Source organism: Pagrus pagrus (assembly GCF_965226575.1).
Source record: "Pagrus pagrus genome assembly, chromosome: 7".
NCBI lineage: Eukaryota > Metazoa > Chordata > Actinopteri > Spariformes > Sparidae > Pagrus > Pagrus pagrus.
In genome coordinates this window covers 12828788-13067576 of record NC_140191.1, presented here as the reverse complement: position 1 = coordinate 13067576, position 238789 = coordinate 12828788, and the positions used below count along the sequence as shown (strand labels likewise).

The 238789-nt window shown below is 41.9% G+C and overlaps 23 protein-coding genes across 41 annotated transcripts; 9 read left to right on the top strand and 14 right to left on the bottom strand.

Annotated features, from left to right (window-relative positions):
* Positions 1–2401: 2401 nt before the first annotated feature.
* On the bottom strand, positions 2402–13643 carry cacng6b (calcium channel, voltage-dependent, gamma subunit 6b). The gene is made up of 5 exons (XM_084358037.1): positions 13553–13643; positions 9876–10627; positions 7231–7305; positions 4873–5010; positions 2402–4787 (listed from the first exon to the last, which is right to left on the bottom strand). Exons 2-5 carry the CDS (start codon positions 10237–10239, stop codon positions 4567–4569), a joined length of 798 nt encoding a protein of 265 aa, XP_084214163.1. The 5' UTR covers positions 10240–10627; positions 13553–13643; the 3' UTR covers positions 2402–4566.
* A 3824-nt stretch (positions 13644–17467) lies between these two features.
* On the bottom strand, positions 17468–26499 carry u2af2a (U2 small nuclear RNA auxiliary factor 2a). Of its 3 annotated transcripts, none has more exons than XM_084358020.1 (12): positions 25871–26499; positions 24911–25052; positions 22975–23010; positions 22544–22647; positions 22172–22323; positions 21941–22057; positions 21643–21799; positions 21450–21529; positions 21045–21167; positions 20808–20894; positions 20057–20305; positions 17468–19593 (listed from the first exon to the last, which is right to left on the bottom strand). In XM_084358020.1, exons 1-12 carry the CDS (start codon positions 25917–25919, stop codon positions 19459–19461), a joined length of 1431 nt encoding a protein of 476 aa, XP_084214146.1. In that variant the 5' UTR covers positions 25920–26499; the 3' UTR covers positions 17468–19458. The 3 variants fall into 3 exon arrangements, with proteins under 3 accessions (XP_084214146.1, XP_084214145.1, XP_084214147.1); XM_084358019.1 differs by having other exon boundaries at positions 21450–21550; positions 21661–21799; XM_084358021.1 differs by having other exon boundaries at positions 21661–21799.
* Positions 26500–27432: 933 nt separating this feature from the next.
* On the bottom strand, positions 27433–31366 carry ccdc106a (coiled-coil domain containing 106a). 2 transcript variants are annotated; one of them, XM_084357407.1, is made up of 8 exons: positions 31264–31366; positions 30735–30817; positions 30545–30643; positions 30243–30464; positions 30018–30110; positions 29636–29917; positions 29360–29527; positions 27433–29251 (listed from the first exon to the last, which is right to left on the bottom strand). In XM_084357407.1, exons 2-8 carry the CDS (start codon positions 30802–30804, stop codon positions 28935–28937), a joined length of 1251 nt encoding a protein of 416 aa, XP_084213533.1. In that variant the 5' UTR covers positions 30805–30817; positions 31264–31366; the 3' UTR covers positions 27433–28934. The 2 variants fall into 2 exon arrangements, with proteins under 2 accessions (XP_084213533.1, XP_084213534.1); XM_084357408.1 differs by having other exon boundaries at positions 30054–30110.
* Positions 31367–31778: 412 nt separating this feature from the next.
* LOC311259455 (transmembrane protein 238-like) lies at positions 31779–32768 on the top strand. Of its 3 annotated transcripts, none has more exons than XM_084356603.1 (2): positions 31779–31881; positions 32162–32768. In XM_084356603.1, the coding sequence occupies exon 2, from the start codon at positions 32164–32166 to the stop codon at positions 32491–32493; it is 330 nt and encodes a 109-aa protein (XP_084212729.1). In that variant the 5' UTR covers positions 31779–31881; positions 32162–32163; the 3' UTR covers positions 32494–32768. The 3 variants fall into 3 exon arrangements, with proteins under 3 accessions (XP_084212729.1, XP_084212728.1, XP_084212730.1); XM_084356602.1 differs by having other exon boundaries at positions 32157–32768; XM_084356604.1 differs by lacking the exon at positions 31779–31881 and adding an exon at positions 31962–32029 and having other exon boundaries at positions 32157–32768.
* Positions 32769–32874: 106 nt separating this feature from the next.
* Positions 32875–45461, bottom strand: LOC311259257 (C-Jun-amino-terminal kinase-interacting protein 4). 3 transcript variants are annotated; one of them, XM_084356284.1, is made up of 28 exons: positions 45372–45461; positions 42889–43226; positions 42579–42773; positions 42345–42465; positions 42144–42214; positions 41953–42017; positions 41146–41218; positions 40887–41056; positions 40461–40750; positions 39939–39996; positions 39587–39739; positions 39411–39453; positions 39180–39307; positions 39012–39059; positions 38274–38414; positions 38053–38200; positions 37791–37877; positions 36597–36644; positions 36304–36445; positions 36090–36132; positions 35899–35979; positions 35694–35761; positions 35437–35585; positions 35035–35206; positions 34486–34599; positions 34308–34406; positions 34098–34187; positions 32875–33963 (listed from the first exon to the last, which is right to left on the bottom strand). In XM_084356284.1, exons 2-28 carry the CDS (start codon positions 42988–42990, stop codon positions 33845–33847), a joined length of 3018 nt encoding a protein of 1005 aa, XP_084212410.1. In that variant the 5' UTR covers positions 42991–43226; positions 45372–45461; the 3' UTR covers positions 32875–33844. The 3 variants fall into 3 exon arrangements, with proteins under 3 accessions (XP_084212410.1, XP_084212411.1, XP_084212412.1); XM_084356285.1 differs by having other exon boundaries at positions 38053–38185; XM_084356286.1 differs by having other exon boundaries at positions 38053–38149.
* Positions 45462–47589: 2128 nt separating this feature from the next.
* On the bottom strand, positions 47590–49987 carry LOC311259357 (uncharacterized protein). The gene is made up of 2 exons (XM_084356470.1): positions 49977–49987; positions 47590–48334 (listed from the first exon to the last, which is right to left on the bottom strand). The coding sequence occupies exon 2, from the start codon at positions 48259–48261 to the stop codon at positions 47827–47829; it is 435 nt and encodes a 144-aa protein (XP_084212596.1). The 5' UTR covers positions 48262–48334; positions 49977–49987; the 3' UTR covers positions 47590–47826.
* Positions 49988–52036: 2049 nt separating this feature from the next.
* On the top strand, positions 52037–56109 carry LOC311259609 (visinin-like). The gene is made up of 4 exons (XM_084356844.1): positions 52037–52386; positions 52505–53032; positions 55050–55161; positions 55611–56109. The coding sequence occupies exons 1-4, from the start codon at positions 52198–52200 to the stop codon at positions 55697–55699; spliced, it is 918 nt and encodes a 305-aa protein (XP_084212970.1). The 5' UTR covers positions 52037–52197; the 3' UTR covers positions 55700–56109.
* Positions 56110–56197: 88 nt separating this feature from the next.
* On the bottom strand, positions 56198–62971 carry LOC311259803 (germ cell-specific gene 1-like protein). Its single transcript, XM_084357136.1, has 7 exons — positions 62914–62971; positions 61672–62750; positions 59091–59273; positions 58876–58923; positions 58623–58775; positions 57713–57824; positions 56198–57606 (listed from the first exon to the last, which is right to left on the bottom strand). The coding sequence occupies exons 2-7, from the start codon at positions 61865–61867 to the stop codon at positions 57234–57236; spliced, it is 1065 nt and encodes a 354-aa protein (XP_084213262.1). The 5' UTR covers positions 61868–62750; positions 62914–62971; the 3' UTR covers positions 56198–57233.
* Positions 62972–65152: 2181 nt separating this feature from the next.
* atg12 (ATG12 autophagy related 12 homolog) lies at positions 65153–67887 on the bottom strand. The gene is made up of 4 exons (XM_084356717.1): positions 67756–67887; positions 66430–66566; positions 66273–66335; positions 65153–65351 (listed from the first exon to the last, which is right to left on the bottom strand). Exons 1-4 carry the CDS (start codon positions 67859–67861, stop codon positions 65292–65294), a joined length of 366 nt encoding a protein of 121 aa, XP_084212843.1. The 5' UTR covers positions 67862–67887; the 3' UTR covers positions 65153–65291.
* On the top strand, positions 67781–71520 carry isoc2 (isochorismatase domain containing 2). 2 transcript variants are annotated; one of them, XM_084356716.1, is made up of 7 exons: positions 67781–67867; positions 68227–68342; positions 68632–68756; positions 69167–69379; positions 69742–69812; positions 69926–70043; positions 71352–71520. In XM_084356716.1, coding segments are annotated over exons 2-7 (594 nt in total). In that variant the 5' UTR covers positions 67781–67867; positions 68227–68341; the 3' UTR covers positions 71418–71520. The 2 variants fall into 2 exon arrangements, with proteins under 2 accessions (XP_084212842.1, XP_084212841.1); XM_084356715.1 differs by lacking the exon at positions 67781–67867 and adding an exon at positions 67948–68040.
* A 225-nt stretch (positions 71521–71745) lies between these two features.
* On the top strand, positions 71746–77428 carry foxj2 (forkhead box J2). Of its 2 annotated transcripts, none has more exons than XM_084358522.1 (10): positions 71746–71987; positions 72310–72674; positions 72790–72864; positions 72991–73083; positions 74030–74146; positions 74225–74699; positions 74797–74949; positions 75065–75166; positions 75818–76159; positions 76740–77428. In XM_084358522.1, the coding sequence occupies exons 2-10, from the start codon at positions 72336–72338 to the stop codon at positions 76835–76837; spliced, it is 1794 nt and encodes a 597-aa protein (XP_084214648.1). In that variant the 5' UTR covers positions 71746–71987; positions 72310–72335; the 3' UTR covers positions 76838–77428. The 2 variants fall into 2 exon arrangements, with proteins under 2 accessions (XP_084214648.1, XP_084214649.1); XM_084358523.1 differs by having other exon boundaries at positions 72255–72674.
* epn1a (epsin 1a) lies at positions 77232–91882 on the bottom strand. Of its 5 annotated transcripts, none has more exons than XM_084358517.1 (13): positions 91732–91882; positions 88066–88228; positions 87673–87774; positions 87227–87385; positions 84758–84886; positions 84262–84382; positions 83957–84114; positions 83713–83784; positions 82105–82206; positions 81376–81664; positions 80618–80782; positions 80125–80367; positions 77232–79221 (listed from the first exon to the last, which is right to left on the bottom strand). In XM_084358517.1, exons 3-13 carry the CDS (start codon positions 87739–87741, stop codon positions 78755–78757), a joined length of 1974 nt encoding a protein of 657 aa, XP_084214643.1. In that variant the 5' UTR covers positions 87742–87774; positions 88066–88228; positions 91732–91882; the 3' UTR covers positions 77232–78754. The 5 variants fall into 5 exon arrangements, with proteins under 5 accessions (XP_084214643.1, XP_084214644.1, XP_084214646.1 ...); XM_084358518.1 differs by lacking the exon at positions 91732–91882 and adding an exon at positions 91421–91484; XM_084358520.1 differs by lacking the exon at positions 91732–91882 and adding an exon at positions 91250–91269.
* A 4653-nt stretch (positions 91883–96535) lies between these two features.
* On the top strand, positions 96536–102763 carry sbk3 (SH3 domain binding kinase family, member 3). Its single transcript, XM_084356848.1, has 4 exons — positions 96536–96813; positions 99282–99429; positions 99956–100158; positions 101659–102763. Exons 1-4 carry the CDS (start codon positions 96808–96810, stop codon positions 102424–102426), a joined length of 1125 nt encoding a protein of 374 aa, XP_084212974.1. The 5' UTR covers positions 96536–96807; the 3' UTR covers positions 102427–102763.
* Positions 102764–110457: 7694 nt separating this feature from the next.
* mfap5 (microfibril associated protein 5) lies at positions 110458–114782 on the top strand. The gene is made up of 7 exons (XM_084357317.1): positions 110458–110519; positions 111492–111568; positions 111680–111712; positions 111835–111870; positions 111995–112082; positions 114097–114170; positions 114260–114782. The coding sequence occupies exons 2-7, from the start codon at positions 111526–111528 to the stop codon at positions 114370–114372; spliced, it is 387 nt and encodes a 128-aa protein (XP_084213443.1). The 5' UTR covers positions 110458–110519; positions 111492–111525; the 3' UTR covers positions 114373–114782.
* Positions 114783–115496: 714 nt separating this feature from the next.
* LOC311259913 (adaptin ear-binding coat-associated protein 1-like) lies at positions 115497–121007 on the bottom strand. Of its 2 annotated transcripts, none has more exons than XM_084357314.1 (7): positions 120870–121007; positions 119824–119924; positions 119479–119583; positions 119201–119282; positions 118987–119095; positions 118609–118756; positions 115497–117176 (listed from the first exon to the last, which is right to left on the bottom strand). In XM_084357314.1, exons 1-7 carry the CDS (start codon positions 120968–120970, stop codon positions 117067–117069), a joined length of 756 nt encoding a protein of 251 aa, XP_084213440.1. In that variant the 5' UTR covers positions 120971–121007; the 3' UTR covers positions 115497–117066. The 2 variants fall into 2 exon arrangements, with proteins under 2 accessions (XP_084213440.1, XP_084213441.1); XM_084357315.1 differs by lacking the exon at positions 120870–121007 and adding an exon at positions 120660–120757.
* A 1019-nt stretch (positions 121008–122026) lies between these two features.
* aicda (activation-induced cytidine deaminase) lies at positions 122027–123786 on the bottom strand (the record flags this gene model as incomplete). The annotated part of the gene is given in 6 exon segments (XM_084357625.1): positions 122027–122077; positions 122188–122303; positions 122482–122764; positions 122890–123055; positions 123728–123765; positions 123769–123786. Coding segments are annotated over 6 exon segments (672 nt in total), but the record flags the coding sequence as incomplete, so codon positions are not given.
* A 2884-nt stretch (positions 123787–126670) lies between these two features.
* nat14 (N-acetyltransferase 14 (GCN5-related, putative)) lies at positions 126671–128755 on the bottom strand. 2 transcript variants are annotated; one of them, XM_084356316.1, is made up of 4 exons: positions 128583–128755; positions 127949–128113; positions 127557–127862; positions 126671–127470 (listed from the first exon to the last, which is right to left on the bottom strand). In XM_084356316.1, exons 2-4 carry the CDS (start codon positions 128027–128029, stop codon positions 127027–127029), a joined length of 831 nt encoding a protein of 276 aa, XP_084212442.1. In that variant the 5' UTR covers positions 128030–128113; positions 128583–128755; the 3' UTR covers positions 126671–127026. The 2 variants fall into 2 exon arrangements, with proteins under 2 accessions (XP_084212442.1, XP_084212443.1); XM_084356317.1 differs by lacking the exon at positions 128583–128755 and adding an exon at positions 128283–128537.
* Positions 128756–129445: 690 nt separating this feature from the next.
* Positions 129446–138363, bottom strand: znf628 (zinc finger protein 628). Of its 2 annotated transcripts, XM_084357312.1 has the most exons (10): positions 138201–138363; positions 137602–137773; positions 137213–137504; positions 136043–136115; positions 135022–135951; positions 133610–133780; positions 133135–133468; positions 132657–132811; positions 131933–132175; positions 129446–131820 (listed from the first exon to the last, which is right to left on the bottom strand). In XM_084357312.1, exons 3-10 carry the CDS (start codon positions 137413–137415, stop codon positions 129844–129846), a joined length of 4086 nt encoding a protein of 1361 aa, XP_084213438.1. In that variant the 5' UTR covers positions 137416–137504; positions 137602–137773; positions 138201–138363; the 3' UTR covers positions 129446–129843. The 2 variants fall into 2 exon arrangements, with proteins under 2 accessions (XP_084213438.1, XP_084213437.1); XM_084357311.1 differs by having other exon boundaries at positions 137213–137773.
* A 362-nt stretch (positions 138364–138725) lies between these two features.
* il11a (interleukin 11a) lies at positions 138726–144662 on the bottom strand. The gene is made up of 5 exons (XM_084356342.1): positions 144591–144662; positions 143683–143840; positions 140805–140900; positions 140468–140629; positions 138726–140311 (listed from the first exon to the last, which is right to left on the bottom strand). Exons 1-5 carry the CDS (start codon positions 144595–144597, stop codon positions 140132–140134), a joined length of 603 nt encoding a protein of 200 aa, XP_084212468.1. The 5' UTR covers positions 144598–144662; the 3' UTR covers positions 138726–140131.
* A 15902-nt stretch (positions 144663–160564) lies between these two features.
* On the bottom strand, positions 160565–171204 carry rasip1 (Ras interacting protein 1). Its single transcript, XM_084357313.1, has 15 exons — positions 169239–171204; positions 168460–168911; positions 168021–168281; positions 167701–167942; positions 167455–167619; positions 166699–166903; positions 166306–166604; positions 166049–166210; positions 164824–164864; positions 164370–164524; positions 164110–164222; positions 162323–162611; positions 161386–161549; positions 161151–161292; positions 160565–161061 (listed from the first exon to the last, which is right to left on the bottom strand). Exons 1-15 carry the CDS (start codon positions 169358–169360, stop codon positions 160883–160885), a joined length of 2991 nt encoding a protein of 996 aa, XP_084213439.1. The 5' UTR covers positions 169361–171204; the 3' UTR covers positions 160565–160882.
* Positions 171205–172241: 1037 nt separating this feature from the next.
* cox6b2 (cytochrome c oxidase subunit 6B2) lies at positions 172242–174584 on the top strand. The gene is made up of 4 exons (XM_084356735.1): positions 172242–172351; positions 172852–172980; positions 173639–173739; positions 174273–174584. The coding sequence occupies exons 2-4, from the start codon at positions 172875–172877 to the stop codon at positions 174324–174326; spliced, it is 261 nt and encodes an 86-aa protein (XP_084212861.1). The 5' UTR covers positions 172242–172351; positions 172852–172874; the 3' UTR covers positions 174327–174584.
* A 6321-nt stretch (positions 174585–180905) lies between these two features.
* Positions 180906–194057, top strand: slc2a3b (solute carrier family 2 member 3b). Its single transcript, XM_084357358.1, has 11 exons — positions 180906–181263; positions 181883–182005; positions 185637–185741; positions 186180–186340; positions 186748–186988; positions 187654–187816; positions 188071–188258; positions 189726–189830; positions 189925–190026; positions 190132–190335; positions 190428–194057. Exons 2-11 carry the CDS (start codon positions 181982–181984, stop codon positions 190683–190685), a joined length of 1551 nt encoding a protein of 516 aa, XP_084213484.1. The 5' UTR covers positions 180906–181263; positions 181883–181981; the 3' UTR covers positions 190686–194057.
* A 943-nt stretch (positions 194058–195000) lies between these two features.
* On the top strand, positions 195001–238458 carry ephb6 (eph receptor B6). 3 transcript variants are annotated; one of them, XM_084356289.1, is made up of 19 exons: positions 195001–195095; positions 206651–206715; positions 214798–215070; positions 216822–216991; positions 217071–217366; positions 229985–230140; positions 230525–230796; positions 231212–231293; positions 232856–232980; positions 233077–233239; positions 233735–233849; positions 233946–234001; positions 234392–234508; positions 234597–234844; positions 234950–235168; positions 235256–235405; positions 236915–237099; positions 237199–237357; positions 238017–238458. In XM_084356289.1, the coding sequence occupies exons 2-19, from the start codon at positions 206653–206655 to the stop codon at positions 238120–238122; spliced, it is 2955 nt and encodes a 984-aa protein (XP_084212415.1). In that variant the 5' UTR covers positions 195001–195095; positions 206651–206652; the 3' UTR covers positions 238123–238458. The 3 variants fall into 3 exon arrangements, with proteins under 3 accessions (XP_084212415.1, XP_084212414.1, XP_084212413.1); XM_084356288.1 differs by lacking the exon at positions 195001–195095 and adding an exon at positions 196897–196999 and having other exon boundaries at positions 236924–237099; XM_084356287.1 differs by lacking the exon at positions 195001–195095 and adding an exon at positions 196897–196999.
* The last annotated feature ends 331 nt before the right edge of the window (positions 238459–238789 follow it).

Genomic DNA, 238789 nt, shown 5'->3' with positions numbered 1-238789 from the left:
GAGACACAGTTAGCGATTAGCTGGTGAAGACGGTGGCATTTAGCAGTGAAAGACCCAGCAGAGACCAAAATAGAGCTAAAACAAGAGTGAATACGGGACTCATCAGGTGGCCAGAAAGATATGACTTCACATGAATGATGATGTTGTTCTGTAACTGCTGGATGATAAGATAACTCTTGACAGTAGAGTTGTTTCACCTTCACTGTGCTGATGATGGACAGTATGTGCTGTTTTCACATCCATCTGCTGACGGAGGGAGTTTATATGTTCTTACCTTGAATATGATTTAATGCGTGTATCTACCCATTTTTGATCTCTCTGATTGGCTATCCTGGTCTCATATGCCTCTTAAAGGTGCAATATGTAACCACTAACTGCTACTAACTGTAGCTTTCCTTAGTTAGTTAGCTCAGTTAGCCGCGCAGCTAGTGGTTCAGACTGTGAGCTGTGGGACCAGGGGAATGCTTTACACCACTAATACTGGTGCTTTGGATTGGGACGTTCAGGGCTAGCTGCTTAGCATACTAATTTCAGTAGATGTCTCTGCAATACAATATGATAAAATGTCAAAACTGCTAATTATATTAACCACAAGTTGGTTATTTTAGTTCATTTTTGAATGTTTTCAACTAAAATTCTCACATATTGCCCCCTTAAACAAATTTTATACAGAAACTTAAAACCTCCAAAATGGTAAAAACTGTTTCAGGCATGAATCATCGTTCATATTCAAAGCTGAATATTTGTATTTGTTTTAAAAGATGTCCGGAGGAGAGCTTAAAGTAAAAGTACAAAAGGATTAGCAACAAAATATACTTAAATTTACTGATAAAGTATCAAAAGTAAGTATTCAGTATGAAGAATGGCCCCTGTCAGTGTTACATTATAAATGATACTTTATTATTGATGCATTAACTTACATCTAGGCAGAATTTTAATGTTGTAGCTGGACCAGGTGGAGACAGTTTTACCTGCTCTATATAAAAATACAATTTATATTATAAACTGATCGTATCTTTTGTGTGTAAAGTATCGTTCATCATTAGTGAGCAAACATCGCTTTTAGTAGTAACTCAAGCTCAGGGTCACTCAGCTAATCTTTGCTTGTGCTGTGATCCTAAAAAGACTTCGACCTTCCTTGTCAGACCTGAGGCTCGTTATATTTGCAAATATATGGATAGCGGCAGATGGGCGGTATTTGCCAAATAGGATAATGAGAAACGCAACTGAAAGTTTATTCAGGAGACTTTTTTGTGACCACTGCCCTACCTGAGCTCATCATTTTTTTTGCCATCTGGTACCTCATGCATGATTTTTCATGAATAATTAAAAATTACTCTGAAGGTCTGTTCTGGTCCCTTCAGGCCCACTGGGCAGGTCTTTCTTGACCTCAGAGGGATGAATGCGGGAAAACTTCCAGGGAGGGATCAAGCTCTTCAGCGACGAGAGATGATACTTATGGCAGAGTGAGGCAGTGTCACATCCTTGACAAGAAGCATGAGATTCTTTGCGATGCTCCTGAACCCTGAGGATTAGTTATCTGGGAGCCTTCTCCTGCTATTATCATACCTACTGCAGTCTTGTTACAGTCACAGTGATGCTGCGATGAGAGATTCAAGGAGGAGAGGAAGCCAAAGCAAACTCATTTAGTCTACTACACAGGCACCGTCCTTATTACAGCTTAGGGTGAAACAGCTGAAAATATATGGCCATTTATATTTTGGTCAATATATCGATTATAAAGTTGAGACCACCTTCAATCTACAGAATTCTTGGAGGCCCATTTCCAAACATGCAGCTCGTGGCCGGTGTGTCACACTGTCTCAGTAGGACTATTAACAGCTATATATACAACCAGGATAGTGTGTCATGTGGATTCAGTTTCTGTCCACCCAGAGTTAAAAGCCTGTGCCTGTGTGTAAGAGTGTGTGTGTGCAGGTGAGTATATGTGTGACTGCCTGGATGCCACTCACTTCCCAGTGGGCCCGGTGTTAGAGTAGTTATTGGGACATCTCTGATCTGAACAGTTAGTTCCCTCTGCGGACAGAGGGAGGAGGAGGCGGAGGGGTGGAGGAGTGGTGACCTCCAGGCTCCCCTGGAGACAGCAGGGAAAGTGACGCACTCAGGTCAGGGGTGGAGAAGCAGAGCAGAGGGCACAGAGGTACGAGGATAGGCCGCGGGGTACATAGTTGAAATTCAAGGATAAGGTTTCCCAACCTCTGCAGTGAAATGCATTACGATGAGCTCTGGCCTAATTATAGAGGAGCCGGTTCAGGGGGGAGGGGGATGTTTGGCAGAGGGGTTAGGAGTCACACTGTGACAGGGTGAAAATGGGTGAATGTCAACTTTGAGAGGAGACAGGGTGTCATGTCAGCAAACAAAAGGGAGGCCGTTATTTTATGTCAAATCCCTTTAATGGTAAGCAAAACTGGTGCCACAAACTTTACACGTGAGTAGAAATGAGCACTTCCTGGTAAAGAGATAAAGTGAGTATCCTGTGACAAACATATTTTTACTGCATACATATTGCAAATAAAGTGTTTGGAGACTAAACTACAAACAATGACCATTCATACAATATAAACACATTCATTCAGTTTATGTACAAATGAGCTTATAAAGTGAGTCCATACAATTCTCTGATATACAAAATGGTATTTTAAAGGCTTCACGCAGTTTATTTCATTCAACATACATTCATCTGGTAAACTGAAGCAGCCCTCACTCAATAGTTGTAAAACATGTAAGTAATAAATAATAACAACTAAAGCCTCATAGGCTACAATATTAATGATACTTATTGACTCTATTCATAAGGCAACATGTAGCAGATAGGACCATATTCACACGGCGGCCATTTTCCTCCGACATCTTGCTCAGCGTGGGAAGCTTATATGTCGTACATGAAACAACATATGATCTTTTAAACATATTGAATCCGACGATTTTTTTATCACTCCACAGCCACGTTTAATGATCAGCAAATCAAAACACATCGGACAGTGAAAATCCAGAGGAACATATTTCAAGGTAAAACAACATATTTTGATGACCCATTAGCTAATGTTAGCATTCAGCCACTTCCGAGCTAACTGTACGTTTCTTTCACGTTACACGATATGATAGAAAAGGTGTAAACTAATTCTAAAACATCGACACACATCTTGAACCCAAATATTTAAACTTCGAAGTGAAACGTAATCAGCTGATAAAGTTGGTTGAATGCTAATGTTAGCTAACGACTTATCAAATATGTTGTTTTATCTTGACATATGGCCGACGTCCCTCCATATTTTCATGATTAATCATCTTTTCAGTTGCTGATCTGTCAGAAGCAGTGATGTTATAACAATATATATAAGATTTCCTACATTTATATGACTTCGAACACAGCAGCGTAATGTTATCTGAGCATTTGAGCTTACTATCATGAGAGTGATGTCAGAGGAAAATGGCCGCCGTGTGAAAATGGTCTATACTGATCGTTAGCATTATCAAAAACATAGTATTTGTTGCTACTCTGGTGGTGATACTGCTTTTGGAATTTTAATCAATGGTAGCTCATTTCTGCTTGTTGATAATTAATAAGTCGAACGTTTGACTCACATTTTCAGAATTTTGTTTTATGTCTAACGTTGAGCTTCAAGTCTCCCAAACGGACGTATGTTCACAGTTTCATTTGAACAACTTGTTGCTTACATTTCATGTTTTGTTGTTTTTTCTTGGCAGAAATGAGCTTCCATATTAAACAGACGACAAAAAGTTTTAAATTACAAAAGTGTCTGAGCATTTAAAAGTTTGTATTTACCTTCCTGATGCTATCAGAAAGACTAGATGTATGTAGTCTAACTATATGCAGGCTAACAAGCCTATTTGTGACACTTTGTTAAACCTGCAGTCGGGGACTTTTAGATCTCTGTCTTTTAAAATGTGGAGTTGTGGTTGCTTTCCTTTGCTGGCACACTGGGTGCAATGCATTTTATGTCAACCAGCAGCACTTCTGTTTACATGGACAGTATTTCGGGTCAACTGTTTACATGGTATGAGGTTAATGGATCTGGTGTTTAATTGGAACAGCTGTGTGTCATAAGTGATGTCGCCTCATGCATTCCTCTTCCTCGTCGGATATTTGATCTCTTCTGGCCCATGTTTAAACAGCACCCTGTCCTGACGATAAGGTCAACTGAGAGATTAGACCAGTTCACCTTAGAAGTCACCACCTTTGGTAAGTAGAAAAACATATGCATTTACGTCGAGACGGAAAATAATCAGGTTGTATCGTTTACAGCTTAGTTCCACGCCGCAGGTTTAAGTAAACATAACACAGAGCTAAAAAATTGAACAGTCAGCGGTAGCCCGGTTGCTCCTTCATCTATTTTCTACTAAAAACGCTAAAACAAAAGCTCTGGAGGCCTAACTAATGTATTACTGCCTTCTCTTCGGACATTTATTAAGACCTATGACTTCCAAGAGCAAGCAATGTCACAACTCTCAGGAAAACGACTTTTCCACTTGCTCTCAAACAAGACATCAAGAACACTGTGTGCATCATTAAGCATTTAAGTGCTAGGTGGCGCTATTCTTGTGAGGCAAGCATTTCTGCCAGGGGCTGAAAGGAAGGGAGAGGATGATGAAGAGGGAACCTCCGAGAATAAGAAGGGCCCCCGCTGAGCCCACGCAGGCCACGGACCAGGACAGCTCATGGTGTAAAGGTATGGAGTGGTCACTGGACAGCAAGGCCAGCACCGACTGGTGGAATATTAGCACAGAGAGAAGGACCAGTACACCTGCAGAGAGGTGAGAATAAAATCACGTTATCACGTCGTCTTGCCATCTTGAATGTAAACAGGTGACGCGGCAGTGAGGTCCCACCTGATAGGATGAAACAGAAGGAGGCTGGTTTGAGAAAGAACTGCACTCCTTTGCTGAGGGCCATGGCGATACAGATGGAGCCCATCACCATCATGGTCAGACTCAGAAGGGCCAAGACAGCTGATGCAATATTCAGATCTGTGAAGGAGAGAGGAATAAGTTAAAAGAGAAAAGGGAGTGAAGAATTAGTAACTTTATACAGCGAGAAATCTACAGGAAATATGGCAAAAACACTGTGAAATGCTCTGTGGAAACTGGTCGCGTAGTAGAATCAGACATTGTTTAATTCCACCGGGCTTTGAGTCGATTATACTTGAGTTCAGAAACGTGAAAATACAACCATGGTGTGAATTGTACCACTTCCCAAACTGGCTCTATTGAAAAAAAACCTTTATTTTGGCATTGAATAACTGAACAGGTGCAACCTAAAAAGAGCCCGTGCCAGTTTTGTGTTTTTTGACAACCCATCACACAGATATTATTATTTTATCAATTAAAACACAGCAGATACAGGCTTTAGGAACGTGAGAGGGAGACAAAGCCAAAAATGAGGCGAGATCAATCCCGTCGAAAAAGCAACATAAAAAGACTTTCAGCACTTTGGTTCTTGCCCAGCAGCACAGTTTCAGAGAGATGCATTTTTCCTATCATCCATGGTAGCCATTCATGTAAGTGTGCCGGTAAGACTGTAGGATGAATCTGCAGAGAATACAAACCTGCTTTACATGAATAAATCATCACGTTGAACACTTTATGGTTTGGCAAAGTTATGTTTTGTGTTAGTACAGAGCCGCTCTGTGTGGCAAACAAGCTAACATGCTCACAATGATAAAGATAACATGTTGATGTTTAACAGGTATAAAGATTAGATTGTGCATTATCTTAGTTTAGCGTGTTAGCATGATAACATGAGTTATTGAGCACTAAATGCATAAATGGTAACATCATACATTTTGCAGGTTTCTGGTCATAAACTGATTGAATAAAAGAAAATGTTGACCTGATGGTGACGCTGTATGAAATATCAAAGTGATAACTTTTCATTCTGACGGAAATTTAATGGCAATCTATCAAATTGTTAAGAGACATTTCAGTGCCAACTTCATGGAGGCACAACAGGAAAGGCAGGGGATTACAAAAGTCATTGTACATCATAAAGCACATGATTACATATTTAACATTTCTTTGAAATTACCTCCAAATAATTACCTCAAAATGTATTGAAAATTACCATAAAATAATTTAATAATAATATTCTGTTGATTTCCAACAAGCAGTTAATAAATAAATATATAAAAAATATATTTATTTGATACATTTCCTGGAAACTTCCAACTTTTGCTGATCATGTCATCAAGTTTTTGTCTAACTTCCCTTTACATCAGTTTACTGACCTGCAGAAGTTAGACAGAAACTACTTGGAGGTAAAGTTGGCACAATCAGCAGATGTTAGCGGTAAACTAGTTGGAAATTAAGCTGCAACAGCTCACCTCAATTTATTGGCCTGCTGAGGGGAAGTTAGGTGGAAACTAGTTGGAAATTAAGCTACAAGACTCTCTTCAATTCAGTGGCCTGGTGAGGGGGGTGTTAAACAGAAACTAAACTAAACTGGCATGATCAGCAGAAGTTAAGCAGAAAACAGTTGGAAGGTTCTTGGAAATATATTAAAGAAATTAACAACTATTTATTAACTGCTTGTTGGAAAATAGCAGAATATTATCATCAAATCCTGTGGGGGAATTTTTATAGATTTTGAGGTAATTATTCTGGTAATAACCTCCTACTAACCAGGAAATCTGCTGACCTGTAAAATGAAGCAAAACTTCTCGACAATCTATCCGATCGTCTTTGAGATATTTCATGTAGGACCAAAGCGGAGGCCTGACCAACAAACCAACATCGCTAAACAGGCAGGTGCGCTAATAGCACGCCTACAAACAGTATTCCCACTGCGTATGTGCTCACAACCATGGGTGCTTCACCTTGTGATCACACTTCCCTCTCACAGCTCTTAAATATTGTATGTCCTTCAAGGAAGTTTTCAGCATGAAATCAACTTCAGAAAGTTGATTTCACGCTTACTGCGATGTAAGCATCAAGTCTCAGCCAGCTGAGCTTCAATATGCACTGAAACCAGCCGCTGCCTGGACAGTAAGGTAAACACATTAATCAGTCTGATAGCTTATGATTCGCTTTGGAAAATGGGTGGCAGCAAAAGTTAATGGGCTGAAACATGCAAAAAAAAAAAACACCAGCATGGTCCTCTGAACACCCCAGTGAACATCTTTATTGATAGTGGCTGTAGTGTGTGACTGTATGTATAGTGAAAATTGCAGGGGGAAATGTTTAACGTCTCACTTTTGTTGGTTGTCTTCTTGAATATGACTGCATTCTCCCCAGAGGTGAAGAATTTGAAGTAGGTGCAGTTGGATTCTGTGGTTAGAGGAAAAAGATCATACGACAAGATGAGACATGTGCCCACACACACACACACACACACACACACACACACACACACACACACTGGCTGCTGGTCTTCTGTTATGTGCCTCCTATGCATCCATGCACCCTGTCCTTCCAGGCATTATTCCTATTTATATCCAAGAGTCGAGCATTAGCTGGAAAACCCAGAGACGCACACCGCTCCACACACACACACACACTGCCCAGCATCGCACATATGGTGCCGCCAGAAAGGGTGAGAGACAGCAAAACACTGAGGGTGGATGGCAGAGGGGAGAAGGAAGAGAGGTAGATGGGGAGAAAGGGGCAGATGGAGGAGAGAAACGAAGAGGCGTGGCTGCAGAAGAAGAAGGAGTGAGGGGAAGTGAGCAAATGATCAAGGGGGGGATGCAGGAAATATGCAGCTCAGAGGATGAGATAGCTGGGGAAGAGGAGGAGGAGGGAGTTGGAGGGGGGCAGATGGAGGGGTGGTGAGTGAAAGGGAAGAGAGAGGGGAGCCACAGATGGAGAAGGAGGTGAGGGGAGCAGGAGATGTCAAGAGGGGGAGGAAACACAGAGGGGTTGGTTAATACTGCATTAGACATACACTCTCCCTCAGTCCCTGTCTGTCCCTCATCCTCGTTTCCCCCTCTCTATATTTAGACAAAAACTGTGAAGTAGTCAGATTCCACTTGGCTTCACAAGCGCATAGTGATGGCTTTCACCCACTGAATATTTTGTGGTCCAAGATGACCACATGCTCGCACACACACTCACACATTTCCTTCACACACAAATATGTTTGTGTCTGAGCGCATTTGCAAACATTTCTTATTGAAGCCGACACACCATTTATCAGCCTACTGATTCTTTTAACACATTATGCTATCACAGTCAACTGGTTTTTGCTCTCGCTTGCCCCTGCTGAGGCTATAATTATTGAGCTGTCATGTTCCTCTCCAGCAGGCAGCGAAAAGATGGATGGCTGGTCTTGAGATGACGGGCATGGAAATCGGCGGGGCCGCACTTTTGCTCGGGACAGGAGCCAGAGGCATGCAAACAGGGATGTGAAACGGAGAAGCAGAGATGGCAAAAACAGTTGTTTTCGTCCAAACATGACAAGCCTACGGCCATCTGCGACAGGCGGCGTGGGCCAACAGTGTTAGGACGAGTGAGAAAGATTGTCAGAAGCATACTGGCTGCTCTCACACACAAACAGACCATCTCGGAGGCATAGATATATAATATATCTGCTCGCTGGGAGCAGCCAGAGATGGAGGACATTTTGACGGGTAAGATGAATTAGCCCTTGATGGCTGGATGGTAAAACAATGTTGTGACCCATCACTCAATTTGATGTATGCGAGTAGTATTTATGTATATGTGTGATCCGCGTGTATCTCTGCTGGGAGAGGAGATTTTCTCCTCAGAGCTCGGCTCTGTCTCAGCAGATTCCCTGAGATAGGCAGCGACTCCCTTCTAAAGCCTTGCCTATCTCTATCTCACGTCTTCCAATACCTGCCTCTCTCTCGCTTTTCAGACAGAAATAGGTCATTGTGCAGATAATGGACGCACTCTGGAGAACCTAACCATGGTCAAGTTGAATAAAGTGCTTTTGCGAGAGGCGCTGTCACAACTCTAAACATGGACGTTCGTCTGCACGATAAACCTGTGGTCTGCCCCTCATCATCACCTGCCTGCACTGTGTGTACAACAGGAGATGATTAGGCAGCCAGCGAAGGGAGAAACTTGAAATTAATGCTTCATTTCACTGACAATGTTGCACACAGAGATTTTATTGTATAGTTCTACATGTGCCTGCACGCTGCTTTGTGTCGTTACAATAACAGCGTTACTGTGGTCGGGCTCTGTTTCTGAGCATCGTATTTCTTTAATGATTCAATTTGCACATTATCTGTAGGATGACCTAGATACATATGCATGCAGGCAGCTTCACATACACAAATATCCTCTCTCAATCCTTTCGCAAGGTTACAGTGGATATACTCATTTATAGGAAAAAAATTTAAAATCCCAAATATGTTGCTCAGAAATCTGAGGATTGTCAGTGGGAGGAACATTATTTTTATTAAAATGAAGTGTTGGCACAGCGTTCCTCAGTCCCTTATGGGCTCACATGAAAGACCTACAGATGTAAGCATATTCCCAGAGGGCATACATCATATTAGTTATGCCTGCTCCCTCTGTTTTCACATCAGTGGTGATGGCAAAGAAAAATCGTTGCGATTAAGTGTACACGTTTTTTTCCTCAATGATATCAGCAACGTGCAACCTCTCAGACGCATCTTTTGACCCTTTTCTATTAAATCACTTTAATACTGAGGCACGTTCTGCAGCGCGGAGGCCGCCTCGAGGTACACTTGCATGGCCGGGCAATTCAGTTTACAGAGAGGCAGACACGAGCAGACAGTCAGAGAAACAAAACAGACACATGCCCTGCGGAAACCTCACCTGCTCACCTCCTAGACAGCACAGAGAACAGACAGACAGACAGACAAACTCACACAGCCACACAGACACATGCCAACCAGAGGTCTCACCTCCAGGTAGTTCAGCAGGGCCGCAGCTTGTCCTCTCTGGGTCTATGTCAGCCACCCATAGGGTGCGGATGCAGCCCTTCCACAGACCATAATGGGCCATCTGGCAGGTCTGGTTGCCACTGAAACTCTTTGGTTGGGCCAGCTCCACCCAAAACTCTGTCCCCATGCCCAACACCGTCAGGGTCACGCCAATGATAGAAACAAAGAAGGCCAGCTTGATCTTCCCTTCCTGGCTGTCACTCATCTTGTGAGTCCTCCTCTGTCCCCTTACACCTTTGATCCCCCCCAAACCTCCAGGTTGTCCAGCTCCTGCCACCCCAATGCGACCATCCTCATCCTGCTGTACAAAGAAGTTGGACCACATGCTGATCACAACTGGCCAGGCCCGAGGAAGACCAGGAGGAAGTGTAGGGCGATTTGGTTAAAGATCAGAGGAGCAAATAATAGAGGAAGAGATTGAAGGAAGGTTTGGTGAGAGGAAAATGTGGCGGGGGTAAGGAGGGCTTGGAAGTTTTAAAACAGTATGTTAAAGAAAAGGAGACACAGCTATCAGCTATCCTGTGATGGATGAGTCAACTGAGCAAAAGCAGTCAGAGTGAACAAAGGATCAAGTAAAAATAAGTGGGTTGAAGAATGAAATTAGACAGAAAGCGAAATGAATGAAGTAGGGGGCGGATGAAGTAAGGAAATGATAAAATGGGAGGAGACGGAGGCAAGGACCAGGAGAGCCGGTGTCTGTTTTCTGTCCAGTCCTGTGAAATAGAGAGATGAAACAGAAAGATGAAAGAGCAGCCAGCATATGCTTCACAAGAGCAAAATCCTTTCATCACCAGCGTAATATTTAATTTCCAACAGCTTTATCAGCATCTACAGTTATCCCTCCCTAAAAGCCATATGACATGCTCTCAGCCAACAATAGATAAGCCATATGGCGCTTCCCTGAAAGGCAGACTCTGCTTCAGATGAAGAAACAATTGGGCTGGATGAGCTGGTGGAGTCGGTTGGTGCGGGGTCAAGGTGAGAGATAACACCACAGCGCCAGACCGGACCACCCATCTTATATTTTCCCAGAGGAGTTGACAACAGAGCTCTTTTCCGAGCAGGTACACTCTCTGGGGCTTAGACTCAGATCCCTTTTGATCTGAGGGGATAATGGGTTGCCACAAATACCTCCCATCCTGCATTACGTGTACCGGCAAACACTTGGAATCTGCAGCTATGAGCACCTTTTTGCATACATGTATATGTTTGGGTTTGTTGTATATACAGTGTAGGTGGATCCAGGCTTATAGAGTCGTTTCTGTTACAAACTGTGAGCCAGCAGTATAAACAACGTGAGTGACGGGGTACAACGGTGTCGCTGCTCTGCTCAGGGTGCATGAGAGGTGATAATTCATGCCTGAACCCTCTGACAGAGAGAGGGCTGCAGTAATTAACTCTGCAGTGCAGTCCAACAGGTCACATAGTGGAGGCAAGAGGCCTGGCAAGTTAGGGAAGGCAGCACCAGCAGTTGTGGATCACTTAATTTAGAGCTTTGTGCTTACAGCATCAGAGGTTTTATATAGGCACCGCACCACATGAACCCAGTGCAAGTCCTTGTGCAAGTCCTTTGTGTACAATATTTGGCTGTATATAAATCTAAAGAGTAAATTAAGAGTTTTGCAGTATATAAATATCATTACTTGCATGCATCACAACTTTGGGGTAACACCTTCTAATAACAGTCGTTTACAAATGGTTCATGGTATAGTAAATTAAACTTATTTTATACAATATTGTAAGACAAGTAAATTACATTTTAATTATGCCTTGCTTGGAGTTATCAATTTGGACAATACAAATGTGTACAAAAATGACAGAATAGAGCAGAACAGAACAAAACTTAACATAAAATAACATAACAACATAAAATAATGTAACATAAAATAACAACGTAAAATAACTAAAATAACAACAACAAAAAGCAACGTAAAAATAACACAACATAACATAGAATAACAACAACATAAAACAAGATAACATAACATAAAATAACAACACAACATAACATAACATAACATAACATAACATAACATGACATGACATAACATAACACAACACAACATAACATAACATAACATGAAACTACATAACATAACATAACATAAAATAAAGTAACATAAAAACATAACATAACATTAAATAACACAACAACACAATACAACATAACATATCATGACATAATATAACATTGAGTAACAACAAAATAAAACAACACAACATAACATAAAATAACATTACACATCATAAAATAACAAAATAACATTACAACAAAAAGCAACATAACAACAACAGTTAGGTTATTTCATCTTATGTTTGGGTTATGTTATGTTATTTTGTGTTGTTATGTTATTTTATGTTATGTTGCTTTATGTTGTTGTTATTCCATCTTATGTTATGTTGTGCTAGGTTGTTTTATGTTGTTGTTATGTTGCAACCTAACACAACATAACATCAGATGGAATAACAACAACATAAAGCAACATAACATAAAATAACATAACAACACAAAATAACATAACATAAGATGAAATAACCTAACCTAACTTAACACAACATAACATAACATAACATAGAATAACAACAACATAAAGCAACATAACAACATAAAATAACATAACAACACAAAATAACATAAAATAACATAACATAACATAACATAACCCTAACATAAGATGAAATAACCGTAACCTAACCTAACACAACTCAACACAACATAACATAACATTACATAATAAAGTAAGCTAGCATAACACAACAGCACAACACAACATAAAATAACAAAACACAACATAACATAACATGAAATAAAATAATATAAAATAACATAACAACATAAGCTAACATAACGTAACATTACACAACACAACACAAAACAATACAACATAACATAACATAACATAACAATATGGATGTGTATTGCTGCCATGCCAGAAAAAGAAAAGAGATCAGTTTGACGTCATAATGTAAAATGTTTATTCTTTTTGTTATAACGAGATTTTTTCGGACAAACGTATCACATTAAAACAAGAAACTTTTTGATATAACAATATACTATTTATTTTGTTAGAAGATGAAATGTTTTAAGTTACAGCAAACCTTGTAAAGGGCTATAATATATAATTAAGAGCTAATAAAAAGCAAATGTATGCATGTCTCTAATGAACCAAAGGTTTGGAATAACACCCGTGCATTAGAATAGTCTTGCAACATTAACTGTAATAAAGAATATGATGACTGCAGCTGCTGACAGCCATGTTAGTGGTCATAGAATTACAAACCTCGATCACATTACATCCATATTAACCACAGGATGATCAGAGGGGTCAGAGCAAGCCACGCTACTCTACTGGAGGGATAACACAGACAAATGCTCACTTTGTACCACAAGATTATCCTAAGCAGTGTTTACATGCATGTGTTTCAGGTTGATAATGCAACAAAAACTATGATGCACTGACTTCAGCTCTGTAGCAGTTGAGCCGATGATAAGCTTGTACACACTGGTGCATTTTGTGTTGTGAGGAATGAGGAACTTTCTCTACCATTTCACCAAAAAGTCCAGCCACGACCACCTGTGTGACAAGAAAGCAACAACCAGCTAAAGCACTTTGAGTGAAAAGAAGTATAAGTCTGACCTGTTTGGTGTGTGTCGTTCAGTTCAGGACTGAGAGACGCCTGAAACTCAATAGAGGGGGGGAGAGTAGTGATGGCAGAGTAAGAGAGAGAGGGAAAGGGGGGTGGGAGGGAGGTACATAAGGGTTATGGAAAGTGAGTGTAACAAGGGAGGGGGCCGCAGCCTGGTTGGTTCACACAGTTGTTGATTAAATGTATGCGTGTTTGCACTGCTGTTGGATTGCACCTGCAACTCAAGCTCTACAGCACCCTGTTCATACTCCACACATGTTTGAAATCCTAAGTCAATGAGCAGGGTGGTCCGCTCACATGAGCAGCCCTTATTAAAAAACATGTTTATATCTGTGACAGTGTGAGGGTCTATTTTTGACAGCCACCTGTTAATGACATTAAGTAAGGGTGAAGGAGGAGCCTGTGTTTACATGAGAAGGGCCAGGATAGTGTTTTACAGCAACACATTATACTGTGAGGAAAGAGGAAAACTGACAGACAGAGAGCAAAACAGAGATGGAGAGAAAAGTGTGAGAGAAAGATGGGAAGAGAAGATGATAGAGGGGTAAAAGAAAAAGTGTACGAGCTCTAACGTCTGAGCCAGATGCAGATATGGAGTACGCTGAGTGAAGAAAATGAGAATGTGCAGCCCCATTTCATTCCTCACTGAACAAGGTCCAGAGAGACTTCAGAGCCTCAGCCTGGTCTTATGGAAAGCTTTTTCTCGTGGCCCAGCCCTGCTTGGCTCCTGCACAGTTTAGGTTACATACGTGGCACAGCGAGAGAGAGGCCAGCGGCCAGGGACGCTCAGGGAGGGCAGGGAGAGGGGGGAGGGGAGAGAGAGAGAGAGAGTTGCAAAAGTGAAAGTGAGAAACAGAAAGAGAGGAGAATCGGACAAAAAGGGGACGAAAGAGGCTGTAGGCTGTGACAGGAAAATCAACACCTACAATGTCCAAAACAGTCAAGGCCTGTTCATTTTTTAGGAGAGATTGTTGTGACGCCACAGTGCAGTTTGCAGATGGACTTTCTCTGAGAAGAGGGCACATGATAAATGGAGTCATCTGGAGGACAGCAATCTGTTTTACTGCACATATGTGTGTCTACTCTTTATGAAATGACTTGGCTTCTAATTACGCAGCCCGACTCTGCTCCTCCATCATAAGAGATGGATAGAAAGTGTCCGCAGTCAGTCTGAGGCCATCAATAATCTACAGTATGCTGATGTGAACAATCTTGTCTCCACATCACTCGAGTGGCCCTGTCAGCAGGACTGATTTATGCTTGAACACACTGAAGTACACACATGTACGCTCATATACGCAGTCATGCGCACACTGACCACACTTGTGCACATAACAGCTGCATCCATTTCTTACTATGGCGTTGGAAAGTAGTGTTGACTGAGAATATTTGCTGTACTGCAGCTTAAAGGACGAGTTCACCCAAAAAGGAAAATTCTGTTATTAATTAGTCATCCCTATGCAGATGGAGAGTCAGGTGAAGTTTTGTAGTCCACAAAGCTTCACAACTTATCCTTTAAGTCTGGTGATATCTTATGCATCTGGTGACATCTGTTCTATACAAGTGTTTCAGTGTGTGACAGTCAGTCAGCATGGATGACACCAGAACCCTGAAACTGCAGCAGCTAAATGGACCTCAGCCATAATTAATTTCATTGTCTACACGTTTCTTTTCCTTCTGTGACATGTTTTCACGCTCAAAATGACGTCTCCATACCCGTATTCACGTCAAAGTCCTTCCCCATGGGATGTTTACCTTCCTTTAACCTCCATGAGCTGAACTGGCATAATGTACACAGAGTACTGCATCCATCCCACTCCAGTGTTGCACTCTCCCACTGCTGCAGTGTTCTATCTTTCTGAATGAGGATCAATGGGGAGGCTCTGCCCAGAATGACAATGACCATCACCAGGGTTTTACATTCACCACTAGAGGGAGATCATGTATTTACAATCTCCACTGCAGCATCAGGCCTGGGGAGGGCTGCTAATAACACTAATGGGTCTCATGTTAGGCGGCCTGAATGTCCTGATGTATGAGAGGTCAGTTTTTACATGTTTCCTCTGGTGGATGTGGCGCTTCGGCAGCCCGGGAGAGCTGCTGTGTTATCTGGGCCCTCGGGGAGCGACAGGGGAGAGCGTGCTGCAACAGTGGCCCTGCTGCTGGGTTTTGTGCAGTGGGGTGCAGCGATGCAGATGGAGATGGGCAGTATAGAGCTGACACAGGACATTATTTCATGTCAGAGATGTGTTGCTTTGCTGTAACTGTTTCACAGGAAGTCCCTGTTGAATAAGTCTCAGGTGGACTCAGCTTATGGCATTTATTGCTGCTGACCAAGACTGTGCACTCGTGTCCACTGACTGACTGAAGACCTGTTTATATAAAAGCCTTTTTCTACTGTGTATTCAATTACTTGTTTTTATCACTAATGCACCTTTATACATTTTTGTTATTATCATTAATTAGTTTTCTGTATAAATATACTGTGTTGTGCTGCTTTCTCTCATCATTTTAGCTGAATATTTTGTTCGTTGTTGTTTTTGTTTTGTAGCAATGTTTTGAAAGATGCAATATCAATGAAGTTATTATTATCATATATAAAGGGAACGACTGGGTGAAACAACTTCACTTGATTTCTGGCTGGATTTTGACACAGCAAGCATAAAAAGCTGGTCCACATCAGTGTGGTGGTGTTAGTTGCAATGTCATAATTAGATTAATACAGATTTGCTGGCTAAGGGATGTAAACATGAGTTTTTACTTCATGTATTTTCACAGATTAAAATTAGGCAAATGACCTTGGAAATGAATGAGCAGGCAGAGGAGAGAAGCCCAAAGACCCAAATAATATTTTAAAACTTGCATTGTTAAAAATATGCAAGACATAAGAAAGAATATAAGAGAGATGAATGTCCCATTTCAATATGTTTTGTACATATTGAAGGAAATATATAATGTGAACCAAATGAGAAAGGTTGTTCCCTACGTAAGGATTCTGCTTGTCACAGCAAGCATGGATGCTGCTCCAACTCAAGGAAGATGCTTTTACTGAGAATTTGAAGAAGATTTGCTGGCTGACGGGAGTTAGAATATACTTTCTCTCTAAAATACATATTGCACAACTTGGAGGAAAATAACATTTTAACCAAATGAGAAAAGGAGCTCGTCACTTTTGGACTCTGGCTGTAAGATGATTAATTGACTGTCTGATCTAGAAGTGAATGTGTGAATTAGTCTAAAAATGAGTTCATTAATAAGATTGAAAAATCAGTTAATTGGTTAATTAATCATAAGTCAATTAAAAATGAGTTTAAAAATAAGACTTGAAATGATATGGAATCTGTAGGGGTACATACTTGTAAAACTAAAACTGGAACATATCTTTAAATTAGTTGAGTGGGTTGTAATGCCATGATATTGTATCGTGTTGCAGCATGAATACTAATATAAAATATACACTGATGTCGAATTAAATGTAAAACCTGCACGAATGAGTAAAGAAACATGACAAATGCAGATGCATCCATACAGGCCACGAGGGGTTAACGACTACATTGATGGGAATCAATTCAGCAGCTGTGGGAGAATATGGAGGCTTCCACAGACGACAAGGTTTGTGTCGATTTCCCTTTAAATTCTCATCCATTTGTTGATTTCATAGTACATTTTAAAAAATCAAATGGAGATCTTGTGGTGACTGTGAAATGGCTCCATCGTTCGGACATTACCACTAACTGCAGGGTTTGATAAATTATGCCATCGACCGAATGAAACTGAGTGGACATGGCTCCGGTCTACTCCATCTCTGTAATGAACTGTGAATGTCATCGCTCACTGGAGGAATAAGAAACTGTGCTGCAGCGGGGTGGGTGTGCATAAGAGAGGACGCACAAAGAAGAAAGACATCATGTAAATTCAGTTTTTAATCAACATTTGAAAACAAATTGGACAAGTGAAAGACTTTTTGCTTTTTATAAACTAGATGTGGTTTTTAGCTTTAAATCATTTAAGAAATCACATTTTTTTCCAGAGAAAGAAAAAAAAAAAAAAGAAAAAAAATGACACAGTGACACTGAGAAAGCAGATTTCAGAAAGTAAGGAGTAACATCTCCTAAGTGTTATCACTGACACAATCGCTCTGCAGCGCCGTCTTAAGCAACCCAACAAATCAAATGAAAGCAGTCTCAAGCGTGTACAGTGTGAATATGTGGTCCTCAGAGAAACAAGGGCAGAAGATGAGGGAGATGAGAGAAGAGCAGATTTTGTCTAAGCACTGTTCCTAACACCCCAGCAACTACCAGAACATAAATTCATGAGAGCTGAACGCTAAAAAGTGAAATGATTTTATTTGTGGAAATTTTAGACAGCAAGTCTTTGCCTGCAGGCTTCAATTCAATTTAACAATTTGCAGTTTTCAAACTTTTTTGTCGAGCACTTCTCACTCAAGCTAGCGCAGTTTTCATTAGTAAGATGGAACAAGTGATTTTTCTTTTGTGTGAACAAGCCATCAAATGTTAATTTCTGTTGGTTTTTTTTGACAAATGAGGCTGAAAGTTGACAGAACAGAAAGATTGTGTGGTTTTGGTTTCACTCTGCAGTACAACATGAGTCGTGGGTATTAATCATGTGTTTATTTGGTCTTGTCAAAGAGGTGAGACGTTGCACAAAAAAAACAACCGGGTCCAACACATCTTACATCCCAAATCTGCTGGGAAACAAGGACAAAATGAAAACTGCTAATGCAAAGGCTGAAGTACAAGATGGTGACATCTATGAACATACAGAGGGGCAAGCCGAATTTCTTTCCTTAGCGAATTGACATATATTAACATTAAGGCTTTTTGGTAAGGAAGAGATAAATCCACTATTGAATACCAATCTGTTCTCCCCATCTTCCTCTTGAATTAAACCAGATCTGAACTGCTGAGACAGAAACAATCTCACCTGTTAAAAGCTGAGCACAAAAGATGGACGTGAATAAAGTTACAGAAAATAAAAAAAAAGGACGAAAAGAAACGTTCTTTTCTGCAGTTCATGTTATTCTGCGGCCTGAATACACGGTGATATTACAGCTCAAATCAGTGAAGCTACACACAGTATTGGAACAATTACAGTTAACATTCAGATAGAGTCCAATTAGACAACAGATTCTCTGACACTCGTCCTGAGGGGGGCAGTAGTCTGATGAAAATGAAGGAACATGAAGAAATGAGTCCAAACAGAAAACAAAAAACAAAAAACAAAAAAAATGAGGACTCTCCTCTCGTCTCGTCTCTCAACTGAAGTGGATGTTACAGCTACTGTGTATCTACATTAGATGGTCAAACAAAAATGCCCTCATCTTCCTCTCCATCTCCCCCACGTCTCCCTTTCACTAATAAACACTCCTGTTTTCCTCGACTTCTCTTCTCAATCACAATAGTCCAGTTAGTTCCCCCCTGCAACTCCTTCCTAATGTACTTAAAACAGGCTACCTCCATTTAAATACAAACCTTAAAGTGTGGCACCCCCCTCCCACCCACAATGACACCCCTGTCTCACAAAGTATAAAAATTGTTGACCCCACCCCTGGACCTATTATTACACACATTTCTCAAAAATCTTTGACTCCCCCACCCACCCAGCTACACCCACCCAAACCTAGCCCCCCTTTGCTATGGACTGATTATAAACCCTCCCCTTTCTTCTCCTCTTCCAATTATCTTTTTTAACTGCTGGACATTTCACGTAGATCTCAGGTGGGAGACTGAATATCACTACAGCCATTTGTCAACGAGTAATACTCTCAGATCTACCTGAAATGTTTGCAAATTACTTGGGGGGGCTGATTTGGAAACGGGCAGCACATGTTCCCTCCCCTCCCTCCCCCCCACCCCCTCTTCTCTTCATGCCTCCTCTACCAGAAGTCTCGGCGGTGATAAGCGTCTGGATCGCAGTATTTGGTCACCACCACCCGGTTGGCAAACTTCCTTCCTGTCAGCCCCTGCATGGCCTTCTGGGAGTCAAAAACTGACATGAACTCCACAAAGATCTGCAGAAAAGTTAAGAAAAAAACATTAGAATGATGAAGATCACTTGCAGCTTTTTGAGAGTACAATTCAAGCACTTTCAAGGTACCTAAAAGAAAGATTTCCAGACTCTCAAAGCCTTTATCATTACATCTTAATTGTTACTGTAATTGTTACAATTGTGAAAAATCAAGTTTATTGAATTCCATTAAGCTCCAAGCAATCAGTGTTTATCGTTGCATTGTTTATTTTAGCAGCTGTTTTATTAACTTTAAATTGTTTGATTTGTCAATCTAGCTCTGCTCTCCATCTGGTGTGAGACACCAGGAGACAACAAACATGATGATGGGATTGTTTCATTTCAAATATTAAAGGATTTTTGGTTTGCATGTGTGATTGTGTGGAGTTTATTTCAATATAAGTATATTCCTAACCTTGAAAAACAGAACTCAAGTCAAATGTATATTGTGATGTAACAGTTCCTACCTTGCCGGTCCCAGGCACCTCCAGGCCATCCACAGGTCGAGGTATCTCAATGCTCTTAACTTGGCCGTACTTGCTGCACTCGTCCCTGACGTCCTCCACAATCTCCTCATATTCTTCATCATCCAGCAGCTCCTCTGGGGCCACCATGTTCATCAGACACAGCACCTCAGTGGGCAGGCCACCCATCTGAGTCACTGAGCTGTTCAGACCTGGCACCTGCAGCGTCACGGGGGTCTGGTTTATACTTGTCTGCAAGGACAAACAGAAAGGTTAGAAGAGATATTATGCTTCTTTGTTAAGGGGATATAAAGCAGAATATATGAACACAGTGCACCACATTCCTCAAAAACACTGAATCAAGCATCACATTTTACTGTTGCTGTCTGTGATACCATAATGTACATAATTTATCATGAATGATGAGCATTAAAGACACTGGGTGAACTTAAATTGCCTACTATAAAGCATGTGTAAAAGTTTAAAAGCCAGTGACTTTCATTGCAGTGCTCTGCATGCTGTTGACGCCATTAAACCACAAACAACACTGCAGCTGACTGACTTTCATAGTGCTCATCTCATCATCAGGAAATGTTTTACATGTAAACTTGTTAGCAGTGTGCTTGGGAGTGTGGCAGATAAGTTGCGCCACTGGATTTAATCAGCAATGTGCCTTTATCCATTTCAGTGAGTGTGAAAGAGCATCCAGCCTCCCACCACCCTGCTGTCATCTGTCCAGCGTTTGGACACTTACCAGAGTGGCGTTCTTGGATCCCACACTGGCCCTCTGCACCAGGAGCTTCTTGTCTCCCAGCTGCATGCCGTTCAGCCCAGCAATAGCCTGTAACAATATCACGGTGTTTAATTATACTTTCAAAACATCACATAATTGTGTTGTGTTAAGTTTAAAAGGGCAAAGTAGAATTTTGTTGTCTGTTTAAATTGACCAAATCATCAAAACTTTTACAATGTCTTTTTTCTGTTTGCTCACCTGGTCATTAAGGTTGACATCAACATATTCACAGAAGGCATATCCTTTAGATAAGCCTGTAGCACTGTCCTTCACCAGGTTGAAGGCCTTCAGGGGGCCAAATGACGTCAGCAGCTCCTTCACCTGTGAATCAGAAGACAAAAGAGTCACTGACAGTTCTACTGGTGAAAATTTAAAAAAAATCTCATATCTGAAGTGTAAGAATTTGCAGTTTTATGAAGCAGGGTATTAATTCAACAATTAATAGATATTTTTTGGAAAGAAAGTCTACTATTGCTAATGTGATGTGTTTGGTTAGGTCAGTTAATACTAGTTTAGAGTGGGCTATAACTGTGAAGTGCAATACAAGTGTGGTACACTGTAGCTCAATTTGGAGGCTAAGCTGTTTCATGCAGAAACACTGACCTGGTCATCATTCAGGTAGTTGGGCAAGCCGCCAATGAAGAGCTTGTGAGCCGAGTCAGGCACCACTGTGGACACCACACCTACAGGGGACACAGTAACACCTGTAAACAGTAGCGCACAGGGAGCAAGATCCTGTAGAGAATGGGTTACTGATAACTTATGAATTATGCCACAAGTACTTAGAGTTAAAAACCATTAATTGGCTGTGTACCAGGCACATAGACACTGGGGTTCTCGCTCATGCCGGGCAGGGGCTGGTAATCGTGTGGACGACGGATCTTGAGGCTTTGGCCTTGAAAGATGATGCCATCAAAGGCCATTGCCTGTGTCGTTTCGTCCACTGAACGGAACTGAATAAAAAGAAAGAATAACAGATGATTAAACTGATCTCATCATTATTAGTATCTTATCAAAACTGCTCTTCAAGCAGAGCTTAATGGACAGATACTCAAGAGAGAACAAAAGACATGTTATTGAGGATATTATCTCACCTCAAGGAAGGCAAAATTCTTATCCTGGTTGATCTGTACTGCAAGGACAGGGTTTCCAGGGGCCTGAGTAAGACCACCCAAACGCATCTGGGCATTGAAGAAGTCCATCATGGACTCCTACACAGAAGAGAGGAAAATAATTACTTGTATCATTTGTGAATTTCGTAAAAAAAAAAGGATGAAAGTCAGGTTTTTAAACTTAAAAGCCAAATGCTGTCCGGTTCTCCTCACCTCTGTGATACCAAATGGGATGTTGCCCACATAGAGCCGGCGGGCCTGCCGGGTCATCTGGCTGCCCACTACAGGTACGGGGGTGGGAGTAACTGCCAGGCCATCTGGAGTCATGGTTGGCAGGAGGGCTGTGGCTGGGATCTGGCCCGCAGCTGGAGAGCAAAGCGAGAGGTAAGATTGAACAATCTAATTATATATATTTATATATATATTTTAAACATTATCCATACAGCTTGATGCGCATATCATTGATGTTTTGCAGTTATGTAAAAGTACATGTAAGGTTACAACAAAACAAATTGTCAACTGTGAAACTAGGTAGCCTATTAAAAAATGAATGATTAATAAAACAAATTAAAACCAAGATATTACCTTGCATGGCTTTGTACTGCATGGGAGTGATGTGTTCAAAACCAGGTGGAGGGACATCCCAGTACTTCTTCACCTTCTTCTTCTTCTCACGGTGTGGAGAACGGCTGTTAGAGGAAGAGATGACAGGTGAGAAAAAAGTAGAGAAATCAACACGTAATAGATATATCTGTTATTAGCAGAGCAGTGAACTACAAGATCCGATGATGGCCCAAGTTGTCAAAAATATGCTACAAAATCTAGCAACATTTTGGGGGAAATTGAATCAATCAAACGTGGTAACATGATGATAAAGGGGATAGAAGGGACAGAAAACCCCATTCAGGCAGACATCTATACAATGAGTCAGTAGTACACAGTATCAGAGGCGGGTCATTAAATTGCAGTTGATGCAATAATGCACGAACTGGCTTTGTGTTAGTTTGCTGTATTACCTTCCAGCATTGTCCTGGGGATAGCTGGCTGGTGAGCTGAAATGACATTGGAAGGGTTTCACATTTCTCTCAAAATCAACCATTACATACCAACATTTCCACTTCCTAAAATTAGAAGTTATAGTTTATGACCACCACCAAATGCAAAGAGCTATCATGAACCTTGAAAATTTGTGTATTACTAAAAGCGTAAAATTCATTCAAGTTCAGATGACAAACAAGTGCATTCAGTGAGCCTCACAGCTGGCGTTCAACACCATTTGTGAACAACTAATGATACAATGAAAGCAGGAAAGATTTTCACAAAACATAGCAGCTGCAACGGGAGGGGTTGAATTTTACACCTTCTAAGTGCACACGCTGAGCGACCACCAGTAACAAGTTTTAAATTAGCACTGAGAGACAAAAAGCAACAGTCAGGCCAGAGGTCATTCAGTCAACGACAAGAAAGTTGACCAGCGTTACAAAGGTACACGTTCAAAGTAACGCACTAACTAAAGAGGTGGGTGAATTAAAAACTGTTAAAAATCTGCTTTATACAAATATAATCCATAGATTTGACTCTCGATACAAATGACTGAAATCCTATTTTTCTAAAGATACCACCCTCAACACTTCTAATCATGTCCAACGAGACATGCAGGTATTTGTGTGCCAGAAGCCAACGTGTTTCCCTGACAACAGACCAGCCTGTCACCTTTGTAGATAGTTATCACGTTTCACTGTGTTGGTAGTGTTCTGGGAAGAACTTGCACCAGTATGAAAATGTTTCCACAGCCGCAGACCGATTCTATCACAGTGCAGCGTTGACTTGTCATGAGACAAACACACACATGCTGCATGTGTCAAAGACATCTGATGTTATATGACACCAAAGTGAATGTACAATGCATCTAAAATGACAAAGCAATTCTTCTCGCAGCAGGTCTATTAATAACAGCCTGTGTGATCTTTGGTTCTAGGAAGGATGTGAATTTCTTCAAACGCAATTTTAATTTAGTCTTAATATTCTGCGTTAAATCATGAAGAATATCTAATATTTAATATAAGAGGCTTTAGCAGCTGTTGCTTTGTGTTTTCAAAAGTCCGTCCCATAATTTTTCAGGCAAAATTACTACAATGTCATTAGCACCTGTGACAGAGGGCTTAGGGACAGAGAGCATAAAAATAACATCATCCAAAATAGATCATATGAAAGTCAGTTTGTGCAATGATATTGTCATTCACGAGGATATTTCTTAAGATAAAATGTAGTACATTTTCAGCTGCTTAATTCACAGAGTCCAACTAGCTCATTCAAAGTCGGCCTAAATAAAACCCTGTGATCAACGGCTACACTTTACAGTCATTACTTCCTACGGACACCTGTCAAAACCTGTCAATCGACAGTGATGCCTAGAATGGCACCTGCCAATGTTACTGAGACGAAGTGAACCCTTGTTTTGAAGGGACAACAGGAGTGGGCTTGGAAGGCTGGGCTACGTTTTTTTTTTTTTTAAATCATTGCTAATGGATCGGTGTCAGTTTGTGTGCATTTGCTTGAGTTTGGAAATTGCAGCCACCTACAACACAGTAGGCGACTGGTTAAAATCCAAAAGCAAGCTGAGGGTGTAGAGAAGACATGCTGATGTGGCGTAATTGAGTGAATGAGTGCACTCAGAGTGATTCCCGACTTCAAAAAAAGTGTGTGCATGCTTGTGTACATGTGTGGCACATGCTGAACTGAGGAAAACAGCATGAGAACTTAAAAATAGGTTCTTATCAAGATTTACACTTTGAAACCTCTTAGTGGTGGCCTATACTAGACTGAAACACTTCCTTTTTATCAAGTGGTAATTACATGAAATGCAAGACCAGAAAGGAGGGATATGTGATAATGTGGCATGTTACCCTCACAGCTTGATGGTCCAGGTGTAGCTGTATAAAAGGTACTAACCTGCGTCTGTGTCTGCGCTCCTTACTGTCTCCACGGCGATCCCTGCTGCGTCTATCCCTGTCTCTGCTCCTCCTTTTCCTCTCTCTGCTACGGCTGCGGGAGGAGGACCGGCGGTGGTGGCGGTTCTCTTTGTCTCTTTCAGCTGTAGGAATAGAGTATTTATCAACTTTCAGAGCAGCAGTTAATGTACACAGCAACTCATGGTAACAATCAAGAGAAATACAAGCATGGCTTACATATCAAAGACTCATATACCCTAGTTCACATGGTAAAAGCCAGCAATGCTACAATAAACCCACAACTTTTATGATACTGGTATGCTTAATAGTTACCAATCAACACAATGCACCCATTCTATAATAAATAAATAAACAAAAAAAATGCATCTGTAGTCTAAACTTTTGGTTCATGGTGTAATTTGGCTAATTCATAAACTAGCACCGTCTACTACCTGGGTGCAGTAAATCTAGGTTAAGGCGAGCTTATTAGGGGATAAGGGTAGTGGCTATGGTTGGTGGCGGTGTCGGCTGGGTGCCAGAAAGCTGGAGGCAATAATGGGTGTAAAGTACTGGAGATGTTCACTGAACGCAGCAGCTGCAAAGAAAGCTAGCTGCCCCAGTCATCCAGTCAGCTGGCACGGACAGGAGGACTACCATGATATAGACTGCCCCTGCCTCAGAGAAATAATGCATGTTACCTAACCGTTAAGCCAGCTACTATTATCCCGATACTGCAAATGTATAACAATATTAAACATAATCAAACCGACAGAAGTGTCTGATGAGTCACAGAGACTTACAACAGCATAGCGTCCTAAATGATACACGACTGCGGCTAATGGTGTAGCTTACACGGCTCCAGTAAATAGACATATCCATGGTCGGCTAAAATGATATTAGCATTTCCAAACAAAAGTACCACTAAAAAATTAAATTGTCGACGTGCTTCTGGTTCACTTACCTTGTTTGTTTTCAGATAGCTGCCTTTCAAATTCGTCGAAGTCCGACATCTCTGTGAGTTGAGGGCTACTACGCTTTCAGCGACTGCGTTGTTCAGTTGGCGGTGGCTAGCTTAAGCTAGCAACAAAGTGAACAACACTTTTTTTAAAAAACAAGTGCCTCACCGACGTAGCTTAAGTAAGTTTGCTTCAACTAGCAGCTTACGTATTGACAGAACTACCAAAAAAGGTTAACCAGCACACACATTTGCGGTGTGGTATTTATTTACAACGTAACAGACAAAATCATTGAGAAAGAAAACGTGTTCGCATGGGTTAGCCTGCTAATGTTAGCTAACTAGCTTGTAGCAAAGTCCAGAAGAATGGGCCTGCTGCTTCAAACACTGGTGTGGAAGCTCGTTAGCTAGTCAGCTAGCTAGAACGAAAGCCGAATGAATGAGACTCTTTTCAAAGCCAAATGCAAATCCCAGACGGTCACTGGCCCATAAGGCGCAGTTGTTCGACTTTATAAGTCGAATGTATGCGCTTTCAGATGTTTAAAGCCAAGCGAAAACAATAAAGATTTCGGTATGCCCGCTTTTTTGCTCCGTCTCCCAGGTACCCCGTGACACCGGAAGTTGATGAATGACAGCTTCCGGTGAGTGAAAAAGACGCTTCAGAGCTTCAGGGACAGAGAAAACAGCCAGATTCCCACTTTTGTACGTTAAAATGTGCAAGTGTGATTATAGTCAGCTCAAGATGTGATGCAGATGAAGATGTTTTGCGATTTTGCCAGTCGTAAAGTTTCAAACCTCTCTGCATTTTGAGTCTTGAACAAATCGCCTTTGTTAAAAAAAGAAAAAGTGGGGAAGCAATATTGAATGCTAATCTTCAGATTTATTGAAATTCTAAAATATATACACTGAGTTTATGAAATTAACAAAAATATTCACAAGATCTCAGATAAGATATACAGTGTCTAGCTCCTCACGACATCGATTTAACGAGAGAAACTAGAAAATACAAAATAAAGTGCTCAGAGCCACGTTTTTCCTTTAGCTGATAGACATTTACTGCACAATGTGGTCGCCCAGTTTCTGGTGCTTCAAAGGGAAAACAAAATCCTGTTTGCACTTAATTGAACATGTATGCACACTTTACAGACTGGCTACTTTACGTCCCCAGTCATAAGATTTTCTCTCCAATTAAGAGGAGTGGTGATTTTTGGATTAAATAGATCAATTAATCTACATTCTTGTAAGAAATCAAATGCTTTGATGACACTCGAGTGCTACCGTACATTTGGTGAACGCTAGGCATCGTTTCAGTTACACGTTTCACTCAATATACATAATATGACACATGAAAACGAGACAAACAGGCCATGGTATGTGCTCCTGGTATGATTTTGCAATGTCTGCGTAACAGTAACACTCTACCTTAGGTTGTTTGCCTTTCAGCCTTAGAAATAACCACACAGAGAAAATGGCACAACTTCCATAGTTTCACAGAGCACCTGTCTGTTTACGTTCAGGAAAAAAAGGTTATTGAGATGTGAAAATTGTAGCCAAGAGTCACTGTACTCCACTGTAACCTAATCTGTTTTTAATATAAGAGATCTTATTTCACTGTACCGGTATAAACACCACACATCGGCATACAATATGAACATTTCTGCTGCTTTGAAATTACAAATTTTGACAAGACCTCTATAAACTACAGACCAACAAAGAGCACTTTTTACATGCATTTGAAGTGGAGCATTGGGAAGCAATAATAGATCTTCTGTGTGCACAAGCTAGTTGCTTTTGCTGATGCCGGAACAACCGAACCGAAAACAGTGTTACAAATAGTATAGTGAATGCTCTGTACCGTATTTTACAAAATGTATTGTCAACAAAGCATTACAAGAGCCTCAATATCAGACGCATAAGAAGTGACATTTACTGGATTTTAGTGCACATACTTTACAAAAAATGTTGGTACAACGTTTAGTGGAACAACGGAGTAATGCAGCTGGGCCCAAAACCAACATGAGTCAAACACAGACAATATAACCAACACGTTTGTGTCTGTCTTTGATTTGTCACTAAAAACCTGTGGCTCTTGCCAAAAAATGCATTTGCACCACATTTTGTTGGACTAGTCTGTACTACTGTCAGTTTCCAGTTCCCCCATCCTTTAAACCAGGAAACATGGAAAGCAAAAGAGAAAACAAAAAGACTCCAAGACTCGAGTTGAGTTTGTGCTCAGGGAGCGAAAGTGACCCAAAACTATTGCATGTCTCACACAAGGAAATCACACAAATTGCATTAAGGCAAGTGAAAATGGTCTGAAAATGTCAGAAATGATACAACAAATGAGCAATATAAATAAATATAAATAAGGTAAGTAAAAGATTATTCCTTAAAAGTTAGGTGTAATTCTACAAAATCTATGGATTGCAGCATAATTTTAACATATTCTGGCATTTTGATTGAAAACTACCATCATTTTAGGGTTGTGTCAAAATTGCACACAAATAAAGTGATAAAAAAAATCGCCATGTATTTAAGATAATTTAGAAACCAACATGATCCAGACAATCAATTACTTAAGTACTGGCCTCAAGCTGATCTAGACGTCTGGGAAAGAAAGGGTCTGTGTGTCTCTGCAAACCTCCCGGCTGAAACAGCATGAACTCGGTTAGCCTCATTCATTGACTGAAGAAAATCAATCCCCTCTATCTTCCTAATGGTAAAAACAAATTCTGGATCACACACACATCATTTTGCTCTTTTTTTCCCCCTTTCTAGCTGCAGCAGGCATCCAACATCCTCAATACTACTGGAACGATGGTGAGGATTTGTCAAACTGACATTCCTGTACAACATATTGATACTAAAAGTGAAATAAAAACTTTAGTTTTCTGAGGATCTCAGCCACAGTTTACATGGCCATATCCAGGATGCTGAGATAGCGAAATAATTCCTCCTCCCTCTGGACTTCTCTGTGAGGTGAGCTGCCCACCTGCCACTTTTCTTTCCCCCTTCACTATCAACTCCACTGTTGTCCACAGACACTTCCCATTCCTCTGTCTTTCTCCCCTCAATGTCTGAACCTGTAGGAAATGGGCAGGAGGAGGTTATTCTTCTTCAGGGCCTGCACCCTGCTGAGTGTCTCCTCGTCCAGGGCAGTGTAGCAGCGCCGGGCGTAGTCCAGCAGCTTCTCTTTGGATGGGTCGAACTCGCCCACCTCTGCCACCTTCTCCGGGGCCACTAGTAGCAGCTCAGCAATGGGTGTGGTGGAAGCTACTGTGTTACGGTCCACACCGTGGATTTGAAAGGCTTTAGACATGTTTTTCAGACGCTGGTATGTAAGCAGGATCTTCTTGTAGCGAAACAGCACTCCAGCAGCGTCTTTGACTGACGAACGAGAATGTACAAAAGAGTTAGGTACGGCAGTCTTATGACAGCCTGTGTTAAATAATGAAACTGAAATGTTTTGTAGCTGGATCGTTCTTCTTCCCTTACCTCTCTGCCGCTCTCGTGGGGCTCGGAAGACCCGCCTTCTCTGTAACTGCTGTCTGTTGCTGTTAATGGTGTCTGTCATTACATCTTCCCCTGATATCATTTCCTCCTCCTCAAGGTAGCTGTCCTGATCCAAGTACTCATCAGATTCTCCCAATAGTGACAGTGAATCTGAAAGAACATGAAATAAAATAAGATAAAAGCCACAGGAAACATTTTTTTTGCTCTTAAGTTTTAGATCAGTTAGGGTGACGGAGATCTTTGTGCCATCCGTATTACCTGGACCCACGTTGCTGTGTCCACTCATTTCATTCATGGATGACCTTGCAGCACTGTTGCTGCTGCCGCCACTGCCGCTGGCTGTGGTATTTGAAGTACTGTGGCTATGGCTTTGCAACATGGCCTGGGATTGCGTAGAGCTGAACAAAGCATTTATAGAGGCAAGCTGATTGGTAAGTGGACTAGAGACGTGGTTTTTGGAAGGCACCATGGTTGGAGGACCAGGCCGTCGATGGATATACGAACGTGACGGGAAATGCTGCGAGTCCGTCTTCTGTTGCTCTATGAGGAGAAGAAAGCCGTTACATCTGAGGATCTGCAATCTAAGATGAAATCCAGTACATGTACGAACCGGTTACACTTAAGCACAACTATATCTAACCATGACTGTAGTTAAGTGCATGACTCTTAGTTTTACCAGTGGGACGATCGTCCTCTCTTCTTGCCCTCCAGTTGAACCGCCTAGATTCATAACCTGACAAGGGACAAATACCAACAGGTAATAATTAGCTTTCCACCCACAGAGACTTCCCTTGCTAAAGTCTGTCTCTAATTAACTTATATTTCTCTGACAGGTTGTCATCTCACACCTGTGCCCTGTCCTCACCGTTACTGTACTGGCTCTGACTCTGCTCCTGTCCCTGGCTTTTTGTGGAGAAGATGAAACGGTCCAACTGGCAGCGCAGGAAGTCCCTCTCCTCTTCCAAGTCCTCAATTCTCTTCTGCAGCCAAGAGTTTTTCTCCAGAGAGATCTGTAGCTGGGTCCGCAGGTTGGTGATCACCATGTATGAGTTGTTGACTGGAGATGGGCCAGCAGGTGGGGGTGACTCTGAGGGATAGTTTGGGAAAGTTACTGTGAGGAAAAACATTTTAGTACAGATGTAAGTGAGATTTAAAATATCTATTCACCATCAAAAGTCTGATCACTCTGGTTGAAAAACCCCTGCTGCTCAAAGTTGTTCTCTTCGTAGGGGATGGCAATTTCATAGGCGTCCTCATTTTTTGGAGCTGAACAGGAGAAAATATTCACAGTATTAATCACGATGCCTGAGCTCTGGGCAGGAAATCATATTTCTTTGCAACCTGTAGAAAAGCTTACTCTGCAGGTGGAGAGAGCCTGCGTGGCTCTTTGATGTGGAAGCAGCCTCAGTCCTGTTTCCGTCCTCCATGTCAGATACCAGCCTGCATGAAGATTATTGATGAGGATGTTTGATTAGTTTAAGCTTTTAAAGTAATGTAACTATACACTCGTTGGGGCATTTTTCCACTAACGCTCACACTCATGTTGCAAGAAAGTACACTTCATTGTCTGTTGTGTTTTAGCCAGCAAAGCAAAGCTAGTTATACTATTTTTCTTCTCTCTGGTTACGCACATATAAACTGAAACAGTCAAACTTGGTGTGCGACTCTAACATAAGTTTGTAGCTGCCAGGTAACGTGCTCACAATGTGGATGCGACTTAACATTAGCTCCGCACCACGTTAGCCTGGCATAATGTTAGCATGGATTTATCTACGAATATAAAATAACAATTCATCCTTTCTGTACACGTCAGTGTTTATTTCCATCATTCAGACACTACGAGAATCTCCACTCTACCGATATATAGTGCAGAAATTGGTACATACCACTTTACGTTTGTAATAACTTAATCGTGCACATGTAATAAGACGTTATTACTCTGTCATATCTCCATTCACGAGTTCGTCTGCTAGCTAACAAGCTAACAATAACAATTATCGCTCTTTTATTTTTTCAGTGCGCTCCTGCGTCACTTCCGGGTGTAATGAAATTAACGTTCCTGCTCAGTAAACATTACTAAAAGACAAATATACACAATAAATGCTTTATTTGTGGGTACTTTTTTAAAGTATTCAAAGCAGTGACTATTTAAAAAAAAAAAATATATATATATATATATATACATTAAAAAAACAATATATGTGTGAAATATCATCTGTACAGTAAAGTTTTATACATTATTCTTAAACATTATATTCTCTATAAGAGTCTTTATGGGCTAAATTATGTGACGAAACGATAAAAAAAAAAAAAAAAACTTCTGTGTCTGTCATGTGTGACATGTGGCTTTATTGTTAGTGCCGCAGCAGTGCAGGACAGGTAGAACAGGTGTGTAGGTGTCAGGTTTCACTGCGGTCTGGTGGCTCTGAGCAGTTGATCCCGATAGACGATTCTTCCTTTATCATCTGAATTTTTAAAATAATCTGCAAACTGGGAACGTGACGGTAAGTGAGTTGGATTTTGTTTTCATAAACACAAATATTCGTTGTAATGCAGCTGTTGTGTTTATGGTCTGCTTGAAGAACAAGTCGTTAATGCGCGTGACAGGCGTGGCACTCGTTTTGACTGAGTACAGGGGCCAGTTTAAAACATGTAAGGACACAGAGGCCAGTGTTGTAAACTGAATGATAGTGTACTACAATAATTACTTTATTTTTTTAGGTACTGATGAATGTCCTGAATTAGTTTCTAATAATTATAATATCCTCCTCTCTTTCAGTGCAGCCATGGCAGCCAAATATGACGGCCTGTCCCACTGTAGGCTGGCCCTGGTGTTTGCTGTGCTCATGGACCTGTTGGGTGTGATATCCCTGCTGCTGGGGGTCTTCGCTCCACTGGAGATCCAAGGCAGAGACTTTGGGGATCTGCTGGTGTACTCAGGAGCCCTGCTGGTGCTCTTCTCCCTGGCAGGCTGGGTCATGTGGTACAGTGGCAACATTGAGGGCCTGACCTCCAAAAAGGAGTTGGGGGGAGCAGTCGGTGGAGCCGTGGACCGCCTCGCCCGCTCCCTCAGCCGCAGGATACGGATCCCAAGGACTCACAGCAGCCCAACATAGGAGGTGGATGGCACAGATATCAGCAAGTACATGAAGGACTATCCTTAACCAGGCGGCGGGCCAGACTGCCTGAGGCACGGGCGGGTCATGTTCTCTAACAGTACTTCTCATGTGGAGTTAACAAACACCTCATTCACATGAAGAAAAACTTTCAGGGTTATTTGTTTTGTTTTCATCAGGAAAAACAGGATAATTTGTTTCCTCCCTGCTCAACAAGCTGTATGTGGACTACACTCAGGATTGAAATGTAACAGAACTACTGTAGATTTCAATATATGAAGATTAAAAAGATTTATCTGCTATATTATTTGTCGATTTCCTCTTAAGTTTTTCATTCGTTTGTTGACTTAACTGTCACCACCTAGAATCAAACTTTCCACATTAACCATTCAAGACATTTTTTATTGACAATAATCATGATTGCACAAGGTCGAGTCAGAACGAATACTCAAGTCTTAATTGTCTTTCCAAGAAGATTAGGAGGCGGCTATGACATCAACCTGTGTTTACAAACTTGTAAGTGCACATAAATACTGCAAAGGACACTTGAAAGATTTTCTCTCCCTTATGTTTACAAAAGATACTGAAATCAAAATAAAACAAAACAAATTAAGACATCCAAAGACATTAAGCAAACAAACTGATTGAGAAAATAAATAATATCTAAGGACAAGCATTTAAATTGCTCATTTAAAAGAAAGGATATCACATATTTTTTATACAGTCACACATTTAAAATGTGCAGTTATTTGTGATTACGCCACATTTGATGTGGAGCAGTAGAATCTGAAACACACAAATCCTGATCAAAAGAAGTTATGCCCCAATCCTAATGCAGCAACAGGAGATAAGATCTGTCTGATTGTCTTTACACTGAGAGAAAACCAATACCTGTTTCCAGTTCACAGTTAACACAAAGAACATACACAGCAGCTTCAAGAACAGCCACATAATTAAGTTACATTTTGTGATCAGAAGATGTTTGACAGAAGGAACAGGTGGCCCCTAGATGGAATAAAGATGTCAAGGACAAGTTTGCATGTTCAACAAAACTGAAGGTATTGTTAGTGCAAAGGTAAAGGCAGCTGAATGACTGACCAGTTCTACAGAAGGCACACAGTAAGGCATCGACATCCACAAGGATGATCCAGTCGAAGTGAATGAGGTAAACAAGGATGAACAGTTTGTGTCATATATATAATCTATGAAGAGGATAATTTTATTGCTGCCACATTGAGATGTGGTTCATTCAGCTCTATGGGGACGCCATTTACAATGTTGTCCCGAGCTCTGCTGGTGAAGTAAATGCTCTGTCTTTTTCCAAATGGGTAGATCTGTGAGATGAGTAATGTCAGAGGGCGGGGCTCGGCACAGAGGGGGCGGGATTCTGCCAGATGATCATGTGACTTCGTTCAGACCGCTGAGGTGTAGCTTGGGACAACTCAGCCGATCCTTCACTCGCATCGTCCCCTGAAAGAGTGGACGGATCGGTTATGTATTTAATAAACTAAACGGTAAATAACTGCAACATTGATACAATACATCAGAGATTTTTTGATGATTTGATTTGATTTGATTTTTAATGCCGTTTTCCTTCAGCTCACCGATTCGGAAGTTGATGTAGCCCTCTCCTCCGCTGAGGATAAGCTGAGAGGTAGTGACGGTGCTGCTGCCAGGAGAGGTGATCAAACAACCTGTGGGGCAAAGACAAGTGCGCTCTGAAGGATGTCCCTGAATTAACAAGTTACTGAAAATAATGTCCCTGAATTAACAAGTTACTGAAAATGATTAGCATGTCGGGTTTGGATTCTTACCAGGTGCAGCGATGATGAACCTGACAGCTTGTCTGTGTCCATGGTAACACAGCTGGGCTGATGCAATGGAGCAATATGGGATGGAAACGGCCTCTGATGCTGTGGACGATCATTAATATGGTTAATATTAGATAGAGCACATAATGCACCTGTAACTCTGAGTCTAAACAAAACTCACTTATGGATAATGGGATGGAGAAGAGGGCACCGCCTCCTGTGCCCACCCACAGACGGCCTGAGATGACTGCGAGAGACGAGATCTGGAGAGGTGAGAGTGTCAGGAAGGCTTGGCCTGCAGAGGGAGATGGAAATGTGTTAGCTGATAAATAATGTTGTAGTCTATTGATTAACATTTATTCCCCTGGTTAGTTGACCTTTTGTCAGTTTCTGAACTGACGCCACCCACAGAGGAACACAAACTGTTTAAAACACAAAGGCTGCTAAAATACACAACTGTTTTAACATATGAAAAGAAAACATCACAAATACCACTTGTTGAATTTTGATTCCTCAGTAAGACAAAGTGTCCAGCTTATCACAAACACTGGTGTGAGTATTACCATTATGAGTGTAAACTGTACTTGCTAACATTATAGGAATTTACTACACTATGCTGAAACAAGCTGTGATACTGATACAGATACACACCGCACACGTCTCACTGTGAATGTATTATTTTCACACTTCAAATCGATTTGTAATGAAAGAAAAAATACACTTGTAGCACCTAATGTTTTAGTGACTAAAGCGCTAAGATCGACTTCCTGTAGCGGCCGTCCTGTTGACCAATCAAACAGTCGGAGGATCGGGTCGAGTCGGCACGCCGTCCAAACTCCGCTCCCACCGGCACACAGGAAACGAACCTGCTGCTCGCTGCGCTCGGAGACTGAGAATATTTGCTGTGAGGTCAGATAAGGAAAAATGATGGTGAGTACAAAGACGAGTGTGAACACGACACAATGTAAGTACCTCCTCTGTAGCGCTGCAATGATTATTGACTAATGTGCAACTATTTTGACAATCAAAAAGGTTTTTTTCACAATTTCCTGACATTTTACTGACCAAGCAGCTAATCGATTAATAGAGAAAATGACCAATTCTGAAAATAATTGATACTCCTTTTTCTCACCTCAATCTTCTTGCTCTCAGTGTCAACCACATATACTTTGTTCCAATATCCCACCCACAGACGGCTCCCTTTAGCAAGGCAGCAGCGAATGGGCTGCAAAGGGTTTAATCCAAGAGGCATCACAAAGTGTGACTGTAGGTTCCAGCCACCTGTCAATCACAGCACTCGTGAGTTCATTATCAACATCGCCAAACATCAAAGTATGTGATAACTGGAGATAGATTAGACTGAGATGTCACTATAAGAGAAACCGTTACCTGAACCATGTGAGAAAAATGCTAACGTCCCATCAGCTAAACCAGCTATGACTTGATCCTGGGAATACCTGTCGTAATGAGTCGAGAAAATGAAACTTATTTTCAAAGATTTCTGGATAAAGACATGAGGATAACTCACATAAAGACAGACAATATTAAATGCCAATACTATAATATGAATATTAATATGCTTCATGCTTCTTACGTGAGTGAATGAATGCCTTCTGAGAGGGAAACGGACTGCAGACCGCGCCTCCTGCCAGCAGAGGCTGAGTGTAGCAGTATGCTGTGAGAGAGAACATATAGAGAGAGGCAGTCAGGGTGCTTTGCCAACAAGTATTTTGCTCCGACACAGTGCTATTTTTTAAAGCGAGCTGCTTGCTCAGCGGACACTACCTTCCTTCCTGAGTTCCAATCCACACAGTTCCCGCAGTGTCACCTGACATAAGACAGGACAGATTGTGTCAAGAGGAAGAGCTAAGTAAACAGTGCTGCTCTCCAAATGTTTCCAGTAAATGATCAGTACGGTCTGAGGGGATTTTAAGAGCACAAAACATATCAGAGAATTTATCTTTAGGCAGCTGCTGCAGCCTATTGTGCCGGCACTGACCTACGGGAGGCACAGCACAGATGCAGAGGGCAGGAGCTGTGGGAGGGAGGCTGAACTGATCCAGAACTGTGTTGGACCGTGCCGGATCAATCACTGTAATATCGCTGCTGAAGGCAGGGCCAGAAACTACCCACACAGAACACTGGCAGAGAGGGACGGATATGGAGTTTGGAAAGATGAGTGGCATGAAACAACACGTCCCTAGTAAGTGTTAGTTATGGTCGGATGGCATTGTGCTGTACATGGTGATTAGAGTGGGAGTTGCTATTAAACCAGAATAATGACAGACTTACTGTGGCCTCTCCTGAGATCTCAGGTGCGACCGCAACTGCACAATTCAGCTGAAGAGAGAAATAAATTAGGAAACACGCTTAAATGCACCAGAGGTTTGATGGAAAGGCTCCTAGTTTATTTTATTTACATTTGTTATTTTCAATTTAAAAAAGAGGACATGCATCACAAATTTGTCTCAAGATTTGTGCATATCTATGACAAATATAAATGAAGTAGAAACAACTATACGTCTTTTTTTATGAATGTCAGTACACATTAGGATTCTGGGGGGAAAAAATAGATGACTACTTTGACACCCAAAACAAATTAATTAACTTTGAAGCCAATGATGTATTACTAGATACTTAGATCCTTTTAAAAACAAAAACCAGGAAAGTTCAGCTGACTGTCAACTTATCAATTTCACATCCATAAAGCGAAGAAGGACTCTGAGTGTATCCAATTTATAAACAATGAAATGTGCTCATAAAGTCAGTAAGGCTACAGTTTCTGTCTTGATTTATTTGTATTATTACATTACATTCATCTTATGTCCCGGTCCTTGAATTGTCTTATTGAGAGGGGAGTCATGCCTGTTAATGTTGCCCTTAATTTACCGTGATGCCTATATATTTTCTGTTTTGTCTCAATTTCCATTGTGGATTTCAACATTGAGTGTATCTACATCAGTATGTGTATGAGACCTTGGACGATATTGTGAGGTGTGTTTATAATGCTGCTGCTGGTAATTGGCTTCATGTGTGTTAATGACTGACCTTTACAGTTACCCAGTACGCATGCCTCATTCTGCACTGAGGAAAGTCCAACATGGACTGAAATTTTTGCACTTTAGCACATTTTTTCACCGTCTGTACATCCATGTTAACTATGAAATAGACAAGTGTTTGTCAACCCTGATCCTGGAGGCGCCCTTTCCTGCATGTTTTAGACGTCTTCCTGCTCTTACACACCTGATTTAAATGAATGGGTCGTTATCAGGCTTCAGCAGAGCTTGATGACAAGCTGATCATTGAAAACAGGTGTGTTGGAGCAGGGAAACGTCTAAAACATGCAGGACAGAGGGCCCCCAGGACCAGGATTGAAAAACATTGAAATAGACATTTTTGTTTTGTCTTAATTCCACACGTTTTAAGTGGTGAGTTATATAATAAAGAGATGAAGAGAGAGAAAAAAAAAGATGTGAAATGATCTACCTTAGCTGTGGAGTCTCTTTGATCCAACAGTCTGAGCTGCATTAGAACAGGCACATCTTTAGGCTCTGGGACAGGTTCTTGGGATTCCTACATCAATGACAGTTAATCACCAGCATATTGTTAGGATTGTGGAAATGCACACATCTGAATCAAACTTGTGTAACATCCAGGGGAACTTTAGCCCCATAATTCATTATGCTGTCTTCTATTTTCCCTCTCAGATTGCTGTATTTCTGTGCACCTATGTGTGCAATTCTACTACCTGCGTGTTTGCCAGTGGCGTGCTCCACCCGTGTATCTGCCGTTTTCCAAGCGATGCCCAAATGTGTGAGCGAATGTCTTTGTAGAGTTCTCTCCTCCTGACACGAGGGGAGAGAGCAGCAGGAGAGGCAGATCTAGAGAGAGCGCTTCTGGTGTTAAATCAGCTTGACTGAGCCTTTAATGATTATTCCATTTTGATGCAAATAACGGCTACTAGCTTACTCAGTGTGAGTTTGACTGACAGCCGGTAATTGTGGAGACCCCAGAGGAGAGCGAGTGACTGATGGAGAAGTCGGCAGGGCGAATGCAGACGCAGGTGGTCGGATTAAGGGTTCCTTCGACAGGCCAAATAAACGGTTGAACCTTAATAAAAACAATAAATATCAATATTTTATATAGGCTAAACACACCTGATAAAAGGATATTATTAAACATGCAGTCACTTTGCAAACTTGTTTATTTCAATCATTCTGAATTGTGTCCTTGTGGCGCAAAGTGGCTTCACTGACAAGAACAGGAAAGATTATACCCTCTGTGGCATCTTTTACTCTTTTTGCCTTCATGTAACTCTCCTAAGCTCCAACTTCTGCACATTTAAGTACTTCTAAACACATGGACCCTGAAATGGTAGTTTTTTTTATTGCGGTGACTATTTTAGAAACCAAGTGCTGCAGTGCTGAATCCCCACTGGTTTTGTAAATGAGATTTAAATATGCTCACTGCTTTAATATGCTTACAGCTGATTTTCCCATTGTTTTTTAAATTAATTGCATTCATACTGTTTAACACTTTATTGCTTAAAGGTAATCAGCAGTTACTAGATTTCAGTATCCTCAAGCACACAGTGGCAGTCCGCCGTTTTGGGAAATGAAGCTGCACCAGACACGTTTTTTTGTGTTGTGAGGACGACCCACCAAAACATGTTCTTAGATGAGACATGATTAGATGACAATCACTTACTTTCTCCAAACACTTGACCTTCTGTCCTCTGTGAACTCTTTTGTTGCTCTATAAAAGTGAACAAAAAAAAAAAACATTCTTGTTTTAGCCAAATTGTTAGCTCTCTATTGGAAGAGACACTCTTTATAAAGCAAATATACACCTATGTTGATTCAGTAGCAAAGTTACCTGAGGGTCTGACTACGTCTCATTGCCTCCTGCAGCTCGAACAGGCGTTGCTTGTATTGGTTCTTCTCCATGACCACACGAGCCATTTCAGAGCGAGAGAAGTGCCGCATGGATGTGGGAAAAGAGGCCTGAATGGAAAGATTTATGCTATTTAATGGGTTACGTGCATCAGTTTCATACATCATAATAAACATTGAGCTGTTAGTGTCGCTGTGTATGATGTCTCCTTACATCAGCATCGTCAGATTGGAACTGTTCCAGTTCTTTCCGAAGTCTGCGATTGACAGTGATTATAAACCACAAAAATATTATAACAGCAGTATTATGAAATAAAAAAAGCAATTATTAGTTCCAAAAAGTCAAAGAATCAAAAAACATAATTAAAATAGGAAAACAATCTTCTACACCTCTTGGTTTCCTCCTCTTTCTCCTTCACCCGCCCATCTAATCGTGACACTGTTTCCTGAAGAGACGACACTTCCAGTTTAAGAGCTGAACGGTCGTCGGTCAACTCTACCACGCGAGATATCACAGCTTTACGGGCAGCATCTATTAATTCACTGAAAAAAGAAACAGAGGGAAAGATGAGTAATTCAGGATTATGAGGAAATCGGCAATCACTCAGTAAACAGTTCCAACAAAGAAAACAAGAGACTGTGTGAGTGTTTGGAAATGTTTGAAAAATCCCATGGACACTCAAATAATCACACTGACTGGACTAGTCATAAAAAGATCAGAGAAATTCAATAAAGGACTCACTGGGTGACTTTCAGTTCCTCATACTGAGAAAGAATCTCCTCAAACTGGTCTGTGCTGCCTAAACAGGGAAAAACATTAAACAAAGAGCTCTTAAAACACAAAGAAGTATAGGTCTAACTAGTATTACTCTTTTTTACTCTGAATTCACATCCAAGAAGAAATGTCTACACAGACTGGTGGAAAATGGTAAAATAAAATGAGAAAAAAAAGGGAAGTAAGGCTTCATGAAACCTACAGCAGGGGACTTTTTTCACTGATGTACTTGCACTTCATGTTAGAAGGACATAAATAGTTTCTCACCATTACCCTTCTGTCACCTCCGATGACTGTGATCACTTACTTTGTGTCTCAGTGCGACACACAACATAACATAACACACTGTCATTGTTTGTTTCAGCTGCCAGGTGCTTGCACAATTATCTGACTGAGGGTTACAAAATGATTGTTTCGTAACTGTTAATTAAACCTCTGGTAAAGATGGAAGTACATAAACAAACAAGGTGTTCGTGACAAAGATTTTACCTCTGACACTGGCCCCTTGGTCCACACTCTCCACATAATCCCGACTCAGCTCTGACAGTTCAGAGAACACAGAGTCGGTGTTGCGCAGCTCCCACTCCATACTATCATCTTCCTCCACCTCCTCCTCCTCCTCGTTTTTATCCTGCCTCTCTCCTCTTTGCTCCTCCTCTACTTTACACTCCTTCTCTCTCTCCTTCTCAGTCTCCTCCAACTCTCCCATCTCGTCCTCCAAGCTGGTCTCCAACTCATTACTCGATGGCTCTTTGGTGTTAGTTCTGGCAACTGGGGTGCTGACAACAATAAGAAAAACAGGTGAATATTTAATGTGCTTTGCGTGAACATTTCGATGAGCTAAAGCGAACACGTCTTTAGTTCATGATTAACTTTCCAACTGACGAAAATTACTTTATGGTTTCAGATCATTACCTTGCATCCACACAGCCATGAAACTGCTTCAGCTCAGGAGTGGAGCTGATGATGTCATTAATAAACTGATCTGCATTGGGCTTTACTGCAATGTCAACTGCCTTCTCCTCTTTGGCTCCTAGATCCTCAAAACGGGCCGGAACAGAATTTGAATGTGGTCTTTGAATCATCTGCAAAAAAGAGCAGAAAACAAACAGCTATCTCTCTGCCAAACTACTGTATTTAACACTTTAAGTGTGTTAAATGAGAATGTGTTTACCTTTTCATTAACACTGGACTCTGAAAAGACTTGGTTGGATGGAAATTCAGGATTCTTGGGACGAATGTGGTTCCTAAACACATTATCCAGTGTTACATAGGCAGAGATAAGTCAGCTGAATTATCTGCACACATTTCTGTTTGTTTCTTACTTTCAACCGCATCATTACCATTACTAAAATCATAACCTGTGACTTGTGATCCACACCCTAAAACAATTTTGGTGCGAGGCATCTGTGCAACGCTCTCGTTGTGCATGTCCTGGTGTTTATAGATCCGTGCGTGATACTGCATGTTAACTGTAGACTGATTGTACATGTGCTGCAATGTCAGCTCTGTTCACTGGAAAGCCCAAGACACATTCCTTCTGCAGCAGACAATAAAGGCTAATCTAATCTAAAACTGTTCTTTTATTTTGAAACTTAGCTCTCAATACCATTTTTCAGACATAGGGTCAAAGGTGAAACTATCTAAGAAATAAGCTTTCTGGCATGTGAGCTGACCCTTCACACAAAAATTTGCTTAACCTAAATTTTCATTTTTTAAACTAACTGCTATTTTTCAGTTGCATGTTGTATATACTGTTCTTCGTATCCTTGTGAAAGGTAAACACAGATGCTGTACCACTATAGCCTCGATGCAATTGTTATGGTGCAGAAATGTAGGTTGCAGGTTAGAACGGGGTTCAATATCAAGAAAGACTCACAATGAAGCTGCTGTCATGGCATATCTATAACCCTCCTGTGTGAGACACTATCTACAGAATAAGACTTGTTTTTTAGATTAAAGATTGCTGAGTAAGAACAACCTCAGAGGAGAGTCTCTTTCAGAATCCTTCTTCTTTTCCAAAAGTTCCCGATACGTGTGAGCCAACTGAAGGAGAGGACATCAGAGAAGAATGATGACAAAAATCAGCTAAATATATAATAGTGTGTTTACGAAGCCACGCGTGGTGATACAATTGCACACAAGTTTTTAAACTTCACGGCTGTATCTGACCTTGTTGTGAGTATGCTTCAGTGTGCCGAGTTCTCTACCCAGATTGACCTTCTGCTCCTCCAGGGCCACCACTGCAAGACAACAAAAACATTTAGCTTCAAAGGTATCTGGTCATGACATGCACAGAAAGATGAATGAAACTTAAAGGAGGTAATCATGAGTTTTAAATACAGGGCTATTATGCAATATTCAAATACTCACACTGATCTGCTTGCTCTCTTGCTTTCTTCTCCAGCTCTCTCTCCCGCCGTTCTCTCTCCTTCTCCCTCCCCCTCATGGCTCTCCTCTCTTGTTCAATTTGATCATCCAGTTCCAGATACCGCTACAGGAAACAAAATGATTTAACAGCTCTGAGCACAGACAACCCGCCTATTTTCACAGCTTTTAAAATCACACAACTGAAATCACGGTACACAGCCCTCCATCAATTCCCACCTCCTGACTTTCCTTCCTGAGTGTTCTCTCTGCTTGGTATCTCTCCAGCAGCTCTTCTCGCTCTGCTTTCTCCCTCTCCGCCTCCTCTTCCCTGTCTCTCAGCTGGGCTTTGCAGCTGGCCAACCCCTCTAGGATCCACACGAATATGGGCACCAGCGACTCAACCACACCTTCACCATGGGTCTCAATAACTGTCTGTGATCGGACAAGGCAGCAGAGTGATAAAGTATATTATGTGCGACTACATCTACAAAATAGTCCCATTCAGAAAAACAATAATGACATAGAAAGGCAATGTTATTGTATTTACCTGTAGCTCTGAGTATAGTTTTCCTGCTTCTTCACTCACAATGTTGGGGTCCAGCTCCACCTCCCCTGTCCCACACAGCACCCTCTCACCGTACTCCATCATTAATTTAATCCGCTGTATTAACTGTCAATGCGGTTTCCCAACTCAACACCAAAGGTAAATGATTGTTTTAACTCTGTAAACCAATCCTGGCTACACTTCCTCAACAACTAATACAACTAGTTTTTCTAGATTTCTAACATTTCTGCTGACACCAGCACCACCCATCCTCCACAACTTCATCTTCCATTTCTTCTTGTGAAGTTTATCGTATGTCAGGGGGTGTTTTAGAGTCCATCCTGGGAAAGAAAAGAAGGAAATATAATCATATATAATGATCTTAAATCTCCCCTACAATGCATTTAATTCTGACTGCAAAATGACAGTCAACTGTTCAAGCTCAGACATGCTTCTTTTTTCTTTATTTTAATAACCATGAGCTTATAATTGGTTGGACATGATCATGTGATTTTCTAGTATTTTAATCCATGACTAACCAGAGAGGATGAAATTCAAATTCCAACGGTTGGTATTATTTCAGGGTAAACACTAAGAGGACATTCATTGCAGATCAGTTAGTACACGTGTTAGTGTTCAGGCTTTCAGACAAGTGTAAACATACTTGATTACTCTCAGTCACACATTCATTCTTTGACGGATTTCTCTTTAAAGTCGCCATTTTTAAAAGGCAGAAACAAGCGTGTTGCATGTGGTTCAGTGGATTTAATACATTCATCCACATAACTCCACCACAACTTAAGCAATGGTACCAAAAGAGCTGAAACAATTGGTTGACACAACAGAAAATTCTTTGGCAACTAAATTTTCAACCAAAAGTGCCCAATATTTCTTTGCTTCAGCATCTCTATTTGGGGGGACTCCCCTGCTTTGTTTTGTTTTACGTCAGGGTTTTCCCAACCATAAGAAGGCTTTGGCACAGCACCCAGGAGGTTTTAGGGCACGACCTAAGCCAAATGAAAGTAAAACTAATGTGGAGAGCATTATAATCCGTTCTAGCTTTTCTAACTTCCCATCAAATTCATGCACCTAAGCCGTCCATAAACCTAGTGAAAAGACTGTCAACAGTAAACTGAATATCTTTGGGATTTGAACTGATGACTGGACAAAATGAATGGTTATTTTTTGGCATTATTTTTCCTTGAAAGGTGGTTCAAATGATTAATTATTATGGACGGATCTGGATCGTCATACCCTGGGCTTCGATGGATCATTGCTCCTTTCTGTTGTACTACCTCCTTATATCTGTACTTCCATAAAAAAAATGTTATGCCTCTTAATTTTGATGTTTTCTTTTTTTTTTATTGCCAATTATCTTTATTGTGGCCTGTCCTCTTCCAGGTCACCACGGTGGAGTGGTGGTCATGTGACTCAGACACCACTTGGCGATGCCTCAGCCTGCTCAGTCGTCCTCCTGGATCCACACACTTCACATATATTATATAATTACTTGTATCAGATATTCTGTCAACACATTTTGTAGACTGTGATTGTGTTATTCTATTCTGTACATGACATCTATTACATGTCTGTCCATCCTGGGAGAGGGATTCCTCCTCTGTGGCTCAACCTGAGGTTTCTGTTAAAAGGGTGTTTTTGTTCTCAACACAGCAAGTTTTTCCTCACTCGAATCGAGGGTCTAAGGACAGAGGATGTCGTTCTCTGTGCAGATTATAAAGCCCTCTGAGGCAATGTGATTGCGATCTTGGGCTGTATAAATCAAACTGATTTGATTTTGAAAATTGAAAAAACAGCAACCTCAAGAAGAAACATCAGCAAATAGTGATGGGAACTTTATTTGTTTTACTATTTCCTGATACCCTTTGGACAAAGTGATTAATTAAGACAATAAAAAGCAGGTCATTGATAAGGAAAATAATCCTTAGCTGCAGTCTTAATCACATATATTGTGAGGTGTCTAATGAAAGGGTGTAGCTCCAAAATTACATGCAGCTACTTGGACTTTAAAGTGTCTCTGATGTGACATTTAACCTACATATCAAAAAGACAGTAGATCTTAGTATGTATGTATGTCTAATAAGGATTATGTAATGTGTGGCATGGACATACCGTTCAAACCAAATGCACGTCTGTACATATATGTGTGTGTGTGTGTGTGTGTGTGTGTGTGTGTGTGTACAGCCCCACTCGCAGCACACAAAAATGCAAACGGTTGATTGTCAACACTCACATGACAGCGACAGGTTATATGCAGACATAACGAGGCTAATTAACCGTGTAGGTTAGCTTAAAACAACACAAACCCCTACAATGGCACGCTTGAATTGAGATACTGTAATAAATAAGTAACGTGACTGACAGTGGACACCTTCAGGGATCTTTGGCAGCAAGTTTAAAAGTTGTAACTTGACCGAAAAATAGCAACCGAGTCGTCGCGGTGCTCGGCTGTGGTTTCACAAACTCACCTTAATGGCTGCCTCCTCCGTTAGTTTCACTTCTCTGCCACCTAAACACTGAAAGTCCAGCCGTTTGTTTCTTCGGGGACGATATCAATTACACATAAACGACTTAAAAGAAGGGGGTGTGGTTTGATTCTGACGAGCGCAGACATGTTCTCGGTCTGGCCAATCAGAGCGCTGCGGTTGTCGTGTGGAACCAATAGGAGGGAGGAGGAGGCGGGACGTGGACAGGTTTGTTTTCAGAAGGAGAAAAAAAAAAGTTTCCTGAAACTTGAACGATGACACGTGACCGAGGAGGCTGCAGCGGGCTGTCAGGTGACCCGAGCAGGGCACGTCCAAGACGGATACCTGTGGAAATACCTCACATACGTGACAAACCGAGCTAGTCTTTCTTTCACATGCCACTCTGCATCAGAGTAGTATCAGAAAGTCAACAGTGGCTGCAGTGTGCACGGTGGCTAAAGTTACTCAGGTGTCAGGTTAGTTCACAGAGCAGACTGACTGGGTCAAGTGTGTTTTCTAACATCAGGGTCATCATTGCTTATCCCTCTTGCTTTATTCTAACATGCTTTAAAAATGTATATATACATATAAAAACAGCTTAAAAGAGAGGTGGAGGCAGTTAATGTATTTCACACAGTGAGGTAAGTAACAGTAGGAAACAGCCTTTACTGTAAATCACAGTGAGTAAAGTCATTGGATGAAGTCTGAGGTTACACTGCGTTTAAACTCCAGCAGATGGAGGTACTGACACATTTCACCCCTCTCCTCTCTGCTCTTTCTGTACGTTGATAGTGTACAGACCTACTTATACTGGTTGTTGGTGCTACAGTCCTACTTATCCCTTTGAAGTGATGGATGTAACTAAGTACATTTACTCAAGTATGGTACTTAAGTACAATTTTGAGGTACTTGTTCTACTTTTGGAGATGGATGTATTTGATAACCTTAGTTACTAGTTACTTTAAAGATTGCATGCTGCATCAGAGCCAAAGTAGCATATTATTGTTAGTTTTATTATTATATATCAGCAATCAGATTAAAAACACATTGATTCTGATGATAAGAAAAAGGCTGAATATGGAGTCTGACAGGTCAATAATCAGTCTACACATAGTATAAAGTGTATGAATACGTGTAAATATATGTATTATTTACTTTTACTTGTACTTTTAGTATATTTATTGCCAGAAATACACTTTTACATTTAATATCAGATATTGACTTTAAGTCAAGTACTCAAGTACTATTCTTATGGGTGACTTTAACTTTTACCAAAGTCATATTTCATCACGATATCGTTACTTTAACTCAAGTATGATCTGTGTGTACTTTTTACAACACTGTTTATTATGTTGAACTTTCCATGTAGACTTGTTCTGTCACTGGTAATACTTAATACTTCAACCGTCGACCCTTCAACTTTTAAATGTTTGGCTCACTTACCTGTGCACTTACACACATATTGAGGGCAGAGAAGAGGTTTGAAGATATCCGTGAATATAAATGTAATCCGCAATTAAATGTCATATTTTTCAATGCAAATATAAATGGGTTCCCCTCCAGTGTGTTGTACTGCAGTTGCAACAGGATACAACAGCTATCTCAAAACCTCTGCCACAAATGAAAAACATCTGCATGGCTTGATATCACCGGGAGGAAATGGGAGAGTCTGTATGTCTGACAGACTTCTGTGTTCTGTAGTAATGTCTCTCTTTATTATCTGTGCACTTTGCATTCTTCCAGGTTTTTATATTTTCTTCTTTCTCTCTCTCACACACACGCGAACATAGAAATTTTACATGTAGTCCATTTATTACATACAACATTGTCAGTTGAGAGAATGAAAGAAAAAACAGGCATCATAAGTTAAATACAGTGGTAGGCAATGTTGGAAGAAGTGCTATTGAATGAACGTATACAATACCTCAGTATGCAAACACTACAAGTTAGTGCCCTGTACTCATAATTTTATGTGAGTATAAGTACATAAGTACTATCAGCACAATGTACTTTAAGTATCAAAAATATAGTATTCATCAGGCAGCAGATTGGCCACCTACAGAGTATTATATTATACAATGCAACAAATCATACACAAACCTCACAATGTTTTTTATGTAAAATCTGGATAATCATAGAAACTAGTTACTATGGCTGTTGATGAGATATAGTTTAGTACAAAGTACATACGTTTCTTTAAAATGTAGTTGAGTAGGATTATATAAAAGTTGCATGAAATGGAGGGAAATGTTCTTATTTTCCTGGAAAACAAGAGTTGTGATTCGACATGATTTAGATGGAAAGTTACAGTGAAGAACAGCTGTTGTTGTAGGTGGGACTGATGTGGAGGAGTTTTGTGGAAGAGGCACGGGGGAGTGTTTTTTCCAGCTCAGTGTGAGTATGTGTCTTGTTAACAGTTGATTCAGAATTTAATTTCTCTTCTGATACTCGTTTCTTTCTACACAGTGACTTTTTTAATCACCCTCTCGCTCTCTACCAGAACCTCTTTCCCATCCTCTCTTGCCTCACACGTCATCGCTCTCTTCTTCTTCGTCAGGAGGTAAAATGCCACCACGCCTCCCACCACCGATAAACTGAGGGCCAGAATCACAAATCCCAGTACCAGTAAGTGAGAGGTTCCTTCTTTAAGGTGGTTTAACTGGTCCCACAGGCCCACAGCTACGCAACTAATGCCGATGAGAGTTCCCCAAAACCCAAAGGCCAGCATACAGGATCCACAGGACAGCTCGACGCCGCCGGTCATCACGGTGATGCCCGCCACTGAGACGACCCCTCCCGGTAAGGTCACCGTCTCAGATTTTGGGTCGTAGGTGACTGTAGACGTGACGTCTGATAGAGCTGAAGGATCGAGCGTTTCCATCTTGGTTGTCATGGTTGGTTTTAATTCCTCTGTCAGATAACCAAAAGTGTTTTTGTGAGCAGCTTCTTCTTCTTCTCTCTCACTCCTACAATATCACACACAAACACGTTAACATCTTATTTCCTCTTTTTTTTTAACATCCCCTTATGTAGCTTTCAGATTGAAACAAATCACCTGATCGCGAGTCCCAACTCTTTATTAAAGCTATACAGTATGATGAACAGTACACCATTGCATGAAAGGTCTGCGTGATTTACACATTAACTTTGAGAGCCATATTGAGATTTACAGTTCGTATTGATAATATTTTTATAAAGACAAATCAATAAAAAAAACCAAAAACATCTACAGATCTTATGGAAAAGGTGGAGAATAAAAGTATCTCTTTTCCTTAAAAACATTATTATGATCGTGATTTAATATATTTACAATCTTTGTCGGGGCCAAAATGATTGTTTTGTTTAATTCTGTGTAAAAGTTCTTGGTTTCAGTTTCTAACAAGGTTTGTGAGCCAATAGTATAACACACGTTGTATCATGTGGTATCAATAGCACCTCCAAAGGTAAAACATGTATAATATGACCAGAATTCAAAGGTGGTGAGGGTTAGGCGCCGAAAATATCAGGGACAGCAGTGTCAGCCGCATGAGCTGCCCACTATATTCTTTGCTGTAGATATCTCTGGCTGAAGCTAGCTGCCATTAGCTTATTAGCTCAGATAGCCTACCCCGTGTTGTGACCTTGTGCCTTTTTATTGGGCATCAACCTCGCGTTTGAATGTTGCATTGTTGAAAAAATACACTCGGGTAAATGAACACTTGAAACTACAGGGGCCATCAGATCGCCTCTTACAAAGTGGCGTTACAAGACAGGATGGGCTGGAGCTAGCTGGTTAGCACGCTAACTTCAGTACACATCTCTGCAACGTAGTACGTAGACGTTTTTGACATAATGTCAACACTGCTGTTAATTCACATTCTGTTAATAATCTCAGTTCATTTTTTTTTTTACTTAGATTCTGGCCACATTTCACACGCTGCCCCTTTAAAATACAAGTCTGTGGGATGAACAATGTTTGGGCGACGGAAAAGCAGAAGCTGAATGCTCATGAGATTTTAAAATCGGTCATTTAAATGGCAAAATAGCATTTCAAGTATTTCTACTAAACTGAATGAAGATAAAGAGGAAGGGAATTACATGTGAGATACAAATACAAGGGAGATCTTATTTCTGTGGCCTCTCCCGTTGGAACCAACAAATACTGGAGGCTAAGTTAAACTATTATTGCCTTCACTTCAGTAATTTGCAATACGCCTTAACATAAACCTTAGTTTCTTCAACCCATTGGTTCCATGTCAGGCACCTTAAATTTATAAATTCAAAGCTGAAATCAAGATGAGTCTCCAATTCAATGATTACTCTGCATTTTAATCCACTGGATAGACTAGAAGATGAAAGAGTAGGACACGGGTTGGATTGGTACGTAATTGCTATGTAAATATAGATAACTTAAGAAAAAACAGAATGTTGTATTTTATAAAATGTCTGCCGTTGCTTACCTCAGCGTTGAATCAGGAGCTTAGATGTCAGTGAAAACTGTGTCAAATGAAGATCCTTTAAATTCACAGATGTGTGCCAGTGATTTTAAGTGAAAGCCTAAAAGTGCTGCAGACTCTCTCTCTGGACAATGGGTGCAGAAATGGGAGCAAGGGGCCCCAGTGCTCTTACCTTTATCATACACGTCACAACCTCAGGCCTCACAAGATGGTGGGCACAGTTGTCAAGATTGTTGTCATCGTTTGTTTGTTCCTCTCTTTCCTTGTGTTCAGTAGGAAGCTCTCGTCTGTCATTAAGCCTCATTATGACCCATTACCAGATATTCATCTAGGAACAACTCCCTTCCTTTTTTCCTCTCTCTTTCAGTCTTAAGATTTGAGCTGTGTCCGACCAAGGCATTGTTTGGGCTGAGAATGGATTTTTTCCTTCTTTAAAACAATTTCCTGTTCAGCATTCCCCTTTCTCTGGTGTCTCTGGTGGTGAGTTTTAGGAGTAAGAAAAAAAACATCTTACTTCTAAAACTTTGTGGTGTGACATGTACTATTGAACCTTGTGACTAACTTGAAATATGAACAGGAATGAACATGACTCAGTGTTCTCTGTTACAAAGGAAATGTCTCATAATTCACAGTGTTTTTGGGCCGTTCATTTCTGAAATATGTGGAAAAACCAATTGCAAACACGCTCTGTGTTTACTTGGTCCTGTTACGAAGTGCCTGACCTGCCCTGCCGACAATGAGTGGGGCAGATTTGCAGCCTGTATGTCAACGCTGACGTTGAGCTGGCTCCCAGGATGGTGCTGTAACACAGGTGAAGTTTGATACTGCCAGTTAATCGGCTGAAATGCTGACAAGCCAGCTGGGACGTTGCCACTGGAGAGTCACAGTTTTAAATGCAGATATTTTTAGAAGTGTTGATTTCTACTATTTACAAACATTCACCTGTTACTGCAGCATTTTCTATACATAACTGCCTGCAAAAGAAATAACTATCACATTTAATGTTGCGAAGAAATGTGAGAACAGCCTTCTACAGTATAAAAACATAATTTCATTATTGTGTCATCAGTGGGCTTTTAGATTATGCGAACACATCCACGTTACATGTTTCCTCACCTTGTCCACAAGGAGAAAAACATTTCAAAAGTGACCGCAAATCCTCGCTCGCTCCAGCTCGAGCAATTAGTCGAGCCGAGGGTACAGGTCAGATGTCAGGGATTGATTTGTGAAGAGGAGGGGGTAATTCTATTGGCCACGGCACTCACAGGATGATGATGATGGTAATTGGCTAAGGATTGGTTGGATTGGGTGGGACGGGGCGGGGCGTTAGTAATCCAATAGATGGACTCACTGAGCATATTTATGGAGCAAAGAAAATCCGGCTGCAAAAAGCAAAGACATGAGTGATAAACAAAGTGTGTTTGAGAAGCGCTACTAATGCTGCTTCCATCGATATACACGCACTTATGCAAACCTGTAACGCGTAAAGTGTTATACACGCCCCCATCTCCATGCTCGGCCAGTCAGAGACAACAGTTAAGACAATAAAGATAATACATGCTGACGAAAACAAAACAGGCTTGATGTAAATGTGTCAAGAAGTAATATACAAAGGCCCAGAGGACTACAACTGAGTTCACTGGGTGGAAATGAAGTGTGTGTGTGTGTGTGTTTGCGTCCCTCAGGGTGTAAAACATGACGCTTTCAGTGCATGAGACAATCATTTGTGGAGGGAAAAGTCAAAGGCTAAATCGAAGAAGAATTCGGCAGTCCTCCAACAAAATCATAATTTGGGAACGTAAGAAAAGAGGGAGGACACTTCTAAACAGTTAGTCCCGCAAAACAAGCTAAAAAGACGGCAACATCACAGCTCAGGGAGGACAGGAAGGAGGTCAGGAGAAAGATGGCAGTGACGATGACGTGAGGGGCGTAGGTGGGATTGAAGGTAAAGGTGGGCGGCAGAGGGAGTTAAACTGCCTGGACAGATGGTAGTCTCGAATTAGGCGTCAGTGGTCACCTAAACCCATTGAAAGTTCACTACTGAAATAGCAGATATGCTCCTGGAGAAGCTAAAGTTAGCTTTAAAAAAAAACAAAACACCTGGACCATGTTAACAAAGTTTCCTGGAAAATGTTTATCTGATGGCCAGTTTACAAAAGTAATGTTGAAGTTTTTGTCATTTTGTTACTTTCAAATTGATCTTATTGCTATTATTCAGTGAAACGCATGAATCTCTGTTGATTGATTCAAGTTGAGTTATTAAGTAAGTAAGACCATGAACTTATTTGATGCACCTACCACAAGGTGTAACTCTCATGACTTTAATGCTCACTGTTTATAAGTCATGTAACAGAGAAGTGAACCCAACACTGTAGATCCTTCTAGAAGACCTGATGGAGAAAATTAGGATTCAGGGGCTCCTTTTAGTCACGAGCTCAGCCACCCTAAATCCCGTATTAACAGAATTATCCCAGTCGTCCACGGTAGGAGTGTGTTTCCCCCAGCCCTTCTTATCTCTTACAGTCTTACTGCTCAGACAGACGCTCAATACTCCGGCTAGCATCTGCCCGCGCTACACACAGGTAAGCTTTTCTTACATCGCTGATCATCCTCACAATGTGATTTACTGAGTAACATGAGGACATTTAGGATTTCATAAGTGGACTGGACCATAATGTGTCATTTTTTTGTCACTTGCAGGGTTTTTCTTTGGCCTCTAACATCAACAGAAGACGTCAAGCCAGCAGTAAACAAGAGAGAAGTTCAGGTGGCACAGGGGAAGAAGAAACTCACTTGCCGGTGAGTTTGTCAGAGAGACACGTTACTAAGACACTGAAAGCAACGACAATGGGAAATTCCACCAGCAGCGCGTTATCAAAGGAGATCCTGGAGGACCTGAAGCTCAGCACCAAATTCACTGAAAATGAAATCAGCCAGTGGTACGAGAACTTCCAGAAGCAGTGCCCGACGGGACGCATTACACCAGAAGAGTTCGAGCAGATCTACAGCCGCTTCTTCCCTGAGAGCGACGCCAAGAGCTACGCTAGACACGTGTTTCGCTCCTTCGACACCAACGACGACGGCACTTTGGACTTCAAGGAGTACATCATTGCACTGCACATGACCTCCACTGGGAAGACCACCCGAAAACTGGAGTGGGCCTTCTCGCTGTTTGATGTGGACAAGAACGGATACATCAACAAGACAGAAGTGACGGAGATCTGCCAGGTGAGTGGAGGAAGTAGTGATATTGATGAAAGGATGAGACACTTGGTAGTGAATGGTGTCCACTGATGGTACAGAGTGATTATGTATCTTGTTTTAAACATTTTCCTCTTCAGATAGATTAATATCCGAGCATTTATCTTCTTTTATAGGGGCAGTATAATACTATGTTGACTTTGAGTGCCAAAGAGAGAAAGGCTGTTTCATTTTACCATAACATTCATCTTTATTGCTGCTATAAACACACAATATCAGAAACTCAAGCTGTCCTGTTGCTTATATTCCTCGGGAAAGGCTTTATTCTAAGCCACAACAGAAAGATAAAATAAGAGGATTACTTGCCATCATGCAATACAATAGCCCTGTAGTGAATACTACTTTTTAAGAGTATACGCAGGTTTTTTTAAAAAAAAGTTTGAGGTGTTGATTTAACTGCCCCTTTTAGTTTTGGAAAATTGTTGTTTGACTGCATTATATTGTCATTTTTTCTTCCTATTTTTTGCCCACTTCCTTTTAAGATCCATGTAAAATGAGTTATTAAAAAGTGACCATCCCTCTCATGGTGCAGTATGTAGGTCTCAGTACTAATTACCAGCCCAATTAGCCAGCCTTTTTGAGCTCCAAACTCCCGATAATCTCTGTGATTACAGGTTTAACTCTCAGACAATGTAGGCTGTCCTATTCTTAAGTAAGGCTACTCCATTAGAGGGGCTGCCCGTCATCCTTGATTCTAATCCACGTTTCTTTTTTAGCGCACTTTGGACTATTAGATTAATTGATGCTAATTACTGTACATTAATTGTCATCCATTGTTTTCATACAATCAGAACTCAGTGTGATGGATGTTGTAAAGTTTTAAGACAAATGAAACAGAATTGTAAGAGGTTTAGACAGATCAGCTGAGGATCCAGCTGGCATTGTAATGGGATTTCATTCCTGGCCAACTGGCCCCAGTCCACTTGCATCATGTTTGCAACCGCTGCACAAAATAGCTACATTTCAAAGCCACTCTGCCAAAAGTTCAGCAACCTATGACAGAATCAGACTCTGTGGGGAGAAGTAGACAAAACCAGATCTGCTATATGCACAGAGGCTAACATCATTATCACATGAAGATAATCCAGTGATATCTGCTTTCATATGTGGGTCTGAAGCGGGAAATAAGTGAGTGAGGAAGGCCAGAGGAACCATTATTAGTTTAGTCTAGTACAGTATACTACTCTGATACAGATGTGGTTTCATTATTTTTATAACTGAGCAGAAACAACTTGTACTCACAGTGTGAATCTATACAGAGCAGAGGGGCAAGATGGAGGGACAGTCCAGGGAGAACACAGATGACATCTTGGTGTTTGGCCTGTGGCCTGAGTCTTGGCACTAATCCATGTTAATCTAGGTGTCTTAAATGTGGGAGATGAGTGCTTCCTCCCTAAGTGGGACACACACTTAAAGACCTGAACCTAAAGTGTACAGTCATGTACAATCTGCTGGATTCCAAGTGGCCCACTGCAGATTAACTGTCTCTGAAGATGACACACAGGCCTGAACGTGCTGCCGGCGGCTGTTTGATTATTAATTTTGGACACAACTAGTGGATTCTTAACTTGTATGCATTGTTTACATGTAATTTGTGATGGCCATGCGCTTTAGGATTGCTTTTGGTAGGCAGAGGGGATTGCAGGCTATATTTTGTGTAAGATTTTAATTGTAGGCTACGTGATTTGGCTGTTTTCAGCTAAATTGCACAAAGTATCCAATGGTTAATAGTAGTAATCAGATCATGAGGAGAAAGTCTCTTTGTTACTGTGAAGTTGTTTTCCATCAGAAGCTTGATGAACCACGTGCACATACAAAGCACTAATTAACTAAAGAGGGCTGTGAGCTTCACTTGCCCTGCAGGCTACATCCTTCTTGGCTTGTACATATTCGTTTTATGTGCTCTGTTGACGTTCCATACATTATTTGTGAGAGAAATAATAGAGCATTCATCACTGATCTTTATACCCAACCCCCCTCTCAGGCCATATTTAAGCTGATCCCCAAGGAGGAGCAGATCAAGCTACCACAGGATGAGAACACACCCGAGAAGAGAGCCAACAAGCTGTGGTCTTACTTCGAAAAGAAAGACAACGGTGAGGAAAAAAAACAACACACATGCAACACATGCAAATACATTCTGCCCCAGTGGTGAATGAAAGGTCACTGTGTTCATAACAGTATGTACTTATGTTAGAGAGAGAGAAAATCAGCATAAGCCCTTTCTACCTTTCCTCAGCAGCTGTTCTTACATCCTGTACCGTAGATTACATCTCACGAGCAATAAATCCACCTGGGGCTCACATCCCCAGTTACAGCATCACTTGTGTCATGCAAGCTTTATTAAGCATGCAGCATCCACAGATCATGAAACCTCAAGTGACTCCACTGCATCGCATGCTACCGACACACAACCAGACAGGAGATAAGACCAGATGTCTTAGATAAGTCATTATTCAAGCTCATGTTGACCCCACGCTGTACGTCACGTTCACCCTATTTGCCGCACTGTAACATCTCTCGCTTTGTCTTTGTCCCCTCACAGAGCGACTGGCTGAAGGCGAGTTCATCAAAGGAGTGATTGAAAATGAGAATGCGATGCGTCTTATCCACTACGAACCAATCAAGCAATAACTCACTCCTGTTTAAGCCCCCCCTCACCTTCTTTCTCTCATTAGACTCTTTCTTCCACTCATCCTCTCTGTGTAAATACTCTTCTCCTCAGTGTCTTGCTCGCACCAACTTTTCAGTTTATGTCATGTAATTGTTTTACCGATGTTTGTCAATGAATTCATATCAAATAGAGGATAAAAGAGGCCAATTGCAGCATAGTGTGTCAAAAAGACAGAAGATTCACGGTGACTATGTTGACGCAATACATAATATACAGCTAATATATATATGAAGAAAGTGTTTGATAAATATTGTCCTATTGTTAACTGTTGAAATGGTTCAAATGGAGTTTTGGCTCTGGAAAATTCATGTTATTAATTAAAATTATAATATAGTATCATACTTGACTGTTAGCTCTTTTTTTTTACAGAACTGGAAATGTCTTAAAGAGGTCCTAGCTCTCAAGTGTTGTACTTTATTTACTGTACAATAAAAAATAAAGGTTTTCTCATACATCTGTGCTGTGAAAATCAATTTATTAATCTTTCCCAAAAAACATCAAATTCTCCTTTGACCTAGAAACATACTGTTTAATAAAATGCTGCCGGTCGACAGAAGTTTTCAATTGTATCCAACCAGGACAGTAAATCCAGGATTATCCCAAATGTATAACCGACAGATATTTAAAGGAAATGTAAATACCAGAATGTATAGTGTGTATTATCCGTTGAGAAACATGTATTTCCCTGAAAGTTTCACGTTTTAAGTGCAGATTGTTGAAGTGTGCGCACGCTTGCGTTTCTTTCCAACTCTCATTCCAACCCCCCACAACCCGCCTCCTCCTCTCTCCATCTCCATCCCCTCACATGCCTACCATCTCTCCTCGCTCTATTCCTCCTTCGTTCCATCCAACTCGGGATTACTGGTTTACACATAATCTTCTGTTCAACATCAGAGAGCAGACTTTTCAAAATCTCTGTAATCTTTCTATCTCTATGTGTCTATCTTATGGGTTTGTCTGTGCATCTGCAGAGAGCGGCTGTGTTTGTTGTCGTAGCTTCTGTGTGCATCCAGATGCCGCATCTGTCAAAAGTTTGTGGCGAGAGAGCGGCGAGCTTGAAAAAGGAGACGCGTTGAATGTCCCTCTCAGATAAATGAGAATATGTCGTCCGATTACTCCAAAGGACGGGCTGGAAACATCCATCCTGTCTATGCAATGAAATGCTCATTGACATGTCCTGATACATTGCATGTTAACATATAAACAATAAAACAATATAAACATGTATTTACACACAGAGACATCTACTTTCCTACCATGAGGCACTGAGAAATACCCAGAAAACATACATGTCTTACATTGCAGTCCTCACAGTCTGATATGTATTGATTTCACTCTCCTTTAAGTGCAGTTAGAGAGTCCCAGCTTCATTATAAAGTGTAAGAAAAGAAACTCAGGATCCGTTTGCTCACATTGATCCTCCTCCAACATGGCAGCAGTGTCTTTCCTTTTTTCAGTTTTCAGCCCTTTTAGTTGATGGATATCAACGGTCCTCTAACAAGGTGAATCGACTCGATCCATTGCCTCTTCCATCTCATCCATCTCCCTCTCGCAGTCTTCACACCCCTCTGGCCCACAGCCTCCGACCAAAACCAGCGTTGGTACGTCCCCGTTTCCCACTCCGACCACACTGCCATTCGGGGCCCACGCCACGTCGATCATGCCATCCGGACACTGCAGCAGGCCGCTGACAGAGTAGAGCCCGCCGCCTGGAACGACCTCGTCATAGGCAGGAGCATGAGTGGCGGCTCTCGCTTCCTCCAGACGGAGCCTCTGTCTGCGGCGGAGCTCGATGATGGTCTTCGTGTAGGAGTTGAGTGTGACCACAGCGGCCCCCATACAGCAACTGAAGGACACCCAGGCGAGGCTGAAAACAGAGATTAAGAAGGAGTGCAACATATCAGCAAAGCCCGTATATGACAAGTATTTTGTGTACATCCTTGAATGATACAGGTTTATATGCTGACACCTACGCAAATGACCATCCGTAGTCCCAGGACTGAGGCCTCCAGTCTTTGGGGCCCACAATGACCGTCATCTGAAATACTGTGGTGTACATCATATGGGCCACCATCCCAAGAAGACCTACGTAGGGGAGGAAACCAACACAAACCGGGCAGAACAGATCTCATAACTCAGTCTAGAAAACAAAGATGACCATGCAAATAGAGAGCGACATATGGAGAAGGTGGTAGATATAAGACAGGGCTGCCTAAAGTGGGGCCTGGGGGCCAAAGCTTGCTTGCCATATGGTTCAAATTAGCCTTTCTAGTAGTAAAAAAGTACAATCTTAGTAAAATGCTCTTTAATTATGTAGGATCATTGTAAGTAGAAAGTCGAAATTATCCTTGCACCATTTTGCATCTCAACACAAAGGGGTGCTTGCTTTTTCCCCAATTAAAGGATAACCCACCAATTTTACACATCAAGGTGTGTTTACAGGTGACAGGAAGCTGCATGTAATCTGATAAATTGCCTTCAGTGATGTCTAAGATGGCCGAGTTGCATTGTGGGTAATGTAGGTGCCAGGATTTCAAGAGGAAGAAGATTGCATGGATTAAAAAAGGCGATATCTCTGATCTCGATTTTGTTTTTAAACGGTCTTCAATGAGTCCAACAGTGTTATAGGAGTACAATGATAGAGCCATGGACTGCTTTTCAAAACCTGTCACCTACATTACCCACAATTCAACATAGCCACTGAGTGACATCATCGAAGGCAATTTACAGTATCAGATTACATGCAGCTTCCTCTGGAGCCATGAAAGGCTTTATACTCCTAACACGTGTCAAATTGGTAAAGTCACCTTGAAGTTTCAGGGGAAAGTTTTGAGAACCTCTCATATAAAGTATTGTAAAACTGAAGGACGCACTGAGTCTCACCTGATAATACAGTGCAGATGGCTGCGTAGGCATTGATTTTTAGCGAGTGCATCTCTTTATGGGAACACAAGACTTCCAGCCACATCAGTAAGAAGCCCATCCCCAGCAGCCCGATGTATGTAAACTCTGAAACAACTGACAGCCAGAGCACACCTGCAACATTTGGAAATACATACACAATTTACACACATGCATCCATGTAGAAAACAAAATCATTTTTTATATTTCGGCACAGGACTGATGAACAACTCACCCTGAGTGTCTCCAGGCGTTAACTCTATAAAGCTTCGACATTTCTCCCCTACAGACCGAAAATGAGGATATAAAAAAACGTCTTAAAGTTTGAATAAAAAGAATTTATGGAAACCTGAATTAAATAACAATCCATGAAAAGAGCAACATCATATCTAATAATGTGACAAGCTGCAAGTGTGTTTGTGTTACTGGACGTGTGCTTGTTGTTCTCACCATCACTGTGTTTCTCGCAGCTTTCCCAGAAACCGGTGTGGAAGTATCTGAAAGCAAACTTGTCTTCTCCCGTCTCCCAGATGTAGTGAACGGCGTTGGCCAGCTGCCTCTGTCTGATCTTGGCCAGCTCGTCTCTCCTGGCTGGAGACAGTGTGCGGTTGTAGGGATTCTGAGTGGGGCTCTCTGTGTGACGGCACAACAGGACGATAGTGAGAAGAGCGAGTCAGGTACATTTTTGTAGCTTATTCCCGATATGGATAATGGAGCAGAATCAAAAACGCACTGGGTGGATCATCTTTTTAGACATAGAGACACCAATACATTCGTTCTCACATGCATCTATGGGAAATCTACATATGCACAGCAAACGTACAGCAGCCTACAAACATATTCATGACTCACAATCAAATGACAAACACACACTTTTGCATGCAGGTGTGTGTTGATTGAGAATCAGGCTACAGGGGGTGTACAAGGAAGAGTTATGGATGCAGAATATTGAGCGCAAAACACCTGAAAGTCCGCTCATCACACCACTGCCTCAAAAGTAACACGCCTCTGTGCTTTGCAGTCACATGCAGGTTTTGTCAGCCCACGTGTGTGTGTTTGTAAATCTGGGAGACTTAAATCCACCACTGTAAAGGTATATCTTGATCAAAGTTGATTCCTTTATACAGTAAGAGCTGTTAATCTCAGTGTGGATTAAGCATATCTGTTGAGAAATTAAAAACCAGGCAGCACGCAGTGTAAACCTCTCCTCCGTGCAGGAATAAACATTTGGAGCTCCCCTCACACCCCACAGATTAATACTAAGCCATAATTACGTTTACCGTGGGGCCAAGGTATGGGCAAAAAGAGATTAAAAAACCTCAAACCAAGGACAATCACTTTCTAACGGGGGGAGAAGTTAGTTTATCCAGTCAGATTAATTCAAGGTATTGTTTGTTATGCAGTTGCACGAAGCAAAGAACAAGAAATTCAATACTTGTGTAATCAGGTTCAACAGTCAAGGCCAAAATTTTGGAAGAGTCAACGTCAGAAAGATGTTTTTTATATCATCTGCACATTTTGGGAGACTTATGACGTGACGCACGATAACAAACTGACCGTATGCACTCAAACAGCGATGTGACATAATTCAGTATCTGCTTTATTTTGGAGGTGCTTAAAAAGCTTCTTCCATATCTGCAACTGATATCTTGCTGGTAAATGCTGCGAGATGCAGTTCAAAGCGCCAGAAAAAGCTTATAAAGAAGTAAATAAATCATGCAAATATCTGATTATATGTCATGAAACCCTGAGACTTGACAATTAAAATGAAGTCCCAGAGCATGTTTAAACAATCATTCTGTCTGAAAAATGGTAACCTGAAGCTGTGACGGGACGTATCTGCTCAGTTACAGTGTTTGGGACTGTTGCAAAGGTCTAATGCCAAGAAAACATTGCATGACTGTTGACGTCAGGTCGGATGAATCCATGAAGTCATGCCGTTTACGATAAATTGTGACACGCCCGTGAACGTGTTGGAACACCTATCGGGATGATTCACCCGGCAACTTTTTGTAGAGACTGTTCATGTGCTCACGGTGGTTTTATCTACTTGCTCTTAGGCAGCAGGAGCGAAACTCGATGTTGTCTTATTTTGCTTTGGTTGATATTTTAAAATACTCCTATTTAACAGTTTGGAACATAACAAAAATACATTTACTCAAGTAGTGAGCTTGTACTTTATTGGAGTAAGTCTATTTTATGCAACTTTACACTCCTATTTCACTGCATTTCAGAGGGAAGTATTGTATTTTTTATTCCAGGGCCTTTTAAAGGGCCTTTAAACAAAGACAGAGCTCTCGATGCATGGAATAGCATTGTGCAAGAGCAGACATGGGTTTCAGGTTTACTTTGGAGCCGTACGTTTACATCCTTATTTGTGAATATTAGAGCAAAGCAGGCTTATATTTGGAGTTGAACACCTTGTCCGTCTAGAAGTACAACAGTTCGAGAGTATTTGTCCAAAACAAAAAGTCAGTCAGATCTTTCTCTTCTAATTAAAATATCTTCCCAAACACTACATAGTGCACCTTTAATGCATCAATATTATTTTGAATGCCAGATTTTTACATATAACGGTGTACTTTTACTCTATAGTATCACTTCTTTTACTTAAATAAAGGATCTGTATAGCTGCTATTAACACATCTGTTGTTCTTTGCATCCTTGTTAGCTAGAAAAAGTGTTTTTACCTAAAAAATCCATGCAATGTGGCTGTTTATGAGATGCTAAACTCTGTGCATGACACCAATAATCTTCAAAACGTTCTGTCAAAGCATCTAGCTCATTTAGCTGAACAGTAATTGAACGTCTCCACCCTGCCTGCATATTTAAACGCGCTGTTCACAAATCCGGAAGAAGCTGTTTGCATAACAAGGGAGGGTGCATCTCAAGAAGTGAATATCAAGATATATTCATGCACACAAATGTGTGTTCAAGGGCCAGTAACAGCTGCAAACACAATAAAGAGCATCAATAATGCAACAGGAAGTACAGCAAACAAAGGTGAAAAGACAACGTCACATGTCAGTACCTGTGGTGTAAGGCTCGCTGTTGTTCTGACCGCAGTTCTTCATTTTGACAGGCGACAGGCAGAGGGGCTTGACCACCTTGTGAGTGCCCTCACACCAGTAGGAGGTGCAGAGAGCCAGGATGGACAGGGCCAGAGCCAGAGTGGTCAAGGTCAGGGAGAGCAGGGAGCGAGAGCGACGGGACATACGCTCCAGCATGGCCACACAGGAGAAGAGGGAGGCAAGGGGGGAGGCCGGAGAGAGAGACAGAGAGATGGGGCGACAAACGGGACACTGCGCGTGGGAATAAGACGAACAGGAAAGAAGGTGTGACTGCAGTCACAGATGGAGCCCAGAGGAAGGGACAGATGCTCTGAGGTGGTTTTAAACAGTGATGAGCTGCCAGGTTTAAACGGAAATCAGAGATAAATGTGATGTAACAGTACAGATAGAAGATGACAAAACACAGCTGACAAAACGATACTGTAAAGTCAGCGTGATTAAAAGAGGGGAAGATAAAGAGCGCGAGAGGGGAGGGAGCGGGATAAGATGCTCTTAAGTTGATACACGTGGGAAAGGACAGATGGAACCAAAAAAAATGAACAAGAGGGGATTTACGATGGGTCACAGTAGGAGAAAAGAGTGGGATGCAAGGACATAACAGTATGCTGGCCAGACAGCTTTAATGTGATATCCTGCTATTGATCCCTGTGGTGAATGATGTGGCCATACATCCCCTAACCTCAGCTATATAGACCCTCTGGTGTGCACTTAGTCAGTGTGACTATATCTAAAAAGCACAAGGTAATTTAAAAAAACTAGAATTTTGAATGGAAAGTTGTTCATCTAAAAGGGAAAAAGAGGACATTCTTACGTGAAATTCATCACCTGACAAGAAAGTGAAATTAAATGGTTGATTGGGACACAAAAAGGCTAAAAGCAGGGCGTCCATGTGGCGACATCTAACTTTGTTGAATGTCAGCAAGAGAGGGGTTATGGAGCTGTGTGCTCTCCTGTGGCCCCAGCTAATATCTCCCTGCTTCCCGATGAACACACTCAGGCCTGACCCTGCCGTTCATTATGAGCTCCACTGCTGGACCCTCTGAAGAAGACAAAGAAGGAGGGGTGCAAAAAGAAGAGATTACGTTTTTTGATGAAATTATGGTTAAGCCACAGATCTAAATGAAATTTTTGCTAGTAATCCCTGATAATCTGCTTTAATCTGTTTGTGTTAGGTGTGTTTTCAGTGTGAAGTGAATTCTGACCATATCTGCTGTCTCTGTGTGTCTCTCATGCAATGTCTCGTCCTCAGCCCACCGTCCCTGAAACGCGACAGAACATCAGATGAGACGGAAATGTCGAATAAACCCTTCACACGGGGACACCAGAGCGGCTTCTGATATCTGTATGATGTTCACAAAAAATATACACAAGACTAAAGCAGAAAACTAAAGAAGGCAAACATGTTCATTGACAAAAAACTATAAATCTGTTCATGAGTTTATTTCTGTAAAATGATTTGTACAATATAACACAAAGAATAAGGCCAAACTAAATGTCTGATTTATGTAAAGAAACTATATATGTGTCCGTGGTTTTCAAAAGACCTGACCTGAAAGTCAAGACATTTTTTCTGCTCAGCAAAAGGACAAGTTCACGCACAAATGACAATCCATTCATTATATGCTCACCCTCATGTTGGTGAAAAGCAAAACAGCGTTGCAGCATTCTCCTAAACAACTGAAGTAGATGGGGACTTGTTTTAAAACAACCTTAAAAAAACATAAAATGGCTCCATACAGCTCATCCAAGCCACCGCACACCCCAAGATCCCAGAGACTTGAATACACCCTATTTAAGATGAAATCTTCACTGTAGCTGCTGAGCTAAAAGCACACACCCGATCTTACAATACAAGCTGTACTGAGTCATTTTATGTTTTTTCAAGTTTTTTTTTTTTTTGACATTATAAAACAAGTCCCCATCTACTTCAGTTGTTTAGGAGAATGCTGCAACACTGTTTTGCTGTGAAGCTCCGGAAATGTTTTGTGGACTACAAACCATAACCCGACTTTCCATCGGCATGAGGGTGACAAGATCATGGCTTGAATTTTAAATTTTGGGTGAGCTTATCCTTTAACAATACACGTCTACCTCAGATTCTTCCTACCATGAACAGTGAACTGAACATACAGTACAGTGTGATCGCTATAAGTTTGCAAAAGTTCACAGCAGGAACAAGTTGAATGCAGAGTAGTACATAGCTTTGCAACATTTATAAACATTCTAGCATGAAGAACACCAATATAACTTTTTGGTTGATTGAACGAGAAACCTGGAAATTGTTTGTTCAACAGAAAATGTGATAAACATGGTTGTTTTCCAGATGCATTGACAGGTTTGTCTGTCTTGACAAATATTAATAAACTGATTAGAAACTGGACACACATCATTTGCCTCATTTAATCTGCATTAGCAAAATATCTGAGAGCTCCGTCTAAGTGCAATGCATATCTCAATTACTTATAAGGCTGAATCGACTGTTTTGTAGAGCTCTAAGGTCAAATCTTCGTATAACTTGTTTTATCTGAACATCAGTCCAAAATTCAAAGATGTTCATTTTACTACCATACATGACAGAAAAGGCATCAAACTTTTGTTTATCCAATAAAAAAATACTGAAACCATGACTGTTATCAAACTAGCTGCTGATAAATTTAATGTCAATTGACCAATTATTCATCTACAGTCATTTTAAATAATCTGTGACATGTACCTACCAGTGTTGTTTCTTGTCCCGTGCAATACTTGAAGTCAAACAGGAAGTCCTACCACAGGAAAACCTTTTCTTGCAGTCCTCTAAACCTAAAATCCTCAGTTATCTCTGCCTTGTTTTGTTGTTTTTTTTATCAAAAAGCTCCTTAAGAACTTGAATTTAGTTGCTCCATCTTGGTTTTCTGCATCACTACCCTCTTCATCGTTTCCTCTCTGTATCTGTCACCAGTATTCCTCCTCCAGGATGAGCATCAGTGACCTTACCTCTCCAGTTGCTCTCCCCCCTTTAATCCTCCCAGCCAATAGTCGAACGGAGATGCAAGACTGGTGGAGCGACTGAGAGTCTGTCTCCACGCCACTCTACTCTTTTCTGTCTTTCTTGGGAATTTATGTCACAAACCCATCCTGAATCGTGTAATCCCTCTAAGTCCATCTGTTGCTGTAGTGCCCCCTCTCTTCCTGTGTCTGTCCCTTTTCAGAGGTGGTTCCTCCCTAAACCTTTAGCACCAGTTTAAGCTCCCCACCAAACTGACTTTCACTAGGTTTTCACTTATTACACTAAAAGTATAAAACTGTGGTCCAACACATCCATATGAATGGCCGCTGCTTTTTTTCTTGGTCTCCAATAAGCACTGGTGCTGTGCAGAGCCAAATCCTGTGCCCACTAAGTTAAGTGTTTATTACTGGGTGCCAAATGTGATGCCCTCAAAAAAACCCAGTGGAAACAGCTTTATACAGTCAGAATAATTTATTTACAAAATGTATGTACAGAAAAAACTGAGCAAAGCAAGCAAAAACATCAATGTGTGCATGTTTGGAGGATAAAATTAAGAGAGGTCGAGGTTTAGATGGAGTTATAGGAAGCAGTTTAACCCCAGGCTTGAGATTTACAGTAATGTAAAACCAGCTTGCCATCGCTGCCAAAACACTGAAAAAGAGAAAAACACATACACTAAGTAAAATGTTAACTAAAACAGTAGACAGAGGATTGATGTGACAGTACAGCTCCAAAATCACGGTGTTGATATTGACCTGTCTGTCCACTGTGAGTTCTGGACTTTGAGTTCTTTACTGTTACTTATCCAGACATTAATCACTGGCCAAGGATTTTGGCATGAAGCGTCCCTCTTATTGCTCCCTCTGCTGGACAACCCTCCACATCGCACAATCACTTCTATAGGCAAGTTTGATAATGACAAAGGTTTCTTTCTAATATTACATTTAAGGCTAAGAGACTAGATCAATATGGTAAAGATATTTTGTAATACTGTGTTTAGTCTTCCAAATTACACCTCAGCTGAAGCCTGACTGGACAGAAGTTATCTGTTAGTGCATGTGTATATTGTTAATACTGTTAATATTACTAAAAGGACTCACATCTGTAATCACTGATAAGGCTTTAAATTGACATTTTACTTACTGAATAAAATTTGTCTTGGCAATTAGTCTAGCAAACGTGAATAAACTTGTCTTTTGTGTGCACATGTATTACAATTTTATTTGGAGATGTGGTTTATGTTTGTGTGTAGGGTCCAGTTATTAACTTTTTCTGAGCTTTCAACAATATCCTGTGGTCTTTATCAGTGAATAGAACTGGAAACCATCATCTGTTTGTTGATGATGCGATTAAAAACAAAGCAAAGCCAGTAAGTGAACTTGTGGAGCTAATACATACCGTTTCCATGGTCAAGAATTAGCTTTTACACACATTTTACGTCGATAACAAAATGGAAGACAGATGTGACTACTGTTCATCTCTTTGAGATCATATTTGCTAAGTAGAAAGCTAGCTAAGTACACAACACACTACAGTAACAGTTCATTAAAACAGGTGTTTATATTCACTCACATCAAAGAGGACTCCTACATCTTGATCCGGTGAGGGGGCAAAAGACTGGTTAACATAAATGAACTGGAGAGAAAAAACAAATGCAGATGCAGTTACACATAGAGAATTGAAATGATTTTGGGAAATAAAAAAGGGAGTGGACAAACTTCATCCTTACCAGTTGTTCAGTGCCATCAAGCTTGAGGAAGCGAGAGATGAACTGAGACAGGGACTGTACTGTCCTCCCCCGGTCCACCGCCCACTTCTTTGTTTTCATGATAGGAGTGTCTCCCACAGCTTTCAGCAACACGTCAACTATCAAAATGGAGAACACAGAAAGTGAAAGTGCTGTTATGGGGAATTTCTGGAAGAGCGTTCATTCACTGACTCATAACTGACATACACAATTTTGATCCTTGGGGTTTTGCACAATTTGATAGTATAGCCTGCTATTCCTTTTGTTCAATATTTCCTTCCCTTTAATCACTTCTGATATGCATTTGAATTAATATAATATGTGAATTAATAAAAAACGGCTGTGTGAAGTAGTCATTTAGGAATTAAATGAATCATTAAAGATCTATGTTTCCAATCTTATCTCGCTCTGATCTAATGTTCAAGTTGTCGCTCAAGTTTTGAACACGTTTTACACATACTGTATTACAAAGTCCATCTTATTCTCATATACTAAACATGATGAACTACAGTCATTGTGCATGTGTCATTTATTTACTGGTATTTATTTTTGGTTGCTGCAATGTGGTTACTTTTACTTTCAATCTGAAGACCCAGTATATTATTAGATCTAAAGCAGAAGTTTGGCCAGACAATTGTGTAAAGATTGTGCTATATATTGTAGCAGCTGAACTGAATGGAGGGTTTCATCTTAGGGTTGTATATAATACAAAAAAAACTTTGACATGAATGACTTCGTTATTTGGCAAAGTAGCCAAAATTGTTTTTTATGAAATAACTCTGAAACAGAAAGCCAGCCTTCTCACATAGCTCTCTAATGAAAATGCAAAATGGAGCGTAAGGCCAAACTTATCCAAAACTTTAAATAAGACATTTACAATAAACTAGTCAGGTTGTGACAGTTTGACAGTTATAAGCTAACCAGAGTTTCTTAGCTTATCCGTATTAACTTATTCGTATGTACAAGGTATGTAATTGCTATTGGCATTAGCTTAGCATATATTTGACAGAGAATGAAATAAAACAGCCTCTCTGAAGACGTATGTATCCTATAATAACAAAAAGTTGATATGTTGCCTTCATAAACATTAGCATTAGCTTTAGCCATTCCCTAAACCGGTAGTACCACAAACTCAACGTTAATTGGCTAAACAGGAAAAAAGCGGCATTCCTATTGGCCAGAATCTCTGTCAGTTTTCCGCACGTCACAAACCCGGAATTGTTTCCAATCGCACTTGCGACAACAGTCATCGTAAACACATATTATCCGCTATCTCAGGCGAATTTTCGATACATCACGCACGCTTACTTTTTAATTCAGTTTTTTTCTTCTCTTCATTTGTTGTCGAGTCGTCTGTCGGTGGCTGTGACTCTTCTTTTTGCGTTTCTGTCGGAGACTCCGCATTGTCAGACATCTTCAGGTGACTACTCTCAGTTATGGTTCCCACCCACCAGAGCTACCAAGGCGATTCGCCGCCAGCTCCGTCTGCTATTGGCTCAAAGAAACGTCAATCACTAGAACACGTGATTCTATTGGTCAATGCGCTTCTGGGGAAGGCTGTTGAACTTGTGTGTCCTCTTAGCTACATGCTAGGTTAGTTATTATTTTTCTGACTGGAGTATATTTGTTAATAGCGTAATTATTTCCTAACAAATTCAGCTGGTGGTTGTCTATTTGATTAAACTTGTGTTGGCCCGTTCTTGTTCAATATTGAATGCATTCTTACTCTTTCACTGGCTCGTACAGTAGGTAATGTTTTGCTGGTTTACAACTACACAGGTGTCGTCACATGGGACATAACAAGTTAATGTAACCCGACGGGTGAACTTTCTACAGCCTTGTTGAACCTGTCACCCACCTCTCCTCCTCACAGTCGGACTATTCAGGCAACAAAAGTAAGTCTGTGTCTTGTGTTAAAGTTGTGTTTACGTCAAATGTCGCTCCAGTTCATTTGTGTTTACATGCAAGAACATGGAGGATATATTTCGTACAAGGAAAATAACCTCTTCTCTACTAAAGTAGGACACACAAATGTTTTGAAAAACATACTGTAAAGGACAGTCCACCAAGTTATTGATCAAAGCTTCAGGGCTATTTTTAATGTTAAGTGGTTAGTCAACCTTGCATCTATCTACATATGTCTTACTCTACTATCTGTACTTTTCTGTGACCTTGTCCTTGCAGTGGCAAAGATTGGCAGACTCTCCACCAAGGATGCAGTGCTCTTCCTGTGTGACATGCAGGAGAAGTTCAGACCCAACATCTTCCAGTTCACCAACGTCGTCAGCAATGCAGCCAGGCTGCTCCAGGTTGGAAATACACACCTCCACACACCTGTGTCACTCACCAACAGAGGTGGTACACATATTCCTTACTCAAGTGAAAGTAAGAAAGTACAGGCTCTGCAGATACGAGACACTAACACTCCTTTTCTCCCCATTCTCTCTCTGTCTTTGAAAATGTAAGTTGTAGAAAGTACAGATATTGTGTTAAAATGTAGGGAGTATAAGTAAAAAGTAAACACTTAGGCAAAGTACAGATACCTGACAAATCTATTTAATTATGGTAACAAAGTATATGTACTTTGTTACTTCCCACCTCACCAGTTTATCAGCCTCAAACAATAATAAAAATATTGTCTGAGGCTTTCTTATATTATAATGATAAATTATTTTAACACATCTAATCAAATCTGCCTGCTCCCTCCTCCTTCTCACAGGCCAGTCGTGTTCTGGGCATCCCCCCCATTTTGACAGAGCAGTACCCTAAAGGCTTGGGCCCCACAGTGCCTGAGCTGGGAGCAGAAGACCTGAAAGCTCATGCTAAGACTTCATTCACCATGATGATAGAGGAGGTGCAGAAGGAGCTGGAGGCTCTGGGGAACCCCAAACAGGCCATACTGTGTGGAATAGAGGCACACGCCTGTATTGCTGTAAGACCACATCATTGCTTCTGCAGTTTAGCTATTGAAATGACATTATATTCTTCTCAACATTAAAAAAGACTAGATAAAGACAACTGGAGGCACCTTGCTTGCAAGTAATAAATACATTCATGTTCACAGTCATGTTTATCTTCTATTTAGTATGAAATTTACATTTGTTTTCAATAATGACTTTGATCTGTGGCCCTCGGAAATTAAAGAATTTATGAAACAGCCTCTAAAAAAATTAAAAGATCATTTAAAGTGCATCAGATTTTAATGTAATGTAATTACTCTATGTTCTCTGTGTCACAAAGCTTCCACAGTCGTTTCTGTTAATGATTCAGGACCTCTGCTTGTCTTTCCCACAGTGCACAACTTTTGACCTGCTTGAAAAGGGAATAGAGGTTCATATTGTGGCTGACGCTGTCTCATCCAGGAGGTATCTGCGTATTCTGTTTTGCATTGTTATCACCTGCAGTAAATATAGATTTGTTCCTCTGTGTGTGGAAACTGTATACGTGTGTGTTACTGCTTTTGTGTCTCCCTCCACAGCCAGACAGACCGTTTGTTTGCTCTGTCCCGACTGAAGCAGAGCGGAGCTTACCTCACCACCACAGAGGGTGTTCTGCTGCAGCTGGTTCAGGACGCTAAACACCCCAACTTCAAGGAGGTGCTTACTACAGCTGCACTCTGTTTCATTACATTGGTGTGGATTTCATGTGGGTGGAGGAGACAAGTGCTCCTAAATATTTATAAAAACATGAAAGTAGAAGAGGACTTTTTTTTTGACGAACTATTGCCTGAGAGCCTGACTGCATTATTTTATTATAGAAAACAGAAAATAATATAGCAATATTTTTAGGCTATATCGCGATACACAATATATATCTTGATATTATGAAATCTCTTCAAAATGCTAAGAATGGGTGGCAAAGTCTAATATTATGATATTTTTGACTACAACAATATTGTAGTGGTACTTTCACAAAATATTAACACAGTGAGATTTTTTATGAGAAATCCATCAGTAACATGGATTAGGACTAAGTGGGTTAAGACAAATATCGAAGAAGATGAACAGTCTGAACACTTGTGCCTTAGTCTCATATCACGATAAGGATATAATATTGATATTTTGCCAAGACCTGTTTTTATTAGATTTTTGTTTTTTATCTGACGCCTGAATTTTGTGTTCTTTCTTTACAAAAATAAAGACATTTCCACTATAAAGTAATGCAGAAAAATGTCCAGAAAGCAGGAAATTAAATGTTTGATGCTTAATATATTAACCCCCCAGTGTTGAAACAAGGTCTGTGCCCTTGAACTTGATTGACTTTTGTTTATTTAGATGTGTCATAAATACAAACCTGGAAGGCGACTGCTTTCAAAGACGCTGCAGTCTAAAGACAACCGCTTCAGGGCTGCCAAAAATACACTGCCTTCAACAAATATCACTGATACTGTTGAAAAGTGACTTTATAGGGTGCTCAGTGATGGAATGTAACTAAGTACTTTTACTTAAGTATTGTATCTAGTATGGTACTTTTTCTTTAATAGAGTATTTCCATTTTTTTGCTACTTTATATTTACACTCTACTACGATACATTTATTTGATAAAAAACACTGATTCCGATAATCAGTCAACCCATAGTATACAGTATGTACACACGTGTAAATGTATGTATCATTTACTTTTACATATACTTTTGATACTTTGTGCATGTAATATCAGATACTTTTACTTTTTCTGTGTTTAACTTGAGTACTATTTGCATGATTTAAGTTTACCAAAGTAATAATTTTAACACAATCTTTACTTTGACTCAAGTATGACATTTGGGTACAGCACTGAGGGCGCTGAAGGGAGACTTCCTACTGCAGTGATCGAACCCACATGTTGCACAGTCTTTTAAAAGTAAAGCGGACACGCTGCTCTTGCAAACATGCCAAAACATCTTCTTTCCACTTTATTTACAGATCCAGAAGCTGTTGGCCCACCCGTCCCCTGACACTGGCCTCCTCGCCTTCTTCAGCAACATGTAGGAAGATCGTCGCCTGTCATTCTGTTACACAGACCTTCCCTACGAGTTCACTGCTTCCAACATCCTGTTAAAGTGCATCAATAAAGTGACGCTGCTACTTTAAATGTGTATTACTGTGCCTTTGTGTCCAAGTTCCTGAAATGGTTTCAGGTGAAACTGAGTGGTTATTCCTCTTTTTGTACCGCCTGATGAGCCCACAGCTGCAGAAGCTTCCACTTCAAGCTGAAGGGGTGGGACCAGTTCACAGAGGCGGGCGCAGAGAGTGACGTCACCCAGGGGGAGGAGTGAGTGACGTCATTCTGGTATATCCAGAAAGGGAGGGGAAGGAGAGAAGGAGGGAGTGAGAGAGAAAAAGGAAGCTCTCCGACAAGTTTTTGTGTATATTTCTCCAAAGATACACAAACTTTCACAAAGCAAAGGTGTGATTGGAGGACGTGCGGGGATCAACATGCTGAAGAGAGAGCTCTGAGGGGGAGGACGGACACCGGTTTGTTAGCAGTTGTGCACAGCTGATGACAACTTCAGATAATAACACTTTTTAAGGCCTTGGGCCTCGAGTGACTATAGAGAGGTAAGCAAGTCACGCTTCTTCCTCGGAAAATAGAGAGTGTTGGTGGTGTTGTCATGTTTAAATGCCGTCACATTCGTGCAGTGTGTTGTTGCTTGTGACTGGAGAGCTTCCAGAGCAGCACAGAGTGTCTTGTGTCTGAACTTACTGGTTTAACTGACGCTGGTTGGGAGAGCAGGAACAGAACGGCTGACAGTGTTACATTACAGGCAGGAGGGAACCTCCAACAGCAATTCTCACTGTTTGTGTTTCCCTCTACATTTTCCAAAGTAAACATCAAGTGAAAGGACGTGTTGATTTAGCACTTCCTCTTCCGATCCCTCAGATCCTGGACAGAGAATAAGAGACACAATGTCCTCGGACCTGGACTCCAGTCTCACCAGTATTGACTGGCTGCCTCAGCTGGGAATCAGCAGCCTGCGCTCGGGGAGAGAAAGAAGAGGAGGAGGAGGAGGAGGAGCAGGGGAGAGGGACAGGAAGAGAGATGGAGGAAGGGAGAGGGTGGACTTTATACCCCCAGTGCCCGACCCCTCCCCATCTAACTCAAAAGGTAAGCCCCCCCACAGCTATGCCACTCTCATCGCCATGGCAATAGCAGCTGCACCTCAGAGGAAGCTGAGTTTGAATGACATCTACACCTGGATCAGTGACACGTTCCCCTACTACAGCCGAGCAGGCCGGGGATGGAAAGTAAGTGGAGCAGTGTTAACTTTATAACTAAAGAATGTTTCAAAATGATTTGCATCACCGGCTGTTTCAGGACTGACTTATTTCTTTATTTCTTTACTTCTTTCTTTATGTCCAGAACTCCATCCGGCACAATCTGTCACTTAATAAATGCTTCAGGAAGGTTCCTCGGCCGCAGAGTGACCCCGGCAAGGTGAACTACTTTTAATGTTCTGATGTTGTAAGAATAATTGTGCTCTTCATATAATCTGCATCATGTGAGAGGGAGAAATGTTTGCTTTAAAGAGCCTGAAGCTTCAAACTTATACTGCATTTCCAGGGTTCCTATTGGACGATGGATGGGCCCGCAGAGGTGAATCAAGCGAGGGCACCTAAACGTCCCTACCCAGAGGAGGAAGAGGACAGGCGGGATGTATGTTGTTTAATATCACTCATTCACTTGTCAGCTGTCAAACCCAGTACAAATACAAGTTTGGGATTCTTAAGTTTATCCTCATATTTGCTTTAAAACATCCGACAATGAATACATTCATACTGAAGGGACTAGTTTTTCAGAGACACTTCCAGGGAAAATGTATTTCCTCATTTACCTCTAGAGGTATTCAGTCATGCTGGTTTTGCTTTTATTGTCGAGGTTTTAAGAATAAACTGTATGTTTCGCTGTGATATATACTGTATATTTTTTTGCCAGTTATTTAAATAATTTGAATTTAAAATTCAACACCAACATCTCTTTACAGAAATGTCCTGGTTTTGTCTTGATAGTCTTTAGACCTTGCTTTCATTAATTTAAAGCAACATTATGTAAGAAACTGTATTTCTTGCATATTTTTCGTATTGCCGATCCCGTCGACACCACTGTCGTACACCTGCATTTGTTATGATTACGTGACTTACATCAAAAGACTAGCGAGTCGAGAACTTTGCTAACAAAGCCAAACAAGTGCAACAACACCAGACATCGCGAGCTAATGTTACTAACTAGTAGTAGCCACCCTTTTCTCTGATTTTTTATTTAAATCCCTTATCCAGCCATGAGGTCGGCGCTTAACCGCTCGCTCTCACAAGACGGTGTCCGCCAGTCCGGGCAGAGTCAGCTAGCAGTATAGCTAACTGCGCTAACCAGCTAACAGCAGCTATGGAGGACATCAGAGGGAAAACCAGAAAAGATTTCTTTAATAAAATAATAAATACTTACATAATGTTCCTTTAATAGGGGCAACTTTATATAGACGATATTGTTCCCATTTCTCTGGAGGCAGAAATCAAAACCTGGGCAAATAAAAGGGTGGGTGAGCTGACCCTTTAAGTTGAGTAATGCTACTAATGCACCTAATAATCACACTGTGCTGTTACAGGGGACACACGCAGACAGAGGACCCTCTCCTCATCAACCACAACCAACCTCCCACACAGAGCTACTGGGAGCCACCCAGTCACCCCAGTCTGCCTCCCTCTCTCCTCCCCCATGCAAGGTAGAGGCACATTTTCCCCTCATTCTCACAGTCAGATTTTCTGGGCGTTTTCAAACATAATGTCTTTTATCTTCACAGCAACCGTCACCCTACATCCCGAGCCCCGTGTCCTCGCTCCCTGTCCTCCCTCATCCATCTGTGTCTCTTCCAGCCGGGCACCCACCTGTGATCCCCATGTCCTCCGTCAACTCTTTCCCACCTCCCCTTCCGACCGGCCCCACTTTTTCCATCCCCGCTGCCTCTGCCAACATGTCCACGGCTTCTCCAGCTGTTCCCTCTTTCTCTGATGCTGCTCTGACCTTTGCTGCTAACTCAGGTCCCGTATCTGTTTCCACTTACTCCTGCACTCCTGTCTCAGCGCCTGTGTCCGTCTGCACTGTGTTGGGACCGGCTCACTCTTCTGTATGCGTCCTGCCTTCGTCCGTTCCTGTCTCGTTAAACTCCTCCACTGACCCCTCGCTTCGTTTCACCTTCGACGAGCTGAATTTGCCAGACTTGTATGCATCTTTCAAGTCTCTAGTCAAGACCATGAGGGAGAGGGGAGGCTCACAGTGTAAGTAGTGTGTGTATGTGTGTGTCCATTAACTCTTTAAAGTGTACATTATACACATAAACATCCTGGATAAGTGTTTTTTTCTTATTCTTTCCAGCGGATGTTGTTCCCCTGGCTTTTCAGAGCAATGACATTACTCCACTTCACACTCCAACTCTGTTACCAATGTCTCCTCACCCTCCACCACTTGCACCTCCTCCAGCGGCTGCACCTCCTCCAGCGGCTGCACACCCTCCTGTTTCACAGCACAGTGAGTCTCACATTACCTCATCAACCCCAGAAATGCTTGAATCGTAATAAAAAAAATAGCAAAATAACTCAGGAATGATCCGGCCTCTCTCACGTTACCTTCCTCTCTTCTTCAGCGGTGCCACCCGACTGGTTCAGTAACCCAGATTCTCTGAAGGAGAGCTTCCGCATTGCCAGCAATCTGGACTGGGCCAACATAGACCTCTCTGGTCACCCAGGTCTGTTTTCAAGAGACTTGTTTAATTAACCCGTTAATGTCCACAGTGGAATTTTATAATTTCCTTTACGGCACTTAAAATACGAGCTGAGCTGAGCACAAACCCATTGAATGTTTAGCCAAAGGTTTTTTCTTAACATCCTTTTCTTAGTCGTTAGTCACAAGGGGTCACTGTTTTTTTTTATTCACCACAAAGACACAAAACAATAGGTTAGGAATTTCACATCCTCTTAATTTCTGAAACACACTTAGTCTAAGTGTCATATATATCATAAAATAACATATTTTACAGGGGTTATTGGGACGTTCTCTGCCGAAGTTTTGAGATTCGCCTCTGAGTGTGACAGTTTTCTTCAGCCCGTGAGGTATCAGACTAGTTAGTCACTCAGTTAATCGACAGGAAAATAATTGACAGTTATTTCGACTATTGATGTATCATTTCATTTTACCAAGCAGAAACACCAAACATTTTCTGGTTCCAGCTCGTAAAATATGAAGATTTGATGCTTTATTTTCATCGTATTTAGTAGTAAACAAAAAAATCTTTGAAAATGAAAGTCCACCGTGAGCTCTGGGAAATCATGTTGGGCATTTTATAGCCAAAAAAAATAATTTTTCGATAACTTTCTTGTTCTCCACTTTCTGTCTCCAGACCTGCTGGAGAGCATGCGGCAGGCGGAGCTCTGCGACTGGGCGCTGGACCCGGTGCTCTTCACCTCCCTCTGCGACTCTCTGAACCGCTTCTTCACTCAGAAAGGCATGATCACCTCTGGGAGTAACTCCCCAGTGACCCTTGGTGCACCTCAGTCCTTACAGGGCCCACCGTTCACCACCAATCCTCCTCTTACCCTCGCCAGCCTCACCCACCCCTCACCTCTCCCCTATTCTCCCATGGTTCCTCCCATCAGCGGGGCACAGCCGCCCAGGAGGGCTCTGCACATGCAGGGGCAGGGACTGCAACGACCACAGCTAACACAACCTGCAAACGCAACGGGTAAGACCTGTTGGAGAAGTTGTTCTTTGTTTAAAGGAGACCCTTTCATGCTTTTTCGTTTTTTTTCCTTTCCTTCAGTGTGTTTTACAGTTTCTTGTGCATGTAAAAGGTCTTGAAAGTCCTCTCCCACAGAAAACACTGCTCCAGAAACACCCTGTCAGTGGCTCTGCCTTTAAATCTGTGACTTTGTGACATCACACTACGTCACCATGTCACACATTTGCATGATTTATGCCTAGCGGTTAGTTTGACACGTTTAGCACAGCCGCTCTGTTGTTGTTAGCCATGGGTGTGCTGACAAATCAGAGGAGACTGGGTAATCAGGAGGGGGGCCTAAAAGAGACAGAAGGGGAATAAAGTGCAGCAACCTGGAGAGTTTTAGAAAACTAATGTGTTTTTGAGCACTAAAGCACGTAAACCTTTTCTAGTAGTAACCCAAAATAATATTATGAACCTGAAAATGAGCATAATGTGTCTTCTTTAACTTTAGTTATGTGGGTTTCAACTGAAGTCACAGCCTTTTCTTGCCATGCCTGCACCACAGTTGTATTCTGAGTCTACGTTTCTCTTTCCGTCTCAGCCGGGATGCAGCCACGACAGCGTCCTCCATTAAAGAGTCTGCACAGCAACAGTGAGGAGATCCAGGATGACTTTGACTGGGACTCTCTGCTCGTTTGACCCTCACAGTCTGTGTGGAGAAACGATTCAAACTAGAACTTTTCAGAGAAACAAACGTGGCTCTTCACAGCCTTCTTCACTAGACTCTACGCAGAAGCTGCCTCGCTGTTGAGCATCATGAAGCTTCTCAGAGAGCAAGTTTGGGACAGATGACTGAATGCTGTATTTCAAGGTCGAAAAAGTTGTATTTTTTATCATCTTATTCAAATTCATATGCTGTAATGACTTTTGTTCACTTTATCTTCTGCATGTAATTAGCAGGGTGTTGTTGTTGTTGGATACTAGATTTTTTACACCAAAGAAAATAAAGTGTAAATTTATTCTCATCACATTATCGTATTCTGCTGTAGTATAAAAAACCCCCAAAAAAACAAACTACAGAGCAAGCATGAAACAAGTGAAACACACATCCTGTGTTTTTGTTTTATTTCATAAATTCCTTTTGATTTTTTTTCCATTTTACTTTTCAAATGTGAATGTTCACAGTCATCACCACACAAAATTCAACCTTACCCGATAAAAGAGATATTTTTTCTTGTTGATATAAAATAACAATAAATTCATCAAACTAAATTAAAAGAACAGCATGGAGCATGTCGTCAAGTCCCTGTTGTTTTTTTTTTCTCCTTTCATTCATTGAAATAATTGTCTCTTTTTCTTTAAGAAGCATCGGTGTCTCTCCCTCCTCGAAGGAAAGAGGGATGAAACGCAAGGACAGCGGTGCTCGGGGACACCTGTACACCAGGGATCCCGTATGAAATGTGATTGGGACAAAAAAAAAATAACGCTTTTGATTAATTTTAAAAAAAGAAAAGGTGAAATAAGATTGGCAGAGAAATGTGTGACCCTTATAATACCTCATTTGAAATCCCCATTACATAGTATTAATACAAGTGACAATTTTTAAAAACAAAAATAATGTATGTCATCTCTTCCTTTCTGAGTCACTGAAATAAGATCGGACACAGGAAAAATGGAGACAGATATTGATACATATACACAGAAACAGGCATTTGCACTATTGCATACTCACAAATGAGCATTCTCATTCACACGTCGCTGCAAACACACACGCGCTCACACATTCAACAAACATCCCATCATTTTTTCCCATCAGACCACAGATGTCAGAGCTCTCTTTAGTTTTCTACAATAAATCAGGAAGAGAAAAAAAAATAAGCATTTGATTTAAATGGCATCATCGTGTGATTTTCCTTGTTTATTTGTTCCCAAAAAATTGGAAAAAAATAAATTACATTTAACATTAAATTAAATTAAAAAGTGAAAGAGTTGAAACAATTTGACCACATTGTGCCTGAAATGTAAATGCAGGTTTTTCAGTCCGTATCTCAGTCTGGAGTTCGTTTTTAAAAAAAATCATCCTTCATGCACTGGTTTGATTTCAGTGATTCAGTGTTTGTCTTCATTCTAGAGGGAGAAAAGAGGAAGAGGCAGGTACAACAGTTTCTCTGTTCAGTTTGTTAGTGGCTATGTCCCCTCTCCCTCCATCTCTCTCTCAGTGCAGTATTATTAGAACAGAGTCGGGTGACACTACTGTAAAGCCTCCTGCTCTCACAGACTTACCTTCATCTCAAGACAGGACTGAAAAAAACACAACATGAAGAACGATACAGAACAGAACAGGATTAAAACAAAAATAAATAGATCTCTATTTCCCACCCACAAACAACCCATACTGAAATGAAAGGAACTAAATGTGGAAAATTATTCTGCAATGAAATAATGCTTTTGAAAAAAAGATAAACATAATTTTTGATTTTTTGTTTTTTTCTTTAAATATAGATGTACACATTTTTATTTTTGGACACAAATTGTGTTGAGGGTGGATGAATGAAGGGGGCAGCAGGTACGACAGAGGAGGTTGAAACAGGTGAGCCAAGTAGTGGTGACACTTCCTCAAAGGAGAAAAGGGTTGGTGCTCGCTCCCGTCGTTCCTCCGCCTCCCACTGATCCTCCTGCTCCCATCACTCCTCCTGTTCCAGTGGGCCCACCCAAAATCAGCTGAGGAGGTGCGGCACCTCCGGGCCCCAACAGGGACGAGCCTGGTGGAGCCATAGGCGAGAGGCCGCTGTAGGGCATGCCCATGGGGCTGGCCTGCATCATGCCCAGGCCCATTCCTGGAGCCCCCATACCCACACTCATTGGCCCCATGCCCATTCCCGGTTGCACCATGCCCAGCATGGGATTGGGAGGCACAGGACTGGAGCGGAGGCCGCTCAGGCCAAGTGATGAGGGCTGAGGTGAGATGGAGGTCATGGGTGGAGCCACGCCGAAAGGGTTGGAGGAGGCAGGTGTTGGAGAAACCCCCCGACTGGAAATGGTGCTGCCTGGAGTCACTGCCATGCCAGGAGCAGGAGATGAGCCTGAGGGCCAGAGGTGTGGGTTAGACAATACAGAAAAATATTTACACAGTAAGAGTAACTTGATATCTTCTTAGACATCAGGTTAAATATATATTTTAATGTTTTTTTTAATGATGAGTGATTAGTCAATCGGTCGGAAATTGTTGTGAAATTGTGCACAGCAGCGCTTCTCTGGAGCAAAAACAAAAAGAACATATTCCAGCACGTACCCAAATACATCTGACACCATTTTATTAACATTACATTAAAAACAAGACCAAAAAAACTTTTTAAAAAAAGTTTCGCATGTTGTTTCATCAGATTTGCGTAGTTTGCTCCTTATAAGTCATTTAACTCAATTCATACATGCTATTCACTTTCCCCAGGTATTGTCAACAACATTTCCATTAACTCAAAAAAGACAGGAAACCTTTATTACTGAATACATTTTCTGAGTTGTTTGGAAGTTCATATCCCATAATGTCTCGTCATAATGTAGAGCTGCATTGACATCGTCCCTGAAAGGCTTCAGTTTAGTGCAGCTCAAGATAACATGAGCATGATTTGCCTCCTGGTCACCACAAAGCTTCCAACATGATGGTTAGGTGGTTAACTGTCTGCTTTTGATCTGCAGTGTTCAGAAGAACCGACTTTGTTCCAGCCAAACTGTCTCCATACTTCTGAGTTAACGGTAAAACATGTGGTTCAACACATTTATTTTAATCAAATGGTCTTTTCTGCCAGCTGCAACTTGTTGTGACAATGAGCACAGTTGATGATGAGATCTTAAGCACCCTTACTCTCTTCCTGGGAACTATTGTGCAAAGTATACAGTACTTTGCACAATAGTTCCCAGGAAGAGTTCCCAGGAAGAGAGTAAGGGTTCTCATGTTACACACAGTTAACGTGATCGCTGTAACTAACCTGTGTTCTGAAGGAAGGGGTTGTGCGCCGAAGAGGAAGAGATGGAAGGAGGCGGCGGCTGTTTGGGTTTGGGTTTAGATGACACCAGGGAATCGAGATCCACCAGCGCTGCGTTGGGGCCGAGGAAGGACTCAGGAGTCTTACGAACAGGAAGTGAAGAACCAAGAGATGACAGGTCGAAGGGCACCGGTGAGCCTGTGCTGTCGCAGCCCAATGCTGGGGACCCTCGTCGCTCTGGGTCTCCTACGGGGGAAGGAGTAAAAATAGTAAATCAGACACAGAATAGTAAAAAAAAAAAAAGTTTTAATTATAATAAACAACAAATTTAGAACTGCATTAACACACATACTATAGAGGAGGATGAAATGTAAGACAAGACAACTGTTGAGTGCATGCAGTTGAAAATCTGTGTGTAATCTATTAAAATCCTGTGAAGGTGTGGTACCAGTACCTCAGTGTTTGTGAGTCCATGTAGCTTTAAGTGTGAATGTACCTGTGCCGTTAGTGTGTTTGGCGGTGCCACTCCAGATGTCAGAGGTGATAGGGTCAGAGGCAGGGACAGGCCCGTCCTGTGCCCAGGGGTCTACTGGCCCCCCCGAGGAGGAAGTGCTGGGTGGCACTGGGGGGCCCCAGGGATCGGCACTGGGGGGGGTCACAGCTACAGGGGAGGGGAGGAGACGCAGGGGAGGGGAGGGTTAACACAACACCGTACAGGTACAATCCACAATACGGAGGGAGCAGGAAGCTGGGCTGGGTTCCAACAGTAGTGTTTCTCTCCTTGACCTCTGCAGTCCAACATGTTACTTTCACCTATTTAACGTCTGAAGCTCAATAGAGGTGAAGGAGAGATCATAAGAAGCTACCTCATACATTAAAAAGGCAAAAAGGGGTAAGAGACAAGACAGCTCTGGTTGAGACACAGCCACAGTCAGTCCTGAGTAGAAACAAGAGGATAAAAATCCCTGGTTTAGACACAGAGGGAGAATGGACTGAGCATGCTTGCTTTCCTCATTACAAACTGAAAGCATGTGAGCGGATGAGAAGATATGACAGCATGGTGATTTGACAGAAAATGTAACGGGGCTCTTATGAAGACAGGAAATGGAACAGTGAAGAAGAGTAAAGGTCGAGAGGTCTTTACATCCTCTTTCATCCACAGAGCGGGACACGGTTCTCTTTTGATACTCGGCGATGAGCACGTCTCCACCAACCTGACAGAGTCTACATGTGACCAGTGCTGCAGCTGCTTACCTGAGCTTCCCCAGGGGTCGACGTTGTTCACTCTGTTGGACGTCTCTCCCCAGGGGTCTGGAGGAGGGGCTATAGTGGGCGGGGCTCCCCCACCCCAGGGGTCAGAGCTTGTAGGAGACGTGGGTGACGCTACCCCCCACGGGTCTGGGGGGGCAGCGCCCCACGGACCTGAGGCAGCAGGGGCAGGAACTGTGGGTGGAGGCGAGGGGCCGGCAGAGCCCACAGTGGCAACGGTGGCAGCAGGTGTGGCCCCCCAGGGGTCCACGGCACTCAGCTCCATCAGAGCACCCTGTACAAGAGAAATGTTATGAATTTGGTTTTATTTAATTTACCAGAGAATAAACGATTCATTATTTATCTTTGATAATCAGCAGTTTTGAGCGACACACTCTGCACCACGTACGCAGTTGTTTACAGACACAAGCACTCATTTTGTGGTTTGAGAGTCATCTGATTGTGATCTTCACATACAGAGATACTATATCTGTAGATATACATCAGGCCCCAGATCAAGGCTGACTCAAGCTAGCAGGTTTATCATACCACTTGATGCCTCGCATGCCATCATTATGAATTATTACCATTCGTATCTGAAACTACTTGCATCAAGAGTGCGGCTGTGTTCATGGGACTGATCTAAATCACCTCTGACACGATGCTCAAGTGCACAAGTAGACTGAGTTGGGAGGATTGAGAGAGGGAGACAGTGAGAGACAGTTTTACACACACCTCCTCAGGCTTCAGCTTCTCCAGCTTCTCCAGCTTCTCCCTCTTACTCTCCTCGATGGCCATCTGCAGTCTCAGGTCGTCGCCTCTGCGCAGTCGCTCTTCCTGCCAATCACACACACTGTGATGTCAGCAACCTGAGACACACAACCTCGGAAAGCTCACCACAGCATTTAGGATTAGTTTACAATCCCACAATTAAAGTGGAAACTGCAAACCTTCAATCACGATCTCCAGTCAACAGAAAATTAATCAATCCATGCATTACTGGCAAGAGTTTGCAATTTTGTCTAATTCTCACAGCACTTACATACGTGATTGAATCAGCTGAAAGCTTGTAAATATCATTGCGGTTTCAGACATTAAATAAGCTCAGTCAGAGCTGCGGTCACAAGGCAGCCTAAAATAAAACTGTGGAAATGTTGTGGCAAATAGCTTTAGACATGGACGGGATTTGAATCCCCACCATAATCAGAATACTGAATTTAAATGCACTTTAGAGGTGGAGCAGCGTTTGCAGCTGTGGTTAGCTTGTTTCCTGACAAATGCCATCAGTGTGAGTATTCCACAGAAGTGCTGGCTGTTTGTTTGTTTGGGCTGCTCGTGGTTCACTTCCTCACAATGACTATGTATTATAAATAGGTACCAGTGTTTTAGCTGAGCGTGGTGAAGCTTCCTTTATCATCATGCACACCTGGTGCACAAAAACTGGACTGAAAATGGACCGGGCATTACATAAACCAATAACAATCAATTAAAAAAATACAACACCTTGATCCCCTGATAAAGATATTTTATTTTATTACTTTATTTCTGTTTTAATAGCAGCATAAAGAGACTAAAAACTGCTTTTCGTGATAAAACAGTGTGTTGTAAAGTGATAATAAATCATTCTTCCGTCTTGTATAATCTGCGGTCATCCCGACCCTAATGCCACCTTTTATCTGACCTCGTTATAAGGAGGTTTGGTGATCAAACAGCAGAACTTACTCTTACTCTTGATGCCAACAAGTAACAATAAGACCCTGAATTAGTTTTTAGACTAAACCTGTCATGTGGTCGAGTAGGTGCGGGACACTAACCAGTTGCATACAACAAGCAAACATGTAAAGAACACAAGGAAGTTACAACAGCAGAAGATGTGTAAGAGGTGAGGAAAAGAGAGCACTAAAGTTAAATGCATGCATTCAGAGAGGGTAACAGGAAGGAAAGAATAATCAATGTTTATAAACAACTTGAGTTTAATTTGGTCAGTAATGATAAATATTTGCCAATGCCATGCAAATTCAACTATTAAATTAGAGTTAATCAGTTTGTTAGTTGACTTTTGTGCAGTTGTCAGCACATCTCGACAGTGATTTGAAAAGCACCTACATTGCTTTTTAGTACAAGCACTATGAAAGAATGCAACACTGTACAGAAAACTAAATTATCTCAACAGTCTGATGCAAATTTGTATCTTGAAGAAAACAACACATGACAATTATGAGCTTAAATTAATTTTCTTGATTGATCAATCCTTATTATGTATTTGAGAAGTTCCAATTGACAGAAAGAGAGACAGGCGATGACCGGCTGGACAGTCATCTTGACACACTCTCTGCCCCTGACCTTTTCTTGAATCTCTTTGCTGAGTGTGATTGCATAGCGGATCTCTGCATCCTCAAGAGGGTCCGCGTTAGTCTGAGGGAGGTCAGGCATTACATGGTGAGAGCAAAGCAAGGTGTATGTAGTGAATAATATCAGTAATATCCCTCTGTGTACAGACTCAATCTGCAAACTTACCCACAGTTAGTTTTAGTTATGCTTTAATCCTTAGCTTAGCGAGCAGTATGAATAAGCTGCTTTGTGTTACCTGCTCTGCCTCTTCTTTACTCATGGCCAAAGCCAGCTGGAGCTGCAGATCCTCCTCTCCAGAGCTCTGTGGCCAGGCTTGCTCAGGGTCTGCCCCTCCAGAGTGGGAGCCCGCTGACAGGCTGCCCCCCAGGCTGGGTGCTGAGGGAGCTGAGGAGGCTGGAGCAGAGACAAATAAGCTCCATAAGATGAGAGGTTTTCTCAGGTTATCAGCTACTCAGAGGGCCCTTCAAGCTGTTGAGGTCATCCTTCGTTCAAAGTGTAATTGTAATCTTTTTTAAGCACTGCTTTAATTAACCATCTCACCACTGGAGGTCTGTGCCATCTTCTCTTTGGTTTTGAGGGCGTGGATCCTCTCCTCTCTTAGTCTCTCTTCATCTTTCAGCAATGTCACTAGCTGTTTGGCTTTCTCTCGCACATTCACCCCCTGAAAAAAAATACAGGAATAAACACACAATTACATGCAATTACACACTGCACCAGAGTGTCCAATTTATAATGTTAAACATTACAAAAACAGACATTTAAATACTCATGCAGTTAGTTAAATTATCACTTTACTGTTAGTGTAACAGCTTGTTAATTTAACCTCGTTTCAGTTATCAACAACCCATAAAAATCTTTTATGGCTGGCTTTTTAGGTTTGCACAAGAGGTCAGAAACTCATTACAAAATGTCCTTGAATGAACCACAAGCGGCATGTTTGACAAAGTGTGCCTGCATTCCTTAAAGGTGGACCTTACTAACAAATCACTTAAACTCTCCACAGAGCTTTGTGTGACATGGGTGTGTGTTTGCGTACCTGGTCTTTGCCGTCTCTGTCTATGTACTGAAAATCTTTGAGCGTCTGGACTGCGTAAATGTTCTCTCGGCACTGTTGGGCAACGCGTTCTGAACCCGTCTTGATCAGGTACTCCATAAGAGTCATAGCCTGGAGAAAATACAAAGCACAACCAGTGAGCAACTGCAGGAATGGTTTGGATAGGGAAGTTGTAGAAATGCAAATATTTCCATTCCACATCCATTTACACACACAAAACTGTGTAGTCTAGGAGTGGTAATAAGTAAATAGCTCACAATATGAATTCTTCTTATAAAACTATAATGAAAAGTCTAAACTTTATACATTTTATAAAATCAGCAATATTTGAGCTGTGTCTTCATCACTCCCTCGCTCGTCATCCCTCATAGTTTATTCTGCAGTAAGCAGTAAATTGAGATTTCAGACACATCTGAATCATTCTGCATCATCGCCGACAGGTGTGGGGCTGTAACAACTGTAATATTTGCACTGCACTGCAGGATTGTTAGCAGATATAGTACATGCCATAGACATTACATTTTAGAAATGTTTGAAGACCTTGTGTTGTACATAAAATTCACCAGGCTTTTTCCCTACGATTACAAGGCTAAAGCACAGCACCTGAGCCGTGTGGGGCACCACCTAAGTGGAATGAATGTTAAATCAATGTGGAGAGTATTTTCTCAGATCTAATGGATGAAGCTCGTCCCCAGTAGCCTTATTTTGCAAGTTTTGTCTTCAAGCCTTTAGGTGTTGTTTGGCTATTCTAACACACCTGAACACACAATGTCCATGACCATTCACGTACACTGCAGCACATGTCGTTGTAAACAGGAAACAGATTATAAATTCTGGTCCGCTGCTTAGCTGCAGAAAATACGATGAATGAGGCAGAGAAACGTGACGGCTCTTCACAAAATCTACTTGGATAACTTGTCAGCAAACACTGTAAGCACCCGTTTTTGTCTCTCTCTCTCTCTTTTCCATCCAAAAATCTAAGTTTTTGCCCGTCCAGATGTAGACACTGAAAAAGGTGTTTCTGAATAATCTTCACCCTGGAGGGAGTTTTTCAAAAGCTTGAGTGACTTAAAATGCAATTTTACCTCCAAAAGGCCAAGATGCATAGAAAACGCTTTGTTTTAAGAAATACCTGTGAACGTGTGGACAGGGCCTAAGTCTAGGGGAACGCTGACTTTCACACACTTTCATTAATATGAAAGACAGTATATGTAGTGCAATATACAGTTATTAGGGAGTGGTTCTGGACACACCTTGTTAGATTATCATTACATTGCATAACACTGCAAACACCAGGGCTGGGCCGATGAACGATACCATCGTCCATCGCCGATGGCTGACAGCCATCGACTACTAATCCCTGACCATCGTGATTTAAAAGGCTCCACACCAAAGAGCACTGTTAAGAGGCATATCCCCTCAGAGTTGCTGTAGAGCAAGAGTTGTTGTGGTTTGTTCACGAACATTAAGTCTCCATGTCCCGTTTATTATTTTCTTATCAAACCAGCTCAGTTGGGCGAACCCAAGACTTTTCCCACTGTTTCTCTCAGTCATGCTGTTTTCATACATAGTTTTCTTAGCTTAGCTTCTCTGGCTAGCTGGTCAATGTTGTTTTATGCACACGAGGCTGAACAAAGCTAAGTTACAGACATGTGGTGCGGAGACAAGAACGCTTTTAAACCTGGCACGGGGATGTATGTCGGTGGTAAGGGGAGATAGTTTCCTCTGCAGGGTGAGACAGTTGGAGATTCATGTCAGAGCAACGTGGGAAACAGCGGCGGCTACAGTGGTGAGCTAATACGCAACGGCTGCCTTACGGCAACACTGAGGGTTAGGGTTAGTCAACAACAATGTCATCGTCCATCACGATGTTTCACCGTAGACACCGTCATATGCCAATTCAGCACAAAAGTACAGGGAAAGAAAACATCGTGATCCTATTCAGTGTTTCCCACACATAGACTTTACTTTGCGATGGTATCAATTTTACTTTTATAAATTTTTTGAGTCCATCCTAGAGAACATCATCCTCAATCGCTTTACAATTGAACAATCTACCCTCATTCTCCCCCTCCTGTCTACTGTCAATCACATATGCTCTGCAGATAGAGACAGAGAGAGAGACAGACAGAGACAGACAGACTCTCTGGTATTACATCCCTCCTGTAAAAGCACTAAATGTGATGTGGTGCATGTTGGTTTTGATTGCCAACATATACAACAACAAGCTTCCTCCACACATGGCTCACATGCTGTTATGACAACAGAATCACGGGGGGAAAAAATCCTATACACAAGGTGTGTTTCTGGGCAGCTTCATAAAAGCAGATAACGTTGTTGGTAGAGAGGTGGACGAAAGCAGCACAGTGTAATGTAGGTAAACTCCTGAAGCGATTCTGAGAAAAGATAGCTGATGTTTCAACACACACACACACACGCACACAAACAAACCTTGTACACATGTCTCCAGTTCTTGCCGTGGTCATTGAGGCGCTTCCACACCATGCTCATGATTTCCGAGAAGGCCACAACATTGTAGGTCAGATCAGCAATCTCTGACATCAGAGAGCTGCTGGGGCCCCATGGGTCATTGGACGTCGCCTCTCTAACCTGGACGACAACACAGTGAGGCACACACTCAGATTTTCCTCCAACCAGACTGTCTGTGCATGAGAAGAATCGTTTTGGCCCAATATTTTGTGACAGAGACAAAATAATGAATGGATAATCTCATTAGATTAGCTCATACTGTGTTTAAAAAGGGGGAAGAGATATTGAATTATCAGCAGCTACATTAATCTGTGCTACAGAGATGCATGAGCTACACTTAAACCACGGACATATGGGGGATGTGGGAGTGAAAAAAGAAAAGCCAGATAAGCAGAAGGACACACAACCTTGATTTCAGCCTCTGAATAGTTGTGGACGATGTTTTTTACTTGTCGCCGTAGCGATGAGGTCGACATGGCAACGGTCTGGCCGTCGAGCTCTGTTGCAACCTGAACAACAGATGGAAAAGGAGCGTTTTAATATATAGTTAATAAAAACACAAACAACAACTGGGAAAAGGAGACAAATTAAACACAAGTAATACTTCTATTTAAAAAAAGAGTGCAAGTAGATATGGAGCTAGAAAGACCAAAAGAAATGTATGCGAGTGCGACAGGCTGGATGAAAGAGACCTTGAGAAGAAAAATCTTGTGTGCAAGACGGTTTCTGTAACAAGAAATCCATCTGAAATCATGTGACTGCTACCATCAGCAGAGAAACAGAGGCGGCGTCATGCACACCTGTTACACAAGAATGATGCAGAATAGGGGTCTCTCCTCTCGGTATCTCTTTTGTCTTCCTGGCTTGTAAGCCCACTCATTCACGGAGTGCGATGTTTCAGTTTGTCTGTTCCTTCCCGTGGCAACATTGGGTCCCAAAACCACAGGCGTAGGGAGATGAAAACTGTGGAGCGAAGGTTGAGAATAATGTTAAAAAGAGGAGATACTCGCTGAGAGATAACGGGTTAAATCACAACAAACAAACAAAGAGCGAGCTGCAACTTGATCCTATGTCTAATTTAGTAAATAATCATTATACAATAAGGACAAAGCAGATATTCAGCGACGAAATCACATGATTTGTTGATGATCCACACATGGCTCATCGTCAACATATGCTGTATTCAAAGTCAAAGCTCTTTTACTCAGAAAAATAAATAGCTTTTCATTCCTAAAGTACAGAAAATAATACATGTTATTCTCTTAAGTATGTGTAAGTAGTATGAAGAGGATGTTCCCAAACCAGTAAGAGTCGTAACAGAAAAATTCCCCATCTCTTGTCTTTTCCTCATACTTCTGAAAGTAATCTCATCCGACACACATAATCACAGGAGTGATTCACATTAGCTGAGTCTGAAGGAGCTGAATGAACACAACTTTTCAGACATGAATCATTCATGAGCCAGTTCATAATTACTTTCCCACTGATCATTTAGGGAAACCTTCAGCTATGCATAAATAGTACTCAATAAATACAGTAATTCTGAACAGAAACTGATTTTTTAATTCTGCTGTCTCAGAATAACATGGTAATAATATCCCTTATCATAGGTTTGACTTTACTTTAAACTACCATCTATAACTCACGTTACCAGGCTGAAACATCCAGTAAAATGAGAGTTTGCTTTGGTTGCTAAAATCTCCGTTACGAGTGTGAACAGATGGAGCAGAAGTACGTAAATATGAACTTAAGACACTTTCTGCAGAGGCGTCTCTGAACAGGCCCAAAAGTAACCGGCACACAGTTACTTCCGTCAGCTATTAACAAGAGGTCGAGTGGCGATGGCACATTTTATCAGCAACAACAGGACGACTGACAGATGGGGAAAAAACTGTCTGATGCTATACATTCTGGTTTCTTTTCATTATGGCCCTTGCTTGACATAAACATCATGGACCGATACACTAGCTGCTGCTGCTGCTGCTGCTGCTGCTGGTGTAATGGTATGCGGAGAGTGATTTCATGGCACAATATTGGATCCCTCAGTACCTACTGAGCATTGTTTGTATTTGATTGCTTGCACAGCAGGCTGAAACGTTGTTGCTGACCATATGGATCCTTTTCACTGCCACAATCTGCATTTTTCTCACCAAATAGATGCTGCTGCTGCCTATGTCATAAAGCAACAGGTAGGCAACAAACCAAAAACTTTCTGAAACTCACATTAGAAGCGATTCACCTACAGACCTGATTTTGCATTAATAGCTCTCCGTAAATGTTTGAAAGAGCGAAATCAATATACATTTTTCTGCCTCTTAATGGCACTGAACCCTAATTGGATCATTGTTTGAGGCAAAGAGAAGAAATTCGGCAAAGAGCATTCAAGATCAAGTTCAAACGCAGTGCTGGAACCCTCGCTCCTAACCTGCCATCTCACATGAAACAGAAAGAGGAAGGACAGTGTCACTTTCCTGAGAGGATAATAAATTCATCCCAGCTGAGTTTATTAATGTTCCTTCCAACCAGCCCAAAGAAAACCAGGAGGCAACTTAGAAATAGTGATAGTCTCTCCTTTCAGCGTCCAGCAGTCCTGCATTCAGACTAAACAGCGAGACGGATGTTCAGAGACCGACCTCGACGACTTTTATCAGCGTAAACAAGACTGTAATTTACACCCGTTTCTTCCTGTCTTAACTAAACTGTGACTTGTTCTTTGCCTTTGGTCTGCTTTAAACAATCTGAATTAAATAAATTAACTTGTTAAGAAGTAGGGATCAAATGGCAGAAGCTGCAACTTTTTGATAAAACACGCTCGAGTCATCGTGATTTTCATTTTTGTTTTCAGAGAAAATGAACGCTGTGATGCAAACTCATCTTTCAAACTCATCTTCAATTATGTCACAATCATAAAATCTATTAATATAATCTCAGTATCATTTTTCCGACGACATCGTGCCGCCCTGTTAACAAGAAGGAAGAATATGTGTGTTTGAACGACACTATTTGTCCTCTTAAATACACTTCAGCAAACCACTAATGTGACAACGGTGCAGCACTGACGACCCGACTGTTCTGCGGACTTTTAGTGTTTCATACGATGCGGACACATACAGTGTTGCACTCATGTTTAGATTTGTAGGTCAGACAAATATGAGACCACGTTGCATAACTGAACATTAGGCAACCACTCCGAAAGCCAGTTCAGAGACTCCTGAAGCTCTGTGCCAAAGTTCAGACACGCCAACTAATCCTTGATAAGGGATATAACATGCCTTTTCGAATCTTAGGCTTCTTGTTTTCTCAAACATCTTCACAGCCTCTGATTAAATGCATTTCAACTCTGCTGCAACACATTATCATCTGACGGACATGCTTTACTTGGATCAGCACACATCTACTGCAGCTAGGACAAGCTACAGATTCATTGGTAATGATTGAGTATCAGGAAATCACAGTGATCACACATTATTGCAGGTGTTGTCCATAAGGTAGCTTCAGATAGATTATTAACAAGGTGAAGAGTTGGCATTGAGACTAATCTAACTTATTCCTCCTCCTCCTCCTCCTCTCACTTGCATGCAGTTGACTGTTGCAGAGCTCAACGAAGAAGTTACCCCCCCCACCCAGTTAGCCTGCACACAGATAAGGTTAACGATCGTTTACCCATCCAGACAACTGCAGCTTCCCCTGTCACACCTACCAAGTTAGCTAGCTGACGTAATGTTAGCAACCAAACAGTCAACAGACGTTATGCTAGCTAACCAGCAACTGTTAACTCACACAGCGGAGAGTAAGCTGTCTGGACAGAGTTAATGGGTAACGTTACCTTGGAGCAGTGCTAGCAATAGCGTCGTTAAAACGAGCTGTTTCACAAAAGCATGTGTGTGAAAGACAAGTTCACGAACCACCACTTACTACAGCTAATTAGCCAACTAACGTTAGCTGTCATCTGGTGCTGTTAGCCTCCACTAGCAAGCAACTCACCCATTCTCACCTAAGCTAATCGAAACAGTTGGCTAGCACTTTGCCACCAGGGTTTTGGGTAAAGTCTGGGCAAAGTATAAACAGGGGCACAGAAGGGTGTAGCTGGGTGCGAAGTGACAGCCAAACTAAAGCGTAAATAATGCTTATGTTCTCGTCACAACGTTGACTCACAGCAGAGTAGAAACGAGCGTTGAGGTAACCCTGCCAGCTTGACTGATACAAGAAATTACTTGCTGCTCTGTTGCTGCTGCTCCTCCTAGGAAAGATTAGCCAGCTAGCAAGGTAGCAGTTAGCTAGCTGGCTAGCTCCTGCTAGTTAGTTCGCAACTGGCAACAGGACTGCTAGTCCGGACACGCTTTAGCAAGGACACGTCCCGCTTCAGGACAATGTCGACTACACACGTTTGAACACCAAGCCGAAATGTCAACAACATACTGACAACACACCACAACAAATAACCAAATCAAGTGTGCATTACTGACCCTGTTGTAGCTTGAATGTACGAGGAGATGGCCGAATTTCCGCTTCCGTTCTCGACTACAGGAAAGACCGCACCCCCTGTAGCTTTGTTTTCCTGGGATGGTAGTAGAAGACTCATGAATAATTAATTGACTTTTTAAGAGCCGAAAATTAAAGGCCCAAATGAAAAGATGCGCGAGAGGACGTTTCATTAATGTTTAAAGGAGAGACAGGGGCGTGATGTGTGATTGGTTGTTTCCCAGTTTATTCAAATGACACACAAAGAAATACAAATCACTTCCTCTCTCGTGCTCCTGTGTGTTTTTAAATGTTTATATTTTTTTATTTATATATATATGTGGCGGACCCTGCCACCTTTCCAGCTTCAAACAGTGTCCTGGGGACCTTATTTTCCAGTTTGTTTATTCCGTTATAATGAGCTAATGTTATCACCTCATTAATATTGGAAATATTAAAATCCTGAGTTTCTCCTACAAAACTACATAGTGCTCCTTTAAACCACACGTTCAGGACCTGTTTTGTTTGTGACCCGTTACAAAAAATACTTTCTAGTTTGGGCCTCGTGTAACTTTTTTTGTTTTCTATATGAGTTGTCAGTTATCTTAATTGTTTAAGGCCCAAAGATGTCAAATTATTCAATACCCCCCCCCCCCCAGAACTAATAGTTTAGTGAAATAACAAGTACAGATTTGTGACGAAACTTTGGACTCAAGTACTGAACTGTATAGAAAATAGTTAAAACAAGCTGAAACTGAACCAGCAACATTTTGCATCAGTATCAACAATCTAACAATGTTAGATATGCCACTAACTCCTCTGCAAAATAAATACTTTAAGTCCTTTCGGTACTTTAAGTACTTTCAGTACCCACAAAAATGCAGGACTTTTACTGGTAAAAGACTTGTTTTATGGCATTTGTACTTTTACTTGTGTAAATCATCTAAATAGCTTCTTCTTCCACCACCAGGAAGCAGAATGAACAATTATACAGACACATTATTAACAGGGATCATAAAGAGGGAGATCATTTACAGTTCTGACTATACTCACATTTTTTATGTGCAATTTATTATTTATTTATTGACTATTAATATGTCATATTGTTAAAACCCTTAAAAGAAAAAACAGCATTTTCCTTGTTGAGGGTTTCAAATCTAAACTATGTTTTGTCAGAATGAGTCATCATCACCGTCACTGTAACCTTCATCATAACCCTGAGCGCTGTGAAAATGTTAAAAGGTTTTAAGCTCGAGCTGCAGCTGAAAGCAACACATATTTCACTTTTAAGTTGAAGCTTACAGAGCCTTTAATAAAGTCAGACTGATCCAGAACATAAAGTTACTCTAAACCAGTCACAAAATGCAACGCACTAGCACACACCGTCCACAGAGAGGCATCATTCAACCAACTCTGAACTTGCAGCGTCCCTAAAAGTTGTCTGTCAGTGGCACCATAAATAAAACATGGTAAGCCTCATAGATCAGAACAACACAGTAACAGCTGGCACGCATGTGTGCTACAAGCTCCCCTTTTATCCGCCATCTATTTATCCTTTTATCTGTGCCTCCTCTCCGGGGAGGACGGGACTGAAGGAAACATGGCAGCGTGACTCAAGCAAACTATAAAACTGTAATGCACTGTGACACTGCTTTGGAAACACTAATCATGAAGATGAACCAAGAAATGCGGGTGATTATAACAAGCATAAAAGCTATTTTCGAGGTGTTGCTCGACTGTTATGTCACGGAGGAACTTTAGACGGTATTTCCTTTACGTTCACGGCCCCTGCTCTGTTAGGAGAGACGGGTTTGAGTCAACATGATTCGTGAAAACAGGGGAAGCGGCACAGTAAACCTGAAAAATGAGTTTTAAAATGAATTCAAGTGTCAAACAAGCTTCAAAAATGATGTCAAAATCAGATCACACATCTAAATCTGTCAGTAAATCAGCTCTGTCTCATTAGACGCTGGATGTAAGAGACATTCAAGATAAAATAATTTGACGTTTACTTCATCTTCAAACTGAAACATCATGATGCTCCTTGTGTCTCTATTTAACTTGAAGTAAATGAAGTCATTTAATGAGAGACTTTCATTTTTGGTCTTTTTAAATGAAATGCACGAGATGAAAAACACGAGAACATCTTCCATAAGAGAGTTTTCCAGAGTTTGTCGACTTTTGGAGGTTGTGAAATGTTTCGTCTTCATCTTGAAACGTGTTATTTCATCATCACATCATTCTCACAACAAGTACCAGGAAACTGAGCTAAGTTACAGCTAGCACTGTTTAGTAAATGACTAAAAAGGATGAAGAATCTTGCTCTCTTCTCTCTGTTCATATCTTGTTTGTTGCACACACCATATCTCTTGTGTAAGCAGGAGCAGTTTCCTTTTTTGGTCGTCAAAAACTCGCTCAAAAATACAGAAGTGTAACCGAATAGCAAAGAGGAACATTATGTAACTTGACTGTCAACAAAGCTGTCCTGACTGAGTGTGCTGCTCTCATGCATTTGTGCAACACCGTATGTGAATCCACGTCCATGTGGTGTACGAGTGTGTGCAGCAGTTATTATTCATGTTTATTGGTTTTCAGCATTGAAGAAAGAAACATCACAACGCACCGTTTTAGTTATAGAAGTAGGTGGTCAGTTTGATTCTGGTACGCTCGCTCTGCTTTGGGTGAGAACTTTTTATTTGATCAAGAGTATTTCTGTGCTTGGCAACAGACACGACTAATAAATGGGCCAATTAGCCAGCTAAAACAGAAATGATCAAAGGGCCCGAAAGAGGTTGTTAAAGGGCCGCATTGGGCCCTCAGGCCGCCAGTTGAGGATGTCTGGTGTGCATTATCTATCTACGCTTTTGCGTGTGTGTGTGTGACTCGAGTCATTTGGTCCAAGTCAAGTCAGGATGAGTTAAGTCCTTAGTTCAGGGAAGTCTGGACCCAAGTCAAGTCAGCTACCACCTGCTCACCTGCACTATAAGAGGAAACACCAGGTAATAGTATCAGTTTAATCATCATATTATTGGCCAATAATAAGTATTTGTACTTCACTTGAGTATTTCCATCTTCTGCTAGTTATACTGTACTTTTTACTACGACTTTGTATTTGATAATTTCAGTTACTAGTTACTTTTCAGATTAAAACGTAATTAAAGTATTTTATTTATCATAAAAAAAAACACTGATTCAGATGATCAGAAAAATGTTGAATATCGGAGCTGATAATTGGCCAATAATCGGTCAACCTGGCGTAAACAATTTTTACATGCATGTGAATATACGTGTAATTTGCTTTACCTTAAGTACATTTGATATCAGATACTTTAAGACTATTAATATGTGTATTTACGACTTTCACTTTTACTAAAGTAATATTTTAACATGATATCTTCACTTTTACTCAAGTATGACTTTTGGGTACTTTATACTACACTGCTGATTATCTGATCCAATAAATAGCAATTTTCTCATTATTGGAATCGATTGCCGATAAATAAATGAAAACGTTCTGCTTTGCTCAGATGCAACATGCAATCTGAAAAGTACCAAGCAACTAAACTTATCAAATAAATGTGGGGAGTAATACTTATCTCCAAATAGTGAAGCAGAGGTATACAGTTACAAGTACAAGTACAAGCACCTCAAAACTGCACTTAAATAGAGTATGTGAGTGGATGTTATTCGTTACATCCCATCACTGTCTGTTTGTGAATGGACTCGACTATCTCTTGGCTTCAGCTGAAAGCGATGAAAGTTGTGTTGTGGTGGTGGGGGTCGTCACAGCAGGGGCCACAGGGCCCCTATGGTGCAGGCACAAACATGGAAGCTCATGTTGGTCATCGGTGTACGCCCGCATGACCAGCGCAGTGTCAGTAACCTGAGACGGGACCATGCCGTTGTGATAGCAGCCAGTGTTTGTGTTATATAACGAACAGCCATCGAGCCGGTGGCAATAATAGTCCTGTAGTATGAAGTCCGGAGGGAAATCTATATGAGTGGACAGAAAGAGGAGGAGGGTGTCGAGGCCATAGGAGATGGAGAAGCTGCAGCTAAGTGGGAAACATGGCTGGCACGTAGACAGCAAAGTACAGAAGGATGGTGTTTTGCAAGGCAAAGATTCAGCTGTTATCTCTGTCAGTGTGTGATGAAAGGCTATGATATGCACTTGGAAAGAGATAAAGGGGGGATGAGTTTTATGTCGAGAGAGAGGAAGATTAGGGGGGAAGTTTGTCTGATGATGATAAAAATAAGAAAAACCTTGAAGATGATCTCAAGAGGATGCTCATGGGGTAATAAAATGGATTCGATATGATCCAAACAGAGAAATGAAGGGCAACAGGGGCAGACAGGAGTGATATGGGTCAATAAAAGGGTCAGGTGGCATCTTCAACCGTACCCCGTAATCCAAGTAAGATTTAAGGATCAGGGGTGCAGCTTGTTGGACTATTCCAATCATTCCAGCATACCTGTTGATTGGACGAGGAATCCTACGCCGTGGGGGGAATTCACTGACTCAGACTGGCTGAGAGGGTGAGAAAGAGAGGGAGACGTGGAAAGAGAAAGGGGGGAGGAGGGCGGAAAGTGAGTGACAGCTGAGGAGAGGGGAGGCAGGAGAGAGATGGGCTAATGTGGCCGGGCTGACTGACAGGTTGGAAACGGTGGGATATTAACACTGCTGTGTAGTGGAAGAGAGGGAGGGAGGGAGGGAGGGGGAGGTTTGACATGCCTTGTAGCTGGTTCACGCGTATTTGCCAGCATAACAGACGACAGTAGGAGAGAGAGAGTGTTGGCACCAGAGTAGGAAAAGAGAGGGAGAGAGTTCAGAGTGTGTCTCCCGGGGAGAAGCGCACAGTTAATATCCAGGTCTCCAGTAAACGTCTGTGAGGCTGCTCTATTAATCTGCTGAGCTACTGCAGGGAACCAGAAATATCAGCTTCAATTCCTGTTAAATTATCAGTCTAGTCTAGAGGACTGAGAACAGTAGTTAGTGTCAGCAGCTTGTCAGGAGTCAGAAGTCTTTAGATGCTGAAAAGAGTCGAGACAAAGTGAGCAGAGATCAACCAACTGAACAGAAAATGACAGTAAGTATTGCACCAGCAGCACCAACACTCAAACGACAGTCGTTATCATCATAGTGTGCTGCAAAAGCAACCAAAAGCATAAGTGCAAGTATTTCCTCTGTGCCTGTGCAAACAGTTGGAGGTTTAATGTGTTTTTGCAACTATACTATATATGATGAGATGACATGCAGGCGTGGCTCAAATGCATTGCTGGCTGTTTATTGCAAAGTGACTCAGAGGCTGCAAATGTTTGATTGACAACTTCATCGAGAGGATTTTCAGCTTGTAATGTTGAGCACTTGTGCCCGACTTCAAATTTGTTAATGATGTTAGCTCGTGCAGAGCCTTCATTAGAAATCTCAGATCCACTTGTCGCTTTATGTCGACTAATCAGCTAATAGGGGGGTTAAATTAATAATCGCCTCAGTTTACAAGGACACGGCAAGTATGGGGATGTTTCTGATGCAGGAAATGTTTTAGATGCATCTGACATGAGACTATAAATCAGCTGTGACCTGGATAAAACTCAGTTTAGTGTTTCTCCAAATGTAGTCAATTATGTTAATTTACTGCTGGTGTGAGTGGAATGAAGAGCAGCCCGAGAATGTAATAATGTGATAACTCAAACATGTGTTAACAGCTCTGTGAGAGCAGGAATGTAACACTTAGACGAATAGACAAATACACACAGACAATATGTCTTTCTGTTCACTGTGCCTACAAGTTAACTGGATTGGATGTATTACATAGAAGTGTCATGTTTCCAGCATTTTTTTGCATTTGGAGTCTGCCTTGAACGCATCGTTTTAATCAGCCTGTGACTTCTCTCAGTGTCTGAAAAGTTGATGTTTAGGAGCTTTAAACTGGAGCCAACAGAGCAGCATCAGTCTCATTGATCTCGAAGCAGCCCATCATCAGCTCTATTTTAAATTGAGCTGATTGTCGCATCTGTGCCAAGCTGAACTCTCAGACTGGTTGAAACCTGCAGTCTTATTTTTGGCTGCACATCAGCAACTCATAACTGAGATCCATCCATTTCTTAACCTGCTGTCGTGGCATATCTCCAGTGTCACATGGCACCATTTGATCTCTTATCACCATCAGAGATTTATGAGAATATTCAATGATCATAATCAGGTTTTTTAAGACATTAATATTAGAGCAATAACCAGCAGACATGTTCCAGTTGTTTACATTAGTGTAACAGGTGTAATCAGAATTAAAAATGGTGGCGCACCAAGCTCAGTTACGCAATGTATGGAAGGTCAAAAGTAAAAATATGTCACACTCCTACAATCGCTTTATCTTTTGTGTTAAGCTGCGTGCTGTAACTGTTCACAGCCTTCTTAATTGGCTGGGGTTTGTGTCGGGGGTGACTTCATGAACAACAGTGAATGACAGTGGAAACTGAATGACAGCGCCAAATGTTCTGATCGGCCTGATAAGACGTCACGCTGATGTCTCAAGTTCGTATGGGACGATGGAGATCAAGCCAGATCTGCAGAAAGGGAACACAGTACAATTTGTTCTGCTGATTTCTGACAGATGCATGCTGGGATAGGCAGGGCTGGGTAGTAACAGATTACATGTAATCGGGATAAGGTATCCAGATTACATAAAATAAGTAACTATAAACATATAATCAATCATCAGTTTTCACAAACGTGTAATCGGATCATTACATAACATTAACAACTTACGTATACAAAATATGTAAGTGTTAAAATTAAGAAGCTTTTTTTAATGAATATGCTGAAAATAAAGTAAATCGCTCCTCTCAGGTTGCCAAGGTTAGTTTTGTTAATAGTGACTTCAATTGCATTGTTTTTTGTTTCAATTTTCACGATGATAAAGGACTTTTTATCCTTTTTCATTTACAGTGAAAATGGAAGAACAATGTTTTGAGTAAGTGCTCCTGCGTTACAAGCAAAGCAAAGTCCTTCATGTGGCCTCTGATTAAAAAAACAACAAAAACGATTACAAAAGAAAAAGCATCCGGGATGTTGTAGAATAAACACAGTACACCATACAGTGTGCGGCACACAGTCATTTGTGGCAGTATTGTTTTTGTATGAGTAAGTTAATTTGACCAACTGTAAATCTTGAATATATCCAAAAGTATTCTGACTAGACTACACTTTTTGCAATCCCATATTACATTACTAATAACAAGACTTGAGTGTTGTTGAGCGGAGTGTGCAAGCAAAGAAGTGAACTTTCAGCAAATAAACAAAACCCCATGAGAGTGGCTCCGATATATGAGATTTAAGTTGCAAGGTCCTTTTTAAAGCAGCGGGTTCAAGTAACATATCAACATGTTCAACCTCAGATTCAAACTTCATTCTGTGAAGTTACCTATCACTGACATCAACACATGCCGATCAAGATGTGGGTCTCCTTTCACTTGACGCAACTGAACTAATCATCATCTGTGGGCATCGTGCAATGACATTGAATATGGATTTCTGTGTGTGCGTGTGTGTGAACAGGCTGCAGCAGCTCAGGAACTTGACGAACGATGTTTCCTGTCAGCACAGTCCATGCCCAGTCTGAAGGTATCCGAGCACTTCCAGGTGGTAAAGCTCCTTGGAGAGGGATCCTATGGAAAGGTCATGCTAGCTGTGCACAGAAAGAGAGGTGAGCACAGGACTCGCAGTGAAAGGTCATGTTGGTCTGAGACTGTTACATCTCAGTTTGTGTGTGCAATTGCCATTCAGATTTCCCACTGTTGATATATTTAATAAACAGTTATGCTTTTAAACTCCTCCTGCCTCATCTGAAATGGGTGAAATGGCATCTCTCCACTGAGGCACATTTATCTCAGGCTCTGGTTTCTTTCTCATGAGGAAACTACACATGTTGTGTGAGGTCAAGCGCTGCATTAATGTGAGGACAGATCGGTCTTTTAGAAGGCATCTGTTATCCTTTTGCGCTTCTGTTGCTGTAATGAAGTGCTTTGGTACATTCTCTGAGATAGAGTTGCCACAACTGGGGTGTAGCTGTGTAATAGAGTCGTCCCAAAGGGGAAGTTATATATGCTCACAGTGTCAATGATGAGCAACACTCACATTCCTCAGATGATGACAGCTTTGTGACAACGTCTGACTAAAGCCGATTAGTAATGTAGTATTCAACGTATGTTGTCTTGCTTCATGCCCTCCAGGAACACCTATGGCTCTGAAGTTCTTCCCTCGGCAGTCGACCTCGCTCACCTCCTTCCTGCGTGAATACAATCTCTCCCTCTCTTACTGCACACATCCCTCTCTGACGCGGGCCCTCGGCATCTTCTTCTCCACACCGACCTACTATGTTTTTGCCCAGCAAGCTGGTCTATACGGTGACCTCTACAGTGTGATAGTGTCCGAGGTCAGTTTGGCTCTTAATGCCCTGCATGGTAATGCCAAGCCTAACATACTTTTACTTGTAAAATGAAGAATGGAGGGTGCAGTTTCGTGCAGTTTTGCATGGATGTTAGGTTGGGTTGCAACACTGTCTCCTCGAAATTAGATTTATATCTTACTAATTTGTAACAGAGAACCAGTTCCACCCAGATTATGAGGAAATGTTTCCAATTGATGTATCTTGCAAGTTGCAAAATGTTTATGCCAAACATCTCTGCACATTGTCTTCTGACCATGTATTTCATTTGTTCTCCCGACAATATCCACAATGCAATTTACTCTTGTGACAACAATCATGATAAAACTTTTATTGTTATCTTTAAAGTTAGGGAAAGCTTGTTGTCTCGGTTCTGCAAGTCGCCAGTGACTTTAAGGTCCAGTGAGTAGGATTTAGGGTATGAAATGGAATATAATATTCATAATTATGTTTTCATAGTGTGTAATTTAAGAATCGTCATGTTTTTGTTGCCTTAGAATGATAAATTTTATATCACAGAGGGTTATAATGGATCCCGCCCTACTCTGCCTGAGACTGGTTGGCTTTGTTGGTTGCATTCTCTTTGCTTGACTCAAACTGTTGCTTGCACTTCTGATACTGCGGTTTATGAGCTATAGTTTTGCAGGTAAACTACCTATTCTGCTGCTCCTCTCTGGGTCACTCGCTCAACACTGCAAAGGTGTATCTCTGGGTTTGTTAGGTAGAGTGGACAGCCCTGCTACTGAGACACTGCAGTTGCGACAGCGGAAGTGGTTGGTGTGTTTACCGGGGCAACTATAGCTCACAACCTGCAGCATCAGCTCCACTGCTGTTTTACAAACCAACTGCAAGAATAACAGGGAGAGCAAAGGGTGTTTAATTGGTTGCAATACAACCACATTGCTAGGGGCTACTAAATCCTACACACAGGAGCTTTAGAGCTGGAGAAGAAATCAGTTTTGCTTATGAAAGTTTAATTGAAACCAGTCTTTCCCTAATCTGAAACAAGGTGCTTTTGTTGCTTCATTGGAAAAATCTGCCCGTGAACACAATCCAAACAAACAAAACAAATAAGAAGCATGTAAATGTAATTTCATGAACAAAAAGGCAGCAAATTAACCAGCGGGAGAGGCAAATCTGAATCAAATGCAGCGCTGCAACACTTCAAAAGGCTTAAACTTTAGTCTGCAGTGTGACTTTCTTATAGGGATTTCATGGAAAATGTATCTGCTGACCACGTCCTTTTGAGACATGCTCGATAACAGCTTCCAGCTCGCCCTCCTCTGTGTCTGTGTCACTGCCAGGAACATAATAGAGCCCTGATAAGAATAAGGGCACCCTGCTCTCACTGAGTGTATTGAGAGTACATGAAGGAAAGCACAGGTTTCCAAGAGCGTCACCAAAACAGTTGGTGACGCTCTTGGAAAGCAGATATGTTGTACTAGGTTATAGAGTTATGTTTTCTAATGTTGTGTCTTTCTGTTTCAGGTCGGGGTGGATGAAGAGTGTGTCCAAAGGGTGATGTCCCAGCTGAGTGGTGCTGTCACACATCTCCACTCTCTAGGCTTTGTCCACCGTGACATAAAACCTGAGAACATCTTCCTGTGCGACAGTTCCTGCCGCTGGGTCAAACTGGGTGACTTCGGCCTCGCCCGGGCCATCGGCTCAAGTGTTCGTGCTGTCTGGTACGAGTCGCCCTTCTGTACTCCGGAGGTGGAACCTGCCAAGGAGGCTGAGAAGGAGAGGGAATGCGATGAGACTGAAGAGGAGGTGGAGGACATTTGGATAACAGTGGAGCCCTGTATAGACAGCTGGGCCCTCGGTGTACTCGTCTACTGCCTCTTAACTGGCTGCTTCCCCTGGGAGGAGAGCACCCACGATGACCGTGGCTACCGTCGATTCAAGGAGTGGTTTTACCGTGAGGCTGAAAAGGAGGAAATCAGGGATGGTGAGTGGATCAGTGAGGAGGACAGTTACATAATGATGAAGGAAAACCAAAGAGACAACCCTCCTCCCTCACAGTTTGAGGGCCTCAGCCCACTGGTGATGACTCTTTTCAAAGAGCTGCTCCACCCTGAGCCCAAACACAGAGGAAGCCCCGAGGAGATCCTGAGCTACCTGGGAGGGCCGTGGCTGACGGAGACGGAGGAGGAGGAGAAGAGGAAGGCAGAGGAGGCGGAGAAGGAGGCCAGAAAAATCAGAGAGGGAGGAGGGGTGGCAGAGGAGTTGGTGAGGGAGGGAAGAGGGGAGAGATAAGCTTTGTCTTTATGGAGTTGTTTCAAGACCTTTTTAAAAAAAAAATGAATATTACATGTTAGACATCATGTTGCAATGTATTTTTGTGTATAATAATACAAACATATAGTCAATAAGGTGCTATATTTTCATATTTTTTTATAAATATCCTTGTTAAAGTTGCCACTTCCATCGTTGTATATATTCAGGTGTGTGCATGTGTATATATGTCTATGTTTGTGCGTCTTAATGAAGAGGATCTGTAGATAATATATGAAAAGCTTGATGTTTGAAACTATTATAGTACCTTTAAAAGTCTGTATCAGAATTGTTGTCTGAATAAAATAAACTCCTCGTACTTGTACCTTGAACTTCTCATAAAATATTGTTCCTAAGTCACACATAAAGTTTGATATAAAGTAATTTTATTTAAACTGGCAATAGACACATTAAGTAAGTCAGCTTTTGACAGCAAAGTGAGTCACATCATCACCAACAATAAAGAATATAAATACACACACCTCATATCACAAGGATTGTTTGACAGAATTATACTGGAAGATATAAAATACCTCCGTCCTGATGGTAACTACCCATATTCATCATAGAGATGGTATGATACATCACTGAGGATTGGCCATAATTTTCCTGCTAGTGACATACTATGACCCGAAAATGTTGATTGCACAAGATAATGAATGTAAAATAATGACACCATCAGCATTTAGATTGATCCAAGTCAGCCTGGCACGGTCTATTAACTAAACTAATGAATAAACTCTTGTTTTGTTCTGTGTTGCTGGTAGTTGCTACTTTGAGGAAAACTGAAAGCGACGCAATTGTTTTTTTTCCAACAGCAGTGACAACAAACACACCACTTGGAAACATGAGGGAGGGAAAGTTGTCTGTTTCCACTTTAAATGGTGCAACGTGACAAACTTGTGCTGTATTACACTTTTAGGATAAATGGCATTTTAGAAATACTTCAACACAACACAGCTTGCTCCTCATATACAACTTAAATCTGTAGTTTAACCCCAGAAAATAATAACACACAAATACTGCACTCCACTGTTGCTTCACTGCTGTTGTCACTTAAAGCCTCCACCAAACCTGACCTGATCTTTCTTTACTAAAATGTCAGTGTGTCTGGCGCCGGACAGGGAGAAGCAGGAGACATTTTAATCTCTCAAAACTGAAGAAAAGAAAATCTTAATCACTTTAATTACCTTAAAATAAATGTAATAATAAACGTAATAAGGTTACGATGAACTTCACATAGATATAAAACATTTTTAGTGGTGTACAGTGTCCTGCTCCAACATTACCTGCTTTGTTTTATTTTGTTTAATGAGGAAGAAGAAGACTCCAGAGGAAGCAGCCCATAAACATTTATTACTGTGACATGAAAAGCCAATGACCCCCATACCGATCATGTATCAACAAGCATAACTTCATGCGCAGCCACTTAAAAAACAAAACATTTTGTTTATTTTTTATTTATAAATAATCATTGACAACTTATGCAACCTTAAAAGAGGCGCCTTCTTTGGCGTGGTGAAGCGACAGGTGCTGCAGAGCACAAGAAGCACATCTAAAATTGGACTGAACAATACAACCTGATAGTTACACCAGCGTGATCTTCTTCCAAGCGTGCGTGATGCAGACCCCGGGCATATTACCTGCAGCAGGAGAGACGTTTGGCACACTGGCAATCATTCTGAAACTAAAAAGACCTTTTTCAGTGCATTATCCTGAATTTGGATGCATGATTGATTGGCGTGTTGACAGCTAAAGAAACCTCACGTGAAAATCTGCACACAAGGCGAGTTGACCTCTATATTGTTCAGTTGTCCTACATCTGTCACAGGGGACACTGGCTGGTTGAAGAATCACCTGCATTCCTGTTGCAGTGCCCCCGAAAGAATGCTTTGGTATTGCTTATAGCCACTTTGCATGTTTGCCACAACCTCGTCACGCTTGATGTTCAACTGTTTTTTTTACTGTAGAGGTAAAAACTTAATACAATAATACAATAATTAAAAAACGCATCATAAAAATGAACTGTGAGTCACAGGAGAGGGTGATGGTTTTACTTCCTCCGCATTAAGTAAGTGTAAAAGTGCAATGCATCAAAGTAAATCCTTAGTTTTAATTTTCACATTGCAGCATGCATAATGTCTCAGTTTCGATTTGGAGTGGGTCCCTATTGGTAGCCAACTGCTAATGTGCAGTGCGGGTCTATGGGTGTGTCACCAGGGCCTGTGCTAACCCCTTGCTAAAGGGCCACTCCAGATGGATTTATAAATAGACCCCCGACCCATCTATTTACACACCGTGCACATCATCACCTCGCTCTGACTATCTGCACTCCACAGCCCTCCAAATGCAAAAGTCAGGCTGTCTTGGCGCCTGCAGGCCTGTAACAGCACAATCTGATGGAACACTGTGACCCATCTTCACCCGTTAACTCCCTCGTCTCCGCTCTCGTTTTATCTTTGGCTCATTGCTTTTCCCTTGAGTTGTTCTTTGTCTTTCCCTTTCATCTTTGCTCTTGTGGTCACATCTACTTTACGCAACTTTGGCACCACTCTCCCTTTCAATAACTCCCTCTCTTCTCAGGTCGACGGTAACATGAACAAAGAACTACGTCTTCAGCCGCGTCCTATAGTAAAGTATGTTTACATTAAAACACTTGACAGCTCCTTTGGTAACCGCTGTTTGGGATGTACTGTTTTCTGGGAAACATAGGAACAAAGCTCATGTGACACTTGTGGGTGTGGAGTTAACGGAGGCCCAAAGCCTGACAAATGGAAACACATGGTGCGGACCACAGAGACAATAGAGTGCCAACACAAAGATGCTAATCGAGGTGCAAATCTGTCCGAGCTCCATGAGGACACAGAGCAGGGATGATGAAAATGAGAGAAACAGGGACAGCTAAACCTGAGCGCTGTTGATCCAGCCCAGTGGTGGACTGTAACTAAGTACATTTGCTCAAGTGCTGTACTTGATTAACACCTTGAGGTACTTTATGAGCATTTACATTTTCCACTACTTTATGCTTCCACTCCACAACGTTTTGGAGGCAAATATTGTACTTTTTACGCACTATATTTATTTGATTATCGGATTACTGTCACTTTTACCAAAGTAATATTTTAGTACAACACTGATTATATGACAGCTTCAGCTAGCCACATTCTTTCATAAAAAAACATAAAGCTTATAATACAGGATGCTTTGTTATAAAATAAACTACCCAACATATTATTCAAGTAAACTGAAACAAGTTGATTGACAGAAAATTCATTGGCAACTACTATAAAAATCCTTTAGCCAGTTTTCTTGCAAAACATTTCATGGTTCCAGCTTCTCAAATATGAGGTTTGGCTGCTGCTCCTTTTTAAAATTATTTAATAATTTAGATTTATTTTCAATAGTTGGGAGGTTTGGACTGCTGGGTTGAACAAAACAAGCATTGTGAAGGTGTCAGTTTGGACATAATTTTGAGGGCATTTCTCACTTTTCAAGGATATTTAACAAACCAAAAAATCAATCCCTTAAGGGATATAATAATCCGTATTAACCTAAAATGAATACATTACAATATAGTTCAAAATGAGCCCCACCTCAACAACTACAACAGTGAAATCCAACTCTTAAATTACAATCTAATGATATAAAATAGATTAACAATCAGAGGATATTTTTCTGCCTTGGCAATTTAAGTGAATTTTCCTAATTATACTTACATAATCATACTTAAAGTTGTTATTGCTACCATTCAGCCACTAAATGTGGCGTTTCAGCCCCCTTCCTCCTTTGCATTCACGTTCCAACACCACTGTTGTTCGAATCATTCGCCCCCTCAAATGGTTGCCAGTTTGTGCACTAGCTAATGCTGCTAACGCTGGCAAACATTATTTGTATTTGTACTAAATTAAAAGATCTGAAAACCTCCTCCACCACTATCCTTACCTAAATCCATGTGCAAGTCAGCGAGGTTAAGCTCATTTTACTTTCAATCATGTGTATACTTCCAAGTCACGACAGACCTTTGAACATTTGCATTTGCAAATCTGGAAACCCAACACCATCGGATTTAGATTTGTAACGTAAGCAAGATTCTGACTTGAAATGAAGCTCACTTTGGAAAAAAGTTTAAACATCGGGAAGATCTGCATGCTGTCACATTCAATTTAAAATAACGTTTACATTCCATATCGAGCATAAGTTACCCTGTCCTCTGTCTTCAGGAGGGAGATTAATGTTCTTTAACACAAATATTTATAGGTCGCATGGATGAATGATACAGACACAGCCAGCTGGAAAATTATATTAGATGTAACAGATATTTACACAGATATCTGATTATATAAAAAAAAAAGTCACATGTCAGGACGATGATAGCTGCAAAACAGACACCGATATAAGAGCCAGATTGATAGGCAGAGTGGAGCAAATAAAGAGTTCATAAGGTCAAATGTCTGAAATGTATCCATACAGTGAAGCCAAACACTTAGGTCAACATGGCCTAATTCACCCCCTCCCCCCTCACCTGGCGGCTTGTTAAGGTTCAGTGACTCTAATTGCTTAACCAGGACTGAGAGTGGTGATACTGGTCCCCCAAAAAACCCACCACTTATCATTTTTGCGAGTTAGAAGATCTGAAGATCTAGTTTGAGCGTTGTAATGTGCCAGAGTTAATTTGCTGTGTGTTTGTGTTGCTATCTTTGTGGGGACTACTTTTATTTACCTTCTTAGTGGGGACACTTCTGATCCTCACTACTTAAGACTTGGTTTTAAGGTTCAGGTAAGATTAAGGTTAAGCTTTCAGTAAAGATTGGGGTTGAAATGTGGTTTTTAAAGTAAGTTAAAGTAAGCGTTATGCCCCCGAAAATGCATTGCACAGTGTGTGTGTTTCTTTCTTGCATGGGAAACAGCCGTACATGAAAAATGCATCAGCTGGTTGAAATTCAAAGGCAGAAATAGAGAAGCACAGTTAGGGAGGAGTGTTGGGGTGAAAAGAAGGTCGGTGCGAGAGTATGAATTGCAGAGCTGGCGTGCCTCATGCATTGCCATCCAACTAATAAACAAGTCGCGGGATTATCATGTGTTTACTATCCGGTATGTCTGCCTTAACCATTCTACGTTGCTTTCTCAGTTCTGCACCACCTGGCTCCTTTACTCAACCCTTTCTTTCCTTCTCTTTCCTCATCTCTGCCCCTCTCAGCACTACTTTTCCCTCATGGTGGAGCAGCGTGGGCAGAGTGGCAGGTTGATATGTTCAAAGGATTCATCGTCCCTCTTGGCTCCTCTCCTCCTCTCTTTTGCTTACACTGTCCCCCATCTGTCAAGCTGTCATCAGGCTCGCCCAGTCGACCTTGTTAGGGCCACCCCACAGGCGCTCACCCTGGTGTCCCTGTGGCCCCGATATGTCAAGGGGATGATAAGTGTCTCCCTTTGGAACTGACTAGGCCCAAGCATGGGGTGAGAGCCAGTGAGAGTTTTGTCGTGTGTGACTTCAGGGGTATGTGTAGCAATATTTATATTAGTCAAGTGCATGGAAGCCAATGTAGAGTCAAGTTTCCCTCCCAATGCAGCTGTAATGGCCCCAATGAAAAGCATCTTTTCAACACAAAGAGCCTCTGAGACAAAGAGTCCGGAGCTGTGGCCTTGACAGACACTTTCATCTTTGCACAGATGACCTCTTCGGTTATTTCAAGGATATCTTATCTGAACTGACAATTCAGAAATTGTGGGTTACAGATGACACATATCTGACTATGTCATCCGTCTACAAAATGTATTAAATTTCCCTTACATTTCAATAGTTGAAGTTCATTGATAAATGAAATTGTGCAAGATTTAACATTGTCCTTTTTTAAAGTAATTGTGTCACATCTATTTGTAGTCCTTTGAGACTAGAAATAGTCTCAAATGTCATCAAAGGAGAGCAGATTAAGCTGCTGACAGAGTATAAGTACCTGGGGCTTATCATGGATCACAACTTTCTTAGGATCCACATGATGATGCTTTTCTACGTGGTGATGAGCTAATATGTTCGAAGGAGATGTGCTTATTTGACAAATGTGATATTGAAGGTGTCACCTGTTGATGTACAATATTACAAAACCACTCACAGGAATAAATAAAGATGCTAAATGTCACACAATTATAATGTCTGTTAAGGAAGTCAGACATGGTCTCCTCAAGTATGTTTCATCTCCTTTAAACAGTGTTTTCACCACTTCCCTCACAGTACAGCACTGTCAACATCAGAACAAAATGAGCAAGATTTATTCCTGTGGCAATGAAACTATGCCTGCAACTTTCCAATTCACTGATTAATAGTTAACTTAAAACAAAACCATTCCCAGATCAGATGTCTCTTTTTGTCCACAACCCAAAGATATTAGACTTACCAATTAACAATGGTGTAAAGTTGCTGGAGCCAGAGAACGTTTGGTGAATAAATTACTTGAACACAGGATGATGGAATGTTACATTCAGTACATTAACTCTTGTAGTGTATTTAAGTACAATTTTGAGGTACTTATACTCTACTCTAAGTTTCTGATATTTCCACTCCACTTTATTTTGATGGCAAATATTGTACTTTGTACTCACTACATTAAAGGTGCAACTCAGAAAGTTAATATTTACAATATTAATAAGGTAATAATACAAACTCAGAAATAGATACTGATATATTTCCGTATAAACAAGCCATTTTTAAGGGGAATAAGGTCCCCTAAACATGATTTGTTTGTTCATTCAGTTTATACAGTCATGAAAATCAGTGAGTGAAGATTTTTCTTTTTTTCTCTCCAAACTTTCTTCCTCAAAACTACATAGTGCACCTTTAATTTGACAGCTTTAGTTACTAGTTACTTTGCAGATGTCATGCTGCATCAGAGCTAAAGTAGCTAATCTTTTAAATTAATCTATTTTATCCACAGTGAAACAATAATAATAAAAACACTTACACATACAACGCAGGTATATACGTGTTAATATATGTAGAATTTACTATTTGTACTTTTGACACTTGAGTACATTTAATAAAAGATACTTTAAGACTTTTACTCAACTACTATTTGTATTTGTGACTTTCACTTTTACCAAAGTAATATTTTAATGCGATATCTTTACTTTGACTTTTTACAGCACTGTTAATTAATTAATCAATCATCAACATTTTAAATTTACTCATTTTCTCATCATTTCAACACTAAATCAAACAAACAAACAATGGTTGCCATGAAGAATTCAAATCACACATTTTCACAATGAGCAACGGACGACTTGGGGAGGTAAACATTATGACATACAGGACTGAAGAGATTACCGGGGTCAGGCTGGCCCTCGTCTTCTGTTTAGCTTCTGTTACATTATAGAGAAATCAAACACAGGTCATAACTTTTTTGCACTGGCTCCTGCATTACACAACATGTAGAAGAGGCCAAAGACGATATTGTTTGTGCACAGCGCCTCCTGCTGGTTAAATTAAGTAGAGCAAAAGTCAAATGTGAGGCCCACTGAGGTCAGATAATTCTGTTTGTGTGTCTTTCATTTGCTCCATTCAGAAAACAAATCCAAACAGAATCCAGGACAAACTTGACTTCAGGCTCAGAAAAACATGGATGCTTTTACAACAAAGTTCACTCAGACAAGCCTGCATCTCTGATCTTATTGTCGTAAATAAATACATCAGTGTTATCTTGATGTGTGTTTGCCAAAAGTGCCTTTACAAATAATTAAAAGAGCAACCGCCCTACTTTTTGTGAATGATGGCAGTCTGAATGTTTGGCTTTGTGTGGTGATGGGACGCTGAGTCACTAAGATACTGGACCTGTATATCCGTGTAAAATGTCTGCCACTTAGGACCAACAAAAAGAATGAGATCAGATTGTGACTGGATGCTAATTGTTTTTTTTCCAGATTGGGTCAGGAAAAAAAGTGAAAAGCAAGAAATCTATGATGGTTAGGAGGATAGGGGCAGGAGGAGGAGGAGGAGGAGGAAGAGGAGGGAAGAGAGGAAAGGAGGGGAAAGGGGAGAAGACAAAAGATTCATAAAACTAAAGCAGTGGTGGACGACAGCAAAAGTTGTAAGTACAAGTTAATTATGCTACTTTTTTCACCTGATTTTAAAAGCAAACTGCAGGAAATACACAGAGGATCATCTGAACATGCACGATATCTCACATCCAAAGATAATAATGGAAGGATAATCCTGTTGATTAGATGTAAACATGAAATGTGAAGATTGAATGCTTGGCTGATTAACCGATTCACTTCAGATTCTTAATATTTTATCGTTTTGAGTGATGTGTGGCTGCACAGAGTTCAGGAAGTGAAGCAGGGAAAAACAGATCAGCAGAGGCATGCAGCGAGTTAAACCAGGACAATCCACAGTTTGCAATTCAGTAATTGAGAATGTATGACTGAGATTATCGGAGCAGAAAAGACACAAAACTGTGATGGTCGTAAGAGGCTGGTGACGACCGTACAGTTGGAAAGCAGCGATATGTTCTATGAAAAGAAAGCTGTGAAAGAATGTGCGACTGTAACAGAGGAGGGGTGGAGGGGTGCTCAAATAGGGCACAGAAAAAACACATTCTTTTGCGAGAACTCACATCTTGGACTCCAAAGTTACACTGACACATCACGAGAGGAATGATGCAGGGCGGGAGAGGAGAGAGGGAAGGAGAAAGAGCAAGAGAAGGAGTGAGAGAAAGGAGAAAAACACATTTTGACAGGTAGAAAGTGTCATTTTTGAACTTTTTTTTTAATAGTTCCTCCACTGCTACTTTATGTAGTTGTTTACAAGCAGAGAATTTACTGCAGCACCGATTATTTCCACTGCAAAATGACATCAGGCGTTCTTCAAGAACATATCCAAAACACTCTCTGTGGAGCAAAACTTTAGGGAAAACATTACGGTGACCTGGAACTTTGGGATCATTTATATGCAATGAGATTCAAGGAAACATAAACAGCACAAAAATCTGGAGCGAGGATATTGAACAGTTCCACTCTGTGAAATCACCCTGACTCTTTTCCTCTTCGGTTTCCTCCAGCTCGTAAAGCTTTTACCTCTTACAAGTTGAAGGAATGGGCGGCCTTCCAGTGGTCCTGCTCCTCTGCAGTTTCCACGGTACTGCTGCCAAACAGCACACACAAATCATCTTGTTTAATTATGCTTGAGTCGCTGTGTGTTTGTTTTTATGCTGCGAAACACTCCCCTCATGTGGTTTCTGTTCCACAGCACTCACAGCTGTAGCCCAAGCCCAGCAGGCTGGTAATGCTCTTTTCCTCATAAGTCACACTTCAGATCAGGACGAGACATCTGTCCGTCTGTGAGTCATTGCTCTGGTTAAGATGTGTTCCCAGTCTGATCCTGTTTTCTTTCCTTGTTTTTAGAGGGAACTGAGGCACCTGGGGAAACCTTGCCAGCCAGTGAGTGGCAGCAGATTGGAGATGACCTTTGAACTGCCTCTCAGGAGGCCTCATGAACTGCTGGCTCATCCTGTCATTGTGACTGATGCTATTTCAATATGTCCTGTATTTTCTGTCTCTGCAGACTGTAGGGAGGAGATGTATCCTTGCACCAGGATGTACTCGGTTCACAGGCCCATCAAGAAATGTATTGGTGGTCTTTGCCTCTACAGGTGATCTGCAATTTACCTGCAGAATAACTTATATGATATGGCAGTGAATGTGTTGCTGTATATCATCATCTATGACTGTTTTATGAGAATCCCTGTAGTATTGCAAAGATTTGAGGTGAAAGAGGAGCTCAGACCCACTCAGAAAGAAAAAGTTGTGACAACACGATTCAAACTACTCCCTGACAAGTAAAAGAAAACATTTCTTCATGACATTAAATATTCATAAACACATCCTTAGTTTTTATCATTAAGAGTGTAACCCTTATCTGCTTCACCAGGACTGCGCAGATGTGGTTTGGTCTCAACTGTCGTCAGATTTTCATGCAAATGTTGCTGAACTCGGTGCACAGAAGTATGCGACTTCATGTTTTAGTAAGAGTGAGAAGAACAGAAACAAAAGCAGAAATGCAGAAATCTGCCATGTGAAACAACCAAAACTGTTCTAACTTTAGAAAAAAAAAAGGGATAGTGTGTCATATCAGACTCTGTGGCTCATAATAAGAAACAGGGGTTTCAGGGCATTTAGGTAAAAGTTCTCATTATGCAGCAGTATAGCCCCAGGACTGCCTAAAACAAGGGGCACTATGTAGTTTTGAAGAAATTCAAAGTCAGAATTTTAATACTTATAATATAAATGAGGTAATAACACACCTCAGAAATATCATTTTTTTCAATAACTGAATAAACAAGTTGTTTGTTGGAGGAAAATAAAGTCCCCAGAACGCTGTTTGAAGCTAGAGAGGTGGCAGGGTCCCCCACATATAAAAGAAGTAAAGCAGTATGAAGTTGTGTTGTCCTTTAAGGTCAGCTTATTTATTCAGTTCATTCAGTCATGAAAACAAAGAGAGTTTGTTTATGTAGTTTGTTTAGACATTAAAAACAATCAGTCAATGAAGATCTTTCTCTTCTGATTAAAATTTCTTCCCCAAAACTACACAGAGCTCCTTTAAGTATTTCAATCACATGTACATTTTCCTTCCAATTTTATTTTATTGATGTAAACAATCACATTTAAAGCAACACTATGTAACGTTTAATGTAGTTCTGGAGAAAGATAACTGATTGTTGAGTCTCAATCCAAGATTGTCAAATACCAACACTTACTTACACATACACAGTACCTGATTAGGTATTTGATTTTGATTGGTATTTTATGATCTTGGCATGAGAATGGCGTACCCCACCACTCGCCCAATGTTATATTGGGTCGACTCCAGCACCCTGCGATCCTGCAAAGGATTAGTGGTTACTGATGATGGAAAGTTGGACTGATGAACGGACGGACGGACTATGGACAGGCGGACGGACGGAAAGAGAGTCAACAATCAACTATCTTTCTGGAGAAAGTTACATAGTGTTGCTTTAATACAAGGTTTTTCTGTCATGTTTATTCAAGGTGTATACATTAACTAACTGAGTGTATGATTTACTACAGGAGACAAAATAACCCATTTAAAATGCATTACTTTTATCTATAATAGTTTATTAATAGTAATAATAAACACAAATATATGTTTCTGTATAATTAAATAAACACACAAGGTGTATGTGTATGTATGTTTAAGTTTGCATCAGTTTAATTCAATCAGACTAGAGTATTTCATTTATACATATTGACTCAACATGACAGACAAACTTTGCATTAAACTTAAATTGATGTCATAAAATTAGATGGAAAATGTACATGTAATTAAAATACTTAAAATCACTGTTATAGGTACAAGTATCGTTTGTGTGTTTGAGTTTTAATATCACAAATCTTTACATTTAAAGTCATAAATGGATTATTGCTGATGCAGAAATTTATAAGCAAAGTTTTCATGTTACTTTCAATATCAACATAGAAGAGTAAAGGCATTTGCAGAAAAAAAGAAATACTTTGAGTACAAGGACTTCAATGAGACGTTTCACTTATAGTAAGATCAGTGTTTTCATGTTTTTGTTACTCTAGTTGCATCCTGTCAAATCAGTTAAAACTGTATCAGGACAGCTCTATCATGCTATTGTATTTCAGCCTTCCTCGTGTCTACGTGATCAACAATGAGATCTGTATGAGGACAGTCTGCCAGCAGGATGAGTATCTGAAAGGTGACACACTCTAAAACTAGAACAAACATGATGTTTCCTCTACGTGATCACGCATTAACAGAGATATCCTTGTCTTTCGCACATAACAGCTGAACTGTGCAGAGAGCTGTCCGGGTGGCCCAGACGTGTTAAGAGGACATCTGATAGGAAACGCTGTCGCAATCGCCGTAGCAACCCCAAAACCTGGGCAAACAAAGCCTGATGGGGGCCCCAGGATGGTGATGTGACCACCAGTGGGGATGGAGCCCCTTAGCGTCGCCACAAAAACAGCCCATAACACCATAAATCCACCAGTCAACACCTGGGGTCTTTTTGTTTCTCTTTAACACATGCGCACAAGTGTGCTGACTCATATCTATGTTCATGTATTCGTCTTTTGTGTGTGTCTATTGAAGGTGTGCTCATTTCATCTGTGTATTGTTGGACACAGATCATGTCTTTCATGGTTTACGACCCATTTAAGGTACTGTAGTAATGGGCCTATAGCAGCACTGAGTCGCTTCTTTGTACAAAGAAAGACCCACTTTGTTGTGGATTGTAAGGTACTCATTGACAATCCAGTATTATGTGCACTATTGTATCCAAAATAAATAAAGCTACATGTGTTAATGAGTTACTTGTTCTTTTTTAGCGATGCAGCGATTACAGTCTTTTGGCCGATTCTGATTTCCAATTTTTTGATAGTCTGAATCCAATTTTGGTCAATTCCAATTTTCTTTTCTTTTCTTTTCTTTTCTTTTCAAGGACTATCATTGACAGCATGCGCACACATTTGTAGGCTCATAATAAAACATTTACTACTGAAGAGGCTTAACTCAAAATTCAAAATCAAGTGGGCAGAGCTTTAAAAAATATATAACTAAAAATATAAAAAATAACATTCAACCGAAAATGAATTGCAGTATATGCCACTTTATATAACTAGCTATTTTTTCAGTGGTCTGTTAGTGAAAAGTCTAAGTGAATTTAAGTTCTCACTGATAAGTATTTACGCAGTTTTTACTTGTATCCAGGTCTCTTGTTGTGAAAGGTAAAAAAAAAGGAAGGACACCATCTTTAATGCACTGCAGTTAAAATTTTGCAAATTCTGTATTTATAATCCTCGACTACTATGTTTTACTTTCCCAAAACAAAGCGTGACTGTAAATGACATCAAAACGCAGGAAAGACTTTTACACTGAGCTGAAATGAAAGGACTGGAAATAAATTAGGTAAATGTGGGGGGGAGGGGTGGGCGGCATGTGTGTAAACTGTCCGACACAGACTCGGATCTATCTCACACATAGCCGGTCATGCCAAAAAAAAAACAAACTATTATACAACAAATGAAAGTTACGGTCATTGAGTGATATTTTTATGTGTTTCTTTGCATATTCACTTCCATATACATTTCCATACACATATACAGTTTGAATAACAAGTAACATTTGGGAGAGATGCATATAATTTAAACAAACACTGACAAACATTGGTAGGGCTTTACACTCACACAACCTCTGTGTGTTCCAATCAACATCCACCGCGTGACGGTCATCTGTCACCACACACGTGCATCAGATATCAGTGCGACATAATCCATCTCTCGGCACGTAACAATATCACGACAAAACACTGCATCAAACACAGACTAGCTTGGTCCCACACTGCATTCGTCTGCATCAGAATACCATTAATAACATCACATCTTAACATGGAATTGAAGTTCACAGTTAAAACTCATTTGTACAGTACGACATGCTGCGGTTGAGGTCACCTTCTCATAAAGAATTAAGGAGATGAAGCTCTCCCCACAAACACAGACCTATTCATTGAGCAGCAGAGAGGTCACGACCTAAATGAGTCACCAGTCACAGCTTTAAGAGCTGTGCTGAGTAGAGCTGACATAACATGGACTAAATCATCTCTGTTTTCCTTTGAGGCAAAGATAAAAGCACTTGACGCCTCTCTTTCTTTTAGTAACACCCAAACGCATCCAACATTCCTACTTCCCGTCTCTTTGTACTGATCTACAGTTAAAACAGTGCACGCAGTGCCCAGGACCCATCCCCAGTGAAATATGTGTTCAACAGCTGCAGCTCAATTTGACATCTCTCTTAAAATGGTGCTGTAAAGCCTCAAGAGCCCACTAGAGAGTGCTAGAGAGCAGAACTATCCTGCAAATCAGCTACAGCTTAACACGCCTTTTTCAAGTAAATTCATTTTGTGGTAAACTTCTCTAAAACCTAAGTCTAAAATTTGAACAATCCCTGCGTTAAATGCAGACTTTATGCATTACTAACTCTATAGACAGACCAGACTGCCAGTCAGTGCATATAGTCAGTCCCATTGCGGGGGACTTGGAGGAATATAAGCTACAGTACATACAGGTGACAACACCAATGACAATAATTACAAACTACAGACAATATATACATTTAAAATAAATATTCTCTGTACATAAAATTCATTAATTCATTATATCTTACTAGATTTCATCATCAGAAGTTTCTGATTATGTCTCCCTTGATCATAATTATGTAGACTCTACGATAGAAATTAGCAAATAAAACACTGAGAGGAGGAGAAAAGGGGCAAAGGCAGAATTTGAGTAAACTAGAGAGAGTAGATACACATAAGGAGAGAAGGAAGAAGACCCCCGAGAAGGATAGGGAGATAGAGTTGTTGGCCTATAGTTCTAAATCTCTCTTATTAAGACTGGACTTTGAGGTCTGGATGTATCTCTGGCTAAATACAAAAAGCAATGCGGAGCTGAACTAAAGTAAAACAAGCTAGTACAGGGGGATACCCTGCTTGGCAGGGAGAGATACGGGATCCCATAATGGGGAAAACAAAGTTGCAAAAGTGCTGCATAAATTTACAGAGAGATAGGAGGGAGAAAAACAAACCGAATCTCTCTTCACTTCGATACAGAGTCGAAGTCTCCCCACAGGTCAGAGCTGGCTGTGGTGGCGGGGTTGGATGGAGCAGCTGAGTTGAAGTTACTGGAGTCAAAGTCTAGCAAAACACCTGCGGGTTAAAAGAATAAAACAGAAACATAATGCACCTCTGAATAAGGAACAAAATATAGATTTCTGATTTGATTATTATAAATCAAAATCAATTTATTGTGTGTTCTTCTCATAAATAGGAAGAAAATCTCTATCTTTCAAGTCATTTCACTTGTTATGAAGTGTAAAGATGCATATATTTTGCTAAAGGGTCGGTTCACTCAAATAAAATACCGTCCCACTGACACTGGTGGCATTAATGGTGGCCATGCACATACTTTCAGCATTACAGTCTATACTCTGGTTTTGAGACAGCGGCTTCTGAAACTTCAGCCACCACACAAACACAATGGAGGTGAAAGGCTCTGTGCTGCTTAAAGAGCTGAACACATCACATCTGAAACTCAGAATCACTCAAACAGTCTCCCGTTTACTCAGGATTATCCTCACATCTCTATTATTTCTTGGGCACTATTTCTTTGGTAGAGAGAAGTTTCAGTGGTGAATTGCAGTGCTGAATTTTCCAACTGTTTTTTGATGTCTTGAACACCACATGGAACTGCATTGTATTCAAATGGTGGCAGACATCTCAAGAGACGAACCTCGGCGCATGAAACCGAAACCATGTGCACGTTTTGTGATATAGATCGATCTTCAGTGGGCCAGAGAGAAGGGGGACCACGATAATCTTGAAAGGAAAATTCCTGTATTTTACAACTGTCTACCTCATAGTTCTGGCTTGTATTCCTGTAGGTCAGCATAACATCGCACTCACCACTATGATTGTAAAGACTGTGGACACAAGTGCTCCACTGGAAACACCTTTATAACAGACCCCAATGGGGCCAAAGAAATACAAGCTTTCAACAACGAAATTACTTTCCTCTGCATTATATTGACCATTTAATGAACTCTATACTGTATGAAGGTCACACTCTACGTCCCACTGTAAACTGCAGCACCGACCTAGAACGACCTGCAGGTTGAACATGGAAGTAAAGATGGAATATAGTGGATTATTGAGGTAATAACCTGATTTTGACAGTTGAGCCAAGACTGGGCTGAGCTGTTTCCAGCAGAGCGCTCGGGTGAACCAACTTTACTAAAGCTGCAACAATTAGCTGATTAACTGATTTGTCGACTAAAAGAAACAGTCTCAGTCATTTCTGAAAAGAAATATCAAACATTTGGGGTTCCAGCTTCTTAAATGTGAGGCTTTGCTGCTTTTCTTTGTCATTTATGATGGTAAATGAAAAGTCTTTGGGTTTTTGGACTGTTGATTGGACATAGAAGCAATCTGAAGACGCCACGCTGGGCTCTGGGACATGAAAATTATCGGCAGATTAATCGATAATGAAGTAATCGTTGATATCAGCCCTTTCACCTATCTTTAAAGTAACAGTTACGTTATGTAATATTGACATACATATTGCGTGATCACAATTACCTACCAGTGTCACTACCTCCTGCAGGTGGTTGTGTGTTATGATTGGTAGATCTGGCTGAGGGAGGTGGGGCTAACTTGCCCCCAGGAGGAGGTGGAAGAAGCCCAAAGCCACCTGAACTTTGAGGACGAGACCTGTCCTTCTTTTTTGATTGCTGGAAAAGGTACAATTAGGAGAACATTTGGTTAGTGTGTGTGTGTGTGTTAACAAGTGTGTGTTGTTGCCTGTCAAGAATTGGTTTCAGACTCAAAGTTAAACCCTCATCATGCTTAGTATGGTTTCTTTTTTAAAAATACTGGTATATATTTGTTGTTTCAATCATTAAAACAACCTTTAAATCTACAAAAACCTTAAAGACATTAGATTTAATGAAAATAAAGTTACCCCAATATTTAGAGTAATGGTCTGTCCTTCTTTGAAGCCCAGGTCCAGTTTAGGAGTAAGGTCTGGAGCCTGCGCCTGCTTGCTAAGTTCATCTTCCTGTTTCACCCACCTGGGGGGGACAAGATAAGATGCAAAAGGATTATTAAACTCATATAAATAAATTCTTAGCAAGAATTAGTTATGACTCATGACACACTATGAAGCAGCTGCATACTTGAAGTGATCCTGGAGTGAAACATTGAAGTCAAAGGCGTCGCCTCGATCTCCAAAGCCAATGCCTATGAACGCACTGCGGCCTGTGAGAGAAATTAACACAACAAACAAGGGTTAGAGTTTATTACACACAAAAACATACTAAATCTGTCGTTTGTCACAATAATCGACAACAGTTTTGCAGGGGTATTGCCTAACAGTGGTGTATCTCTGCCCTGTTGTCCCCTAAATTGTGAGAACATTTACAAAATATTGATGGCTTAGCAACAGTTTGCGCACCGTTGTCATCCTGGATACGGAGCACAAAGTAACGGCTTGAGTCGCTAACAGTTTCCACTGCAATGCCAGGGAACTCATCCACTGGTGCTTGGGCGAACAGCTCCCCTGTAGGTTAGAACAAAAGATGGACGTTAGATGAATTATAGTATTCATTTAAGATCAAAACCAAGCCAGAATACAACAAGAATACCAAGATATGAACACCGCCTGCTTGGACGTGAGCTGGGTCACCTTGGAATAAATTAGTCCCAGAGAGGGGTGTCGGCGAAACAGGAGACTACACAGTAAAATGATTTACAACTGCGGCGCTAAACAGCAGCACTGTCCCGTCTGCTCATCTCTCACCAGAGGTTTTGTCTTCCAATTTCACGTAGACCACTTTGCCGCGGGTCGTCAGGCGCATGCGTCCCGTCCAGTCAGGAGCATCCAGCTTCCAGTCGGCAGCCCTGGGACACAAACACACAGGCGGGCAGTCAGGGAGACGCGGTGTGATGCAGGTGAAGTGAGAAGAAAAGGAGACAGGAAAAGGAGGTGTGTGTTATTGTTATGATTCATCACACACTCCAGCTTGGCTTTTCTCTATGTGAGCAGAACGTGACTAAGACATCAGACGGGCATTTCGCCTAGACCTAAGGCTGAAATATTACATCATCACCCTTACTCACTGTACATATGGTCACTGGTTAACCAATCATGTGTCTCAGGGGACTCGGGCCTGTGCTACTGTTTGGTTGGTGTGATGTCCACTCAGCTGCAGCTGGAGCAGGTCAGGCTGGAGCAGCAGCCAATGAAAGATGGGGTAAACAATTCAATGTCAACCTTCCTGGCAGCACAACAGCTCTTTAAAGCATATACAGAGGGAACACTGTATTTCATGTTGTCAGCAAAGAGCGTCAACCTTACTGAAGTGTCCTTGAGCAATACATCTTTGCAATGTAGCAATACAACTCCACTGATGATGTGCAGGTATATTTAATAAGGTCAGACAAGCAAAAGGAGAATGTCTGGTGCAAAATAGAGTATTATTACCAAGCTAGCTGCCCTAAAAATCGTCCACTTGGACTTTGAAGCGATGTTAGCATTATTGATCGTGTGTCGTGCCACTGAATGATGGCACACGTAGCGTTACAAACACAAGAGCGACACAAATATCATCAAACCCCGTCCCCGCAGGTACAAACCCCAACTGTTAGTTGCGTATTTTCCTTTTTGACCTTGTAAACGCACAGCAGAGACGACCAGCACAGAAACTACGGCCGCCGTTACTTGAGGCTGCGTGATTAACGGATGAGCTCGGTAGGTAGGTCGCCGAGGCAACGCGGGCTCCTAACGGCTGCAGCCCGCGGATGCTGGGACAGAAAGCTCGCCGTGAGGCCGCCGCCCCCCCTCACCTGATAGCCCGGTTGGATGCCCTCGGTGGGATTCGGTAGACGTTGACTTCAGGTTTGACACAGAGGACCGACTCGTACTCGGACTGACCCTCGGTCGCCATCTTGACTTGTACTCAGTCGGTGCACGCCGGTGGTGACGGTGAGTGTTGTGTCCGCGCGGCGTTAACGGCGACGTGACCGTAATAGACGGTGTATGTGCGCACACGCTGGCGACCTCGTTTCACTGGTACGGTGTCAGTGATGCCGTTAAAGGGGCACGCCACCGATTTTTTTTTATTTTTTTTTTTACAAATAAATGTCAGTTTACTCATCATGGAGAGTATTTATGAGCCTGAAAATTACATTAAATGGCATTAAAAGAAAAGCTACGTTATAAACTGGGGTGTGAAGTTTTAAAGAAGTGACAGGTAAGCTAAGAAGAAGCGTTGTTTGACTTGTATTAAGTTTACAAGTCAAACTGTAGGGAAACTGTAATTTATCACTGGAGTAGAGCAGTGTAGCCATTTGTAGCCATTTATAATTAATTTGTGGGAGATTTAATGATGTATTTTATGTGGTAAAACAAAACATGCAACTATTTTTTGGACTACAAACTACACCACTTTATGCCCCTTTAATTTGCAGTCTTTAACAATGCCCTACAATCATAACTAGGCCTACCAGCAGTTAAGCTAGCTGAATATACCACCAGTTATCTGAATAGTTCGACAATCATTTTTGAAATGCTAATGTTAGTCAGGCTAACTACTGGCAAGCTAACATAACTTCAAGTCCATAAAGTATGAAAGGTGCAATATGTAATTTAAAAGAATGTGCTCGCTAGTTGTGCGGTTAACTAAGCTTACTAGCTAACAGCAGCGACAGTTAGCGGCTATGTTTGGAGTATGAATTTGGCAGATGGTTACGTATATCACCTTAACATCAATGACACAAGACAAAATCATTGTATATTATTTTATATCACATGACCATATTGCCACAGAAACAACAAGCAGCATCTATCTAATGTTTAAAGCCTTGCTGCAAAGCTTTTTTTTTCTTAGTTTTTTATATTCTCAGTTTAGCAGTTGTAGTGATAGACAACACCAACATGTATTTTTCTCTTTAGAAGTAATGACAGACTTAATGATAATGCCAGAGGAGGTCAGAGGTATGTTTCACAGTCCAAGAAGCTTGAAGGCATCTCTTAAATCGTCTGTTTCACAGGGCTGAGAAAGACAGAAAGAAAGAAAACATCATTATTAGAATTTTAAACAAAGCATCATGGTTTGACTTAATCCCTTTAATTGAAAAACATGCAATATTTTAAATCATCTACCTGGAGGATGCGGTTCAGTTTCCTGGTAAGGCGAACAGTGTTACGGTGCAGCTCATCCCAGGCCTTGAATTTGCTCGTCTTACAAGCCACAAAGGTCTGCCAGCAATAGAAGAAGTCTGAAAAGAGAGGGGAAAAAAAATCATTATTTTTAACATCCAGAAAACGATCATGATGAGGAAAACAATGGATTTTTTGGGAAGAATTTGGCCAGCTTCCATACATTTCCGTCTCTAGATATACGCGTCTGCTTTCTCTTTATATCTCTACCACATGCACACAGTTTTCTGCATCTACCTTTGTAACTCATGACTGTGATATGCACACCGGCTTTTTTCAGCATTCTTAGGCCCTCTCTTTCACGGCTGTCCTCCATGTCACAGAAGTAGAGGCGAGAGACGAAGATCCTAAGGCGAAGGTTAGGAGTCCGGCTGAGGAACTGGCACAGTCTGAGGGAGCAGTTGACACAGGGAGACCACGAGCAGAACCAGGTGATGGAGTAACTAAGCCTCTTCTCTCCAGTGCCTCCATGCCCCCACAAACCAGGGCACAAGGCTCCCAGGTAGCGCAGGAACAGCAGCTATGGAAAAATGGGAGAACAGACAAGAGGGATACAGTCATCCAGTAAATTCAGTTGTTATTCTTTGCCTTTTGTCTAAACAGGCCCTTCTCACATGCTCCCCCATTTTCACCCACATTACTTACCTCTACATGGATGCCACTGCGATTGCGGAGGTGTCCAAAGTCAAAGGTTAAGGTGTCTGGCCCCACTCGCCTCTTCACTACAAAGCACAGGTAAGTCTCATGTCGGCCCCTCGCCCAGCGCACATTCTTGTAATGGTAGATGAACTTTTTTCTGGGCAAAAGCACACTTAAGACAAAGACAAAGAGAAAAATGTGCCCTTTTTATTAGCTAATGAAATGTGGTGCACAGCACAGCTTACCTATCAGGATTTTTAAAGTCTTCTTTTAAAGGCTAGATCCACCTACAAAACTTTGTGCCCAGAATTTATCAGTCACCATGTCATCAGTAATAGTGCCGTCAAACGCGTTGCTGTTTTGTGAACCGACATCTTCGGTGACCTATAATCTCAGGGGTTTTAATGCCGGGAAAGTCTGAGACAAATTCAATGCAGTAAATTTCCATTTTAACGTATTATTAATCAGATGACTCACACATGAATTCTAATCCAATAAATTGGCACAGTAAACTCATGTAAAACCTGTGGTTAACCAAATGGGAGCGCTGGACAGTCAGAAGACAACTAACATTCACTGCTTTCTTCTCACTCTCAGTTTCACTACTTTTAGCGAAAGTCATTAATTATGAAACCTCAATTTGTAGCGTTCAATGGTGGTAGAGTGCTGTAGTTAATTAAACAGAATTCAACTAAAGAATATCTTATTAAAATATTATCATTGATATAAAGTTATGAAAAACTTTTTTTTCCATTTACTAGTATGCATATTTAATCTACAGTATGTATAAATCAAAAACAAAGACATATACAACATATAAATAGAATGTATCCATTTTGCTCACCTGTCTAGCTTTGTAATCATTTTGAAAGACGCGCTTTGTCACTCGGCGGGTGTGGGCAATAAATGAAGGTAAATGAGAAAGAGCGAAAGTGTGTGTGTGTGTGATGTGTGTGATGTGTGTGTGTGTGTGTGTGTGTGTGTGTGTGTGTGTGTGTGTGTGTGTGTTGGGGGGGTTAAAGGGAAGTAACTGAGAGTATATACCTCTAAACATAAACATCCTGCACACAACAGAGGCAGCTTCTGGTTGGACAGAGATTTTTCAAAGTAAGTTCAGGGGGCGTGATACAAAGGAGATGGATGGATTGCATTGTCTTGTGGCAAAACATTTAAAGCCATAAATGAATCACTCATTTTGCCAAATTCTTTTCTAAGGGCATCATGGTTTTTATGTGTTATGAAAATTTTCGAATTAGTTCTCAAGTGAAACCAGAGATGTGGCACAAGGCAATAAAGGAATCTTACTGGGAAGGCAGATTACACAACATAGATTTTACAAACTAATCTTAAGTGACCACACGTGAGAAAGAGGACTGTTTGACGTGATTCGTAACCTTTGGAGTTTTTCACAGACGTCAGTAAACTTAGCCAACTGGCTGGAACTTTCCAAACACTTGAAACGTATCCAGCCACTGGCCCATCCGCTTTGGTTTTCCCAGATCGTTAACTAAAAACCTCCAGATACCTTCTCACCTTGATCTACTGTGGGATCACCACCAACTGCTCCTGCTATTCAGCCTTTCCACCTAGTCTGCCCCCCCACCTCCTCGGGGCCCCAAGATTTGGTGGAGCCCTAGGCGTTCCCAGACCCGGAGGCCCTGACACCTACTTTGTCCTCTGATCTGGGTTTTCCCAAACTGTGTCAGTCTGGGAGCAGAACTGTAATCGACCTCCCTCACCCTACGTGTCTGCTAGAACGGCCGTCCAGCTGACCGACCGCAGAGTGTGGATAAATCTCACTCATAAGCCTTTGAACCATCGGATGCTGTCATCCGTCCTTGCCAAATCAGGATGTGTATTATTTTGCTCTCGCCTTTCTTTGCTCTGTCTGTTTTAGCTCTGGCCCAGTCTGCTAACTCTGTGGCACTGCATGCAGGCATCCTGCTTTCCCATGACTCCCCTCACCCTCTCATGCACTCTGTGGTTTGGGGAATTCACCGTTTCCCAGGGTGGCTGTTTTTGGAGCTCATCTGTGTGTGTATTTGCGCATGTGTGTGTGCTAGCCATCTGTATGAGCATGTCATTAACACAGTCTATATGTTATACATCATCTGGAACAAATTTATCTAATATATCCTATGATTGTGTGGTGCCCCCAAATTTAGAGTGATTCATGTGTAAGTGTGTCTGCATGCTCTGAGCGACCTCACATCATATTACATTACTCTGACGGTGCACTAAGGCTAATGTCTCTGCACATTTGATCTCGTGTGCATGTGTCTTTTCTCGACTTCAAGAGGCTGATCAAATGCCAAACTATATGCAACCACTTCCCACCCAGCTCTCTGGGTTTGACCACAGTTGACCAAGGTCATCTCACAGTCACACATGAACGCTCACGTGCACTACCACCCCTCTTGTGCTGTGTGCGTGTGTGTGTGTGTGTGTGTGCCTGTGTGTGTGTGGTGGAGTAGTACAGTATGGCCAGACGTGGCTGTGCATTTAACCCGTCGTCAGGGGCAGAAACCGGGTGTAGGAAATGCCAAGTCATACTTTCCGAAACCCACCCGCCCACACCCTGCACACGCGCACACAAACACTCACACACAGCCATACCGTGCAGACGCACATGACCACAGTCACAAACAGACTTTCTTTCCAGTGTGTGAACTCACATCTGTTTCCTGACAACAATAATAGCTACAGATCTGGCGGGTAGAGGCCCAGCTAACAGGTGTCTGCTCTTTGACAGTCATGAAGAAACAACCTGATGATGACCAAGAAGTGTCACCAGTAAAAATACTGTTTTCAAACAGCCTGACCACACACTTACTCAAGCAAGTAACAACACTGTTATGTTACTGGGTGTCTCAGCTTTCTCATCAAACTTAATTAAAGGACTGTGATTTTCCACTACAGCTCACATGACTTAGCACTGGTGTTAAAGTACAGGCCTTTGCTGCATATGTCCTCACATCAGGTGAGATATGCCTTTCTCACACACAACACCATTGTACAAACATCCTGTGTGTTTATCTGTGGCATACAGATGCTATACTGACACCGCCTGTGGTTAGCAGTGTAGGTAGCTGCGCAATGTGAGCGTGAGGGCTGCTAACCATATTAAGGTTAGCCTCAGACTGGGGCCGTGTGCATCACCCCCCTTAGTCACATAAACTGTCATTCACCTGCTAACCACACACATTCTTGAGTCAAAATGCCAGACGCATATATTTAATGTGACGCCACCATGCAAGTTAATTTTGAAACACTAATTACCGAGTTGATTTATTTGTGTGGTTTCGATTGACTCTTTGCAATCAATTCCATTTTAGAGCGGTGACTAACAGATACTTTCATTATATGAATATTATATATAATGTCAGAAGTGTTATTTCTTCACATTCTGTTGATAATTTTTGAATGTTCTCAGATAAAGTTCAAAAGAAAAGTTGCACTTTTAAAAAAGTGCAGAATTCTGTCTTCTCATCATAAAATAATAATAATAAAAAAAGAAAGAACAAGAAAACTAAAGCGAATAGAGGGAGCACTGTTTTTGCAGAGTCATGGACCCACATACTGTACATGAAGGTGAGCAACAGCAGGCAGGGCGCACAAAAAGATAAAAGCAGATTAATTCTGCACATTCACCCAAACCACATAGGCTTCCTATACAGAAACTGTACATCCACCTACACCCATCTTTACAGTTTCACAAACAAATGTGTGCAGTCACACACACCACCACGTGTTGAACTGCTTCAGAAAAGAACCACACAGACACATATTTAGGAAACACACATTTTAAATAAATATTTCATTTCGTTACAAATGAGGAGAGAACAGCACATCTGAAGCTTCATGTCATTTTTGAGTTATTAAACAATGAAGTACTTGCCTTATGAAAATGGGCAGATGATACTTTAAATAATGAAAAAGGTAAATATATACTTAAAACAAACAGCAACACATGGCGTAAATAAATACTGGTATAAATTAAACAAATATTCAATAAATTATTAACCGAAACAATTCATCAAACATTTTGCTGCATTGACACAATCACCTTCAGCAGAGCTCCACAGTTTTCTCTACCTTCAGACAGGCTGGGACACTTTTTTCTTAAAGTCCATCATCCCTTCATCACAGGTCTTTGTAAAACACCTTTGTGAGGGGGTATCCCAGAAATCCTCTCTCTGGAGTCTCCAGGTCCCTCTCCTCATCGTCTTCATTATCAGTCCCTTCCCCAACTAGCTGATAGCCCAACTTCCTGAAGAAGACCTCCCCCACCTTGGAGGGGAAGGGGACGTGTGCGTACACCCTGTGAGCACCAGCCTCCTTCTCTCTCTGCTCCAGACTCTGGACTAGCAGCCGGCCCAAGCCCTCCCTGCGGTACCAGCAGCCCGTCACCAACCTGCAGATCCTGCTGATACCACCTCTACTCTCGCTTTCACGGAAGATGCAGCCGATGATGTCGCAATCGCATTCTGCCAACCAGACCTGCCCCGCTGTTTGCTCCCTCTCTGGTGTGATCTTCTCTGTTGACACTTCTTTGTCCTTTTCTTTTGGGCTGATTCTGCGCCTTGGCTGAGTAGAAGAAAAAGGATTATGTGGCTGCAACATTTGGTCACAAGAATTAAGTAACAACTACCCAAAAAGCACTGTAGACTAACCCTTTTTGTCACTGGTGTCTTGCCACTGACCCTACAGTAGGGATTCTGCAGTGTCTCATCCTGTGTCCCTCTGTAGCTGCTTCCCACGTAGTCCCAGTAGGGGCGGCTGCTGCCCAGAACCCCAGTGGACCGCGGCATGGTGATCTTCAGAAAGACAATTAGCAGGAAGACAGGAATAGCAAGTGCCAGGATGAAGGAATGGACGAGGCAGCGCAGGATCGAGGAGAAAACAGCCAGGATGAAGAGGCAGAGCGGACGAGTGACGATGTGGAGGATGAGACGGTTTTCTGTGCCCTCACTGCCCTCCTGGAGAAACATTGAGAAACAAATCAGCAAAAGATAAAAAAAAAAATAATAATAATACAAATCCTTCTATGATGATTCGTACAAACCTTGATGAGGGCTTTGACCACCTCTATGTCGTCCTCCTTCATCCTCCTCATCACCACCTGATCCAGCTCCAGCTTAACCATGTTTAGGCTTTTTATGCTCCAACAGCAAGCAAGACTGTTTGCTCTGGTGCAGGCTCCACCATCCACACTGTGTGCACAGGGACCCTACAAGAACACATTTAAGGAAGGGTACATGGACAGAAGGTTGTGCTTGCATATGGGACGTTTGGCACTAAATCATGCAGATAACTGACACTGTTTTAGACTGACAGACAGGTTTACTACGACAGACATGATGCAGTAATAATGGGTCAATGTATTTTCCAGCACTCACATTATGCAATACAGTAGATTTTGCCTGCAGCAAGCCAGTAGTTGCAAGCTAACATCGCAACAACAAAGACAGATGGGGATTACAGAGGATTTTGTCATGTGTCACCATCACTCTGTGCTCGTGTCGTGCACGCCATTCTCGCTTTTTTCATCTGCATGTTTAACACTGATCATCATCATCATCATCAAAGCGAAATGACCCTGTTCAGATCCTTATATGGTTATTCCAGAGAGCTGTGGTCTGCCTGCCCTCACACATGTAGACCCCCGGCTCCTGCTCACACCCCACGTTTCCGCTTACCTCGTGCACCACGCAGCTCAGATCACACTGGAAACGGGAGAAACACGCTGTGTTTATGTCACGGTTTGTTGTCCAGTCCACGCAGGGTCGGCACGTTTGATTGAATGGCCATAGAGCACAGAGTCGTTTCTTGCGGAAAGGAGCGATTCTGAACGCAGACGTACTCTGTGTTACGTCCGTCGGACGTTCTCTATGCGCCGATCTACGTCATTTGCGTAAGGACGATCCGCACTCCGCAGAGGCTACGTGAATGGCTAACGTAACGGCGCAAACAGCGCTGCAAATGTAACGTTTGTATTTTTAGCTTCCTGCAGTACCCAAAAAAGTAAATATATCATGTTATATGTTACATGTTAAAAGTGAAAGTCACCTATATAAATATAACTTGAGTAAAAGTGTTAAAGTATCTGATAATTGTACTTAGGTGTCTAAATTAATTTTCTGGCAATAAATGTAGTTAAGTCAGTTAAGTAGTTAGTCAGTTAGTCCACCATAAGGTTCAAATCGACCCAACAGACGTATTGAAAAATAAATATATGTAAAAGTGCAATATGTAAGAATGTGAAGTGTGAGTGTTTGGTCTTGGCGGAGGTATGCGCTCTACTGAGTGCCATTCTAGTTTTATCCACAATCAGATACAAAAAAACAAAAACAAACTGATTCCAATAATCAAAAATATCAGTCAACCCATAGTATACAGTATACACATGCTTGTACATATATGTATAATTTACTTTTACTTGTACTTTTGATACTTTAGTACATCGAATATCAGATACTTTTGGGTACTTATGACAACACTTAGTTTCCTAAAAAGGTAAAACTCAAACTACAAGAAAAAACAAACAAACAGGCAAATGAAAAAAGGTATTAACAGATTTATTAATAATTAACTATTTACTATTAACATTGTGAAGAAAGTGGGCCATGTACAACATTTATTCACAAAAAAACGTATTTACTTCATAAACAAACTGCCGATGACAGTATTATTTAAACTAATATATATAGGAATAGTCCATGTACAGCCTATTTGAATGTATAACATTTCTAGTATGTGGCACCATGGGATAACAACACAGTACTCCACTAACTGCATGTTCTCCCTCAGTTCCAGGAGAACTCAAACTGACTAAAGTGCTAACACACCGAGCCCACAAAGAGTGAGGCATTCACTCATACACGTACTTTCTTCTTCTCTAACATGCACACTGGTTTTAGCTAGAGAACAGCATCTCTTTATTAGGTATAGGTCCGTTTCTTATTGTGTCTTCAGCTGATTCTGCACCTCTGTGTTGTCTGTAGAGTTGTGCTCCTTTACAGACTTCTCCTTTGCCTCTGCTGTTACACTCTCATATTTTACCTCACTACCTTGTGAGATCTCCCCATCCGCTCCTCTCTCAATTCTTCCTTCTCTTAAGCTACTGGTGCTGACCTCAATTATGACAATCTCCTCTCCACTTTCCAGCTGAAATATACTATCCATGGCTCTTCCACCCTCAGTAACCCCACCACTTGCTGCATTGCAACCTGCCCCTTCTTCCCCCATCATTCCCCCTTCACCTTCTATCAGGGCTATCATCTGCATTCCCTCCTCGGTTTCCTGCTCCATCTTGGTCTCGCCCCCAAGTTCAAACACCACCTCCTGCCCATCAAGTGGCACCAAACTTTGAGTGGGTGTGCAGGAAAGCTGCAGGCTGGTTTCTTGCCCCTGGCTGAAGGTTGCACTGGATGGCCCGCTATCTTGTGCCTCAGTGTGGAAATGTAGTACATAAGACTCCCCCTGGCTGCCCTCCTCTCCTGTCTGTCTCTCCCCCTGCTTTTCCCCACCCCATTCGCGCAGTAGTGACATCATCCCTCCCTTATCTCCCCCCTTTTCCCCTTCACCTTGCCCATTTGTCTTGAACTGCAACACAAGTGATTTCCCCTCACCGCCCATTTCTCCATCCACTGCCTCTCCTGATGCATCTCCTTCAAATTGTAACACATATGACTGCCCTCCCCCCTCTATATTCATCCCCTCCTTTGCCTGTCCTTCATTATCAAAACACAGCACAAACTGTTTCCCTGTCATGGTCTCTCCTGTCCTTATTTGCCCCATAGTCGTATGGTGGTTCCTTTCTGGTGTGGCAGGGACAGGGGTAGAAACTGATGCTGTGGCTACTGTGGTGGCTGGTGTAACCATGGTAACAGTCGATGTGGGTCCTGAGGTGTCCACTGTGGGGGCTACAGTGGTGGGAGATGAAAGGACAGTAGTGCAAGATGTTGACAGGGGACAGTGGGATACTGTAGATGATGCTGATGTGGTTGTGTTAGCAGCAGTAATAGTCTGTGTTACACTGGTCACATGACAGTTCGTTACTGCAGCCAGGCTGACAGGAGCTGTGGCAGATTTCTGAAGAGTAACTTTTGGTTTGCGTCCCCGTCTGCCCCGCGCTGTCCGTGTGCTTTTGCCTAATATGGGCTTGGTCAGTAAAGAGTTGGCTGAGAGAGTGTGTGTTGGTGTGGCAACAGGAGTGTTTGCATTGTTATTATTGTTGGTGATTATGATCCTGGTCTGCTGCTGTTGCTGTGATATGGTCGGAAACTGGGGCATCTGAGTCTGTGTTTGGTTTAGGACGGGCTGGAGTGCTTGGATAGTCTGAAGCACAGGGAGGGTCTGAGGCTCCTGAGCTGGTGGAGGGTTGTTTGCCGTCGGGACGAGAATCAAGCTGGACTGGCTGCCGTTGTTTGAGGGGCACTGTAGGAGTAGGAAGTTTTGGGGCTGGGACGGAGGCGGTGGTGGTGGAGGCGGCGGCGGAGGGGCTGGGGTAGGGGATGACAGAGGAATGAGCTGCAGGCCGCTGGCTGTCTGAATCATGAAGTAGTTTTGGGAGGTGTTGGGGGGAATATTAAGTGCTGGCTGGGACACAATCAGGCTGCCATGGTTTCCTGAGGTTTCCAGGGTGATGGGGTTGAGCAGGGTTGTGGTCGTTGTCACACCCCCAACACTGGCCTTCACAGCCACTCCATCTTTACCTCCACCACCAGGGCAGGGCAGCGGAACACCACTGCCATGGGTACGGATGTGCCTCTGCAAGTAGGAGTGCATGACAAACTCCTTGGAGCAGTACGGGCATTTGAAGTCCTTGCTTGAGGAGTGTGTGCGAAGGTGGAGCTGGAGATTGGAGGAGTGTGTAAAGCTTTTATTGCAGTGTGTGCACTGGAAAGGTCTCTCACCAGAGTGGGTGCGTTCATGCTGCACACAGAGAAATAAGAAGAGAAGAGGAAAGAAAACAGGTCATCAAACATGACAGATCAATGCAAACAGCTATAAATCTTTATGATTTCACAGTTGAGTCTGTGCTTACCTGTTTGAGGTTTGACGTCTGCGAGAAAGACTTATAGCAGATGCCGCAGATATGAGGCCGCAGTCCAGAGTGCATCTGACTGTGTCTGCGCAGGCAGCTGGTGTTCTTGAAGGACTTGCCACATTCCTTACAAACATACGGCCTCTCGCCTGTGTGCTGCCGCAAGTGGTACTGATAGTGAGAGCTCCATTTGAAAGTGAGAGGGCAGTGGGGGCACTGGAATGCCCGAACGCCTGTGTGCACCTGGGTAAGGTGAACATGGAAGAACATTAATTTACATTTAACATATTAAAGCAATAAATAAAAATTATACTTAATTGTATTTACTGTTCAAAAAAGACAGTATCAGCTGGAATGACAGAGTGGAATGAAATACATTGCTCCCATTGAATTGTTTTCAAGAGTGGTAGAATCAAAATGTGTGAAAGATGCAATCAAAACTTACAACTGTTACAACTGAAGTGTTATGTGATAACAGCCACTGAGTCACAACAAAGTTGTGAACTACAGAGTTAAAGGGAATTTTTATTGCATTTTGGATTTGTGTGTTGCAGACTGCATTCATCTGTCGGGATGTGAACCATAGCAGACAGCTGCAGTCCCTGTGAACTAAAGAAATCTTAAGTGTCACGGTGACATAAATGATGACATTTAGCTCCCAAATGACGGATCTCTCATTTGGAAACCGTACCCATGTGTACATTTCTTGCAAAAGAAGCCTTACCCTCTGATGGATTGAAAGCAGTGATGACCTCTTGAAGCTCTTCCCACACTCAGTGCAGCGGTAGGGCCTTTCCCCAGTGTGATCCCTCATGTGGTACTTTAACCCCGATGAACCCTTGAAGGCTTTTCCACACTCTGAGCAGCGGTAGGGCCTCTCTGTATTCAGTGTGTGAACACATCAATTAAAACTGGCATATGACACAGCAGAAACACAAAATGTTGGTTGGAGGAATGATGGAGGAATCATCACAATAAAGAGCTCTTGATCGTTAACTTACTTTGAGGAGATAGACTCATTGGGACAAGTTTACTGGATGCTATAAATGTATTATACAACCAATTTGAAATTGAATACAGCATGGCAAGCTTTGCATTAACAGATTTACCAGTGCAAGGGAAAAGCTTAGCTTAGTCAAATCTCCATTGTCTTCATATCAAAATGCAGCTTTGTGTTTGTTCTGCCATGAAAATGTCTTTACCTCCAGCAGGAGTGCTCTTGCTGGCTCCTGTCTTTTTGGGGGCTTTGGTCGGTTTAGCTGGTTGTTCCTCATGCTCCTCGCCGACGGTAATGATGTCCACATGGATCTCCCTCTGGCCTTCCTGCTGCTTGTCAGCCTGGCTGGGGGAGGAGGGAAGGGGGAGAGACAGGGAAAGGGAAGGAGGACACACAATCTCAGCCTCTGCTTCAGCCAGGAGACGTTGCTCAGGGGTGTGGGAGTGTTGGTGGGTGAGGAGTGAGGAGAGTAGGGGGAAGGAGCGGTCGCAGGCGGAGCAGCTGAACTGGGAGCGGGACTGGGATGAGAGAGAGTGCATCTGTACAAACAAAAGGGAAAAACAGGAGGCAAATATGATGTCAAGATAGATAAAACAAAAAGCAATACATTAATTTCAGTGCTAATTATACAATACGTTGCTGTTACTTGTCTGACAGTGTTAGTGGAAGAGTATTCGCACCAGGGATACATGTCTGTTGAGGCCTCCACTGGTCTTGAAGGTCTTATTGCAGTAGCCACATGACAGCCCTGCCCATGTGGTTCTGGCCTCTGGCTGAACGGTCTCAGAGCTCTGAGTCACCTCGGTGAAGCTCTGCAGCAGGTCAAACTGGGCCTGGGTGGTGCCCACATTCTGAGGACAAACCAAAGGAAGTAATGCATATCAAAAATAAATCTTCACAGTGAACTCAAGCACCTTAAAGGGTAGGTAAGAATTTTTTAGATTAATCAAAATTAGATTATCTAGACAGATGTGTGTGTTTATCTTGACCATCAAGAATACTGTCATTCTATTACAAACAGTAGATATACTGTACGTCGTACAACTAAATTGCCATTTTGTTTTTCTTAATCGATTTGGCCTGACATTCTGTTTATGTGAGCTTGTTGTTTGAGTGATGTATCCATCGGGCTCAAATCGTTTTCAGTTGACACAGAAGCTGCAGTGGCAGATGCCAGTAGCAATGTTTGTGTCATTAATCAAAGAAATATGTTGTTCTGTTAGTGAATCTCATCAACTCTTGTGAACATTCTACTCAGTGTGTTATTCATGAATGTAGCTAGGTAGCTAGCTAGCCATGGAGGAAGATGATGTCTTCATTTCTAATCCTAATTCTATTGTGACTCTATCTAGGGAGACAGCTGTCAGTGAGCTCAACACTAGACCTGTATGAATTGCTGAACAAATCTGAGATGTGGGTGGCTATTCAGAGGTCTGGAACTAGGTCACACACCCCATGACCTGATTCCCTACCTACATACTGTAATTCACTTCACTTTTTTATTTTAATGTGAAACCCTCTCACACCCATTAACATCTGGCTTTTGTTTTTTTAGTGGGACAGGGTACAAAGGGTATTTATTCCCTGGCCAAATGACTCTGCTGTAGTCATGTATTTACTGTAATATTTATTGGCGCCAGCTCCAATCAGCAATGACGGAAACGTGACACCTGGGTGGACATGCTAATTTTTAGCCCTTTCTGATGCAATGCTATGACACTTGTTTAAGTTTAGGACTGTGGTGCGTTAATACTTTTCCATCCGTCTCCGTTCCAGCAGCACTCGAACATCATTCAGTCGGTGTTGAGTTTGAAAGAGACAATATATAAAAGTACCACCATAACATTGTCTCCTCCATGCTGCTTTCTACTGTTCTGTTTTTTTCTTTTCTGTTGCATTCATGACACACAAGAAAACAGAATTGCTAACTTGTCTACTGGCAATGAGAAAGTAGTCAGTCACCTAATTTTAGCAGCTTTACCTGCATTTAAAAAAATCTGCATATACTTGCTAATTTTGGTGTAAAAATGGTGTAATGTAAAAGGGTTTATTCTTCTCTTCTCACATTTATCTGTTTGATCCAATCACTTACTGTATTGCTGCCGTCTCCTCCATCCGTCAGTCCAAGGAGCACCTCTGTCGTGTGACCATTTTCAGCCACTGTGGTCGTCTCCACCACTTCCTCAAAATCAGCCAGCAGGTGGCCAGCTCCAACCAGCCCATCCCCAACCTCCATCCCAGCCCCAGGCCCCGCCTCTGCACTGGCTCCGTGTTCCTCTGGAGCCATGTGGATGGACTGGTGCTCCTCCAGCTCTGTGCGTGTGCCAAAGGTGTGGCTGCAGCTGCCACAGCTGTACAGCAGCACACTGGCACCGGTGTCTGTACTCAGGTGAACCTCTGTCCCGATGGCCCTGGATGCACACACACCCCCCCCAGAGGTGGTGAGGGTGAGAAGGCTCGGATTCTGGCCGGACGAGGTGGTTGACAGGAACACTTCTTCCATCCCCACCCCGACTCCATCAGTTCCTTCCTGGCTCACAAATCCCACCATGTCCGTCAACATGGACGATGTCACTTCCTCAGCCCCTACCACCACCTCCACTACCTCATTTCCCTTCCTTGCATCCTCTCCCCTCTTTCCCTCCTTCCCTCCTGCCTGGAGGTTGGAGTGTGAGTTCTTGTGCAGGGCTAGGTTCGACGAGTGCGTGAAGCTTCGTCCACACTCACTGCAGATGTAGGGCCTCTCACCTGTGTGTATCCTCATGTGCTGCCTCAGGTTGGTAGACTGAGTGAAGGATTTGTTACACACTGAGCAGGTGTAAGGTTTGAGACCAAGGTGGACATTCTTGTGTCGCCGCAGACTGCTTGAGTTCTTGAAGGCCTTGGGGCAGGTGTCACACGGATAAGGACACTCTCCAGTATGCTGGCGCAGGTGATACTGGTAATGAGAACTCCATTTAAAGGTCAGGGGACAATAGGGGCACAAGAAGGTACGCACTCCAGTGTGGACACTCTGATGGACCTAGAGGCAGACAGAGAGAAATGTAAGATACCATTTCCTTTTCTCACGGACAGAATCCTGCTTTATAAAATATAAAACTTTGACATCTCACCTGGAGCAGAGAGGAGCGTTTGAAGGCTTTGCCACAGTCCTGACATTTGTAAGGCTTCTCCCCTGAGTGAGACCTGCAAAACAAAAGATAGCACTACTTATTATATACAGTTATTACATGTGTGGCATATTATTAGGATAGAAATACATTACAATACTTTCTCTTGTGATACATCTTATACAAAGCCACCATGTTTTAAATTAAAGGTATGGATTACAGATTTTCCACATTGAGTCTCCTATTAACTTCATTCCCGACAATTGATAATTAATAAATTGTTAATAAATTGTCATTCTTCGAGCAAAACCTACAAACACTTGCTGGTTCCAGTTTCCTAAATGTAAGGACTCACTGCTTTTCTTTGTCATTTATGATAGTAAATAGTAGTAGTAGTCTTTGGGTTTTGGATTGTTGGTTGGACCAAAGAAGAAATTTGAAGATGTCGATTTGGCTTCTAGGAAATTGTGATGAGCAATTTTCCCCATTTATTTGGCATTTTAAGCGATTAATCATGAAAATAATGGTCAAAATAATCGGTAATGAGATAATCGTTAGTTGCAGCCCTAGACAGCTTGAACCAATTTGAAGTGAGGTAGAGGTGGGTCTTGGGCTGGATATTGGACATCGATACTTTTATGTCACCAACCAAACTGCCTCGATGCGATCGACTATCATAAAATGTCTTGTCATTCGAACCAAATTTCAGTGTCAGTGAGCCAATAAGCTTGCAGCATGCTTGTTGCCCAAAGATCTAATAGTGCTGGTGATTGGCTGTCTCAAGGCAAACATTAGGTTATGCCCAGAGAAGAGGCCCACCATGTGTATGTTTAATGTAATCTTTTGTTAAAATGGATTTCATAAAATTGGTATTGACAAAAGTATTGTTCAGGAACCGCTATCAGAGTAATATAATATACTAGTAATATATATATATAATCGTTTTTTGAATGATACCAAGCCCTAGTTGGGTCTGGTCTTGGCTCCAGATATTTCTCTTTTAAAGTATTCTGTTCTCTGGCTGTTGAATGTACAATCACAGTACACTTCTGCCCAGCGAACACTCACGCTTTCTCTTATTCACTGTAATGCATTAATTAATATTAACAGCTTCACAGCACCGTTGTAACAGTGTAACAACAATAAGGAGAAGAACTCTGTTATTGTGGGTACCGTTGGTGGTAGAGCAGAGCAGAGGAGCCCTTAAAGGCCTTGGGGCAGAGGTTGCAGCGATACGGTCTCTCATTGTTGTGGCTCCGCTGGTGGTGGGTCAGCCTGGACGACCACCTGAAACTCTTCCCACAATCCATACACTGGAAGGGATGGTCCGACTGCTCGGGCTGCTGGGCCGGGCCTGACACGGACGACGTCACCATGTCCAGAACCACCTCCTCTCCACCCTCTACTACTGCCTTGTCTCCATCCACCAGCTCCCCTCTGTCTCTATCGTCTTCGCCGTCCTCTCCTGAACCAAGAAGGGATGGGAAAGGAGAAAGGGAGGCAGTGGACTGAGGTGGTAAGAGTTCTGCTTGGACCACTAGGGCAACTGAGTTAGCCATTACCAGAGCAGGCTGGTAGCAGATGAGGGTATTCCTTGGAAGCAGACGTGGATTACTTTTGGTGCAGCATCATGTTTTTTTCTTTCACATTTTCTTCTGTGTCTTTCATAAATTCCTTCCCTGTCAGCCACTGGAAACACCAGCTGTCATCCCAAGTAGACAGCTCAGGACAGGTCTGACAGAGTGAAATGGAAATAAATACAGTATTATAACTTGGTAACTCCTGGTAAGAGTGTCCCCTTTAAATTCCTCCCCTTTCCTCCCTCCCTCTCCCCTGTCTATGAAGCTAGTCCCCCCTCCCTCCCTGCTGTCTTTCCTCTGGCCGTCAGTCCGTTTCTGTCCGTCTACGCAGTGCGGTGCCTACTACCATTACACACCACACACACAAGCTACAGCTAAGTTACACATTAAGCTACTTTACAACTGTTTCCTCAGCTGTGCGAGCCGTAACACAACACACACAGAAAATATCAGTTTTTCACTGTATCAACAAAAACAGCTGCTGGCCTTCATTTAAAGCTAATCTCGCCCCCTCGTCAATGCGGAATCCGTTAAACTGCTCGATAAAGACGTGCGTGTATTCAGGCCGTAGCAGTACTCACCGAGCATCTTTAGCTCATCTTTAAGCTATATTGTTGATATTGTGAAAAGGAACTGGGTACCGCAGTGCTAATCCACACAACCTTAACAATAAACACAGCGCAAACTAACAGCAGTTCTCCGCCCGATGCCGCCTTCCAAGAACGGCGACGCTGATTGGCTGTTAGCTCCAATAGACGCGCTACTACCATTGGCTGAGAGCTCAAACAGACAGATTGACGTTCTTAAACATCAATTTAAAAATATTTTTAACGTCCAGATTTAACAGAAAACGCTCATCAGCGATGTATTTATCATCGAATATATTTAAAAAAATAATGTTTAAAGCTTTGCCCACAATCAATATTAACCGACAATCGATTCTATCCTGACTCATACGCACAGACTTCTGGGTAATGTAGTATCTACATGTGTCTGTGTCATGTGCCTACCTCCCATCTGTCAAAGCTTACATGCTTAGTAGTTGTCAAAGATGTACTCAGATCCATTGTGCACATTCTTTAGTATTTATTTAACCAAGGCACATATTTCACATTGAGGCCAATCAGTGTGTGGAAGAGGCATCTTGATGTTACAACAATAATTTAGACATGATGGTATGATAATAGTAAATAAGAATAAAAACTGTATAAAAAGTACAAAAAGATAGGAGACTTGCTCCCCTGCAGCACAAAATAAATAGTTCCACCAAGTTGCTTAAATAAATAGTCAATACTGTAACAAATACTAGAATAGGAATGGACAAAAATTATAGTGATAAAATCGGTAGAGTAATCTACATTATATTGTAGAAAACAACATAATACACAAAAGCACTGTATACAACAATTTACATTCTTGTACATTTATGTACACCTGTACAGAACATAGTGTCACAATACATAGTATTTTAAGGCTTTGGGTGTTTAACTAAAAAAAAAACCTTTTCTACCCCAAAGTACAAGTTCAAAATCAGCCATCTCACTCATCCAAGAGGCTAATCCTAACAAGTCTGTGCAAAGAATCTAATCAGGTCCATCAGTGCTCAGCAACAGGGCACATTCATACAACTTTACCACAATGTTAAATATGCCTCCTCATGCAGAACATGAGAAACAGGCATCGAAAATAGAAACTCTACCTGTGGTACAAAAGAAACCATTCACTTTTCTTCGGCTACCATCTTGACATTTTCAGATGAACGTGATTAATTTAAAGGCCATCAATTGATATGTAAAGACGTGGTACGTTTAACAAGGTTAGAAGATAACATTAACATCTTCTAAATTGTATACTTTAAGGGCACTGTGAGTCATGGTGAAAACCTTGGCTGTACTAAATGTATGCTACATCTACTGGAAGAATGAATTCGCTGCAGAAATACACAAATGCAAAGTAGATTAAGTTAGTTTAAACAAAAGTCATTATCAGAGCTATAGGTTCAGGAAGTGCTACTGTGTTTTTCATGAGGATCAGTGAGACACAAGACAAAAAGAAAAGATTACAGAGATGTGGGCAAATAAATTCACGTGAATACAGAAATAAAGATGAAAGTGACACATTACAACTTCAAATAAATAAAATTAAATAAATTACTGACAGTCAATAAATAAATAAATACATAAATAACATGGTCATGAACAAGGCCTTTAGGAGAGAGTTTGGGGAATCATGACGCGATCATTGTAGTTAAACTGGCAGTTTGCTTTAACGGGGATCTTGATGGTTGTAACTGGCTGCAGTTTAACGCATCCTTATTGGCTCTGATGAAAAGACACATTCTTCAACACACATGTCATTGGTTGACGTTTGGGCCTGTTAAGTGACGCTATTGACTGCAGTGCACACTGACATGGTCCTAATTCCCCTTTGGCTGAGGCTGGTGTCCGTATATCCTCACTGGCTCTGCAGCCAAGTAGTTGAAAGGAAAAGGACGGATCTTGTGCATGGACTATCATTGTACTGCAGAGACTTTGGGCTTGAGGCTGAGGAACGCTCTGTACGCCCAATCACAGAAGAGCTTGAAGTGTTGAAGAAGCTCTTGACTGGATTGCAGGACATCAAACTGATAGGGGAGTTGAGGGGGGAGGGAGGGGGTGGCGGGAGTCAGCCTTGGTGCTTCAACTCTCAGCATCTATAGGCAACAAGACAAACAGATTAGAAGAACGATTCATTTATTTATCACAGGGGGAATGTAAAAGTGGTCGCAAAATGTTGTAGAAAATGACACAATTTCCTGCTTAAACCTTTGAAGACAACTGAGAATGAAAAAGGGGAAACTGCTCTGTACCTGACGGTGCAGCAGGGTGATGAGAGATTTCATTTCTCTGATCATTTCCACCAGCTTGGGCAGTGCAGGGTGGTGGTGCTTCTTTGAAACCTTGTTGAGCCACTCAAAGTGGTGCTCATACAGCTTCAGGTCAGCATGCAGCTGCGAGAGTGTGGGCTTCAGCTGGAAACAACACAGACATACTTTAGAGACTTAGCCTGGGTGTGGCGAGATGTAACTGTGCGGATAGAAACAGACCAGCCCCTCTCTCTTCACAAGCATGCACGCACACAGACACACACACACACACACACACACACACACACACACACACACAAATACATTATCAGAGCATTACCTCAAGATTGCTGAGATCATTAGCTGATCTGTTGCTCATTTCTGGCAGAGACCTGAACCTGTGGGGCTCCACATCTGAGTCAAATGCATGCTCCCTCTGAAAGAGAAAACAAGACACAGAGCAGCCGGTTAGTAATTTGCATCAGCACAATTTTACTCATCCTGAGACAAGTCACGGCAACATGAGGAAAGTATTAGTCCAGCACCTCGATTGGCTGGCTGTTTTTCTGTGCTTAGAGACAGTAGCTCTCACTGAAGGGAGTGTGGTCGATCGGGTCAGTTTGAGTTCACCCACATTCAGCCACCCCAAATGTCAACAATAAGAGAAAATGACCTGAACCCACAGGATGTTTTCTACAGGGAGCGAGGATAACAACATATGCAGTGACTAAGAAAGCTCCAAGTGGGACAGACAACACAGGGCTGTAGGGAAACTCCAGGGTCACAGCTATAAAAAGATGGAATGACGCAGTGCTGCTGCCCAGCTAGAGTTGTGTTGTAAACTACGTCCAGACGGGAGATGGAGTGCTCGTGGTGGCCAGCAGAGGGGGGTAATCGACCTGACTGCAGGTTTATGGAGCTGTACCTTAGAAAGGCAGTAGTGCAATTTGGTAATAAAGATGTACGCCTGATTCAGTAATGAACAGGGATAAAATGAGATGACTGATGTGGCTTGCGTCATTTCCAATCAGCAGAGGAACATAACAACATTAGGATGATGAGTGCTGAGAAATGTTTTGTGTAAACAGGTTGTGTGTACTTAATGCTTCCTTACTCTGTTATGCAGTGCCCTACTGTTTGCCCCCAGTTGTTTGTGTTGATGTTTTTAGTGATGAATGTGCCACATTGTCTCGCATGTCTCTCCATCCGCCTTTCATAAGAGCTCACTTATGTTTGTGGTCCGATGTTTTGTCTCTGTTGCTTTTGTCCCCTTCCATCCCCTGCTTCTCCTCTCTCTCTCTCTCTATCTCTCTCTCTCCCCCTCTCCTCTCCCTCTCTCTGTCTCATACCAGGTGCACAGGCACATGCAACATCACACACACGTGCATGCACACGCGCACACACACACCGCCGGCTTGTCATCTAGTTGGCCCTCTGATCTCTTCATCTCTTGTGGTTTTCGCTCCATCTTTCTCAGCCTTTAATTCTCCCTCTTATCCTCCTTTTTCTTGCTCTCTCCATCGTAGATCATGACCTCACCCGACAGAACTTAGCATCCAGCCTTTTTCTTCCTGAATGCAAATACTGGAATGTGATAAATCTTTTTGATTTTTATCAAGTCATTTTGCTGTGGCGACCGAAAGCAAAACACTAAACACCGCACCTACACAGCCATGACTATTTACAGAACCCTCAATGCACACACACACACACACACACACACACACACACACACACACACACACACACACACACACACAGAGCCACAAAAATGCCTACACACAAATGCATGTACGCATTTGCACTCATACTGCATGCATGCAAACACACACATTCACAGTTGCGTCGGAAAACCTATATAGACCTATGTGTGTACACACACACACATTTCTCTCCCTAAAAGCATCGGTTTCATTGCCTCTTTGCAGGGACTTTCCACGAATTCCCATTCTATTTATCTTTCCTAACTTTGTCCACTCTTTAGTGGAATTCCACACAATAAGGAACAAAAATTAAAAATAAATCCTCCGTGTTACTGAACACTGTCTAATACTGTCTCTACCCAATCCTCTTTGATGATGCTAGTTTCCTCACATCTGGACCCCAGGTTAGACTACTCCTCCACAATGAGCCTGTAACATTGTTTTAAAGCAACAAACCCCCCCACCCACCCACATACACATGATCTGAACACTATCTACTGGCCAAGACTAGAGAGAGTATGTGGCTATTTTTGATTTCATCCCCCTGAACAAAGGAGTTTAAAGATTTGCATAATGCAAAAATAGAATCTGGATCAGTCATGTGTAACCAAAGATCCAGAGATATGATCCCGCTTTCTTTTCACCTGTTAAAACACTGTGTTGATACACAATCACCAGCTGGAGCCAAATCTTGGCTGTGTCCTCAGATCTGATTTTCCTACCCACTTGACTGTCAACAAAATAAGATTTCGGGCCAGAGTTGTTGGTGCGGTGCAAGAGATTCACGTTTCATAGGAGGAAAAAAAAAACCTCCTCCAGCTCCATCCTCACTTCGACAGTCTAGCCGCAGAACATAAACATGTTTCTGTGTAAACAGGCATGTGATATACTTTGCTGTCATTTCACAGATGGTATGCTTGGCAGTTCGGCTTTAGTTGGATCCAGGTACGGTGTTGATGTGTATTTCTCAATTTGCCTTGATGGCAGATATTAATGTGATCCCTAGAACTTTAGACTTTGTTTCTCTATCCTCTTGGCTATCGCTGTGAAAGTGTCTTTGGATATTAATTTCATTACACGCTCACTGGACTGGCTTGGCCACCAATCTTCCTGCTCCCGCCACCAATCAGGTGACCAGGCAGACCAGGAGGTTGCTGAGTCAGACCTCCCCTCCCTTCCGAGTCTAGTGTGGATTAAAAGTGAGATCACTCAGTCAAATCTCCCCCGAGGCTGTTGCTGCCCTGATCTAAGCATGCAGTGTGGACTCCAGCCAGTCTGTCATCAATGAAAGCGGCTTAAGTCAAACTGAACCCTGAGCAAACAGCCAAATCAGAGTCTCCACAACAAAGCACACGTTACATAAACTGAAAGGTGACATTAGCACCAGAATCCAGTTAAGGGGAGGTCAATCAGGACCAGCATCCTCTTCCACCCTCACACCATCAATTCAATTAGCCTCTCCTCCAATCAATAGCCGAGAAAGCTCATCACCACCGTGAGGGCATCTTCACTTACCAGCAGTTCTTGGGTGAGCTTCATCAGATTTTTGGTCTGATTGGACAGTTTATCCATGTCACTGGGCCGCCGCTGCGGGACTGGAGAGGCAGACGTGAACACGGGCAGCTGAGCCAATAGCAGCGAGAAGAGGAGCGACGAGGAGGAGTCGAGCAGCACTGCAGGGGGAGAACAAAACGGAAGCAATTAGAGGAGAGGCGCTGTCATCTCGCCATAATGATAATGACCTCAGGCCACGGCTGTCAGCTCCAGGGGAAGATATTGCACCATAATATAAACAATAGCTCCAGACTTGGCGGAGGAATCCTGAAGAGCTTCAGTGTCAGAGTCATGTTTTCACAGGCTGAACGCAAATCATTAAATCATTAAAAGCCAGGGCTTTGACACTGAATCTCACCATCACTCCTTTATCATAAGCAACGCAATGAATGCTGCTGATTGTCACACCTGCAACAGGATAGGTACGTGAGCTGGTGGTATAAATTATATAGAGGCAGCCAAGTGAACTCTCAAACAGTAAGCTCATTCATTCTTTTTCCTTTCAAGTTCAAATACAAGGTAGACTAAGTATTAAAAGGGAACCACAGCGCTGTTGAAATGATGAATGCTTGATAATTACAGGTGAACCACAAGAATCGCTGCCAAAATAACACTGCAGGAGCATCTGAGCTCCCTGTCTAACTTCTTACAGTTCAGAGGATAAGGGTGTCCAAGACATGAGCAAAGTCAACTGTTGAGAGTTTTAATCTGTAAATAAATAGTTTGATTAAGCCTGTAAAGGGACGATAGAACAGCTGTTAGCAGTCACACAAGCGCCACAGAGCCGCAATTTAAAGAAAGCCTTGAGAAATCAGAGAAACCTGCGAAAGAAATGGTTAATTGAAGCCATTACGAATCAAAACACTTACATTTCATATTGATTCGGATCCGAGAGTAAACCAGCAAAGAGAAAAAAAACAAAAACAAACTTGGATAAATAAATAAATAAATAGAAAATTAATAAATAAATTGAACTCCGGAAATTGTCACGTGCTCCGGTTTCTTCTTCGCGAGTGAGGAGGAAAGTTGTCAGAGAATGAATGAGAGAGCAGAGTGATGGTGACTGAAGAAAGTAAGGAGAGGAGAGTCTTACAAAAAAAGAAGAAGAAGAAGAAGAAAAAAAAAAGTCAATAAGTTTTCTGTCTCTGGTTAAAGTTTGAAGATGAGCCCCTGTAGTCTTTTATGGAGTGCTGAAGGCAGAGAGACACTTGGTTTGTAGAGAGAGAGAGAGGGAGAGAGAGGCAACAGGAGTGCAGAGAGAGGGATGCGAGTGTGGTAAGTCCAATTTTTGCGCGCAGTGAAGTGTTTAGGCTTGTTTAAAACTTCCTTTATAAAGACGTCGGGCCTATGACACATCGGCAGTGACTCACTTCATTCATAAAAACACACACACACACACAGACACACGCTCTCTCTCTCTCTCCTCTCTCTCCCTCCTCTCTCCCTCTTTCCTCCTCCCCTCCCTGCTGCCTGTCTCCCTTTACGAAACTTTAAAAAAAAAAAAAAAAAAAATGTTCCGTTGTTTTTTTTTCTCTCTCCTCTATCACTTTCTCCCGTCCTGTCCTGTCGCTATCTCCAGCACTTCCTCCGTCGCATCCCGCTACCTGCGCCAATCAGTCCCATCTACCTCTTTTTATCTCCCCATCTCCAAATCTCTTCCCCCCTGCCTCTCTCTATCACTGCAGACGTTTTAAAAAGCCCATTGTTTTCACGTGTATCAGCATATCTCGTGTAACCATGTATCTTTTAGAGCCTCTGCCCCTTTCTTTTTTCTCTTCTTGTTATGTGCTGTGCCCAAGTGTTATTTAATTTATGGCAGGGCTCTTTTAGGCTACACACGCCACATTCCCTGTATTATAGCTAATACGCACAGCAAACACCTTTTCTCTCCCATATTTCTCTCCCTCCTTTTCTCACCCCTTGCTCCTTTTTTTTTTTTTTTTTTTTCTTTCGGAGCCCCTCCTGAGACAGCAGCCTGTTATTTCCACTGCCCCCCCACCCACCTCCTCTCTTTTTTTTTCACTCCTTCTCTCCCTCTCCAGGGTGAAGGAAAGAGTGAGGAGTGAGAGACGGATAGGAGCAGGAGAGAGGTGTTGTCCAGACCAGAAGGGGCCTCTGAAAGTGTTGCATAGAAACAGTGAGCGGACACACACACACACACACGCACATGCACACACCACAGGACGTTAACACAGACACACACTTGAAGGGTGGGGGGGCAGTTGATGGGGTCAAAATGGCAGGCACACACACAACATGCACACGGATGCACACACGCTCCTAGAAAAACATGCTGCCGTACTAAAGGAAACACACTCTGATACATGCAGAAACATAACAGTCTGCTGTACACACATCGACATGATTTCTCACACTCGCTGTAGGTTTCACACACACACACGGAGGCAGTCTGGAAACACTCGGTCAGGTGCAGTAAAGCGTGGCCTACTACTGCAAAGGGCAAGAATGAGTTTCCAGTCATCACAGAGGGACAGTCGATGCATCATACTGTACACATACTGTATATCAAAAGGGAGTCAATGGGTGCACAAATGTCAGGTCTGTTTGGTGCGATGAGGAGGGTGTAACCTTCATCTAATTAATACATGAAACAAACAGAAATAACATTTTTCCATCATGTTTTCTACATTTCTTGCTGATGGCACTGACTGACTGACGCTCTTTTAGTCACGTCACCTTGTTGTGGCCATGGGCGTAAATTCCAGGGAGGACAGGGGGGACACGACCCCTTCACCCTGGGGAAAATTTGTCGGTTCTTCAAGTGGGAATAGGGTCTGTGGTTAACACCAGCTTAAAGGTGCAACATGTGAGAATTTAAGTGGAAAAGAAAGAAATCAAAAACTTGATTATCAACATAATGTGAAAAACATACATCTATGTACTTTGTTGCACAGATATCTACTGAAGTATAGCATGCTAACCAGCTAGCCCCAACCTGTCAGGGTCCAAAGCTACTGTGCTTGCATTGTTAGCATCATGCTACGACTCCCTGTACGGAGTGACAGCTGCATGGCTAACTAAGCGAACTAGCTAATGGCAGTAACAGTTAGCAGCAGTTAGTGGTTGATTGTTTCATATTGCACCTTTAAGATATGTTCATGTTTAGTTCTATGACATAAAATAAGTCAATAAAAACCCCATTTTTTAATTTAAAAGCACTGTAAAAGGTGGTCACTTGCTAGTAAGTGGCTAAATGAGACTACAGAAGTTGTCAGGGACAGTAAACGTCATCAACACAGACTCATCTACTCACTAGATCTTCACAGGCAGACTTTAGTTGCAAACTATTCTAACCTTAACCTTTACAACTTGTAGATTGATCAGTTCATAATATAGTGTAGTAGGAAGCTTTCATTTATGCTTCAAAAATAATAAACTAGTATCATATCAGTAGTATCATAAACTTGTGTATCATAAACTTGTGTTACAGAGTGAGTTTTCTGCAATAATCCAAAATCCAATTGAAAAATCCCACAGGCTTTTTAACAAGGAAACCAGGGCAATGCTAACTTCCATGATGTATGGACATTTTGGTCACTTTTCTGTTATAAAATATCTGATAGTAAAAATCTTATCAGATGGGGGTCTGTGGCCAAGTCCTTGACAGGAAGAGGTTTGAGAACCACTGGTGTAATGACACCTGAATGCGTATCTCAGCTCCTAACGTTCACATATCAGTACTGGATGAAAACTGGCGAGAGTTCACATTTTCTTTCACCGATTTCCTGAGAATTTGGTTAGAATTTTCTCTACATTTGGGTGGAAACCTGGCTACAGACACACACAAACAAAGGGAGAGAGAGACTAGAGGCGAAAAGGAAGAAAGCGCTTTTGAGTCTGGGTGTGAGATTAGGAGACCCTCATTCACAGACATACACTCATGGTGTGGTTTGAAAATAATTAGTGGTGGGCCTTGTACGCGCACACTCGCACACTCATACACATATACACACAGAGTTGCCAGTCCGGTGGTGGGCCTACACAGACAAACAAACACCCTCCAAATGATGAGGGCCTGGTGGCAGCGAGTGGGTGGCAGAGTTGTTGTGGTTAAAAAGGGTCATACTCTGTTTTCTCGGGTCAACAGTAGAGAAGAAAAGCAGGCGAAGGAGGAGAACAGGAGAGGGAGGGGAGGAAATAGATGAGTGCGGTTGGACGTAGGGAGATATTGACACACTCGCTCTTTTTAATTTCCCACATCAAAGGGCCGTTTGAAGACACAGCTGGGGAGAGAAGAAAAGAAAAAGTGAAGTTAGTCACTCTCCCTCGTTCCCTCTCTGGGCTGCCTCTCATGATGGGGGTCTCCTGGGTGGTTCTGAAGCACACAGTCTTCTGTTAGGCCATCCGCCAGCGCTGATCACTCACACACCATGACACCGGATGGGTGCCCTTTAAGTGTGTGTGTGTGTGTGTGTGTGTGTGTGTGTGTGTGTGTGCACACGTGCATAGATGTCAGCGCCCAAAGTAAGAGGAGTTATGTATCTTTGTTTAGACTTTTGTTTTTGTGTGTGAGAAAGCGAGCACTGGCGCATGGCTGTTGGAAAAGGGGGAATCCAGGGTTTGTGTAAATGGGTGTGCGTACAGTATATGTGTGTAATTATGGGTATGTGGTGGTATAAGTGCGGTGTCTGTATATCGTGCATGAGCATCGGTGTTTGTGTGTGCGTCTGCGTGTGTTTGTGTGTGGCCTTCATATGCTACCCATTACATCACCAATCTGTGTAAACCACCATAGGAGGAGAAACAGAGTGAGACACTCAGACTACGACCTCAAAGACATCAGAGAGGAAGGGGAACCTGTGACAGGGCCTGCGAGGCCTCGCTGCCAGACAAACTTTACTCACACAAGCTTCACTCAATTCGCTCATGCTTTACACTAGGTTTCCTGTGCGCCATGGCATGTATTCACACATTATTACGCAGGCTTCAAATCATTTGAAAGCCTCACACTCTTTGCTCACCTTTTGCCAGGCTGTTAATCCACACAGTTGCGTGATTCATCGCCTTTTACCACTTTAAAACTTTGATTTAGGCAACTTCAGAGTGTGTGTTAGTGTAATATTCTTCATAGTTTATTTATCCAACAAGGAAGAGCTTGTGCAAGAGCAGATTTTTTTATGTTGGGGATTTTTTTCATTGTTTATTTAACTGCGATTAGTGTTGTAGTTTGATTATGGGAACAAATACCAAATCAGCCCATTCTGTTCATGTGGATTTTCCCATAGTTGTTTGTTACCGGGGGTGATTTCCATGTCCAGGTGGATGATAAAGTAGTCTTGTGGGTTTTAGGGTTTAGTCTCATGTTCTGCTTACCTTTGAGCGTCATATATAAACAGAGCAAATGTTGGCTGTGACGCAACACTGCTCCGATGGTAAAAGGGATTATGGGAGAAGCAGTAGTTCATAATTTTTATGTTGCACCCTCATTTCCTCCAGGGGATTCCAGCAGGACCTGAGTCAACAAACGCGACGATTAGTTTCAAAGGGAAAACCAAAGGTCCGACCTATTACTGTTAATATTTACTCTCCTATAACAGGACACTTTCAAGTTTCCCCATGACCTCCTCCACCTCCTCTCTTCTTCCTCTCTACTCCGTCATCCTGTCCCCCATTCATCCTCTCCAGCTCACTGCCAAGTGTGTGATTCTGGCAGGGTAGGGTATCCTATCTGGCAGTGGAGGAATGTAACTAAGTACATTTACTCAGTACCGTGCTTAAGCACAAATTTGAAGTACTTTTACTGAACTTGAGCATTATCTTCTGTGCATTTCCACGTCTACTCCGCTACATATCGGAGGGAAATATTGCACCTCTTGCGGCAATTATGAGACAGCTTTAGTTACATTTTTTGCATTAAAACATTGAGCTTATAATGAGTTACAATGATTTGGACAAACAAGCATTGTGAAGGTATCGCTTTGGGCTGTGGGTAGTTGTAGCGGCATGTCTTACTACTTTCTGCCAAACAGTCATTGATGAATGGAGAAAATAATCAGGGCTGTCAATAGTCTTGCTCTTGCCCAGGACAAGATGATCTCCAAATACAAAAGGCATATTGTTTTAAGGGTTAAAGGGGCTTTCTGGGCTCTTTTGGGCCCTCTCATGACCCAGGGCCCGGGACAACTGACCTGGTGTTTCCTCCTGGCGGCTGCCCTGATCACTAGTTGAAGTCCTATACAAAATAGTATAAATGAGCTCCACTTCAGCCAACTACAACAGTAAAATCCTAGTCTTACATTAATGCATGACTAACTTGTATGGCAAGTAGAGCGCATACCTCCACCAATGCCCAACAGTCCCTTTTAATTCAATCAAGTCAATCCAATATTAAGTATCACTCTAAATTTCAAACCACCCAGACCTGCTTAACCAGATCTGCACTCCACATCAAATTGTCCTCACCCACAGATACCAGACACCTAAATACGGCTGATTTTTCATCAAGATCCATGAATTATTCCCAGAGAAATCAGTTTCTGGATCCATCCCTTTATCTGGATCTGCACCAAAAGTTAAAGGTGTCATGGTTTTGGTTCCCAGTGTCTCTCTACCTGCACCTCACCCCCTCGTTAGTTTAGTTTGCATTTAAGCCTGTGTTTTTCCCTCACTCTTTGTTGGTTTGTCTGTTTTCGTCCACGCGTCTCCTGTGCTCCTGTGCCTGTTCCCAAGTCCTTGTGTGTTCCCTGTGTTCCTGATTTGTTCCTCATGGTTTTCTGGTCTGTCAGTAGTTTTTGTATTACTTCTGTATTTTGGACGCCTGCCTGTGTGCGCCTTGCGTTGGGGTCCTTTCTGTGTAATAGTGACAAAAGGAGTCTACTCTGGGACCCATCCTCTATCCAGGTTTCGTGGAAATCCATTCAGTAGTTTTTGTGTCATCCTGCTGACAAACCAACAGACAACCGGACACGGCTGAAAACATAGCCTCCTTGGCGGAGGTAATGTCAATCTAATGATATTATATGTAATAGTATAACAGTCACAGGGGACATATTTCTGCATTGAGTACATTTCCTTTACATACTCTTACTTAAGTAACAACATTTTGTATGCAGGATTTCATGTTTTACATTCTGGTATTAGTTCTTTTACTTTAGTAAAGGATCTGAATACTTTCTCCACCACTGCTATCTGGGGAATCGTTATGGTAACCCTTGCCCTTACTCGGTACCCACCACCATCATCACCCCACCCCCCCTTCTCCCTCCTCCTGCCTCCTTGCTTCAACCTACGTCAGAGAGCGAGTGAGTGTGTTAAAAGTTCAGGGGGGGTTTGGTTTGGAGAAATAGTGACACACAGGAGGGGGCTGCAGTCATTGGGCAATAAAGTGACGTCTATGACTCTCTCTTTCTCACTGTCGGGGATCAATGTTCAAGCTCTGTTGTCTTCTTTCAAATGGATATATGAACAGAGACCCTCCTCTCGAGCCCCCCTCCGCCTCCCCTCCACTGGCGAGCCTTTAGTTGAGAAAGCTCCCCGTGGACGTGATTTACTAATTATGCGTGTCAATTGCTCTCTTCCTTTTTCATGTGAGCTGCCCACTTGAGGCAGATATGGCTGTTGCGCATCTGTTGCTTTGCCTTTTTATTAGACCATTAAAGTGGGACATTAACCAGCATCATTATTGCAGGTTTCCTCCGCTGGCTCAGCTCACGGAGCCGAGCAAAGGGCAGGATGCAGGGATGAAAGGGAGAGCGTGAGGCAAACGTCTCTCCCGGCAGAAACTGGGGGAGCAAAATGTTTAAATCAGCTCTCTATTAAAGACACATTTACGAGGCTCATTCTGTTTGGAAACCAAACTTTATGGTATGTGACAAAACACAGTGTATGTGTGTGTATGCATGTGTGTGTGCATATGTAACAGCGAGAGTCAGCCGAAACCCTCTCCCTCTCTGACTCTACATTGCTCACCTGCTCACGTTCTCCTCTCACGCCGTCCAAGAGGTTTTGCGTCTGCCAGTGAGGAAATCTCTGAATGAACTAGTTGAAGCAATAGGTCACAGACAGAGTGTGAGAAGGAGAAGAGGAAGGAGGAGGAGGAGGAGGGGGTTACAGCGGGAAGCAAGCAACCCACGCAAAAAGGAACTTTTTACTGTGCAAACACTCTTTCCATCTACCCTGCTTGCTCCCTCCATCTCAGACTGGTGTTAACACACTGGAGAGCCCAGGCCTGTCTCAGAGCTCCCGCTCTCTCCTCCGCTTCTCCCTCCCGCTCCTCTCACCGCCATTCTCAGTCGCCCTAAACATTCTTTCCTCCCCTGTCATTGCGTGTCCTGTCTGCATCCCTCTCTCTCCCCATCTCTTCCTCCTTTCAAAGTGCTTCCCCCTCAGCTCCCTCTTACTTTCTCTTTCACACACTCACTCGTTTCCACTTCACATCCCGGTCTCTGTTTTTCCTCCGGTGCAGTCTGGTGCACAGCAGGATCAATGAAATGCAAACAGTACAAGCTTTAAACTATCAGAGCGTATGTAGTCAAGCATGTGCATGTAAATAGTGGACTATTTTTATCACCTGGCTGCAATATCTCTGCACCAGTGAGCCTGTAGAGAACTTTTTTATAAAAGTTAAAGAAAGAAAAGAGAGGAGAGCGACAGCGTAGGTGCTATTTTTGGTGCATTCCTCAGTGTGCAGAATAGTTATCCAGGAGACATTACTTGTGCATTCTCTGTCCCTTTGTCAGGCTTTCACCGTGTCTGTGGTGACTTACTACATCTGCGTGTGTCTGTGAGTGATGTATACTGTATCAGAGCTGACCACTACTTGCCGGCGCGCCGTGCGTCTGCGTCAGCCACACACTGAGTCTGTTGTCGTGTTTTTCTACGGAAGCTGAGAGCTGCTGACAAACTCTCAGGGGGGAAAGGGGGGGGGCTGCGTGTGTGCGTGTGTGAGTGTGTGTAAGGGGGCAGCGGGTCCGGGAGAGACGACGGGGAAAGAGTGAGGGGAGTGGGAAGACAAAAGGAAGAGGACTTGTGTGACGTCGCAGTTGGCCCTACAGCATGACTTGTCAACGTAAGGTGACCTCAGTCGCATGGGGGGGGTGGGAGGATGCCCTTTTGCAGACAGATGGACACACACATACACAACCTCGTAGACACACACATATGCTTACGTCTGTTAGACAGTTCACTCCAGCATTTAAAGCAATTTATAACCCAGTACCCTCTTTAACCTGACATGGCCTGGTTGTTTTCTGTGAATGCTGACGCACATCAGGCCCCTCCATCACGGGCCATTCATTAAATTAACGCTCGTTACGTGATGACAATCATAAATCAACCTCCCACAACAATGATAGCAGATAACACAACTTATAACAGAGCGCACGGCCAGCTGTATTGATTTTACCGTCGTTCCACTGACCACTTCCTGTGCGTCAGCCGTGCAAAGTGTGTAAATTTCATCATAACTGTGAGCAAACACAGGAAAGGAAATTTCATATCCGCACGTTGTCACTGTTTATGTTTTGAACTAACGTACGGACGTGGATTGTGCAGCTGAGCACAACAGTTTGGAGGCCGGGGGCATTTGAAAGTGTTTGTAAATCAAAAAGACTCCTCTCCTCCGCATTCAGTAGGCTGCGCTTTGACCGCACAGGGAGGGGAGGCGGACCTCAAGTTCACTGAAATGTCAACTTTGGTTTTGAAGTGACTTCGGCACAGAAGATACACTGTCTTCCTCTTTTAGATTGAAATTTCTGCAGTTGTTGTCGTATCACAAGAAAACATTTACTGTAAATGTTTATATAAACTGTGAGCTATCTATCCCTCATACTTCTTGGACACGCTATCTTATCTCTGGAATAGTAAGTGAAAGATATGGAAGTAATGTGTTTGCGTGCATTCTTCCTAACCACCATTATCATTATCTCCGGCTGACAAGTCTGAGTCTGACGGCCATATTTTACTTGCACATCCGCACGACCTGTCACATCCCCGACGTCTCTCCAGTTTTATTTTCTTGACCTTTTTTTTTTTTATCATTGTGGGATTTCACAAAAGCTTTGTTTAATGTGCAGTTAGAGAACCACCTTTATCCTTGGAGGGCTGTGACTAAGAGGAATGACATGAAAGTTATTCCAATCTCTCTATTCTTGTTCCCAATGTTTGCGTGCACTTTGACCCCCTGCTGTGTCCAATTAGCCACAAACTGCTCTGTCGGGAGATCTCTAAATGCCTTACATGTCTTCTTTTATCAATAACAGTCAGTGAGTCAAGGACTTAGAAATGAAAGCTATCCAGAATTTTCTATTTTTGGCACAGAGTTCACACACATTGCCGTTACGCCCCCGTCGCCACTGTCTTTTTATGTCTCCCCCTCCCTTTTCTCCCTGGCTCCTCATCGTCTTTCTCTTCATCAATCACACTGTCCATTCTCATCAGAAGGTCACCGCTGGATCTATGAATGGTGTCAGTTCCCCTCAGCGTCTGCCTTGTATTACAGACGCCCTCGCATCAGGCCGGACCCCCAGTAGTGCCGGGAAGCATGCTAGGAATGCAAGGAATGGCGCAGTGAACGATAAGAAGGAAATTCCCCGCAGCAGACTGGACTAAAAGCCCAGAAACAACACGCTCATGGACAATCACTAGGGAGAAATGAAAGGGATGACGACAAAGAGTGGGAAAGAAGGGGATGGGACAGGATGCCTGGACAGACATAGGTCTTAGGTTGAGACAAAGACAATAAACACGGTGACAGTGGGTATCCTTGGAAGCTGGGAGTGATGACGAGGACGGTGACACATAAAGAGAGAAGAGAAAGAGATGGGATAGGTTGGGACGATTGGATAGAGATTGGTAAAATGTTCATGGGGAAAAGAGCCAATGACCTGCTAGTAAAAACAAAGTGATGCTATGGAAGAGGAAGATAGTGATGGCAAAGACGTAAAACAGGTGTTGGGCGAGAACGAGGGTGGGACAGGAAGAGGGCAAAGATTAGGAGCATGTCACAGGAAAGGCGATCCCCTTTAATCAGACCTTGAATGGGTGACAGTGAGTAGGAAGAGGCGGACACACACACGCACCTCACAGGAGGATTTCTGCTTGGTGAATCCTTGGTTTTGACTGACAGCACCTCTTTATGACTCAGTGACCAAGCTTTGCTACTGTCGCCCACACTGTGCCATCTGCGGAGGCTTTCAACCTCAGTTTGAATAGCGAGAATGGCATTGCCAAACCCTGATCCAGATTAGCTTGCCCTCTGTAGTGGCCTACTAAATCTGACCTTACATCAGTGTCTATACTAACATGCCAAATCTACTACATCCCTTTTGTCTGGCTGCTGGTGCTGACTTGGGGGCAGCGAGTCTGTAATTGTTTTGAGCTGCTAAATTGCACCAGGAGGGATTGGATTACCTACCACCAGGGTAGTTCCCCTGTTTCCCCTGGATTACATCAGAGTTCAGACTCCTTCATCTGTGAGTAAGCACATACCTCACAGTCACACGGGAGGCCAGAAACATGCTGAATGTGTTACAACAGAAAGGTGGATAATGGGGTGTATGGAGGAGGGCAGGAAGTGTAAACAGTCCTTCCTGTACACGGTCTACTATTCATCTTCATAGGAAAGATAAGATGTGATGATGATCTAGTTTCTGCGTGCTGGTGTGCTTATTGTTCCTATCTGGCCGAAACCCAGTTCTTTCTGTATTCAGATCATAAATAATGAACAGTTGAAGAAGGAAATGAAATATTATCCGTATGAAACTCCCCAGGGTGTCTTATCTTGTATGACAGTGATTCATTCCTGTAATATCACGATCACAGCTTAAGCCTCGGCCAATTACAATAACAAAAATTGAGATAGATAAATGATATTCCAACCACAATCTAGGCTCCTTTTCTCTAGAGATGCATATTAATTAATCTTCAAAGTAAAAAGGATTCTTGCATGACGAAGCGAGTCCTGTAAGCCGCTGCTCGGAGAGCGTTTTCCCAGGTCAGATCAACATGGACATAGTAAGTGCAGAACAGGGCGATGAGGGCCAATACAGGAGGCTTTATTTGTACTTCATGATGTGGTTGTACAGAACAAATTAGGGTCAGAATTCAATCCGGTGAACAGTTCTTTTAGGTCAAAACCTCATCTAATGATTCAGTGCGGTTCCCTGGCTTTTCGACCCGTCCGAAACAGCTGACACAAGACAGATAGGTGGGTGTGTGAGTCTTGAGGTGAGCCAGTGAAAGGCGCAAGGCAGACAAGGAGAGGTAACTCTGTTTTTTTGGTAACTCCATTAAAACGCACCCCTGGGAGGTTTGGACAACTGACAGCTGAGGTGGAGTCCGGGGCAGCCAAGCAGGAGGGAGAGTGTTTTCATGTGTTTATGTGTGTGTTTTCCTTCACTACTGGGACTTATATATATGGCTGCAGGGCTGTCTCTCAGATCCGCAGCAGAGTGTGACGGGGGTTCACACAGGGGTATAGGAACAAGCCTTGGGGACGACCTGTGGAACACCCCCGTTATCCTCCAGGGAGCGATGCTTTTGAGGTGCGGTCCCCCACCACCCTTCACCTCCAATGTGCCGAATCAGTGGAAGGCAAAAACCCAGAGAGTATCCCTGACACTAATATGGAAAAAAGCCTGTTTGGAGCGAATATAAGGGCAAATATTATTCTTCCTGAGCGTAACCACGGCGAGCACCTCTGACCTGGCAGTGAAAGTGCTGAAACAAAAAGCCCAAAGACTTTTTCTGCCCCATCAAAGGAGAGCTGCATAAAATAAACACGGCCATCAGATTACCACGCTGAACACGGGGCCGCGTTAGCCCGCGCCGGCCGCCCTACCGCCCAACCCCATAGCTCTATGGGAGTTAAGTGTGGGGTCCGCTCAGTCAACACCATGACGCAAAATGGAACAAGCCTCTGACAGAAGCCCCAGGCTGATGGAATAAGGCCCCTACCCACAGGCCCACAGGCCCCCCGGCCCGAGAGAAACATACCCAGCAAGAACGAAAGTGAGGGAGACAGGAAAACAGGAGGAAAGAAGAGGAAGGAGGGAAAGGGTAGGACATTTTGGAAGAGGAAAAGACCACCAGTCCCAAATTGGTGGCACTGGCCCTGTCCCAAAGTGTGCACACACATTAACACTGCTGCTCCGGAGAACCAGCTGCAGCAGCAGCAGCAGCAGCAGGTCAGGACAGACAGCCGCCAGTGGAGAGAAGGCCGGGGCAGGGCAGGGCAGGGCAAGGCAGGGTACAGCGGTTGGTGGTGGTGGTTGTAGCTGCCAGTGAGACTGTGAGGCTTAGCCGGCTACGCGTACTAACAGTGGACAGCCTCAGCACGGTGGATCTGACCTCACAGGGCTTCTTTTATATCCCTGCGTGTGCCTGTGTGCATTTGTGTGTAGGGGCATGCACCAAAAAAAAGAAAAAAGAGAGAAGTTTGTGTGTTTATGTGTGCGTTTCACGTTCTGGTGACGTAATCAGGAGAAAACACATTACCCCTTGAGGAAGACCAAGGCTTTTCTCTTGGCCTTTTGGTGATCTCACTGAGGCCCCGCTGTCCATTTCATCCACCTCAAGTCTGCAGCCACAGTCCATCGTCTGTCTGCATCGGATTGATTCCCCTCTGACCTTCTCACCACTTGTCTCAAACCTCTCGCAGATTCCTACACCCCCAGTCTGTCTGGGACCTAATAGAGATTTCCCTGCTGCTGCTCCCGCTCCCGTTTCCTTAACCAGGAGTCATGTAAAACATTCCACTTCTACTTTTGTTTCAGACTAGAGCTGACTCTCCGGTGTCTCATACAGCCAGGTTCTTAAATATTTTCAGTATGAGACAGATAATGAAAAGTTGCTTTATTTCTTAGGAGCTGCACTCATTAAGATAATATTTCTCAGGATATATTATCCTGGTAAGACCAAGAGGAAAAAGCACAATTTAGTTTCCCACTGGTATAAGCAGTGTTGTACTGAAGTACTGAAAGTCATACTTGAGTGAAAGTAAAGATTTTTAATAAAATATTACTTTGGTAAAAGTGAAAGTCACCCATCTGAATAGTATTTGAGTAAAAGCCATAAAGTAAATGACATTAAATATACTTAAATATCAAAAGTACGAGTAAAAGTAAAGCATGTAATCTGCAAAGTAACTAGTAACTAAAGTTAGAAACTGCACTTAGTGTATGTAGTGCAGTAAAAAGTACCATATTTGCCTCCAAAATTTATTGTAGTGGAAGTAAAAAGTTGCAGAAAATGGAAAGTGAAACCGCCTCAAAATTGTACATAAGTACTGTACTTGAGTAAATGTACTTTGTTACTTCCACCGGTGGAAATGCTGACAAAAAACTCCACAAAGTTCTTTGTGTAACTGAGATGATTACAAAACATTTCTCCTGTATTTTATTTTTGTAACCACGTTATCATCATTTATCAGTGTTTTTAACATGGAAAGTAACTAAGCAAATTTACTTGAGTACCAAACCAGTACAATTTCAAGGTACTTGAGTTTTCATTTAATGAAACTTTATAGTTCCACCCGACTACATCTCAGAGGTTAATATTGTACTTTTTACTCCAGTATATTTGTCTGTCAGCTTCAGTTACTAGTTACTTTTCAGATTACCTTCCTTTCCAGTCAAAACCACCTATCTCCAGATGTGTTGATGTTGAATGTTTGTGATAAACTGACAGTGTTGTAAAAAGTACCCAAAAGTTGTACTCGAGTAAAAGTCTTGAAGTGTCTTATGTTAATGTATACAAGTATCAAAAGTACAAGTTAAAGTAACTGTTGACTGATTATCAAATCTATGTATTGTTATTTGATTGCAGATAAAATAAATTCATTTAAAAAGGCTCCACTAAAGTTATCATATCAATCAATACTAAAGTAAAGTACTTGAGTAAATGTACTTAGTTAAATTTAATCACTGGGTATAAGAAACCAGATCCTGTAACATTTGGCAGTGATGACTACTTTGGACCGAAGCCCTCACACTTTCCCCTCCGACTTCCTGATAGAACGTGTCTCACAGCCTCCATCAGTGGCCTTACAGTCATCGTACGCTGCCCTTTCCCCGGGTGTATGACTTGAAAACCCTCCATATACTGCGGGCTTTAGGATGACGCAGGGCTCAGGTAAAGTGTTACCAGATCACAAATAGATACAGAGGGCGCGCCAGGTTGTAGCTGTTAGTGTTAAGTGTGAGAGCCATGGGCCCTTTCTGGTTCCTGAAAATGACTCCTGTGTGTAACAACAATGAACACAATCACTGTGGTCCACTGGGCCTCACACCGGCAGCATTGCATTACCGCACTTGCCTCCCTACTGTTCTTCCTTTTCTTTTCATCCTTCTCTCTTTTCTCCTCTGACTCAGCCGTTTTGTAGGAAACTCCGTCTCTTTGAAGAGGGGAAGAATCTTTCATTACTCGACAGCAGGGAGAGAGGAGGAGATGATAGGGAGAGAATAACTGCCCCATTGTCCTCGCACACACACCCCTCCATCCACCAATGATAATTGTGTCGAGCTAATTACAGAGAGCTGCTACAACAGGTGTGGGACTCTGCACCTGGGTAAAGAAGCCGTCTTAGTGAGTGCGTTTGTGTGTGGGAGACAGTGAAAGACGATTGCGAGTATGACTACGAAATTCTGGTGAAAGTGTGTATGACTTTTTGTCTGTGTCAGTGATTGAGATCACAGAAAACAGAGTGTGTGTCACATGCTTACTAAACCTTACATGTTACTTAATCGCACTCAGACATTGGTCACCGTATTGTATCAAAGACTACTGTAATATCATACAATCAGCGTGGACCTTTACCAGTCTGAACCCCATCTGTGGTTAATTATAAAGCTACAGACTACATCTGTTTGACATTACTGGCAAGTTGAAATTAGCACACAAACACAGCCTCACTCTCACTCATACACCGCACTGAATTTCAAATGAGTCTGATTACAATCACTTAATTGATAAATGTAACCACAGGGAGGCTCTTCTCATGATTCATAATCTATAACTGGTCTTTCTCAATGGCTTGTTTTTTTTTAAGTCAGCACAGTAAGAAATTGGGGAGACAGAACCGGAGGCAACAGTGATGATGTCAGCAGGGGTCTCTCACGGGACTGATGTGTTGTTTTTCAGCTTTTTACCGTAAAGGAGTTCTTCTGAGAAGCTGACCGGAAGAAAGGAAGCCATTTGGTCAGACGCCAGAGGAGGAGCATGATAACTTCAGTTTGTGGAGACGTCATAGAGCTTCACTCTCAAAACAAAGAAAGTGGTTTTCCAAAGGAGTCCGGGCTGACTAGACGGGGAAATTGACTGGGTATTACAAATTTGTGACAGGTCACGTTCAAGCTGAGCTGTTACTCACCCCGGATGATATCACCTGTCTGCTGTCTGTACGTAACAGACGGTTGCTGATTTATTCTTAATGAGCTGGACTTTTATTTTATAGGTTCGGCGAGTTGAACCACATTAATGAAATGGGAAACCCTCCTGATCAGACCACTGAGGGAAATTAAAATCCCCCCCAGTAGTTAAGTCACCAGCTTTTACCTTTATGACAGCTTACCTTGGTAAAGGTGGCCTTTGTGTACGTTCGTCACAGTCTCATTTACTTGCTTGAGTCATGACCCTTTGTAAAATGCCACCATTATTACAGGAAATGAGAATGAGCCGTCGGAGCAGACGATAATGTAGCTGTATGATCGCCTCCTTAGTCAAGCAGCTCTACCTGCAGACTCATCATTTAACGTCAGAGGGGAATGAGTCCTGCATTGCCACCTTGTGGAATATTCCTTTGGTGTTTAAAAGTTGAGGTGAGTGCCAAGCCCAAGGGGCCCTGCTGTGGGAAACGAGCTTGTCAAAGATCATGCGGAAACTGTAGCTCTTTAAGACTTGAGTTCAGTGTTTTATTAAAAACAAGTAGTTTAAAAACATACATGACAGCCAAGTAAAACACAAGTCTAACAGACATGGTGTTGTAATCCCTGCATTAAAGTACAATCTATAAAGACATACCAGAGCCAATACATTTCCCTTACTTGAAAATATCTAAATGAATAAATGAATTGATATGTAAGTCATGGAAAAACAACAAACAGGCAACAAAATGCAGAAAACATGTCCAGTTTGCATTTTTTTTTTTTTTTTTTTTGGTCTGCTGTTTCTTGAGACATCCATACAGAGACAAATATGGGCTTCCTCAAAGCCGAGTCCTCTGATTGGCAGGGAGCTCATCCTGGTCGAGTCCCCACAAGAAGGTGCGGAGACGTGTAACTTCCTTTTGGAGCTCAGGGCTCGGGATTGGTTGGGAGAGGTCAAGGCGTGGAGTCTCGTTTGGCAGGATTAAAGGAGGGTGGTCCAGGAAGCTCTCAAAGATGTCTAAAAGATCAGAAAAAGGGAAAGAAGCGATTGACATAACAGGTAATTTCACTGTCTTAGTTTGTAAGTTTTATCTATTTATGTTTTACCTCCGCTCAGTTCTGTGCCTGGTGGAGGGGCCCAGGATGCTGGTGGGGCTCTGGTTGGACCCAGCTTGTAATGGGTGAGCAGGTGGTGCAGTTGGGAAGGGCTTAATAAGACATGTTCCTCCTGTAGACTGGGCCAGGATGACTGGAAGACGAGAGGTTAATGGAGAGAGGAAGATGAGAGTTAATATTTTTGGGTTAGGGCTCAGAGGACACACTGCACATGTAGCTGTGTTACCTGGATAAGTCGAGTCTTGGGAATACACAGGAAGTTGACCGTGATTGACAGTTTCTTCATAAACTCCGAGGCAATGTCTCCTAATCCCGCCCCCTGTAGCCAGTCCAGAACCAGGTCCAAGTTTGTACGGATCTGGACCGCTCTGGACCACGAAAACAGCCCGTCTAATGGGAGAGAACAGATAGAAAAAAGGTGTGGATTTTGGCAAAGCATTTGAAAAGATAGAATTCTGTTGTTAAAGATAATAAAACAGGAGATTATTCTGTCTGAGGAACGCTGACCTTTACAGACCATCTAACTTTTGAAGGAGGAAATAACACATCCCCCGTTTTATAAATAAAAAGCTTCATTTAAAAACATTAAAATACCTTTGCTCAGTTTAGAACACTCAGGGGTTTTGCCACTACAGCCTTACTTGGTCTGGTATGACCAGTATCTTATTTTTAGTTAATGTTAGAAAACAGATAGGCTGCCGTTACTGATTAAACAGACAGTTGAGCCCCAAATGAAAAATACATATTTTTCCTCTTACCCGTAGTGCTACAGTATTTATCCATCTAGATTATTTTGCTGTGAGTTGTTGAGTTTTGGAAAAACTGGACAAAGAGATGTCTGCCTTCTCTCTGATATAATGGAACTAGATGGCACTCAGCCTTTGGAGCTCAAAGTGGCAAAAATTACATTTTTAAAAAAAACTCAACAGCAAGGTTTTTTTTTCCAGAAGTCATGACCAAGTTACTCAAGATAATCCACAGACCAGTTTCATGTAGGAACTATCGTCTTTCTCTGTGACTGATATTTCCAAAACTCGGTAACTCACAGTTAAACAATCTAGATAGATAAATAGCACTACAGGTAAGAGGAAAAATATGTACTTTGGGGTGAAATGTCCCTTTAATGTCACAAACTGTGTGCACTTTAACCTGTGCATTCTCACCTCGCTCTAGCAGAGTATTGAGCAGGGAGGTGTTGGTGAAGAAGAAGAGGTAGCCGAAGGTTTGGGAGGTGAGCGGCGGGGACAGACATGCCTCCCGCGACAGCATCAGGGAGCAGCGATACACCTCCACCAGCCCGGCGACTTTGGGCGGTAAGGCAGACACATCATCCACCTCTCCTTCCCCTTCTCTTTTCTCTTCTCCCTCCGCGCCCCGAGCTCCATCCTTCTCCTTCTCCTCGCTGGAGAACGGGTTGGTGTCCAGGAGAGCTGGGAGGAGTGAGTACAGGGTCTTTGTGGACAGGAAGGAAAGAAATGTGAGTTTGTGAATTTGTTTAGAAAATGAGGAATGCAGAAACATATACTGGATGGTTTGCCATGAAATATTGTTCTGACGTTCATGGTTCCCAGAGGATGGATGCTACTGACTTTGGCGATCCGCTGGCTTTTCCTCTTGCTCGACTATGAGGTTTACATTTGTGGTTGAGAGTGAAATATATCCATGGCAATTGGATGGATTGCCATGTCATCTGGTAAAAATATTTATGTCCACCTCTGGGTGAATTCCAATAAATTTGGTGCTCCCTGACATCTAGCACTATAAATTGGTCAACTTTTTAAATTTGACGTTTATCACCAAATAGCTGCAAACATGACATTCCCACAAGCCTCAGCTGTACTTTGGCTTTAGTGCTATAATTAGCAAGCTAACGCTAAACACAGTTATTGAACATGGTGCCTGTGGTGTATCATGTTAGCATTGTCATTGTGAGCATGTTGGCCTCTAGGATGGCTAAAGACATGTAGGCAAGTCCCACGGTTGACTTTTAAAACGTGCTGTTGATGCATGCTATTCTCCCAGAATGCAAAGCACACAAAAGAAAAGGAGGAGCTGCTCACAGCTGGAAAAAATTAAAATTAATTGTGGGTGGTGGTGAGACAGCCTCAGAAACATCTTGGAAAAACAAGACAAAAATGTCATAAGTCTTCAGAAAGACATTCAGCTGTCTCTTTGTTTGGCTGGCAATGGACAACTTATTGTTTTAATTTATCCTCCTGAAGTAAATACTGATTACACAGTGTAATGGCTGTAGGAAAATGACTCCATAGTGATTGGTTCCCTATAAACCTTGCTTTTACCATGCTTTTCAGCCTGCCCACCTGGCTCGATTTTTCCCACAAAATTTAAGGCCACGTTACGGCGGAAACATTAAAGAGGCATTGTTTGCCCTGGCTGCTATCCCCAGGTAACAGTGGAACAACTGGAATAACAGCAAAAGAAAAAGAAGTTCACTGATGGAGGAGGCAAAGGAGGCAAAGAGGGAGAGTGATGAAACCGAGGTAAAACAAGAGTAACCGGACGTTGGATGTTGAGAGCCGGAGTTGTGTCAAAGTCTGTCAGCCCACTCGTATGTGTTTCCCCTCACCAGTGGGACTTGATAGGGTTCAAAACTGGCATTCTTTCTCCAGGACCAGTAAATAATAAAATCCTGCCTTCTTATTAATACAACCAGGTGTTTTACTCTGTCCTTTCATAGCTTTGAGATCAGGATTTTCGAGGTCAACCTGGGATATTTATGGTGTCATGTCTTTCTTTGCAACAGCCGAGCCAACAATAATACCACAGGGAAACACCAGGAGGATGGAAAGTTCAAAAATTGTACATTTACGCTTCAAGTTTACTTGGAAGCGGCTTCCCAAAGTTACAAACTTAAAACGCCTAATTATGTTGTTTTTTTAAATTGTTTTATATATATGCATTACTATTTAGTATGGACTTGGTGCCGTACCTTGGTGAGGTGATACACACACTGTTGGAAGGTGTGCATAATGACATCATCCAGCTGTGCCAGCGCCTCTGAGCAGGTGTCCATGTCAGCTGTCAGAACTGGGTCACCCGGGGCTTCAAAGAAACCATAATTAGGACGAGTTAAAGGTTTTGCGTCCGCTTTAATTTCAAACATTCCCAAAGGTCTGTGATGTTTCATTAAGCAGCCACGTTTTTACTTGAGTCATTCGTTTCAGTCAACTGTTCTCAAATCACTCTCACCTTCAAACTCCCACTCTTTCTCCATGGTTTCAACTTTGACCTGGAAGAAGTTAAGGAGCTCTGTGGCGTTTGACATCCAAAACATCAAGGGCCGAAGGTCGGATGACAGTTTCAGCACATTCGGCGTGCTTATCTCACCTTCCTGCTCTGTGGAACTGGACACATTTATGTAACACCAAAGTTATGAGAGCTGTAAAATGATTGTGAACATTCTCCTGTCAATGTTTGTTTGTGCTTTATGAGAGAAACACACCATACTGTGAGTAAAAATAGACTGAGTTATTATTACTCAACTACATTTCAGCCATTTCTCAACATCACCGTGTTACAATGCTTTCATCACACGACAAAAATTTACCCAAGACATAACAGCAACGGCACAAATGTATCATGAATCACTCGGCAGGAGATCTCTAAACAGAGGAAACATGACGTAGAACAAAAATGTTCTTACTTTTGCGTGGGATGCTTATCCCCAAATTCCTTAATGTTATCCTGTAAAGAGAGTTGGAGACAGAAGAGAGGAGAGACATTAGGCTTAGTGTGGGGGTGGAAGAGGGGGAGCAGAGTCTCGCCCTGCAGCCAGGACAATTACAGCACATTTTCCAGCAGAAAGGCAGTGACATCAGCTCATCCTCGCTCCTGTCCACGACGTAGCAGGCCACAATGAAGGGCATACGACTGTCTGCTGGTTTTTCTGTTTGACTGAATGTGGCCCTCTCAATCTGCCCAGCTGATGTTTTTCTGCCAAGCTTCTGCCAAGCCTAACCCTAACCCTAACCCCAAGTGTGATCACAGCCACACTGTCAAGAAATACTGTCCCAAAAAAGGTTAATGATTCACTTGTTTTGAGCCTGACAGATGAACCACTGCTGAACCTCTGAGATGTTTTATTATTTTCCTTAACATACCATAACATGTAGCACAATTTATATGTTTTGAGCTTTTTTGTTTTGTTTTTTAGCCAGGGTGGCAATAACATGGCTGGATGGACGTCATGGTCCCCAGAGGATGTAATCCTTCTGATTTTGATGATCCCCTGACTTCTTTACCCTGCAAGGCATCCATCTTGCCAGGCTCCAAGCTATGCACTTGGGTCTGAACCACAGTGATTGAACCAATCGGCATCCTATGAGGAACTTCAGGCAGTTAGAGAACGGCAGCTATGGGCAACTAGAGATGTGACTGTTCATTCGAAAACCACCAATGGCGAAGAGGCTGCTATAGCATCAGTTATATCAGAGCTGGCGAATATTTTTTAATTGAAAGAAGAGCAAAGAATGACACTGAAGGCTTTTCTTGATGGAAAAGACGTTTTCACTCTTCTCTCGACTGGCAACTGTCTTTTACCGAATGCTAACATGTTGAAATAAGATGGTGAACATGCAAACATTACATCTGCTCGACATCAACACGTTAGCATTGTTATTATGAGCATGTTAGAATGCCAATGTTAACATTTAGCCCAATGCACTACTATGCCTAAATAGGGCATTCTTTCATTACAGATAACAGTAGAGAGATGACAGGAAATGAGAGGAGATAGAGAGATGGGAAATGACATGCAACAAAGATCCATGGTTGTTTATTGCAGTTCATGGTGAGCGCAATATCTTTCGGGCACCCCAACGTAATTTTTCTTTTATATATTGAGCTGTTAGATTTTTTTTTTTACTTACCCAGACAATTTCTTTTATTAGATTGGCCGATTTGAGTAAAATCTGCGGCGTGAGGGCGGGGTCAAGGTGTTTGGAGGCATGATCTATCATGATTGACAGGAGATAAGCAGGAGCTAACGGCCCACCCCCAGAGTCTGGAGAGGAATTTTTGGAGATTATCTCCTAAGAGAAAAGTGAGGGATAGACATAACATAAGTCATTAAGGCCTTTTTTCCAAGATACCAGAAAAATAACAATACGAAAGCTAGTAAGCGCACCTGTAACAGGGAATCAGCGTGACGTGGGTGGAACTTCAGGACTGCCTCCGTAGATCCCAGGTACTGCCTCAGTGCTTCCTGTCTGTCCACCAACCCTGAGGGGCAGCAGGTGGTGGAGGCATCCGCCTGCCATGGCAGGGTCAATGCCAGCGGTGGAGCTGGAGTCACACGGGGGTCACGATACAGGAAAAGGAAGTGGCTCCCCAGACCGATCACATCCCCAGGCTTTAGGACTGTCTCCCTGTAAATGGCCACTCCGTTGTGTGTGACCTCACCTCCTCTGAAGGGCCGCATCAGAGCTGCGATAAAATAAAAATTAGACTGAGTTAGACTTTAAAATAGCAAGTGCACCGTGGATCTGAGTGTGACGTGAGTTAGAGACTGTTTTAATACCCTGTCCAGTGGGCGTCCCAGGAACAGCTGAGTCTCTCCTGACCAATAAGTGTCTGGCCAAGAGGTCAGGAGCAGAGAGGAACGTCTCCACCTTCAGTGGCCTCTTCCCCTTCCTCTCCCTCTCTCTATCCTTCTCCCTCTCCCTCATCGTGGGCTTTCTTCCAAACACATGCGTATGTCCCATCATGATGTACAAAACAAAATCCTAAACAAAACACACAGGGTGAAGAGCAGAAGAGAGTCAGGGAGGTCTGTTATCTTTTTAAGTGCTATGGTTTGTATCAATCTTCCATCTTGGAGATGTTAAGTTCAACAGAGGGCGGTTGATAAGGTATGAAGTGTGTCGCAGTTTGCTACAATGGAGACCTGTGTGAGGTCATTGTGTGTGAGTGATGTACACAGAGGGGGTTTGTGCTTTGGTTGGATAAATCGTCAAGCATTGTGCTGCTCTGAGGCTGTTTTGTGCAGGATGCTGAATGGGAGAGGCTTGTAGAGCGATGGAAACCCTGATGGTATGTGGCGATTACAGACATGCAGGTATGATGTCATGTACAGGGTGTGTGCACGCGTGTGCATCTGCACAAATCCTCCACGACTCGTCTATTAGTTTGCATATCTGCACATCAGTGTGTATGCACCTTGTTACCACGTAAATGTCTGTGTTTGTGTGCGTGCCTGTGTTTACATAGTGTACGTGTGTGTGGGAGTTGTTTGTGAGTATTCGTGCGTGCAATATCGTCCGTCAGCATGTCTTGCCTTGCTCTGATCGTAACCCTGCAGCAACAGAAAATAGGGCCGGTCTGTGGGTGGAAGGATCAAACTTTGTGACATCACTTCCAGGTCACAGCTTGAGTAATCTTTCTCGTCCTCTGCCGGCTGGTTCGTCCACCCAACCTTTGCTTCAGCTTTTGAAGCTCTAATCTGAAAAAGTGGGCCAAGACATGATGGTTAGAGCACCAAACGTAAGATTAATTCATTTTTTGTTCACCATGTCGTCATTACCTCTCCCGGCTGTGGGTTGATCATGCTCACAATGTTCTTCCTGTCCTGCACCCCTCCGTTGTTGTTAGGCCGGTTGCCAGGGCCACGAGAGTCCTTGCTGACGTGGTTGCCTTGGCGGCGCCGCAGACTCAGGTTCATGTCGCTGATGCTCCTCCTGAGCTCGGTGTTCCTCCCACGGTGACCACGCTCGCTCTCCTCTGGTCCGCCCCCTGACGACATCCTGCTCCGCCGCCAGCGCACACCTGTTGTCCAGACAGTCAGACGATTGGTCAGAGCTCCATTGCGTGCTAACATACCTGCCTGTTGAGTCTTAAACATACCTTGATAATTCTCTCCTTCCCTCTCCCGCTCCTTCTCCCTCTCCCTCTCTTCTCTCTCATAGTCTTCCCTTCTTTGGATTTCAAAGCGCCGCTCAAATCCGTCCTTAGGTCGCCACATGTCCACCAACAACAAGGGACATTCCCATGGGGCAACGCTTCTCCGGCACTCTGTCTCCCACTTGATAGCTCCATCTGGCTGCTGGATGGGCTTTCCGATGACATCACACAACAGGAAGTCCTCTGGGCTGTGTTTCTGGAGAACTAGAAGGTAATGGAGGAAGGGGGGAGGAGGAGGAGGGGGGGTAATTATTTTTCCATAACACTGTGGTTTATGTTTGTATTAAGTCATTCCCAATTGGTTTAAACTTTTTGAGCAAACAATTCCTTGTAATGGGTCGCAGCAGAGGTCCAAATGAGAGAAAATTTCCCTCTCTCATACCTGCGTCATCTGTCTCCTCCCTCTCTCTCTCAGTGTACCGGGTGATGACCTGGGCGATGAGCTGCCTGGCTGTAGAGTTGATGTTGGCCAGCAGGGAGCGATAGTTGGCCCCACTGGAGAGGGCATCCCCATAGATCTTGATCAGGCCCGGGGCACAGGAAGAGGCAGGGGGCAAGTAGTGGTGAGAGGAGGGGGCGGCCGAGTGAGCCCAGACCTCTCTCTCCCTCTCCCCCACCGCCCGGTCCCGGTCGCTGTTCGAGCGCCCTCGCAGGAAAAGATGGGAAAGGCGCTTTGTGCGGGACTGAGGCCCAGCAGGCCGCGGCCTGAGAAAGGCCGGGGAGGGAGATGGGGACGGGGTAGGGGAAGCCAGCGAGGGGGTTGAGTTAGAAAGGGAAGAGGAAGGAGCAGAGGGGGCCTCGTGGAGGGAGGCTGCGTCAGAGCTGGTGGTCGACCTGGGACAACAACAGAGGAGGGGAAGACAGATGGAGGAGAGAGGAAGGAGAAAGGAAGGGACCAGTCAGCTGTGAATTATGACTGACTAAACAAAGACAAACAACAAGGACTAAAATAAAACAGGGAAAGGTTACAGAGTTGGACGGATACAAATGAGAGTGGAAGTAAGATAAGATGACATCGACACATAAACTCAACTTCAACAATACTTATCAGGCACTGAAGTCTGGCTAAACAGTGATTACAAGAAAGTAGCATAACCTGAGAACAAATGTACATGACATAGAAGCAAAGCAGGAGATTAAAAGTGTGTTTAAGAGACTGACTTGACAGAGATAGCACTTGGCCAGCGACCCCCTAGCTTGGCAAAGTGTTTCCTGGGCGAGTTGATCCACAGACCCACTGGGAAATGGAGCTTTCTGAAGCGAGGACTGCCAGACCCCTCCATCTGACAGAGGGAGGGAAAAACATAACTATTAAAAACAAATGTGGCCTTTCAATTCAGTAATCTGCAGCATGTCAACATACTGTAAATGTCATGTTTCCCGTAATCTGTAATCTGTGTAATCTTCCTCCACGCTGTTTGAGGAATGTGTGTCAGGATTGAAAACAATATAACAATGGCATGATGTCACCATCAAAAAACATCAACAGGATACCTGCAGCAGGTTGTCAACATGGTGAAAGCAAACAGAAATTAGCTCAAAACAGCCCTGAACGTCATAGCATGAATTTCCCACTCTCTCAAACAGGAAGCGTCTTTTGTAGGACTCAGGTCCAGCTGTTACACTGACAGGGAAATACCCACTCCAAAGGTCACTGCCTGTCCATTTCTCTGTGTTACTTCTACCATCAAAGTTAAGGATCACACTTGATCGTCTTCCCCCTCGCAGATGCAATTTGGAGGCCAAAACAAAATCACTGCATTTACCAGGAAAACTACCACGTTTTGAAGTATGATTTACGACAAGATGTGTGTCTGCGCCTAAAATCTGCCGTTGTCATTCTAGACAGAGAAGATTTTTTTAACGAGCATCCTGTCCTACATGTTGTGGTTGTATATTTTGAAAACCATAAACCATAAAATCAGAATACTACATGAAAGAATGTAGGTATTAGATGTTGGCACTTACCCACAGTTACTTGTGATCCTTCTATTGAGTGTTTTGACGATTCCTCGCCACCAAAATGTGAATACGCAGCTCAAAGTAATCTAATAATCACGTACGTTTCCTTTTCCCCACGACGAAATTCCATTTTCAAAAAACCATAAACGTGTCACACATCTACAAACTCATCTCTAATTCTTAATATCCATCGATTCAACCTTCTTTTAACTGAAAAAACCTTTTTACTCCTAACTGGACTAGATCTGCTCCCTCTCTCCCTCTGGCTTTCAGCCTCTCTGGGTCTATAGATAGAGAAACAGGCCCATTGTTCTAAGTGACAGAATTTCCTTCCTTTGCTGTGGACAACACCTATATCCTGACTGAGTGAGCGAGAGAGAGAGCGGGAGATTGGTAGAACGTGAGAGAAGGGTGAATGTACATACTTACGAGTCTTTGAGACCTTGTCGGTATACTATATGCTGTATTTTAAAGCTAAATATTTTGCTCTGTTTGGATTAAACAGAAATGTGGTGTCACAGTTCCATCCTATCAAAGTTTAATTACATCCAACAGGGTCTCAAAGCCACAACAGAGCGTCAGGAATGTGTTCGATCTGGTGCTGCGCTGTGATTTTTTGATTAGCACAGTCCACGCAACGCATCACAAAACACACAGCGGGCCCAGTTTGAAGTTTTGCTGGAAAGAGGATGAAGGAAACACACAGAGCGAGACAGGAAGCTGGAGGGAGCGACAGAGACACCTGTGATCTTTGACCTCGTCTTCGACAGGAAGATGTTGAAGGAAAGAGAAAGGGGACTGTCGCTGTGTCCCAGTTCAGCGGGTAGATCCTCCAAAATCTGCATTTCTAGACCGATTTGTCCCATCAGAAAGACTCCTCACTGAGGGAGAAGAGAACGGATTCATGTGGACGTGCTTTAACTGTATATAACATTAGCCTGATAATATCATTAGTCATTACTGTCAGCATCATACAGATTCAACAAATCAGGTATAACTGTAATTAACCTCCTTGCCAGTCTTATTTTTGAGCAATTAACCATCTAGTACTAGGCTTGGGCGATATCCAAAATTTTATGTCACGATATTGTCCAGCCCAGATATCGCGATACAAAATATATTGTTTGTATTTTATATTCGTAAGTAGTATGAATAGTATGAATAAATAAAGGATGGAGATGTTGATAAGCTGTTCACTTCTTTACTTCTCCTTGTCTGTCCCTGTTTTCCTTTCCTCTAAACGTTAAAGGGCCAGCCAGGTGAGCGACAGCTGTTCGATATTCAATATTGTGAAAAAAAATTGCATAAGATGGCAAATATTGCGATATTCGATCATATCTAATATCGGCTTAAGCCTATCTAGAACCAATAAACTGAGGTGTTATACCTTCAGTTACTTAGGCAAATACAGAATATAGGCTTAAGCATTAAATTATTATTCAATATTATTCACAATACAACAAATCATATTTTGTTGTATTGTCTTCCTGTTAGTGACTTGAGTCAATAATCTGATTATTTTAGACAGTACTTGAGAAAATCTAAAAAAAGTTCTTATTTTTTTATACCTAAACAAGCTAAATAGACAAACCCTCTTTGTTTACATTACTGAATAAACAAACTGACCTTAAAGGACAACACAATCTCACACTGATTCACTTTGTTTATATTTGGCAGACCCTGCCACCTTTCTGAGGAAATCAAGGTCCCCCTCGGACCTTGATTTCCTCTGAAACAGCTTGTTTATTCAGTTATGGAAAAATAAAATAGTATAGGAGTATATTTCTTCTCCAAAACTACATAGTGCCCCTTTAACATGGCAAACAGAAGCAGTGTATGAAGCCTGTAGTAGCTGGCAAAATTATCTCACAGATTGCAGATGAAGACATTAAACCAGTGATATAATTTAATTAGGAGTGGATCCAAACAACTGCTGAGGTGAGAAATATAATTTTAATTTTAAATCATACATTTTCCTGTAATTAGTCTATTTTGTCTCTGCGTCACAACATAGAGGATTCTTGCGAGATATGAGGTCATACTGTGATTGTTTCAAGGCTGCAAAAACAATTATAATTTTTACATAAATACACAATCAAGAAAAAAAACAGGCTTGTGATCATCATTATCGTCGTTGCAGCTAATTTAAAACCGCTAAAACTGATAATATAGACCTGAAAACTGAAGTTAAGTTCAGGTCAGTCTGGTGTTTCAAGCGTTCCCATGACCCGGTATCCCAGCATTCCTTGCGCGGTGACGAGCAAGGACATCGTTCCGGAGACCAACGAGGACACATCAAGAAGCGTCCCAAGGTTAGCAGTCAATAACCTACCCAATTTTATGTTATTCATACAAACCTTACCCTTGAATTGCTTTAGCTTTCTTATGTTTTGATCTACAAACAGTATTGGAACAACTAGGCGTTCTTAAATGTGTTTAAATCGGACGCGGATATGTTAACATGTTAGCAACAAGCTAGCATCAGCTAACCGACTCAACTATGCGACGCTAAGCAAACTATGCTAACTTGTTTTCAAAGTTATGTGGTCGAGTCACAGTTCTAATGTTTGTTTATGTCAAGAGTTAGACACATATGTGGCTTATATTTAGTCTTAGGTCTGATAACAAACCAGCACTGAGTAGCGATAAAGGTGTCAACAATGCTAGCTTAAATTAAACTGTGATCGCAACGCTATTTTTAGCGTAGCCAGCTAACATTGAGTACTGTGTAGAGGTTGTCATCGAACCTGTTTTGCAACCGAGTTGCAATTTGAGGTTAATTAAGCCTGTATCTTGTTTTATTGTCGTTCAGACGTTTGATAGAAGGTCACAAAGATGTCTGAGACTATTGAAGAGAAGATTAAGGGCTACAGGACGGCTCCCTTTGACGCCCGATTCCCCAACACCAACCAGACCCGCAACTGTTTCCAGAACTACCTGGGTGAGGACATGATCAATATGTTGTGTTTGCAAGAAGTGTTCGGACACAGGACAAGCACTACAAATGACAACAGAGAGATACCTGAATTCCTCATTATGTGTACAACTATTTACATCTGCAACATCTGTTATATTAGTTCATCAAACTGCCTAAATGGGTTTAAAAACACTTGCAAACAGATGTATACAGCATGATAATACTAAGTCCATCCATAAGATGTGCTTACACCAGTTTGTGGTTGTTTCAGCTAGTTAAAATCTTTGTGTACATTTAAAACAATGTTGTGTAAATGCAACTATCAAATGTACATGGCCAACCTTAAGAAAGAAGACAGTCAGTGGACGCTTACATTCATATTAGGAGTTTTCACAAGAAATAGTGTCTAACATATGACCTCCATGTGACATTGATAGCATTGTAAAAACAACAGCTCTGTCATAGTAGTGTAAACACTGCTTTCTGCCTCACATTTAAGCTTGAACATTAAACGTACAAAGTTGAAAAACAAAATAAGCTCTGGTTCTCTGTCGAGGCTGGACATTGTCACTGTGATGTCACTGATCACTGATCTCTGTGGCTTTTTGTTTATGGTGTTTTTAGTATAAACATTGTGTCAGATGAGCAACATTTAACCCTTTTGTTATTTATTTTGCTTCAGACTACCACAGGTGCAACAAGGCTCTGTCAGCCAGAGACCAGGACACGGCTCCCTGTGATTGGTACCAGAGGGTTTACAAGAGCCTCTGCCCCATGAGCTGGGTAAGATATTCTGGTCTGTTCTGATAGTTCCTCAGTATGTTCAGCTGTCATAGTGGGGAACGGACCCATATAATAAAATTTCTAATCGTTGAGTTGGACATTTGTCCATGCACACACTTAATGTTGTAAGTGCTGGATATCCAAGGCTAGTGCAGACATGCTAATTGTTTTGCTGCTCCTTGGTCTTCTGTTTGTTTTGCTTCTCTGTGGTTGATTTTGTTGCATGAAGTATGGCTTCATGTTGTGCTGTGATTGACCTTGTGTTCCTGTTTCATCATATATTTATAACAGCCTCTATTTGAGTTGATTAATGCTGACGTCATGTCACATGCGACAGCTGTGAGGCGATTTTGACAAACATACTCTTCCCGAGGTCAAGAAAGAACTTGAACGCTCAAATCTTTCTCATGGATGCAGTGTGCTCTAGTGATTGACATGAAACTGCTATGGATGTAAAACAACAGCTCTGCCGATACTTAAGCATTAGCTTGTTGTCAGATAGGACTAATGTTTACTTTAATATCTGTCAACAGGTTGGCAAATGGGACGAGCAGATCGAGAGTGGAAGCTTCCCAGGCAAGATCTGAACTCGCCAAGCCGTTATTGATCAGGACCGTCCACTCCAGGACATTCTGTTACGTGCCCCTTTACCTCTGTAGAGTGCCTATGGACATCTTCAAACAGCTTTCACATCGTCGTCATCATCATTGATGTTACAGTTCTTAACCTAAACACGCACAACTTTTTACCTTGCATGTTAAGGTCTGAAGTTTGTTATCTTTCTCTATTGTAAACTACTCTTCAGCAATGATTGATCAATAAATACAGTTTGGATTTAATTAAAAGGGTGTTGTTCATTTTACAGTTTATTGAATGTGCTTTCTCCTAGTCAGACATCGTTTTCCCTAAAGGTCCAGTGTGTAAGATTTAGGGAAAATCAGGTTGATCTATTGAATATAATATCCATAATTATGTTTTTATTCTAATCACCTGAAACTAAGAATTGTTGTTTTGTTACCTTAGAAGGAGCCTTTGTATATATACAGAAGCAGCAGGTCCTCTTCCATTGCATCATGTTGCATCGTCATGTTTCTACAATATCCAAGAATGGACAAACCAAACACTTGCTGATTGCCTTTCTGATTTTCTGCTTTTTAACCTCTGTTTGGGAGGATGAGGGGTGTTCAGTTGGTCCCAATCTGCAATGGCACCACTGGATGCCACTAAATCCTGCACACTGGAACTTTTACATCTTATTAAATTACACAAAATATGCCTGATTGCCTGCTACTGAAGTTAATATTGTCAAGTATGTGAAAATGTCCAGGGATAGGTGTAAATGTCTTCTTCTCAGTTACAGCCCATCAGATCTATACTGAAGGCAGGGAAACTGGTTCTTTATTTGTGCGTTGTCTGAATGAGATTTCCAGTTAAACTTTCAAAAAGACATGTAGTCTCTTTGGATTACCCAACATAGCCTTCAGCGATCCTGATATATTTACAGCAGAAATGGCAGCATACACCATATGTACACAGTAATCTGCTGAAGTATTCATTCAGTCCTCGGGCCTGTGGACTCTGAAAACACAACGTAGCAATACTAGAGTTTGTCCAGAAGGGGGCAGTGGTGATAAAACCAGATGCTTGTATTGGTGTAATATTTAGGTTTTACCACACAGTGGCACAGTTGAACTATAACCATGATAAAGCTTATTGCTGTTGGGTAACTGAGTACTTCTTTAAGGGCTTGTGTTGGTAATATTTGGATTAATTTAATGCTCTGAGTCAGTGTTGCACATTGAAAACCAAAGGAATTAATGGGTTGGAAAGGTTGTGTTGACATAGAGTTAGTGCTGCACCTTTTTTTTTATTGACCTGATTCAAGTGTGGACAGCAAAGCATTAAGATTATTTCATCAGAGGTGGATATGTGGAATGTATGAACTTGACATCTTCTCTTGTCTCAGGTTTCACAGATAAACATTAGAAACAGATTTTGCTGAATGAATTACAACAAATCATCTTCATTCATGAGTCAACAGTCAACCACATTGTCTTAATTCCTCCATTGCTGTCTCATACATTCCTCCCTAAGTTTGTATGATTCAGACTCCTTTACTTGGATCTTAAGACTTGTTTCAAGTCACCGTTTACTTCACTTTGTTACAGCGGGGCACTTTAAGCCTGAGGATCTTGATTTAATGAATTGCATCATGTCACAGTTACAATACTGGCAACTCCATCCTCGGAGCACAGTTGTAGTCTTCCTCTGATTATCACCAGCTCACCACAACCTCCGCTGTTAACCGTTTGCCTCAGCTATGCTGCAATAAGTCCTGACACGCCAGAAAGGGTGTGTTCAGACCGAATAAACTCCTCTTCAGACTTTGCTTGTTATTGACGCTGATAAGACTGTCAGGGCTGCGGTGGTGACATTTTTAAACAGGTACAAAAAAACAAACAAAAACCAGAACGTTGAGTGAGTGAAATATTGCAAGAAACACAACGTTGTTTTTGTAAGATTGTGAGTGCCAGACAACTGAGAGACATTGTTAGAGTGAGTTTATCTGTCAGGGTTAACGTGCGTCAACAAGAGTCAATGGCAAACTCTACTCACAGGGCGGCAGTGTTGCACCAGTTTTAAATTGAGTAAGCCCACAGTAAACCATGTAACAAGTTCTTCATAATATATATATATAACACCCTGTTGACCCTGAACCAGCAGATTATCATTATGTATATCCATGTTTATAATGTTCAAACCCACAAAAGACGCCAAATATACCAAATATTCCTAAACTAAACTGGAATAAACAGAAATTATGTCTACATGATGTCGCCTCTTTAAACATGACTTGTCCATGTTTGATGTAATAAAAAATACTTTGAATTATTTCTTTCAATAATATTCAGACACCAGATGTATTATTTAAACTAGTTTTAGCCCCAATGAAGAATAATTAAATGATTAAAACCTTTTTTGGCCCTCCACAGTCTGCTTAGTAGACTGAACAGGTTTAAACTGTGACTTTACAGTCCATAGTGTGTTCAGTTGAGTTGAGTCACCTGTTCCATCTTGTTATGGATATTATTGTACGCTTGACGTGACAAAGTAACCTGTTTCTGTTCAGATCTGCACAGACTTTGAGGCTCGGCTTACAGTTGCTGTTACCAATGACTGGTGATTTCATATAATCTTATTTAATTGTTGCTCAGCGGTGTCTTTCTCTCTTCGTCCGTCTGGTTGAACCACTGTACAGCATTTTTTCCCCCTCCTTGTCCAAAACATTTCTTTTTTTGCAAAGCCTTCATGTAAAATAACATCTATCAGCACAGCTTTCTACCAAGTCACTGTCTGGTCTTGTTTTCTGGGATTTACCGTACTCTCTCTTCAGACAGAGTCTTGGTTCTCTTTCAATGCTGGGAGGACTTTTAAGTCTCCTGTCACACATTCAAACGTATCCAGTGATGGGCATGATACTCGTAACAACCTTATTCTCAAAGAGCGGAGGACACCGACTCCACCCTGCGCAAGAAAATGGATGCATGAATATATTTCAGCTACGCACATGGGAATACTGTGATGTAATAATCTACGATGTCAACATAGATGGGAAGATGCCTTGTTGCAACATTTGGACTCAATCTGACTGCATTTGTTCTCACGGTTTTTCCTTCTCTATTTTGTCCTTGTTTAAACCAAATCCTGTTGGCTCACATGTGGATGACATGTACTGCTCTGTGCACATAGTGATATTAATCTATAAGTGTTTTACATGATGTTTTTCAAAAATATATATAAAACAAGGTAAATGTATTGTCATTTTTCAAACAAAGGTTTAAAAAACAAATTAATGATTGAGCCCTTGAGTCCTGCTATTGTTGAAGATGAGTTCAGGAGTGTCGGCATTGTCTTTAAGCATCCTTTGGGCTCTGTGCAGACATCTCGCATCACTGATGTCGCTGATGCTCTGCAGTTGGGTACTAGCGATGTTCTGGGCGGTGTTGTGTCCAGTCAGGATGCTTTCTATCGCTCTTCTGTAAAAGCTGACCAGAATCTTGCTCCAGAATTTAGCCTTCTTAAATTTTCACAGGAAGCAGAGGCTTTTCTGTGCTTTTTTAACCAGGGTGGTGTTTGTCAATGCTTGATTATGATATATATGGGTGTCAGTTTTTGTATGTTGTCATCTGATCTGTTGTTATTTAACTGTTTCATTAGTTTGTATTTGTATCACCTGGTCTGTGGCTTCTATATACACTATATTAGGTGGGGCCACATCATGTTGTCTGTAGTTTGGAGCCCTGATTAAGACCTACTGGTTGAAACATGTCGGCTTTTATTTTAATGATTGCCCTTTTAATGATGTAGCCACTATAATAAAGGCTTTTAAACATGTCCTCCATCGCTTTTGATACTTTTCTAGTTTGAACCTGGATTGCCTCTGGTTTTTCCATGTCAAACACTGTTAGAGCAGAACATGTTACAAAATGGCTGAAGCCTTGCACTACTATGGTGATAAAAAGCAAAACAAATGAAGGAACAGGCTCCACCTATTAACTTCATATTAACCCTGTATGATGCTTTCAGCAAGGAGCAGGAGTCAGTTGAATTTACAAGGTCTCAAGCTACAGGATGTGGTTTGTAATGGGCTGCGTGTGTTTTAGCACGGATGTGATGGAGGACGAGGGAGGAAGAGCCTCTAACTTTCTTAATTTTCTTCCCCCTCCCTCTCTCTCGCTCTCTCTCTCCCCCACCTCTCTCAAATTCATATTCAAATTCAAAGGGGCTTCATTGGCATGAAAGTTTAACAACAATGTTGCCAAAGCATCTGTCCAAACACTCGGACATAACATAACAAATAACAACAACACCCCCCTCTCTCTCTCTCTCTCTCTCTCTCTCTCTCTCTATCCTCCGGTGTATCTGTGTTTGCTCTCTGCAGATATCTTATAATTTGATCTCCTCACTCAGACCAGGTCACTAGAGGAGATGCTGTGGGTTTGGTTTCCTTGGCAACGGCTCTCCGGATCCAGATGAGATACTGGGACAGAGATGTAGTTTCTGAAGAATGATGAAATGTTGCACGTCCCTCAGTCTCTCAGTTCCTTCTCTCCTTTTTTAGTTGGTTATTTCAAGGCTGGATGAAATAATTGTAATTCCACAAAAAGGGAAGGAGCCTCCCACATTCAACAGATTCTGACGTTTTTCATGTGCAGTCACTGTTACAACAGATTTCCGGTCACTTTTTTCCAAATGCTCTGGCTATTAACTGCAGACTTGTAATGTGAGATGACCTGTCCAAAAGAAGCAGGGTATATCTGAGGTAAAAGTATATTAATCCTGACAGTATAACTATGTTTTCATAATATCATCTCAAGGTTACAAGTGTACAGTCTTGGTTACTTCTGCAAACATATCCTAGAAACACTCAGTCTTTCCTGTTTGCATCATAGTGACTGTTTTCCAAATTCTGCCGCAATATGTGAAGTTTTACAACGAGCCACAGAGATGAGTTGACAGGTCAACATAAGTGTCACCTGGGTGAACTAGTCATATGATATTCCCTGTCATGAGGTCATATCTGCTTTAAAACTCATGTTTGAATCTAGTTATTTTGTGGCGCATGAATGAATAATCAATCTATGTTTAGTTCTGATGTCAGTAGAGATCCAGCTCCCAGCTCAGGAACAAGTGTATTTATGTCCGACTGGACTATTATCTGCATGCAGCTCTCGACATGATGAAGTGCATGGTGAAATGTGAGATGTGAAAAGTGTTGGCCTCGACCATCAGCTGAACTGATTTTCACCTTTTATTGACTTATTACAAACACTTATAATGACTCATTAATTTCTGCATCTTTAAGCAGGTCTGTAGTAACGATCAGGGCGCCAGCGGCCACTGAGGGCACAGAGGTCATGTCCTCAGTAGCTGCAGGTGCCAAACAGGGGCTCACTCTGCTTTTATTTGCTTGTTTGTCTGATTTCATGTTGAGAAACAAAATGTACAGACGAATTAAACATGTGACTTAATGAATGTAACACGAAAAAGATACTTTTATTTTTGGCATGTGGTCAAAATCTTGTTAGGTGGGAATGGGGACAGTTTTTCTGACCTGAGTATTTATGAAATGATTCTTGCACGCTTTCAAATCTTTGAAGGAAAAGTTCAGATTTTTATTTACATTTTTACTGTTGTTGTTATGTTTGTTATTATTATAATTATATTATAATCTATTTTAGTAACTATTTTTAAAATCAACTTGTACGTGAAATATTTTATCTTTATGTTTTATTTTATTTATTGATTTTAGCTTTTATTCTTTATATTTTATTATTTTAACTATTTATTTTATTGCAAAATGGCGTGTGCATTAGTCTCCAAGCCCATTTTTGTTTTCTTAATATACCAGGTTTTTTGTAAAGTACTTTGAATCACATTTGGATTTGTTTGAAAGGTGCTATATAAATAAAGTTTGATTGATTGTTTTTCAAATCAATTTGGGGCTCAGGGCTCGCAGACACTTGGATAACGGCGGACGTATGGAGCCATTTATCTTTTGTTTTTTTTCGGCTGGGTTTTTTAACATTGTGAAACAAGTCCCCATCTACTGCAGTTGTTTAGGAGAATGCTGTAGCGCCGTTTTGCTGTGAAGCTCCAGAAATGTTTCGTGGACGATGACACTTAACCTGACTTTCCACCAGCATGAGGGTGAGGAGATAATGACTGGATTTTCATTCTTGGGTGAACTTCTCCTTTAAGTCATTTTCTTTGGGTTGTACTATGTTGGGCTGGAGGACATCCCAGAAAAATATTCAAATTATCACCCAAAATCCAAAATCACACTCCAGTGGGCCTCTAATAGAGATCTAATACAAACATGAAGCTAAACTGAGCCCAGCTGCTCCCAGAGTGGATTTAAAAATGACCCTTCTGACTCTCATTTTTCTGGAGAACTTCAGATTCCAGACTGGGATTTAGTTGGTTGTGAAGATTAGACATAGTTGATGAAGAATTAGTAGGTCTCCCCCGTTTGTTTGCCACCCACTGAGCCGGTCTCATGATTTCTGCATGACCAGGCTTTGTATCTGGACTGCGCGCACATTGCCTTTTGTTCTGGCGCACCCGGTGGGCAGCCGACGGGCCAGCAGCAGCACAGAGACTCCTTTCACCGGCAGCGTTTGTTCTCCAGCTCTGCTCCGTACTGTACGCTCGGCCGAGCACGTCCCCTTTCTCCAGCTGAGCGGAAAACGCGCCTGCGCCGCTGCTACCGACATCACGACCCGAGACGAAGAAACCCGAAGTACGTGGGCGCAGGATCGGAAGTTTTGCGTGCGCCTTTTCCCCAGAAATATGAGTAAGAATGATGTCGATGAGGTGAAACGTGCGGGTTATCGTGTCCGACTTTCTATAAAAACACACAGATAGGAGGGAGGACTGAACATTTGTCACAGCAAACACGTTTGGACAAGACAAGAAGTTTTTTTTTGGATACACAAAGGCTGGCACGCATCACATATAACGGTAAACAAACATTTATTTTTATTCATCATCATGATTAATTGTGTGGTTTGTCACTGTCAAACAATGTTGCTCATGATTTAATTTCAGGTGCTGAAAGCCTTGTGTGTTATGAATTATAGAAGTGCAGTAGCATCTTGTGCGTAAAACACCTTTTTAAAGCAAAATCCACTTGATCTCATGAAGCTCCATCCGCACAGCGTGGGTTACTACAGCCTCTGCAGCCCACTGAGAGGGTGTTTTTGTTTTTGTTTTTTTGTGTCTTTCAATTGCATTGATAAAAATAAGCAAAGCGACAGTAATTTAGTTTGAAAAGAAGGAGTTACATCACTTTATTCATTTCATAATTAGAGAGCACCGAAGAGGAGGGTGAATACGGAAGCAGAGGGAGGGGTCACTGTCATTTTGGGCACAGACTCCTGTTGAGTTCTCTGAGTTCAGAAAAGCTCCTCAGCTGCTGCAGAGTGCTCTGAGTCCATCAGGTGTGTAGTTTGTAGTCTTCTTAATGGCACGAGCTATAGATGTAACCCACACAATGTTGGGATTCTTCAGAGTTTTATTTCTAACGGATGTTTGCTTTAATAATTATCACATTTTTGCTCTTGTGTTTGCTTTTTTTCAGGTTTTGACTGTTTGCACAGAGGTGTGTGTTCGTAAGGGATAAGAGACAGCTCACAAGAGTCACTTTCCTTCTTAATATCTTCGATCAAGCAGAGAAAATATGGAGCGGATGGAGGACGAGAAGGTAAATATACTGGACTGTACTGTAAAGGTTGATTCAAGCTGCCTGTTGTGATTCCCACTGTTTCCTGAGGAAGACTGTCAGCCTGCTTCTTTGTCATTGTTTGTTTAATTCTGAGCCGGTTTTGAGGCAACACCTCTAATGAATGAGTGTGTGGTATTTACGAGTCACAGGCTGGCAATTCTGTATTTTTCCTTTCTGGCAACGGCAGGATCTGGGGATGGGAGTCAAGCCTTTCAGGACGTGACTAAGAGAGAAAGAGTAGGGAACGGGGCTGGTGGGTGACAAGTTTGAACCTGAGTGTGATCTAGTTTCTTGCTTTTATTTGTACGCTGCGTTGAGATGTGGGTTGAGGAAATAGCAGTAGGACAAAGAGAGAGATAGGGCATGCCTGCGAGGAGAGTTTAGTTATCTTTACATTTGAATACACCAACATACTATTGACATTATATCAAAGAGTTGGTTTATTCAAATTCCCTGGGGTTGTCTGTAGAGTAAATATCTAAAGTGACTGAAAATTTGCCTGTTCATACCTTGTGATGTCACAAACCGTCCCTGCGGTTTGGCTTTTGAAACATGTTGCACGCAGTTACCTCACTGTCATTGCTGTTACTTAAGATTTACACATAATCTAACCACCAAGCCGCAGTGGATAGTAGCATGTGCTCCTAAAAGACTTTTCCATCAAAACGTTCTGCAGCGAAGAGAAGAAGTTTTGCTGCAAAAGTCGAGTTTATGATAAAGAAACACACCGAAGGGTCGATGCAATATAGTCGGACAACATTAAGGGAGAAAGACAATGAGAGAGAGACACAGACAAGGATTGCAAGATGACATGAGTGTGGAAATTGAGTGTTGAAGGCAGGGCCGCAGCTATGTCGACTTTGGGGAGGCCCAAAAGTCGAGGGGGAGGAAGCGGGGGGGGTCTGTAGAGTGAAGTAAAGCTTAGTGAAACTTTAGCAACCAACTTCCTGCTATACTCAAATATTTGAGTATTCATTCACATAACACTCATATGACATTCAGGTTTGAAAACGTTGTGAAAGTAATTAAATAAAGAGACAGCACAGTGTTTGCACCGACTGCTGTAGGCTAAAACCTTTTAACAGCTTAAAATGATTAGTCTACTTTACTTTGTACTTTTGAGGTAATCGGTTTCCACGATTACTTTAGAAGTTAAGTCACTTTGTCCGATTTTACAGCAGTCAGGCGGTGGTTTGGGTACGGCAACACCACTTGGACAAACCATTTGCAGATCTGCAGGACGCCTTAATATGAGAACCGGAAGTTAAAATAATGGTGATTTGTTATGTTAAATTATGATTACACTACAAAAACATAGGTAAAGTAGATGAATACTTTGAAGTTGTAATATTACTGGTTTATTTTTGTTTTATTTGATAGGGACAGATACAGTATACATCAACAAACTGAAACAGCAGTTCAAGTCTCACAATGTTTATAGCAGATGTTAATTTGCAACACCGGTCCACTGAAGGGCTTTTAATGACCTTTAAACTTAGAGAACAAAATGGACCAAACACAAGCCATATAAAAGTACAGAAAAGAGTAGAAACTGAGGTCTTAAGTTCATTGTACACCTTGGAAACAGCAGCTAAGAGAATAATCTCTCCACAAGATACATTTAGTGGCTGGTCTGGATGTTTCAATCATATCACAGACAGAGACTCTCAGTGCTCATAGATTTATATCTAAATGTCCAAGACTCAGCCTGTTTGAGTTGTTCGTGTTCAGACAGGTACTCAGTTTAGTTGTTGCATAACGTGTTTTAGCACGATGCAGTTGATCAGTATATGTATAAGTACTTTATATTGTAGAATACAGCTGCAGATATTGAATACAGACTGTCTACAAGTCTGCGTTACTACATAATGCTGCTTACTCAATGGGCCACTCCCTATTCAGAGTTGTTTTAAGACGGCGATATAATCTTGTCTGAATGTTACTCAACAGCAGCATGTGGCTGCAGATGCAGTTGTTACAAATGTAGCTACGTGCCCACATACATTTTTTCCTCATCTAATCTCCTCGAGCCCAGTTCAGCTGCACCCCACACACCCTGCATGTGTTTAATCCCCCTTTATAGGTTATCTGAGGTGGTATCGTGTGGCAGAAGTCAAACATGGCACGCATGTTACTACAATTAGTTTCTCTTTCAAGTATAACATCACTTATTTTGTCTTGCATCTCATTTCTTCTTTCGCTCTACATCATTCTCACTCTTTTGTTCTTTGACTAGTGCTTCATATTTTCCACGTCACTATCACTTTATCGTGTACGCAGCACTTCCTGTGCCATTGTTTGGCTGTCTGTCACATATAGTCCTTATTCTGAGACATGGTCATGATGTTCCCCTGAGAAACACACTGTAGTTACAACTGATTATCACTATCTCACAGTGGAAAGATATTCTGTTTTTTTAATTTCATTGAAATCCTCCCGTGTGTTGTTTCATTCTGATCCATGTGCTGGCTTACGGTAACTTAATGAGCGCCTGATAGGAGCAGACAAAAAGTACCAAGTACTTCGGATACATTTTAAGGAGATAAGGAACTCACGGGTAATCAGGAAAAGGACGCAGCTGATCAGATGAAAGAACAGTTTGTTTCAGGAGACTCTTTGAACCAGTCTTTGGTTTTTCTCATTAGTGCAGGTTGTGAACATGTTGTTTCATGACATTTGAGGAATTTGTTATTTTATCTGTGCCGATGATGATTTAATTGATGTATGTATCATCACGGTGAAACACGGCTCACTGTGCCTGTCTTTGTAGCTAGAAGCTCTTGTTTTTTGACTCATGTGAGATTACAGATTGTGCAAAACACAGTACTAATTAGCATCATGAATGTTAGTCGAGTCAGTGTGTTGAAACAGGGGCACATTTTGTAAATAGACGGATTAAACTGGCTGATTAAAATGGATTTTCTTTCATTAATGAGCCTATTTGGACTTAAGCCCCAGACTGTTAGACTCTGGATGTAAATAATAAGCTTTACAAAAGTTCTTAGACTGTCAAATGTTTTACAGACAATGTAGAAGAGATGTAGTCTTTGGGTTAGTCGTGTGAAACTTTGATCAGGGATTTCCATTCTGGCTTGAAACTTAATTTAAACCGATGACTGCTCTCAGTTCTGCCTGGATGAATACTTTAGCATATTGCTAATTTCACCCCCCCGCAGGCAGTACTGCCATGTAAGTGATTACTGTCAGGTGTATTAGCTTGTTATTATGAGCTAAACCCACTTTAATTCCGAACCCAGCAGGGAAAAACACTCACAATAGGATTCAGTCTCTTTCTCTTGGGGTGTCTTTAGCTACTTATCTGAGAAATGCCTCAGAGCTGAAAATCACGGAGCCTGTGCAATGTTGTAACACCTTGCTCTCACAGCAGCGCTGCGAGCTGCTAATGCAGAGAGCTGAAAGCAGGGAGGGAGGGCAGATGTAGAGAGGCTCATTGTCTGTAGTTTGCCAGTGTCACTATAAACAACAAGCGCTTTGTGGAGCCAGGAACCGGCCATGTCCGCCACACAAACTGAGGCAGTGATTGTACATAAACTCCATCTGCTTGTTGTTTTAATATTTCATATCTGCATGTCTGTTTTTCTCTCTACAGCCCAAGAAGAAGTTGACTGCTTACCTTCTCTACTGTGTGTCAACGGCAGTCATTGGCTCGCTGCAGTTTGGCTACAACACCGGGGTCATCAATGCACCAGAGCAGGTGTGTGTTTGTAACATGTTGAGCACACACAGCTGAATGAATCCTTGTGGTTCTTGTGTGTTTTATGACAGCGGGGGCAAGCGTTAAGGGAGGGGGCACAATTCCTGCATTAATAATAGATGCAATACCACGTCTTCTCTCATTTTCTAAAACTTGTATTGTAGTAAAACTTTTCCAGTATCACTTTCCTGTTGTTGTTCTGTATAGTGATCGACATGATGTTTTCAGTGTGTCTGGTCTGATTTGAGAGCTCAGCATTATGCTAAAAGCCGTAGTGCCCCCATGTGGATGTTTAAAAAACTCACAAATACACATGAAGCACAGTCTCTGTCACATCTGTTAGATCTTAAATGATTTTTTATGACAAATTGCAAAAGACAAAGACTTTCTTTAAAGTTGCCACTTCTAATCCTTTCACCGTTTTCTGTGGTTTGACAGAAATTGCGAAGGTTTTTCCTGAATGTGTCGACAGAAAGGACCGGGGAGCCTTTCAGTGCAGGAGCCAACACCATGGTGTGGAGTTTTGCCGTGGCCATCTTCAGTGTGGGAGGCATGATCGGGTCTTTCTGTGTTGGATTCATGGTCAACAAATTTGGCAGGTGAGAACATCAGGGGAGCAACTGCGGTTTAATGCAAGATGACAGATATGTTTTACTGTCAGCTTTGACTGAATATCACTAATATCACCAAGTCAGTTAGTCATTTAAGAATGATATAGCAACTTTGAAAAATAGATTAATCATTTCAGTCACAGCCTCTCAAATGTGAGGATTTGCTGTTTTGGTTGGACGAAACAAGACATAAAGACATGATTTTTTGGAGTCCGTCACGTTGGGTTAATTGAGAAAATAATCGGCAGATTAATTTATGATGAAATAATAATTTGTTGCAGCTGTTCTTTACATATGCACCGTATTTAGAAGGCTTTTATCACTGCTTATTTGGTTGTTTTTCTCTTTACTCTCACTAACTTTGACCGTCTTTCTTTCTTGTCATTCATCACCAGGCGTAAGTCCATGCTGCTATCTAACGTCCTGGCTCTCCTCGGAGGGGGTTTCATGGGACTGTCGGCTTTGGCTCGATCTTATGAGATGGTCATTATCGGCAGGTTTATCATCGGTGTGTTCTGCGGCCTGTGCACTGGGCTGACGCCCATGTACGTAGGCGAAATCTCGCCCACGGCTGTCCGAGGAGCCTTCGGTACGCTGCATCAGCTGGGTGTAGTTATTGGCATCCTGGTGGCACAGGTAAGATGCTGTGATATGGTGATGATGTTACTGTGATTTAAATATTGTTGCTTTTTATATTAGATTATGCGCAAGCTATGGATTTTTGCAGGATAACATTGACTTAAGACATCAGCTTTGCTTTGAGAGCTTCAAGTCCTTAAAACACTTCTGCTATATTCACCTCACCAAGCTTTTTCAGACATCTTGTCTTTATTAAAGTGGTGTCTGAGGCTGTTGAATATAAAGTCTGTTCATCATTTATGTGACCTGTAGATCACCATAAATACCAAGTATAGAAAACAACAATATCATCATGTTTTACGCCACATTTACTCTCAATGAAAAATATACATGGCCCTAAATACAAAACCCATAATAATAAAAGCATCTTTTCAGAATATTTTTTTGAAAAAATAAGAAAATGTTATTTGAGTTAGATTTAAGCTTTTCAACACAAAGGCAACACATGACATTGCATCAAGCAGACTTGAGGGGCGTTTGCGTGAATTTTCCCAGTCTGAAAAAATGTTTTTTACAATAAATCTGACACCACGTCAACGCACAGCAAGTTCATGACTTTATATGAGGAAACAGCCTCTGACAAGATAGCTGAAAATGTCTGGTGAGGTGAGTGAAGCATGCTGTAAATGAGTCCACTTCATCCGCTGCTGTCTGTGTTTCAGATCTTCGGTCTGGAGTCTCTGCTCGGCTCAGACACTCTGTGGCCTCTGCTGCTGGCTCTGACCATCCTGCCGGCCATCGTGCAGACTATTATGCTGCCCTTCTGCCCTGAAAGCCCCCGATACCTGCTCATCAGCCTCAACCAGGAGGAGGAGGCAAGGAAAGGTCAGTTTTGAGCCAGTTTACAATATGCTAACAAGCTGGCAGCATTAGGATTTAATGAGACTGAATCTAGAGTCACTGGTGAATTTTTAATAATGTGCGAATTGAAGCATGTCCTGCAGATGAGGTGGCCCTGTGGTTAATTAAACATTTACCATGTGACATGTTCGAAGACCCTTCCAACCTTTCTTTACATCATATTTGCATAAATAATGTACTTACTTCCTCTCTATTTATCCATCTTCTCCTCTCTGTAGCGCTGGTGCGTCTGCGCGGCACCGAAGATGTGAACGATGACATTCAGGAAATGAAGGAAGAAGGGATGAAGATGGCCATGGAAAAGAAAGTGACCATCCCCGAACTCTTCCGCTCCCCCAACTACCGTCAACCAATCATTATTGCCATCATCCTTCAGCTCTCTCAGCAGCTGTCCGGCATCAACGCTGTAAGTAAACATGATATCCTGTAATGGAGTGTAATGGATATTATTATTATTAAGTGTCAGTCTGATGTGTGAGGGCGATCTTCAAACCTGTCATCTCACACATGACTCTTTAAAGGAGCATTCACTGAAATTATACAAATGTTTCTGACAAGCACTCGACAAGAGATGCTTCTCGGCTTCAGGCCATGTTAGATTGAGTGGAATAATAACCCTCAAAGGGTTAAAAGACAGAGACACACACAGTGGTATTTACTGGGTATTTTGTTAATGAGGTCATGTAACCAGGCTGACTTAATGTGTTAACGGTTGCAGTGTCTGACCTAGCAATCACAGTCAAACTGTGACAGCCTGCGGCTAGAGGCTGCAACATCGATTGAACTCTGACAGACGCATTAACACTCACGACCTATATCACTCACCAGTAGAGTTAGACATAATGCAACTGTGTGTCTAAGTACCTGCTGCGTAATTATTTCAAAAAGTTTATATATAGCATTTTAGCATCTTTCAGCTCCCTGTTTTGGTTTTATGTCCTGCAACTTAAAACCCTAAACTGTTTCAGTCCACTCAGGTGTTTCCGTTTTTTGTTTTTTTTAGCTTAAAATCTCTAAAAAAAAAACATTGTACACCATCTACCTAGCACCAAACAACAGACAGACAAAGTGAGCGACAAGCCTGTGAACATAGTGGAGCATTTGTTAGGGTTTGGCAAAAAATGTGAGGGACCCAAAGGCAGACACGGTGTTCGGCAGGTAAAGACACAAAAGCGAGCTTTAATGAAGTAAGCTGAGGTCCAAAAATCAAAACGCAGGCAACAACACTGACAAAACCAGGCTGGGGCAAATCCAAAAGACTAAAGAGAAACACAAAACTAAATGAAGTACAAACCAGGATGGAGCTTGGGGACACAGGCAGCAAAAAACCCCAGGGGCAGGAAACACACAGAGCCAACTCAGAGTACCAGGAACAATACAGGACCCGAGAACAGAGAACACAGAACACAGGAGACCGATGTGGGGAAACAGACAAACTGGGAAAAACACAGGCTTAAATACACAGGCACTAATTAATAAATGAAACACAGGTGTACACAGAAAAAGGGCAGGAAAGAGACCAAGATAGGAAGTGGAAAGTCACAACAAGACACGTGAGGATGAAGTCAACAAAATAAGAGGAGGCAAACATCTAAGCTGAAAACAATCACAGCATTTAGATGTTTCTGTCAGGAGGTGGAGGAGACCAAAACAGAAACGGAGCACAAGTTAACACTTTATAATGTCCTCCTAATGTGTTACTGAGCGTTAATATTGGTCTTACAATCATCCGTGTCTGCTGGATGTGTAACACGTTGGCCTTATCAACTTTAAAGGGCTATAATATGTCAGTGTAAAAACAATCAATTCATGTTCAACTACAATCATTTTATTTACTGGAGTGAGTAATATCTATTTTTGTCTCCTCTCTCAGGTCTTTTACTACTCTACAGGCATTTTTACCACAGCTGGTGTCACTCAACCCATCTACGCCACCATTGGAGCTGGAGTCGTGAACACTGTGTTTACTATTGTCTCTGTAAGTCTCTGACTACACATTTGGTGTCTCAATACAAGGCATGTTTTATCTTTTTTGGATTATTAATCAGTCTTTTTTGTTGTTTTGACTCCAGCTCTTCCTGGTTGAACGGGCGGGACGAAGGACGTTGCACCTGATTGGACTGGCTGGAATGGCTGTCTGCGCCCTCCTCATGACCATCTCCCTGGCTTTGGTGGTGAGTGATGGTTGCCTGGTTCTTGTCCTGTGAGACAAAAAATATCGCATCCTCATTGCTACCTTGCTACATCGCCTCATACTCTGTTTTTCTTTTTCTGAGCAGGAGAAAAACCAGTCTCTTAGCTACCTGGCCATAGTGGCTGTGTTTGGCTTTGTTGCCAGTTTTGAGATGGGTCCGGGTCCCATCCCATGGTTCATCGTGGCAGAGCTCTTCTCCCAGGGGCCCCGACCTGCCGCCATGGCCATCTCCGGTTTCTCCAACTGGACTGCCAACTTCCTGGTCGGGCTGGGTTTCCCTAAATTAGAGGTATGAACACATTTATTTCACTAAAATCCTCAGATGCAGAAGCAGTACAAGTTCGACGTGCATTTACAATCATCCTCCTCATCTTCTCACAGGAACTTTGCGGTGCTTACGTCTTCATCATCTTCATGGTCCTCCTCATCTTCTTCTTCATCTTCACCTTCCTGCGAGTGCCTGAGACCAAAGGAAGAACCTTTGATGACATCGCTCAGGGATTCAGCGCCAGTGCAGGGAAATCCCCACAATCCCCGGGGCCTGAGGCGGTGGTCGTCGGCCTGCCAGAGAGCAAAGACGTTCCCCCCATGTCCCCCACAGAAAAGGTTCCCATGGTGGACCTTCCAGAGAAGCCATGAGCATCGTTCGCGAGAAGAAGGAAAAGAGAACGAGACAGACGACAGATTCCGAGCACATAGATATTGTAAAAAGTTATATTTCATAACTCGCAACTAATGAAAGAGCGGTGGGGGTGTGTTTAGAAAAAGCCAACTCAGTGTATTAATGCAGAAATAAGATTACAGTTTTTTAGCGTGCCTTTTTTAATTAAGTACAGTGGTTTTTTTTACAGACTCAGCAGTTACAAATGCTAAAATAATTCCACGTAATCCTGATTTAAACACAGGCCAAACTTAACTGAATTAACAGTACTATCTGTAGACATTCCCAGTGCCAGCTCCATGCATACTGCCTTATAAGAGGATCAGCATACGTTCAGTATTAGTCCCAGGTCCTCAGCTACCCCCAATGTTAAAAGGTTGCAGGATTTGGGGGTTTTACGTATTGAGGTCAAGCTTGAAAAGCCGGTTTTGGAGCCCGGTAGTTTGACCCAAAAAAAAGGGCTGACTTACTGCCCTGTCTGCCTGAATGAGGTGCCTTGCTGCCTGGGGGAGGGAGCTGAGTAGATAGCTGAACTGAGTATAATAAATATATTTCAACATTTAGAAGATGAGGAATAATTCTTCTCATTATAGCACAACGTACCCTGAGAGTTGAGGATGTTTGTGTGTTGTTGGTGCTGATAAACAGAGGGTGTTAACCTGCCACCCCCCCTCTCCATCCCCGAGGAGCAGAGAGAATAGGTAGAGAGGTTGTTTTAGTTGAATATGTTAACCTACTCTGCCTGACTCATTGCTCCTTTATCTGACTGAGGTAGGTGCAAGTTTGCATTGATAAATCCATGGCGACTGTCTGTGGTGCCGAAGTAGCAGCTTTAAGACCTCGTAATTGCACCTTTTTCTCTCAGTCCCGACATTCTGCCTTTGATTCGACAGAGACCCGAAGTCAAGCCCCTCCCGATGGCAAAGCAGTCGATGGGGAGAGACAAATACATTTTTGATCCCGTTTGAATTTGTGCTGTGAATTACACATATGATGTTTGTCGATTTAAAAGATAATTTTGAAGGCAAGAAAGTCGCAGTTTGCCGTAAAGATAATAGAATACCATCTAGTTATGTGTAAAACGGCTTAGTGAGCTTAAAACAAGACAACAACACTTCCTGATTATGTATTTTTTACAGTCTTATACTTCATTAGTTTTATGAGTGAAGTGTGACTTTCTTGAGTTGAAAAATTATCTTTTAAATTGACAAAAATCATATGTGTGATTCATGGCACAATTCAAACAGGATCAAAAAACCTCTGAAATGAGGTCCCATTACGATCCACCAGAAGGGGCATGACTTCTCCTCTCTGTCATCTACAGAGTGGTGTCACCTTCATGATCAAAGTAACAGGTAGTTGGGGAAGAGTGAAAGGATCATAGAGACACACTGCCACGTAGAAGATTCCTATAATATTTCAACGATCGCTCGCTTGAATCTGGGCTACTGAAAATACAACCTCAGACCAAGCCACCTCTGTGACAGTATTTTACGGGGGACATGACTTTTTACTCTAAGGTTATCCCCCTGTTAAACATTAACAAATCACTGACTGATGATAACGAAGTAACAACAAGGACAGTTTTGTAAATTGTTACTGTCTGCTTCAAGTATATTGTTTGTATGAGAGTAAGGTGTAGTTTATCACTGCCAAGCCATTTCAAAGGCCCCCGCTCTACAGAACACAACCTAACCTCTTGTTTCATATGATTTCATTGCACAGCCGGTACGACAGAAACATTGTTGTAGTGCAGTCGTTCACCGCATGCATTACAGCAGTTGGACACAGACACTCAGGTGGCTTCTCGTGTTACACCGTATCACCGGCTTCTAACTGAAAATACATTTATCCATCACTGTACTTGAAAGTCTTTTGACGACCGTATGTAGCAGTAACTTCTGAATCACAGGTCATGAAATAAAATGTCTTACAATCTCTAAACTAGAGTTACATCAAATCAAAAGTGCTTGTCAGTGTTAGCACTGTCGTTTGAGGGATGTGTTGAAACACATTCACGTCTACTGGTAATTAAATTAAAACAAGTATCGCAGTATGATACTGTATTCGCCACGTGTGTAAGGAAGCCCATTCCTGCCAGTACAAAAAATATGCTAAAAACAGCCTCGATAAAAAAAATAAATGTTCCCATGGTAAGTCATTATTATGAGATTAAAAAAAGAATATTTAACTTTTTAAAATTTAAAATTAATGACTTCTATTTAATATTTTTGACTTTTTAAAGCTCATAATTGTGACTTTATATCTCATTATTTTTATTGTTTGAATTATGACTTTTTAATTTATTAATTATGACTTTTTTAATCTTATTAATTATTTTATAATTTAATAATGAGTACTTATATCTCATAATTTTATTTCATAATAATGATTTACCATGGGAATATTTTTTTCATCAACCTTAGTTTTAACTGGCAGAAATGGGCTTCCATACGCGTTTGATGGCAACGTTTAATAATAACACTAACTGAATTGTATTTATTTCGATGGTTAACGCACAAAAAGTGTCTTATCATATGTATTTGTTTTGTCTGAAACCATGTGTATATATTGTAGTATCCCCAGTTACCACATCACGGTCAACTATTACAGCACAGTATACATGCTTATAAATGTTGTGTCAGTGTTTGTACAGCTGCTTTTTCCTCTGGATGTGTGCGCAAACTTCAGGAAGCACTTTTCAATATTTGAACTTAGCAGCGTTTTCTTTTGCACTTTTGCAGTCAGTCTACTCTCTAATGATTGCTTGTATTGTGTGTGGCTCTCTGTTACATGTAAATATCCTGTGTTAGGGTGTGTATGGTTTCTGTTATTTTTGGTTTTTCATAATCCTGTTTCATCTACTGTTTGTTACATCCACTGATTTGTCTTGCACTGTTACTGTGATGTAAATCACTTTATTTCTTTAATGCAGAAGTGAGAAGTAAGTTGAGTGTCAGAAATGTTCTACTATAATATCCTCTTTTCTCCTGCTGTAATATGAGTGACACTTGCTTTGAAAAACTAAAAAGGAAATAAAGAAAGCCTTATTTTAAGGGAATGTGTGACTTGAATTATGGGCATCAACAGTCTGATTTTACTGCTTGTACTGTAATGCGATGAGTCAAAGCAAGTCTCATGCCATGAATGTTTAATGTAACTGCAGTCTGTGCTAAAGTGAAAGTGTGTGAGGGTCGTCTGGTATTTTGTCTGGTACCCACTTCTGCACTGTGGAAACTCCATTTCCTCTTATGCACCGTGACAAAACCTCAGTTAGCTGTGCCATTATTTGATGTAGAGCTAACCAGCACTCTGAAATACTGAAATAAAGCCATGAGTCTAAAACCAGAGTTCAGTTTCTGAACGGTTGGGATTAAAAAGATATATTCACGATTGTGTTGACATTTTTGGGAATGCTTGCGTGAGGAGTTATGAGGTCACATTTCCTCCTGGGTCACACAGCTTCAGAAGCCAAACCAGAACACATGTAGAGATGCAAGAGAATATTTAGCCCGAAGAGGATTTCCTCTGGAAATGTACTTTTAAGAAAACATTCGACTTAGCTGTTGTTGTTCTTGCACTCAAGGGAACTGAAATCCAATGTGAATTGTTGTTGATATATTATTAGAAAAGGAGACTAAAAACACACCAGGGCTGCAACCAAGGATTATATATTATATATTATATAAATCAGCCTTGTGTGATTTAGGCTAACAATTTAACTCCTCAATGAAATTATTCATAATTTAGTCTGCAGCAGGAGTTTCAATATGACATTATTGATGGTGTAACATGAGAAAAGTTCATATTACATGTAATGTGTCCCTCCTGTCATTATTCTTAATCATATTTCTATTTTGGAGATAATCTGGCTCCAAGCTTTCCCATAATCCTTTGGGAGATGTAAACAGGAAGTTATCCCTCCTGTATTTGATGGAGGACTCAAGGCTCTTTAGACAACAGAGCTCACAATGTAAACAAAAATAAAGCCATGTCTCATGAATAACTATAATTAACTAACATTAGGTGAGAGCCCTAATTGTCCTATTAGTCCACAGACTTGAGTTTACCCCAGACAGTTAGCAGTTAGCAGATATCGAAGATGCTAGCATAACAACACAGTTCATAAAATAAGCACAGCAGAAAAGTCGAGCCATGTTTGACTATATATCTTTAAACATTACAGTTTAACATGCATTTTAGATGAATTAGATGTATAAACTGAGAAATAAAATTATGAAAGACTATAATTGTATGTAAGCTAGTAAGTAATGCAGGGTTTTCTACCCGGAAGTTATTGTAAACAAACAAGTCAATTAGCGTCGGATGTGCGCTACAGACAAGTGCTGAAGGATGACTGAGACTGAAGACAACATGATGAGTCTCAGGTAAGTTTTGAAGTTACATGTAGCCTTGTTTCTGTGATTTAAATGTGTATTTATGGACGTTTATTGTTGATATCAGTGTGTTCAGGTTTGACTCAGTATTGACTCTGCTCACTGCTACAATTGGGAGCTAAGAGTATTTTTTAAAGAAGAAAAGTCAAAACTCTCTGATGCTAGCTTCTTAAATGTGAATATTTTCTGGTTTCTTTAGTCCTCTTTAACAGGAAACTGAATATCTTTAGGTTGTAGACAAAACAAGATATTTAAGGTCGTCATCTTGGGCTTTGTAATACACTGATCGACCTTGTTTCACCATTTTCTGACACTTTACAGACCAAACAGCTAAATAAAGATATTCTAGAAAATAATTGACAATGTATAAAAAAAATATTTCCTGAAAAATCTTAGTTGCAGCCCTATTTCACTGCTGTCTGTCAGCAAATAGATACAAATCCCCATCACTACTTCCCAGAGCACATGGTGACCTCTAAATATACTTTTAATTATTTTTGTCCAACCAACAGTCCAAAACCAAAAGACATTCAGAGACAAATAACATAACCAAAACAATATACACATTTACGAACCTAGAATTACTGATTATTTTTGCCTAAAAAATGACTTGTTGCTAGATTATCAAAAGTTAATTTCTGATAAGTGACTAACTAATAAAACAGCTCATAGCTTCAGCCTAAAAAAACAGACAAAACAGGCATTTTATTCAAGCTGACGCATGAAAATTGATTAAGAAATTTTAATATCCCTCCTTAATGACTGTGATCCATTTCCCTGTCCACATTACCCGCTGTACCTCTCAGCCCCTCAGAGCAAAGGGCCTTGGGTACAGGGCCCCCCGGCTGGCTGGGAATGGGGCCATCTAACTGTGTCAAGCCAATGGGCAACATCTCCCTGCAAGAGTCTACTGAAGTCTTACTCATTGCAGTGAACTGGGGCATGAAAGCCCATCAACAAGCTGCAGTACTGCGGTCTGGCCAGCGAGTGGCGTGCATGGGCCAGAGGCCAGAGGGCTGTTCAGCTCTGTGCGTTTGCATGTGTGAGTGCATGTCTAGATACTGTCTGGATGAGCAATCCTGTGAAGCGAGGAGTGTGTCTGAGTGTGGGGGGGTGGGGGGTGTTAGGAAGAGGGAGCACGAAGCCACATGAAGGATGGAGAGCGTCCAAAAATGTGTTGAAATTATACTCGTTTTCCATAAAAGGTAGAACTGAGAGAGGAAAAAGAAGTTGGGCACTCTCACATGCCACAGCTTGAAAAATGCAAGTTAGCACAGTGTCCAGACATGTGAGGGATGCCACAGTTTGAGGCACCGTCTGCCAGGCGGCCTCGCAGAAATGTGTGGACGGGAGCTGGAACTGTTAGACATGTCTAGACAGTTGTTTTAGAGACCAGACAAACTTGTTTATTCATTTTTCCACTTCCTTCTCCTTCTGTCACTCTCTCTTGTCATGACTCTTTGTTTCGCTCAATTTAAAAAAAAAAAACTCTCACTCTCCTCTTCTCACCCTTTCTCATCTCTCTCTCTCTCTCTCTCTCCCCCGTCTCTCTGACAACAGTGTTTTGTTTACTTCCTCTGTTGGCAGTGTACTTATTGTATGTGCTGCTCTGTAAATATTTTTCTCCTTCCCTCATCCATTCATCCATCCACACCCCCCCCATCCTCCCTCTCTCCCTCTCTCTCTCTCCTCTCATATAAAGGGAGCAAACAGACTCCACCCCCTCTCTCACCCCCCTCTCCCTCCCTCTCTCGCTCTTTCACACACACTCATTCTATCTCCCTCTTTCATGCTCTCTCCCTCCCTCTCTCTCTGTCAGTGTCATTCTGTAGTGGAGATGTGGAGTGTCTTTCTGTCTCTCTGTTTGTTTCTCCAGCCTAATTCAGCAGAGGAAGGTAAGGACTAAACTTTTTACTTGAATTCATTCACCTTGCGTCTGCGATTGCGCGCATGTGTTCGGATGGAGAGTTTGTTTCCCCATCATGCGCTCGTAATGAGTCCACAAGTGAAGGATGGACACTTCTGCGTTAGCTCTCTAAGATTGTGTGTCTCTCTCTGGGAAAAGTGTGCCAAACTGTGGCACGTTAAGGCCGCAGCACCTTGAGAAACCTCAATTTTTGAGCGCTACACCTCCAGTTTGGGACCCCTTGAATAATTAACACCTTTCCCCCTGCTCACACAGCCTCGTGTGTGTGTTAGTGTTGCATCCTTTTTTATTGTATCTGAAAGCATCTGTGTGTGTGCAGACTCCTGTGTGTGCCACTGTGCCAGCACATCATAGGACTTTGTTGGCATGGAAGTGCCAGGTGCATGCCGGGGCCTATCAAGCTCCCCCAACAAAAGAATATGGAGATTAGGCAGGAGACAAACGAATAATAAGTTGCATAACCCGTTTCTCTTTGCCTGTGTATTTGGCGACCCCCCACCCCCCGTGTCACTCATGATCTCACGGATGTGACAGCCGGAGACCCCTGCCCCCTCTCCGGTGCTGTTATCTGTGCCTCTTTGGCTTTTTAATGAATGCGTCTCTGCTCCCAAGTCTTCACACTTTCTCTGCATAGATGGAAATATTAAATGTCTTACAAAGTGGCAGAGTGAGGGAGAGAGTAAGGAATCAAGAGAGAGAGACTGTCTGGAGAGGCTGATAGTTAAGTGAGACTTCTATGAAGTGTTTTGCCACATCAGAGTGGGCGGACTTGAGAAACCTCACGATAATGTGATGACTCAAACTGCCTTTTTATGTGTGTGTGTCCATACATATGTATTCTTAAAGGTGCATGCATGCTTTGCCGTCCGCCTATACATAGCTCCTCCTTCCTGTCCCCAACACTTGAGAGGGTTTCAGCCGTCACTCAGCACGCAATTACATTCAAAGGATCTGGCTGCACGTCGGAATGAGCTGCACCTGTTCACGCTCATCTCCCACTGGCTTTAGTTTACTGCGAGGTGTGTGTCAGTTATAGTCTATAACAGAGGTAACTTATATGTCAGCCTCATGCCACATTATGTGAGCGGTGCTTGTAACAGATGGCCTGGACTAAGATGAGACAGAATGACAGAGAGGCATAGAGGCTGCACAGTATTACTGGCCTACTGACTCTGTTTGTGTAATTGAAATAGAGCTCTTCGTAATACAGTATTAACCCAATAGCATGGACGTTCATATAAATCCACGTAAATTGAAACGTTTAGTTATGTCACAGAGGGAGGATTTGGCGTCTGCCTTGGCTGTGATGGCAATAGATGACGTGTCTGTCTGGGCTGACTGGCAAACTGATTTGTTTACTGTCTGTCTTTCTTTTGTTCGTCTGTCTGCTGCTTTTGGAGTATATCTGTGCGTATATACCACAAACAACCCGTATTTCTCGTCTGTTTTCACACCACAAATCATAAAGAAAAGCGTCATTTTTAGCCTTCATTTCTTGCAGTGAATAGTATAAAAGCTAGTTTGCCACCTCGTTGCATGCAGACAAACTGCAGAGCGTGTGACTGACAGGGCTTTTGATTTGTCACTCTCTCTGCTGCCTGTGTAAGTGTTGATGCGTTCGCCCACATGCATTGTTGATGTGAAGCCACATGGCTGGGCTCTGAATTGTTGGATCCGTGTTGAGGATTGCGTGTTCACACTGAAGGAGAGGCCTGTGCAGGAGGCACACCTGATGCCCCTCCAGCTCTTCTTGTCATGGATGAGTGGAGCTGCAGTGATGCTCACTGAGCTATACATATCCAGAAATTAACCTTGTATCGTTAGTGAAACTTATGTCATACCCTGAAAAGGCAATCTAATCTGATTTGTCAAAAAGACAACTGGCTGCACAAACTGTGGCCTGAAGTGTTCGCCTGTAACAACACTGATAAAAATGTGCATGATTTTCTGCTTAAAAATCTAACCAGGCGAAAAGGTTTTGCAGGTGTTATTTGACTGATCAATCTACAATTTGTGAAATTAGTTAGAATAGTTGCAACTAAAGTCGGCCTGTAAAGACGGACCAGTGAGTAGATGAGCCTCCGTGTTCAGCGTGATAGCGCTTAATGTCCCCGACAGCCTCTCTAGTCTTATTTAGCCACCTGTTAGCAACCGCCTTTTTTAAGACACGTGAATGCTACAACCTCTGTTGACCACGGACCCTTGTTTCAAGCATTTATCCAACCCATTCAAAAAAACCATTGACTTTAAGATGAGGGAGCTGGAAGTGCAACTTTATTCTGGGTTTTAGGCCTCATTCCTGCAACACCCTATGTAGGCATCATGGCTAACACTAGCAACACTGGGCACACAACAAGCCAACAGAAAGTCAAAATAACACAGCATAACTGTAATATAATTGCTGAATTACAAATTGTAATCCCTTATAAATCCCTTAGTAAATCTACAGTATTACTTATCTCACCTTTACATTTATCTCGTGACTCTTTGGACGGGGCCCGACCCCTGGATTGGGAAATACTGGACTTCAATATCTAACTGTATATAAAGTAGCGAGGTCACCAGCTACAACAGTTCTTAGGATAACTGATGCAAGACAAGGTTTTTAAGAATCTGATCATGGTATATTGCCAGACACTCATTTTTGTGTATAAACACATAACATAAATAAACATTAATGCAGGTAAATTAATTTTTTTTAAGAATTGTGACCAGAATGCAAACTAAGTTGGTGATTTTACAAATGAAAAATCAACCTGTCAGTGCTCTGTGGTTGACACAGTACGTAATAGAAAAACTAAATTACCTCAAATCTAGTTTGGCATTTCTGTACTGCAATTTTTAACTAATTGGCTGAAATATATAGTAATACAGCTCTATCTGTAATAAACTAATCCTAAGCCTGTCCAATTTATCATTCTAGCTCTAATGAAGAAAATAAATATGTAATAGTGTATCAGTCACAGGGACCATTTTTCTTCACAATAGAGTGCTTTTACTTTGATACACCCCGGCCTTTGATACACTTGATAATACTTGTACTTTTACTTAAGTTAGACTTAGCAGGATTTACTGTCCCTCACTTATGATGAAGTATCTTTACACAGTAGTAATGGAGCTTAAAAGAAATGAAAGGATCAAAGTCATTCAATCAATCATCAGCCACATAACAAAGAAAAACACCAGGCTGTGTGGTCTGTGCATGAAGTATTACTCATCTTCACTTCGAGCCATGTTTACATTCTCACTTTAAGGTCATCTGGGCCATCTTTCCTGCCGTCACATGCCGTCTGGCTTTAACGGTATTAATTAAGCTGATTACTATCCTTACCCCGGGTGTAATAAGCCGCCTTTTCAGGACATTACGAATTAGAGAAAGTGTGATAAGAAAATAAATGGCATGCTCGTCACAGTGGGAGTGCAGCAGGACAGATGCCACTGTCAGCCCTGAAAAGCTTCCTGTTCTTGTCTCTCCTGCCTGCATGTGCAACGAGCTGCAGAAACAGAGAAATCACATGCTGGTGAGAAGTGGAGGATGTAGCATCCCCATCACTGACACAGCAACACTTAACTGTGACCAAGCACTATTTTTAGCAATGTTTTTGCATGTCATTTTGAAAAGCAACATAATTTTCTGTGGCTGTTGAGTGCTCCGTAATGACATTAGGCCACTTTTCCTCAAGTGAATCACATATCTGCCATTTGTGATATGAGAGGTTGAAGCCCTCAGGCGGCTGCAAGCCAAGACTCTCTGCTTTGAGTCAGTCAGTGTCATTGCAGATAGCATCACAGATAATACGCCCATGCAGACAGGGAATGATTTAAAGCCAAAATCTAAGTGAAAGATGAACGCGTGGTATGGACTGCTGTGACACGCTGGAATGTAGTTTGTGGTTTTGAGTTTCACATTAAAGCCACACTTGGCAGTTAGCGTGTTGGCATCAACTGAACAGGGCGAGAGCAAAGTTTGATTGTTGAAGGCTTCACTGTTCATAAGGGACGCAGTGAGATTACAGTAAACTGATCTCTTCTCAGATTCACATTCCTTCTTAGTGGCTGTCGAGGGTGGAGATGGTGATGAAAATGTGTTTGGAGCAGGTTCAGTCTTCATTTCTATTGAGGAATGAACTTTTAAGCAGAGGGAGGGACAAACGCTGTAACACCATTGAGGAGTATTTTTCCACAGGATTTTTGGCCAAAAGCGTTTTTTAGGTCTCATGACTGCCGCTTTCATGACAAATCCAATCCTATCGAGGCGTAAAGTACAGTACACACCCAAAATGTGTTTCAACTCTTTTGTAATCCTCTGATCAAGAAAGGGGAGAGTGAAGTGTAGGAATATCTGAACAAGTTAAAAGATTTTTTTTTAACTTTCTGGGATATACACTTAGATGCACTCTTGCAGAAAACTAGATGAGAAGGTTGATACCACATGTATGTATGTACCCTTAATATGAAGCCTAGCCCAGAGACACTCTGGCAGTGAAGAGCTGCTCCGGGGAATGAGTGACCCTGAGACCAGCAGCAGAAGACGGGGAAGAAGTCTGAAGAGGTCAGTTTGTTTACCAGGGAAACTACAGCTCATAAACTACTATATCAGAGCCACAAGAAAAACGCATAAAGACGCCAATCAGAGGCGGAGTAGTGAGGGTCAGTGGGATCCATAATAATGTGGACGGAGCCCGGCTAAGCTAAGTTTCCAGTATGCTATACTTAGCTTAACGACGGCTGGCGTAAGCTTTCTCTTCAATCAACCGACATTAAGTGGTATCGACATTCTCATCTAAAGATGACAGTTGTTATGTACCTTTCCAAAACCAACGATCCAGATTTCACACCCACTTCACTCCGTCATTGGCCTGACATGTGGAGGTGTGAAAGTAAACTGGATTTGACCTTTTTTGCCACTTTTCAGGCTGTCTGAGAATGTCTGTCTGTTAGGTGTTTTGCCTTATATTTAGTCAATATAATGTGTCTCCCTCTCTATCATAAGTTTTAACCCTGCCGTCAAGTGTAGCTGATTGAAGATGGCATGTCTTTTCTAGCAAAACAAGTATATTTATGATGTACTTCCAAAATGTTGAACTATCCATGAAGATGTATTTACCCAGCCCCTTTTCCCCAATGATTACCCAACCAGTCTCATCTTTGCAGACGTCTTGTAATCAAGGAAGAGTCAGTCTTCGTGAAATATCCTCCTACCTGTGCCTGTTGCTGCCTGTTCAGCGACTCATAGCAGACGTTGCTCTGTCATCTCACCTGGCTTAAGTGCTGTTTGTTGCAGCTGCACTTTCATTCAGCTTAACCACGGGAGAGTTTTTTGATAACTCCCTTTGACATGTGCATACTTATTTCTGGAATCGCGTTAATCCCCCTGCTTCCTTCCTCCCTCCTTCCGCCGCGCTCCTCCTGCTCCCTCTCTGTCTTGGCGTATCACTCTCTCGCTGTGGTTGTTTGTAATGATGGTTTGGTGTTTGGCCTTGTCCTTGACTGACTGTCTGTGGGTGGGAGCATCTGGAGCGTATAAAGAATGGGTGGAGAGATGGGTGGATGAGTGGACAAAAGACAAAACATAATCTGACCACTGCCGAGAACGCTTGCAGGCACTGTGGGAATTTTTTTGTGAAAATGTGTGTGTGTGTGTGTTCCTGAAACTTGCGATTACCTGTGAGCTCAGTGACTCTGCGTGCGTTTACTTTGGTGTTAAGGCATATTACACACTCACACACTAACACCCCTCTAGCTTACATTAATATTTACACCCAAATTCTTTGCCGAGTGTCATGGGGGCTCTATTGCCTGGAAAATGTGCGGCAAAGTAGCGTACATCTGCCATCAAAGAGGCGTGACGTGAACAACAGCACTACACTTAGCGCTGGAGAGTGTCGATGCATGCATGGCCACACAGAGAGGAGAAGTGTTGGGCAAAGAGAAATGGATGGAGAGAGTGGAGAGAGGGTCGCTCAGCTGAAGTGAACACTCGAGTGGCGGAGGGGACAGTCATGAACTAATGCAGGTCACCTCTGCTCAACAGAGGAGAGCGTTTACACCCACGCCAACGAGGGAAAGAGAGGGGGAAAGAGTGAAAGAAGCACATTCATATGCACAAACACAACTTCATCCTCCTCTTCTCGCTCCTGCTTCACAGTCCGACCTCTTTCATTCTATTGTCCACCCCTCAAAGCTCTTCCCAAACAAACAGCAGATCTAACATCAATAATGGAGCACAGCGTATCTCCTTATTTAACATACAGAGAGGCCTGCCCTGCTGTCACTTTTTAGATGAATAATACACAGAGAGAGGGGGAAGAGATGAAAGGGACAAGGGACAGGATGGGAGGTAGAGAAAAAGGGGGAAAGGTATCGAGTGGAGTGAGTAAAAGACCTGAGTGGAGCAGGAAGACGTGAGAGACGTTGTGCATTAACTCAGCACTCAGGCCCAGATTGCAGACTCAGCACTTCTCCAAACTGTCAGGGACAAACTTTGAGTGTCTCGGCCCCTTATATGGACCAATAACAGAGATGCTGTGGCGTCTGAGAGTTAAATAAAGGGGCTTTTACTGCCGAGTGGACCTGCCAGCAAACGTCCCTCTCTTTTGTCCAACTTTGTCTCGCACACACACACAAGATCCAGTCATGCCGCCTCGGCTCGAGCTAATCCTTGAAAGGTGTGTGTAACGAGGCACTCTATGCTTATCTTAGGATGCCGCGGTGAATTATTCAACACGCTAATGTCACGCAATGAGACATGCATGAAGCTCTTTGAACACCCCTCCATGTAATCCTCATGTACAGGTTTGTCAGGGAGAGAGAGCGGGGGCGACATGCGGACCTGTGGTCCCCAAAGCCCCACTACAAGAGGCTAAATAGTCGAGGCATAAATATTCATGTCAAAATAGTTGGCTATATATTATTAATGCATGAGGGTGCCCCGGAGCAGAGGGTTAATTGAATTTGGGATGACACATTTGCTGCATTTGTGCGCGCGTGTTTGTGTGTGTGTGTTCTTATCTGATATAAATAGGATGGTGCTTAATGAGGTCAGAATACATATGAATGCGTGCGTTTCATGCATGACTTGTTTATACATATGATCATTTATTATGTTGACAAATGAAGGATATTTCTGTGGCAACAGACACAGCTCAGAAAACAACAGGCTCTTTCTGAGTGATCCCACACACTGACAGGCATTTCTGTTATTTTGACCACCCCATTTTTTTTAATGAGGGTAGGCTAACAGAAACACAGAAAAAGTAACAAAATCATCATAACACCTCTCTAGAACAGGTTCAATTCAAACTGAACATAAGAAGGATTACATGCAGGCCCGGTGTATGAGATTGCATTGGTTTGGTGTTCCTAATAAACTGGCAACTGCCTGGATATCCTCCACGGATGCATCTTGAAAACAAAGCAGGAAAGGTATGTCCCTAATGAAAATTGTCATTCTTCTGAAAGGCTTTAGACATCCTGGCTTGGTGGATTTAGTGTTCTCCCTGTAGCTGATTTTATCCTGATCGGCTCTGCGATTCCAGCGCCAAGCTGTCCAGACATACGCCGCACCAAAAACTATTTATTCTGATGCCTGTGGCTGCATATAAGCCTTCGCTGTCACACTGCATTTGTATTCTTTTCCTGATACAATTCATATCACTCAGAATCCTGGAGGACTTCCACGGAAAAATGTGTGAATTTTAGTAAGATTGACGTAAAGACAAGCTAGTGGGTGAAAACAGATAGACGGACTGGAGGGGAGGGGGGGGGGGGGCTTGTAAAGAAAAAAAAAAGAGGAGGGAAATGAAGGATTGGAGGACAGATTTGCTGGGTCTCCATCTGTGAGTGTAATCCTTAAAAAAAATCTGTTTACAGCGCAGTCACAGAACAGAGACGTGGGGGGGAATTTGTGTCATAAGCCACAAATGATATCAGTTTCTTTTTATTTGATTTATTAAGGAGCAGGCAGGCATGGAGTGTGTGTGCACAAGCCTGTACACCTGAGAAATAAAAATCGAGCCATCTCAGTGGGTCACCGGTGTTTTGGCGAGACAGGGTACCTTTTCAAATCTCATCCTGTGCGTGCGATGATTATGTAGATAATATATCTCCGTTGCTCTTTGTCTGGTTGTCAGAGAGAGGGAAAAGAGAGAGCCTCCTTTTCTCTGGCGAACGATTGTGTGACATGAAATGGAAACGAAAGCATTAAAATTGGATGACAACAATGAGAGGAATTATTTATTTGTAAATAGAGGTGGATGGCTGCTTTCTTCCACGGTGCTGTGTGTGTGTACCTGCAGTCCTTTAGGTGATTAGTGTTGTGCTTGATTGAATGAGGCAAGGTGTGTTTTTCGCCATTAGCTCCATCTGTGCGCGCATCCTAAACCTAAAGTCTGATGTTTTTGTCACCTCTGTGTGCATGACAATAGTTGGCTGGGATTCAATCGGCGTCTCCACACAACAGAACGGAGCGCAGACGGTGCCAGACTGAAGGAACGGCAGCCGCCACGGTTTTGGAATACTAATGGAAAATTCAAGGGCTTCAGTTTTGTGTGGGAAGCTGCCATGTGTCAGCACGCAGCACTCAGCATTAAAGTCACTTTGTGTGTGTGTGTGTGTGTGTGTGTGAGAGAGAGAGACTCTTTGCCAGCATGCTTTTTAAAGCACTTAAACCGAAAAGGCAAATTATGGGAAAATACACTTAAACGTAAAAGTCACGTGCTATCCTCGTGCTTTCACCGTCATAGAAAATGAGCAAATCCTGAAAAAACCCGAAAAACAAAAGAGAAACCAACGCTGAACATAAACTGTAGTTGATGAAGGTTTTGTTTTAGCCAGACAGCAAGAAGCATCTTCTTGCTGAGTCTCACCAAATGTGACAGTTACTGTAATGGCCTTTAAAAGTTGGAAAAGTTGACCTTTTAATCAGGGTGTCCCATCAGGTCAATCAGTTTAATTTTTTAAACACCAGAACTTTGTGCCCAAATGCATCATCACTCACAATCGGTTATTAGATTTGACGGATGCACACAGCTGGAGCCTTTCCTGATTTTATTGCACGAGGGAGGGGAAATCAAAGAGAAATGTGGACGAAGCCTGGACCGGCTCCACCAGCAGTAAACCAGCTTCCAACCACTTGTGGTATTTAACAAAGGAGTCAAAATACTGTTCTGTGGTTAAAGCTCCTACTTCACAAAGTTCATCTCAACTTCAGCACCGTTTCATCTCGGGCATCACAGAATCGTGCAGTCTGTGTGAGTCCAGCCTTGAGAGACTCTCATGGTTACAAATGAAGCTTCACGCTCACTTCTCTTTTTTAGCACTCTTTCTGTTCAAGTTTAAAGATCCTCTCCCGGCATGTTTTTGAGATGTGTGTATAAAGTGCTGTACTTTGATGAATAATGTGTAGTTTTTCAAAAAAATAAAAAAAAAAATCTTTAAAATTACATCTACTCCTTCTCGCTCAATATAAAAATCCTGAATTTATCAAGCAAGAAGAGCAAGAAGAAAAAAAAAAATGTTTTGGGTGGAGGGCGACTTTGAACTCTTGAGCAGCAATCTGTACATCTTGTCTGTCTGTTTTCTCATACCTTGTCTTTGTCTCTGCTTCCTCACCTGTCAGTGATGCTGCTGGACACAACGGAGTCTACCTCAGAGCTCGGCTGGACCACCTATCCAGACACGGGGGTAAGCAGGGAGCTCGCTGTCAATGTGTTATCCAGCTGTGCGAGCGTTAAAGCAGTCATGTTGGGAGGCCGGTGGAATGTGTTGCACACATGCTACACATGGTTTTGTTTGAAGTGCAAGATTATGATCGCATTGTTTGTTGGGCTTTGTGGTGTTGCTCTAATGAGGGATTAAACACATGTAAAGAGTTCATAACAGAAATGTCCTGTGTGGGACGAATTAAGTTACTAATGGTTATGTTTGGTGTAGGGTTGCGACTAAAGCTTATTTATTATTCATTAATTTGCTCATTATTTTCTTGATGAATCATTTGGTCAATAAGATGTCAGGAAATAGTGAAAAATGCATAAAGATCTGGCTAGCATGTGCAAATTATTTGTAAAGCGGATGACAGACACAACATCATTTTTTTAAATGCTATTTTTCTTTTTTAAACACAGCTGTTTGCTGCTGTAATATTACGATGGGGAACAAAGTATACTTTGTTTTAGACTACAAAACAGCTTCTTTCCTCAGGCTGATCAAGCCATGATAACACACATGGCATGGGTTACAGCCAGTGGTGGAAAGATACTAAGACATTTACTCAAGTGCTGCAAGTTCTTAAGTACAATGTTGAAGTTCTTTTACTTCGCCTGAGTATTTTCATTTTAGATTTCTTAATGCCTCTACTTTGCGATTTGACAGACAAAACATAGCGATTTATGAAATATGATGCATTTTTAAAGATTGAACCGCCCAACAAGGTGTATGAAGTCGTTAAAATGAGCTCCATCTTGACCGGCTACAACATTTAAGTACCACTAAATAAACTTTGTCAGCAACAATCCTGTGCTTTTTACTTAAAGCTGCCACAGGAAGCTTCTATTATAAACTTTGTTTTACCAGACCCTCAGTTCATCCTTAGCACTCCACATGATACATTTTGTGACTTATACGACCTGGATAAATCTGGACTCTGACCCTGTTACAGACAGTAAAAATAACTGTCATAACTATATATAGACAGTGTTTTTGCCGATGGTCATTTTACTGATTAATACATAATCCAACAAATTGCCGATTAGTAAAGCAGCCAGATGCGGTTTTGGTGTAATTTTGTTGGGGATTAGGAAAGATGATGAATGATAATGATTATTGTGTTTGTGTATTAGCTTAGTCATGGTAAAAGGTCCCTTCTCTAATTATTATGTTGATTTATTTACTTGTACGGTATATTTAGGGAAAAAAAGACTGTTTCTTGACTTGACTAAAAACATAAAACTTAAAAATAACATATCAATATCTGAGCTAGGTTGTCAAAAAACACACAACACATTCGCTCTGCCTCCATACTCTGCTCTGAATTCGTCTCACACATGTCCAAACACTTAAAGTCTGTTTAAAATAGAGCCATTACGATAAATGCAATGCTTTTCTCACCATGTTTGCACATTTTGAACACATCATCCTGGCAGTTTTAGTAGCTGGCACATTTTCCAAGGCTGCATCGATTTCAGTGATTCATATAAACAGTAGGCTCTCACAAAGTCTTCTCCGATATTTTTGCTGTAGACACCTCATTGCTGCAGACAGTTACACTATCCAGAAAGTCACAGATCTCATCTTGAAGATTGGGAATAAGATTATGAATGCTTATGTGTAGTTACGGGTTAAGGTCGGCGCTATACCTCGCAGGATGTCTGGCGTCTGACATTGATTGGTTGAGATTTTGGCGGGTGGCACACAGCCCGAGAGTGAGAAAGGTCTCGCCCCGGCCTGTAAGACAACCGTGAGGGCTAAAATGTTTTTCCTCTATCATGCTCTACTGTGTGTCTTCATCTGTGAGAAGATTGCACTGATTGAACTATAGATCTCCCGCTCTAGAGCTGCATTGTATTTAGGGTTGTCACATCGCCTTGAGCTGTGTAAATATGTGTGTGTGTGTGTGTGTCGGGCTGGTGGGGGGGGTTACATGTGTGTGTACATGTGTGTCTACTTGCGTGACTGTGCCAGGGTCAACTCCTGGGTCAGTTAAATTCATTCAGCTGTGAGTGATTGTGGCTCAGTTCTAATATGGCTCATAATTACACACATACATCGGCCTCATTGTCATCGTCTTTGAGATAATCAGTCAAACCATGTGAGTAAGTGGAGGACAGTACTCGTACTTGTTACTGTGGAGGAAATTCCTATGCCAATTAGTCTGCCAGTACAGAACTATATTATTCTTTAGACTCCACACATCGGCAGTATAGTGGGAACTGCTTATGTGGATCTAAAAGTCTGGGGAAATGTCATTCCGATACAAATGCCGTTTAATTTTTTTACAGCAAACGTTTTTCCCTCTGAGGGCAAAAACTGAAACTTAATGGTAGGTCTTAAGAAACAAAACGATACTAGGATCCAAAGTTCCCTTAATCGACTGACCTCCTGCGCAAAGTGTCACGCATGTGTCAAGTATCAGTATAATCCATTTAAGTATAATCCATAATACATATATAATCAATTGGTCTTCTTACATTGTTCATTTTGGGTCTTTCATACATGAAAAAAATGGGAAAACAGTTCAAAACTATTGTAATTCTATGTTATTTACTTTACTCCCATGATACTTTGCCTCGTGGTAACATGTCATCTAACAGTAAAAAAAAAGACAGACAGTCATTTTCTCTCAATGAAAAAGCTTATGACAAACTGCCAAGCACGAGCCAAAGAGATGCAGCAGCAACACTCAACAGTTCCTCAGGCTGCCTCGCGTAGCCCACTTAAGTAGCAGGAAGCAGTCAGGGCTGCTAGTGATGGAGACAGAAAAAGACCTGGAACTTGGAAACTGTAAAAAGGAAGACCTACAGTAAGCTATACTTTATATTCAGCACCATGCTGTATTATAGTGTATTTGAATTACACAGGACTGTAATTGAATTTGTACAGTAATTAAAAAACAGCTGTACTTTATTTTTGAAATAGTCGATTAAATTCAGTAAATAGCAATGCTGGCTGGATTTACGAATCCTACCGTTGCAAAGGCCTGACCCGCCCTACTTTAACCACTGAAGGCAACAACTCCTAACCAATCAGAGTAGGCCTTCGTCGTAGTAGGATTTAGGCCTGGGCGATATGACCTTAAAATAATATTGTGATTTCTTCATAAATTCTAGGACTAAGTGGGTAAAGTCAAGTCGACCTGTCCTCAAAAATATTACTTCACTTCACTGTAGCAGCCTTTAAAACCATATCACAATGTAGCAATATCCAAAATCTAAGACGATATAAAGTCTCATATCACATCTGCGTCTGTTTCATTACTTTATATTCATTAATGAATATACAAATGTCAATTAGATGGCAAGCTGCCAGAGAAATAAAGGAAAAGGGGAGGAAAAGGGATATGATAATCATCTGCTTATAGTGATCACATACAATACGAGGTTTCCGCTGTATGCACCAAACATCTGATATATGAATCACTCATATATATCACTCATAAATTAGCTTAACGCTACATGCATACATGCTAGTTTTGGCAAACAATTGAGCCATTTACGACCAGTTTATTACATGCTGGCAGCTCAGAAAGCACCAGATGTAAATACAGTAGTCTCTAACCAACATCTGGCAAGCGCACGCACACACACACACACACACACACACACACACACACACACACAGAGAGAGCCTTTTATCTCACCTTACATTAAACTTTAGCTTTACGTTCTGTCATAATCACCCCAGTCTAGCCTCCAGTGTTGGGCCATAATCGTACATGATGTTTGATTAATGAGGGCCTCCTGTGTGATGGGAATGTGTGTGTGTGTGTGTGTGTGTGTGTGTGTGTGTGTGTGTGTGTGTGTGTGTGTGTGTGTGTGTGTGTGTGTGTGCGCGTGAGCAAGTCAAGCATTTGCATGAGTTTTTTTTTTTTGTTTTTTTTTTGTGGTCCCTGGATGAGAAGTGCTTCTGAGATGGAGATATGGTTATTTGACCCGGGGCATCAAGCTGAGAGAAGGAGAAAGACAGACCAAGAGAGAGGGGGGAGAGAAAGAGGGAGGTTGTGTGTGCATGTGTGTGTGTTTGAGTGTGTGTTCTTTTTTTAACCCGTTCCTCACTTTTCTCTCCACATCGCCTCCTTTTCTTGTGCTCGAGGCTCTGTGGATATCCCTTACTGCGCTCTCCTCCTGCTTCATCTCGCTCTCTTATTCGGCTCTTCTTTCTTTTAATGTACTGACGAGCAGCAGCCCCTCCGCTTCTTTGTCTCTGCCTCTCTCTCCCTCTTTTAATCTTTTCCTCCCCTTGCCCTTCGCAGTCCCAGAGCCACTGGGTCTCTGCTTCATATTCTTCCTTTTATCCCCCAACTCAATCTCCACTCTGCCCCCTATTTCCCTTCGGTGTCAAACCAGCAGACTCTCCACTTCCTACAGCCAGTCTTTGCTTTATTCCCTCCCCTTGTTTCCACTCGCTATTCTTCCATTGTGTGTTTGCTTTGTGTGTGCGTGCACATGCATATGTCTTGGGGTATCTCTGCGTGCCTTTCTCTGCTTCTTCATGTTTTTGTGTGTGTGTGTGTTGTGTCTGAGGCCCTGCCCCTCCCTGCCCTCTGTCACTGGAGAGATTGCTCTCTGGCTCTCTGGCATTTCGGTTCAAATTAAATCACGAAGATGAGTCGTCCCTATTTTTTTTTTTTCTTTCTTCCCAATCCACCCCTCCTCCTCAATCTGCCCCGTTTTTTTTTTTCTTCTTCTTCTTCTTTCTTTCTTCATGAGGGAGGGAGAAAACGAGACGAGGAGGGGAGAGGAGAGGTGGGGGTTTTGGGTTTGGGGTCAGAAAACAAATGAAAGCAGCTTTTTTTTCCCTCAAAGGTACAGAGGCAAACTGCACGCAATGCCACAAAGGCTACTCTCTGTACCTGAAAGTCCAACAGCTCAGGGTTTTACTGCAACCACCTCATGCTGTCACACAAAAACACACACACACACACACTCTCTATTTACTATTTCCTCACTTTTCTCTCCCTCCATCGCACCATGAGCTCTCTGTTGTCCCCCTCCATCCGCTTCCCCTCATTCTCATGTCTGACAGAGAGTGAATCACGGCCTGGGAGAGACAAAATGCGTCCTTTCACTCCATTAGACTGACAGTGCCTCGGACTCTTTCTATCTGCTCACTGATCTTATCATTATTTCAATTTGACCAAATATGAATGCTCTCTCTCATCTGTGATGCTACAAAGATTTTTTTGTTGTTGCCTATACTGGCTGTCAGAACCACACAGAGAAAGAGACACGAGCATGCAGAGATACACCAAACACAGAAACACACACGCCAAAAAATTCACCCTGATATGGTGTCAGGACCTTTTGTCCTTTTGCTATTGTTGTAGGGAGAATAATGATGATGAGGCCTAATACATAATTCCTCTGTGTTACAACAGAAAAGGCCCTGCTTGTCACTCAGGGCTACACAGGCTTAAAGCAGAGCCTTTTCATCCTCGGAGGCACCGTACTGTATAATTGGTGAAACTAAGCCTGGCGCCTACATTTACATTTTGACTCATGTGACAGAGTCTCTGTGCGGCTCGTTTTTCTCCACGAAGGTACAACTCATGTCCGAATTTGTGTCCATTTGTGCATTAACAAGTGTTCAGATACTTAAAAATACGGCAAAATCTGCTCGTTTTATTACAACAGCTGCCACAATGCACAGACGCAAGTGTCCGACACCCGTCTCATGAGAACAATGATACACACACAAATACCAAACCAGTGCAAGAGAAAAACTAACCACATGTCACATAAAACTGAGTCATTGTTATTATATTACGCTGTTACGCTACTGTAACATAAGACGTTGGAAAATGCCAACATCATCTTGAAGTTCACATACTTCCTTTCTTACTTCGCCGTGTCTAGCTACACAACTATTTCTTGGTTTTGTTTGCTGAGAGTTTGAAATTCGTCCACCTCCATCCCAGAGCAAGAGAATGGAAGAAATTCAGCATCGACATGTCTTTTCAGAAATGTCCTTGTATCTTTGGATACTTGGTACAAAAGAAATGGTACCTTTTGAAAAACACCCACATTGTGTTCTGTCTATTATCCAAGACACACTGCAACTATTTTCTTAAAAAAACCTTGGTGTTGAAACTTTTCAGCTCCGGGGATGACGGTGCTGATTTGTTGGTCGGCAGTGCACCCTTCAGCCCTGTCGCTCCAAAATCATGTTTCTATATGGCCAAATTGTTTTCATTATGGTCAAATGCAATAGCTGCTGTGAGTGACTATGTTCAGACAATATTTCTTTGCGTCAGTCAAACACTACAGTTCATCTCCGTACCGCAAGTACAAACAACAGGACTGTTACACCAGATTAAAAGGTTCATACTCCTGCTTGTGGTTTGGCAACAAAAGCACTTTGTTTAATGATAGGGAAGAAATTGAGATTTGGGTCAAATGTTAATGAAATGAATTATGCCTCAAGTCACTGCTGAACTTTTTCTGTGCTAAACCAGACCATGATTTCCCTAACCTTAATCTGCCAGTGCCCAAACATAACCATAAAAAGGTGAATAATGCTGTAGCCACTACCAGTGTTGCAAGGTTGCCTATTTTGATGGAAAACAAGTGAAATGCGTTGTCAGAGAACATTTTACTGATTTGTTCAGTATCAACATTTTTCCAACTTGCCAGGTACAATTATTAACATTTCCAAATGATGTTAACAGAAAACATGATTCAATAGACATTACAGCAGAGACCTTCTAAGAGAGGACACAAACCACTACACCACTACCACCACAACCTTTTGAAAAGAAAATTCTGCAACGCTAGAGATGGCAGTTGTGTGACACACATCCCGCCCCTTCCCCCCAAAAGCCAAAATCGTCTGCTTTATCACAGCCGAGCCAGGAAAACAGATTCAGCCGATTTGTTACGGCTGCAGACAGACCTCCTAATAAATATGGAAGAGGAGAATATTCGTCTAATGCACAGAATTACCAAGACAGGCAACGTTATTCAGACATTAGACGTAAAACTCGCTCTGTTCAAGTGCTCTGGTGGGATGAGGTGACCGCGTTACGTCACGTTTAGAAAAGTAATTTCAAGGAGACGGGGCTGACCTTTTGCTCCAGGCTGACGTATGTCAACAATTGGATGGATTGCCATGAAATCTTATAAGACATTCAGGATCCCCAGAGGATGAATCCCCATCGTTTTGGTGACATTCTGACTTTTTCCTGCATCACTGTCAGAAGAATGTTTGTCAAAGCCTGTGGCGATCCTGTGACGTTTCCTCTTGTGCCACCTTGAGGTTAAAGCTTTTAGCTTTGACTGAAAACATTAGCATGCTAACAGTCTAAACAAAGGCTGGGAACACGGTAAACATTTGCACATTGTGAATGTCAATGTGAGCATGCTAGCATTAGCATTTAGCTCAAATTTCCTCCATTGGCGCCGTATTGAGGTGGAACTTAATACTATTGGATATTTTTTTAAACTTTCTCTTGTTCATTGCAATTTTGTCTGCGACACTTGAAATGAAATGTGTTATGCTCTAAATTTAAAGACTCAAGAGGCTTAATGAGCTACTGATTTTCTAATTATTGATTACCTAATTAGACAGTGGAAAATCTATCGTGGATAACAAGGACATAGAGATGACCCACATCATCAGGGAACAGAAGAACAGATTTTCTATTGTGGATTCAGTATTGGTGTGTGTGTGTGTGTGTGTGTGTGTGTGTGTGTGTGTGTGTGTGCGCGTGTGTGTGTGTGTGCGTGTGTGTTTGTGTGTGTTATATTAGGACAAAACAAATACTCCATTATATTTATCTCACTGAGGATGAAGATGTCAAACAGCAGTGTGTGATGTTAGTAAAGTACATGACCTACATGTCAGCAACACCGGCACTTTGCTCAATATTTACCTTGTGACATGTAAACCATCTTTGAAGATAAGAGAGAATTATCACTGTGGACGAACCATAAACACAGCAGGGTTTTTACAGTTTACACTGGTTGATTCTGGAGCTCCCTGCTTCAGATCATGTTGTTCTTCTTACAAAGTTCAGTTTACACAAGCCCATAATATTGTTTCTGTCTCTCTCAGTGGGATGAGGTCAGTGTCCTGGACGACCGGGGGAAGCTTATACGAACCTTTGAGGTCTGCAATGTCAACCAAAATCCCCGACAGCAAGACAACTGGTTGGCTACACCCTTCCTGTACCGCCACTCTGCTCCGCGGGTGTTTGTCACGTTGCGTTTCTCGGTGCGTGACTGCGCCAGCCTGCGGTCACCGTCACCCACCTGCCGAGAGACACTCACCCTGTTCTACAAACAGGCCGACACCCAGAGAGAACTGGAGAGGACCTGGGTAGCTGAGGTGAGGCGCAACACCAGATAAGCTGCAATTTACATATTTTTGTATTTACATAGCAAATTTCATTTGACATTGATATTAGGAGCAAGTTACACCCTGCTTTGTTATCTTTACATGTCCCCGTTGTCAAGCACAGATTAACTATTTCAGAGGTTTTTGCAAAACTCCTGCCTCAGTTTGAATCCGCACAATTAACGCTAGCTTGCTAATGACCCCTGGCTTTACTGTACATTACAGAGTAAGAGAGGGGATATGAAAGATGGCTGACTCTGACTTTACACTTAGGAAACTGTAATAATTTTAAATTATATTACACTAATAACACAATATAATCCAGATTAATTGACAACATCTTACTGTACGCTAATAGTGTCAGTATCATTAGCTAAAAAGTGTTGGTTAGGTTAGAATAAACAGATATTTTCCATTTTTAAACTGGATGAATACTAGGCTACTGACTCTGAGAAACATATTTCACATACGTGGATAAACTACTAATACCTTTTAAAACTTTGGAAATTTACTAAATAAGATTCGATATATCATTGTGCCCCCTCAGACAATTATTTTTGGCGTCTTCATCAGCTAAGCAGTCTGAATTTTAATGTTACAGCTCAGCATCCTCGTAGATGAATGAACAGGAAATTTAAAATGCTCTGATTGAGGTGCATCTCATTTAATTAGGGACAATTCCTCTTGTTTTTGTGATTATTCTGTTTTTTTGTCACTGCTTTAGGGCAACAACCTTCAACCAGAATCATTAATCTCAGTGAAATGCAATTTTCATTGATGTTTTCGCCCGTGTTATACCAAAACAGCAAAACCTCTCATCATTTCATGACAAGGAGTAATTGTATAATCATCCTGATCATTGTTGTGCTTGCCAAGAAAAGCAGCTGAGATTGACGTCCTCCCTTGGCCACACTGGTGTGAAGTACAGACGTGCTGAGGATTATGGTTTACAAGATGCAAAAATGTGCCACTGTGGCCTCCGGAAATGTCACTCCAGTCCCACTAATTACATCTGGAGGCATAAAATATGTGACAGTGACCATTTTTCACTGAGAGCAGGAAATTCACTGAACCTCATGTGTTGTCGATGATGCAGTAAGCGTGTTTTTTTTTAGTGACTGACACTGACTGTCCAAAGACATTTTATTTATTTATGAATTTAGATGAAGTTTTCTCTCATGCTGGGACATTTTCAGCATACGGAGTCTGCCTTGCCTGAGCTACATGTGCAGTCGCAGTCACAGTGGGAGGGACTCGGTATTTGTATAGATGAATGCATTTCTCCTTAGGGAAGTGAGATGCTTTTTAAAAATGCAAATCAAAGCCTGATGAGGAATCAGAGGAGAGTCACAGAAGAGCAGGAAGCACTGCAGCGCTGAAAGTCTTTGCGGGGACTTGAGCACGAACCCCCGCTGGGACCTGCATACATCTAAGTCAACGTTTACTCCTCCGACTAAACTACTTCATATTATAGATACGCCTGGGAAAAACACAGCAAAAACCTCTGCTTGTCTTTCATCTTCTCATTTTTCCTATTATGTCCGTTTTTCTCTTTTGATTTAATGCATCGTAAATTTCCAATCCTATCAACCAGCTAATTTTAACCTCCATAATTTTCCCCTTGTTTACTTCTTTCCTTCCTGTCAACCACACATTCTCTCCATGCTATTTTGTGTTCTCTTGACCTCTCATTATATTTCCCTCAAATGTCTGCTGTCCACTCTTCTCTCTCCGCACCACAGCCGTCTACTGGAGAGAAGGAGACGAGGGAGGGCTGGGTGAAGATCGACACCATCGCAGCCGATAAGAGTTTCTCTAAGGTGGAGCCCAGCTCACCTCACCAGTATCAACCCAACAGATACAGCAGAATCAACATCAAGACACGCAGCTTTGCTCCTCTCACACGCAATGGGTAATCATCGTTGTGCTACATCTTGCTGCTCATGTTGGGTCTGACTGTTCTCCGTCTTAACATCTGATCCTCGTTTCAGATTTGTCTTGGCCATCGTCGACAGTGGAGCCTGTGTTTCCCTCATGGGTGTGTCTATCTTCTACCGGCGCTGTCCAGCCACCAGCCTCTACTTGGCATCCTACCCGCCGACTCCCTCGGGGGCGGAGCCGACCGCCTTAGTTCCCGTGAGCGGCACATGTGTACCCCACAGTAAAGCACAGGGAGGCACGCCCCCTCGTATGCACTGCAACGCTGAAGGGGAGTGGATGGTTCCTGTCGGAGGATGCGTCTGTGATGAAGGATATGAGCCGAACGTCAATGGATCTGCCTGCTTGTGTAAGTCAGAGGAAAACTGATTAGCTTGATTCCTAATCTTTGCATCATGTCCATTTGATTAGCCACAGTTTATCAGATATTTCGTGATACAGTAAAGACGGGTGACTTTATAAGAGAGAAATAAAGAATGGGAAAAATTGAAGCAACAGAAGCAGAGATATCCTGACTTTAATCTTCTGCTTGCCTCAAAATGACGCTCTCCTACATTTCCCATATTGCATAATTAATTTTCATTAGATCCTCCATGCCTGCCTGCCACTGCAGTTATTTTTCTTGACTTGACTTGTAAAGCTCCACTGCCAAGTTACACATCATACAACTGTTTTTATATTCTGGGTAGGCCTGAACTCCAAGTTTACTCCAAGTTGAACAAACAGAGAATTTGTTGGATTTAATTCAAGCACAGCATGTGGCTTGATCATAAATTATGTTCTGTTCATATGCGCTGCCTCACTTTCACATTTTACCACGTCAGTTAACAGTGTTACTTTTAGCTATGAATCGTCCGTCTATGTTGAAGTGTCTTCACATTACTCAGACGGTTTAGTGTCATGATTATCTGTTCAATACTAATTATTAGTTTGAACTATTTTGCCTTTTCAAAAAGAACAACAATAGGTTGTTTACTAAAAGGGCAACATGATGGCACCACACAATTATTTTGAAACCCCAACAGTCCAAAACAAATTCCAACCAGGCAGAAAGCCCGTTTGTCCAACAGCCTATTATTCTGAAAACAAACCCAATTAGTCCGATGGCCTGTCGTTCCCAAAATACACACTGTGGTATCAACTTACGTACGTAACTAAACTAACGTGACTTATGCACTTAACCCAGACTGTGATCTTCTCCTCGACCTTTCCACAGTGCTCTTATACGTACACCTAACTAAACTGCAACCGTGTTTTTTATTGTTACCAGGATCACCTGACTACGGTCACAGATATTAAGAGATATTAAGTAACATAGGTGAGTTCTTGATACCAGAGTGTGTTTTTTGGGAACAATGGGGCCATCAGAGCGATGGGCCTTTGTTTTTGGAAGAACAGGCTATTGGACAAATTGGCTCTCAGTCCAGTGGGACATTTTTTCGAACTATAAGGGTTTAGAAATAATGGGTCGTCAGAACAATAGGCAGTCCCCATGTAGTGGATCAGATGGAGTCATGGTCTGTTGCACGCACAGTACACACTGAATTTTGATTTATAATAATACATTTGAGATAAAATATTTAACTTTGTTCCATCTTCATATGATAGTTAAATTTCTAATTAAAACATGTTTTCATGATTTCCTGGTAACTGACTTTGATCAGCGAATTTCCCCTTTAAACGCACAAAGTTGTGACTGCGTTCAGGAGAACTCATTTGAACTAAAATGTAATCAGTCAACTTCTTGGGCTAAACTTGACTTCCCCTCAGTTCTCTTCTTGGTATTTCCTGAGATGTGAAGCATCTGGATCAATACTGAAAGGCGCTGCTGTCATTCTGATGCACAACTGTGTTTGATGTCGAGAACAGAGGGAAACGAGGGCAGGCAGGTCAGGTCGGGATGAGATGAGAACGGGACGGGCAGTATTGTAACCGTGCAGTGAATCTGTAGCGATGTAACACGCACATATTGTCTTTCATCAGTTAAGTTTTACAGACATATCTACAGAAACACAGAGCTGCTATATTCATAATTCATAGCTGGAGTATGGATAACTGGAGAGGGAAAGGAGGAAGAGGAGAAACAGCTATAGGAGAACACACAGCTGAGAGTAAGAACAGGGTCAGCAAAACTGGTCAAAAGTGTTTGCACTTCTCAAAGTGAGGGGCAAAAAGCAAACGAAAAAAATTTGAGAGATGTCCAGACGGACAGGAAGAGATATAGGGAAAGAGCAGGAGGAGGGAGAGAAGAAGAGAGGGAGAGAGCCACAGTGAGAGGGAAGTGACACATTTAGGTCATGGCGATGTAATGGCCACTCGTCTGTGAACAAGTGACAGAAACCGCAGGGGGAGAGCGGGGGAGTGGAGGCAAAACAGAGAGAGGTGGAGGCAGAGTGAAAGATAGGAGGATGCAAGTTAATGACTTAAAGAACTGAGCAGGCAAAAAAATTCAGAGGGCGCGAACGAAAAACCGAGTGTGTCCCTTTTGTGTGAATGTGTATGCTCGAGTGTGTTTTACTGCGAAGCTGATAACATGTTTAACACTCACATGTGTGAGGACTGAAAATGCCAGGATTACAGCAAAAAACTGAAGTCTACCAGGAATTTCAATGGCCGTAATTGCTCTGCTCCCTCGTGTGGGGGCCCTCAAAGTCTTAACTAACTCCAGCACAATTAATCGTCCAATCCTGCCAAGTCAGCTGTGAAATGTTTTCATGCTCTTTACATCTGCACTCCGCACGCCGCTTGTGTTTGTCCGCATTTGATTGATATTTACTGACAAATCACCCCTCGAAAACCGTTCAGCTGTCGGAGCAGAGGCTCCCACTGACTGTCTATGAATGATCCAACACATTGCTGCCCACGCTGCTCCGGCTTTTTGGTCCAACTCTCATATGATTATGTTTTGTTGATCACTTCACTGACTAATGATGTGGATTGGCATCACTATATTGTTGTCCTCACTGGCTCCCTGGGAATGTTGAGAAAAAGAGGCAGATGGTTCACTGGCTATGCAGTCGTCAAGGATTATTAACAGTAGCCGATTCTTGTTCTCACCGGAAAGTGGAGCATCGAACTCTCTTAACTGTTATGACTTGTACATTTTGTTCTTGTTTGAATTCAGCACCAAGGACGTGTAATAATAGCACAATGTGAGCAAATGTACTGCACTGAACTTATGTGTCGGTTGGAAACGGCAAGTAAAGACACACAGTTCTCCAAAATGTTAATTGTTTTTCTGCCTCCAGCACTTTGAACAATTTATCAAGAGCTTAACTGACATTTATTTCCTCTCACTACAAGTGTGTCACCTTAGATCATTTTATCAAACACATTATTTAGCACACTAACCAGGACCGTTTGAGGACAGACTGCAATGTTTTTCCTCCATTTTTCACTATTTCATTAAGCTGTACTGGGCTTCTTGCTATTTAAGTAAATCACTACAGTGTAAATTAATGCCATTTAATATCCAAGTGAGAATACTACACCCAGCGCAGCTTTGTCCCCTCAAGCAAGACATAATTTTTAGGCACAAATAAGGACTCTAGGTCCTTCATTTCTCTCAGTCTCATGTGGAAATGAATGTCAGTGTTAAATGATTGCCTTTAACTACACACAGCTCTAATTGCTTTCTATTTTAAGATTCAAGGGGTCTTCCGTAATTTATTTTTTTAATTTTTGAAAATGAATTACATAGGGAGGACTGAAGACTCAAAACTTTTTCTATAAAATTGATTTAGCATTAACATTTAGCACATTTGTCCAAGAGACCAGCACTTTAATCAGCGTTAGTGTGTGGTGTTGTGTTGCAATGTCGGTTTTTCAGTTGGTCTGTTAATCGGCGCACCACTTAAGTCCAGACAGAAATGTCTCATCGATTATTGTATAGATTGCATTGAAATGTTGTACAAACATTGATGGTTCCCCAGAGAATGAAGCCTAACAACTTTATTGATGAGCTGACTTTTCTTCAAATGCTACCAGCAGCTCAAAGTTTTATTCTAGTAGTAACCCAAAATAATTGGTATATTTTTTTTACAGTTTCCAGTCGATGAATGCTACTGACTTTTACTCTACTCGTTCCACTTTGAGGTTGCTTTTTAGTGACACATCTCAACAACTGTCTGATGGATTGGCTTGAAATCTGGTACGGACATTCATGTACTGTTCTGGATTAATTTGAATAACTTTGGTGATGTCTAACTTTTGATCGAGCGCCATCAATAAGTCACAATTTGTGGACATCTCTGGTTTATAACCAAATACCTGCTAAAGGAATGACATTCAGAAAAAAGCATCTTCAGTAAAAATGTAAGATCGTGAACAAAAATGATAGTACTAAACATCAGCAGTGTGTTAGCATGCTTGTGCTTATGTTAGCATCAAGTTAAAAACAATAAACTAAGTACAGCCTCACGTAGCCACTGGCATGTCTTAAGAGTAGACGGAGTCGGGGATTGAAGCACCAATCATACCATTGATGGGTTATGCTTGCTATCACTTAAGCTAGCTCTGTACACTCTGTAAAAATTCCTTAGGTATTACTTCTCACCTCCACCTTTGAGGTTACGCTTTCATCCGTGTCCTCTGTTTGTGTGTTGGTTGGTTTGTAAGCAGGATTACAAAAAAACTACTGAACAGATTTCCATGAAACATGGATGCATGATGAGTCTCAGCCCAGAATAGACCTGATTAAATTTTAGTGCAGATTTGGATAAAGGGACAGATTCAGGATTTTAGTATCTCGCTTTCTTTAACATTGCAAGACAGGGCTTTGACATTTTTTGTTAATTTCAAAGGGAATTGTGCATGGAAATTGATTAGGTGCATTGAGGTGGCTGGCATCTACTGTATCTCAGCTTCTCTGCCTCGTCAGGACTGCGTGGGTGTGATTGAAAAACATCCTGGTAACAAGCAAAACAACCTTTTAACCATCATTAGATTTCTATTCAAATGTAGCCAAATTCTGATTGTTACATGGAAATATTTGGCAGTGTGCTTTTTGAATGAAGCCCTATTAAACCAGTGAAGAGAGCAGAGAAAGACCGATACAGACATTTCTTCATCGCTCACCGTGAGAAGCTGATTGAGACAGAAGGTTTTAGAGCCTTTAAAAAGTGTCGAAAGAGCTTTAATGTATTGTTTTACGTACATTTCCTCAGCCAGTGTAAGATCATAAAATAAAATCTGTTTGAAATGATAATGAATCACTAGAAATGACAACAGCACTTGAGAGTGACTACTGTGAAAACTTTACAGTCGCCTGTTAATCTTCTGCATCTGCGACGGCTGATTATTCTGATAACTCAGACTCACCCAAGCAAAACTCAACCATTTGGACTGTCGATGAATTAAACTGAAACATCAAACACTCACAAAATCTCAGTCGGCATCTTGGCAGACACACATTAAAAGATCATTCCTCAATTATTTACAAAGCCGTTTATCAAGAGCAAGTTTAAAAGCACATCTGGCCTCTGCGTGACGATATTTGACATTCAAAGCAGAGTTTGAGATAAAAGGACAGAGAGGGACGACGAGCAGCAGCCGTCTGCTGTTGTTTTACTCTTGCTACCAAACAACAGACGGACATTTTCCTCCTTTGACATTTGAATCCCACGAGGGAGATGGAGAGGCAGAGAGCACAGGCGGAAACACAACTGAGCATGAGACACAATTACACCTGTTCAGCCAAACATGAAACATTCCTTTAGTTTTGGGCTCCCCGATTCGGTCCGAGCTGCCTGTACGTCATCAGACAAGCTCCTTTCTCTATTTGGATGCCTCCCGTATATTTAAGCCACTGTCGAGGATTTGGGACAAGGATTAGCACCGAATGTTTCAAATGGCCTTTGAGTTCATCTGGAACTGTGTTGGTATTTTCTGTGGCATGCCAACTGACAGTGAAATATTCGACATGTCAGATTGTCCTGATTTGTCGCCCACAGCGCTCACTCTTTGCACAGACACGTCCATTAACTATCCTGAAGCATGTTGTGGTAGTTGCTTCCCACAGGAGCATTTGGCCAGGGGAGGAACTTAACGTACAAGTGTGATATTGTTTTGATGGTGATGGGTGATTTACTCTGGCCCCAGAAAGACATTTCTCACCAGAAAGCATGGATATCTTTCTCAGAGCAGACAGTAGGGCGGGTCTTTTTCATTCCAGATGTGCTTTTTTACCACAACCACGATATGTCAACTGGAAGCTCATTGGCACTTGTTGACATTCAGTTGCTTTTCCAGTCTATTAATAAAGGTCAAGCTTTAGGCACAACACAATCGAGTGGAACGATCGATGGGATCTGCATACAGTCGTATTGACTGTGGGCTGGACAGGTGATGATGACAAATGAAGCTGAACACACACAAATACATCACATCGTTAGTCTGTGTCTTCAAATTTATTGAGCGTGTTGGATCATCAGAGCAAGCAGTGTAATGATCAGATGACTATTGACTTTTAAATCCAGCTTATTTAAGTATAGATGTTTTTGAATCCGGGGCAGTGTAGCCAGGATTATAGAAATACTGAAGTCATGAGTAACAACTTCCCCAAGTGCTTCAGGCTTAACAAGCCAACATAATGTAACACTTCATGTTGTTTGTTATTTTATATTTCTATATGATGTGTTTGAGAATATTATTCCTGTGGAGAAATACTCTTTTCCTTTCCATTAATGTCTCTTCTTTTTGCCTATTTTGTATGATAGCAATACATCAAAGTGTTGAGCTGTCCAAACCGCAACTTTACTGTTTTGAATGACTCTCACCGCTCTCGTAGCGTCGTCGTCAGTGAAAAACCTCTAGAGAATCACTGTACTTTACCTTGTCAGCACCAAACAGCTGACAGACATGGTTAAAGACGAGCTTGGGAATGTAGTAGTAGTAGTAGTAGTGGATGTAGCAGCAACAAAGTGATATATTTCCCCCAGGAGGCCAAAAAACAAAGCTACAAGAGATTGATTCGACTTGTTCACCAGGAAACACGATTTCAAATAATAAATTGTTTACTAACTAGCCAGCTATAATATAATATAATGCACACCAGAGCCAGTACCGCTAACAACAACAGAGCAGCTGTGCTAAATTAATTCTTATGTGCCAAACTGCCTGATAGATGTGTGTGACTCCATGATGTAGTGTGATGTCATGAAGTCACAGAATTAAAGGCGAGACTACTTTTAACTTTCAAAACCTTTTACATGCACAACAACCTATAAAACACACAAAAACAAAAAAGCATAATAGGTCTCCTTTTAAATGGGACAATATGTCAGTGTTGTGTTCACAACCTTTTCTTTCACCCAATTGGCCAGAAAATGAGTTATTGCAGACTCGCCTCTAATTTGTGGATGTAACAAATGTAATTTGTTTTTAATTTGCTAAATGACAACTCCCTCTCATGTCCTTGCAATCCCTAAAAAGATGATAAAATAAGATATTATTATTATTTTTTTAATGAAAAAGTGAATAATGTGCTCATCAAACCCCATTGAGCATGTGGACTAATGCAGCAAATAAAGGGAAAAGTCCGCAATTGATAAAGGTTTAATGAGGTATAGTCAAGCAAACAGACTATATAATCACATAAAATTACAGCTCCACTTACACTTACAATTACACACAATTTGCATTATGTAATCTTGTTATTGTAAGTGGAGATGTAATCTTTGTCCACATAGTTTTCCTTTCACTGAGAAGCCTCGGCCTTACCAAGACTTTGATGGCAGAAAATCTGCCTCATTTGACTGATGTGAACACGCAGTATTTTGTCACGTGTGGGCTAAGAAAGTAAGATTTGTTTAAAACTTGCTGTGTAATTTAATATTGTGCAATAGTTTTTTTCAAAAACTGCAGAAGAGAGGAATATTAGGTTAAAATAAAGCCTTCCATGTTCTGCTACAGTGTAGCTTATGGTCTGTCCAAAGCTGCTTGTTTATATGAGAAAATCCAACAAAGGATTACTTGCTTTCACATAAGGCTTTGTGTTGTTGGAGCATGTATGGAAATGGACTGAATATTAGAGTAAATATGATTCAGTGCCTTAATGTAGAGAGAATGAAGGATGGAGAGACGGAGAGAGAGAGGAAGGCATTTACAGTTGGAACCCTGTGTACCCATCTCTCCTGTTGTGTGGTCGCATCTGTGACTGAGCTTATGTGTGTGTTTGTGAGTGTGTGTTTGTGTTTGTGTGTGTTTTTGTGTGTGTCTGAGAGAGAGAGAGAGAGAGAGAGAGAGATTATGCTGGGAGCCAAAAGAGGGAATGAGTGCATGAAACAGGGAGAGGAAGAGAAAAGGAGAGAAAGTGGGTCAGCGATCTACATACCAACATATTATGTTAACGTCATATTACTCACTGATGATGTCTTTGTTTCTATTTCTGTTTAGCTCTTCGGAAAATTAAATGTATTTTTCAATTCTATCTATCTATCTATCTATCTATCTATCTTGTGTTCTGTCTATTTATAGGTATATTTTATATATTATATATATTTCTGAGTTTGAATTTCTTCTCCAAAACTACATACATCCCCTTTAAACTGGGAAATCCAATTTCTTGATAAATTATTTTGGCACATGCATGTCATTTGAGCAAAGCTACAACATCTAATTACAAGAATTATGATTTTTTAAAATATATTATTATTATTATTATCATTATTATTATTAACCAGTTTATCATTTCATAAAGTCTTGAAAAATGCTTTTTTTAAAAGTGAAAAATGCTTAAAATGTTTTTTTTTTTGTTTTTGTTTTTGTTTTTTCAAAAAGCCAAAGATATTTAGTTTATGATGATATAAAAGTGTGAAAAGCAAAAAGCCTCAAATTTGAGAAGCTATAACACCTAAAATAAGACACACTCACCTAGACAGTAACATTTCGGTGAGATAAATTGACTTTTTTAAGACAATTTTCACTTCTTTGGGTGAAGATTTCATGTGTATATATATATATATATATATATATATATATATATTCTGTATTCATTGTTTCTATTTTTTATTTCCTTTCTCTTAAATTGCCAGGTCATGACTAAAACCTCTATTAGTTATTTATAAATCATGTTTTACACATGCATGTTTTTTCACAATTTGAGCAGAGCTACAATGTTTCATTACAAGAATAATATTTCTTTTATTATATTAACCAATTCATCATTTAGTCAATTAATTTTTAAATTAAAAAAGTGAAAATGCTTTTCTTTGGACCAACAGTCCAAAGACCCAAAGACATTTAGTTTTTTTTTTTGAGAAAAACAGGAATACAAAATAAATTTGAGAAGCTGGGAGTTTGTTTTTTTTGGCATTTTTGCTATAATAAAATAAATAGCAATAATAAAATAACAATTAATTACCAAATTGAGAGATAATATGATTTGTTTATAAACATATTTCACTTATTCCATTTGCAGATTTTTTTACTTAATGATTGACATATGAATGTATTATGATAAGATTATTAAGAAGATAATAAGAAGACATTTGAAAATGCATTTAATTCATTTTATTTCCTGTAATACACCACAATATCCACATCTGTTGGATTTTTCACTGTAACTCCTCTGTTCTTCACTTCTCCTCCTTCATCCCTCCTTACCTCCTCAAGCACACTGATGTAAAGACATGTGTGTCTGTTCATAACGGCCATGGACTGTCTACTTTATAGCTGAGATATGAGTGAAATATGGGTGGATGGATGTCGCCGGGGGGAGGGGGTTGCAGATCAAGCGAGAGGGCAGAGGGCTTGCATTCTCATTGGCTGCTGTAATAAGGTGGATGAGGATGAGAGGATGAGAGGAAGAGGAGGAGGAGGGAGGGAGGGAGGGAGGGAGGAGTGGGCACAGTTGAGTTGTCTCCGGAGCTCGTAATGGCGATGAGAGGCTTTGTAGCAAAGTCGTGTTTCGTGTCAGAGCTGTAAGAGAACACGTCTGGTAATGTGCAGCCGGGACATAAAAGATAGAGGAAGGAGCGTATTTCTCTCCCCTTCTTCATCCTCTGCTTCCTCGTTTTTCACCCACCCTGCTCTTCATCCTTACAACTGTCTCGGGCCATCCGTCTCCATGTTCACTTCTTCCCTCTTTTTTTCCGAGTGTATTCTCCCTCTGCGATCTCTCAACATCCTTTTACTTCTCTCTTACCTCCATTTTTTCCCTCTTCACACCTGTTTGAAAGCAAAGTCGGCTCTCAGAGACAAGTGAGAACACAGAAAGCCTTTTATCTGTTTATTCTTTCACTTCTTACCTTCTTATCTTCCACTCCCACGCTGCCGCAACACCGTCTAGTATACACACACGCGTCCACACACACATACACAGCATGTCAGATTTGAGACATGTCACATGTTCCTGACAAGGTTATATAAATAAGGTGAGGGGTTCACTCCCACTGACCGTAAAGAGCACACACACACACACACACATCCTCCTTCATCCTCTGACTCTGAGGGTGTGTTTACTCTGTTTAAAAACATATGAGAGGATCCTTCTTTTAAACTGCTGGGCCAGATGTTATCAGGTGTGCCATTTACACACTGAGAGATACAAGAAAGCCTCACCGTATCAGAATATACACACACTCTGGATTAAGCCCACAGACAGACAGACCTCTTTTTGAACGATGCAACCTTTATTTGACACTACTTTGGGCGTTGAGACACACACACACACACACACACACACACACACACACACACACACACACAGTGTGAAAATGGCAGCAGACCAACCTGGAGGCGGTACTCTCAATGTTCTCATAGTCCTGCTCAGGATGAGCTCTCGAGGCTCTGGCATGCAGCAGCATGGAGTGAAGTGTGCGTAACTTTGACCTCGGTGCTCAGCTGTCCTGCTGTTGACATTAACAATTGGCACATTTCACAGATTTTCCACCGTAAAACAGGATAACGGCCTGCAGGTTCAAATGGTATTTCCAATGTGCGTGAGTGTGTCTGCGTGAGAGGGAGAGCGAGAGAGAGAAATATATGCATGCCTCGATTTTTACCTGATTTTAGGATAGTCGCACATTCATTATTAAGGTATTGTAATATCGCTAAGATCACTTTATGAGTCTCTGCTCCATTCCCCGCCTCATTAGGGAGTAATTACACATTTTGTTGCTGCACAGTGAAATTTAAATTTTGTGAAAAGAAAAAGTTGAGGACTAAAGTTTCCCTTGTGGGCTGACAAAATTAAATGTAAAGCTGAAGCCAGCAGCTGGGTAAATTAACTCACCGCAAACTCTCCACCAGAAAGAACTTTTGCTTTGAGCTGAATCAATATTTAAAACCTGTTGGATTACCTAAAAAATGCATTGTCACAATGCCTAAAAACAGCATTTCTTGGCTCAGGAACAGGTGACGTTTTGGAGGTATAGTTTTAACAGGACAGCAACAATATGTAACACTTCAACTTAACTCAAAGGTCCACTTACACATCCTTTGTCCAAGCTAGCTCCATTTGCTGATAATGCAGTTGAAAGCTCAGGAAAGGCTAGCTGCTAAGTGGACATTGAAGCTGACATTATTTGTCATCCATACTGTTCCCAAGGTCAAGAATGAACTTCATGCTAATTATGATACTGATTCAGACGAGTAGTTGGACAAATCAGTTAGATTTCATTCTCCTGTCTGTACTTAAATGTAACGCTAAAATTAGCAGCTGTTTAGTTTAAACTCAGCAGAGACTTGAAACTGGGGAAACAGCTAACCTGACTCTGTCTAAAGCTGACAAAATCTGCCCACATTCACCTCTTAAGCTAACTAATCAAAACTTTTAGCTAGTTTGTTCAGTCCGTTCAATAACCAAAGTAGAAAGATGACGCATAGTACCTATACTAGCTGTTTCCCTGTTTCAGTTTGCCTCCAGCTTGCTGTTTTACCCAAGAGTAACACTAATCTCACTGCCTGCAAGAAGGCAAATAAATCTATTTCCCAAAATGTCAAACTATTCCTCTGAAACACTGATATAGGGTCAATGTGGCCATTTTCTGACATTTTGAACTGTGTGTGTGTGACTGATGGTTTTGCTGCGCTCTGCTAGCGCAGGCCACTTCCTCCGTAAACAGAAGTAAATGACTGTGCAGGACAAAGCCGACAACAAACAACGGCCTGCCTGGTCTCAGATGAACTTTTGACTCAGAGGGAACCACAAGCCGAGCTGAAATTGATGCTTTACCCCAAAATAGTTTCTGGTGTTTGACTTTGTCCTCTCAACAGACCAAAACAATAAAAACGAACAAATTAGATGCACATATGCTGTGTATTTCACGAGCTACTGCCAGGTCACAGACTTTCTCTGCTCAGCTGAGGTTTGAAAGGTATTTTGTATGTAATATTACTATAAAATGTATCAGGGTTTGGAAAATATTTTATTTATTGACCCTTAATATATTTTACTCCTCTTTAATACTGTATCTTTTCTTCTTTACACACCATTTATTTGGGATAATAAACCCAACATAATCGTTGGCAACACAATCTTATCTCAAGGTTCACTTTCGCTTGTTCTCGAGCTCGAGATCAGGATGTCATGAAACTGTAGATCCTCAAACTTTCCATTATCTACATGTTCACTTCCATGACAACTGAACAGACTCCATCTGCTAATGAAGACCAGATGATATGGTTAAAGAAATTCAGGAGAAGTGCGTAAGTGAACCTTAACTTAGGGTTGTTTTGTCAACTGCCGTTTCCAAGGTAAAAAATTAACTGTCGAGCTCTCGTGCTGATACTAATACTGATACTGAATTTTACTTTAGTGAGATGTTTTTACAAAAAATTCAATTTCCTTCTACTCTGTCCTTAGACTCTCATTTCAGACTGGCTGTTTTTGCTTGGATGAAGAGAGATAGTGTTATACAGCCTTGAAACACTGCAGACTCCTACGTGGCACAGTAATGGACACCCAGAATGAACACTGATCACTTTCTATCTTCATGTCCTGTCATCTTTTCGTCTCTCTCTGCAGCTTGTCCAGTGGGCTACTTCAAGTCCGTCTCAGGCTCTGTTCCCTGCTCAGTGTGTCCCTCCAACAGCCGAACCAGCCAGGAGGGATCGAGTGTGTGTGAATGTCGCAGCAGCTTTTATCGGTCAGCCAGTGATGCCAACTCTTCTGCCTGCACAAGTGAGCTTTGTTGGTTTGTTTGTTTACGCCAGGCTCTCTGGGAGGCGTTCAAGGGGCCTCTCTGGCCATTTGTCATTTACTCAGACTGTGAGAACGGAGATAGAGTCACTGACCAGAAACCATCCTATTTGAGCACAATATAATGGACATTTAATTGCAGCAGCAGAAAAGGACTGTTAAGTATTTAGTTTCTCTGCTCACTTAGCTTAAACTGTGTCACTGCCAAACTTTCCTTCCATTACTTCACGTTTAAATGTGTTTGCCAGCATGAAGCTTCTTTCATATCTTAAACTTTTCAGCAGATGCTTCCATCAAAGTGTCTCCCTCTTACATTATGTATGTCACACCCCTCCCGTTCTCTCCATCTCCCCGTGTCCTCCGAAGCTCCTCCCTCTTCTCCGGTCTCTCTGACCTGGGAGTATGAAAGCGGCGACGGCGGAGTATCCTTAAGGTGGCGCCCTCCAGTGGACATGGGAGGCCGCAGCGAAGTGTGGTACGGAGTGGTGTGTCGCATCTGCCCCTCGGCCACCATCACCAACCCGGCGTTGTGCTCCTGGTGTGGGGAGGGCGTCACCTTCAGCCCCTCCCAGACAAACCTGAAACAAACCAAGGTCACCCTCAACAACCTGCTGACCAGAGTCACTTATCTCATACAGGTAGTGTGGAAAACTGTCTCTCGAGGGCACAAAACCCTCTCCGTTATCACCTTGTAAATAATCTAAAAATTGTCAATGAGTTGGTTGTGGTTCTGCCAGTTGGAAGTTATTTTTAAGTGATTTTTATGAATGATGAAACGTTTCGCAGAGGAGGCGGGTCCTCTGTGCCATATAATTTCATGAGCTCCACATCAGCAAATACACAGTAACATTTATTATTTAGCTCTGGTAGCTCAACGAAATCATAGCTCATTTCTTATTCATAATAGGGAGCTACTTCCCATTTATGGGTGTTTGTTGACTGAGCGACACAGCTGCAAGTGTCATGCTTTGTTTTTCAAATGCACAAGCATGTCATAGGAGTTAATAGAAAAAAGCTTCAAATGTCACGTCGGTGTGTTCTTCTTATTGACAGGTGCAAGCCATGAATGAGGTGTCAGCTTTGAGTCCTTTTCCAGCCCGATACACAAGCATCAATTTCACCACGAGCCAGTCAGGTGAGTACGGGACGGAGAGGATGAAAGGGATGAGATGAAAGAGAAGAGATGCTCTGATGATGTTTGTGTAGATACTGTGTGTGTGTTTGTGTGTTGTATGTCTGGGGTTTCTCGCCCCCTCTTTTCCTCTCTCTCCCCTCCATCTTTTCTGCTCCCGCTCTCTGGACAGGAGGTTGCTCGAGGTTACAATATCCTGTCAGATCCCATTATGGTCACTGTGGAGAAATAAAGGGACAAATGAGAGATGGGAAGACAAAAAGACAGACCAAACGAGAGATGAAAGTGGACGAGTGGGGAGAGGAGAGAGTAGAGGGGCAGTGTTGTGCAGACAAAGTACACCATTATACAATTTTCCAAGAAACTGATCAAGACTGATTAGAAGTCTCTTCATGAAGTTCAATAATCTGAAACCTTCTTGTGTTTGCTCTTGGAGGTTATTGATTAAATGAACGGAATGCTGGAAAGTTCCCATTAACGGGTCGGGCCAGCCAGCACAGTGACTGTAACTAGATCCCGCTTGGTGCTCCATAAAAACGCCTCTTCCACTTTCATGCTCTACTAAATATTCTATAACACTGCCCCCTTGTGTTCACCGTCACTTCAGCACTTCTTCTGTCTTATTGTTGTGGGACAATGGGGCTTTTAGAGGGAGGTTAATCAATCAGCCAATCGCTTCTCTCAAGGGAAACTTCAGTCCAGCTCATAGATCTGTGGTGTCCACTGATGGAAGTAATTAAGTACATTAAATACAAATTTGAGATAGAGTAAGATAAATAAACACTTGGTTTAAGTGGAAAAGGCAATCTCCAATATTTTATTCTAGTTTTTATCGTTTTTTTGACAGGGACAATACATCTAAGTAAAATGCAGCCAATGCAATGTATATGTAACTTCTAGCCGTGGCTAATTTGCAGTTCTTGTCCCTGGTTAGGCTTTTGACGAATCAAACACATGATGCAACACTTTAAATTAGACATAAAAATCATCAATTAGCAGACATAGACAAGCGTTATACAATAAATCGATTTTAAATGTGCTGCTTTGGCTTTGATGCAGCATATAATCTGCAGTGTACCTCAAAATTGTACTTAAGTACAGTACTTGTACATGTACATAGTTATATTCCATCACTGCCAAATGTATATAAAGTAAATAAAAAGAGCTCAAACATTTACAGTAGTAAAATGCACCAGTCACATTTAGGCAGCAGTGTTAGTAAAACACAGAGATGAACTGTTTTTTGCATTACAAGTACTTTTACTTTAAATACTTACTGTACAATGTGTTGTAGATTCTGGCGATTACTATGAAGAAAAGTTAAACAAAGTACATTTTATTTAAGTGCTGTACCACCACACTACTGAGTAAGACTCTTCAAATCATCCTCGGCACAAAAATAATTTTACAACTTATCCAACCCAGATAACTTTGAATCTGACCGGCAGACAGGCATTAAGACTATAATTACTATTCGGAAATAGCTTTTCTTCTCGCTGATGGTCTCGTTTGCTTATGTAGGTCAGACAGAGGCATCAGTATTGAATTGAGACTGTCTCCCACAGTTCCCAGCACAGTTCCCATGATGCACCAGCTGAGCCGAGCCCCAGACTCCATCACTCTCTCGTGGCCTCAGCCGGACCGGCCCAACGGAGACATCCTGGAGTACCAGCTTAGATACTATGACAAGGTACACTCGGTGAATAATCACACACATGCTGCACAATCACCCAAACTGACTCGTAACAAACATCACCACAAAATGTCCTTTTTCTGCGTCCTACAGGGTTCAGATGTGGACAGTGCAGCGAGTGTGTACAGTGAGACCAACACAGTGACCGTCAACTCTCTGCTTCCCGGATCCATCTATGCCTTCCAGATCAGAGCTCGAAATGAACGCGGCTTCGGTCCCTACAGCAACACCATCTACTTCACCACGCTGCCTGCAGGTACAACACCGGTTTTACTTGTTACTAAGTTGACATTTATATTAGGACTATATAATAGTAACTAGTTACTCGTAATATATTGTATACTACAGAAGAAGAACCTGACTTAGATTTTAGAGGGTTGAGGTAAAAGTAGCTTTTCTAAAGACGACTCTGTTGGGTTTGAAATGGTCGCTGAAGAAGAACTAAGGTTTCCCACCTTTTTATGTACATTCAAACTAACTCTTTCTTCTTCAAGGATGCTCTCTAAAGTGGTTTAAGTACTTTATTTCATCAGGATAATATACTCGATGTCAATTCTACTTTTAATGGGTCCTTGACAATTGCCTTACAAGAGAAGAGGTTACATTTCTAACTGTGGCTATTGTGGAGCTGAGTGCAACGTTTAATCCATATTCTACTGTTGGTGAAAATCAAGTGCACTCATGAGAAATCTAAGCTACAGTAACAGCATTAGTTTCAACAGCTGATGTTTCCTCACTTTCTCTCCTACAGAGGAACATTCACAGCAGATCCAGAACCGACTTCCTCTGCTGGTTGGGTCAGTGATGGGCGGAGCAGCATTTCTCCTGGTGGTGGCAGCGATTGTGGTTGTGGTGGTATTTCGGAGGTAAGTTGAAGATCTGTTCACACGGTCAGACATGTGATCTGATTTTTTTTTGTTTTTTTTTCACATTCACATATTTTGCTTGCTTCTACTTGACAGTAAGAGGAGGGAGAGTCCGTACAGCGACAGACTCCAGAGGTACATCAGTAACCGAGGTGAGTATTTGTGTTGTTCATTTAGTGTAATTTAATTAAAATTCAGTTTAGTCGGATTAACTATTTATTTTTAAGTGAGAAATTTGCTTTGTGCAAAAGGGCAACATATTAAAGACACAGTGTGTAATTGAGATCTGTGACGAACAAAGTTTGGTTTTCATTTGTTTCATTTAATTGAATTTGTTTATAGATAACATAGTTATAAACTTATATTTATTTTTCGAAATACAGTACTGCATCTGTATATCTGTATAATATAATATAATTTCTCTCTGCTGTGCTTTACAAGATCATCCTCTGCCCAGTCTCTTGATCATAAATGTGTTAAAATGTTGGAAGTAAGAGGATGAAAGTCAGGACTTGGTTCTTAAAAGTGCCTTTTAATTTCAGGTGGTGTTAAGTATTATGTGGACCCATCCACTTACGAGGACCCCAGTGAGGCTGTCAAAGAGTTTGCCCGTGAAATAGATCCCACTCATCTCAAGATCGAGGAGGTGATTGGTGCAGGTAGGTCTGACATTCTCGTTTCTTTTAAATCTTATTGTGATACCTATCAACACAGTATAATATCTGTTCCACCTCCTCTCTACTCCAGCCCAGTTTGGGGAGGTCTCCCGGGGCCGCTACCGTCCAATGGGTCGCAGGGAGGTGCTGGTAGCGGTGAAGACTTTACGCTGGGGGGCGTCTGACAGAGAGAGGGGGATGTTCCTCAGTGAGGCAGGCGTCCTGGGACAGTTTGATCACCCCAACGTACTGAAGTTGGAGGGCGTGATCACTCGTACCCCCCCAGAGAGGATCATCACTGAGTTCATGGAGAACGGGCCTCTAGACGCCTTCCTCAGGGTGAGACAAAGACACGCTGTTAACAGTGACTTCACACATGTTTCACTTCACTATAAACCAAAGTATCTCTTCCTTTCCTGTTTCCTACCCTCCTCATTCTTTCAGGAGAACGAGGGCCAGTTCAGCGTCCTCCAGCTGGTTGGGATGCTCAGAGGAATCGGTGCAGGGATGCGTTACCTCGCTGAGAGAAACTTTGTCCACAGGGACCTGGCAGCTAGGAACGTGCTGGTCAACTCCAACCTGGTCTGCAAAGTGTCCGACTTTGGCCTATCCCGACTCATGAGGGGCCTGGACCACAACATACCTACATACACTGCCTCACTGGTACGTATTGATAAACTGGGCCTCTGTGGTTTTTTATACGCTTCTGGTTTTGTAACATTACACTGATTCACCGTCTTCCTCCATCAGGGCAGCAAGATTCCTGTGAGGTGGACCGCACCAGAAGCCTTTCAGCATCGCAAGTTCAGCTCGGCCAGTGATGTCTGGAGCTTCGGCATACTTATGTGGGAAGTGATGTCATATGGAGAGCGTCCATACTGGGACATGAGCAATCAGGAAGTGAGTATGTAGCAGAATGTCGCCTGAGCACAGGAAGTCGAGATCAATTATTCATGTAAATGCACTCAAATCCTCAGCGTAAGTACCAGGTTAGCTACAACAGTGTAATAATATGCCATTAAAAGTATAGGCCCTGAGGTCAATGGAGCCCAGGGGGCCATAAACCGCATTGTCCAGTGTTTGCATCCCGCCAGACACCTTTTCTGCGTGTTGATCACCGTCTTTCAATCCCCTCATTTTCTGTCAGCTGTTGAAAGAAGATGCTCAGCACATAATGAAAATAGTCCTGCATTTATATCACTGAAGCTGCAATTTTGGAGGCAAGAGTTAAGAAGTATTTAACGGTGCAAAATTAATATTTGTGTTGTGTCATTGTTGCACTTTATGTATTAAATGTCCACAGGCTTATATAGACAACCGAGAGAGACAGGGAAGGTCTCATTTTTCATGTCACATTACAGTCCACTCACATAAGACTAATAACTAATTAATACATGTAAGTTGCAACAAATTGCGACATAGAGCCCCTTTAAATGGGCTGAGTTGTGCTCAAGGTAGACAATTGCCAGAGTTGAGTAAAAGTGCACCAAACTGCCTCCAAGCAGGTTGTGGTGACATTCATGCTCATTCAGGGCCGAGTGATAGTTTCCTCTTCCTCTTCTAGATCCATTTCATCATCCTGTCTCCGTGTTTCAAGCGGTAATAAATATCCCGCTGCCAAGCAAAATTGTCACCACAGCTTGAAAATCCATGATGACAAGTAACTGGCTGGTATCTGGCACAGTGCAACAGTGACATCACTGACTCAAGACAAACGTGCCATCAGTTAGAGGCATGTCTTCAAGCAGGTAGCCCTGAAGTTATGGAGAAGCAAACAAACAGAGTCAAGTTGAGTTTTAGCCTTTAATGGGGGGGGGGGGGCACTTGGCTAAAAATATTTGACAAAAATGAAAGTTTTTCAGAGCTCAACACGTTCTGATCTTTCCCCCAGGCTATTTTTTTATGTGATTCATGTGTTAAAAGCTTGTGTTTTACAAGTAAAGGCTTATTCTGTAAAGTAGCCACAATCCTGATATCATCAAAGGTAAAAAAGTATCAAATATTTTCCTTAGAAATCTTGTGGAATAAAAGTGTATGGTGTTAAATGGTAACTCTGCCGCTGTGGGTCTCTCAATCAAAACAATAAAAACAACAACAAGACATTTCAATGCAGAAACGTTACATGTTATACCTTTAAAACACGGGACATCTGAAGGAGAGTGCCAAAAATTGTAGACAGCTCCTTAAATAAATTTGCTTAATCACTCTCCCCCTCATCTTTATTTAGCAGACTCATTTCAGTGGTGACAAAATGTCAAGCAGCTGGAATTTGCATAATTTTTTCCCCGTCACTCTTACGTGCCCTTAGTGACTTGCGACCTTTTTACGTAAGGCACTTACACAAGACTCCTCCAGCTAGACTAGCTGACCTACTTATTATCTCTAATGTCTCGCCTGCTCTCCCTGCAGGTGATGAAGGCAGTAGCAGACCAGTATCGCCTCCCTGCCCCACACAACTGTCCCCCTGCCCTCCACTCTCTGATGCTTCAGTGCTGGCAGGCTGATCGAGGGGACCGGCCAGCCTTCGACTCCCTCCTGTCGTCTTTGGATCGGCTCATCAGGCACCCTGCCTCTCTCAAGGCAGAGCCATCTCGGTGAGACAACAGCTTCTGGCAAAACATATCAGAGGCAGCAGGTGATGAACAATCTGGTGTATTTATGGGTTCTCATTTTTGACATTTCCTTCATTACAGAAGCTGCTCTCAGCCGCTGCTCAGCCCCACCCCCACAGACTTATCGTCAGTGGCAACAGTCAGTGATTGGCTGAAGGCGCTGAGGATGGAGAGATATCAGGATGAGTTTGATCAGGCACAACTGGACACGTTAGACAGAGTCAGCAAGCTCACGATGGAGTGAGTATAGATGGTTATTACTGTAACATCTGGTTTAAAGAAAAACAGTTTTTATTTATTTATGAATCTGAGCAGCAGTTAGCAGTTACCTTGGTGATATACTGCACCCTATTTGTTTGGAGTTTGAATTCGACAGGTTGCCCATTCTTACATATCGCATCTTTAAAACAAACTACTTTTAAAAGCAAGTTTCAGGTTCATTTGAAAATGTGTTTACAGAACATATTGGTGCAGACGGTCTCAAAGAATATTACTTTGCAAAAGGGAACCTAAGCTCAAGGTTGGTTGAGCTTTTTCTTAAGCGGTTGTCATGACAGCCGAACACCTCCATGTATCTTCAATGTCAATTGAAGCATTTTTTATACCTTTACTAACTGAGTAAAAGCTGAGCTGAAATGTTCATTTGTGACCATGGAAAAAGCTTTGAAAGCTTTGAAAGACACATTTTGGCATTCCTCAGAAAACCAAGTGAGTAGTTATTAAAATACAGGTATAAATACAGGGCGAGTATGAGCATCAGTAGAAAGCCTGATCTACCATAGGTTTGTTTAGACCAACACATGCAAACCCATCCCTGTCGTCCTTCAGAGTAGGAGTAGCATACACAACAAGCTGAAGTGTTGAACTAAACTCCACGGTTGGTCTGTTCTCTCCTTCAGTGACGTCCAGAATCTCGGGGTGAACCTGCTGGGACACCAGAGGAAGATCGTCAGTGCGGCCCAGCAGCTCAGAGCCCATCTGACGCAGGGCCAGGTGGAGGTGTGAAATCTGCCTCGAGTACAACCTGTGCCATGGATTTCTGTGGTTTTCACATCCCTCTGCTTGTTGTGTCTGGTTTCTGTAACACTCATTTCAGTGGAGCACATTTTTAAGCCAAAACAGAGTCAGAATCAGCTTTCCGGTGCCACTTTGTGTATTATGATTAACCCAACACGACAACCAGAAGGGGTGAAAAAATGATGATCGGACTTCCTGCCTGTCACTCAAGACAAATAACAGAGGAGAGATGCACTATGGGAGCTGCAGTCCAGGTCAAAGTGAGGTTAGGTAAATGCGGAGGAGGAGAAGGACATTAAAGGTTCCTCGATGTTTTTCACTAGATTTCACTTTATTGTTGTCTGCCTTCTTCGCTCCTCACCCGTCTGCAATCCTACCTCTCACCTTCTCGTCCACTACTGTCCCCCCATGAAACATTTCAATTCCCCCACCCTCATCGAGGACAAAACAACTATAAAAATGCTTTTTTAAAAAAATAAAAAAACTCATGGAGATTTCTCCACACAAAGAATTGCGTGAGGACAATCAAAGCCTTTCTAATACTTTTTGAGTTGTTTGTAAAGTTATATCACTTCCTCTCTACTTAAAAACGCCAAATGCTAAAACCTGTTAGCAAAAAAGAAAACAGTGTACTACCTAGCAAGCTATGGTGCGC

Coding starts and splice junctions, on each gene's coding strand:
- znf628 (XM_084357311.1), bottom strand. CDS start 137,598: ATGGCTAACTCAGTTGCCCTAGTGGTCCAAGCAGAACTCTTACCACCT. Junction 133,781..135,021: donor GAGGAGACGGCAGCAATACA/GTAAGTGATTGG, acceptor GTTTGTCCTCAG/AATGTGGGCACCACCCAGGC. Junction 132,176..132,656: donor TGCTTTCAATCCATCAGAGG/GTAAGGCTTCTT, acceptor CACCTTACCCAG/GTGCACACAGGCGTTCGGGC.
- LOC311259257 (XM_084356284.1), bottom strand. CDS start 42,990: ATGATGGAGTACGGTGAGAGGGTGCTGTGTGGGACAGGGGAGGTGGAG. Junction 42,466..42,578: donor TCAGGAAGGAAAGTCAGGAG/GTGGGAATTGAT, acceptor TGTTTCCTGTAG/CGGTATCTGGAACTGGATGA. Junction 37,878..38,052: donor CGCCACTGGCAAACACGCAG/GTAGTAGAATTG, acceptor TCATTGATGTAG/GAATCCCAAGAACCTGTCCC.
- LOC311259803 (XM_084357136.1), bottom strand. CDS start 61,867: ATGCTGGAGCGTATGTCCCGTCGCTCTCGCTCCCTGCTCTCCCTGACC. Junction 59,274..61,671: donor CAGCGAGCCTTACACCACAG/GTACTGACATGT, acceptor GCCGTCACACAG/AGAGCCCCACTCAGAATCCC. Junction 58,924..59,090: donor CTGCGAGAAACACAGTGATG/GTGAGAACAACA, acceptor TTCGGTCTGTAG/GGGAGAAATGTCGAAGCTTT.
- isoc2 (XM_084356716.1), top strand. Junction 68,757..69,166: donor ATGCAGCCAGGCTGCTCCAG/GTTGGAAATACA, acceptor TCCTTCTCACAG/GCCAGTCGTGTTCTGGGCAT. Junction 70,044..71,351: donor AACACCCCAACTTCAAGGAG/GTGCTTACTACA, acceptor CTTTATTTACAG/ATCCAGAAGCTGTTGGCCCA.
- foxj2 (XM_084358522.1), top strand. CDS start 72,336: ATGTCCTCGGACCTGGACTCCAGTCTCACCAGTATTGACTGGCTGCCT. Junction 73,084..74,029: donor AGGAAGAGGACAGGCGGGAT/GTATGTTGTTTA, acceptor GTGCTGTTACAG/GGGACACACGCAGACAGAGG. Junction 76,160..76,739: donor ACAACCTGCAAACGCAACGG/GTAAGACCTGTT, acceptor TTTCCGTCTCAG/CCGGGATGCAGCCACGACAG.
- cox6b2 (XM_084356735.1), top strand. CDS start 172,875: ATGTCTGAGACTATTGAAGAGAAGATTAAGGGCTACAGGACGGCTCCC. Junction 172,981..173,638: donor CTGTTTCCAGAACTACCTGG/GTGAGGACATGA, acceptor ATTTTGCTTCAG/ACTACCACAGGTGCAACAAG. Junction 173,740..174,272: donor GCCTCTGCCCCATGAGCTGG/GTAAGATATTCT, acceptor ATCTGTCAACAG/GTTGGCAAATGGGACGAGCA.
- atg12 (XM_084356717.1), bottom strand. CDS start 67,861: ATGTCTGACAATGCGGAGTCTCCGACAGAAACGCAAAAAGAAGAGTCA. Junction 66,567..67,755: donor GAAAAAAACTGAATTAAAAA/GTAAGCGTGCGT, acceptor CCATTTTGATAG/TTGACGTGTTGCTGAAAGCT. Junction 66,336..66,429: donor TTGATGGCACTGAACAACTG/GTAAGGATGAAG, acceptor TTTTCTCTCCAG/TTCATTTATGTTAACCAGTC.
- epn1a (XM_084358517.1), bottom strand. CDS start 87,741: ATGTCGACCTCATCGCTACGGCGACAAGTAAAAAACATCGTCCACAAC. Junction 84,115..84,261: donor GATGGCACAGACCTCCAGTG/GTGAGATGGTTA, acceptor TCTCTGCTCCAG/CCTCCTCAGCTCCCTCAGCA. Junction 80,783..81,375: donor CGACCCCTGGGGAAGCTCAG/GTAAGCAGCTGC, acceptor CCTCCCCTGTAG/CTGTGACCCCCCCCAGTGCC.
- mfap5 (XM_084357317.1), top strand. CDS start 111,526: ATGGGCGGCCTTCCAGTGGTCCTGCTCCTCTGCAGTTTCCACG. Junction 111,713..111,834: donor AGCCCAAGCCCAGCAGGCTG/GTAATGCTCTTT, acceptor CCTTGTTTTTAG/AGGGAACTGAGGCACCTGGG. Junction 111,871..111,994: donor TGGGGAAACCTTGCCAGCCA/GTGAGTGGCAGC, acceptor CTGTCTCTGCAG/ACTGTAGGGAGGAGATGTAT.
- LOC311259357 (XM_084356470.1), bottom strand. CDS start 48,261: ATGACAACCAAGATGGAAACGCTCGATCCTTCAGCTCTATCAGACGTC.
- LOC311259913 (XM_084357314.1), bottom strand. CDS start 120,970: ATGGCGACCGAGGGTCAGTCCGAGTACGAGTCGGTCCTCTGTGTCAAA. Junction 119,584..119,823: donor ATTGGAAGACAAAACCTCTG/GTGAGAGATGAG, acceptor TCTAACCTACAG/GGGAGCTGTTCGCCCAAGCA. Junction 119,096..119,200: donor TCACTCCAGGATCACTTCAA/GTATGCAGCTGC, acceptor TGTCCCCCCCAG/GTGGGTGAAACAGGAAGATG.
- u2af2a (XM_084358019.1), bottom strand. CDS start 25,919: ATGTCGGACTTCGACGAATTTGAAAGGCAGCTATCTGAAAACAAACAA. Junction 20,306..20,807: donor GATCCAAGAACGCCACTCTG/GTAAGTGTCCAA, acceptor TTGTCCTTGCAG/ACAAGTATAAACCAGACCCC. Junction 19,594..20,056: donor AGGTGCCTGGGACCGGCAAG/GTAGGAACTGTT, acceptor ACTTTTCTGCAG/ATCTTTGTGGAGTTCATGTC.
- cacng6b (XM_084358037.1), bottom strand. CDS start 10,239: ATGTGGTCCAACTTCTTTGTACAGCAGGATGAGGATGGTCGCATTGGG. Junction 7,306..9,875: donor CCCTGCTGAACTACCTGGAG/GTGAGACCTCTG, acceptor CTCTAACCACAG/AATCCAACTGCACCTACTTC. Junction 5,011..7,230: donor CAAGAAGACAACCAACAAAA/GTGAGACGTTAA, acceptor TCTCCTTCACAG/ATCTGAATATTGCATCAGCT.
- ephb6 (XM_084356287.1), top strand. CDS start 196,942: ATGTGGAGTGTCTTTCTGTCTCTCTGTTTGTTTCTCCAGCCTAATTCA. Junction 217,367..229,984: donor CAATGGATCTGCCTGCTTGT/GTAAGTCAGAGG, acceptor CTCTCTCTGCAG/CTTGTCCAGTGGGCTACTTC. Junction 234,002..234,391: donor GAGGTACATCAGTAACCGAG/GTGAGTATTTGT, acceptor TTTTAATTTCAG/GTGGTGTTAAGTATTATGTG.
- ccdc106a (XM_084357407.1), bottom strand. CDS start 30,804: ATGGAGGACGGAAACAGGACTGAGGCTGCTTCCACATCAAAGAGCCAC. Junction 30,111..30,242: donor TCAGAGCCAGTACAGTAACG/GTGAGGACAGGG, acceptor GTCCCTTGTCAG/GTTATGAATCTAGGCGGTTC. Junction 29,528..29,635: donor ACACAGCAACGTGGGTCCAG/GTAATACGGATG, acceptor ATGTTCTTTCAG/ATTCACTGTCACTATTGGGA.
- sbk3 (XM_084356848.1), top strand. Junction 99,430..99,955: donor AGCTGTGCACAGAAAGAGAG/GTGAGCACAGGA, acceptor CATGCCCTCCAG/GAACACCTATGGCTCTGAAG. Junction 100,159..101,658: donor ACAGTGTGATAGTGTCCGAG/GTCAGTTTGGCT, acceptor TTTCTGTTTCAG/GTCGGGGTGGATGAAGAGTG.
- il11a (XM_084356342.1), bottom strand. Junction 140,901..143,682: donor AGCTCACCCAAGAACTGCTG/GTAAGTGAAGAT, acceptor TTTCTCTTTCAG/AGGGAGCATGCATTTGACTC. Junction 140,312..140,467: donor TCACCCTGCTGCACCGTCAG/GTACAGAGCAGT, acceptor TGTTGCCTATAG/ATGCTGAGAGTTGAAGCACC.
- LOC311259609 (XM_084356844.1), top strand. CDS start 52,198: ATGGAGAAAATTAGGATTCAGGGGCTCCTTTTAGTCACGAGCTCAGCC. Junction 52,387..52,504: donor TCTGCCCGCGCTACACACAG/GTAAGCTTTTCT, acceptor TGTCACTTGCAG/GGTTTTTCTTTGGCCTCTAA. Junction 55,162..55,610: donor CTTCGAAAAGAAAGACAACG/GTGAGGAAAAAA, acceptor GTCCCCTCACAG/AGCGACTGGCTGAAGGCGAG.
- LOC311259455 (XM_084356603.1), top strand. CDS start 32,164: ATGGCAGCCAAATATGACGGCCTGTCCCACTGTAGGCTGGCCCTGGTG.
- rasip1 (XM_084357313.1), bottom strand. CDS start 169,360: ATGGAGGGGTCTGGCAGTCCTCGCTTCAGAAAGCTCCATTTCCCAGTG. Junction 166,211..166,305: donor ACGCTGATTCCCTGTTACAG/GTGCGCTTACTA, acceptor CTTTTCTCTTAG/GAGATAATCTCCAAAAATTC. Junction 161,062..161,150: donor AGGCACAGAACTGAGCGGAG/GTAAAACATAAA, acceptor CTGATCTTTTAG/ACATCTTTGAGAGCTTCCTG.
- slc2a3b (XM_084357358.1), top strand. CDS start 181,982: ATGGAGCGGATGGAGGACGAGAAG. Junction 182,006..185,636: donor AGCGGATGGAGGACGAGAAG/GTAAATATACTG, acceptor TTCTCTCTACAG/CCCAAGAAGAAGTTGACTGC. Junction 186,989..187,653: donor TTGGCATCCTGGTGGCACAG/GTAAGATGCTGT, acceptor TCTGTGTTTCAG/ATCTTCGGTCTGGAGTCTCT.
- nat14 (XM_084356316.1), bottom strand. CDS start 128,029: ATGGTTAAGCTGGAGCTGGATCAGGTGGTGATGAGGAGGATGAAGGAG. Junction 127,863..127,948: donor TGGTCAAAGCCCTCATCAAG/GTTTGTACGAAT, acceptor ATGTTTCTCCAG/GAGGGCAGTGAGGGCACAGA. Junction 127,471..127,556: donor AGACACCAGTGACAAAAAGG/GTTAGTCTACAG, acceptor TCTTCTACTCAG/CCAAGGCGCAGAATCAGCCC.